The 253,339-nt window shown below is 37.6% G+C and overlaps 13 protein-coding genes, 1 long non-coding RNA gene, 1 other non-coding gene and 1 pseudogene across 18 annotated transcripts; 5 read left to right on the top strand and 11 right to left on the bottom strand.

The window, feature by feature from the left end:
* Positions 1-2,552: 2,552 nt before the first annotated feature.
* LOC135684502 (AMMECR1-like protein) lies at positions 2,553-18,930 on the top strand. The gene is made up of 5 exons (XM_065200084.2): positions 2,553-2,815; positions 5,846-5,956; positions 9,736-9,850; positions 11,371-11,461; positions 18,574-18,930. The coding sequence occupies exons 1-5, from the start codon at positions 2,553-2,555 to the stop codon at positions 18,762-18,764; spliced, it is 771 nt and encodes a 256-aa protein (XP_065056156.1). The 3' UTR covers positions 18,765-18,930.
* Positions 18,931-19,083: 153 nt separating this feature from the next.
* Positions 19,084-23,334, top strand: LOC135684680 (melanocortin receptor 3-like). Its single transcript, XM_089114928.1, has one exon. It carries the CDS (start codon positions 20,620-20,622, stop codon positions 21,529-21,531), a length of 912 nt encoding a protein of 303 aa, XP_088971054.1. The 5' UTR covers positions 19,084-20,619; the 3' UTR covers positions 21,532-23,334.
* Positions 23,335-24,867: 1,533 nt separating this feature from the next.
* LOC135684679 (melanocortin receptor 3-like) lies at positions 24,868-25,788 on the bottom strand. The gene has a single exon (XM_065200313.2). The coding sequence runs from the start codon at positions 25,786-25,788 to the stop codon at positions 24,868-24,870; it is 921 nt and encodes a 306-aa protein (XP_065056385.1).
* A 5,627-nt stretch (positions 25,789-31,415) lies between these two features.
* Positions 31,416-48,633, top strand: LOC135684481 (beta-secretase 1). The gene is made up of 9 exons (XM_065200062.2): positions 31,416-31,898; positions 32,617-32,705; positions 33,428-33,644; positions 34,593-34,724; positions 37,128-37,364; positions 39,752-39,901; positions 40,257-40,431; positions 41,849-41,899; positions 46,497-48,633. Exons 1-9 carry the CDS (start codon positions 31,683-31,685, stop codon positions 46,682-46,684), a joined length of 1,455 nt encoding a protein of 484 aa, XP_065056134.1. The 5' UTR covers positions 31,416-31,682; the 3' UTR covers positions 46,685-48,633.
* Positions 48,634-53,498: 4,865 nt separating this feature from the next.
* Positions 53,499-56,928, bottom strand: LOC135684491 (melanocortin receptor 5-like). Its single transcript, XM_065200074.2, has one exon. It carries the CDS (start codon positions 56,047-56,049, stop codon positions 55,063-55,065), a length of 987 nt encoding a protein of 328 aa, XP_065056146.2. The 5' UTR covers positions 56,050-56,928; the 3' UTR covers positions 53,499-55,062.
* A 359-nt stretch (positions 56,929-57,287) lies between these two features.
* Positions 57,288-61,178, top strand: LOC135681783 (uncharacterized). The gene has a single exon (XM_089115047.1). The coding sequence runs from the start codon at positions 57,288-57,290 to the stop codon at positions 61,176-61,178; it is 3,891 nt and encodes a 1,296-aa protein (XP_088971173.1).
* Positions 61,179-73,498: 12,320 nt separating this feature from the next.
* On the top strand, positions 73,499-102,265 carry LOC135684490 (uncharacterized). Its single transcript, XM_065200073.2, has 29 exons — positions 73,499-74,758; positions 81,971-82,077; positions 82,645-82,738; positions 83,175-83,281; positions 84,278-84,371; positions 85,042-85,145; positions 85,412-85,497; positions 85,932-86,014; positions 87,024-87,089; positions 87,245-87,359; positions 87,642-87,701; positions 88,205-88,345; positions 88,663-88,716; positions 89,100-89,361; positions 90,750-91,271; positions 92,552-92,639; positions 93,315-93,399; positions 94,193-94,267; positions 94,714-95,130; positions 95,496-95,658; positions 96,349-96,528; positions 96,868-96,920; positions 97,635-97,684; positions 98,027-98,099; positions 98,459-98,695; positions 99,069-99,743; positions 100,011-100,082; positions 100,567-100,609; positions 101,020-102,265. The coding sequence occupies exons 1-29, from the start codon at positions 73,875-73,877 to the stop codon at positions 101,427-101,429; spliced, it is 5,400 nt and encodes a 1,799-aa protein (XP_065056145.2). The 5' UTR covers positions 73,499-73,874; the 3' UTR covers positions 101,430-102,265.
* LOC135684493 (uncharacterized) lies at positions 74,418-79,129 on the bottom strand. The gene is made up of 2 exons (XR_010515879.2): positions 77,917-79,129; positions 74,418-77,541 (listed from the first exon to the last, which is right to left on the bottom strand). It is a non-coding gene; the product is annotated as an uncharacterized LOC135684493 (long non-coding RNA).
* A 3,635-nt stretch (positions 102,266-105,900) lies between the features above and the next one.
* LOC135684492 (TBC1 domain family member 23-like) lies at positions 105,901-112,810 on the bottom strand. Its single transcript, XM_089114941.1, has 9 exons — positions 112,621-112,810; positions 111,416-111,586; positions 110,907-110,949; positions 110,433-110,536; positions 109,509-109,553; positions 109,225-109,328; positions 108,199-108,278; positions 107,791-107,920; positions 105,901-107,484 (listed from the first exon to the last, which is right to left on the bottom strand). Exons 1-9 carry the CDS (start codon positions 112,654-112,656, stop codon positions 107,217-107,219), a joined length of 981 nt encoding a protein of 326 aa, XP_088971067.1. The 5' UTR covers positions 112,657-112,810; the 3' UTR covers positions 105,901-107,216.
* Positions 112,811-115,780: 2,970 nt separating this feature from the next.
* LOC148957711 (TBC1 domain family member 23-like) lies at positions 115,781-123,872 on the bottom strand. The gene is made up of 9 exons (XM_089114942.1): positions 121,678-123,872; positions 120,474-120,644; positions 119,965-120,007; positions 119,491-119,594; positions 118,568-118,612; positions 118,284-118,387; positions 117,258-117,337; positions 116,850-116,979; positions 115,781-116,543 (listed from the first exon to the last, which is right to left on the bottom strand). Exons 1-9 carry the CDS (start codon positions 121,711-121,713, stop codon positions 116,276-116,278), a joined length of 981 nt encoding a protein of 326 aa, XP_088971068.1. The 5' UTR covers positions 121,714-123,872; the 3' UTR covers positions 115,781-116,275.
* Positions 123,873-124,010: 138 nt separating this feature from the next.
* On the bottom strand, positions 124,011-165,317 carry LOC135684488 (TBC1 domain family member 23). The gene is made up of 18 exons (XM_089114940.1): positions 164,765-165,317; positions 164,545-164,653; positions 162,378-162,483; positions 161,391-161,595; positions 156,690-156,813; positions 153,285-153,409; positions 151,661-151,707; positions 150,573-150,676; positions 135,313-135,426; positions 134,377-134,472; positions 129,533-129,703; positions 129,024-129,066; positions 128,550-128,653; positions 127,630-127,674; positions 127,346-127,449; positions 126,320-126,399; positions 125,912-126,041; positions 124,011-125,605 (listed from the first exon to the last, which is right to left on the bottom strand). The coding sequence occupies exons 1-18, from the start codon at positions 164,818-164,820 to the stop codon at positions 125,338-125,340; spliced, it is 2,031 nt and encodes a 676-aa protein (XP_088971066.1). The 5' UTR covers positions 164,821-165,317; the 3' UTR covers positions 124,011-125,337.
* Trnal-caa (transfer RNA leucine (anticodon CAA)) lies at positions 132,051-132,159 on the bottom strand. Its single transcript has 2 exons — positions 132,122-132,159; positions 132,051-132,096 (listed from the first exon to the last, which is right to left on the bottom strand). It is a non-coding gene; the product is annotated as a tRNA-Leu (tRNA).
* LOC148957710 (zinc finger MYM-type protein 1-like) lies at positions 135,433-147,239 on the bottom strand (annotated as a pseudogene).
* Positions 165,318-175,189: 9,872 nt separating the features above from the next.
* On the bottom strand, positions 175,190-178,354 carry LOC135684489 (vang-like protein 2-B). Its single transcript, XM_065200071.2, has one exon. The coding sequence runs from the start codon at positions 178,054-178,056 to the stop codon at positions 176,629-176,631; it is 1,428 nt and encodes a 475-aa protein (XP_065056143.2). The 5' UTR covers positions 178,057-178,354; the 3' UTR covers positions 175,190-176,628.
* Positions 178,355-184,962: 6,608 nt separating this feature from the next.
* Positions 184,963-241,294, bottom strand: LOC135684486 (uncharacterized). 4 transcript variants are annotated; one of them, XM_065200067.2, is made up of 46 exons: positions 241,177-241,294; positions 240,126-240,203; positions 239,961-240,003; positions 239,070-239,194; positions 233,948-233,991; positions 233,494-233,575; positions 232,437-232,517; positions 231,116-231,180; positions 230,477-230,550; positions 229,816-229,898; positions 229,183-229,274; positions 228,682-228,744; positions 227,877-227,931; positions 227,421-227,559; positions 226,531-226,570; positions 224,694-224,820; positions 221,997-222,036; positions 221,367-221,379; positions 220,915-220,948; positions 219,900-219,956; positions 219,051-219,107; positions 218,290-218,376; positions 217,468-217,545; positions 216,778-216,887; positions 216,336-216,459; positions 215,347-215,458; positions 214,723-214,838; positions 213,967-214,068; positions 213,418-213,494; positions 212,685-212,829; positions 211,839-211,878; positions 211,333-211,391; positions 210,351-210,383; positions 209,241-209,326; positions 207,797-207,931; positions 206,431-207,397; positions 205,261-205,394; positions 204,356-204,424; positions 203,489-203,585; positions 201,534-201,640; positions 201,222-201,303; positions 194,469-194,606; positions 191,735-192,177; positions 190,184-190,313; positions 189,156-189,290; positions 184,963-185,134 (listed from the first exon to the last, which is right to left on the bottom strand). In XM_065200067.2, exons 2-46 carry the CDS (start codon positions 240,126-240,128, stop codon positions 185,045-185,047), a joined length of 5,013 nt encoding a protein of 1,670 aa, XP_065056139.2. In that variant the 5' UTR covers positions 240,129-240,203; positions 241,177-241,294; the 3' UTR covers positions 184,963-185,044. The 4 variants fall into 4 exon arrangements, with proteins under 4 accessions (XP_065056139.2, XP_065056141.2, XP_088971065.1 ...); XM_065200069.2 differs by having other exon boundaries at positions 233,494-233,572; XM_089114939.1 differs by having other exon boundaries at positions 239,070-239,188.
* A 4,346-nt stretch (positions 241,295-245,640) lies between these two features.
* On the bottom strand, positions 245,641-253,113 carry LOC135684584 (cilia- and flagella-associated protein 45). Its single transcript, XM_065200210.2, has 12 exons — positions 252,971-253,113; positions 252,577-252,678; positions 251,536-251,708; positions 251,145-251,211; positions 250,230-250,391; positions 249,500-249,850; positions 249,044-249,151; positions 248,533-248,616; positions 248,075-248,188; positions 247,460-247,539; positions 246,808-246,921; positions 245,641-246,223 (listed from the first exon to the last, which is right to left on the bottom strand). Exons 1-12 carry the CDS (start codon positions 253,079-253,081, stop codon positions 245,914-245,916), a joined length of 1,776 nt encoding a protein of 591 aa, XP_065056282.1. The 5' UTR covers positions 253,082-253,113; the 3' UTR covers positions 245,641-245,913.
* Between the last annotated feature and the right edge of the window lie 226 nt (positions 253,114-253,339).

The following is a 253,339-nucleotide window of genomic DNA, read 5'->3' as shown; positions in this document are numbered from 1 at the left end:
AGTACAAAGTAATTTGCCATTTTCTTTTAACAAAATGTAAACTGTTGGAATATAAATGTAAAACTTGTAAAAAAGAAAATTTTTCGAGCTGAAACTGTAAAAAGGTGATCAGTGGCGTAGCGTGACCTTTCTCGCTGGATGGTGTGAGAGAGATGCAAAACCATATTTTACCAACAGAAATTTATTTGTTACAGTTGGCATAAATTCTTTTGTTAAAAATGTAAATCTACCGACGAGTTCTCTGAAAATTAGGGGTGTGACACCACCACCATACCCCTCACTCCACCCCCCCCCCCCAAAGCCCCCCGCACGCTACGCCCCTGAAGGTGATGACATGTGCTTGGGAAGTCAGTATGGGTGAATCCCAAGAAGGAACTTATTGTGGAAACGAAACGGACAGAGTTCCATTAGAGCATGACTCTTAATCGTGGCTAAGGAGATTATAGTGTAGACAGGTTTGTGATAGTTTCTGTTGGTCATGTACTTTAAGAAGACCCTTGCAAGGCTGCGAAGTTGCAGAAGAAAGTTACAGATAATTTACAAATGAAAAAGGCCGTCAGAAAAGTTTACTTTATGCTTAATTTAAAATTTGTTTATTCAATAATTTTATAATTCTTATTGTTATTAGTCTTATCCAATATTTAAGATATGATCAAGTTTTATATTTGGTAAATGACACTGAGATCCGCAATTATGATGATGATACTACCACAGAATAGATTCTGTTAATAGATTCTGTTTGCATGTGGTTCTAATCTGATGTAAATAATATTCAATATAAACTAGAGGCAGATGCCAGTGGACTTTCCAATTGGTTTATTGAAAATCATACGACACTGTGACATTGTGTTTTAAGAAAATAAATCCCCTGACATTTCAGTAAAATATCAGCGCATTCTATGTAGAATAATAGAAAAGCTCCTTGGGTGATACTTGGTAAGAATAAAGACTTGAAAGAATAACGTTGAAAATATATGCAAAAGAACTGTCCAAAAAACTTTATGCACTTGCATGAGTCGCAAAATTCATGGACCAGGAAAAATAAAAGAAAGTTATATATTTTCTCAGTTTAACGATTGTCCTGTAATTTGGATGCTTCATGTCGTGAATGATGTGAATCTCAATTTCATGTCTGAAGTCTTTGTTGAGAAGAAATTCTCGTATAGACTGAGCAATTACGGCAACTTGTCAGTATTGATTTCACACACAAATGGGTATGGAATAGAAAAAATTAGGTACACTGGACAAAAGCTATGGCACTTGTTGCCACTTGATTTAAAAATGTACTCTATCTTGAATTCAAGTGCAGTCATTGCCAAAAGCACTTGGAACACAAAGCAATTTGCGTTGTGTTATTATAATTTACAATTCTTTTCCCGGATACTCCTATTTCCGCATCTCTTTCCCTCGAAACAATTTTGATAATTTAGAAAAAATATCATAAAAGAATCGCAAAATAAAGTGCTTCCTAAAATCCTAATCCGTTTCATAGTAAACCAACATTGTTTCGTGGGGGAGAGGGGGATGGTTGAATTAGACCTTGGAAACTGACGTCAGTGTTCCAAAACTTTTGGCAGGGATTGTGGAATATAATAAAGAAAGCGTCGATTTAGTAACTGCAACTGTAGATTGTGTAAGTGGTTCGAAATAGGGTTTTTATAGATAATCACTTACCCTAAAAGCTCTATTAAGTCCTCCCTCTCTATTAAGCCCCCCTCTATTAAGTCCCTCCTAATCAAGCCAAAACTTTAAATAAGCCCCCCTTTTTAGCCTTGGATGTCAAACATAGAAAACATGCACATTTAGTGGGTCTTATGACGGTTGTGATGATGATAAGATCGTGTGCATTAAATACGGCCTATGTAAAGACTAACTTGTGCGACTTAGTAGTCAGTTGAAATTTATTTTGAAGATGTCCAAGGGTTATCAATTAATCCTGGTGACGTTGATGAAGATGAGGACCTTATGATTTTGAGAACATTTGTATGACATTTTCATAACAAAAAATGACCAAGGGCATTTTTGAAACATTTTTTGCTTCAAATTTTTAATAAGCCCCCTATCTCTAATAAACCCCCATCTTTTTTAAGGCTTCCCTTCAGGATTGAAAAAAAAAACAAATAAGTACCCCTGGGGCTTAATTGAGCTTTTACGGTTGTGTGTAATTGTGTTGTAGTTGTGTTCAACTGCTGTGGAAAAATTGTTAATAGGAGTATTTTAGTAAATTTCAATGTTCGTTTTAGTTAATTGTTGGCGTTAACTAGCAAAAATTCTTCAAAGCAAAAAATTTGGCTGGGACAAACTTTCGTCTATATCAAAATTCACTTGGAGAAAATTTCATCAAAATATTTCTGCAAAAATTCTGTTGTGAACACTGATCAGTGGTTGTGAAAGGTCAGCGGGCTCGATGCAAATGCGCATGCGTTATTTACAGAAATTATTTCCAGTACAAGGGAGAGGTAATGGCAACTAAGTAGCGAGGAAAAGGCGGACGACGGAAGCCAGAATCTCCTTTTATTAAGGCCGTATATAAATTAGATAGGTAGTTAATTATGAACTGTATGAATTGTACTGAGAATATGGTGGCTAAACGAAAAGACAAACGGTGTACGAGCACTAGTTCTAGCGTGCTTCGACCTTTGAGGCCCCCTGCGAATCAAACATCTTGGCAGACACCATCCTCTGCGTGCCATGATGGAGAAACTAAAGGCCCTGTCATTGTGAAAGAAATGCCGTTCTTTTGTTTTGAAGTTCTCTTTAGCCATATATATCGTCTGGAACCACCAAGGGTGCCTAGTTTTACGAACGATCCATAGTAAGTATGTTTGTCAATATTCTTTCCAAGCTCCGCTCCGATACGCCAGAGTCTCTCTTCCAAGCGACATCTTTCTGCTCATTCTTATTTACGTTCTTAAGTCCTTTTTCATTTGCCTTTTTCGGCTTTATTGGAGCTGCTTAATTTGAACATTTTGCCTTCATTTTTGGAGGTAGTTTCTAGAGACAACCGAAGCTTCCTTCCTATTCTCTTACTATTTATATTTCGTCTTATTTAATGATGTATTTGCCGTTCTATTGTCAGTCAACAGAATCTGCTAATTTTTCCAGTTCTGTTTGGATATCCATTGAAAAACAAAACGAACTTAATTGTATGTTTCTTGTCAATTATCTTGTGTTGTGGTGAAAACCGCTCATTATTTAAATTATCACTCCTATAATATCCCTAAGCCAAACCACTCCCATGCTTTCTAGTTGTTCAAAAGCCATTATCCTGTATCTTTCTTACCTGGCTGAAATATTTTAGATCTGTCTTAGTTTTGAGACAGAAATTTTCGATTATTTGTGATGTATAGTGCCTGTTTGTTGTCAAAATTTGCATATGAAGCACATACTTTGAACAGGTTGGATTTTCCCTGTGAATAGAACAACAATGATTTAGGGGTTTCCTCTCAGCTGCTGCTTCATTGGTTGTGTCCATAATAATGGTTGCCCTGGTTTCATGGTGGTTGCATTGTTTTGAATCCCAATGCTGCTAATCTTCTATGTTTTTATTGACTCATGTAGTTTTTAGTTGCACATGTTTCTATTCATGAACAATTTTGCTTGCTCTGACAATGCCAGTAATTTTCATTGCATTTATTTTCTACAAGCTTTGAGAGGAATAGTGTTTTCTAAATTGAAGACATACTTTCAGTTGCAATTGTATGCATTATCTAGAGTTTAAATAATATAATTTGATTACCCCTATTTTATTTTTATAAGAACACGCTTTATAAAAACACAGAGGCTCAGTTATAATACAAACAACAAAAATATGCTCAAACACAAACATTTCATTCAAAGCAATAATTAACTACTACATTTATATTTAATACATAAACCAAAAATAACAGTTATCTTTTTACAAAAAAGGAAAACTACATACAGTAGGTAGTTCGGGGTTTAATATGTTTGTTGTCATGCATATGCCACATATGAAAGATTTGTTAACAAAATAGAAGAATGTCATGCAAAGCTGTTGCCAGGTGATCCTAGAAGCAATTTATATATTAAATTGTTTAAAAAAATGATTTTTGATTACAAAGAACATTAAGATCACCCAAGCCTCAAAATATCCAAAAAGTAAGAACATTTAGTCTAACCAAAACTACCTATTATGTAAGAGTGTACATTTATTTTTATTATCAAGTCATTTGTTAAATTTTTTTCAATGACAGAACTTCAATGACAGGGCCTTTAGTTTTCAGATTTAAAACTTTGAAAAAACAAACATACAATTATAATTTTTTTTGTCTGGCACTCTTCAGAGTAGAAACCATCAGAACATAGATTGAAAACTGATCTATGTTTTTTTCTCTGAAGAGTGTCAGAGGATAAGAATTTTAACTTGGTGGCACAGTGATTTAAATTTGATATCAAAGAGCATGTCCTGATGTTTTTGGCAATTCATAAGCTGGAGCTTCCCAGCTGAAACTTTTTGCAACTTTCTATGTAATAAAAGTTTTGTGGAAAATTTTCCACAATGAATGTGGCTAGACAACCTTGTCAATTGAAATGGATGCAATTTTTTGCTGGAAGGGCCTTTTGAAATGAATTACAGCAGCATTCTGGTTGGATGTTCTGCTTTTCTTTGTGGAGAAAATTTATAAAATAGAAATCATAGCAAGAAGATTTAGGATAATCTTCATAGGTCTCCCAACTCAAGATGCTTTGTGGTTTTTAGTATGTTTACATTAATGTAGACTCTGTGTGGTTTGTGGTATCCTGGCATACACACAAATGCAATTGGTTGATATGCTTAACATTTTCAATAACACTGTATTTGATTTTCAATTAGTTACTTCTTACTACTTATAATAATTTTTTGGTTTTATCTTTTTTCCATTTATGCACACCAAACTTTGTCTGTTTTAATAGAGAGATTTAGAATGGACATCATTCACCAGAAAATCGCTTGCCTGTGGCACTTCTTCTTCTTGTACTCAAATTGAGTCCTTTAAGAAAGCTCATTGATGATATTCAAAGGTGCAGATTTCAATGTACAATTATTGTTTGGTGGAAGGTACAAAAATAAAAATAAAAACTAGCTGTTACAAGCTTGTTTTGATATGGCTGCTTGCGTTATTTTAAACTGGCCAGCTTGGCAGTTTTTGCATTTTGAAAAATATAATTTTGTAACACAGATAGTATTTCACTATAAGAAAAATTGATGAAATGAGGCATAAAAATTATAGATTAATTGCCCTTTTGGGGCTTCACAGTGCATTTTGGCATGTCAAACGATAGAGCATTATTGTGCAAGAATAATTGTGTCAGTGGTTTGAATCATTAAATGTCTTGGAATTGGCAGGTAGATCTTGTCCTGTATACACTTTTCTGTCCAGTTCAATGGACATTTTGTAACCTTTCTATTCATCTTTATGCAAACCTTTCTTCTTGGTCCTTTGAAGAATCCGCTGATATGATCAAAACACATCTTGATTCTCTATTAACTGTGTGTGATTACATATTGCAATATTGCCAAGCTAGTGAAAGTCACAAATATTACTGCTTTGAAAAAGCAACAATTTCGGAAGATATATACTTGGGGTTTTTTGTCTGACACTCTTCAGATTATAAAATGTTTTATGCTCTGAAGAGTGTCAGACAAAAAACCCCAAGTATATATCTTCTAAAATGTTTGCCATTTTTAAATTCTGTACCACAAAAAGATTGTTTGCAAATATTACTGCAAGCTCCAAATGTTTTGACTAATGCCAGCAGGATATATATATAGTTTGTTATAATCTAGATAGCAGTGCTCCTACTTCCCCAAATAAAGCTATTTGATTTTTTCTTTTCCTTTCAGCCCCTTATTTGTAACATGGAAAATTGGAAGGGACAAGAAGCTCAGAGGATGCATAGGAACTTTTACAGCATTGAATCTACACCAGGGACTTAGAGAGTATACAATTTCTAGGTGAGCATAAATTCTGAGCTCATGTTTATAATAACTGCTTACAGAGAGACAAAAAGCATATAGATAGTCCAATGAAATAGGGATGTCGAAACACATTTTGTGATGAGGGGGCTGTAGACAAATTGGGAAACCTTGTAATCCTCACCCCATTATCTTTGATGCCACAACCTGAATATCATAGTTCAAAAAATTTAAATTTGTTTACTTGTACATTTGACTTAGCTATTTGTAATGGATGGAAAATAAATATGCAACAACAGCAAATTGGTCAAGAGTTTTCAAAATCACATCAAAAAGCAGATATTATGTTGTGCACAGAAGTTTTAAAGAAATGGCCTTATGTCAAAGAACAAACTTGTACTGAATTCATTTAAAAGATGGAGGAAAAAATTGAATATTTGGTATGAGAATTGAGAAAAGGATGACAAATGATCTGTGCAAGAAACAAGGATGCTTTTTCATGTTTGTTCTGTAAAAGGTCAATAAAGAAAGCTATTCAGGCAAAAATGCAATTTAAGGATCCATTTCGAAGATAAGGTTAATAAATCACATAAGAAATTGAAAAGTCTAAGGCAGAAAATACAAGGCTTCAAAATGCAACAGTAGCTAGACATTCAGAATTGGGTGGAATTCAACCAACTGTTGTATCCATGTTTGCAAAGGCAACAAAGGATGATACAGAAAGTTAATGAAAGTGATTTATGAAATGTTAATGCAACCAACAATGCCCTATAAAGATTTAATTGTTCTGATCAAATGTTCAGAGAAAAATAGTGCAAAAATTGATTGAAAAATAGGAGAATCAGTCATGAATTCATTTGCTACAATCATGGAGCATAGCTTCCAGGGAGAGGTTGAATACCAAATTACATGGCGACAAAGCTATAAGAGATGTAAGGATTTATTTTTTAAGATGCTGATTTCATATTTCAAAGAAATAAACTGTATTTCAACCTCCAAGTTTGTTTACTACAAAAGAAAGATAAATACAAGTCCGTGAGTTGAACATCTGATTGAGCTAGTATATATTTAAGAGGAAATACAATGGTGTTTTAACAGAAAGAAAGATTGACCTTCCCTATTAACAATTCATTGCCTAAACCAGTGAGAAGAATCAGCAGTGAAAGCAGCATTCATTATTAAGGAGTGTGAAAAAGTAGATAGATTCTGCACGTCAAACATCTATATTTTTAATAGACAATTGAATAGGAATTAGCCAAGAGCCTTCGTAAATTATTTTGCTAACCAATATGAAACTGTCAGTGTTGAGGTAAATCCATTTTCCAGGAAGATACACTGAACTTTGATAAGTTTGAGCTTGAGTTTGACAAGGCTGTCAGAGACTGGAAAGATTCATAAATTTTGTATTCAGCTACTATGAGAAAATGAACATGTGCGTGTCTGGAGACTTCTGGAAATCAATCAATGATTCACCATTGTGATGAATATCTAAACCTTTTTCAAGCATTAAGTCTCATCATTTTCAAGCAAGGATTATATTAGAAAGGTTTTAAAGAACATTCGGCATAATCATCAACGATATTCTCTCAAGCAAACAGTTGTCAAGGAAGCACCATACACTCACTGATAAAGTTGATGATTCCTTTTTCAATTTATTACTGCGGAATTGAGAGTGAAAATGATTCAGTCATATATTGAAAATCAGGAGGGAGAAAGAAAGTTGTGAAAGCAAAGAAACTTTTAGCAGTGTGAGCAGAATGAGCAAAAGTAAAGCACCAAAGAAGGTAGCAAAGAAAGTGATTCTGATTGTACCAGAGAAAAACACATCAATGATTAACTTAAGGCGAGGGCCAGGGCTGTCGCTAAGCACTTTCACTTGGGGGAGGGGTGCCAGTCATCAATTTGCTGACAAAATAGGGTGTGGTCTAAGATATATCATTTTCTGGGTGTGGCATTTTGACGCAATTGATTTTGTTTATCAAAGAGTATGTTCTCGTTAGTCAATCATCGCTTCGATTTTCGAATAACTGAGGGTACTTTTTTTGATTTTATCCTAGAAGTCAAGTTTTGAGCAATGAGATACCCTCATTAATTCAAATAGTTCAGCACGTTGATCTTAATGACTGGACCGCCGAGAGGCTTCGTAGGCCTTGCAGCAAAACGGAAAGACGAGGCCCCCTGCGAGTGGAGCGAGCAGAAATTCTTTACGACCTCGCCTTTTAGATTGTCTTAAAATGCATTTCAGAATATTTCTTGCAGTCCTCTCATGCAATCAATTTAAATATTTGCTTGTGAACAAGGAAACCCCATTCAAGAAAAAACACAGACGCTGGATATGACATGACATTGTTATTGCCACTTCAGGTTGCAATGTTTGCTCACGAATGGCAATATTCGCCGGCATATCACAGGATTTGCCGACGGTAGACCAGATTTGCCGACGGTAGACCAGATTTGCCGACGGTAGACCAGATTTGCCGACGGTAGACCAGATTTGCCGACGGTAGACCAGATTTGCCGACAATATTTTTTCCAGGGGGGTGTGACGCCCCCACGCCCCCCCTCCTGACGGCCCGGCGAGGGTATATACCCAAACGTACCCAAATCCGCTGAGTCAAGATTTTTGTGCCTATTAGTTGACCTGTAATTTGTCACGTGAACTCACCTCGTACTGATTTACGAAACGGCTTTTGTGAATAGCAAGATGTCAACAACGGATGTCGATATGACGTTAAATGCAGCGATCACGCTGAAACCAAATGACCCCCTAAAGAGAAGGCCTATTTACCATGACTCAAAGCCTTTAACTGTATAAACAGCGACTTGAGCCCCGTTGAAACGCTCTCAACATTGCACTAAACATCGATTAACATTTGTACGGTGATGTTTAGTCATTCGTAAGGTCAGGATCTTGGTCTTGCAACTTCCTTTGAATTGCTATCTCATCCGATTTGTTTCCACTGCCAACTGTTTCTAAGCGTTCGTCATGGTTTGCCATTACGATTTATAAAATTCAAGTTCTCTCAGCCTCTTGGTCGGATCTGAGTTCTTGACGCGTTGAAGACAATTTCTTTCTTTCGCGCGCAATATCCAAGTCTAGTGAGCTTGCGCCGACTGAACATTGTTGTTTGGAGTGTTAAAATGCTCTCGACATCTCCCAACAGCACCTTTGACAATAAAAATGTTGAGTCGACCCGCTGAACATTTTTGAATCTGTTCAAACTAAACTCAACATCGCTGAACACCGCTCAACACCACTCAACATCACTGAACAGGGTGTTAAAACTCTCAACATTTGCACCCTACAAATGTTGAGCGATGTTCAGTGAAATGTGAAAGCGTTTTAACGGGGCTTTACTGATCAAATTTATAACCTTAACGATCTCACGTTATTATCTTTGGTCTTAAAGGCATTGAGTCATGGTATATAGGCCTTCCCTATAGGGGGTAATTTGGTTTCGGCGTGATCGCTGCTGTTTCATGTGATATTGGCATCCGTTGTTGACAACTTGCTATTGATGGAAACTGTTTTGTTAATCAGTACGAGGTGAGTTCATGTGACCAGTTTAAGGTCAACCAATAGCATCGCAGTCATGGAAATCGTGACTCAGCGGATTTTGGCATTTTGGGTATACCCAATCCATTTTATCATGACTCAATGCCTTTAACATATTAAGTTGTTTGATAATATTTTGTCTGTTAATACTCGTTTTCATCGATTTATCATTTTCAATTGCGCATGCAATTTATCTTGCGTGCTTCATATTTTTGCAATCAGCAACTATTTAATATAGATTCAACTCTCTTCATTCCATTAGTGCTTTTAAAGATAGCCGGTTTAATGCAGTGACAGCAGACGAGATTCCGAAACTTCATTGCTCTGTTTCATTATTAACCAACTTTGAAGAAGCTAAGCATTGCCTAGACTGGGAGGTATGCAAATTATAAGTCACATCATTTCAGTAAAATTGTCACTCATAATTTTCATGTTCCATGCTGTTCTGCAGTACAAATACCGTATTCTCTCTTGTATCCCCGCTGCGCGTTTATTGATTAAATCACCTACCGTAATGCCTCAAACAAGCGCCCTCCTCGAACAAGCACCCCCCTCGAACAAGCGCCCCCCTCGAATAAGCGCCCCCTTCGAATAAGCGCCCATCATAGAGGTGAAATTATTGAATAAGCGCCCACCCCTCCAATAAGCGCCCATCCTTCAACCTTCAGAAACGGGCGCTTATTCGAATTTTCGAAAACAACATAATTGGAAGGCAATTCACCAAGAAAGATTGAATGACCAACACAGTTTGTTTTAGTTTTCATTCTCATTTTTTGCCTTTCCATCATAATAACATGCTTCAATTGAAAACACATTCATTTTTTTAGTCATTTCCAAATCTATTTTTTTTAACAAGCGCTCCCCCCTCGATTAAGCGCCTCCCTCGAACAAGCACCCACCCTGGAGCCTCAAAAAGTAAATAAGCGCCCGGGCGCTAATTCGAGGCATTACGGTAATTAAATTTGGGATTATTAGTAAGGCGGGATTAATTTTTCAACGCGCGTTTGGAAAGCAGGCTTACATTTTCAACATGTTCTCCTGTGTTTTGGCACGGAAACTTTGCATGTAAATTGCGAAGAACATTGACGGAAGTTGGTTAGAAAGTTGATGCTGATTAGCTGAAACATTATTCACTGTTAGTGTCATCAAATGAAAGCGACAAGACGCTACGATGAATGTTCCAGAATCATTCAAAAACTCCAAGAACATTTGCAATGCATTGGTTCTTTCTTTTATCAAGCCCGCATGCGGGACTATCGGAGAGGCGGGATTAATTTCTCAAAGTATACAAAAAGCAGGTTTATTAGAGAGGGTGGGAATCTAGAAGAGAATACGGTATATGGTGAAACAATATCTAAAATTTCTCAATTATCTACCTAATATTACCTGGTTATATAAGATACTTAGTTGAAGAATCTCATAAATCCAATAAGAATTTCATTCTAAATCGCAATATTTTAGCGCTGTTCATATACCGATAGGCTGCCGGTTTGAAAAATGAGAAGAACAAATAAAGGTCTAAAAACAATGTTTAAACTAACGTAAAGTTTTAACTAACGATACTGGACTGTCAAGAAAGATCACCCATTACACAAATAGAGACATAATGTTGACGGGATGTAGAACCTCTAATGAAGATTACTGCAGATTCTTAGTTGAAGGGTCTCATTGATCGTCTCAAGTACAGAAACGATAAGTTGCATTAAAAAACCATTCTTGTATAGGCAGGATTAATTCAATCCTGGCTTAGACACTTAAATCACAAAGCGACTGTAGTTAAAGCTAGATTTGTTTCTGAAGAGCCTTTCCCAAACAATTAGCTAAATTGTGAAACTTTATACTTTGCCTGTAAAAAAGATTACAGCAGTTTGAAGAAATAATTCTAATCTGAATTTAGATTGGTGTGAATGGTATCAGAATAGAGTTTTATAACGATAAAGGACACAGAAAGACTGCAACATATCTTCCAGAAGTTGCCAAAGAACAAGGTAAGAATTTTTTTTGTATTTATCAGACATTCTTGGGCAGGTCAGTCAAGTTCCATGCTGTGTATAAGGTTTTCTGCGTATAAATTGGTATGTTGTGACACTGGGAGTCAAGATAAGACTGATTACGGTATTTTGTGTTCTGTTAATTATACCACAAAGGATCCTTACTAAGAAATGGTTCCTTGTTAGACACTAAAGTATTAACGATTCTTCTAATGCCATTCGAAACTGGTTACTGCAGGCTCATACTGCATGCTACAGGTAATATGTATCTACCTGCTAAAAATTCAGCATCAAAAGCACTGATTAAACAATTCTAATTTCAAAATCTTCATTTTGTTTTCTTTATCAAGGTTATTGCTTTACTTCGAAAAAGCTGTTACCTGATGTAATCAAGGAAAGGCCATACTTTGAAATCAAGGAAGCTTGCGATATAACCAGAATTGCGTTTACTTCCAAACACAGTGGAATCCCAATATAACGAACCCCGGATTTAATGAAGTAAATGTCTAGTCCCTTGGATTCTGCCTAACAAACTCCTTAAAAATTCTCTCGGTATCAAGAACCCCGGATATAACGAATTCTCGATGTTACGAACCAAATTTTTGGTCCCTTTATCATAATTACCCTCGATATTACGAACTTTTCATAAATTTTTCATCTGTTTATTATACCTAATTATTTTCGGTGCTCATTTATCACTTTCTTTTTGGGGAAAACCTTATTGTCATCGACAAAACATGCTGATGGTAGAGCATGAGATGAAAGTTTGATCACGTCAAAAATTACTGCGAATAAGTACATTGACACCAACAAATACCTTCTTACATATGAGACATTGGCAATGAGCAGCGATAAAATTTTATTGGGAGATCCAGATAGAATTTGAAAAGAAATATACAAATAAGAATGTGAAGTAATCGAAGAATCATCCAGCTGCCAACTAGAAGTGAAGTGATACCAGCTTTGCCAATTTTTTGGTCCCAAATAATAAGAGGAAATAAGGATCTTCATTTTCGATGACTAACTATTAGAAATATTTGAATTCAGCTTGGAATGAAATGTACACAGAAGTTGGAGATAGCCTAAACAAGCCCATCAAAGGTACTTTTAGGCATGTACTGCGAAAAGACATGAACAACGTTTCTCCCGGTTTAACGAACTCCCGATATAACGAACTATTTTCTGGTTCCCTTCAGAGTTCGTTATATGGGATTCCACTGTATGTATATGAAAACCAAGATTAAAGGACCTCTCTAGCTATAACTTGCAATGTCTTTTCATTGATATCTTATAGCAATATAAATATGTTGTTTGTATAGAATTGAATAGAATTGCATAGAACGAAATGTTCCGTTCGGTGACATTGCTAGGTGAATTTTACGTGGCAGTTTATTTTGGATGGCCAGGTCTTTATTTGTTAAGCCAGAAATCCTTACATCAGCGAAGATACCAGTTGCAAATTGTAGTAGTTGCAGTTCTGTGTCGTTTGGATGTAAATATTAAAGACATTGAGTCATTATAAAAGGCGAGAGTATACCCAAACTTACCCAAATCCGCTGTGTCATGATTTTCGGGCCTCAATTTTATTGGTTGACCTGGCATTAGTCACATGAAACAAAACAGTTTCCATCAATAGCAAGATGTCAACAACGGAGGCCGGTATTACATGAAACTGCAGTGATCACGCTGGAACGAAATAACCCACTATAGCGGGTCGTTTACCATTCCAACACGGGATATGGCGAGGAAAACTGTTAAAGCAAAAATACTCGAGGGAGAATCAGCAGGGCCGTTACAGTGTACGGGTCACGGTACCACTCCAAATGATTAGATGTAACCAATAAGGTACAAGATAAACTAGAAGGTCAACAGAAACCTCCTTGCGTATGGAAAAGTAGAGCCAGAAAGGCGAAGTCTTTTGGTTTGAATGTGGCTTTCCCAGTTGCACACCATGACCACTTGAATCAAGAATTTTTCAACGAAGGTTACTTTGTGTTTTAATGTTTTTGGTCCCCAAACTGATGATATTTCATTTGAATGCGTTTTCACATTGCTCTTCTGCCTTGGAAGCACATTGCTCTTTAAATTTGTTGCAGTTCCCTCACAAGTTGCTGATCAAATTGTTAAACCATGATCAGCAGCAAAAGAAGACATTTTTGGATCGTGGAGGCTTGTGATTCAGCATCTAATTTATCTGTGAGAAAGTTACAGCTGGAAATTTAAATTTACTCCAGTTAACATGAAAACTAAAGCCTCAGTTGTAGGGTTTTCAGTGTTTTGCGGAACAGGTTTTCCATAGTCGACAAAACCACCATATTTTCCTTTCATCCAATCATAAATGATTTGCTTATTGACATTGCATCAGCCAGTAAAGCACTGTCGACCATGTATTGTTTTTCCTTACTCTGTTTTTCAAGATCTTCAAAAATCTCTAGCAAACATCCTGGTGCACAATTGACGAAAGAAAGTTGTATGCTTTGTAAAAACAACAATAAAGGTACCTTTTTAATTCTTTATCCAGCCTCTTCCAGTTGGCTTCCGTGCTTTTCTGTTGTCTTCATTCATAAATAGTTCTAGGCCAGTGCCTGAGAATTGATCTTTGAGAACTGGTCCCCTTATCTCGCTGCATGCACAAGGTCGTCTTGTTTTCATCCTTTTCTGTTCTGAAATTTCGAATTCTTCAGACGTGGAATAAGCGAATGTTAAGAAGGCTTCCATGAAGCTCTCCAGTTGTCTCCGTAAAAAATCTTTCTTCACCCCGTCTCGAAGGAGGTTGCAGCGCCTGTTCAGGGATCCCTTGCTTCCTAAGCTCAATTAATCATCTTTGATCGAAGTATGGAGAATCTCGGTATAACTACTTATGCTAAGGAACCTTATCTTTATACACTGCAGTCTATTATAACATTGAAGTTATTCTAGTTATTCTATACTCGTCAAGTTCCCCAGAAACTCTTTTATCGTGGCATTGCTCTCCAGTAAGTGTTGATGTTTTCTTTGTTCGTTTCTGTGACAAGCAAACAGCGATATCCAGCTCCATGTATTCGAGAGCTGTATTTACTTCAGCTCAGAATGCTTTTGTTGTCGTGATGATCTTTTTTATTTTGTTCACTCTTGCTATTTTGTTGATTTGAACTGCTACTGCCTCAACCACACCCCATGCTTGCCTTGCCAAGGACTTTCGTTGGCACGTACAGAGGAATTGGAGTTGTTATCTTGTAAATGCGCTGAGCAACAAATAAGGATTCTTTTGATTTTCAGTAAAAAAAGCAGATCCAAACTTTCGAACTGAAAATATTAAAAAAAAATTATCAAAATATACATACCCTGCTTTAAAAAACAAGGGGGATCTACATAGAAAATAGGTAATTTTGGCTCAGGCAAAGTGGGTCTCAGCCCGCTGGCTCTACGCCATTGATAATAACTTCGAAAACATCTAATTAAAATAAAGGTCAGTAGAAGCTCGACATCTAAATCCTGCTGGGATGGCTCTTGGACAGCCTTAAAACCGATCTATCAAACTATCTTACATAGCCAGAACCTAGAAGAAACAGTTTACATGTTCAAAGACTTCCAATTTTCCTTGCAACACTCCATAAAACTAGCCACTACATGGACATGTAGCAACAAGAACAAACCGATGAAAGAAGATAGGCCTAGAGTCAAATCCGTCTTCTGTGTCCGCCAACTTCTAGCCGCTTTGCTCATCGATTTAAACGTTACAAACGTCTAAAACCTTCCCTTTCTCCTGTTATCGATCCTTACAAGTTACAAACAACACATCATGCGGAGCACTTTGAGTTGCGCATCAATAACGCACAGTACCACTCTGAATAGATTTTGGCGTACGAACTATCTTGAAAAGAAGCGTGGTTTCAGCCTCTCATTGAATATAATTGTCAGACTTACCTTTGTGGTATTCATTTCGATCTTTTGCAACGTAACGGGATTTTTTTTTAAAGTTTTGGCACCGTGGTTGCTGTCTGTTATGACTAAATGGCCCTTTAAATTAAATGTTATCTTTGAGCTGGCAAAAAATTTTCCGGCGAACGAGAGCCGAATATTGTGTTATAGGAGTGTCAGCAAATCGTTTTTTTCTTTTTACGTTTCTTTCTCGGAGAGGAGAACTTTAAAGCTTTATAACTTAATGAAAAAATTAGAACTTTGGAAGATCTTTTAATTCAGTCAAACTGAATAAATATTTTTGGGTAAGACAAGGCCTTTAATGATAGCAACAAATAGCAAAAAATTTTCCTAATTGGAGAATCAATATTTTATGTGCGAAGAGTTTTTGTACGTAGGATGGAAGGAAGAACAGTCAATTATGAGTAGTTAAGTAAGCCCAACATCTGCTTATTCCTGTGCCAAAATTGCGGATTTTTCAATTGCAGGTCTCGTAATGTGCTCTTTCTGTTCGGAAATGCGCGTTACGACATTATGAAATTTGTCTTTTGATGTTAGAGTGGGCAGATCGCCTACGTCTTTTTGGCAAAACAACAAATGATTGACAGCCTTCGTATTAGCAAAATTTTTGTCATTCATTTACAGAAGAGTGACAAATTATGAAGAGTTAAGGCAATTTTTATAAAGATGTGTTATCTCGGTACGATAAACTATGTTAGTCTGTTCGTGATTGCCTTCAATACGATAGGGACTATATTCTTTGGTTTGAAGGGCATGTTTCCCAACGCCGAGAAAAGTTTCACCCTTCCTTTGGCCAATAAGCCAAAACTTTAGAAAGTGTTCCAAGGAGAGTTGCCACCTGAAGCGGTTTTTAACAACTATACTTACGGTCGAATTTTTACACATAGTCTTATTTTTATTTCGTTCAACTTTATTTTACTCTTATTATATCTTACTGTTATCATTCAAACTTAAAATCGTCATTATAAGCACGTCAATTTGGATACATGGCTCGATAGCTTGCTCAAAGTTCTTTCCATGTGTCCATCAGCCTAAAATTGTTTAATTCTCATTGCTGCTCTATAAAATATTGCGGTTGACCATTCATTGTTTTTTAGCCAAATTAACTTGGATATTGTATATTTAGTATAATTATGTTAACCGGTATATTGTAATTAATCAATTTTATGTTGAAAAAAATATTTTGAGTTGAGTTGTGTCGTAAACCAAGTGGTTACCCATAGTTTGAAACTTCGAAACTTTAGTTCGTTTTGTTTGAAAACAATTCCATTCAACTTACCACCTTACCCGACCATCTAACATGCTCCTTATGAGAACCGGACTTAAAAACTTTAGAAAACGGACGTATCTATGTTTTCAAGCGTTGGCCGAGGTTATAAATTTGATAACATTGGACACCGGTACTGGTAAGCCACTAGATTGATTAATGTTTAGTATTTAGTATTGAGATTTTGATTAGTATTTAGAAGACTTTCGGACATATTGAAGGAACCTTTAAATTGAGATTGGACAGCCTGGTTCTGGGTGGAGAGTTGTTGATGTGTTCATTCATTGAGCTTGATTATCATATAACTATTTGGTATTCTTGTTAAGATTCAAGGTCAAAAGAGTTCAGATTTACGTCAAAGTCCGTATAAACTGATGTCGATCGACCCTAATATTGCTTTGCTGTAGCCAGCGGTGTACAAGCATGACTCTTCAAGAGTGGAGATGGGGTCTGATGGAAGCAGAGGATGTCTGGCCGGGTGGCAAAGTGGCGATTGCCACCCGGGCCCTTTGCTTTAAAAAGAAAAATATGATAACCGGGCCTTTTTCATGAAAGAATTGAGAATATGAATGTTGATAACTTCTAATAAATGTTATTCTCTCTTTCACTTAAAATATCTACTTAAGTTCCGCAACAAATAGTAAAAGTCATTAAAATAAATACTGGTCATTAAAACATAACAAACTGGTAACAAAGATTAATAATAAATTTAGTGAAATTGTGGGTCACTGCAAAGCGCACATCGAGCCACCGAACATTACAATATCATAACAAAATGACATATCAGTACAATCGTGGCAGTTAAATCGCACATCAGTACGATACGCGGGCAGATTTTTTGGCTTCAGCTACCATCGTTGTGTTCGGAAATCACTCGATCACGATGTCTTCCAGTCTGTGGTAGGATACTGGAGGAGACACGCCCCCCCCCCCCTCAGTTCTCGGCGGGATCAATTTTGTATTTCGTCTAAATCCGATGAGAAAATGTTGAGGGAGGGGTAATATTTTGGCAAAGTACTTTTTGTGATGAAATCCTATGATTTTCAAACTGCCTTTACATGGCCAACAGTTAGTTATGGGCGTTCCCTTCAGGTATAACTGGCTTTCCTTGCTAGCAAAAGGGCGTAGTGGCTGGCGCCGACATTGGCTCGCGCCCGTGCTAAATAGCTAGTAGCCTGCGCGCAGTCTTTTGTTGCTGCTGTTGCTGTTGCTGAACGAGGAATGTTTATATTTCCCGATTGTCCAGCAAAAAGACTGCGCGCAGGCTAAAGAGCTAGCAGTGTGGACAAGACTAGACTAAAAGCATGGAAAAAATTCTATGTTTTCAAGGCACGAACCGCCAAATAGAATCTTGGTCGTGGTTTTCAAAATAAGTGTATGTAATCCAAATTTACAACTTCGACTTCTCCTTTTCTCATTTATTTATTTTGACTTTTCTCCTTTCTAAAAGAACCGTTTATAAGAACACGAGCCTCTGTTACTGTAAAATGCAATAATGTTAGACCCCCTTAAAAATTGGTTTCCAAACAGCGAGTTTTTTGCCATTCAGGGCTACTTTTTCGTTGAGTTTTCAAACTTGTTGGCAAGTAAAGGATGTTTAACTCACTTTCTTGGCAAATGAGGCTTGAACAACCCAACCCCCCTCCCCCAAGCAATGTTGGAACAATGTTGATGGATTAGAGAAATATCATACAATTAACGCAAAAGCAGAAACTTCCAAATCTTTTTCGCCCTTCTATGGTAAACCAACATTGATCTCTGGGGGAGAGGGGGACGGCTGAATTGGACCTTGAAAGCTGACATCAGTGTTCCAAGACTTTTAGCGGGCATTGTACTATGCCTTTATTCACAAGGCCATGTAAACAGAGCCTAAACACTTAGCGTTCGAGAAGAGTTCTGATCTCAATTATTTTCGTTGCAGGTTGGAGTAAAGTTGAGACAATTGACTCGTTGTTGAGAAAGGGTGGTTTTAAGGGACACATATCAAACGAAGTACGACATCGCATAAAGCTTACACGATATCGTAGCGAAAAGATCACCGTCTGTTACGATGAGTTTATCGCAGCTCGTAACCGCTGCCAAACACCCGGCTGTCGCAACACGATCACGTGATCTTTTTTTGGAGTAGGAGAGCTTTTCATATTACTTCATGAGGTGTTGAACTTACAAGCCGGCAGCTCAACCGGTTTTATATAACTCGTTGATATTTGTCGTATTTATCAAGGTTTTACATGTTGTTAATGAATAATTTCTACGCGAGAAAATCAGTCAGAAATTATTTTGTTTCATTCCTCTAAACATTCTCATGCAGTTTTATTTGGCCAAATGTAGCAGAGTTTATCCAAATATTGAATTTTGTCCCTTTCTTCAGTTGTCGGTATTTTTAGTAGCAGAGTGTTACCCTTTTGTGTCTGTTGTACGTGGTCTTGAGACATATTCTACTCCAACGGAAGGGGGTTTTACAAAGCTGGGGTTTTACAAAGCTGGGGTTTTGCATAACTGGGCTTTTGCATAGCTGGGGTTTTACATTGCTGGGGTTTTACAGAGCTGGGGTTTTACATAGCTGGGGTTTTGCATTGCTGGGGTTTTACATTGCTGGGGTTTTGCATTGCTGGGGTTTTACATAGCTGGGGTTTTGCATAGCTGGGCTTTTGCATAGCTGGGGTTTTGCATTCTGGGGTTTTACATAGCTGGGGTTTTGCATAGCTGGGGTTTTGCATAGCTGGGGTTTTACATTGCTGGGGTTTTGCATAGCTGGGGCTTTACATAGCTGGAGCTTTACAGAGCTGGGGTTTTACATAGCTGGGGTTTTGCATTGCTGGGGTTTTACATTGCTGGGGTTTTACATAGCTGGGGTTTTGCATTGCTGGGGTTTTACATTGCTGGGGTTTTACATAGCTGGGGTTTTGCATAGCTGGGGTTTTACATAGCTGGGGTTTGCATAGCTGGGGTTTTACATAGCTGGGGTTTTACATTGCTTTGGGTTTGAAGCTTGCAACAATGTACATATAGATGTATTGCGCAGATTTTTCTAGTATATTTCGACCATTCGCAGGTGTGTTTCTTTAAAAACCCTCTCATTTTGGCTGCAAATCTCTTGTTTGGCGTATGGCGCAAAATTTGAGCTCCCCGGATTCTAATAACGAGCCTTCCTTCTTTTTCTGCCATCCACGAAGTCCGCATATGAAGCTCAAGGCATATCACTAGGATGGTGTACTTGATGACGTCACTTAGATACACTTAATTGATGGCAATTCTCGTTAGATACACTTACCTTTCTTAATTTCAATTTAAATTGAATATTCCTTGTCCAAACGAGGCATTGTAAACACAATTCAAGTTCAGTTTATTACAGGCAAAGCTTTTAATTTGTGCCCAAAATTTTTTGGGTGTTTTCTTGGCCTTCCATCCTTTATCCAAAGAGGTATGTCAATCAGACAGAAATCTTCGCACGAAGCCTTTGGATATATCCTTTAGAGTTTTGTCCGCATGAGATTTGATATTGTCAGTTAAACCATGAATTTGGTTTAATATTCAATTATCGTTAAAAATTCTATCGTTATTTACCGGCTAACCTTTCACATTATTATAAACTGTAACTTTAACATCTTTCTTTGCTTACAATGAATTCACAAAGGAACTTTCCTTTGACACGCGTTTTGCCACGCAGGTTGTCCAGTCCCACTGATCCTTTACTCTGTTGAGCAGATGTTAGAATGCTTGGGTATAAAAGCCATAGTCAAGTGAAAATATCCCACAAATGAAGCAAACGTGTAACAGCAGATGTGTAACTGCAAATTTGGTTGGAATTAAAAACTCTTGTGTTCTTTAGAGCACTATCTGTCAGACTTTCTTGTTTAGACGGAAAACTATTACTAAGCATATTGTTGACCTGAAAATTTTAAGATCATAGTATCGAGTCAAACCGGTCAAGAAAGAATTAATAAAATCAGAACTATCGATAACCATGGAAAATAACACGACAGTAAACCAGTGCCATCCTGCAACGATGGGTCACTTCATGGTCGCATTGATGTTAATTGCAATGCCATTTCATATTCTGATTTCATATACGCTTGCAAAAGACAGCACACTGTTTCTGCCGCGGCACAGAATCCTGCTCTGCCTCTCCATTTCGCATGGATTTCAGCTAACGATACCATTTGTATCAACAGTTATCATGAAATCTGGAAGCTTACATGCCCAAGGAAGTCCCTGTCAAGTGATGCGGAGCATCGTTCAGTTTAGTGCAGGGGTGACCATTGTGGTCTCAAGTTTTACCTTGATTGCATTGTCAGTGGAACGCTATATTGCTTGCATTCACGGTGCTCGATTGCATCAGATTGTAACAAATCAAAGAGTTACTTCTTTATTGGTGGGTTTCTGGTTTCTTGGAGCTGTTAGTGGAGGATTGATCTTCATAGGTAAGCAGAAGACCGTGGTTGCATCCACAATCCTCAGCGACACACCCAGTATAAAAATTTTGATAGTCGTCATTACGTTCCCAACATGTCTGATCCTCGTGTTTGTTCAAACTCGCCTATTCATAGTAAGTCGAAGACAGATAACAAGGGTTATGCCTGGTATGGCTGGTAGGAGACATCCGGAACAAAACAACATGGGCAGGAGGCAGATTAAGGTTGCTGTAATCGCTGGCATAGTGATCATCTCATATGTGATATTGATAATCCCGAGCACATATCATGTAGCTCTGAATATAGTGTCCAATGGCCTGAAACCCATGCCGCTCAAATCGAATCTTGTTGCTTTGTGGGCAGTAAATGCCTTCGTCGACCCGTTTGTGTATGGCCTAGGGATGCTTGATGTTAGGAGAGCCATCATCAGGCAAATCAAAATGATTCGTTTGTGCACGCAGTAGCTATCAGTTATATGTCGCATTTAAGATTTACTTAATTTACTTACTCGAGAATGAAATACCAATGCAACATAAAGGGCATAAAGCTCCCTCAGAAAACTGCCATAGACATCAGAAAGGTCACTCATTAGGCTATGTTCCCACATCATCGAAAGCGAGGAACTCTCTCGTGAAATTAACTCTGATTAAATTTCATTTAATCATCATCTAATTGCAGGGAGAAAAACAAGAATAGTAAAGTTAAAAATGCTAATGACTAATGCCATATCTCAAAAAAGCATTTCATAATGTTAACTATCAAATTCTCTTCGAAGAGCTCAAGCTTTACAGGGCTCAACAAAGTCATAAAGTAGCTACTCAATGTCGCACAGACGAACTTATACTCGCTTTTGGTGTATAAAATCAACACAACAGGTCTTCGCATAACATGTGACTTTATTACGCTACTGAAACATTACTTAATTGATTTCTATAACATATTGCATGCATGAGATTAAGTACAATGTTACAATGATCAGATTCGATATAAATTGTTGTAAGAATTTGTAAGAAAATGGGTAGAATCGATGCTACGTCTTTGTAAAATCGAAGTATGATAATTGAATTAGCATATAATGAAAATATGTAACTATGAAGGATTCCAATTAGTCTCATTAGGTTTATTTTTAGTGTGTTGCCAATACTAGCAGAATAACCATGGATAAATAACAGAAAGAAGAGTTTATTGTGCATCGTTTTAGGGGCAAAGTGTTTGAGAAATGTTCTGGCCCTTTTGTAATTATTTCGTCTTTTTTATATTGTTCGGGGGATGACCACTGATCAGTGGATATGATACTTATGTTATGTTATGGTATATGATATGATACTGTTTGTATAGGGTCCGGGTTCGCCGTTCGTTTTGTTTAAGGTTGCTACCTAAGTGCAAGGCCGGTTCGGCTACTCGTCGAAGAATTAGTTTGTACATAGATTCTTTATGTTATGAATAATATATCCAAAACCATGTTTTCTCTTTTGGTTCACGCATCACAACAGAGATATTGAAGTTACATCTGCTCAGTTGATGTTCGGGCAAGACTTATGTAAGGCTACGCCCATGCCATGTATCACTTGGTCCTGTTTAAGCATACAAACAGAATGAAGCTGTAGGGAAAACATTTTTCTGAAGAAAATAAAATAAATAGAACAAGTAAGACTTTTTTCACTGTATCGACCTAATAGTCCTGGCATTCTTTTAATAGAGTTAAGTGAAAGTGATGACGTCACAAAAATCTGTTTCTAAGAATTTTCTAATTTTTCATGCGGGCAGGAATAGTATGGTAAAATACATGTAACTATGCAAAATCAGCTTATTCTGCTACATGTTTCTTGAGATTTGGTCAAAGGCAAAATTGAAGTTTGTTTAACCGATTACTGTTATTTTGGCAGGGTCGTAGGTAACAGAACCAGGGCCAAAATACTGTAGTATGCGATAGAGACCGCACATCTATTGCTAAATTACAACCAACGTGTCGGAACCACGTGTTTCATTAACCATACTGGAAACAGTGGTGGATACTTGGGGTGGCAAGGGGGGGGCGTACGCCCCCCCCCCCCAATACTTTAGAGGACAATGGATTCTTTCAAAATTCGATAGTTTCTTAATATTTTGCTTCGAACGTCAATTAACTTTCCCGCCTGTGAATATTTATTTCTAGAATCTGGTTGTATTTGTAAAAATAGCTGCCCACATCTACAAGAGGACCGGTTATCAGAACCAAATTATGTGAAAAAATTTTTACAGAACAATTACAGAACTTGAGAATGGCTTTAAAAAAAGCAAACATTTTACAACATATTGGCTAAAAGCTTTTTCTTCTGACACTCCTCAGAGCATAAAACGTCAGAATAAGGGTCCGAAAGAACACGATGAAAAATTTATTCCCAGTTGTGGATCGAAATAGGCCAATCAGAAAAACGCTAACACAAGACCGGTATAGAAAAAGCTTTTAGCCAGTATGTTGTAAATGTTTGCTTTTTTCAAAGCCATTTTCAAGAACCAAATTAAACTCAAATTGACTATAAATGTTGTTTATTCTCAAAACAGCTTCTTTTAACATTTTCAATGGTCCGACAAAGTAAACATGATTCGTAGTGCCAAAAAATATGGGAGAGTTTTTCATGGCATATTCCTCGATATGTTTATTGCAAAGCACTTCGCATTACATTCTCTAGCTTATATCTATTCCTACCTAAAACGACTTAGCGATGTATTTGAATCAACCATAGGTACAGCAACATAGTCCCTGGTGTTCCTCAACGTTCATTTTTCGGCAGAGTTCCTTTTAATTTATACACAATGACCTTAAGCTTGTTAAGCAAGCAGAAGTACACAGTAATGTAGACGAAAATACGCTAGTCTTTAGATTGACTTGAAAATAACGAATTGATACCAAGTCCAGAAAAGCAGATGCCTTGATAGTATAAAAGACCCATCCCACACTATTAGCTTCCCAGTCTGCAGGGGCATGACATCACGTAAATAAAAAATAGTGCCAGACTACTGAAAGTTAAACTTTACAACATATATTTGACCCCAAAATTTCTGCTTTACGTAAGAGAGTGGTTCAGAAGAAAGGAAAACACTTGTCAGAAGTTTGATATATTCAAATTTTAATCAATGACCGTTAATTGGCATTTCTCTCCAAGTAAATCAGCGCAAAGAGGTGAAAAGAAAAATACAGGAAAGAGCAATGAAAATTCTTGGAAAAAGATGACAAAATTTACCATGAAGATTTTCTTCGCAATACATTTAAGATTTACATTCATGTACTCGTCTACGATGTTTGCTGCATTGAAATTTACAATAAAAATTCCTTTTTACATACAGGATGTCTTTCACTTCAAATCAGATCCCAATCCAGATCTATTTTCGAGAAACCCACACGACCTAATTCACCATATACCTAATCAAGTAACATTTGGTACAAACAGTCTAAGATCTTTGAGCCCAAGAGGAGTCTTTACCAAACGATATTAAATGCTCTGATTCTGTGGACGAAGGCAAACGACTTACAGAGCAATGGCCTGGCTCTGACTGCAATGTAACCTGTGTAAAGATGAAATGCCTTGAAACATATGCTTCAAGCGAATTCAGCATCATCGAGCAGAAGGTCAGTTTTATATTCAGAAATCAGGCAAAAATGGGCAATTAAAATCAAGCAACCTCTTTTTGGCGAAACTTATTTTGGCCTCAACGGCTTTCTAAACCTAAACTTCTCATTTACAAGACTGATCATTAAATTTTTTGTGCTACCCTCTTTCTTGTAAATTAGATGTAGATTCGACTTTAGTAAAGATAGACTATGGGATTAAACAGCCAAAAAAATGAATTCTTTTAATTTGCCTGATGATCGCTGTCCTGACATCTTTCATTCCAAGACCATACACAAGTGGATCGATTATTGCGTTCAATGTCCATAAAATAGTAAGGTTCTTCTTGACTGGCGATGGTTTTAGGCCATTGGACACTATATTCACAGCTACATGACATGCGCTCGGGATTATCAATGTCACATATGAGATGATCACTATGCCAGCGATTACAGCAACCTTAATCTGCCTCCTGCCCATGTTGTTTTGTTCCGGATGTCTCCTACCAGCCATACCAGGCATAACCCTTGTTATCTGTCTTCGACTTACTATGAATAAGCGAGTTTGAACAAAAATGAGGATCAGACATGTTGGGAACGTAATGACGACTATCAAAATTTGGATATTCGGTGTGTCGCTGAGGATTGTTGATGCAACCACGGTCTTTTTCTTACCAATGAAAATCAATCCTCCACTAACAGCTCCGAGAAACCAGAAACCCACCAACAAAGAAGTAACTCTTTGATTTGTTACAATCTGATGCAATCGAGCACCGTGAATGCAAGCAATATAGCGTTCCATTGACAATGCAATCAAGGTAAAACTTGAGACCACAATGGTCACCCCTGTACTAAACTGAACGATGCTCCGCATCACTTGACAGGGAGTTCCTTGGGCATGTAAGCTTCCAGATTTCATGATAACTATTGATACAAATGGGACTGTTAGCTGAAATCCATGCGAAATGGAGAGGCAGAGCAGGATTCTGTGCCGCGGCAGAAACAGTGTGCTGTCTTTTGCAAACGTGTATGAAATCAAAATATGAAATGGCATTGCAATAAACATCAGTCCAATCACAACCTTTCCTGTTGATGCTGGATGGCATTGGGTAATGGTAGTGGTATTGTCCATTTTTTCGACAGCTGATTACGTCTTATGCGTCTAAAGCAATGGACAATCTTTGATTGTCATCATAGTATATTTAAGAAGCCTTGCTTGCTTTATAAATTTAAAAGAATCAGAAAGAAGCAGTGAAGATAAGCCTAGATACATTACTGTTTTACTTGAAAGTGTTGTAACAAACTTCTCTATATTTATTGAATTTGGATGAGTACTCTGATTGGTTGCAAGAAATTGCTATAACTTTTTTAATTCTTCAGTAATTGTGAAGAGAAATACGAACGATAAATGTAACGTTTATTAATGACGTTGCCCATAAATTTCGCAACTATTTAGTGGTGTTACAATATATTTACTTCAGTGTTGCAACACGACAATCTAGAGGAAACGTGGACAGTTTTTAAAGCTTGTTTGACGGCTAGACAGTTTGCTGGTTAATCGGTTGCATAATTTGAGAATGCAAGGGTTCAATTACAAAGGCTAATTCAGCACAACACCTCTTTAAAACTTTCGTAACAGAAAATCGACAGATAACGTTGCTTTAGACATCTGCCAATCAAAATTGGCCAATCAATAACTGGTATACAAATAGTACGCTAATAGGCCACTTTGTAATCTGTCGTTATCAAAATTGCTGCAACCGGACGACCCTCTGCTGCAACCTGCATGCAACCTGCATGTACATTGTGAAGAATTTAACTTTCAGAACGAGTCAGGTAGCCAGGACCAAAACTAGAGAAGACTCTGGAAAGTACTGCCCTTGGATTGACGAAGAACTTAAAAACTAATGATCTAGAGATGAGTGGAAGAAAGCAGCCAGTGGCATCGCCAGCTCGAAAAGACTGGGGTGGACAAAAACAAATTTTCTCGGCTATGCCCTTCACTCTCTTGGAAAATCATTTTTTAATATTTTTTATTCATTTTAAAATTTTCTAAAAATTTTTATCTTTTGGACAAGCAACTTTTTGAAGCGAAAATCGAAATTCGAAATCTATTTGATCAGCCCAACTCCCACTCCCCCCCCCCCCCTCCCGTAAAAAAAAGTTTTTTGAATGAATTTCGAGAAATCAGAAAATCGACAGCTGGGAAAACCACCCCAACCCCCCCCCCCCCGTGGCGACGCCACTGAAGGCAGCACTTTAAAGCGAAGTTAGAAATTTTAATGAATTCATATAAGCATATCTGCAATTAGGTAAACAACTTCGATGCCCAGTTAAAAAGAACTATTTTTCAAACGAAATTATTTTTCAAGGTAACAGTAACATGAAAGAATCTTGAGAGCCTTAGATCAGCTTTTAAATAAAAGATCGAAAAGTATGAGCATAGTATGTCTAAAGTAACAGGTCAAAAATAATTTTGGCAAAAAAGAAATTGCTGAAAGTATGAATCAATTTTCTGCTCAGTAGGTAAGGGCCTTGCAAGTGGAATTGATGATATTCCAAATCCCTTCTATCGAGGGGACAAAACTATTAACGTCCATAAAAAGAGGTTTAGGTTTTTCCCTATCCGGGAACAGGAGCTAAAAGATGCAGTTGGGAGACAAAAAATGTTTTTATAAAATACAAAAATACAAAATGTTTTTTTATGATAACATCTCAAGTTTCTTTTTAAAACTTGCATTGCGATATGTAGCAATGTCCCTTGTAGCGATATTCAACATTTGTTGGAAACAATCTTTTGGTGGTACAAAACTTGTGAATGGCTTTGAAAAAAGCAAACATTTAGTAAACTAAAGCTTTTCGTCTGACACTCTTCAGAGTTTAAAACGTCAGAACATAGATCGAAAACTCTACGCTAGGAAATACATATACTCAGTTGTGGATGGAAATAGGCCAATCAGAAAACACGAGCACATGACTGTATAGGTTGACCAATCAGTGCCGCTTGCCTATTGAGAATCTCAAACGGCAAGCGGCAAGCGGCACTGATTGGCTGCTGTTGCGCTGCATGGGGCTATTGTGGCATTACTGAAATCTCGAAACTTTAAAAACTTCAAAAACAGAGCTGCTAGGATCGTAACGAATAACAGTTTTTATGTCTCTAGCAAACCCCTCATTGAGAATCTAGGCTCGAAAACAGTCAATGACATGGTTAAACACAATAGCAGGACGATTGTTTATTAATCTTTAAACAATATTGCCCCGCAATATATGAGCGACATGTTCATAAGAAATTCTCAAAGTGCAGTTGGCAGCTACGTAATGCAGACACTGACTTGAAGGTTCCAAAGAAAAACACAAGCAATCGCAAGAAGTCATTTTCGTTAAGGGGTGCCAGACTTATCTAGATTCCGAAGCTAAGAAGGCAACATCTCTTAGAAGATTGAAAACTTTGCTCTAATTTTTGTTATTTTGCTTGTTTTGTTTTAATATCATACTTCAAGTTTTTAACTATTGTATATATATATGTTTTGTTTTAATATCATACTTCAAGTTTTTAACTATTGTATATATATATATATATATATATATATATCATAGATTGAAGAAATTAAAACTACATGGTTTATCTCACTCTTCAGGAGATGTAATGACACCAATGAGATGTAGAACATCTCCTGAAGAGTGAGTTACTCACGAAACAGGCTTGTAGAGATAAACCATGTAGTCTTATTTTCTTCAACTCTATGATATATCACGCTTTACGTGCTAACGTATTGACCACTGTGCTACGGAAGTATCAAGAGCAAATTTCTATATATGTATGTTATATTGTAAATTTGAAACATCAAGGGAAATAATATTTAAAATAATGTAAAAGAGTACCAAAAATTGCGAGGGTAGGGTTGGTTAGAAGGGGTTGTGTAGCGTATCTTGTCATGTTTAGATCTACTATAACTATTTACCATATTCTTTTTATGTTAGTTTTTTTAGTTTAGATGCATGGCCCCTTGTAAACCAGCATTGCTGAATGGGCTACCATGCTTAAATAATTGAAATAAAATGAAATGAAAATGAAACACTGGATGGGGAAAACAAAGGGAGTGGTTGGTATATCCTTTCATACTATCCAAGTGTATTCATCCATCAAAGTACAAAAAAGTATCTGAATCAAGCATTACAGTGTAAATTAAATTACGACAATTACCCGAGCTGCAATTTACTCCAGAATTCGAAGGAGCATGAAAAGTAAACATTTCTTTTGATTTTTTTGATTTCTGATTTTTCTGATTTTTCTTGGCGTGTTTTTATTGATTTCGTTCGCTTTTTAAATGACATTGAAATATTTGTCAGCGATTCATTCCTGTTGCTTTGCAATTCCCGCAGAAAGACCTTTCGTTGTCTGAATGTTCTCCTGCGGAATTGTTTGCACACAGCAAAAGCTGTACTTTTCGAGCAGCTGAAAATAGAGTTTAGCTGAAAATAGAGTCCGAACGTCTAATGCAGGGGCGAAACTTCACTATTTTCATTAGGGGGGGTATGAAGCTTAGTTGCCCGACGAAAGGGCGTGGCATGCTTGATGAAAGGGCGTGTCCTACATGAACTTCATTTTTAGAGCACATCGCCTCAAGGGCTGAAATCATCGAGAAGCTCGAGAGAGGGTCTTTAGACTCAGGCTGTTTGTTTTAAGTCAAAAAATATGCCTCTAGTTTTTCTGTTTTGGCTATAAACATTTGTTTCCGAAAAGCAAGCATTTGTAAGGCCTGTCTTTTCTATAAAAAAACTTTCTTCACTTTCTAAATCACCTAGCTATTAAGAGAGCAATTCAAAAAAGAGATTGAAGTAGGGTCTCAATTTTGTCAAAATGGAGCACCAAAACACAGCTTGGAAATTTCGGAATTTAGAAACAGCTACGCAGATTACAATGTTCCAACAAAAAGAGCTTCAGTTGCATTCTCTGAGTTTCATTTTCAATTTTCGGTTGCTCCGGAAGCAATTTCAATATTTTTAGACACCCAAGCACAAAGTACGTATATCTAAATTCACCATAACAAAATCCCTCAAGCAAAGAAAAGTTTTTTATTGGAGGTATTTTACAGGTATACCTATCATCAAAGCTCAATTTTCATGTTTTCGTAATCATGGACATTGTTCAGAAATAGAATAAACTCGAAAGATTTTTTGCAATTCATATCTTAACTACAATTTCTTGATAAATTTTATATTACTTCCCGCTTGAACTGATTAAAACTTTCTGTTACTTGTTATGGTTATTCAAATTTTTTTAGTTAAAAAACTTTGGCGTCTGTATGACCATTTTCTAGCGAAGGGTGCAATACTTTCGAACCGTAAGTGTAAAACCTTAAGAGAATTTTGGGGCATAACTCCTTATGGATGTATTGTTGTGAAGGAGCAGCACGCGGTTAATCCTTCACTCGTTCCTAGACCTCGAAGTTGCATTAGTCAGTTGTTCACGCCACGTTGTAATGAAAGGGTGTTCACGTTTGATCATGTTTATTGTAAATAGTTTTATTATGTTTCTGTTGATGTTATGAAATGTTTAAAAACCCAAATGATGTCCTGACCTAAATTTTTAAAACATGTTTGATTTCACGAATGAAAGTTTCATACATTTGGAAAAGAAAATATTGATTGATTTTCTCAACAACGTATTCCGAGATGGTATATCCTTCATTCTTTGATTCATGATGCTTCTAAAACTGTCAGTGTTCTATGGGCTCCGAGGCAGGATGGAACGTTGAGGGGGGGGGGGGGGGGGGCTTTTCAAGAGAAAATTTAGAAATCACAACAAAAGATTTTGAAAAAAGCTCACTTGTTTTGCAAAAAGTAGGGGGAGGGGTATACACAGTGTTTAATTTCCTTCTCGCATCAAACACACTTTACTTTCTGTCTATACTTTTGCTGTCGATCAATACTTCAGACTTCATCTCGAGGCGAAGATAAACATGTGCGCGTTGAGCTCCAGACGAAAGCGCTGATCAGTGGACGGACGAAAGACAGAAATGTATATATGATGCTGTTCCTTGCCTCGTTTCTGTTTTGTTTTCCCAACTGGGAGGAGATTGAAAAAAAGATGGGGGAAAAGACCATGAATTGAAAAACCAACCTAGGGCAAAAAGTAGCAATAAAAGTGCGACCTAAAGAAAATTTCCAGATTTGCCCGACAGATACACTAGCAGCCACAAATTTGCCCGACAAAATCTGCTTTTTTGAAGATTGGGGGGGTGCAGCACCCCCCATACCCCCCAGTAGTTTTGCCCCTGGTCTAATGTCGAAAAAATATATTTTTTGAATGTTTTACTTTTAATCATCCAGCCAATAAGAATATCAGGAGAAAATTTTAGATATAGAAAACCAGTTAAATATGTTCATAAATGGGTGAGATATGCAGGTGAATAACTGCTATTTTAACTTTGTTTGTAAAGTTATGAATAGAGACCAAATTAGAGTGATGACAGTGACGGGAAAGATGTCACCGTATGAAGAATGAACTCTATATCACGTGCGGCACTCACGTGGTTATTGGCGTGAAAATCGTCTTTTAATTTTTTATTCTGTTCTATTTAAGTTTGTTCTGTTCCGGCTTCAAATTTGTTGTAATCTTGTTTTGTTAGCAGTAGGTTGCAAATTACTTGTTAGGGAGTGTACATCCCGTCTTTATTTAGAGAGCTGTGGTTTCCATGGACGCCCTTCGGAAACTCAATACGAGACTTTTTATATAGCCTCTCGAAAACGAGGGCTGGAGTCCTCGAAAATCTCATGAATTTTTAATAAGCATCGTTGATCTTGCTGCCTTGCAAACATAACATGGGGAAGAAGTGCCGAATGCCGAAATTATAAGCAAGCGACCAGTTCACAGTGGAAATTTTTAACAATAATGTAAAGCGGCCATGGAAACCAATTGGTAACTGTCAAGGTCTTGTAGATTGTTTACCAAATGAATGGCTATGCAATCGACCGTTGCAAGGAAGAATTGCAGAAGTCCAACTAATAACTTGGACAGAAATGTTGTTGAAGCATCTAATCAGCTTCACCTTAGCGTCATTGCTCATTTATGATATCTGTATGACGAGAGCTGCAAAGGTAAAACGTTTTAGCTACCCATTGATGAGAACAAGACGAGGCTTAAGAGATATTAGAGGTGTTCCCACAGAGAACTTGAAGGGACGGCCAGGGCAAGGATATTATATTGCAGTTGAAGTTGGCTCCCCATCTCAAAGAGTAAGTTTGGTTTTATTATGTAGAATAACAAGGATAAAATTGACTCTTATTGCACTAGACCCTCCTTCAAATCTCCAGCTGTAGCAATGAAATCAACAATTTCATGTGTATTGGATTTCATTGCGCCTGGCCTAAAACAAAGTTTTTTGCAGCCTAACCCTATTTAGTTTGAATTTTTGAAAATTTTCTTAAACCAGGCTTCTAAAACAATGTTTTTCAGAAACCTTATCCTTGACAGATTCTAAGAAAGGTTGTGTATTCAATTATCTAAGTCTATTCTTTTCTAACAATTTGTAGAATTGTTTGTTTCAGCATTGCTGTGATTTAAAATTGTTACTTTTGTTGCACTACCTGCCTTCTGCCCATTACTTCTGTAAAAGGCTTTTTGTTGATAATAGATTATGCTTGTTTTGAGATATCTGTAAAAGCAATGTATTTGGTCAATATTCTGATACACCACCCTTATAGCATAGAAAGCAAAGACAAGACTGTTGTTTGTAATTTATCCCCAAATTTTAAACAATTGACAAATAAAACTTTGGCTTCCAGACAGGAAAAAAGGGAAATATGAAATGATTTAGGCATGTCCTAACAATCTTTTTTGTACATTATATTTTTCAATCTTGTTATATTTAGTTGTTTTTGCATTTGCAAATAATGAAAAATTGGTGAAATTATTTAGAGCTTCGGAATTTTTCTAAATTATTTTGTTTTTCAGATAAACGTGTTAGTTGACACAGGTAGTAGCAATTTTGCCATAGCTTCCAGCCCACATCCATATTTGCCGGTTTATTATCACCCTGAAAGGTAAGAAATGCTTTTAGGCTCTTGAGCAACAGGCATGCCTTACAGTATCTGTTATTTCACACAAGACAAAATGGGCTGTTTTTTGTATTTTCATGCATTGCGATACTAGGCCAATTTTGAAATATAGTTGCAAAGCATGCCTGCTGCACAAGAGCCCTTCAATAAGCAAATTGCAGATTCAAGTTTGATTTCTGTTTATTAATTTCATAATTGGCTGGAAGCTAAATTAAATTCTGTTTTAGTTTTAGTTTAAAAGATGTTAATGGGTTTTAGAAGTTCTTTTGCAAGTTTTACTGTTCATCACAGATACTGACTGATGATTATGATTACCCAATATTAGAATATGGATGCTGACTTTTCTCTGACCGACTTATTGAGGGAAATAGGGGGAGATGAAAACTAGCATACAGAGAAAGGAAGTTTCAAAGAACTGTTATGTCTTCATCAAAAAATGTCTTGAGCCTAAAAACTGATAATAATTTTGCTAATCCATTTGTAATTTGGCATTTGATCCATTTGCAATGTGTCTAATTGGCAAGTTGTTTCACTTCCCATACCCATATTTAGCTCTATATCATATCTCAACACTACTTCAGAAATATATCATATTTTATAATAAAATAAAATATAGCAAATATGAAGTAATATTTAGAGGCAAAAAATGTTAATGCATTGGGATTGCAGACAAACAATTGATCTACTAAAGTTAATTTTTATTGTAGGTCAGTGACTGCTGTTGATCTTCATCGACCTGTTGCAGTACCTTACACACAAGGAAATTGGGAAGGAGCTCTTCTCACAGATGTCATTCGCTTCATTGATGGACCAAATGCAACTGTCAGGGTCAATGTTGCAGCAATATTGAGTTCTGAGAATTTTTTTATAAATGGATCAAACTGGGAAGGCATTCTTGGTCTAGGATATGCACGACTAGCAAAGGTTTGTTTCCTAAGTTAGCTGTATACAGTTTATCTATAAGCTGAAGTGCGGTTTGCTAAATGATTAAGTGTGAAACTTATAATTGCAACTTAGAACTAACCTTTCCCCCAAACACTTAAGCATATAAACTGATAGGTGCGATTTGATTTTTTTACCCACAAATAGGAAACCAGTTCTGAAGTGTCCGAAAAGATGAACCCTATTCCAAAATTTGCAGCTTTTGCCAAAATACCCACTAGGGAAACTAATACAAAATGTAAGGAAGTCAGATTTAAAAATCCCATAACTGGGGTGAAAACAATAGCAGGTTATGAGGCCAAGCTAGCTTGTTTCAAGAAAAGTAAAATTTCTTTGAAAAGTTTGTAGTCTTTATTTGCAAGGCTGTTACGCCCCCATTCTGCATGATATTCATTTTTGAGATATTTGAGTGAATGTTGGAAAAAACAAGTGTTGGCATTTCAGGCTTTATTCACACAGTACTGTCTAAATGAAGCAAGTGATATTCAGGCAAAATATATATAAAGCACATCTATCTTTGGTGTTCCACTACACTCATGAGTTTTTGACATCCACTACATCCATCAGTTTTTGACACGAAAACAATTTTAAACAAAACTTTAAGATATATGTTCAGATTCGCTGTATCTGTGATTTATTCAGTATTTCTTTCATAAAGTTTATTTATGGTAGCACCTATATTAAGAAATTTTATTTGTTATTTTGATTCATATTTTCTACAAATATAAAACTATCCAGCTAGGTATACAGAAGTAGCTCTAGGTAAGATTAAGGGGACTGCCCCTTTTTGTGATAGTTTAGTTTTCAAGGCAAATTTGGGTAGTATTCATAATAGGAATACTATCTTTTCTTGAGTAAAAATCTACTGCAAAACGTTTTTGGCTTTTTTGACTTGTTTAGCTTGTTTATATAAATGTTATGATTTTATAGCCTGACACCAGTGTGGTTCCTGTTTTTGACCAATTTGTCATGGCTGGTGTGACTGAAGACAAATTCTCGATGCAACTATGCAGTAGCAGTGAGCTGGACCCATCTGCTGAACCAACCGTTGCTGGTACGATGGTATGTAAGTTCTTTTCATAGAGAGAGTTATTTGCGAGAACACAGTTGCTGTGGCCAGCAAGGCCAAGCATTTATGATAATAGTAGTATATAGGAAACAAAACAACACAATGAAAATAAAACATTGCTTGCCTTTCATTCCCATTATCATTGTCTTTTTTCTATTTAATTAATTTATCATTTTTTATTACCATTGTCACTATTATCATCATTATTTAATACTTTCAGAATTTTTTATTCTTACCACCACTACCAACCTTCAATACACTCTCATTTCACTACCACCACCCCCACTCTCGCACTCGCCACCCTTCCCTCTTTCACATTAATTACCTTTTTCCTCTCCGCTGCATTGCATTCACACCATTCAACATCAACCAATCTGACACCACCATCGCCTCTTTGAAATTTATAAATTTTTAGTTTGTTTACTTTTGTTCTGATGAAGTCCCGTATGCCAGAGCGAAATGCTAGTCATCACTGATTTGTGTGTTCGTTGTTGTTTATTCTCGTCGCATTGTGGTGTTCCTTGTATACTACTATTTTATCTATTTTTTGCCACAACATATCCTCCAGAGTCTGTCAAGCAGCCTGCTATCGTGGCCTTTCCATTATTTGCATATTTAAGATAAATGCCTTTTTGTTCTGCATTCTCTTTCAGTTTTGCAAGATAGTGATAAAGAATTGTTCATTGATTAATTCACCCTAATAAAATAAAAAGTACTTTGAAATTCCCACTTTTGACCTGGTTCTTTTCATTTGACCTGTAAATTCATTCTGTTATCCCAAAAAATTGTTATTTATTGGTGGTTCCAAGGCATTATTTAAATGCTGTTTTTGATTGTTTGTGTTTCAGGCTGAGCCTGTTTTTTTAAGACAGACTTTCTAGTTTATGCACCTGTTTTACTAGTTCTATGACCCAGACATATCAATCACATAAGAAAATAAAGACTTAATTAGAACAAAATAGATTTCTTTACTTTCTACTGTTCGAAAGGCAACTTATGATTGGAATAAGGGCCAATTCCAATAATTTTGATAGAAGCAATGAATCATTGTTGAAGATGTCTCCCATACATTGTTATTTCTTAATTGAAGTGGCATTGATGTCAGTTGTATTGAATGGCATTGATATCTGTTGCATACATAAAGTGAATGTCCATCCTATGTAAATTCAATAGCATTAACTCAATCTTTAATGAAACAATATTTCTTAACCAAAATAATTTCCTGTATGGTCTCAGCCGCACAAATCCCACTAAGCCAATTGAGAGAAAAAACTTATCCTTACAGTCAAAATTTTCAAAGGTCATTCAAAACGTAGCTTTAGGCAAAGTAAGAGATTTCATGGCTCTGTCCTTGAGCTCATTAAGAGCATGGAAAACCACAGGTTATTGGGAAATGAAAGAAATGGAAGGAAGAGAGGCCACATGTGACATAAATGGAGGACACTAGGGTGTGCTGCTTTTTAGCAGCCTAAGGTCTCCCACATTTGCCCTGTAGGTCATCAGTCAGTTATCAAATTTTCAATTCCTTGTTTTGTTGGGGTTTTTAGCCTTTATTCTCTTATTTTGGCTTTATCCCAAATGTGTTTGCTGTTTATGGTCTGCATTAGTCTTAGTATCTCTCAAAATCAGATATATTTGGGGTATTGTCTTTACAGACTTTGGATAATCATATTGTCTGTTTGGTTTCAATATGAATTGCGTCTCTGGGTATTTGAGTACTCCAGAGCTAGCCAGGTTGTTCTGTGGCAAAGTTTGTGTTGCCCAAGGCTGAACCTGGGAGGTCCCTGGAATTGGACGCATAAATGAAGTCAACCTTTTTAGCTGAGCGGGGGAAAGACGTTAATCAGCTGAGCAGGTACCTTGGAGAGATCCAATCTTTGCCAAAGCAATTGAAAAACTTCCCTAAATTTTGCACGAATCCCCTTTCCCTCAAAACAATGCTAAATATTCTTAGGCTAATGGTTTATAAAAACGCTTTTTGATATGCAAAGTTGTGCTGCAATCATATAAAGATAAAAAATTGCTTTTCAACGTTGTTAGGGGGAGGGGGTCAGTGGAGAGTATGCACTGTCAGGAGTTTGGTGGTCCGGAGAAAAGGCAAGAGCGCTGCGTTTTTTCAAGCGTTTGTAGTAAAGTCCTTTGGCTTTCAACTTTTGAAATTGAGTATTTTGATGTTCTCACTATTTTTGGTAAAGTTGCAGCTTGGTATTGAGTAGCACTAAGCGTTTGTTACGTCATCGTTGTTTCAAGGCTTGTCCTTTTTGTGTGCGTAGAATGAGTACACTGCTTGGTTAAATAGTAATGGACGAGGAATAGTTAGCGAAATATGATAGCAATCTTTCATTTATGCCCATGTCTTGCAATGCTCTTTATTTAAAGCATCTTTGCATCTTCAGGTGTTTGGAGATATTGACGAGGAGCTGTATAAAGGGGACCTTCTTTACACTCCAATTGTAAAAAAGTGGTACTATGAGGTGATCGTTACTGACATCGCTGTCAATGGAATTAGTTTAGGCTTCAACTGCAAGAAATACAACTACGACAAAACAATCGTGGACAGTGGGACTACCAACCTGCGTGTTTCAGAGGAAATTTTCGATAGCATTATAACCAACTTAAAAAAGTATGATAAGGTTGGTCTCCTTCTTCTCAATAATTCCTTATCGAAATCGTATTATTGTTTTTACTTTTATTTTGTCAGCATTGCAATATTAACGATGAATGCATCTGTGCAGAATGAAAACTGCTCCATGAAATTATCACGACGTGATAGGTTGAAAAAGAAAACAAAAAACTCAAATAAAAACCAAACACATTGTTGCGAAATGCGTGAGAATTCTGCTTAGGTGCACGTGAGTGTGACTAAAGACCGAAATGCGCGTGTCTCACGCAAAATTCGTGTGTCTCGCATAGAATACACGCGTCTCACGCAAAATGCTTGAGACTTGGAGGGTCTTGAAGTAAGCCAAGAAAAATGAGGAATTCAGGTATATTCTTTGGGTTTGTAGGTAAATTGTATATTATCTGCTGTTGTAGTTCATTTTATCCTTATTGTTATTCCAACTTTTGTTGGTATCCCTATAATTAGTTATGAATAATGTGGTGATATGGTTTCCAGCAACACGTGTTCTCTCTGCGCTAAAGCTCTATCAATTAAAGCCATACTCTCTGTTATCAAACAAGAAGAGGGAAGAATTGTAATGGCAGGGGGAGGGGGTGCTATATTACCTCTATGAATCAGTGAATATAAATAAGGTGGTATGGTGAAGAGCGAACGGTTGATTGCACAAACACTTTTAATTAGAGCTGCTGCAAGCAAGGGGGTGGGAAGTACTGAAATTGAACACGAATTTGTTTTATTCATTTATTGAAATAAAACCTTCCAGTGTTTTTAAATTTAACATAATTTTTTTTCCTTACCCTTCAAACACGGTCATTAAGTGGATTTACCCCTCTAATTACGCACTAGAGAGCATTTATTGTTTTTCTGTCGTGTTTAAATAAATTCAACCCACACTTGAACATGAAACCTATATATCATCATTCTAAGTGAATATGACACAGAATATCAAAGATAAGGACTGATTTGAATTTTGCAGTCTTCTTGCTTGCATAATGTAAATGTACATGGTCCTAATTTCTTATCCATTCAACATGGAACGTATTAGAAGATGGACCCCGTCTATTGACAGTCAAATTGTCTTCTTTTTTTCTCGAAAGAACTTCTAGTTGCCCCCATCCCCTCACTTAAGAAATGACACCTCACGGTCAGCGGCGGTCTGGTACGTAATTGCAGGGTGTCTCATACTGCACGGATGAAAGTGTGATCGAGCGACCACACACATTGAAGCAACAGCCGAAAGTATACTTTCGTTTGAAAACAAGTTGGCAGTTAATTCGTGTGCTGGTAGAATTTGTGATGAAGATTTTAGACACTTTGTACTTTGTGTGAATCAGTCCAACGTCCAAGCTGTGTCTTTTGTACTTCTAATTACTATATGCCGTGTTTATAACAATTTTTACCAGTCTTTTTTATTCATTTTTTAACCATTTGCAAGGTGTTGCGGAGTAGATAGATCGAAATACAGAAAAGTAAGCATTATGAATACCTAATTGACGGATATGATTAAGTGACAAAAAAAAGTTGTGGAGATGACTTAGGAGAATTTCGTGAAAAAAGATCTATAAGCTGAAAACACTTTTGTATTTCTGTATTGTGAGCGTGTATCTAAATAATAATGTAAGCATCAAAACTTTAAACGATGTGTTTTACAGAAGGCCTTTCACATAGTTATTTAAAAGATGCGCAAAATGCCGAGGGGCGACCAGTTCAGATACTCGTTCAGATGCTATATGCCAAAAGTATAGGGATAATTAGATGGATAATAAAGATGATAAGACGATTAGATGCAAGACAGGTGTAAGACAGGGATGTACGTTAGACCCACGATTGTTGAATCGTCTTACGAACGGGATTGAACTGTTTATTAAGTGGATAAAGGTGGCGTGCAGCTTCACGACTGTACTGATATGTCATTTTGTTATGATTCTGTAATGTTTGGTAACGTGATGTTCGACTAGCATTGACCCTCAAATTCACTTAGTTTATTACTAACATTTGTTATTATTTGAGTGATTTTTGGTATTTTTTTTAGAATTTTAGTAGATATTCAAGTAAAGAGAGAATAAAATTTATTAGAAGTTAGCAAGATTCATATTCTGAAACCTTTTGTGAAAAGGCCCCGTCATCTGTTTTTTCTTTTAACAGCAAATGTCCAAGTGGCGATCGCCACTTTGCCACCCTGGCCAGACCGCGCCCGCTCACGGTACCTAATGACGTGGTCTTACCTTTATTGTTTACGTCCATGCTCTCCTTATTTAGGCACTATTACCTTGTCCCTTATTCAAATGCATCAATAGTTGTAGAGATTTATGTAGAAATATGAAGCTTATCATCGTTTTTGTTCTCGAATGATGTTGGTTGATGTATTTTTCTGAAAGATAGCTCGTTCTGTTTCAGCTTGGCGTTCCTGACGAATTCTGGATAGGTCGCCAAATGATGTGTTGGAATTACGACAAAACACCCTGGGAGGAATTTCCAGACATGTCCATTTCATTGTTATCTGCAACTAGCTCGTCGAAAGAATTCACTTTAAAAATTCCTCCACAGGTATATCTTTGCTGCAACATTGCTTTTAAGCCAAAGCTTAAATTATTCAGTTAGGCTAAATATCATTGCTTCAGTTTGGTTGTTGAAACTCTTTTCTAATAAATTCTGTTGAAAATCTAAACATTCATTGTTAGAAATTGTTTTCATCCAATGTGTCTTTTTCGTAAGAGCGAAAATAAGGATTTTCTTATCATTAAAACCATCTTGTAAATCTATATTGACTTGTAACTATTTTTGTAAAAATCGATTTGCAAATCTATTTGTTGAAATTTTTACCAAAAAATCTTGTGGCTTTTATGTCAATTTTTTAGGACTCAAAAACCATGTTAATCATTCCGTTTTCCTTTTCAATTAGTTATATCTGAGAGAAACCATCGAAAGAGGACCATTACCTGGACAGCATTGTTATAAGTTTGCAATCACAAAAGCTGAGAAGGGTACAGTCATTGGCGCCGTCATAATGGAAGGGTTTTATGTTGTTTTCGATAGAGAAAATGTCCAAGTAGGCTTCGCTGCAACGACATGTGGAGGTTAGCTATTGACCCACAGCATATGAATTTCATACCGTAATGCCTCGAATAAGCGCCCGGGCGCTTATTTAATTTTTGAGGCTCCATGGTGGTCGCTTGTTCTAGGGGGCGCTTAATCGAGGGGGGCGCTCATTTAAAAAATAGATTTTGGTGCAAATTGTGTTGTTCATTAATCTTTTTTGTTGAATTGCTTTCCAATTATATTTTCGTTAAAAATTCGAATAAGCGCCCATTTCTGAAGGTTGAAGATGGGCGCTTATTCGAGGGGTGGGCGCTTATTCGAGGGGGAGCTTATTCAGTGACTTCACTCCTAGGGTGAGTGCTTATTCGAGAGGGTTCCTTTTTTGAGGGGGGGGGGGGGCGCTTATTCGAGGCATTACGGTACTGTGTTTGATTGTCAAGATCTCGTCTTCTACCCAGGAGCACATATCTTATGTATTAGGTTTTACCGAGAGCCATTTTACCATGGCTACTGCCGGAACATATGTCAATTTGAATCCTCTAAGCATTACACTGGCCTTCTGTAAATTTACTGAATGTAAGAACCTTTCCTTTTCTTTCTTTGCCTTTATAGTAAATGCAGCTTTATGGTTGTATTTAGCTACAGAACCCAACTCAACCGGGGTCGCTGTAACCGGGGAGAAGCAAATCAACTAGAGCCGCTGCTGGGTGTCATACAGCCTATGTTAGATGTAAGAGTTGGAGCGGTGTACAATACATAAAATTTCTGATATGGCATTCCCCGTTGGTGTAAACACTTCCTGCACACTTATGGGTTGCACAAAAAGAAAGGGGCATCATTTTATTCTGTCGGAAAATGCAAAGGGGCACTTTTTACCATAGTAAGGGCAACCAATTTGTTCATGGAAGAAAGTAAATGGACACCTGCACTGGTCGCCGGTGCCGACGCAACTAAGCATTCCTTCTGTCCTTTCGTTCATAATTTATTATAGTCCCTTGGAAACACTTTTCATTCATTCCTTTTCATCTGCAACCCTTCTGATATGAAACCCAGGTTCATTTAGAAGAATAGGCAAAACCCAATACAATCACGAACCTGTCGAAAAGAGCACAAAAAGCGGAATCATATCGTCCTCCTACTCAGTTCTGAAATCCTAAGAATCGTGACATTTTACCATTTTCAACAAAAAATATTCAAAGATATAGAGGGAAACTCTAAATTTCCTTAAAACTCCATCGTATTGAAGTTTTTGCATTTTAGAAAAGTGTCTAAAATTGTGGTATGAGTATCAGTTTTTTCTGGAATAACTGAGTTGTCCAAGAATCAAGGGAACAACAAGCCATTGTAATGATACTCATCAGACTGCCTATCAAAGTTTTTGTGCTATTTTGAAGATTCGTGCTACCAGCGGCTTATTTGAAAGCATAACTTAGTGCTTTTTGTTTATGTTTTCAGCGGAAGGACGTTTAAATCCAAGATCAGAGGTTTTAGGACCCTTCACGAGAGGTAAATGTATTTTTATTATAACTTTTTCACAATATGGTGCAAAGATGACTTACTGATTAAGCGATGCGGTATGCAGCATAAATTTAGTTATACGTTCCTTCTTAACAGTACAGTCCTGAAAATTCTGAAATTTAGTATGATGCATCCAGATGTTCATATATTTTTTACTAAATTCATCACATGGCCTCTTGCCTTTTCTCCTTCGCAATTATGTTGAGCTAAACTACACATTTCAGCCATGAAACACCTTCCATAAAACTGTACCCTTAGACCATATGAACGAAAAGAAAAACATCCTTAATACTGCCTATGCTGTTTAGTGTATAGAACAAGACGGTCCTAAGCTGCTACTCAGAGTTTCACACTAAGTGCGATCATCAGGCAGAACAGTTGTGTGAAACACGGAGTTGCAGCTTAGCACGGTCCTGTTATACACACCAAAAGCGTGTACAGATCTGTCTATACGGCATCGACCACTTTATAACAGACCGGTAATTTTCATTAATTACTGCCTATTTAAGAATGCTATAGAAAAGTATGTTCACACATGGTCTTGTCTTTTGCTACTTTTGTCTCTGTAACATTTGTAACCGTAGCTCAATTCAAACTTCTAGAACAGATTGTTCAGAGAAATCTCTTATATTGTGTGTTAAAATAGTAATAACAATGATAAAAGACTTATATATAGTAATAGGTAGAAGTTTATTTGATTATCATTATTATTAAGCACCAAGCTGCTGCTCCTTTTTAACTTAAAACCGTTGCCGGATCTTCCCCAAAACCATTGCCTTTTAATAAGAACTAGCTAAATCAAATTATTTCTACTGTCTGCAATTTAGAGGTCTAAAGGCATGTTTTGTAAAATATTCCACAATTGTCACACAAAAAAAGATCAGCGACATATTGTGATATTTTAAGTAAATGTTTAAGTACAATTGTGTTTGTCAATTTTTTCAACTCAAATAAAGTATATAGACAAATTGACTCAATTTGAAATTTTTTTTGAATAACTTCGCCTAAGTCGGCATAGATGGCCTATTTTGTGACACCGGTTTCAAATATTGTGCTGCCCTGTATATGCCTCGGTGTGGTTTTGAATTCACACTGTTACCGAGATCGCAACATGTAAAGCGGCACCAATTCGCGTCTACAATGATTCTACAGTATCAAAGCAAAGAGGGGTGTTTTGAGTTTCGATTGAAGATGCATGTCAAACAAAAGGCAAGTTAGAAAATTGCAAGGAGCCGCAGATTTACAACCAACTACGCTTGAATAAACGACTAATGTTTACGTTTCAACCATAACTTCTTTAGGCCTTCTTGTCTGAGACCGCTAGTTCGTAACGTTGTTTTTCGCTGCCACCTTGTTTGATTATCAGTGATGTTAGTGTTTCGCAGCGATTTTAGTGATGAAGTACTGTTGTTGATAGGAAAACCTCTAATTAAGCTTGTGTTCTGCACTGTTTGCTTACCGATCCATACGTTTCTGAACGCTTTGTTGCCTTTTGGTCAATGTATGATATTCCGTATTCTGCAATCTTTTTTAAAGGCTGGTTTCCACTTATTTCGCCCTGTTCGCGCGACTTTTGAGAATGCGAATCGACGAATCAGCTGAACTATTGGCAGCGAAAGAGGAAGTTAAACTTGCGCATGCTCGAATTTGCGTTCGCTCAGTCGCGCGAGCAGGCTTGTTAAAAAGTTCAATCGACTTTCTCTAGCTCGTGCTGTTATTCTCTTCCCTCCGGTTCTATACCCAACCAGAATTTATTGATTGGGTGGGACCTTTCATCAATTGGAGCGGAGGTACAGAGCAGCCCAGTAAATTAGCTAGTTCTAGAGGCGTAGTGAGACCCTCGTGAATTTTTATTCGTTAGTTAGGGCAACTCTCTAAAATTCATTTTTCTTATATTTGTGCAATAACCCGAGGCACATTAGGTCTACCAAGCCATTTATATTGATACCTGGTGATAAATACGCTTATTTGTTGTATGAGACGCGCTGATTGAAGGGGTAGAATGTCTTAGAAGAGGCATTTCTAACCTGACCTGCCATTAATTTCAGTTTTCGTTTCTATATACTAAGTGGCGAGTTTCTATCAGTGAATGATAAGGAAAGATTATTTTGAAATAACTTAAAATTATACGAGGAAAATAACGACTTTTCGAGCGTAGCCCGTTGTCAACGTGAAGGGCAGGGGAAAAGCAATAAGACCATAAGAGCATTACCACCAGGATCATACACTACCAATTGAAATTAATGACGAGGCAAAAGAAACACGAACAACAAGTCGTATGGAGTAAACCGATGCCGTAAGAACAGGTAATTAAAGAAACTCCATATCCTTTTGACGTTTGTTTCCATTTTATGGTCTGGTCAAAATCTGTACTAAATTTCGAAAAGCGAGTGATTAAATAGCAACCAGGCTGTGATTGCTGTCAACCCTGTTCAATGCCTTCTTTTTACCATGCAGACTATCGTTTCGTTCAAATAACTGCCTATCAGGAATTTCACTATTGCTTCTCAGATGGATAGAAAACTTCTGGTATTTGAAGGTTTTAGGCTCCCAAAGCACGAGTTACATGTGGCGCACAAGTGTCATATTGCTTCATTTATTTAGTCATTTCAAAACTAACGCGCGATCCGAAGAAAAACTTTCAAAGGCTGAGGAATGTAAAAATTTTCTTGCTGGAATTATCAGTGTAGAAAATATTATTTAGATAATAGGGTTGGTTTTCTGCAGATCTTCAAAAAAATTGTCGATATTCACAACATCAGCTTTGCAGCATCACCTGCAAATTACACATGGAATGCACGATGCAATGAAATACACATAGACATATCGCTTATATCCTTCTTTCTGTACCGGCGAGTTGACTTCAACTTCACGAAGCAAATCAACCAAAAGTAATTAACGCGTAGTCATAATTTAAAGCACAGTTCATGCTGTCAAATTCGACGTATTTGCAAAAATTTGGCAACAACACCAGCTGCCTTGCATGGCAAACTATTTGATCAATTTAATTGAAGAGCTGCGTTTTGTCATGCTATTTCTCCGTAAACCAATTATCAATATCTTTGTTCCAGAACTCCAGAACAGTTACAATCTTGCCTGCTAGAAAAATTGACTCACTTTATCATAAATAGCTCCAGATTATCTACATTCTCTGTTATTTTGCCTGAGAAAGAAATCAACCCACGTCGTCATAAATGTGCTTCAGTTCACTTACGTTCTCTATTGTTCTTTCTGCATGTAGAATTGTCTCATGTTGTAATGAACTTAGCCAAGATCACTGACATTCTCAGTTTCCTAACTAATTTTTAGTTTTGAATTTCCATATATGGTGTACACGGTCTCAAATTTCGACGTCCCATACATCTGTGCAATCTCAACCTGAGAAAATGTTCTGGAAAATTATTGACGAGGAATAATTCTGGAACATCGAGTCATCGTTAAAAAAATTTCATTATTTACGGCTTACATATACTCTATGCAAACATACTTGAAAACCCATTGCACCAACGCTAAATGATTTTTGCAAATCTATGTCTACAATAACGACTCCTACAGTCACATTTCAAAATTTTTGTTTGATTTGTTTTGACTTTCCCCTTTGTCCACCCATTTCTTCAGATATGTTTGAGTGTTTCCTTTTGCAATCTTAACGGGACCCCGTTCTTTGTATATAGCGATTCTCGTCTTCCAGCAGGTTCCCGTTTTATGTTCCTCGTATCCTGCGTGTTCCCGTTCTTCCTTGTCCAGTTTATAGCACTTAGATGTTTACAATCTTTCGCTAGATATACTTCAACTTAGTTTAAGGTCACTAAGGGAAGATATTATTTAGATACTCTTTATAGTTTTACGGTTTTCCGCATTTGCTGTACTGAGAACTGGACCATCAGCAAATTTGACGTTGGTGATCAGTTTTCTACCCTGGCAGTCTCTAGAGGTACGAAAAGAAAATATGTGTGTACTCCCACTTATGCCAAATTGCATTTATTTTAAGTTCACGTTAATTTGCCTTCAGTTATCATATCTCCGCTTATTTCACCACCCATTTATCAGTGCCATCTTTCGCTTGACGTTAAATATATTTAATAGTTTACTGTACCCACAAGGATGTAGACTCATAGTGAGTGGACCTAGATTCTGCTGTTTTATCCGTCAAAGTGCACGCTCGATTGTATCAAAGCGCAAACAAACACCAGATTGTATCAAGGCTCTTTACCTCAAAATAGTAAATAGAATTGGTGACATAACAGAGCCTTTCCTGACATCAACAGATACCTTCTTTTAGTTTTTCACTAACTTAAACTAGGTTATTCAGTTTTTTCAGAGTGGTAGTTTCCGCTACAGCTCGTGTTCTGATTCGTTGATTCGGTTTTGCTACAGTCGTGTGGACCAGAAACCGCCAGCCCTTATGGCTTTAGTGCTGACTGTTTTTCATCCACGGTTTTCCGTTTTCTTATTTGTTTCTGGTGGGCGTCTTATGACAAGTTGTATGTATTATTATATTATTCTCCATAGTTAACTATTTCGTACACTTCCTGTATTGCTAATCCAAAGTGCATTTGTGTGAACAGCGTTGTTTTTATCTTAGCCGATCCCGCTGATTGTGAGTACATTGAAACAGAACAGGCGGACAATGCTTTGCTCACTGTGGCATACGTCATGGCTGGTGTTTGTGGCCTGTGCTTGCTTCCGATTTTTATCATACTTGGCCAAGCAACTTGTCGCAGAAGAAACCAATCAAACAGCGATGCTACACCACTACGGAGAGACTTCTAGTTTGTTCAGTGTTTTGAAGCTGGCAGCGCCAAATAGTCGGTGACTGATATTTTTATTAGCTAAACTGAAGTCCCGCCAGAGAATATCATAATTATTTATTATCTATCCTGATACCCTTTAAGCTGAAATAGGACGTATAAAATCATAATAATAATGTTTCTATGTATATTTCTTCTAAAGATGTTGCCTAGAGTCTTCTGAACCTTTATGTGCAGTTGAAGATAAATTCTGAATTCTTAGGTAGATGACTTTATCTAGTCGCCTTAGAAATGCTCTCGGTACTTTCAGGTTTTACTTTCGGATACAAAATGCATTACATACCTCGATACCTGACAATAGTTTCATTTGATAACTTCGGGTTTCAGGGATGTGTGCTTGTCATGATTTTGAAAGGTCCTTGGTATTTTACACATTGAGCCGTGTAAGGGATGTGTGCCTAGAATGGCGCCTTTCTTTCCCTTGAATCGTGCGTTGTCCTTTAGACAATGAAAAAATAAAGTATGTTGAATTTTGCTGCATTCTATGGTTGTGACTCGCGTAATGTGCACTGTCAATGCTATCACATTTAATATACCTTTTTACGAAGCTGTTTATTATTTATTGACAGAATTTACCTGGAGTTGCCTATTTTTAGCCGATTTTGTATTACCTTTGACCGATTCCCACCACCTTTCACCGGTTTCTCCACTTTTGGCCGAACTCACCACCTTCGACCGATTAATACCACTTCTTGCCGATTCAAACCCATTTGACCGACTCCAACCCCCTTTGACCGATAAACACCACCTTTTTACCTCTTACCATCGCCTTTGACCGATGACCACCCACTTTGACTTCTTTGACCTTTTACCGCCGCCTTTGACCAATTACCACCACCTTTGATCTATTTCAACTTCCTTTGACCTTTTCCAACCGCCTTTGACCTATTCTTTTAAATTTTGCTCCCATTACTTTTCTCACGTTGGTCCTTGGTCGTGCCAACATTGGCCTCCGCCCCATTCATAGATACCAGTCTGGTCGAACAACGAAAAAATCTTTAGCTTATTCTTCCGTTGATAAAAGTGAAAATAAGTCGCTGAATACCAAAATACTAAAGTTTAGCTCCCAAATCAACATTTGTATTGCAAGGATGCAAGTATACACCCATGAATATTTTGTTATAATATTTATGATAATATTGGGTAGGAGCATCATATTGCACATGCTTAACTTATGGGATAAACATCAAATAAGAGTTAAAATTGCTGGTCATTTCGGTTGCTAGAATATTATTAATGATTTGAGTTCTTGTTTATCAGCATTAACAAAACCATAAAAAATTGAGTTTTTGTTTAGAATAGAAAATTTTGTATTTTTAATGTTGGACGATCTGTTTTTGTCTTATGTATTATTTTTCTTAAGTATTTGTGATGTTAATGTTGGATTTGAAGGGTCCTAGTAGTTGGTGGTTGTGGCAGACATGGAGAAAACCGCTCAGTGTAGGCCCGTGTGGAGGTTATTTAATCTTTTTGAAAGTAGTTTTGGGATATACATGTTATGCATTAGTTTAAACGTAATTTTATTGCCAATTTAATACACCATTCTATTAATGACGAGTAATAATTTGCCAACCATATAAGCCAATGGTGGAAATACGAGCATAATTTTTTCCTTAATGATAGAAGGTTAACATTTTAGGTACGAGTGCAACTCAGCTGGAAAAAATCAAAAAGTCACTTAGATGGCAAAATTTTGACAGGTTTTTGCGCTTTTCGGTATTTTTGATACAAAAGGCTGTTGTTAAAACACCCGTATAACCAAAATATCGACTGTATTATGGGTGTATGGGTATCTTTATCGACATATATCTTTATCAACATTAACTTCTTAGACTTGATTCAAAACATAGTATATATTTTTTGTGCAAATAATTTATGTATTCAGCTGTGATTTTCATTCAAAGCGTCCAATTGTTTTGTACTTTTGTTGTGAAAGTGTTTTTGTGAAGTCTACTTTCAGTCGCTTTGAAGCTGCTTGCTCAAGTCGACCATCTGCGATCGACAATCATTTTGAGCTTCGTCAAATGGATACGTTACTCGATAAAAATCTCATCCATGGAGCACCGTAAACACCTGCGAATTTCGCTGATGAAAAAACATTAATTGTTTTGCTACGATGCCACGTCGAATGTGCCATACATTTCACTGATTCAATGTACTGTAAAAGAACAAAGCAATAAGGACAAAAATGAGCCATATATTTACTGTTTTTCTCTTTGGGCAATATTGATGTTTTGAGAAAATTTGTATTAATTTTGGCGAGGGGTGCCGTCCTAAAAATTTAGAAAGGGGGCTGTGCTGTAGGCGAATTTCAAAGACCACACCCTTACCACACCCAATATACTTAAGACGCTCTGTTGGGTGTAGAAGACATTCAAACTATTCGATGACACAAAAAGACTATAAGAAATTGCTCATTGATGAGGAATTTATAGGGTTGCCAACACAGAACTCGCCCAACCAGATACGAACTCGCTTATTAAGGGGGGCTAAGCCTCCCCAAAAATCTTTCTGAATTTTAACAAGGGGGGCGAGCCCCCCTCTTCCCTCCACGGGAACAGTGCTTTCGGCATCAAAAAGTCTGCCACTACCTCTCACCAATATCAGCCAAACCTATAACGGCTTGATCTTCCAATCAGTTTTACAATCATTGTTATCATTCTTCCTAAGCGCAGCTTTGGTCTCCACTTTCAGCTTCCATCTTGCAAATTCCTACAGTGCCAAGTCACCTATCGACGGTCTCTGAAGCACTCGAAACATGATAAAATCAAACATCTTTGGCGAAACACTTGATATGGAAAGAATATCCAGCATGATCATTACATGAACAAGAAGGCAGTTTTGAAAGAAATTAGAAGCCAGCACGAAGACAAACTAAAAAAAACCAGCTCGCAAGCCAAGGAATTATAATTTCCTTTCTAATAAAGAATTCTCAATAAAGAATTTTTGCACTGAATTGTGTCCGAAAGGAAGTTTTTGCTAAATTTTATAGAAACTTGTTGGCAAATGCTTCGACGGTCTAAAATGAGCGGGAAAGCTGAGGGCTTGGCAAAGCGAATGGAGGATTGTTCTCCGCTGAGCATCTATGTCCACTGCCTTGGCCACTAGTTGAATCTTGCAGATAGAGAGTCAATGAGAAATGGACTTGGTTTTGTTCAAGGTCTCTACAATTTCATTGAGGCCAGCACCAAAAGACATGTAATTTCAAGAGAAAATACATTAACCGTCATATAGCTAATAGGAACAAAGCGCAACACACTGGGAAGGCCAGAGGCAGTGGACAGGACACTTACTTTCTTTGCAAAGATAAAGACCCCGTAACCAATCTAGAAAGCAAAGCTCTGTTCAATTGTTTCTACAATAAAATGGATAAAGTTTTGGAAGAAATCTATGTGCGATTTAATAATAGTGACTATCGCATTTTATGTGTTTTGGTGTAACGGAGGCATCTGGGGCCCTAAGCTACGAGACTTCTATTCACGGACATAAAGAAGATCACATTAAATGGTGTAGGGCATGCCAAACACAATATAAAAAGACAAAAATGAGAATTAATTTCTCGTTAGTTAGGGAGAACTGAGCTTTAGAGCTTCAGTTGAGGAACTTTCAAAGTTTTCAAAGGTTATTTGAACTTGAGCAAAGCTTTGAAGATATGGACGTAAAAGTACCTTGGGTCCCTTTTGGTCTGGGGCCCTTGGATGTTTTCAACCACTGTGTCACGACACACTAGCGTGCCTTGAGGTACTGCCTAGTGTGCCGTGAAAATTCTCTAATTTCACATGAGTGGTCTATAAAGTCGAAAACAAATTACAACTATCCGCAAATAATGTGCCGTGGATAGAAAAGATGTTGAAAAACGCTGAATCAAGGTGCCCTAAACTGTGTTACGCCACTGGCCCGTGATAAGGGAATGCAAGCGTGAATGCTAACCCTTCGACAGAAATCATCATTAAGGTTTGCTCCTTCTACAAAATGATTATGAGTTTCTGACCTCCTAAAAATGGTACACAAACTGTTCAATAATCACAAGAATAGGCAGGTAAGCAAAAAGTGTGTGAATTACTGAAAATGATGCAAATCATGTTCACAAAAAGATATCGATAAAATAATCGATATATTTGGCAGCTTTCGTGGAAGAAATTCGCTTTTTTGAAGAAAAATGTGTGAAGTTTTAAAAATGCTTATTAGTTAACATTATTTCAATTACGTTGCATTTTAATGATTTCTTGACTAATATTAGAAACTCACATGTGTTAAAGTACACTCCTTAAAATTTTGGGTGTTATTAGTATTCGGGCAAAAAAAATTCAGCCCCCCCCCTTCCTGAACTCACCCCGTACGCCTATGGGTCTAAGAACAGCTGAAGATGTGTCAAAATGACAATGATTCTGTTACGGTAATTGTGGAAAACTGTTACTTGCTTACTTGCATCCATCATAGTCTATTGACTATGCATCCATGTTTCTAATGCTACTGTTCAGGAAAGATAGCTCTTTTGATGAAAATTTAAATTTTTCTGACGAAAGTAGACGGCCCATAGAACAGAGCACAGGCACTTGCCTTAATGTCTTTTGCAAATTGTTCAGCAATTTATTACTGTTTTTCATTCATTCTAAGATATTTGCATCCATGTTGCTAATGCTACTGTTCAGGAAAGATAGCTCTTTTGATGAAAATTTAAATTCTTATGACGAAAGTGGACGACCCACAGAACAGAGCACATGCATTTGCCTTGATGCCTTTTGCAAGCTGTTCAACTTTCTTACTGTTTTTCATCCCAGGCTATTTGCATCCATCATAGTCTATTGATTATGCATCCATGTTGCTAATCTACTGTTCAGGAAAGATAGCTCTTTTGATGAAAATTTAAATTCTTATGACGAAAGTGGACGGCCCACAGAACAGAGCACATGCATTTGCCATAATGTCTTTCGCAAGCTGTTCAACTTTCTTACTGTTTTTCATCCCAGGCTATTTGCATCCATCATAGTCTATTGATTATGCATCCATGTTGCTAATCTACTGTTCAGGAAAGATAGCTCTTTTGATGAAAATTTAAATTCTTATGACGAAAGTGGACGGCCCACAGAACAGAGCACCTGCATTTGCCTTAATGTCTTTTGCAAGCTGTTCAACTTTCTTACTGTTTTTCATCCCAGGCTATTTGTATCCATGTTGCTAATGCTACTTATTCAGGAAATCTGACACTGTTGATGTAAAAATCAAAATTCTTATGGCGAAAGAGGATGGCCCACACAATAGAACACGTGCATTTTTCCTAATCTCTACTAAAAGGTGTTCGAAGACTTTTCGTTGTTTGTCATTCAAGAGGGCCGAGCTATGCCATCTGCATCCATGTTGCTTACTGTACAGGAATGATAGCTCTGTTGATGAATATTAAAAATTCTTTTGACGAATGTAGAAGATGGCCCACACACACAGAAAACGTGTGCCCTAATGCTTTATGCAAGGTGTTCAACAACTCTTCGTTGTTTTTTCATTTCAGGCTATTGTCACCCCTGAATCCACGATGTAGAAAACCTGTCGTATAAATCTACTACTTTGCTTATGCTGCTGTTCAGTAAAAATAACTCTGTTTTTAGTTGTATATGATAATTAACTTTTGCAACTTGGTTGTTTGAATAAAATGTGGTGTGACCCTGGTTGCGAGTTAAAGGACCTAAAGACAAAATCCCTAAGGAACATTACAATTTTGAATTTGCTATCACTGCAGACAATCAAGGAGCCCGGGTCCATGCGTGTTACGCACGTATCAAGGCTTTCGATTAAAAAAATTTGTTTCTGTTTTAAAAAAGCAACTTGATTTGATGATTTTGAAAAATACCCCGTATGGCATAGTTACCAAGTCTCCCGCACCCTGCTGGAGACTCCAGCATTTCAAGCTTGTCTCCAGTCGAGCTCTGCAACAGCAAAACCTAGAAAAATCTCCACCATTCTATGATTTTCAAACGTTCAAAATTTACTGTTACATTTTGGGTATTGTCAGTGATTTTTTTCATGCAACCAATAGAGTTGTCTTTCCTATGTTTAGATGTCTCGCGGGCTTGCGACCTGCAGTTCAAATCTCCCTTTGTCCCCTGCTGCTTTTCTGTGTCGTGTTGCAATGGAAATATTTTAAACTCCTCCATAGCTTCATAATGCTGCTGCGCAGCATTCAAATTTCCAGCTTTTTATTCGCCGAAACTTGGCAACTATGGTATGGAGTCGAAAAATGGTTCGAGAAAGCAAATGTTTGGGTTATCGGGGGTTTGAGCTATCGCGGATGTTTATGTATGAAAGTATTGCGCAAGGTTCAAGGAGAATGAAACATCAGTATTGCGGGATGGCAACATGAAAGTATTGCACAAGTTCAGAGCGTTGGAAGATCGAGCTTACATAACATAATTTTTCACTTTATCTTCAACAAAATTCATTTTCAACAGTTTCTCAAAACCTACCAATACACTCCTACAAGATGGAGAAATTATATTATAAATCAAATATTTTCAAAGAAGTTCTGATAAAGGAAATCGATTTTTTCACGCTTAAATTTGCTTTGTATTTTTATAAAGAGACAAGTTGGCGTGCCTACTCGAACCTTGGATAAAACATTTTTCCCACATAAACTCGCTTTTAAGGGCCTACGCCACCTGGGGAGCCGGGGTGGTCATGGCCCCCCACTTTCCTGAGAAGCAAGTAGTTTTAAAGCTGCAGTAAAAGGGGAAAGAAGCCTTGGCCTCCTACTTTTGAGAGCCTTGGCCCCCCCCCCCCACTTTCAAATTCGTGGCGTGGGCCCTGCTTTTTCCTCTTACCTGGAAACATGCTTACTTCGATCTCGGCAAACAGGGTGAGTTTATACACTATGAACACGAACAATCGTACCATTGATATGATAGGAACATCCGCGATGAAATTTCTCCAAATGGATCGGCCCTAAATGAAAGGGAAATGCTTTCCCGCAGCTTCAAACATGCCTCCAAAAGGCTGTAGCCCTTTTCATCGAAAATGAAAGGAAACAAATTGGAAATATTTTAATGCAGTATTTTGTATTGTGGTCCTATATCTAGCTGCGAGACACCTTTGTTGTCGAAATAATGAATTTTGATTGGTCGATAGGGTATTGAGGATTAAAACTTGAATTTGGAACTTAAGCTATTATTGCTGTTTTGAGAACTAGAGGGATTTTTAATGTGTGGCGTGTACCTAGTGTACCATCTTCTGGTTCAGAGATGTTTAGGTGGCAAGAGAATGCTAAATGAAACACACGTGTTCGTATCCAGTCATTTACATTCTATTCTGTGCATCTTGCAGCAATTTTTTCCCTCACCTTACAATTGACGTGTTATATACCGCAAAATTTCTACCAACCAGAGTACGGAATTATAGGATACAATATTTGCGTCAAGGCTTTATTGATGAACATTAAGATGCATACACGAATTAGCAAATGTTTCTAAAGCTGTTTATCTGGAACTATGAATACTTGAGTCAGTCCAGTATACGTTAACTACTTACAAAGTTCTCTATGAGTTAGTTAGAAGAAGAAAAATGACTTATTATCGCGTAAAGTTCAGACCTAATACAAACCGCTCACCACAACACCAGCTAGATACACTTAACAGAGAAAACGAAATTCCTAGCGAAGAAGCATTGAAATCTGAAGTTTAAAGGTTCACACAAAATTCTGTAAAACTATTATAAATATGGAACAAAGATAAATATGGGACACAATTAATTAATACAAACCAAATTTATAATAACATACTACTCAAAGGATCCTTGAAAAACTTAGTCAATTGTAAGGACCCTTGAAAGACTCAATAGAACAAGTAAAAAACCAATCGTCAATTGACAACAAAAGTAACTCCAAACTACAAACATATAATCTTTCCAAGAAGGAGTTTTGATGAGAGACCATACTGAAAAAGACCTGTGACACGTAAGCCGAATTTTGGCGTATTTCTTCGGCAATTTTCGCCGTAATTGCATTGGCATGACATCAAGTTTTTCAAGTGCTAGATTTTCAATTAAAAAAATGTCCCTGCTTGCGCATCGTTATAATTCCAGAGTTATCTAAAGCTTCGAATCCACTGCGTGTTTCAGTGCGTTTACGTTGAGCCCTGAGTGAACCTGATGCATGCATTCATCTTTCAGGATTTATCATTTGAACCTTTTTAAACTTTACCATTTTCAATTGAAAACCGTGAAAAATCACGCCGTTCTGGCCCGCTCTACACTGAAACGTTTCTGTATTGTTAGGCACCAAATGAAAACTTAACCCATCCCCTGGCAGTCAAAGATAAATTGCCATGTTTCCTCTCTACCAGCTCGCTCGCCATGCTACATAGGTTGGCTTTCTTCGTGAACCGATTGTGGGTTACCTATACTTACCGTTTCTGATAGTGGCTGAACCGAGTTCACCAAACGAATCTTTCTAAGCTGTCTGAGAAGCGCCTTCCTCATATCTTGCATCCCGATGCCATATATAAACGGGTCCAGAAGCGTGTTGGTCATCCACAGATTAACAGAAATCTTGTTGAGCACAGGATAGTTCTTCTCCTTTCTCATTAGGTCGACAATCACTAAGCAGGAAGCTGGTATGGAACAAATTGCGTACGACAACACCACCATACCAGCAACGACTGCCACCTTCATTTGCCTTTTTCGTGAAGCCCTATGATCTACTTGCACAAAAGCGCTTTCTGTTTGCTCCGAAGCCTTTATCTTTGCCCGACTCACCAGAAATAAACGTGCTTGGACAACTAGTAACAGCAAAGAAGTGGGAAGTGCCACTGCCGTGGCCAAAATTTTCAAGTTCGTAGCGTCACTGAGAACTGCTTTTTTTGAATCTGACGTTCCGCTAGTAACTGAAATGAAGATTCCACAAGAAATGCCGATGAACCAATTACCAGACAAAATGCCGATGACTCTTTGTTCTGTAAATATGGCGTGAAGACGAAGCCCGTGGATACATGCAACATAGCGCTCAACAGACAGCGCAATAAGGGTAAGGCTCGATACTACCATAGTTGTGGATCCGTTGAATTGAACAATTTTTCGCAGAACCATACATGTCCCACTGTTTGCTGTGAGGGCGAAAATGTTCATTATTGATGTGCAAATAGAAGTGACTGCAATCATTAACCCATGGGATATTGAAAGACAGAACAGGATTTTGTGTCTTGGCAAACAAAGCTGGGCATCCTTTGCTAGGGTGAATAATATCATTACGTGAAAAGGTATCGCAAGGAACACCAACACCAAGGCTAAATTGATTCCAGTTTGATTTTCCTTGCATGAGTATACCGTGATGTTGTTGACAGCCATGGTAAACACATATATGTTATAGCCAAATTGTACGTCTTCAGTGTGTCACACAAGCACCAGCCTGTTCTTGAATAACTATTCTCAATTAGGAAACTTCTCTTTTACCATATTCTCATTTTATTTAAATTTTTCATAAATAATTCATTAAGAAGCCAACTGCTTGTTGCTTTGTCAAGATGATACTTGCTTGTGTAGCTTTTTGGAGATAAGATTCACTGTTTTTCCACTGTATTCAACTGTCTGAATGAACTTCCAAGGACCGTGCACCAGTCTAAATGTGGAAGGGCTGAAAAGGGCGTGACCGACATTTCTTTGGCCACGCCCTCTAGAACGCCGGAAAACGCCCCTTTTAGAAAATACTGGCTTATTTCTACTGGGGTTTTATAAACAATCTGGTTCAGAGAAGATATAAATAGCTATGAAAATAGATAAAATTAGCTTGGTGGTAATAAAACATCAAGAAAAACACCTATAAAATGAACAAAAATAGTTCCCAGTCAAGAAAAACTGCTACTTCTTACGAGTATACTATTCAATGTTTAGTAGACCATAGTTAGAGTAAACTTTCAAGAGCGTTTTCTAACGTATTATTGCAAAAAAGTGGAGTGGCTATAGCCCCTGCTAGCCCAATGGCTGCGCCGTGCCTGACTTCTGTACGTCATCCAGGGCTTTTTGGCCTTATACCTGCCCTAGAGCCTAGGGGTTTAGGGGCGTTAAAAAAATAAGCAATTTTATTTTTTAAGAAAGCAATGAATAAAACATTGCAAACGTATGCCTAAAAAAGTACAACGTTTTAGACGATTGCAAGAAAATGTCCCGTTCAGATCGTCGAAACTCCCTGCAGAACAGGATGTGGTGGCATCATCAGCATATGTTGAATTTGTTTAGTTGGTCACCCTATGTACAAGCGCCTACGTAAGGGCCTTCTTATTTTTCTGTATAAGGTGTTATCTTTAAAGTTGTTAAAGAGAGTTGTCGCCTGAAATCATCGCGAACGAACGCATTATCACAACGAAACGCTGTATTTCATTTATTCATTCACAAATCATCACAGTCTAAAATGTAACTGTTTGTTTTATTATCATCGTCTTCTGGCAATCTTTTAGTCATTATAGCTGGACTTAATATTTACAATTGTCGTAAATGTTGGAAACTAAGGACGCAGGACCTTCCGTGTATCCTTACAAGGATGCTCAGCCAACTACCCAACATTTTGGTGCCGTGACCCGGGAGCTGTAATGTCTGAAAAAGAAACATTAAAGAAGAAAATTCAGGCACGAAACGGTCATCGCCTGGTTGTTCGCAAAAATGTCGCGAAGGCCCGAGAGCTGTTGCCTCCGCGCGGTCAAAATCTTCCACCGGAACAACAATCGAAACTCGAATCAATCAAAAACACACTGGAACGAAAACGATTGATTATCACGACACTAGATACAGAAATTGAGGATCTTTTGGAAGAAGTCGATATCGAGAAAGAAATAGTAGATCGTAGCGATTTGGAAGAAGAAACGGAAGACATAATATGTCAAATAGATCTAGTTAGCAGAAAGGACACGATCGCCCCGCAACATGAACTTAATCGCAGCTTCGAATCACAAGGTTTTGCCACAGCAGGAAAAGTGAAGCTACCAAAATTACCTTTAACGGTGTTTAATGGAGACCCGACAGAATGGCCATCATTTTGGGATAGTTTTTCCTCAACAATTGATGAATCTCAAGGCTTGGCTCCTATCGACAAATTCAAATACTTACAGAAATCGCTGCTTGGCGAAGCCGCTAAAACGATATCAGGTCTTCCACTCACAAGTGAAAATTATCAAATAGCTCTAGACTTATTGCGAAAACGATATGGAAATCGTCAAATAATTATTTCAAAACATATTGAAGCCTTAATGGATTTACAAAGGACTGAAAACGGAGCGGATTTAAAGAAATTGCGTCAAATGTACGACAAAGTTGAAAGCACTGTTCGCAGCTTAAATGGAATTGGTGTATCTGCAGAAAGCTACGGAACTATCTTGACGCCTATCATAATGTCAAAAATACCGGTAGAGTTAAGACTTCTTATCTCGAGGAAACTATCGGATGAATGGGATTTAGAAGGACTATTATTAGCGTTCGGTGAAGAAATTTCACTTCGAGAAAAGTGCGCTTATGCACCTATTGGTAGTGCTACCAATACAAAAACAGTTTTATCAAAACCATCCTTTCAGCAATCCACAGCAGCTACACTGCTAATCAACAACCAGAAACGAGAAAGGAGTGCAAACGATGGAATACCATCTTGTTTATTTTGCGGGCAGAAACATTTTTCTTCGAGCTGCACAACGGTTTCGAATCCTGACGCGCGGAAGCAGACATTACGCGAGAAACGGAGATGCTTTGTTTGTTTACGTGGTGGACATGTTAGCAGATTTTGCAGAAGCAATACTAGATGTTTCAAATGCCAAGGAAAGCACCATGTTGCAATTTGTGGCTCAAAAGCTGACAGTTCCACAAGTTTTGCAAAAGCAAGAGAAACAGCCTACAAGGAAACCGTCGCCGCGCCTCAGTCACCGCCCACACAACCATCGGTAAGTACTTTGCTAGCGTCTCGCAATAACACCACAAATACCGCTGTCTTATTACAAACTGCAAGAGCTAAAGTAAGAAGAGTAGACAGTAACACAGAAGAATGCGTTGTAAGACTTATTTTAGACTCTTGCTCCCAGAAATCGTATATTTCACGCAGGCTAAGGGATAAGTTACAGTTGCCCACCATAAGCACAGAAAAGGTAATCATTAAAGAATTCGGTAACGTTAGTGGGACATTAAAAACGTGTGATTCAATCCAAATTGCTATCGAAGGAGCAGATAACCTAACTGTGTTTATTAATGCTTTTGTGGTAGACAATATTTGTAGCCCGGTTGCTAATCAAGCCATAGACGTAGCCAAACTGAAATATCCCCACATAAAAGATTTGCCTTTAGCTGATAAAGGTAGCGGCATGGATGAATTTGAAGTTGACATATTGATTGGGGCGGACTACATTTGGCAGTTCATGTTAGATCACGTAGTACGGGGGGAGCATGGTTATGGCCCCGTAGCTACACTTACCAGATTCGGGTATGTACTTAACGGTCCCGTAGAAATACCGTCAACAAATGAACACTCATCGAACATTATCATTTCACATGTCCTTAAAACTGACAATATTGTCGTTGATAGCGATAAACATTTGATAAACGAACTTCACAAATTCTGGGATATCGAATCTATGGGTATCAAGTCTAATGAGCAAGAACTAACTTGTAGCGAAAATCCATTAGAGGGAAAAATTCATTTTAATCAAAAACTCGGAAAGTATGAGATTTCGCTCCCATTCAAGGAAGATCATCCTGTAATTGCAGACAATTATCAAGTAGCACGTAAACGTCTCGAAAGCCTGTTAAAACGCTTAAATTCAAAACCCGATGTTTTGCATCAATACAACGAAGTAATTTCTGAACAACTAAATTCCGGTGTTGTAGAAAAGGTAGAGGATACGGAGTTATGCTCGGCTCCTGTTGGATCTGTGTATTATAATCCTCACAGGGAAGTAGTTCGAGAAGAGCGGCAAACTACAAAACTTCGAGTCGTTTACGACGCAAGCTCTAAACAAAACGGCGAAGTAAGTTTAAACGATTGCTTAGAACCAGGCCCAAATCTGGTACCTCTCATTTTTGATGTACTTTTGAGACTCAGAGCTAAACGAATAGCGTTAATTGGTGACTTAGAAAAGGCATTTCTGAATATCATTATACAAGAAAACGACAGGAATTTTCTCCGATTCTTGTGGTACGATAACGTTTTTGAAAAAGATCCTGAGCTTGCAACATTGAGGTTTTCACGTTTAGTTTTTGGACTTACGAGTTCGCCGTATGTTCTTAATGCTACTGTACGTCACCACCTTGAAAACTATCGACAGTCAGATAACGAATTTGTGCAAACCGTCGAAAAATCTCTATATATCGACGATTTTGCGTTTTCATTAGATACTGAGGAGGAAAGTTTCGAACTTTATCGTAAACTCAAACTTTGTTTTGCTTCTGGAGGGTTTAATATGAGGAAATGGGCCTCTAACAGTGATTCGCTTATTGAACGCATTGAACTAGCTGGAAATATGCATAGTAAAACCGCAAATTCGAAGGAAAGTAATGTCATTTTCGACGATGATGAAACCTTCACAAAATCGATCTCTAATACAGTATGCAATGGTACCGAATCTAAAATCCTAGGAATGCCTTGGAACAGAAATAACGACAAATTTGTGTTTGACTTTTCGGAGTTTATCGAAGCCGCTAGCAGTACTGTTGAAGTAACCAAGCGCAATATTTTAAGAACTACCGCGCGGTTCTTTGATCCGCTCGGAGTACTTTCGCCGGTAATTCTTCCGCTTAAAATGATATTTCAGCAATTGTGCAAATTGAAAACAGCCTGGGATGAAAAACTCCCTGACGACATTTGCAATAATTGGCTCAAAATCGTAAACAACATTGCAAACACAACACTAATTGAATTTCCGCGAAGCCTAATGGGAGATATTATCAGTAATGACGCTATTTCGATTCAACTACACGGCTTTTCTGATGCAAGTCAATATGCATATGGGGCTTGTGTATACCTTCGCGTCGAATCATCATCTAAACTAGTAATAAGCCGATTAATTTGTGCAAAAACCAAAGTAGCACCTATGAAAGGTGAAACAATACCGCGACTTGAACTAATGGCCGCAGTAACACTTTCGCGTCTTATAAAGTCAGTCCACAATGCCTTGATTAGCACAATTAACTTAGAATCAATCTTTTGTTGGACAGATTCACAGGTTGTCCTTCACTGGGTTTTAGGTAACAAAGAACACAAACAAGTATTTGTAAGAAATCGAGTGCATGAAATTTGCGATTTAACCGAAAAGAAAAATTGGCGATATTGTCCAACGTCTAACAATCCAGCTGATATCGCTTCAAGAGGCATTGATTGTTCTAAAATGCAATCAAACGAGTTTTGGTGGAACGGGCCACAGTTTTTGGAAAACGACTCGGAATTTTGGCCTGTAAATGAAATCGCGCCCTCGCAGCAAATCGAAATTAATACAAACGTTGTCGCCTGAAATCATCGCGAACGAACGCATTATCACAACGAAACGCTGTATTTCATTTATTCATTCACAAATCATCACAGTCTAAAATGTAACTGTTTGTTTTATTATCATCGTCTTCTGGCAATCTTTTAGTCATTATAGCTGGACTTAATATTTACAATTGTCGTAAATGTTGGAAACTAAGGACGCAGGACCTTCCGTGTATCCTTACAAGGATGCTCAGCCAACTACCCAACAGCATACATGACTATCTCACAGATCTCTAGACAGAGTCGAAGTTTTTTTATATAAAGAATAAAATGAAAAGCCCAAGACAAAACCCCTGTGGAACACCATTTAACTTACATAACTGTTCCTAACTGTTCCGACATCAGACATGACGCAAACAAGGCATGCTAGATATCAAGAACTACAAATTTCTACATCTTTTTAAGCAAGATATCATGATCTCCAGTACCAGACAGTTTAGGTCGACAAATATCAATGCAGTGTATTTTCCACTATTCATATTTGTAAACCAATCATCAGTGCAGGTACCCTGGGTACCAGACTCACTATGTATGAAATCAAATTTTATTTCGCAGGACAGGCGATAAATAAAATGCAGGACAGGCGACTTTTAGCAACAGTGTAACACAGGCGTCTAAAAGCAAGTCGCTCAGAAAACAGTTGTTGCCTTTGTCTATGCCTGTGTTAAAGATAAATTTTTCAAACATTTTCCAAAGAACAGGGAGAACTGATATAGGCTGGGACGTTGGAGAGGGGGGGCGCAGGGGGTAAATCGCCTCTGTTGCCTTTTGATAGGAGGGGCAAGGGGAGGCCTAAGTGCCCTTTTCATAGAAGTGCCCTTTACATCGGCCGTTTGTAATTATCAAAAAGTTCATATGAAGATCTGATTGTACTGCCTTATTTATAATGACATTTCTCAGAACTTGTAAAGATCTTAAAATATCTTCGGGATGAAGGTGGAATGATCACAAGTGTTAGAACACAGGGTTCCCATTCATTGCAGGACATCACATGACAATTGCATCATTGCGCTGCAATTGCATCAGCTTCTGTAAATTGTATTATTCTTAGGGTATACAAGGAGTGGCTTTATACTTAGGTTCAGTCTTGCTGTAAGATTGACGAACTCCGTGTACCTTGTCGCTAGCTTGCAGAATTGTGTTTGCCGTTACATTGTCGCCGTTAGCCGTTTAAGATATTTTTAGTCGTTTGCCGTGAACTGATGAATTAGAAGAAGTGTATAGAGAATTGGATAACAGTTTTTGCCGTATTTATCGTGTACGTTTCTGCGAACGACCTACGAACTCACATTTGTAAAACCCCTTTTTTAAGTGGTTTTACACAAGTTTGAATACTTCTGAAATAGGGGCAACCCTTGCAATTTTCCAACCTTCTGGGTAACACCTGTAACAATTAATAGCGTAAAGATATCGTAATGTAAGGCAGCAATAATTTGAAAACCGATGTTAAAAAATGATTTGCTGTGCACTTCTCCCGACCAGGGTGCCAATGCACCGGGTATGAGAAGGAAAGAGAACCATCAATCACATAAAGAGCCATAAATCAAGTTTATTGATATTATAAACATTAACAGGCAACGCGGAGCGTTGAGAAAAGTGGGGAGTCTAAAAAAAGTAGGGGGGGGGGCTAAAACCGTATAAAAAGAGGCTTTTCTGGTAGTTTGATACTTGATATTTGGCATTTTTTGCAAAATGTGGGGGGAGCCCCCCTAGCCCCCCCCCCCTGCTCCGGGGTGCCTGATAAAGAACAGTGAAAAGAATCCTATGATGTAAGGAAACTATAACTCCTAAAAAGTCTATAATCAAGAATTTGAAGAAGCACACTATGCTTTATAGCAAGGGGAATAGAGGAACGGGAGGAGAGAACAGCGTGGAAAGAGCATTCCATACAGGCCCTACCAAAAGCAGTGGCGGAAACTATGGGGGCATGGGAGGGCTAAGGCAATCAGCAATCAGCGTTCTTGTCGGAAAATTTGAGCTTTCGTCGGAATAATGTCAAACTTCACATGCCGAAATCCCATCCAAGACAGACCTATTTTTAAGGTCAGTGATGACCAATTTGAGCGGTAAAAGCGCGGTTTTGTGAAGTGATAAACAGTAAAAGTGTGCAGTGTTAAAAACTGTAATTTTTAACCGTGTGTCACCGAACGCAACTACTCACGAGTCACCTTTTTATCTTTTGTATGGTCGAGAGCCGCGATTACCACTCGATACATCTTTATTGATACCTGCGTCAAATTTGTCGTCTTCCGTTGAAGAACTTCGTTCCCGTGTTGTAGAGAATCTTGAACATGCTCAGCGAATCATTAAGTCAAATACCCAGTTAGCGCAGCAACGTATGAAATTTCAATATGACAAAACCAGTCGTCCAGTCCGGTATGAAATTGGTTCCAAAGTCTGGGTATACACTCCCAAAGTTCGAAAAGGGTATTCGAAAAAGCTGACGCATAATTTTCATGGTCCATATCGCATCGTCGCAAAGCTGTCTCCAGTGCATTTTAAGCTTCGCCATCTCGATAATCGCCCAGTCTCGGTGCCTGTGCATGCAAATCGACTGAAACCGTATTATGATCCAGCTGACAGGCCTATTTGTCCGCCAGATGCCGATCCTGAACCGCCAGATCTCACTGACGCCGACCTTCCTTCCGAGAGTTTTGCGGACAAAAACCGTGAGCCGCAACCGGTTCGAGCGGACTCTATCACCGACGTGCCGATTACTCGCCCAGAGGATGTCCACACCCCTGATGAAATCATTGGTATTTAATATATTTTTTTTTTCGCTCAAGCCGGGAGGCTTGTCCTCGAGGAGGGGGAGTTATGTAAATAGACAGTTCATTTAAACAATCGCTTTTATGCTGTTGCTGTTGTTTTGTTCGATTATTGATTTTGCTGCATGTCACGTGATGGCTACATACCAGCATTGCATCAGACATCAGATCACACGTTGTACTTTGTGCCGGGTTCATGTACATTGCATCAGATATTTTTCTATCGCTTCCCTGATTGGCCAGGAACATTAAATACATTTCTGTTAACCATATTTAGTAAAGACATATTATTTTCCTAATTTTAACCTTTGCCCCTAGATATTCATATATATATCGTGTAGCGTAGTTTTTAGAGAGACTCGCCGAAAGCTGTAGATTAATAAAGTTGCTGTCGAAATCATTTGCTGTTCTAGACGAGACGTGTCTTCATTCGAGTTCTTCTGCTCAAGGTCGTAAGTTAATTCTTCTTATTATTTAGAACTCACGCGTTTATGTTAGATCAAAGTAGTGATTTAACATTTGGTGCCCCCGTGTGTCAGGAAGACGATTGAACGAGAAAACTTTTTGCATGCAATAACTTTTTCAAGATATCCTAGCACATTAGAAATTATTTTCAGCCGTTTAATGATCAGTTTTCACGTCTTATCGAAGATCAAAGCCGTTTTTCTTCAAGTAGAGAGAATTCCTTACAAAGAGTGAACTTTGTGTATTTGCCTTACAACGAGTAAATTCAGTTTATTATCCTTGCAAAGAGTGAACTTTGTTTATTTGCGTTGCATCGTTTTGTTTAAATAGAACGACTTTATCTGCAAGATCTCTTTTTGTGGAAATACAAGATTTTATTGGACGTTCAGTGTGTGCGTAATCGCTGCAATTTATTTTCTTTGACTGACTCAATTTTGCTGAATCGTATTTTAACGTAGTTAACTTTATTGGTAATCTTTTCGAAATGGCTGAGCAACTCCAGATAACAGTAGACAATTTACAAACGCAATTAAGTGCTGTCCAGGCTGCAATAGATGGTAACACAAATTCTAGTTTGTTTAAACAACCCCCGTTTAATGGCCTCCCAAACGAAGATGTAAACGAGTGGCTTGCAAAATTCGATAGACTTTCGAAATTTTACAGTTGGTCAAACGCAAAAAAACTCGGTGCACTTCCGTTAATGTTGGGTGGCCCTGCACTGGCCTGGTTTCAAACATTGACTAATGAAACTGCCAATGATTATCAAGCTTTGATCGAGGCCCTGAAAGACAGGTTTGGAGCCCAAAATTTGGACTTCATTTTAAGACAGGAACTTTATGCCCGTAAGCAAGGACCAAACGAGCCTTTAGCAGTCTACACGGAAGATATGAAAAGAAAGTGCCAACGTCTTTCTCTTTCGGACATGGAGATGATGAACTTATTTATCAATGGTCTAAAAAACGAAATTAAAAGTCATGTTATTTTGAACCAGCCTAAAACGTTCGCAGAAGCTGATAATTTAGCCAGGCTCCGATCAGCAGTTTCCTCCACTTCCGTACCTGAAAACCTTCTTCCGAGTTTAAGTAACACCCTGCAGGAGCAACGAATAAAAGAACTTGAAGGCCAAGTTAATTTGCTGATGACATATGCCTCTAAAAAACAGGAACAAAAACCAGTCCATGCTATCGACACTGCGTTTCCATCCAGTTTGCCTCTTCAAAATGGTCTTCATGGCTTTTCGAATGCCTTTAACAGCGTTCCTTACGGCCAAAACGAATTGCAAAACATGAATGTTGCTGCCCTCGATAATGAATGTTTCCAACAGCCAGTTCACAAAAATCCTCAAATTTCCAGGCATTCATTCCAAAACGGTGCAAGGGGTCGCAATCTTCGTACCACTGATGGTCAGCCCATATGCAATTCTTGTCAAAGAGTCGGGCATGTTTCTCGTTATTGCAATCTGAGGCAACAAAATCCTGCCCCTAGTCAAAACCAGCGTCAATTCAACTTTTGGCAGCGCCAATCTAATTTTGAAAACGATCGATTTGATCAATCTCGTTATCAGCAAACACGATATGGTTCGCCTCGTTTTCAGCAAAGTCAACAATCCTTTCAGCAAAATTTAAACGGGAACGGGTCTTCACGCTTGGGGAACTGAAGACCCAAACAGTTAAAAATGAACAACCTCCCCTAATGGACGATGAATTAGGTAAATGGGGACAGCAAAGAATGAGCAGCCAAAACTTTCTTTCTACTAAAACGGAACGGTGCAAGGAACCTGGTGTTTCAAAACCAACTCCAGAGCCGGAAAGTGACCATAAGAATTCAGTCGTCGTTGAGATCCCTTGTATGCAGTCAGCCATGTCAGCTCCTTTGTCTTCCCCTACTAACGTGCTAATATGGGGTACTGTTGCTAAGCAGCCTGTTAAAATTTTAGTAGACACGGGCGCAGCGGTCTCTGTAGTTAGTGAAAGCTTTTACGAAAGTGTTTTGCGCGCAAGTCACAGCCTGCTGCACAAAGGAACAATTGACAGTGTTAAAACTGCTAATGGACACGTAGTTTTTGTTCGTGGTTTCGTTTCTTTCCCTGTTTTTATTGGGAAAAAGGAGTATCAATGTGATGCATTTGTCGTTCCTGGTTTGTCTTATAATGTTGTGTTAGGACGAGATTTTCTTCATCAATTTGGCGCTGTTATTGACGTAAAAGGTTGTTTTGTTACATTTGAAGAAATTAACACTGTGTATTTTGCCGTTGGTGATGTTCCACCTTTTGTATCAGAGGTCAAGGTTTCTGAAACTCATGTTATTGATGCTCAGAGCGAGGTTATTATTCCAGTTTCTCTGGCGACATTTTCTTCTCAACCAGTAATTGGTCTTCTTGAAACTACGTCACAACTTTCAGACAGGTACCATCTGCTTGGTGCTTCATCTTTGTCACGTTCGTCAGAGGATGGCTTTGTCTCCTTTCGTCTTTTGAATCCATCCGACGAGCCAGTTTTGCTTCATAAGGGTACTGTGGTTGGCCAGTTTGAGGCAATGCACCCAGACGACGTTGTTGTATCACTTGAGTCAAAGCCTTTCATTGCACCTATCGATGCGATCAAATGCCAAGAAAAAAAAGATCTTTTGTCCTCTTTTGACTGTTTGCCAAGTCCAGCTTTGACTTTTTCAGAAAACACTCAGCTCAACGGTTTACTTGAAGCCTATGGAGAAATATTTGCATCATCCTCCCTTGATCTAGGCCACACTTCCATAATTCAGCATGAAATAGACACTGGTAATTCCAAGCCTATTAAGCAAGCACCATACAGGGTTTCACAAAACCAGCGAGACGAAATTGAAAGTCACATTTCTAAAATGCTGGAACAGAACATAATCAGTGTTTCTTCTAGCCCATGGAGTTCACCTGTAGTCTTGGTTAAGAAGAAGGATGGTACAACCCGTTTTTGTATAGACTACCGTAAACTGAATGCAGTAACACGTAAAGACAGCTTTCCTTTGCCCAGGATAGACGATGCCCTGGATTCTCTAGCTGGCTCTAATTATTTCACTACTCTAGACTTGCAATCTGGTTATCACCAGGTAGCCATGCACCCTTCATCTAAGGAGAAAACGGCGTTCATAAGTCATGCAGGACTTTATGAGTTTAACGTCATGAGTTTTGGATTAACAAATGCTCCTCCAAACTTTCAGCGTCTAATGTCAGGACTTCTTCATGGTTTCGAGTGGAAGATCTGTTTGATCTACATCGATGATATTATCGTTTTTTCAAAGACATTCGAGGAACATCTGTCTCGCCTCAGTCTTGTTTTTGATCGCCTTCGTGAAGCCAGTCTCAAACTGAAACCAACAAAATGCTTCTTTGCTAGAAGTTCAGTGAACTTTCTTGGATTTCTTGTATCTTCTTCTGGTGTTTCGCCTGATCCAGAGAAGCTTGAAAGTGTCCAGTCATTTCCCACGCCTACTTCTGTCAAAGATATCCGAAGTTTCTTAGGCCTTTGCAATTATTATCGTCGTTTTGTAGAGGGTTTTGCCAAGATAGCCTCGCCGTTGAATCATCTCACAAGAAAAAGCGTTGTTTTCGAATGGAACTCTGATTGTGAAGCTGCTTTTCAGATCCTAAAGTCTCGTCTATGCTCACCACCCATCTTGGCCTATCCAGATTTCAGCCAACCTTTCCATCTCTATACTGATGCGAGCCAGTCCGCTTTAGGGTACATCTTAGGACAGGTGGTTGACGGAAAAGAACATGTTATCGCTTATGGTGGTAGAGAGCTTAGCCTACAAGAAACCCGGTATAGCACAACAGAGAGGGAGGCTTTAGCTGTCATTGACGGAATTAAACGATACCAGCCGTACCTCTTTGGTCGTAAATTCTTTGTCCATACTGACCACGGTAGCTTGGTTAATGAAGGTTAAAGATCCAACCGGTCGTCTCGCTCGCTGGGCGTTGCAGCTTCAACAATATGACTTTGATATTCTTCATAGACCGGGCTCTTCAAATGGCAATGCTGATGCGCTCTCTCGTCGGCCATATACTTCATCACAAGTACCTGTATCTGAGTCAACATCTCCTTCAGTTGTTGTGATTGATAATGTCATTTCCTCAGTTCAACGTCTTCATACTTTGCAGAGACAGGATGCAGACTTGTCTGTAATTATTCAGTACCTGGAAGAATCTCAATTACCGTTGGATAATTCTAAAGCTCGGTCTCTTCTGTTATCTATCGATTCTTACTATTTGGATGAAAATGGTATACTTTCCCACCTTTGGTCTCCAGGAAAACGTCGAGTAACCTCAATTTGCTCTCAAGTCGTAATTCCAGCATCGCTACGCTATGATGTTCTTGTTTCATGTCACGACGACCCAACTGCCGGTCATTTTGGTGTATTAAAAACGTATGAGAAGATCAGAGCACGATATTACTGGCATGGCATGTTTGAGGACATTGAACATTGGTGCAACACCTGTGTAGATTGTGCTATGAAGAAAATGCCACGCAATAAGCACAAGGCGCCTTTACTTCCAATCCCAGTTGATGGTGCATTTGATCGGGTAGCCATGGATATTCTTGGTCCATTTCCAGTCACAAATTCTGGGAACAGATACATCATTGTGTTTTCGGATTACTATACACGTTGGCCTGAGGCCTTCGCTCTTCCATCCACCGAGGCAACACGAATTGCATGGTTACTAGTCAATGAAATATTAGCACGACATGGACCTCCACGTACGCTTTTATCAGATCGTGGCGCAAATTTTCTAGCAGCCGTCGTGAAGGAAGTAAGCAATCTCTTGAACACTAAGCGGTTGCATACAACATCTTACCACCCTCAAACTGATGGTCTCGTCGAGCGATTTAACGGCACCTTAGCTGAAAGTTTATCCATGTACGTAAGTACCAATCAAAAGGACTGGGACGAGCATTTGCCGCTGATTCTGTTCGCCTACCGTGTGTCACCGAACGCAACTACTCACGAGTCACCTTTTTATCTTTTGTATGGTCGAGAGCCGCGATTACCACTCGATACATCTTTATTGATACCTGCGTCAAATTTGTCGTCTTCCGTTGAAGAACTTCGTTCCCGTGTTGTAGAGAATCTTGAACATGCTCAGCGAATCATTAAGTCAAATACCCAGTTAGCGCAGCAACGTATGAAAATTCAATATGACAAAACCAGTCGTCCAGTCCGGTATGAAATTGGTTCCAAAGTCTGGGTATACACTCCCAAAGTTCGAAAAGGGTATTCGAAAAAGCTGACGCATAATTTTCATGGTCCATATCGCATCGTCGCAAAGCTGTCTCCAGTGCATTTTAAGCTTCGCCATCTCGATAATCGCCCAGTCTCGGTGCCTGTGCATGCAAATCGACTGAAACCGTATTATGATCCAGCTGACAGGCCTATTTGTCCGCCAGATGCCGATCCTGAACCGCCAGATCTCACTGACGCCGACCTTCCTTCCGAGAGTTTTGCGGACAAAAACCGTGAGCCGCAACCGGTTCGAGCGGACTCTATCACCGACGTGCCGATTACTCGCCCAGAGGATGTCCACACCCCTGATGAAATCATTGGTATTTAATATATTTTTTTTTTCGCTCAAGCCGGGAGGCTTGTCCTCGAGGAGGGGGAGTTATGTAAATAGACAGTTCATTTAAACAATCGCTTTTATGCTGTTGCTGTTGTTTTGTTCGATTATTGATTTTGCTGCATGTCACGTGATGGCTACATACCAGCATTGCATCAGACATCAGATCACACGTTGTACTTTGTGCCGGGTTCATGTACATTGCATCAGATATTTTTCTATCGCTTCCCTGATTGGCCAGGAACATTAAATACATTTCTGTTAACCATATTTAGTAAAGACATATTATTTTCCTAATTTTAACCTTTGCCCCTAGATATTCATATATATATCGTGTAGCGTAGTTTTTAGAGAGACTCGCCGAAAGCTGTAGATTAATAAAGTTGCTGTCGAAATCATTTGCTGTTCTAGACGAGACGTGTCTTCATTCGAGTTCTTCTGCTCAAGGTCGTAAGTTAATTCTTCTTATTATTTAGAACTCACGCGTTTATGTTAGATCAAAGTAGTGATTTAACACCGCGCCTGGCCTTTAGCACGAGAGAGTTTGAACGATCATCGATTTTTCTCGCTAGGTTTTCACCAACAACCGATAATATCTATTTGTAAATGGCAAAATTCTCTGTCTTTCTTCTAAAAATTTGCCAGTTTCCAAGAGATTGCCGAAAAAACTTCCATTTTCGAAGATTTAAGGTTAGGGTTGTCTGGAGGGCTGTCACACCCCCCACACGCTCCCCCGTAGCAACGGCCCTGCCTGAACCAGGCCAGAAAAGTGCCGGACCAGAAAAACATATTGATTTTCTTCAGGGGCCAGTTGGTTTTCAACTTTTACATACCTTGTGTAGGCTGCTGAAAATGAAACTCCGATCTCATTTTTACCAGGCTAAGTTAGTGATAAGATAGACAGGCCTTTTATTTTCACAAAGGTTTGTAACTTTATGTTTCTTGTACCAGGCTGAGTCAGAAGATCGTTTTATGCTATTTTTAGGCTAGAAAGTTAATCTTCGTTAGTTTCTTGTTGGGTCGATTTGAAGCGCCAGAAGTCAGGTCGAGGGACTGCACAGCGTTTTTTAAAGAAAGGCCAAAATCTTGTTTGTGGATGTATTTAGTCAAGGCCTGTCTATCTTGGCGGCAAGTCAATGGTTGGCGGCAAGAAAAATTTTAGGTTATATTAATCTAGGAATGGCCAGAAACAACACCTCAAAAAGATTTTAACGGGAGAAAATTCAGGGCAATATCCTTAAGGTTTTCATAACTAGGTTCTATAGTTTTATCTGTTGATATGAAATAGGAAACGCTATAAAACGATAAAATGATTAAATAAAGCATTTCCTATTTCGGTACTCCCTTTTGGACTAATAACTGTCCATGGAACGCATTTAAAATTTACTACAGAGAAAAAAATATCAGAGGGGACAAAAGAAAACCAAAAATAAATCGAATTCCAAATTTTTAAATATTGGCAAAAAATATTTTCGAGGTAACAAGCATTCGGCGGGCCGGATGAAATTTTGCTGCGGGCCGGGGTAGGTCAGCGGGCCGGAGTTTAAGAATAGCTGTTCTAGGGGATGTGATGCCGTGAATGATGTAGGGGGATGTCATGACGAGAGGAACAGCACCGGGGGGCCGGGCTGGCCATGGTCCCCCACTTTTTTGCGAAGCAAGTAGTTTTAAAGCTGCAGTAATAAGGGAAGGAAGTCTTGGCCCTCTACTTTTGCTAGCCTTGCCCTCCACTTTCAAATTTGTGGCGTGGGCCCTGGTGCCAACGACAGTTCTGTGACAAGACAGTGAATCGGAGGCGGACTGTGGAGTTGTAAATTTAAATATGGACGATCTGGGGACAAACAATTTAGAAATGCACCAGCTGCATGCATATGCCTGTGTGTTCAAAACCAAGTAGTGTCCTTGGTTACCTATCATTTTGGCATGACCAACGAGCAGTTTTCTTTTATCACCAAGGGCATATCAATGAGGAGCCCCACCCCTAAAAAATTATGAAAATCTTTTGTACCAGTCTAAAAATAGCACAAAGGTAAAGTTTTCATTTTGCATCCATATCCTATCGGCTATCTTGAAAACATGGATTGTTGGAATGTTGGAATGTTGGAATATTGGAATGTTGGAATATCGAACCGATGCTAACAGTTAAGTCTTCTTTATGCTAGAATTGTTTTTGAAGCAGGTAAGATCCAGGGGCGCCGGAAGTACGGGGGCAGCTGCCCTCCTGCCCTGACTATACGGGGGCAGCGGGGGCAGCACTGTGCCCTTGTGAAAATGGCACTGTGTTTATGCGAATGGAATAGTGAGATAAAATATTAGTGCGGTTAGGAACAAAATGAAAGCAATTAAAACATTGGGTGCCTTTGTGTGCAATAATGCAATTTCTTTCGACAACACCCTAAAATGTGGGAAATTACTGTAGAATGAGATGAGTGGCGTAACGGAGGCATCTCGGGTCTTAAGGGAAAACTGAGATGGGGCACCTTTTAATGGACTCTAGTAGAGCATGTCAATATCTAATGCAATAAGCAACACTAATCCAAGTTAACTAGTAGAAGCTTCAATTGAAGTAATCTAAAAGCTTTTAAAAATGAGGTGAACTTTAGCAAAGTCATCAGAATTTATAAGAAAGAAGTTGCCGCATTTTTCAGAAAAAGGTACCCCTAAAACATTGCACGTACTCCTACCTTCAAACATGTTAAGGTACCCCCCTCCCCTTCCCACCCAGCGAAAGCCTAAACAACAGAATGGGGAGTTTTAGACTGGCCTTTTAGATTAAACGTGTTATCGGTACCAATGTATTATGTTATATCATTTATTGTTATAATTCTAATATTAGTCATTGAAAACATGCCCTTTTTGAGTAGCTGCCCCCGTCGCCTCAAAATGCTTCCGGTGCCCCTGGTAAGATCCAGTCATTTTCAAGGTACCTGAAGGGTGTGCCACCATAGATGGTGCCACCAAAATCTGGTCAATATCTAACACCCCCTCTCAATCCTTGCCTTTAAAACCCGTCCCTGGAAATTTGTTAAGATAATTCTCCCACTTTTCATAACTCCGTCAGTGGTGGTAATACAAAACTAGGATTGTCTTGGGTATTTGAGAGAAATCGTTCGCAATTATGTAATCTAATGGTAGAATTTTGTTCATACCTGTAGTCTGCACATGATGTTACTGAAATCGATCACCGGTTTTGCACCGTTACCAAATTATTGGGGTTAGGTAGGTCTGGAGGGCTTTGAAAGATTATTAACGATTGGAAACATCGCGGTTTTTCAAATGCCTCTAGTTGTTAAGCACAGACCAAGTAGCAGATACAAATTTACTCAGTTATTCAAGTTTTTGAATAAAGCTTTCCCACCAGCATACTTAGCTAAGGCTATTTTTCAAACTTGTTTGTTGTGTCGTTATAAACATCTTGTTTCCCATGGTAGTGTAGCGACGGAGATTTGGAGCTGTGAAGGAGATGACCAGGTTGTCTGTCCAAGCGCATGCTCATGAAAATGGAATCGACCATCGTGTTATTCGTGAGGAAAATGGCAGAAGACTACTAGTACAACAAATCCTGTGTATTTTTGAGTGATTGTCTGCCACGAACCTGGAGAAAATTAACGAACGATACTTCAGTTTAAAAACCATACCCCTACAGGAACTGTAAGCAGCTCAAATGTCACCGAATTTTAGTTGATCGTTAAAATTGACTCCTATTATTGCGAGGTAGGCTCAAAATCAACCGGCCTTAATTCTTGGATTGGAAACAGTGGTTTGGAGTTGTTTCGCACATCCATTCGACGGCATACGTTCAAGGCAGCGAATTATTTAATGCAAAAGTACGGGAGGTTCAGTAAAGCACGATTTCATGAGAATCAAAATGAAAAAGGGAAGCTTAATTAATTCGACTTCATCGTCCGTCATTAGCTCATCCAAGGATGGTGGCAATACAAAATCGACGAAGTCCGGCCCAGATGGGCCTGAGTTTTTACCGCGAATGGTAAACGAGCCCGATGTGAGTCTTGATGAGATGCTCAGTCTTGCCTGTCGACAAGGTAAGCTTGATATTGTTAAGTTGCTGATCCAGAGCGGTGCTAAGATAAATCATAGAAATAAGTCTGGTAATACGCCTCTTCTAGAAGCTTGCAGTCAAGGCCATGTGCCCGTAGCCAGATTTTTGTTAGACAATGGAGCAGAAATTGATGCACCAACAGAGACAACATTAGACAGTCCACTGACATGGGCCTGCACACTTGGGAACACAGAGGTGGTTCATGAATTACTTAGGCACAAGGCTAGTGTGGAACATAGGACAAAGGATGGCTGCACTGCATTAATGTTTGCTTGCCTTGCTGGGCATGTTAAAGTTGCAGAGATGCTTCTTGACAGTGATGCAGTCATAAATGTAGAGTCAGACAGTAACAAAGACAGTCCATTAACATTTGCATGTTGGAAAGGACACAGTGAAGTGGTAGATCTCTTACTTAGCCGTGGTGCCAACATAGAACATCGAACCAAGGAAGGCTTTTCCCCACTCATGTTTGCTGCACTAGGTGGGCACACAGGTGTTGCAACAAAACTTTTAAAATGTAAGGCCCAAGTCAATGTCCCAAGTGGAAGCAATAATGATATTCCTCTAACAAGTGCCTGTTGGAAAGGTCACCACGATGTTGTTGAACTTCTGCTTGCACACAAATCAAACTTAGAGCACAGAACCAAAGATGGATGCACTCCACTCATGTTGGCTGCCAGGTAAATTGATAATTTTGAAATGAAAAGCTTATTCATAAATTCTGTTTCTTTGAATCAGTATAGATGAAGAATTAGCCCCTCACCCAACAGGAATTTAGTCGGGGTGCAAATTTAGTTGTATCACAAGGGCCTCATCTACAACCTGTTCCAACTTCCCCAACCCCTTCTGATTTTATTTCAAGTGCATCAAGTCAGCTACAATCAACATCCTATCCCACACTGGAAACTTTGTTTCTTGAATGAAAAAGTTCATTTTGAAAATGTGTGACTGTGCATCTGAAACCATGCACAATATATTGTGGGCAAGCAACAAAGTTTCAAGTCTAAGGCCTATCTTAATATAGTATAAAGGAATAACAACAACCTGTTGAGTCATCTTGGTACAGGAAAAGTGGAATAAACATTTTTGGTGCAGTTTATTTATTGGGTTTACATACTTTGTGACAGTTTGTGGCTTTAGCCCAGAGACCCTCCTTATTCTGTTCTTTCAGGCCCCTTTCAGTCAACACAAGTCTAAGGAATGGGTAGTTTCGCTAGCAAGCACACAAATTTTATTCTTGAAAAATTAGATATGAGAAACTTCTCCAATAATTTCAGCTTTGAATGGATTATCCTGAGTAGCTGAAAATTCAACTTAAGAAAAGTTAGCATAAGCATGATTATCATGAATCAGAAAATATCAGTGTTTGAGTTATAAAAACTTCAAAGATTACTGCAGGCAAATGAATTACAGACTTTATTTCTGAGATGTCCAGTTTGCAAATGAATCCAGTTTTGTTGCTGAGGTAGAGTACATTTGGTTTTCAATGGGTCTGCAATGTAGAAATTTTACTCCTTTTTTGTACTGATCATGTACTGAGCTTTGGTTGTCAAATCCAGTTGGTAATTCTTAGAGTAGATGGGCAGCAGCATAAATTTCTACATATACAGAAGTTGAAAAGAATAGGATCAAGGACTGATTCTTGTGGTCTTTCTTTTATACCCATATATTAAGTATATAAAATGAAGCATTTGCACGGAGGAACTTGCCAATTTCAGAGTTTTTGTAAATAAATTCAAATAGTGGAGGCATCAAAATTTAATCAAACAGGGCGCATAAAACAGGAAAGGACATAAAATATCATATTATTTTTTCTGCAAAATATTTGAACACATATTCTCATAGACAATTTAATTTCATCACACTCAACTCATACATAATTGATCAAAACTGATATGTACATTGCATGCCTAACATTATATCAAATGAAAATGAAGAAATTAGCACTTTGTTTAAAATTGTTGGACATATATGCTCCTAATCTTATAACCAGGTATTTGCTTGCTTCAGGGCTGTTCAGCAATAAATGATGAATAATTTGAGGTTGCATTTTGGGTTGTATTCAAATACTTGCCTGATTTAATGGCCACCATCCCATACTTTTGTCAGCTTTTGTACTTCAGTTTTGGTTGTATGAAGGGGCGAACTTTGCAGTCAAGTTGAAGTGAACCAAAAGTATGAAAATTATTCCCCCTCCAGTAGTGAGCATTCAATAGTTTTTGCATTATTGCATATCCCCTTAATTTTTAAAGCTATTAGCTTTATATCTATAGAAGCTAGATAGTACCTACATAGAATTAGTTTTCTCCTCTTGTCACCTCTTCATCAAAATCTTTTTGAAAAGCAGTCTCGATACAATAAAATCCATTTATTCAACTAACCTTGATGTAATATACCATGCTGGCAATGTAAAAACTTTTGTCTTTTAAATTTTTTTGTTTCTGCATATGTTTTGTTTCATTAATTGAATGTTTTATTTCTTTTAATAATATTTAATTCCTAAACTTTATTGCAGTCAGATATTGATAGAATGTCTGATCAGATAATGAAGTAAAAAGGTCTCATGAAACATGAAAAAATGTTCATAATATAATCCAAAGGATATCTAAAGAGATAAGAAAACCTTTAGAAAAGTCAAATCAGTTTGATTTTGTTTGAATATCTGGTGAGACAAAAATTTGCTGTCGGACAGTTAGGCATGATTGTCACAACCTGGTTGTGTGACTCATAGACAAAGATGAGTTCTTGTTAATAGAAAGAAAAGGTTTTCAGAATCACAATTTGTGCTTCAGTTATACAGGAAGAAAAAAATATGTCTCAAAGTTAATAAAAAGATTTGGGATGGGGATTTTTTAAAGAAGTGATTTTTTAAGTTTGGTCAACTAAGAAAAAATTTAGGGTGATTCTTTGCTCATAATGAAAAAATTGAGAATTTGAGGTGCTGCATTAGTTTGGGGTTTCTTGAAAAAAAATGTGTAAACCTCTTTTCATTTAGAATTGTTCTTTTCAACTTTTAATAAAAATTAATATTATACTTCAGGCCAAAGTAAGCTGTGGTTTGGTCGGAGGCCCAATCCGCATATTTGTAATTTCAATCCAATCCAAAATAACTTCAAATTCAATAAGATTTTAGAATCTGGCTGGAAACTGTATTGCCACCAAATTTTTATTTATAATTATATCCTTTCAATTCCTAATAAAAAGGTCTGAATGTTACAATACCTTTAAGGGTCTTGATTTTCAGTGCAGCATTTTTCCAACACTAGTGATCAGGATAAGTTTTTTTTCAAAGACAAAAGGAAATCGATACTCCTAACAACTTAAACCTAGAAATTGTTTTTTTTGTCTGCCAACTGTTTGACTTGTTTTTGCCAGACATAATCGAAAATGACTCACCAGTTTGTTTTGTTTTTACTCCTATATCTCTACTTTTTGCATGTGGTAATCTTTTCTCAAAGGTAGTCTAAAAAATTAAACAACATAATATAAAACTCCTTCAAACACCATCAAATATTTGTTGGGGTATGTTTAAAAACAAATTTTTGGTCATATAGAATGCTTACTTCATCATACAACCCTGATCAGTGAAAATGCTCAGGATTTTAGCTGCCTTTACATGTTTGAAAATTACAAAAATGTATAGTGTTACTATGCAGGCCAGCCTCTTCACATCTTTTCCAACAAAGATGACAGAATCTTCTGGATCAAACGTTTGGAATAACTGCACAATCATTTGCCTGTTGGCTATGAAAATTGTCCAAGATTTGGCATTTCAAGGACCAAAGAAGGCGAAGACAACATGCAGTGAAATGTGTCTCTATGAGAACAAGTTTTATACCTTGTCAAATTTAGTTGTTGAAATTCACTCAATAGGTTGTGGAAGATACGTGTCCTTTGTCCACACCTTGGCTACAGTTTTCTAGATCATCCTTTAATTCTCCCTAGAGTAACATCAGTGATATTGGCAGCTTAAAATGCTCTTGAAGGATACATAGCGTCCATGTGCTACGAAGGATTGATCTTTCGGCCGATTTACAGTGCTATGGCACGGAGCTTTTCTTAAATATCATCAGGCGTTTGAGCAATGTTGTTTGAGGACGCATGACAAAGTGTGATATTCCTAAAGCATCACCCAACATTTGTATTACAATGTTTGATCATGTTTGATAGAACTGTTTGTTTGTGCAGTCTGGCCTTAACGTAAAAAGCAAGTAAATATGGTGTCATATAGGAAGTAGATTAGTGATATTTAAGATGTCAGAGACCGAATATAAAGTTGAAACTAAACATATTGGTCAATTTTTTCAACCTCATTTTTGTGAACATGTGCTGCTATCAACATAACACCAAGTTATGAGACCTGCCAACTCAAGTTTTGTTGCTTATACTTTCGAAATAGAGTTGCTTCAGAATTTTTCATATGTTGCTACTCTGTATACTTTACGTGGAATGTCTATGAACTTTTCACATGGCTACCAAACAAGTCTGTGAACTTTTCTTGAACATCATTCGACCAGTTGATGTTGAAATCTATTCTTATAATCATATTTATAGAACTGCATGATTGATAATCTTATGTACTGTTTTATTGTAAACTACCTTTTTCGTGTACACATACACTAATTCTCTTCACTGGGGCAGATGGCGTTAGCTGGTAATTCTCTTTGATTCACTCAAATCCCACAATTTCTATTTGCATGTCATCAAACAACTTTCTGGAATCAGCTAATTAGATTAGCATTGCAAGGTTACCTTTGCACGAATCTGTTCAGAAGTGATGAGATACAGAAATGATTTGATTTCTCGGCTTCATTGGTCGGTATGGTTTGCTGTTGCAGAGGCACTACCCTGCCTTGCAGTGCCTTTTTTACAGTATGAACGAGGGGGGCAGTAGCCTCTTCATTTCGTTATGTAGACAATGGCTGTTGCCTGTTTTTTTATTGCATGTGTAAGACCAAACTGTTTCCTTCTCCTCCTCTTTCCCTCCTCCCCCTTTCCCTCCTCCCCTTTCCCTCCTCCCCCTTTCCCTCCTCCCCTTTCCCTCCTCCCCCTTTCCCTCCTCCCCCTTTCCCTCCTCCCCCTTTCCCTCCTCCCCCTTTCCCTCCTTCCCCTTTCCCTCCTCCCCTTTCTCTCCCCCCATTTCCCTCCTCCCCCTTTCCATCCTCCCCCTTCCCCTTCCCATTTGGAATATACTTGGATCCGAAAACGAGGATCTCAATAGCATAAGTATATATGGTATTAGCTTAGGCTGTTTATTGAGTTAATTGATTGAAACTGTCTCCCTAGTGTTAAATGCTGTCACTCAATCTTTGTTCATTATGCATTGGCATTATGCATCCACCAGGCTTAGCTGGCAGTTTCAAGAGCCTAAATTTAAGATTGATGCAGAGGATAGGGGGTATGACACTTGGATCTTCAGTTGGCCCACAAAATCCTCAATTTGGTCGGTAAAACCGCCCATCGTTAGGTGAAATAGCACCTAAATGTATCTTCATGTTTTTCTTCGATGGCAAAGTCAACTATTGATGACCCTCCAACCCTAGTCTAGAAGGTCTAGCTACGCCCCTGAGCATGGTGTTGGTTTTGGAGGATTTTCAAGCCAAAGATTGTCCAAAAATGTCCGAAAATGTCAATGCCAAAATTAATGTGGCTTAAGTATTTTCATATTATGTGGCTTGTTGACTAATATGTCGAGAAAGTTGGGGTTTTTCGAAAAATGCCTTGCTCTTTGCATTGAAATTTTCAATAAAATTTAAATCCTTGCGTTAATTCGTTCAAAGGAAAGAAATCCATAACTCCATCGGTATAATGAATATTTGTTGTTATTGCAAAACAAATTTGGTTTTTTACCGCTCCAGCTTTTCGAGGTGTAGATCGTACGACAATCGTTCAAAGTTGTATCCCGTTTACCCGTGTATGTTATTTATCACTAGCAATTGCTCCGAAGATAAAGTCGCATATTTCAATAATTCAAATAACATCGCTTCACTTTATTTGCGCCGTAAGGTCTAGGATCTGAGATTGGGAACGCGGGAAATTTGCAGGATAGTTTCGTCCCGCAGAACGTAATTGAATTTAGATGTCTACAATGGTTCAAAGACGCATCAGTAGCCTCCTATGATTAAGTTAAGTTAAGATTTGATTTATTGATTAAGTTAAGCGACTCTTCTCCTTATTACACTTGTTTTTTTTTTAAAAAGTTTTTACAGTACACAATTTGAAAATGGCTTTGGAAATAACAAACATAATAGACCTATTTATAATAAACCTACGCCTAGAAATTTTAATGTTTTTATTTTCAATTGCAATTTCATTGAAACATCAATCCCTACTACACACAAACAATTAACATTCAATAAACAATACAATTAAATAGATAACATACTAAACTTTGCAGCATCAAGTGCAAAACTAGAAGACCAAGCATTGTTGTAAATAATTTTGATTGATTAAGGGCACTCTCCTCCCGCCCTTCTAGCCCCCTTTCCATTTCTGCAACTCCCCTAAAGGCCTATTCGGGCTCTTATACTCTGTGGCTAGTTAAATTGCACGTTTTTTAATAAAATCTTGGATCAGCAATAAGTACTAAAAGTTTCTTAATTTGGCATCCAAATTTTGGCGTTTTGGTAGCGTAAAAGTTTCTTAGTTGGTTTCATATTTTCGGGTCCTAAAATTGCCTTATTGTTTTGCGGTTTATATTCTTATTGTTTTGGAAGAATATAAACGCAGATCGTCACGAAAAAACTTCAAAGTATGAAAACTTTTGGACCCTTTTTTAAAATGTAGTTTGAAAGTTTCTTAATTTATCTTGAGCCTAGTACTAAAGTTTCTTAAATTTTAGGCCATCCTAGCACTAGTTTTTTACAAACCATTTTCTTATGAATAAAAGACGTGTAACCACCCCATGTGCAACTCTACTCAAAAACTCTTCCTTGTTAGTAAAAGGAGGCCTACTTTGCTGAAGATTGAAGTGTGTTGTTTTCTTGTGGCGATTTTTTGCAGTTGAAGTCCTTGTTTGTATATTCGATTCCATATGCCTGACTTTGAGCGTTTGTAGATTTTCGCTTGCTGTGGGGGGAGGCTGTGTGGGGGCTGTGTTGTTGTTGTCAGGCAGTTTAACCATACATTGCCGAGAATATTTTAGCAGTTTGCTAAAGCTTGTACTGCAAAATGTTTTTGGTTTTGTTTTACTAAACTGATGCTGATTCAATGCTAAAAAAGATTCTTTTCCTCAGGCTGTTTGTTCTGCTTCGTTTTTGAGTGTCGTTTTTTGGTTTGAAGCAAGATAAAATTAGCAGCATCTGCGTACTGTTTTGGTACACTGAAGCCTGCACAATGTTTTTGGTGTGAAAGGATCTCGTTATGATCAGTGAATTTCGATTTTGTTTTTGCGCAACATCTTAAGCATTTTGTCAGGTGAAAAATTCGCCATTCTTTTGTTAAAATGCCGCTTACAATCTAACCTGCTTGAAATGTAAACCTAAAGGCAGCTTTCCGTACGAATCAGTCACCGCAGTTTTAACAAGTTGAATGCTTTGTGTGTTTGTGAAATATCTAGGTAATTTTTGCGCATTGTCGCAGTAGACTCGAAATTGTTTTTGCAAGCAAAATTTGCAATCGTTTTTGCGAAGAAAAGGGTAGCTGCTTTAGAAATTAAAACTTATCAGTAGAAAAGATTTTCGTCAGGAAATTTCTAGAAGGTTGTGGTACACAACTGACCCCAGCTTTCTTCGTGTCCCCTTGCACAGTAAGTCACATGGCCAGCCTGCATCAGCTCTTCATCACTGGGTAAACCCTGTTACCCACTAATGATTTAGTAACTTTATTTTCGTTACTTGTTTTCTCATTTTTTGTCATTGATTCTAAGCTATCTTTTCTTGTTGCCAATTTAGGGAAGGTCACTTGCAAGTTGCTCGTCTGCTACTTCAACATGGCGCACAAGTCAATGTCCCCTCAGGCAGCGAAAACAACATCCCCTTGACACTGGCATGCTGGAAGGGTATTACTTTATAAAATACTTTCTGTTACTCCTTAAGAGTTTTGGAAGACGAGATTACATTTTTTCATTGACTTTTAGTACTAAGTATTCAGATTGGTCACAGAACATCTTTCGCGTGTGTTAGTTGCTGCATTACTAAAGTCGCAGAAAAACCAATCAAAAACTTTGCAGGGCGGAAAAATCTTTTTTGGGAGGAGCTTCCTACCGATAAGTATCACTTACAAAAATTTCGATTCCAAAAACACTATCTTATGACTTGGAGTGAATGAAACTACCTTAAAAAATGACAGTTTTTAATGAGACCGTCTTTGTTGTCCACAATTTCGCCGGTTCTCTCCGCAATTGTGTTACACTCTTTGTATCAGTTGAACATCGTCGAATCTGTGGATCAAGCATATGTGAGCATTTTCCGGGCTATTGTTACACCTCTCAAAAGATATCGCCTGAATACAGAGTTTACAAATCAGCCAATCAAATGCGCCCTTTGCAGTAACTTTACTGTTCTTTTATTATGTGGTTTGCCTTCAAAATCTTTAATCGCAAATTTCCCTTAAATTTTTCCAAAAGGACACACAGCAGTCGTTGAGCTTCTTCTACAGCATGGCTCTGATATCGAACATCGTAACAAAGCAGGGTGTACCCCATTGATGCTTGCCTCAAGGTAAAATACTTATGAATGCTTTGAATCTGTAATTAAAAACGTCCTAGTACCAATTCATACTTCCTCATTCACAAAGCTGAGATACATTTCAAGAAATGGGCTGGGCATGCTCGACAACAATATCCAACTGCCAGAGTTCGCAACTAGGGAGTCTGTAGGTATTTTGTAATGATGTCTAGTGTCTAAAATTAGGCCTAGGCTCTCAAAATATTTTCTGCTGATTTTGTTGAGTTAAAGCTATTATTTGTAGACTGAAAAGTATTGCTAGCTAAAAACTTGAATGCTTTAATTATTTTTTAGGAATTAGGTATTTACTTATTTTTCACTTCAAAATATCCGTTGTTGCGGGCCGACCATACTTGAAATTTGAACAAAATTGTGTGGACCAGCTATATTTTTACACGAGTCTCAAATTGTAATTTTATTTTATTCTCAGAGAGGGTCATTACGATACTACAAAGATACTTCTTGAAAATAACTCACAAGTCAACGTTGCATCAGGTAGCAATGACGACACTCCTCTCACGTTGGCATGTTGGAAAGGTAGGCCTGTTTAATTTGTTAAAATTGTCTGTTATATCAACATCGAATACTTTGATTGACATTTATATCACGTGTTCTAGATCACAAATCGTTTAAACAGTCGTTCTGATTTTATCGGTGTTTTTCAAATTGTAACGTATCTAGGTAGAATATATAGGGAAAATTAAGAGAGAAAGGAAAAAGTACCAGATTTGCAGGCCATTTTAAACTAGTTTTTTATTTGGATAGTTTATTAAATATGTTACTTACCAATTTAGTTTAACATAAACATATCAGCAATGTTCATGCTAGAATGCTTTTTAAAATCTTTCGATTGGTTTTACCTGAAGAGGATTTTAGCCATTGTTATAAACTTTGTTTGCTCTTTACCTAGACAAATGGTCTCTCGAGAATACCATTTTGGTCTTAAAACGGGAGCACATAAAAAATTTTCATGCGCTGATTTGCTTGTTAGCTTTTGCTTCCAAGTACATCGCATGACGAAACAGCCACCTCCTTCCCCAATAACTCGAATAACCCTTAAAAAGTTACCATGAAGACTGCCAACATTTATGCCAACCTATCCAGCTGAAAGCAAAGTAGCTCGTAGGCAGTTTCTTTCTTGTTTCTTTTATGTAGTTTCCGTAATCAAAGCCTGTTTCCAAAATGTAACTGGGGGTATATAAGCATGTAAACCCTCCTGGTTGTCTCGCCTGGTATATATTTACCCTCCCTGGGTGTTTCACCTTGCCTCATTTTAAGAACAGACTTTGAGATAATTGTGAATGGCCACAGGCTTTTTATGAAGATTCATGACCTCTGTGGTATCGTTATAGTACTGTATTTGTAGTAATGTTCTGTAAGTTTCTATGAGCTTAATAAAAAAGTAGCTTAATTTCATTCTCAAACTCCGCAATGTTTACTGTCATCTATGTTTCTTGGCTTTCGCATATTTTGTGAAGAGTTGTGCTATAGTAAAATGCTCAGAGTAATATGTTAATAAGACTTTTTCTTCAGGCCACAGTATCGTGGTTGAGCTTCTGATCAAATATAAATCAAATGTGGATCATCAGACGAAAACAGGCTGTACGCCTCTCATGGAAGCAACTAGGTTAGAAAATACTTTCAGTTATGTTTTTATTACACAATGAATGTGTTATGGTCAAGTATACTGTCGGCCAGACCCACGGGTATTACGATACTGGCCAAAGGCTATGGGGGCATTTTTGAGGTGAGCTGGTCCGGTTTGGCGTCGTGACCTGCTTTGCTGGGATGGATTTTAGTCCTTGTTTATGTGTAGGGAGCTAGCCCAGTTTTGGTACACACAGTCATTCAGATTACCATAGTTTACAAGTAAAATCACCCCCACTAAACAAGAAAAGCCACTTGAGTGTGTTTTTAAGGGAAATTTCCGTCTCATGCAAGCAATATTCCAGGAAAAAATTTGGGAAAGTATGATAATTCCTTGCCACATACTAGCGAGATTTTTCATATGGATTCTCTCCTCCTTAAACGTTTGAACATATTAAAGAAACACAAATGTGTTTTTACTTTTTCAAAACCGCAAGATGCTGTCTTATTGACTGAAAATTATACGAAATTGGAAAAATGAAGTGATGATATGTGCCTGTGTTCACACCCCCTTTGTCATCCTTGATGAAAACTTTTCAACAATTTTGCCATATCTTCAATCATTTGAAACAAGATATTTAATTATTTTAGTTGACAATTGTGTAATATTATTTATCGCATCTCTCATAATTTTTCTCTCTTTGTCAAAGGGAAGGACATAAGAAGGATGCTGAAATACTTTTGAATCATGGCGCTGACGTCGAATTACCCGATAATTACGGACAAAGTCCACTCTTCATGGCTTGTTGGAAAGGTACGTCTAGCGATGAATTTTCAAAAGTGTTTTCAAACCCCTTATGTTTTATTACATCATTCGCGCCCCAACCCCCCCCCCCCCCCCCATTACACCGGCATTGAAAAGTGCATAGAAGTATTTGCGTCCACATTTTGATGGTTTCCCCTTCCGCGTTATTTGTGGCTACAAAAAAGGAACGGATACAAGTGTACTTCATAAAATGATAGTTTAAAAGTATAGAAGGAGTCTTCAATTGTTCCTGATAATCTATTTTACATATTTAGGTCATTATGCAGTAGCAGAACTGTTGCTGGAAAGAACAGCGAACCGAGATTGTCGCACGAAAACTGGAATAACGCCTCTATTTCAGGTAAAGCATTCTCTTCTTTGAAACTAGTTTATATTAATGGACGAGACTACAAGTGGATGGAGCTACAGAAATGCCCGAAGGTGGTGACGTTAAAACCGAGGCGGGCACCTGTAGGCCTTGGGGGTATTCCTGGCAAACTAAGGGGAAGTGAAAGCTTTGTTACATCGACAATCAAATCGTTTTCTTTTCTTTTCTTTTTTTACATAAGTTGCGCTGAGGGGCCACGTTATGGGACATTTCTGAGGGTATAATGGTCGATTTGTGCAGGTAAATTTGGGGGTCTTCAGTAATGGCTGACCTCTGAGAAATTCATTATCATCGTCTTTCTGTTTGGTTTTGATATCTGGTCCAACGATTTTTGTAGGCATTATAAGCCTAGAACTATACAAAGAAATAGAACTCTTATGTTATCAAAGATTTCTTTTTGATTTTAGGCATGTCGGGAAAATCACGTCTCAATCGTTAAACTTCTTTTAAACTACGGTGCAAGCGTTAATGCCACCTTTCCAAATAGCAGGTATATTTTCTTTATAAATATAGCTCAATTTTAGCATTTTTGTAGATTACCGCTGTTTCTCAAACTTATCATGGGCATTAGTGTACAATGCCTGCTAAAAGTACTTGGAACACCCACCAATTTACGCTGCATTTGATATCTTTCATTCCTTTCATGAAAACAATTTGCTACTTCCGCCCCCTTCCCCCTCAAACAATGTTGATGATTTAGAGAAATATCATAAAAGAAGCGCAAAAGAAAGTGCTTCCTAAAATCCTAATCCGTTTGATAGTAAACCAACATTGTTCCGTGGGGGAGAGGGGGATGATTGGTTTTGACCTTGGAAATTGATGTCAGTGTTCCAAGACTTTTGGCAGGCATTGTATGTTCAATAGGTGCTACCTAGCTACTTTTGCAAAAAGTGGCTTTTACTTGTGCAGAATAGCCAGGGAGAAGACACTTGGCAGAAATTTTTGATAGAAAGTTTCACCCCTACTGTTGTAAAAAAGTCCAAGTCACACTGAGAAAGAGACAAGCTCAATCTGTTAACATTCTCAGTATTTACAATACAGGTGCTTTATGTAATTCTCGTGAGAATGAGCCCGTAGCTGGCTGGGCTGGGCTGGGCTGGGCTGGGCTGGGCTGGGCTGGGCTGGGCTGGGCTGGGCTGGGCTGGGCTGGGCTGGGCTGGGCTGGGCTGGGCTGGGCTGGGCTGGGCTGGGCTGGGCTGGGCTGGGCTGGGCTGGGCTGGGCTGGGCTGGGCTGGGCTGGGCTGGGCTGGGCTGGGCTGGGCTGGGCTGGGCTGGGCTGGGCTGGGCTGGGCTGGGCTGGGCTGGGCTGGGCTGGGCTGGGCTGGGCTGGGCTGGGCTGGGCTGGGCTGGGCTGGGCTGGGCTGGGCTGGGCTGGGCTGGGCTGGGCTGGGCTGGGCTGGGCTGGGCTGGGCTGGGCTGGCGAAGACCTTTATGCCACTTAGTGACGTTATCGACTTTTTTAAAACGTCGAATTAAAGCTTGTCGTTCTTGATTTCCAGGGAGAATCCGTTGACACTTGCTGCAGAAAAGGGACATAAAGAGCTCGTGAACCTCTTGCTACTTAGGTACGTCTGAAGATATTTACCAAGATGCATGATTTAGGTAGTGAGTCCACATTCAAAAGACTTAAATTTATTTTTATCACAGGTATCTTATAATTGCGTGGATTTTTCACTTGCATTATTTTCACCTGCGTTAAAATTGGCATTATTTTTTGAAGGGGTTCAAATCATGACTGTCACACCAAAAAGGGTTGCTCTCCTCTATTTCTCGCTTGCAAAGAAGGTCACAAGGAAATTGCTGAAATGCTCTACTCTGCAGGAGCCGACATGGAGGTATGATATATTCGCTATTTCTGGCGTAGGTTTTTTGTGACGTAGTTGGGCTCGAATATGTCTCCACAAATTACCTATAAAAATTTAAAATCGACAAGACAAACTTTGGTGTATAAAAAGGTTTTGATTAAACTTTCTTTTTCGTAATTTGTTATAGTTATATATCAACTTGTGTTCTTTATAACAAATGAATAGCATCATAATACCCGTTCTATTTATTGTATCTTCATTGTGCTTATCTTGATCGCTGCCTCGCCTTCATAATGAGACTGTATTTTCTAGTCCACCGACTGCCGCGGAAATACACCAATAATGGCGGCCTTCAGATCTGGTCATGTTCACGTAAGCCTCTTGTTTTAAACATTTTAAGTCCATGAATTATTTAAAAGATCAACTTCTGTTTGAAAGATAGAATTTAAGGATAAGAAAATGAAAACAAAGAATCACATCAATTGCACCTTATTTTTAGGAAGGTTTTCAAAATTTCACTCATAAACTTGGAGAAGGTTGAACGCTATTCTTATCTTCAACATTCTTGTAAGATTCCCATGAAAAAGTCACTATTTTCATTTCGTATTACTTGTTTTTGTAAACAAACTCCCAATTTAAAAAATTGCTCCGACAATCAAATTTCCAACTAAGATAGAGAAAAAGTGAATGATGGCTTGGGGATTAGAAATTTCTCCATACTTATGTTCTAACAATGCTGTTGCAGCGTGGATATTGTGATATGTTAGGAAAAAGTTAAGCTTGAAAAACAATTCAAATTTTTAGGCAGTCTCTACAGGAATCGAGAAATTTAGTGTAGATTTATTTTCGAGGCTGATGGAGATCTTGAATTCTAGGTTGTCGAATGGCTAATAAAACACACTCACCACCTCCCATCTGATGAGATATGTCACAAAATTTTGATGTCCGTCGTGGATTGTAAAGATAAGGAAGTGTTGTTTCAAAAGAGGAGCAAATGTCTCGCGTTGATTCAGGAGGTAAAACTTTTCAGTTTATTCTTTATAAACTTCATTGAACGTCTAGCTATCATTTCAAAATTGTTGGCTTTATGTCTTATTGCTTAAAAGGCAAGATTGTCATAAAGGCCACTTATTACGTAAATAAAAATATTTACTTAAGAAGCTGCTGGTAATAGTTTTCTTCAAATTAGGCCAGAAGATTGATTCATGTAGAGTTCTTTACCTCTTTCCTGTTATCTTGAGTTAACTACCCCATCCATCGTAACTGGGTATTTTTGGAATAGGTCTTCTCGCATACGAGTCTATTTAAGCTCCTTAATGATTTTTATTTACAGGCCAAAAAGAGGAAGGAATTAGAAGCTTTAAAGAACGCCCAGAGTCTTGTGAAGGTTTGTTTTTGTGGCAGTTTTGGGTTTAATTACCGTATGCCTCAAAAATGCTTTTGAAAGGAGTATTACAGATAAGATTCTATATGAATTCTTCATTTAAAATTATTTTGTAAAAACTGAATTATAAAAATATATTTCATACCCAAAGGAATATATCGGATCTCAGGAGAGCAGAGTACATTGACCAAAAAGTTTTATCAATATCTTTGAAATCTGTGTTTTCATGTTTTTCAATAGTTCAATCCCCGTGGTAGACGTTAAAAAAAGTGTATTTGTCACAGGAGAAGCTAGGAAAATTACTTGCAGCCTTTGAGCATTTTAGTCAGGCTTCAGTAAGAATTTTTGCTGCAGTTATTAGTAAATTTGTGTTCTTATTTCTTAAGGAAATTGACGATGAGATAACTCGCGAAGAGAAGAAGAAGAAAAAGCAGGCGGAAAAACGTCGAGATAAGCGACGAAAGAAGAAGTCACTCCGAGAAATGGAATCAAACACCAGCACAGTGGCAAGTAGCGAGCCATTAGAAAATCGTGTCGGTGAAAACGGGTTGAACGATCAGGATGACGACGTCAATGGAAGTGAAATGAAGCTCGAAATGAACCATGGGGAGGATGTTATCGACGATTTGGATGACGAGGAAGTAAAAGGTCAGTTGATTTCCCCGAATTTTAAAAAAGTTCATGAGGAAATATTAACCAAGTGAGGCTGTGTGATGTCTAGACCAAGATCTTAAAAAAGCATTGCACTGAATTGTTTTTTTACCAGTATTCACTGTACTTGACCTTGCCGAACTGAATTTATTATTACATTCACTGAACCACTTCAGCTCTCTTAAGGAGGGGCTGTATATGACAGTCAACCTACCTCCAGTGATTGCGTGATTAAATGCTTCCATTGAATTTTGCCAAGCAGTTTCCCGGAGCGAAGCTATACTGGCTTTCCAAGAAATTTATTATTTAGTAGTATGTGAGTCCATTAAAGAACACCGCATAAAGGTGTGATTAAAATGGATTAGTTTGTATCTCGCGTCGCTATTATCCTTTATGTGTATTTTTCAATTTCAAAGAAGTCCAGTAATACATTCACACCCCATCCTCACATCTGTATGAATGATTTTGTTTCATTTTAACTGGGAACTGTGAACTCGATCGTTGAAATTTAAAGCTTAATCATCAATGTATAGGTCCCTTTATGACATAACTGAGTGTTTGATTCCTTCGCGTGTCAAATCACTTTAGTGGAATCTTCTCATAAATCCAGCTAAATCTATGCGCGAACCTGTATTCACGGACTCTGAGAAGTAAAGCCTGTCCTTAAGAAATATTTTATGCAGTTCAGCATTATAAACTATTCCGTTGTCACCTATTATTCCTTTGAATCATTAATTAAATCCAATTGTTGCCAATTTTATCCACAAATCGCCTAGTTTTGAATTTGGAGTATTTTTTACCCCAGTGTTTATCCAGAACTTTTGATGAAGTGCTACTGTTTATCTGTTGTTTTCACTTGTAACCAGTAAAACGGTGGAGGGACTGGAGGGTACAAAAACCGTGGGGGCTGGAGGAGTGTGTCTCAAATGGCTAGTAATATGGCAAGGAAAGCTTTTTTGGGTATTTCTTTTTCGTAAAACTAACCCGAATTAAAAGATTTCTTTTTTAAGTTAAGTTACGTTTCAGTTTCGACTAAATTCAGTTAGGTATTGTGAAATTCCCTGTAAAATTGGCTTTTCATGAAGAGAGGTTATTTGCAATTGCAAGCTTAGATATCTATGTATTTCTAGGGAAAAACTCTTTCATCTTTTTTTGATAGCTTCTAAGATATTTTTTCCTAGATTTCTGGCTGGAATTCTATTCGTATTGAGATAAGAAAATTTTGCTACAATTGAGTGATTGAAGGTTTGAGATTAAAAAAACGGTTTTCCTTTAGCGAAAAGATTTCCACAAACTAATCTGTGTATTTCTTGGGCTTGCTGACAATTAGAGCTGTATTTGTTAGGACATCACTTAATGTATTATCTTTTGGAAATATTTTTCAGCCGAGAAGCTCCAGCCATATGAGAACAGAGAAGAAACAGAACAAGATGATATTTTCATGGAAGCTGAAGATGAAACCGTTCTGAAATCTCGAGGCAAAACGACAGCTGGTAATACGACTGTTGGGAATAATAACCTAAATACCCAAAGCCGTGTTGCGAATTTGGAACTCAATAAAGGCAGCGTGAGCGGGGATAACGAGGTTTTCGAGGACAGTGATAGCCCACTTGTAAACGGAACAGTGACAAGCGAAAGCAGAAAGGAAAGGCGGCTCCGAGTCTCGTCATCTTTACCTGAAACGGACCTGAGAAATGAGGCAGTAGATGAGATGACTCACTCTCACGCGGTCGTCACCGTAAAACCGAGGCGCCGCTCTGCGTCTTCAGTCAGTGATGAAAATCAAGTTGGAGAGAAGTGGTCAAGGCCTAAAAACTCAGCATCAAACCAAGGGAGTGAGTCCTCAGCAAAGGGAATGTTGTTCTACGGCAAGCCATCAACACCTGTCCACTCAAATGGGCACTCAGGTGAGACAGTTTGCTTGCATTTACCTTCAGAAAATAATCTGTTAACAGGTGAATAAAAATATAAAATATTTGTAATTGTTCCATGTTTGTTGAACAATTACATAACATATTTGTAATTTGATTTATTCGTGTTTTTCTGTATTTTGTGGAAACTTTTGTGTTTACTTCTTCCAAATGACTTTGAATGCAATTATGTTGGGCCTCCTACCTCAAAGTTTTCACATCTTGTTGTATTGCTTTTTCTTTACTTTGGTTCTCTTCCCGCTATATTTCTCAATATGAAGGACAAAAGATGTAGCAAAAGGATGCTGTCCAAATTCTTGTTTTTCTTGTCACATCTTAATTCTATCGTTTACTTCTCTTGTATAGTAAATCTTTCGGATGTACACCTGTAAGACTTTCAGCACAATATTTGTTTAAGGTATTCCCAACATTAAAGAGGAGCGGGTCTTGACATAGGCAATATTTGCTTAATCTTCACTTTACAATAATAATAAGCATGCTACCAGGGCTAGGCTCAACAAGCATTTTTTGCAGTACGGGCTAAAGTTGCTGCTGTTGTTCTGAACCAACCTGATGTTTTATGGATTCTCGGGTAGATCAAGGCCATTTTATGTATAAAAATATGCTGCTATTATAGGCATCATGCTGTTTTTACATCAACAGTTGAATCAGCACTGCTTAAAATTTTGTAGGGTAGCTGTTGATAAATAGATTAACAAAGGCTGAATAGCTAGAATACAGAACAAGCGAAAGATGCTAAATAATAGACTAGCGTATCTTCGTCTTTTTTGTAAAATGGTAGCTTTGTTCTGCAGATGCCTTATTATGTCACATTCCTGAACACATTTCTGGCAGAAAATGCATGCATATAAGCTTAAGATATATTCTCAAAAAGCTTATTCATCTTCTTTCGCTGCGGCTTCGTACATATTGAGATTCTTTTATCAAAAAATATTCATTATTACAAAAAAGATTGCTGGTCTTTTCGTCATTTTATTGCAGACTTTTGTCAAGTGACTATTGAAAACATTTCAAAAAGCAAGAAGTCATGTCAACTGCATTGTGTCTTTCAACGTCAAAATTCATGTTACATCAATTATGTTGCTTTTTTGTTTACTTTATTTATATTAAAGCAGGTGACCTGTCTGAATAAAGTAATGAAATAAAGCAACGATTTCTTGAGCAGTTGTATTGAAAAAGAAAAATGGTCCTACCTCAGTGAGAGTTTCGTAGACAGAGAGTGGTAACATGTGCATGATACTGTCCTATTTTTGCAGTGCCCTCTAGCAGAAGCTCATCCAACACTGCAACAGGAAATTTAGAATTTTTTGAAACAGACTGGAAAGAAGTGCACAAGACCAGCAAGTATGTTACTTTAAAATATTGCCAAATAGAGTATTACCTCTTCAAGTAGAATTTGATGCTATTCCAATGACTTTTGAATTCAAATTAAACTCTAAGAAATATTAAATAATCACAAGGGTGAGGTAAGATGGACTTACATTTAAATTAAACCCACATGTAAATCATTTTAATTTGTATGGTCCCACAGACTGCTATTGGCAATTCGTTATTTTGAATTTCTTGTTTCAAGCAGAAAATCATAGCGAATAAATAAGTTCAATATATTCGTAGTATCGTCCAGTGAACAACCGTTTATAACAACACTAAACATCCAGTTTATTCGACATTGCAGTTCTCATTTTCTAAATTCTCTCCCCTTTCGAATATGCGTATTAATCTCTTTTTTCAAAATATGGTCTAATTATTTAAGCTGCCTTTTTTAACCCATGTCGAATACTGTCCTCAATGGATTTTTATACATTTTTAATAAGCTCGCAAATGCTATTTAGTGGTTTTTTCAATACCCATTTCTCAAACTATAACTAAATTTATTGTTATTTAATCTAAGAAACCCATTGAAGCTTTCAAAAAGTTTAAAATATTTTGTTACTGTTTGTTAACTGTATACCACCGTAGCCACCGTGCCTCGCCGTTTTATGCCCATTTTTGTATATGTTATGTTTCACCATTCTATAGAACGCTCATTATTCAAATGGTTGTACCAAACGCCTACTGTGGAAGAGTGATCGGAAAAGCAGGAAGCAAGATCAATTCAATAACGGTGTGTATCTGTGGCTGCTAAACTTGTTCTTTACAGCTATGCAACGAAGGCAACAGGATGTCTTAACAGTGTTGACGTCACAAAAGTCTATTTTCATTCTAATTTTTCAAGTTTGATCCCATAAACTGAAAGTGCATTATAAAATGCTTCTAAATTTGCAAAATCAGTTAAATGTATAACGAATTGGCTGAGATATGACCAGATGAGCACAAGCTCTGGCCCCATCAGACCTCTGTAATTTGGTCTCGATTCATAACTTGATAAACCAATCCAAAATAACAGTAATCTGTTAGCAATTCTTTCACTTGCATAAACTCACCCTGTTTGTTATATGCTTAAGTGAGCTATTTCATGGCGTTCGTTCAGATTATGTGTTGAAAAATTCTAAAAATTGATTTACTAGTGATGTCACAATTGAGAACACTTTTCAGAAGGCAGCATGCCAAAAATAATAATAAATGCGATACCTATGAATAATGCTGTTCGTATGCTTAAAATTCTCATTCAGATAAATAAAATTATCACTAATATTATATGACAATAGTTTTTACTTACATTTCGCTAATTATGAAGTTCCTTATTATCATTTATCATTTATATCCAATTTGCTATATTGCAATGTTTTTACAATATTTAAAATATGTTGCTTTAGCTCGAGTCACGAATTCAGTTTTTTCCTCATTTTTTTAGCTATTAATCTTAATGAAAGCAGTTTGTTTTTATTACCAGTTTTCAGCATTGCATTCAAGAAGAAAAGTATTTTCGAAAGTAAATCAAGTGTCCCTTTTTTTAGGATGATTCGGGTGCTCAAATAACAGTTAACAAGCCCGAACCTCAAGCTCCAAATGATAGACTTATAATTGTCAAGGTAAGAGATAATTGCGTCACTAGATTCATTTGGTGCCACATGATTGGTTGAGGAATGAATGATTAATTTGATCTAGTAAACATTGGTTGTATTGTCAGCCAGATAACGTGAAATTTACTTATTTAAGCGAATAGGCTTAGTGGCTTTGGAAGATGGGACTATCAGAGCAACCAAGGCTACCATTTTATTTCCGCAAACTTGTTGCCTCCATGTTCCGTTTGAAATCAATGCAATCCTCTCTCAACTGCAATGCATTAGAAACACCAGGCTTAGCAAAAACTTTGTTTGGAAGTGTTATTATTATTATTATTATTATTATTATTATTTTTATTATTATTATTATTATTATTATTATTATTATTATTATTATTATTATTATTATTATTATTATTATTACAGGTATCTAAACTTTGTTCTAATCTTTTATTGTTTTTCCTCCGTTTCAGGGATCTCCGCAGAGCGTAGAGCGGGCGCGTTTTCTTGTCACCGAGGCGCTTAACTCGCCAAGCATTTTTCAAAACCAAGGCAGGAACAGTATTACCCTCGGTGGATTCATTGATCAAAGGTCACTCTCCTCCGCGTCATCAACCACTCCACCGCTGCCCACCCAACAGCAGCATTCAGTGCCTATGGGTATGGAGTCTCCGAGGCAGTCACCAGTGGTAACAACGCCTAGCCCTCGAAGCATCTCCTCTGTATCTAATGCCATTATTTGTAGTAGTGGCAATAATGTCACAACGAATTCCTTTGCATCACTACCAAATCAGAGTCATTTCGCAACGAGCCGCGTCTCTTACAGCAAAGTAACAAGTGGTGCCTGGCAAATCTCGCCGACAAACAAAGGCTCAAATCCCTTGATACAGGTAATGCCATTTGTAATTTCAGTTAATGCCGATGTATAATTTGTAATCTTTAGAAAGTTTAAGAAAGGGCACTTATGCAACTTTTTATGTCGGTAACAAGAGTATCTCTTTTGGAATATCTCCTTGCTTTTGATCTACGAATAGTGTCTTTTGTTTATCTTGATTTTTCAGGACCATTTAGGCAACATTTACGAGTAATTTTTCAACAGCTGGGCCTAGGCGAGTTGAATTATCTTTATAGGCAGTGTGGATGTTGGTAAATCAATCAATGTAAAGGGAGAGCTCTCTGATAAGGTCGCAGTTTCTTGATTTTAATTTAATCACGCTGTAAGCAATTCTTGATAAACAATTAAAATAAATTGCAGCCTCAGAATCTCCCGACAAACACTATTGCAGTCTCCACCCAAAGTGTTAGTACGACAGTAGCCCGCCCTACACATGCTGTTGCTACGGAGTGTCCAGCTGACATTGCGGAGAATTGGGATTCATTACGTCACAGTGGCGACACATCATCAAAAGGTCGACCTGGTAAGTTGGTTGCATTTAAGCAGTTGAAAAGTAGCTATCAACGTGTACGAGCTGCACGAGGCCTGTACTTTAACACCATACCGCACAGAGTGTTTTGTATTATTTTCTTTTGCCATACACGAAATGGCGTACAGTGGAATCCTTCTATTACGAACTGCGCTTATTACAAACTCCTCGCTATCGCGAACTAAAAATCTGGTCCCATGGAATACTTCCTGTAAAACAAACCCACGGTGTAGCGAACTATTTACTTCTTTGTCCTTAAAGAATTCTTAATAGTGGAATTTTGCTGTATAACAATTCTCTTCACTTTCATGTGTGCCCTTTGGTGTCGCCGGGTCCTAAAACAATCGCCCCTTTATCTTTTCAGTTGGCCTGTCATGGTATTTTTATTTAACATGTAACTACAAATACGTTTTTTGCTATGTTGATTTTGATATTAGTAGACTCTTTCTAATCCTCGACAATTTTTCTCTGACAATTTCTTGAGACTCATCTTCAAGATAGAAATCAACGAGAGAGTAAATCGTTTTGTAGCTTTCCAGTTGTAGTTTTCAACTTTCCATGTATTAGTGCACATGTATTTTGGACCCTCTTGTGTTAGCTAATTTTATTTTGAATGTTTTTAACGGTTTGTCGATCGTCGCTTTGTGCACTTCTTAATGTGTTTATTTATGCTTGCCTTTCTAGTTAAAGAAGGTGCTATTAGCAAAGAGCAAAATTCAGAGCAATTTGCCTTCCCACCTGCCGGATTTTTAACATCAGATAAATTTGGCAGCACGAATGCTAATGAAAATACGAGTCCACGACAGCAAGTCGAAGAGGAAGCTGAGTTCTCCTATTTCAGCCCCTGGAATCCTACAAAGACAGGTCCGAATACCCTTAAATTCAAGATTATTTAGCTAATGTTATTTTATTGTGAAAAATCTCTAAGTTCAATAACGAAAAGAGATTGTAGAATATCATATGTAGGTGCTAGATCTTTGTAGAATATATTTTTTGAAAATTTGGAAATCTATTTGCGCTCTTTGAAAACAATCAATTTTTATTTGGTTGTTATCCTCTTTTATTTCACTCGAGAAATTCTAGTCAGTAGCCATCAACTCCAATGTTTGTCTTTAACTTTTTGTTTAACCATGCTACATATCGATTTTGATAAACGATACGTGCTTCCTTATCAATAAACGTTTTTGATTGCAACATTTGCAGACAGTGGATTGGCACGAACCATTCCCGAAACGAGTGGCAGCTTGGAAGGCGAGGTAGTGTCTTGTGCTTGCGTTTTTATTCTGTAGTTTCATATGGAAACCTGGCTACCTGTGTTGATATCATTCGATAGAATTTGTCTACATAAAATGATAGCTAGAAATAAAGAAAAACATGTCTGGACGCCGTTCTAATGGCCCAGCTAATTGTTCATCATGTTGTCGAGTCGTATGTCGTATCTTGAACACTGTATGGAGAACTTATGTCTGTTACATTAATCTCAATTTATATGAAAGGATGGTTGGTATGGGCATCTTATAAAGCTTACGGAAATGTTTATAAACTTTTAACATGATATGAATGAAAGGCTCCTTCACCTAAAGCTGCTCTGACTGGATCCTATGCGCCCATTTTTTCCATTTTTTTCCAAAAAAACTCTTCTCTTCCATTTTTTGGTTTATGTAGATAGGTATGCACGAAATTGCTTTTGTCTCGTATGCGAAAATATAACTTCGTTGATAGAACCAAGTAAATTTTGCTTGGAAAACTGTCAAATACCGTGAGTTCGAACATAAGTCACCGTGCAAGAACCTCATTCTGTTGAATCGTTTCTTTTATCAACTCTTACCTTTGGTGGCGGTGGGTTCTGCCTTTTTTATGCGTTGTTGTGATGTTCAATCTATCTAATGTGTTTTTATTAGTGCTGCAACTCTCATGTAATGCAGATGTTATGGTCAATATTTTTCATCCCTACAATCTTTATTTTTTAGGGCGCCTTGCAAAGCTTCAGTGCGCTCGTAAAGTCAAGCTTATTTTCAAGGTATCGTCAACGTTTTACGGGACTTGTTGCTCCTTCGGGAACTTGGGAAGGGTTTCATGGTTGTTTGTGAAGGCTGCAGAGTGTCATCAATTTGCATCTACCGGTTGTGTCACTTTGTATGAGATCCCATTTAATATTCTATATATGGAAATCATAGGGACTCATTTTCAAGCTTGAATGCTTGCATTCTTTTATGACAGAGGAAAAAGTGATCTAAAATACTTATTCTTCGCAAATACTTCCTTGATTTGACCTCTATGTCTACAATAAATGCTTCTTATGTTATTTGTGAAGAATTGGTTTTTCTTGTTCATGTTTTAAGCATATCCTGTCATTTTTCAGGGACATACCTCCGTTTCCATGGCAAAAGGCTGAGGTAATTAGACAAGACCGAAGTCGAAGTTGGGCGGGCAGGGTAAGAAGTTATTATGTGTTGTTGATAATCATTTTCTGGAACTGAGGCCTTGAAAAGGCTTTTGTCAACCTTGAATTCCTTAAGGTGTTAAAACACCTTATAAGGGTTGGTAACAGCAACCGGAAGCAACTGTTTTAAATCCTATTGAAAAATTTTCATGAAGTCAAATATCTCTTTAACCGAATTACCACTTTTACCATTCATGGTTTTTGTTGATAAAAATGTAACGTTTTGTCAAATCCCACCTCCTTAAGAACCTTATTTGTATTGAAATTTATGATTTTTATCAGCACAAGTTAAATATTACATTTAATGTTGTTTAAAACTGAGCATTTAATATTTTTGGTGTGCATTTGTAGCCAACGCAACTCACAACTGACTTGGCCTCTCTGAAAATAAATGAAAATGATGGCAGTCAGTCATTATTTGGCAATCGTTCGGTCTCAACTAACATGCTATCTGAGAGACATACGCCCGGATTCAAGTCGCCATGGGGAACGCAAATTGGCAGTGGTGCAGACACGGCGAATGGCGAAGAAGTCAATGATCCTGTCTTTATTGACAAGATGCCTTGGATTGGTGACGGGGGTGATCGGGTAAGATTCGTTGTATTTTTAAAAGCGTCGAGTAATTCACTGCAACTTTTGCATTTGGTCCCCACCTGAACAGATGCGTTCCTTTTGTAGCGCCTTTATTCTTTCACCAGCGGATCCGAACGAGTGCTGTCAACAGCTATAAGTCTTGATAGGCCTGTCGAGCCTTCTAAATTGGTAAATATATACAACTTCGTTCAGCCTATTGCACGTAAAGTGAGGTCTAGTATATGATCATACTTGAATAGAAACTTTGTAATCGAAGAAGTATTGTTATGCGGTTTCGAGCACAACTTTTGAAGGTATCCCTGACGAAATGTATTTTTTGTTTATAACAAAATATTAACCATTGGTCAAAATATATTTGATGTTTTAGGTGTCAGATTCACTGTTGATGAGCAACACAGATACCTGGGAACCATCCTCCAGTCCGACCAGCAGCTTGAGCAGCAGTCGACAAGAGCTGAACAACATCCTTGACAATGACAGTGGAGTTGGCGGTTCAAATCTCTGGTCCCAGACCCCTACGTCCGAAAAAGATTCGTCTTCTCAGCCAGCAAGGGAATCATCGTTTCTGGAAACGGCACTGGGTGCCACACCATGGCTTAATTCACGTGGCGCATACAGTGCTCCTTCATCGCCAGCGCTGCAACGCAGCAACGATAATCCTTTTCTCACCCCAAACAAACAGAATTTGAAGTCGCATCCCTCTATGGAGGAGCTTAACAGTCGTGTTTGGGGAAAAGAGTACATGGAACAGGCAGAAGAAAATCCATCTTGGGGTTCAAGCCGTTCATCTCCACCCACGCGTCAGGGTAGACGATTTAGCTCTGGTGCAGTGGTTGTCAGTAATGACAACACACAGGACAGTGGCATGTCATCACCGCATAACAGAAACAGTGAATCAAGCAGAACATCACGTGTTGAGAAGCCTAACGATTCGCCTTTGGTGGCGAGCAGTGTATGGAGGCAAGAAAGGTTCGAGAGCGTTGCATCAATGAATGATCTGCTGTCCTCCCTCGCGTTGGACAGATATAAAGATTTATTTCAGGTGATGATTGTCTTGTTAAGATTTTGTTCAAAAATGTTCTCACGACCTTGTTGTAAACATTTATCCAACTATGGAAATGAAAATAGTAATGTAACCTGCTTCTGACTTTCTAGTTTAAATGATTTCCTGATCGGGTTGGATACTGTCCTTGTGAAACAGACCATCCACTATATTCGGAATCTTACGGTATTTGCATATGTTACTTCTAAATATTATCTTTGTTCCCTTCACAATCACCATATCCTAATTACTGAAGTTATGTTGTAGGAAAATGGCATCGGAATTGAAAAATTGAGTAACATGTCAGAAATTGATTTGCAAGACCTGGGAATCGCAAAGGTAAGATCCATTTTGTTATTTTGAGTTAAACAAAAATTTGTTGGTTCACGAGTGCCTATGATATCCCTGCTTTGAAATATATCGCCTGTGTTGCTATTTTTCAAATTTTCCTAAATTTAAAGGACTTTTCTTGACTCTCTTTCATTATTACGATTTTGCTCCTAATGCCTTCCGTAATAATGAAAATCAAATATTTTTAGCTTTTTGTAAAGAAACGGTAACTGTTTGGGATGCTTTGAATAATGTTTGGTGATATATCCAAGCAGTTTTGGAAGGGATGTCAGTGACTAGCTGGCCATAAACCAAATGAGTGTTGTTTAGTAGGAAAAATATACAATCTTTATGGAAAGAATATTTTTGAATAATGAAAATATAGGAATAGGAATCGTCGTTAGTTATCCAAATTTTATACAGTTCCTTTTTGTCTATGTTAAAGCTGCGTGACGAATTTTTATAGTAATTTGATTGGAAATCTTTTTTACAGGGCCCAAGACTAAAGCTCTTGAGGGCAGTCTGTTTAATGACAGGTTTGCATAAAACTAAATTGTTCAAAATTTTTCATATTTTTGACACCATTGTTGACATTAGTGACATTGCTGGGGAGCTCTTTCTCTCTAGACGAATTTTAGTGAAAGTTTGAGTTCCATCACGGCCTTTAATCCCGTTGTATCAAGTTTATGAACGAAACTTCGTATTCGATGTTTCGTTGGGGCGAGGGTATGTTCTCAATCCTTTTTTAACACTGTTATGGATAATATTTTCTCAAATGTCTTCGGGTCTTAAAGGCTGTAAGAAGATGTAGCTCACATCTTGTTGAAGTCATCCAGCAATGTTGCCTCGTGGCTCGAATACCTTCTTTCCGTATGCTTTTAGCGCTTGACATGCTCTAAAAAATGCGAGAATTGCCATCTTTAATCCCTGCTTTTAATCCTTATAGAATCAAGGTCACGTGATGAGCCACACAAAATTGACAATACCGTCTCTTCCGTCATCCAACAACAGCAGCAACTGTACGAAAACATACCTCTTGAACAGTTAGTTGCTGGGCAGCAAACACAACAATATTCGAGCGGATTCACGCCGCAACAGGGCCCACATCACCTTCCACAGATGCAAATTCCATTTCCACCCGGTTACGAACATTTGCCGCACCACCGCTTTAACTTCGCACCGCAGCATATACGGCCGCCCCATTCGATGATTGACAATGCCTCGCAGAAACCATTTCAGACTACTGATTACATGAACCAGCTGCCCCACCATTCACAGATGGCTCCAGGGTCGCAGGCACCAGCGTTTCCAGTCGTGTATCAAGAGGGGCCTGCGTATTTCTTTTATCAACATTAGAAGCAATTTAGTGACTGTATTCATTCGACGGCGATGTGTTCTCATGCATATGCCACGTAGTTGTGTATTTTTGGTGTTGATGCGAAGGCGTGTAGCACGCTTTTGTCAATCATAGCTAAACCTTGTCTGATCTCATAAAACCGTGCGATTCGCCTTGGGCGCTGGCTGTTTTCCCTGTTGAAATTCGTATCTTGTATCCATCAACTGCTTCCTCCTATCTAACAAAGCTTTTTTCTCAATTTTCAACTTCTTAAAATCGTAAGTAAAAGTTTTCAGTAAAGGATTTTGTTAAAATTGTCAAAAAGGCAGGTGATGTCTCTAACAAGTTTAACTTCTCTCTCGTTACTTCTCATTCCAGTTTGAAATTATTCTCAAACTAAGGTTGAAAACTCATAGTCATATTTCTAGATACATAAGGTATTGTGGAAAGTAGCGCGCTTTTTTGTACCGCCAAGACTTTCCGGTTTATTCTGCTAAGCTGACCTGGACCATCTCTAAAGTTAGAGACCATCTCCCAACCGTTTTGATAAACCTACCAACCCAGAGCCCTATATATCTATCCTCAGTTAATAATATCAATACCTTATGAGATATCACTTTTGACCCTTGTGTTGTTATTTAAGTTTAAATTGAGATCTTCGCTATCAAGAACAAGTCACGGAATTGTAAGTATTCCTTCAGTTTGTTTGCTTTTAATAGTGCTTTTCTTAGTATAGATTGTGTTTATTAGTATTGATAGATGGCCTCCGGGCCACAACAACGTAGATGGCCCCCGGGCCACAACAACTGATAGTTCGCTCTGTGTAAGATCCGCCATTTTTCTCGCGTTAGCTCAATTGTTTGTCTCTTTCTGTTTTTCACTCGCTCAGAAAGCTCATCTTTGGATTTGGCACAGTAAAAGGCCAGTTTTGTGGATAAACCTCTATCATCCTGCAGGCATTCAAAAATTACTTGGATTGAAACTCTTGGAAGCAAAAGAGCTTTTGCAAATTTTTGATTCAAGTATTGGTTTGCAAAAGTTTCAAATGCTTCCTTAGAGACCAATCTATCTTCAAAGCCTGTAAAAAGAAAATTAAAACATCTGGTAAGGTAGGAGACGGGGAATCTAACTAACGGTGACAAGACAATCATTGTATACATTGTTGTTTTGATCTTATTTGAGATTTCATGTTCACATAATTGACGAGTCCAAGTTACACTCATTTTTTTAATAAGAAACAAAGGTCGATATTGAGTACTCCAGTTTCTTAATGTTCTCGAAATTTCAATACTCGTTACTTAAGGGTTTTTTAATCATGATATCATGAATGATGTTATGAAATGTTCATGACCTTTTCTATCACGTCAAAAGATTTGCTTCCGTTCTGACGCTGTATTTAGATGTGGGAAGTATACTTTTATCCCTTGTGTCTTAAGTTCTAGGCCAACAGGGCAATCATGTTCTTGGATTTTACAAAATTTCGTTGTTCTCAGGTTTATAACGATTCAATAGTTTCTTAATTTTTTTGCTTCGATTACTGAAATTTCTTAATTTATTTCTGACTGTCCAGTACTTGTTTCTTAAGGCCAGTTTCTTATAAAAAAAATTAGTGTATTCAATCTAATAGGGACATCCTTTAGTTTAAAAATCTCATTAGTGAAACATGTACAAACACGTTTATTCGGGTGCTTCGAACCAATGTCAGCGAATAAGTGGCAATTTGAGCCGAATAACGAACAGACAGACAGCAAATAAGGAAACAAACTGAAAGCAAAGGCCTATAATTCGAGAGGACAAATAGAGATTAGGCCTGTATTCGTTACCATAGGCTTTGCAACGTGGAAGTGTCAGACAAAAATTTTGTGAAACGAAGCATATATATTCGGAAAAGTTTTGCGAAGAAACGAAGCATATTGTTAAGAATTATGTAATGAAGTGGTCGGCTGACAGCGCATATATTCGGTAAATGAATGCTGACCGGAGCGGCAGTGTCCAAAAAGAGACGTTTAATACTGACATGATAAAATATTCCACAGTAGTCACTACCTTACTATTTATGTGTCAGAGCCTTGATTTCCATTGATTTCAATGTTTTCTGGTATGATAATTTCTGTCTCAAATGTAAGCCTGCAGGCTTGGAAAAACCGTACTTTTTCAACGAAAGTTGCCCTCTTGTAGACAATCAAAAACACTATTTAGCGTCAAAGACGAACCAGGAACAATCCTATGGCTTACCAGAGCCTCGATTTTCATTTATTTCAATAGTTTCTGGTATGATGATTTCTGGCTAAAATGATGATAATTTTTGATTATTTTTATTTAGCTCTAAGTAGTTGTTGCTTTGAACTGGTTCTGTTTAGTCGCCTATTTATTTTTTGATTTTGATTAAACGGACTAACATTGGACCAGATTTTTTGTTACCCGATACGTTTTTGAGGTATTAAACAGGAGCATGGCTAGAATCTTTCGAATATGAAAAACTGATATTTCTCGCGATGTTATTCCACGTGAAATTTTATGCTCTTTCAGAATCTGCTTGTCGCCACTTGATTCTATTTCGTCATCGTCCCAGCTCCCTACAGAGCTGCACGAGATAGTGTGCGCTAGCGCATGCGTAGTGGGCGTGAAAGGGTGTTGTGAAATGTAATCAAGATAGACGACAATGCTGAAATGTATCTTAATTGGGTATTTTAATTTCAACTATTTGTAACACAAAGGCTTGAAAGATTTTAAATTTACTTTTTGATTTAAGATTTTGAATCTATGACGGGATGCATGTGCATTTGATATGTTTGAGTGAGTGTGTTTACGATCTTTGCAACAGTTCTTATCTCTGACATGCTGATCAATAACATTGATAACAAAAAAGGCAATTCATATTTGATGGTGCTATTTATATAGAGACGTCCCTCTTTATCAGATGACCTCTAAAAGCCATTTCAGCTGTTTGTCAAATGATTCAACGTTTCTTATTTATCGGGTAATTCATCGCTTAAAAATTAAGAAACTATAGATCTCAAAAAGGAATTTCCGTCTGCTTCCTCGCAATTTAATTTCAACGTGGTTTATAAGAAATGGTTTTGTGCAAACGATTAAAGCAAAAAATCCAACCTATTTTGCTTAGCCATTAAGCCAGAAAAGTCTGGTTTAACCCTTACTTGTGAAAAGTAGCCTTGAATCTAGAAATATGATTCTGTTGAAATGTCTTTTACTTCCATGGCCTAACAAATTCTTATTAGATTTATATTCAGTGCTCATTCTATTCAAAGTACCAAAAGATTGTGTTAACATACAGTCACGTTGGCGAAAAATGGACAGTGTGTAGCATTTCATCATAAAACTATTTGGCGAAAAACCTCTTTTCATCAACAAATAGTTAAACAATTTAGCTTGAAGATAACAATATTTTTGCTTAACTTTTACCTGCGTAAGTCCTTACATTGCTTAAGTCAAATTTTAGGACGTTTAACTGCTAGCTACTTGCTTTCTAACCCCAAAATAAGGGCATACAATCGTCAAAAAGTCAGTCATTTTTTAGACATTCAACGTCATCCCTACAATAGACGTTGAATGCTTTCACCTCTTTGACTTGACCTCTAAGCTAAACCTCAAAGTATGTAAGACAATTTCGATTCCAACCGACGGCAGAGTGCCAGTAGGGGTAAACAGATTTTGGTGAGATAATCACTGCCACAAATGCAAGAGCTTGTTATTGTAACTTAATTAATACAATTAATTGCCAACGTTGATAATTTATAAACTACCTGGTTTGATTTATTTATCGATTTTTAACAAACCGGTCCTCAATTTTCTATTTTCTTCTCTAAAAGCCCATCTATAGTCAGTACGAAGCTGAGGGTATCCCCAATTGGTCTTTATAGGTTTTCCTCAAAAAGGGAAGATTTGGGACGATATTGGACGACGGGTTCTACTTTGTACTAATGGTTAAGAATGGGTGGCCTCAAATTTAACGAATCTTGAAGTGTACTACTTGATCAAAGTAGCTGTCCTCTTCAAACTCCGGCCAGAATGGAGCCTAGCCATTAATCGGCCCACGTGGTGTAGCATTTTTAAGCGAATACTAGATGCACTTTGGATCCGTTCAGTGCCAAGTAAATGCTAAAATATTCACTTCTTCACAGTCTGTCATTGTAGTTTCTTTTTAAAATGTTCATGTTGGCTTCATGAACATTTAAAAACCCTTGCCAATGTCCTATGAGCTGATAAATGTTTTTGCAGCACCCCCTCCCCTCCCCACTTGAATCTAAACGAGGGGCAATTCACTTTTGCAAACAGCGTACGAGATGTCAGGGATTTTCAGCTAAAACAATAAGATTCTCGCCAAAGGTGTACGATATTGCCTTGGGGGATTTACACCTAGCGTCTTAATGCCCCTAGTGTCTTCATGCCCCTAGTGTCTTCAATATGAAAAACAGAACAAGTAAAATATGAACGCACGAGGAAGCCCTCCTGACCGGACAAACACTAAACTCTATCTTAAATAAATTTATGTTGTACAAAATAGATACATTGGTACGAAAAACATCAAACCTTCAATATGTATACAATATGTGATTTTGCTCTTTATTTCGACCACTGCCAGTGTATAGGTTAGCTAAGCAAGAAATGCAATGATCAAGCCTCGTATCGCTCTTTGGTAAATCTAAAAAATTATTGACTTTGAACTGGCCTTTTTTAAAACTGCACTTTTAAGAAAAATTTACAATTGAACCGGATACCCAGATCAACTATTGTATATTTCCTATATAAGGCATTCCAACAACTCAAGGGAACATCAAGAGAACTCAAGCAGCACTTCTACAACTCCTGAATATAAATGACGAAGAACATGCTTTTGAGCGTAGGAGACGGGAAAATAAGGGTCTTTTTAATGTTTTTACCGCTAATAGATAAATCAATTCAGATTTATCTTTGAAATTTTAAGGACAAAATACAATTTGGATTCAAGATCGAAGAAATTAGCAGGTCCTTTTAGTTGACACCAATCGTTAGCGCAAGTAACTAAGCGCTAATTCTAGTCTTCTTTCAAAAACAAAAGGTGAAAAGGAGGCGTAATGGCTTATACTTTGTGCAGGTTACTTTACTGATACAAGATGTTTTCTTTAGTTTTTTAGACACAAAGCAGCTTCTCATAACTAATCACTTCTAAAGCTATTCGCGTTTCCACTATTGGCCTTTAATGTAAAGGCTTCAACCCTAAAGGTTTAGAACGAGCTACAATGAAAATTTGAAAACGCAAGGAAATTGCCCCTGTAAGTGGGCCGAGCGGGAAAACATCTTTTTAGGGACTTCAGAGAGTATATTGTTTGGGAAAGGGAAAATGGAAACACAGCCTGATAATGTACTGTACAACTTAAACCTCTTTCTGAGTCCTTGCATCCTACTTTGCCTACGATCACGCACGTCAAGATTGACACATTGAAATCCAGCAGACACCAACATTGATCCAAAGGGCGATAAATTACGGAAATAGGTTCTAATCTAAACCCACTGATCCCATGCCTAACGCCCTTCTGTTGCAACTGTCGTTTAGAGCTTGGATCGAATTTAGAGATTGAATCAAGCCAAAAATCGGGTTTAACTGCTTAGTACAGAATCAGGCTTAATATGCGAAGAAAAATACAGGGTCCGGAAAGGGGGTCAGTAGGCATGCCACAGAATTTTCAGAGGGCAAAGAAAGCGATTTACTTTCTTGTATTTGAGGCCCTCTCTTGGTTTGCTCTCAACACGCTTCAAGTGCTCGTGACATCGCCAAACCAAGGCGAATGTAACAACATTTGGAAAAACTAGTCACCGATAATCTTAACAATCCTTTCTTTGATTTTTTTAGTTGCGTTTTTTGCATCAGGAATTAAGAATCTCTGTGTGGCAGTAATCTGGTATGATTCTCCGTTACTAGTTCCATATTTGAATGTTATCAACTGTGGGTGTTTCCTCTTTGATGTGATTTTAACGATCGATGTCAGATGAGGGCGACTCAATATGTGTGCCCAACCAGGTCTGTCGATGATCTCGCGTAAAATGAACAAGTTGGTCAACGTAAGTAGGATGTAGCTGCAAAGGAAAGATGTGACAAAGCCATAAAAAGAACTGCATTCACATGGTTTCCTTTAATCACAGGCGTAAATACTAAAACTGCTCTCGAGATTATTCTTCTGCTTTTCAAAATGAAAGGAGCAAAACAAAGGCCTAACAACAGTTTACATCATCATATCAATCAAATCTTACTATGCTCTGATGAAGTGCATCAAGTGGATACAGAATGTGATTTCATATGACCATGGGTCACACTAAGTCCAGTGTATACAAGCTGAGCAGAAAATAATTCATTGTCATACGACAAGCCACAGAACAACTAACCTCGAGTACATGTGCCCAGATTCCGTGATTTCACTACATGGAAACGTGGCTACTACGTCATTTCTCTTCGTCCAAGTGGTAACATTAACAGCCTCTTTTCGACCTTCATCCTCGCTTGAGATCGGCTCATCTAGAAACAAGAAAATACTTGTTTAATTGACAACCTAATGTTGTTAACAAACTTGAAGGTCTTTGCAACCAGATTCTAATTCCAAATTACTACCCACTGATTGATAAGCACAGCTTCTCAGTGCCCTAAAAATTACCTTCAGAAGCAAGATAAAAACAAACACAAGTCAATACGGCTAAAACAAAGAAGGATTTGACTTGACTAGCCGACTACAAGCTAGCCTTGCCCAAGGTTGAGCCAGGCTACATTGATGTTGCTGGCATTGGTTGAGACATTACCTTCGTCATCTCCTATGCTGAATATGTCCAGATTCACGTTCCTATATCGCTTACCAGTCCGATCAGAAGCACTGACATGCCTAAAACAGTAAGGAATATTTTCAATATTGAATTCCTTACTCAAAAGGTCCAGTCAGTTAAAAGTAACATAGATCAACATCAAAGTAAGTCAAGTCAATTCAAGATCGAGCCATGTTAAGCTGGTAACTGCAAGAGATACCGAGTCAGCTTTTGTGCCCCCGTTCAAATCAAATTAGTTTGCATTTATTCAAGTAAACATTCAGTCCAATTTGAACTTATTACCTTTCCCTCGGTAAAAGCTTTGTAGAATAAAGTTGAAAAAATCAAACCAATGGAAACCAAGTCAAATTGATTCATGTCAACTTGAGTCAGATCAATTAAAGTCAAGTCAAGTCAAGTCGTGCTGAAATGAGTGGAGTCAAGCCAAGTAAAGCCCAGATAAGGGTTGTCGAATTTCATGTTCAGATTAGTCAGGTCGAGTCGAGTCAAATAGAATCAAACCAAGTCAAGTCAAGTAAGGTCAAATCAAGTCATGTACAGACAAGTCAAGTACAGAGTCGTGCTGGGTTAAGTCGAGTCAAGTCAATCATCTAAACCATTATCTTAGTATATCAAATGCATGAATTTCTCCCTAAATATCTAGTTCAAACAATTCTGGGTCCACACTGAAGGCAGCAACGGACAACAAAGATAGCTAACTTTCCATCATTTGACGAGATGGATATTTATTTACAATGTCTTTTTGATAAAAAGAATGTAGAATGGATATATACAAATGTTAGTAATAGAAAGATAACAAGAAATTAAAACAACAAGTGAAAAAGAATATTCCATTGCTCTCAAAACCTGTGGTGCTACTACGAGTTCAGCACATAAATGAAGGTGATGGCGTCAGTGGTGCATATAACATGTATAGTGTGAGTAGGTTACAATAGTCCCAAAAAAGCAAGGATACTTATTTATCATAAATTAATTCTATTGACGGTTGGCATTTTCAGCATTTACCTTTCTGGTGCTCTCGCCGATGATTCCATTAGTTTACCAAGCCTCTCCTTCATGTTCGCTCCCCTCGATTTCAGAGTTGTGGATAGCCTTTCAACTAGAGTGTTCTATAATGCAGAAGAGAATTGATGCTGATGATTTTAATGCAACAAAAAAATTTAAAAATTTAGTGCTCATCTCGAGCATAGTTTCGTAAAAAAGTATTCATGCCAAGGAAGCGGTACATCGTATTCCTTTAAAATTTTAAAAAACTTCTTATCAAATATGAAAGAGATGGAAAAACTTACTTTGGGAGAAGTTGGGCTGTGATCTCCTCTTGACAGCTCATGGCTCTAAAGAATAAAAAGCACTGGCATGCATACAATGATCACAAAGATCCCATTTACACTCGAGTAAAACAAGGAAGGAACTATCTGCTTACGTGCTTTGAGGGTAGGAAACATTTTCAACCTCGCATCGATATTGAGGAAAGAATGGAACCAAAATAAGACACCGAATAATAAGAACGGAACCCTCACACTACGCATGCGCAATGCCAAAAACAACAGTATTTTAAGTCGGACCAGAATACTTCCGTTCGCGACCGTTCACATTTGAGAAAACAAAGCACGATTTAAAAACGGAGCCAAACATTTTCGCTTTTTCAGCGAACCAAAGAAGAACGGAATCGTCCCCAACACCCCCCCCCCCCCCAAAAAGTGGAATCAAGATTTCAAGTGTAATCGCAAGGCCTATCGCCGATTTTTAGCCAGGGAACCGTTTTCTCGGTTATACATTTCGTAGCATTAAAGGGGTAATGACGTTAAAGGGAATAATGACAAAAACATATCATATATCTGCTTTAAAAAGGAACAAATGAGGATTGCTCATGCTCACAAATACTTAACTGTTAAATGGGCTTAACTGACTTCGCACACTAATACACGTTAATCCTTGAATAAGTTATGGCTAAGAATCTAGGTACGATGAAAACTTCATTTACAGACCAATACCGGATATAAGAGACATGGGAAAGTACGAGCACTTTAATTGGCAGAGCAATCTCTGTTTGGGCCGCAAATCCCCCTCTTAGGCATCACCCCCGCTTAGGCCCGGCCAAAAACCGCAACGTCCCATACTTTGGGCAACGTACAATACTTTGGGCCTTATTCTGTCTAATATTTCGAGGTGTCACTGTAACTCAAGGGCAAATTAATATCAAATCGAATTACCTCGTCTTCAGAACTGATCGCTTCAGGTGTACACACAATGCATCTTTGTAGATTGTGGTCAGCCAATCCGTTTGTGAGATCATCAATTAAAATATCATGGATTGCTAAAAAAGGCATAGAAAACCTCCACAAAACTTCAAGAAAACAACTGGTGAGGAGGTTACAACGTTATGGAAAAACAGACTATTATAAGGTTAACAGAAACAAAGTTAAGTACAAAAGTTAAGTACACAAAAGTTCTCTGATTGGACTTCTAACATAATAGATAGGGGAACCAAAAAAAATTCTTTTAGTTCCCCACTATCCAGGTTACAGCGTTTCGAATTACTAAGTTATAAATTGGAACCCGATTTTATCACAAAACATCACTGTTAATGCTCAAGAATGAAAGATTAGAAGAAATATAAGCGAAGATGGGAATGCGACATATTTCACTCCTTAGAACTGATAAAACCACTCTCTGTTAGGACATACCAGTATAGCCACCTCTGACAATTCCAACAAAGTGAGTGCCTCGCTAAGAAATAAAAAAAATTAAATTCAAATTATGCTGATGACAAAAACCTTGCTTTTTGAGCAAAAAGTTTCAATAAAGGACAAAAAAACCAACGACTCGCATTTTTGCAGCATGTGACTGCTTTGTGTCAGGAAAAGGTCAAGTTTGTAGGCAATTATGTCATTTGTTTGCATCGTTTAGAGAACCAGGACAATCTTTTTAGATCAATAGTTGTGAACCTTGCCTGTTATCCGTTATGATTGAGTGTTAAATTGACCATAGATGTAGATCTCTTTGCATTATAAAGCTGTCAGCAAAATAAAGATAAAAAATTAGCCCCAAACTGAATCTTCTTAGGATTATAACAATCCTCCAGCCAAGGTTAGCTAATGAACAGTCAAGTCTTCCACTCTGCCGGTCACTTTCTGATGACTTGGGATGCAAGGGCTACCCGATATGCGTGAGTCTGCATTACCCCTGTACTAACCTGAAGAAAATTGGCAATGACCATATTAACATATTGATCCTCAGCCTCTCTTCCAGATCCCATGAAACAGAGGTGTTCACCGCCGGCGACCGATTTGGCTTCCATCGCTTGCTGTTGTGACGAAAACAAAGCTTGAACCGCCGTCGAGAATTCATCCGGAGCTTGCAACATCTAAAAGAGAAAAAATGTTCCCCTGAAGCATATACACTAAAGCATCAGTAACCATAAGCATTGATCAACAAAATTACGTCAGTAAATGATATTGATTGGCCTGTTGGTGCGTTGTTTTTTTTTGACACTACGAGCCTCGGTGTTCTTATAAAGTTTGTTGTTTTAAAACAGAAAGTGCTGGCTTAGGAGACTACATTCTTACTTTTAAAAACCAGTAATTTAATGTTCCTAATTGCTGTACTTAATATTTCCAAAACTTTGAGGCTGGATTGTTGTTAATTTGTTCTTAAATTATTAGGGGGTGTAAGCAGCACAATCCCTAAATATTGTGCTCAAAAGGAGTGGTCGGGACAAAAATGAATGAGCCATCATTACTTTGGTGACAAGCTTCAAAATTCAACGACAAAACACATCTACAGGCGGCAGGATGGACGAATGAACATACTTTTCGTAGATTTTATAATCTACCATACGACGATTCGTTTAATTTTGGATCTGCTTTGCTTTCTACGCTGTAATACTTTCACATTATGTTAGAATTTTGTATAACTGTATTTACACATTAATCGATATATTAGGTTTTTTATCAGCTCTATCTACACGTTTACTGTTATGTTAGGTTATGTTAGATTGTCCTGTTTACACTATTACTGTTATCTTAAGATTTTCTATAGACGTAGTTACACATATACACATTTACAATTATATTTACACATTTCTATATATGTTAAGTATTTTCTAGCCCTGCTTACCCATGTTTAATGTTATGTTGGTCTTTAGTAGCCCTTTTCTCTTGTCTACTGTTATATTATGTTCAGCCGCTCGTTTAAACGTTAATCATTATGTAGGGCTTCTCCTGCTCAAATATGTTGAACGAGTCTCTGCTAGCAGAGATTTCTTTGGTAGTTGGCATCTTCCTTTGCCTCATTTCTCTATTATGCTATTATGTATCAATGACAGCTCTAAAACCTCGTGCAGCTCTGTAGGGAGCTGGGACGACGACGAAATAGAATTATAAAATAAAACGAACCTACCTGTAGGTAAAGTTTGATTGTAATTCTATGAGTCATCGGCCGTGACCGGAGGAGCTGTACGCCCTCCCGATTATATATGGTTTTTTCTCCCCTCCCAGCTCCTCCTATTTTTTCCTTTATATATCAGTGGTTTGTCACTGCTTCATTTCCTTAGCTCAAAAGGCTGGTTCGCATGCGCTAGCGCACACTATCTCGTACAGCTCCTCCCGAGGGGCAAATCACTCTAAGAAAATCTCGTAAAGAAATCCTTTTTTCAGGCAAAATCTCCTACGCTATTTGCAAGAGTGAATTGCCACTCGGCTCCTTCGGTTACGGCCGATGACTCTTGGTAGGTTCATTTAATTTTCCAATTATGTGGTGGGTGTAGAAAGGCGTGATCATGTGATGCCATCCATTTTTTTCGAAGGAAATATGTCTAAAATGTATTGCAAAAACCAGCCGAATTGCCCACTCTAACAATAATTTTGCGCTCTTACAGTAGTGGGCGTGAAAGGGTGTTGTGAAATTTAATCAAGATAGACGACAATGCTGAAATGTATCTTAATTGGGTATTTTAATTTCAACTATTTGTAACACAAAGGCTTGAAAGATTTTAAATTTACTTTTTGTTTTAAGATTTTGAATCTATGAAGGGATGCATGTGCATTTGATGTGTTTGAGTGTGTTTATGATCTTTGTCACATGTCACATGCTGATCAACTACATTGATAACAAAAAATGCATTGAATATTTGATGGTGCTATTCATTTCGTGACGTCCCTCTTTATCAGATGACCTCTAAAAGCCATTTCAGCTGTTTGTCAAATGATTCAACGTTTCTTATTTATCGGGTAATTCATGGCTTGAAAATTAAGAAACTAAAGATCTCAAAAAGGAATTTTCGTCTTGCTTCCTCGCAATTTAATTTCAACGTGGTTTATAAGAAATGGTTTAGTGCAAACGATTAAAGCAAAAAATCCAACCTATTTTGCTTAGCCATTAAGCCAGAAAAGTCTGGTTTAACCCTTACTTGTGAAAAGTAGCCTTGAATCTAGAAATATGATTCTGTTGAAATGTCTTTTACTTCCATGGCCTAACAAATTCTTATTAGATTTATATTCAGTGCTCATTCTATCCAAAGTACCAAATGATTGTGTTAACATACAGTCACGTTGGCGAAAAATGGACAGTGTGTAGCATTTTATCATAAAACTATTTGGCGAAAAACCTCTTTTCATCAACAAATAGTTAAACAATTTAGCTTGAAGATAACAATATTTTTGCTTAACTTATACCTGCGTAAGTCCTTACATTGCTTAAGTCAAATTTTAGGACGTTTAACTGCTAGCTACTTGCTTTCTAACCCCAAAATAAGGGTATACAATCGTCAAAAAGTCAGTCATTTTTTAGACATTCAACGTCATCCCTACAATAGACGTTGAATGCTTTCACCTCTTTGACTTGACCTCTAAGCTAAACTTCAAAGTATGTAAGACAATTTCGATTCCAACCGACGGCAGAGTGCCAGTAGGGGTAAACAGATTTTGGTGAGATAATCACTGCCACAAATGCAAGAGCTTGTTATTGTAACTTAATTAATACAATTAATTGCCAACGTTGATAATTTATAAACTACCTGGTTTGATTTATTTATCGATTTTTAACAAACCGGTCCTCAATTTTCTATTTTCTTCTCTAAAAGCCCATCTATAGTCAGTACGAAGCTGAGGGTATCCCCAATTGGTCTTTATAGGTTTTCCTCAAAAAGGGAAGATTTGGGACGATATTGGACGACGGGTTCTACTTTGTACTAATGGTTAAGAATGGGTGGCCTCAAATTTAACGAATCTTGAAGTGTACTACTTGATCAAAGTAGCTGTCCTCTTCAAACTCCGGCCAGAATGGAGCCTAGCCATTAATCGGCCCACGTGGTGTAGCATTTTTAAGCGAATACTAGATGCACTTTGGATCCGTTCAGTGCCAAGTAAATGCTAAAATATTCACTTCTTCACAGTCTGTCATTGTAGTTTCTTTTTAAAATGTTCATGTTGGCTTCATGAACATTTAAAAACCCTTGCCAATGTCCTATGAGCTGATAAATGTTTTTGCAGCACCCCCTCCCCCCCACTTGAATCTAACCGAGGGGCAATTCACTTTTGCAAACAGCGTACGAGATATCAGGGATTTTCAGCTAAAACAATAAGATTCTCGCCAAAGGTGTACGATATTGCCTTGGGGGATTTGCACTTAGCGTCTTAATGCCCCTAGTGTCTTCATGCCCCTAGTGTCTTCAATATGAAAAACAGAACAAGTAAAATATGAACGCACGAGGAAGCCCTCCTGACCGGACAAACACTAAACTCTATCTTAAATAAATTTATGTTGTACAAAATAGATACATTGGTACGAAAAACATCAAACCTTCAATATGTATAAAATATGTGATTTTGCTCTTTATTTCGACCACTGCCAGTGTATAGGTTAGTTAAGCAAGAAATGCAATGATCAAGCCTCGTATCGCTCTTTGGTAAATCTAAAAAATTATTGACTTTGAACTGGCCTTTCTTAAAACTGCACTTTTAAGAACAATTTACAATTGAACCGGATACCCAGATCAACTATTGTATATTTCCTATATAAGGTATTCCAACAACTCATGGGAACATCAAGAGAACTCAAGCAGCACTTCTACAACTCCTGAATATAAATGACGAAGAACATGCTTTTGAGCGTAGGAGACGGGAAAATAAGGGTCTTTTTAATGTTTTTACCGCTAATAGATAAATCAATTCAGATTTATCTTTGAATTTTAAGGACAAAATACAATTTGGATTCAAGATCGAAGAAATTAGCAGGTCCTTTTAGTTGACACCAATCGTTAGCGCAAGTAACTAAGCGCTAATTTTAGTCTTCTTTCAAAAACAAAAGATGAAAAGGAGGCATAATGGCTTATACTTTGTGCAGGTTACTTTACTGATACAAGATGTTTTCTTTAGTTTTTTAGACACAAAGCAGCTTCTCATAACTAATCACTTCTAAAGCTATTCGCGTTTCCACTATTGGCCTTTAATGTAAAGGCTTCAACCCTAAAGGTTTAGAACGAGCTACAATGAAAATTTGAAAACGAAAGGAAATTGCCCCTGTAAGTGGGCCGAGCGGGAAAACATCTTTTTAGGGACTTCAGATAGTATATTGTTTGGGAAAGGGAAAATGGAAACACAGCCTGATAATGTACTGTACAACTTAAACCTCTTTCTGAGTCCTTGCATCCTACTTTGCCTACGATCACGCACGTCAAGATTGACACATTGAAATCCAGCAGACACCAACATTGATCCAAAGGGCGATAAATAACGGAAATAGGTTCTAATCTAAACCCACTGATCCCATGCCTAACGCCCTTCTGTTGCAACTGTCGTTTAGAGCTTGGATCGAATTTAGAGATTGAATCAAGCCAATAATCGGGTTTAACTGCTTAGTACAGAATCAGGCTTAATATGCGAAGAAAAATACAGGGTCCGGAAAGGGGGTCAGTAGGCATGCCACAGAATTTTCAGAGGGCAAAGAAAGCGATTTACTTTCTTGTATTTGAGGCCCTCTCTTGGTTTGCTCTCAACACGCTTCAAGTGCTCGTGACATCGCCAAACCAAGGCGAATGTAACGACATTTGGAAAAACTAGTCACCGATAATCTTAACAATCCTTTCTTTGATTCTTTTAGTTGCGTTTTTTGCATCAGAAATTAAGAATCTCTGTGTGGCAGTAATCTGGTATGATTCTCCGTTACTAGTTCCATATTTGAATGTTATCAACTGTGGGTGTTTCCTCTTTGATGTGATTTTAACGATCGATGTCAGATGAGGGCGACTCAATATGTGTGCCCAACCAGGTCTGTCGATGATCTCGCGTAAAATGAACAAGTTGGTCAACGTAAGTAGGATGTAGCTGCAAAGGAAAGATGTGACAAAGCCATAAAAAGAACTGCATTCACATGGTTTCCTTTAATCACAGGCGTAAATACTAAAACTGCTCTCGAGATTATTCTTCTGCTTTTCAAAATGAAAGGAGCAAAACAAAGGCCTAACAACAGTTTACATAATCATATCAATCAAATCTTACTATGCTCTGATGAAGTGCATCAAGTGGATACAGAATGTGATTCCATATGACCATGGGTCACACTAAGTCCAGTGTATACAAGCTGAGCAGAAAATAATTCATTGTCATACGACAAGCCACAGAACAACTAACCTCGAGTACATGTGCCCAGATTCCGTGATTTCACTACATGGAAACGTGGCTACTACGTCATTTCTCTTCGTCCAAGTGGTAACATTAACAGCCTCTTTTCGACCTTCATCCTCGCTTGAGATCGGCTCATCTAGAAACAAGAAAATACTTGTTCAATTGACAACCTAATGTTGTTAACAAACTTGAAGGTCTTTGCAACCAGATTCTAATTCCAAATTACTACCCACTGATTGATAAGCACAGCTTCTCAGTGCCCTAAAAATTACCTTCAGAAGCAAGATAAAAACAAACACAAGTCAATACGGCTAAAACAAAGAAGGATTTGACTTGACTAGCCGACTACAAGCTAGCCTTGCCCAAGGTTGAGCCAGGCTACATTGATGTTGCTGGCATTGGTTGAGACATTACCTTCGTCATCTCCTATGCTGAATATGTCCAGATTCACGTTCCTATATCGCTTACCAGTCCGATCAGAAGCACTGACATGCCTAAAACAGTAAGGAATATTTTCAATATTGAATTCCTTACTCAAAAGGTCCAGTCAGTTAAAAATAACATAGATCAACATCAAAGTAAGTCAAGTCAATTCAAGATCGAGCCATGTTAAGCTGGTAACTGCAAGAGATACCGAGTCAGCTTTTGTGCCCCCGTTCAAATCAAATTAGTTTGCATTTATTTAAGTAAACATTCAGTCCAATTTGAACTTATTACCTTTCCCTCGGTAAAAGCTTTGTAGAATAAAGTTGAAAAAATCAAACCAATGGAAACCAAGTCAAATTGATTCATGTCAACTTGAGTCAGATCAATTAAAGTCAAGTCAAGTCAAGTCGTGCTGAAATGAGTGGAGTCAAGCCAAGTAAAGCCCAGATAAGGGTTGTCGAATTTCATGTTCAGATTAGTCAGGTCGAGTCGAGTCAAATAGAATCAAACCAAGTCAAGTCAAGTAAGGTCAAATCAAGTCATGTACAGACAAGTCAAGTACAGAGTCGTGCTGGGTTAAGTCGAGTCAAGTCAATCATCTAAACCATTATCTTAGTATATCAAATGCATGAATTTCTCCCTAAATATCTAGTTCAAACAATTCTGGGTCCACACTGAAGGCAGCAACGGACAACAAAGATAGCTAACTTTCCATCATTTGACGAGATGGATATTTATTTACAATGTCTTTTTGATAAAAAGAATGTAGAATGGATATATACAAATGTTAGTAATAGAAAGATAACAAGAAATTAAAACAACAAGTGAAAAAGAATATTCCATTGCTCTCAAAACCTGTGGTGCTACTACGAGTTCAGCACATAAATGAAGGTGATGGCGTCAGTGGTGCATATAACATGTATAGTGTGAGTAGGTTACAATAGTCCCAAAAAAGCAAGGATACTTATTTATCATAAATTAATTCTATTGACGGTTGGCATTTTCAGCATTTACCTTTCTGGTGCTCTCGCCGATGATTCCATTAGTTTACCAAGCCTCTCCTTCATGTTCGCTCCCCTCGATTTCAGAGTTGTGGATAGCCTTTCAACTAGAGTGTTCTATAATGCAGAAGAGAATTGATGCTGATGATTTTAATGCAACAAAAAAATTTAAAAATTTAGTGCTCATCTCGAGCATAGTTTCGTAAAAAAGTATTCATGCCAAGGAAGCGGTACATCGTATTCCTTTAAAATTTTAAAAAACTTCTTATCAAATATGAAAGAGATGGAAAAACTTACTTTGGGAGAAGTTGGGCTGTGATCTCCTCTTGACAGCTCATGGCTCTAAAGAATAAAAAGCACTGGCATGCATACAATGATCACAAAGATCCCATTTACACTCGAGTAAAACAAGGAAGGAACTATCTGCTTACGTTCTTTGAGGGTAGGAAACATTTTCAACCTCGCATCGATATTGAGGAAAGAATGGAACCAAAATAAGACACCGAATAATAAGAACGGAACCCTCACACTACGCATGCGCAATGCCAAAAACAACAGTATTTTAAGTCGGACCAGAATACTTCCGTTCGCGACCGTTCACATTTGAGAAAACAAAGCACGATTTAAAAACGGAGCCAAACATTTTCGCTTTTTCAGCGAACCAAAGAAGAACGGAATCGTCCCCAACACCCCCCCCCCCCCAAAAGCGGAATCAAAATTTCAAGTGTAATCGCAAGGCCTATCGCCGATTTTTAGCCAGGGAACCGTTTTCTCGGTTATACATTTCCTAGCATTAAAGGGGGTAATGACGTTAAAGGGAATAATGACAAAAACATATCATATATCTGCTTTAAAAAGGAACAAATGAGGATTGCTCATGCTCACAAATACTTAACTGTTAAATGGGCTTAACTGACTTCGCACACTAATACACGTAAATCCTTGAATAAGTTATGGCTAAGAATCTAGGTACGATGAAAACTTCATTTACAGACCAATACCGGATATAAGAGACATGGGAAAGTACGAGCACTTTAATTGGCAGAGCAATCTCTGTTTGGGCCGCAAATCCCCCTCTTAGGCATCACCCCCGCTTAGGCCCGGCCAAAAACCGCAACGTCCCATACTTTGGGTAACGTACAATACTTTGGGCCTTATTCTGTCTAATATTTCGAGGTGTCACTGTAACTCAAGGGCAAATTAATATCAAATCGAATTACCTCGTCTTCAGAACTGATCGCTTCAGGTGTACACACAATGCATCTTTGTAGATTGTGGTCAGCCAATCCGTTTGTGAGATCATCAATTAAAATATCATGGATTGCTAAAAAAGGCATAGAAAACCTCTACAAAACTTCAAGAAAACAACTGGTGAGGAGGTTACAACGTTATGGAAAAACAGACTATTATAAGGTTAACAGAAACAAAGTTAAGTACAAAAGTTAAGTACACAAAAGTTCTCTGATTGGACTTCTAACATAATAGATAGGGGAACCAAAAAAAATTCTTTTAGTTCCCCACTATCCAGGTTACAGCGTTTCGAATTACTAAGTTATAAATTGGAACCCGATTTTATCACAAAACATCACTGTTAATGCTCAAGAATGAAAGATTAGAAGAAATATAAGCGAAGATGGGAATGCGACATATTTCACTCCTTAGAACTGATAAAACCACTCTCTGTTAGGACATACCAGTATAGCCACCTCTGACAATTCCAACAAAGTGAGTGCCTCGCTAAGAAATAAAAAAAATTAAATTCAAATTATGCTGATGACAAAAACCTTGCTTTTTGAGCAAAAAGTTTCAATAAAGGACAAAAAAACCAACGACTCGCATTTTTGCAGCATGTGACTGCTTTGTGTCAGGAAAAGGTCAAGTTTGTAGGCAATTATGTCATTTGTTTGCATCGTTTAGAGAACCAGGACAATCTTTTTAGATCAATAGTTGTGAACCTTGCCTGTTATCCGTTATGATTGAGTGTTAAATTGACCATAGATGTAGATCTCTTTGCATTATAAAGCTGTCAGCAAAATAAAGATAAAAAATTAGCCCCAAACTGAATCTTCTTAGGATTATAACAATCCTCCAGCCAAGGTTAGCTAATGAACAGTCAAGTCTTCCACTCTGCCGGTCACTTTCTGATGACTTGGGATGCAAGGGCTACCCGATATGCGTGAGTCTGCATTACCCCTGTACTAACCTGAAGAAAATTGGCAATGACCATATTAACATATTGATCCTCAGCCTCTCTTCCAGATCCCATGAAACAGAGGTGTTCACCGCCGGCGACCGATTTGGCTTCCATCGCTTGCTGTTGTGACGAAAACAAAGCTTGAACCGCCGTCGAGAATTCATCCGGAGCTTGCAACATCTAAAAGAGAAAAATTGTTCCCCTGAAGCATATACACTAAAGCATCAGTAACCATAAGCATTGATCAACAAAATTACGTCAGTAAATGATATTGATTGGCCTGTTGGTGCGTCGTTTTTTTTTGACACTACGAGCCTCGGTGTTCTTATAAAGTTTGTTGTTTTAAAACAGAAAGTGCTGGCTTAGGAGACTACATTCTTACTTTTAAAAACCAGTAATTTAATGTTCCTAATTGCTGTACTTAATATTTCCAAAACTTTGAGGCTGGATTGTTGTTAATTTGTTCTTAAATTATTAGGGGGTGTAAGCAGCACAATCCCTAAATATTGTGCTCAAAAGGAGTGGTCGGGACAAAAATGAATGAGCCATCATTACTTTGGTGACAAGCTTCAAAATTCAACGACAAAACACATCTACAGGCGGCAGGATGGACGAATGAACATACTTTTCGTAGATTTTATAATCTACCATACGACGATTCGTTTAATTTTGGATCTGCTTTGCTTTCTACGCTGTAATACTTTCACATTATGTTAGAATTTTGTATAACTGTATTTACACATTAATCGATATATTAGGTTTTTTATCAGCTCTATCTACACGTTTACTGTTATGTTAGGTTATGTTAGATTGTCCTGTTTACACTATTACTGTTATCTTAAGATTTTCTAAGACGTAGTTACACATATACACATTTACAATTATATTTACACATTTCTATATATGTTAAGTATTTTCTAGCCCTGCTTACCCATGTTTAATGTTATGTTGGTCTTTAGTAGCCCTTTTCTCTTGTCTACTGTTATATTATGTTCAGCCGCTCGTTTAAACGTTAATCATTATGTAGGGCTTCTCCTGCTCAAATATGTTGAACGAGTCTCTGCTAGCAGAGATTTCTTTGGTAGTTGGCATCTTCCTTTGCCTCATTTCTCTATTATGCTATTATGTATCAATGACAGCTCTAAAACCTCGTGCAGCTCTGTAGGGAGCTGGGACGACGACGAAATAGAATTAGAAAATAAAACGAACCTACCTGTAGGTAAAGTTTGATTGTAATTCTATGAGTCATCGGCCGTGACCGGAGGAGCTGTACGCCCTCCCGATTATATATGGTTTTTTCTCCCCTCCCAGCTCCTCCTATTTTTTCCTTTATATATCAGTGGTTTGTCACTGCTTCATTTCCTTAGCTCAAAAGGCTGGTTCGCATGCGCTAGCGCACACTATCTCGTACAGCTCCTCCCGAGGGGCAAATCACTCTAAGAAAATCTCGTAAAGAAATCCTTTTTTCAGGCAAAATCTCCTACGCTATTTGCAAGAGTGAATTGCCACTCGGCTCCTTCGGTTACGGCCGATGACTCTTGGTAGGTTCATTTAATTTTCCAATTATGTGGTGGGTGTAGAAAGGCGTGATCATGTGATGCCATCCATTTTTTTCGAAGGAAATATGTCTAAAATGTATTGCAAAAACCAGCCGAATTGCCCACTCTAACAATAATTTTGCGCTCTTACAGTAGTGGGCGTGAAAGGGTGTTGTGAAATTTAATCAAGATACACGACAATGCTGAAATGTATCTTAATTGGGTATTTTGATTTCAACTATTTGTAACACAAAGGCTTGAAAGATTTTAAATTTACTTTTTGTTTTAAGATTTTGAATCTATGAAGGGATGCATGTGCATTTGATGTGTTTGAGTGTGTTTATGATCTTTGTCACATGTCACATGCTGATCACCTACATTGATAACAAAAAATGCATTGAATATTTGATGGTGCTAGTTATATAGAGACGTCCCTCTTTATCAGATGACCTCTAAAAGCCATTTCAGCTGTTTGTCAAATGATTCAACGTTTCTTATTTATCGGGTAATTCATCGCTTAAAAATTAAGAAACTATAGATCTCAAAAAGGAATTTCCGTCTGCTTCCTCGCAATTTAATTTCAACGTGGTTTATAAGAAATGGTTTTGTGCAAACGATTAAAGCAAAAAATCCAACCTATTTTGCTTAGCCATTAAGCCAGAAAAGTCTGGTTTAACCCTTACTTGTGAAAAGTAGCCTTGAATCTAGAAATATGATTCTGTTGAAATGTCTTTTACTTCCATGGCCTAACAAATTCTTATTAGATTTATATTCAGTGCTCATTCTATTCAAAGTACCAAAAGATTGTGTTAACATACAGTCACGTTGGCGAAAAATGGACAGTGTGTAGCATTTTATCATAAAACTATTTGGCGAAAAACCTCTTTTCATCAACAAATAGTTAAACAATTTAGCTTGAAGATAACAATATTTTTGCTTAACTTATACCTGCGTAAGTCCTTACATTGCTTAAGTCAAATTTTAGGACGTTTAACTGCTAGCTACTTGCTTTCTAACCCCAAAATAAGGGTATACAATCGTCAAAAAGTCAGTCATTTTTTAGACATTCAACGTCATCCCTACAATAGACGTTGAATGCTTTCACCTCTTTGACTTGACCTCTAAGCTAAACTTCAAAGTATGTAAGACAATTTCGATTCCAACCGACGGCAGAGTGCCAGTAGGGGTAAACAGATTTTGGTGAGATAATCACTGCCACAAATGTAAGAGCTTGTTATTGTAACTTAATTAATACAATTAATTGCCAACGTTGATAATTTATAAACTAACCGGTTTGATTTATTTATCGATTTTTAACAAACCGGTCCTCAATTTTCTATTTTCTTCTCTAAAAGCCCATCTATAGTCAGTACGAAGCTGAGGGTATCCCCAATTGGTCTTTATAGGTTTTCCTCAAAAAGGGAAGATTTGAGACGATATTGGACGACGGGTTCTACTTTGTACTAATGGTTAAGAATGGGTGGCCTCAAATTTAACGAATCTTGAAGTGTACTACTTGATCAAAGTAGCTGTCCTCTTCAAACTCCGGCCAGAATGGAGCCTAGCCATTAATCGGCCCACGTGGTGTAGCATTTTTAAGCGAATACTAGATGCACTTTGGATCCGTTCAGTGCCAAGTAAATGCTAAAATATTCACTTCTTCACAGTCTGTCATTGTAGTTTCTTTTTAAAATTTTCATGTTGGCTTCATGAACATTTAAAAACCCTTGCCAATGTCCTATGAGCTGATAAATGTTTTTGCAGCACCCCCTCCCCCCCCCCCCCACTTGAATCTAAACGAGGGGCAATTCACTTTTGCAAACAGCGTACGAGATGTCAGGGATTTTCAGCTAAAACAATAAGATTCTCGCCAAAGGTGTACGATATTGCCTTGGGGGATTTGCACCTAGTGTCTTCATACCCCTGGTGTCTTCATGCCCCTAGTGTCTTCAATATGAAAAACAGAACAAGTAAAATATGAACGCACGAGGAAGCCCTCCTGACCGGACAAACACTAAACTCTATCTTAAATAAATTTATGTTGTACAAAATAGATACATTGGTACGAAAAACATCAAACCTTCAATATGTATACAATATGTGATTTTGCTCTTTATTTCGACCACTGCCAGTGTATAGGTTAGCTAAGCAAGAAATGCAATGATCAAGCCTCGTATCGCTCTTTGGTAAATCTAAAAAATTATTGACTTTGAACTGGCCTTTTTTAAAACTGCACTTTTAAGAAAAATTTACAATTGAACCGGATACCCAGATCAACTATTGTATATTTCCTATATAAGGTATTCCAACAACTCAAGGGAACATCAAGAGAACTCAAGCAGCACTTCTACAACTCCTGAATATAAATGACGAAGAACATGCTTTTGAGCGTAGGAGACGGGAAAATAAGGGTCTTTTTAATGTTTTTACCGCTAATAGATAAATCAATTCAGATTTATCTTTGAATTTTAAGGACAAAATACAATTTGGATTCAAGATCGAAGAAATTAGCAGGTACTTTTAGTTGACACCAATAGTTAGCGCAAGAAACTAAGCGCAAATTCAAGTCTTCTTTCAAAAACAAAAGGTGAAAAGGAGGCGTAATGGCTTATACTTTGTGCAGGTTACTTTACTGATACAAGATGTTTTCTTTAGTTTTTTAGACACAAAGCAGCTTCTCATAACTAATCACTTCTAAAGCTATTCGCGTTTCCACTATTGGCCTTTAATGTAAAGGCTTCAACCCTAAAGGTTTAGAACGAGCTACAATGAAAATTTGAAAACGCAAGGAAATTGCCCCTGTAAGTGGGCCGAGCGGGAAAACATCTTTTTAGGGACTTCAGAGAGTATATTGTTTGGGAATGGGAAAATGGAAACACAGCCTGATAATGTACTGTACAACTTAAACCTCTTTCTGAGTCCTTGCATCCTACTTTGCCTACGATCACGCACGTCAAGATTGACACATTGAAATCCAGCAGACACCAACATTGATCCAAAGGGCGATAAATAACGGAAATAGGTTCTAATCTAAACCCACTGATCCCATGCCTAACGCCCTTCTGTTGCAACTGTCGTTTAGAGCTTGGATCGAATTTAGAGATTGAATCAAGCCAATAATCGGGTTTAACTGCTTAGTACAGAATCAGGCTTAATATGCGAAGAAAAATACAGGGTCCGGAAAGGGGGTCAGTAGGCATGCCACAGAATTTTCAGAGGGCAAAGAAAGCGATTTACTTTCTTGTATTTGAGGCCCTCTCTTGGTTTGCTCTCAACACGCTTCAAGTGCTCGTGACATCGCCAAACCAAGGCGAATGTAACGACATTTGGAAAAACTAGTCACCGATAATCTTAACAATCCTTTCTTTGATTTTTTTAGTTGCGTTTTTTGCATCAGGAATTAAGAATCTCTGTGTGGCAGTAATCTGGTATGATTCTCCGTTACTAGTTCCATATTTGAATGTTATCAACTGTGGGTGTTTCCTCTTTGATGTGATTTTAACGATCGATGTCAGATGAGGGCGACTCAATATGTGTGCCCAACCAGGTCTGTCGATGATCTCGCGTAAAATGAACAAGTTGGTCAACGTAAGTAGGATGTAGCTGCAAAGGAAAGATGTGACAAAGCCATAAAAAGAACTGCATTCACATGGTTTCCTTTAATCACAGGCGTAAATACTAAAACTGCTCTCGAGATTATTCTTCTGCTTTTCAAAATGAAAGGAGCAAAACAAAGGCCTAACAACAGTTTACATAATCATATCAATCAAATCTTACTATGCTCTGATGAAGTGCATCAAGTGGATACAGAATGTGATTCCATATGACCATGGGTCACACTAAGTCCAGTGTATACAAGCTGAGCAGAAAATAATTCATTGTCATACGACAAGCCACAGAACAACTAACCTCGAGTACATGTGCCCAGATTCCGTGATTTCACTACATGGAAACGTGGCTACTACGTCATTTCTCTTCGTCCAAGTGGTAACATTAACAGCCTCTTTTCGACCTTCATCCTCGCTTGAGATCGGCTCATCTAGAAACAAGAAAATACTTGTTCAATTGACAACCTAATGTTGTTAACAAACTTGAAGGTCTTTGCAACCAGATTCTAATTCCAAATTACTACCCACTGATTGATAAGCACAGCTTCTCAGTGCCCTAAAAATTACCTTCAGAAGCAAGATAAAAACAAACACAAGTCAATACGGCTAAAACAAAGAAGGATTTGACTTGACTAGCCGACTACAAGCTAGCCTTGCCCAAGGTTGAGCCAGGCTACATTGATGTTGCTGGCATTGGTTGAGACATTACCTTCGTCATCTCCTATGCTGAATATGTCCAGATTCACGTTCCTATATCGCTTACCAGTCCGATCAGAAGCACTGACATGCCTAAAACAGTAAGGAATATTTTCAATATTGAATTCCTTACTCAAAAGGTCCAGTCAGTTAAAAATAACATAGATCAACATCAAAGTAAGTCAAGTCAATTCAAGATCGAGCCATGTTAAGCTGGTAACTGCAAGAGATACCGAGTCAGCTTTTGTGCCCCCGTTCAAATCAAATTAGTTTGCATTTATTTAAGTAAACATTCAGTCCAATTTGAACTTATTACCTTTCCCTCGGTAAAAGCTTTGTAGAATAAAGTTGAAAAAATCAAACCAATGGAAACCAAGTCAAATTGATTCATGTCAACTTGAGTCAGATCAATTAAAGTCAAGTCAAGTCAAGTCGTGCTGAAATGAGTAGAGTCAAGCCAAGTAAAGCCCAGATAAGGGTTGTCGAATTTCATGTTCAGATTAGTCAGGTCGAGTCGAGTCAAATAGAATCAAACCAAGTCAAGTCAAGTAAGGTCAAATCAAGTCATGTACAGACAAGTCAAGTACAGAGTCGTGCTGGGTTAAGTCGAGTCAAGTCAATCATCTAAACCATTATCTTAGTATATCAAATGCATGAATTTCTCCCTAAATATCTAGTTCAAACAATTCTGGGTCCACACTGAAGGCAGCAACGGACAACAAAGATAGCTAACTTTCCATCATTTGACGAGATGGATATTTACTTACAATGTCTTTATGATAAAAAGAATGTAGAATGGATATATACAAATGTTAGTAATAGAAAGATAACAAGAAATTAAAACAACAAGTGAAAAAGAATATTCCATTGCTCTCAAAACCTGTGGTGCTACTACGAGTTCAGCACATAAATGAAGGTGATGGCGTCAGTGGTGCATATAACATGTATAGTGTGAGTAGGTTACAATAGTCCCAAAAAAGCAAGGATACTTATTTATCATAAATTAATTCTATTGACGGTTGGCATTTTCAGCATTTACCTTTCTGGTGCTCTCGCCGATGATTCCATTAGTTTACCAAGCCTCTCCTTCATGTTCGCTCCCCTCGATTTCAGAGTTGTGGATAGCCTTTCAACTAGAGTGTTCTATAATGCAGAAGAGAATTGATGCTGATGATTTTAATGCAACAAAAAAATTTAAAAATTTAGTGCTCATCTCGAGCATAGTTTCGTAAAAAAGTATTCATGCCAAGGAAGCGGTACATCGTATTCCTTTAAAATTTTAAAAAACTTCTTATCAAATATGAAAGAGATGGAAAAACTTACTTTGGGAGAAGTTGGGCTGTGATCTCCTCTTGACAGCTCATGGCTCTAAAGAATAAAAAGCACTGGCATGCATACAATGATCACAAAGATCCCATTTACACTCGAGTAAAACAAGGAGGGAACTATCTGCTTACGTTCTTTGAGGGTGGGAAACATTTTCAACCTCGCATCGATATTGAGGAAAGAATGGAACCAAAATAAGACACCGAATAAAAAGAACGGAACCCTCACACTACGCATGCGCAATGCCAAAAACAACAGTTTTTTAAGTCGGACCAGAATACTTCCGTTCGCGACCGTTCACATTTGAGAAAACAAAGCACGATTTAAAAACGGAGCCAAACATTTTCGCTTTTTCAGCGAACCAAAGAAGAACGGAATCGTCCCCAACACCCCCCCCCCCAAAAGCGGAATCAAAATTTCAAGTGTAATCGCAAGGCCTATCGCCGATTTTTAGCCAGGGAACCGTTTTCTCGGTTATACATTTCCTAGCATTAAAGGGGTAATGACGTTAAAGGGAATAATGACAAAAACATATCATATATCTGCTTTAAAAAGGAACAAATGAGGATTGCTCATGCTCACAAATACTTAACTGTTAAATGGGCTTAACTGACTTCGCACACTAATACACGTAAATCCTTGAATAAGTTATGGCTAAGAATCTAGGTACGATGAAAACTTCATTTACAGACCAATACCGGATATAAGAGACATGGGGAAGTACGAGCACTTTAATTGGCAGAGCAATCTCTGTTTGGGCCGCAAATCCCCCTCTTAGGCATCACCCCCGCTTAGGCCCGGCCAAAAACCGCAACGTCCCATACTTTGGGTAACGTACAATACTTTGGGCCTTATTCTGTCTAATATTTCGAGGTGTCACTGTAACTCAAGGGCAAATTAATATCAAATCGAATTACCTCGTCTTCAGAACTGATCGCTTCAGGTGTACACACAATGCATCTTTGTAGATTGTGGTCAGCCAATCCGTTTGTGAGATCATCAATTAAAATATCATGGATTGCTAAAAAAGGCATAGAAAACCTCTACAAAACTTCAAGAAAACAACTGGTGAGGAGGTTACAACGTTATGGAAAAACAGACTATTATAAGGTTAACAGAAACAAAGTTAAGTACAAAAGTTAAGTACACAAAAGTTCTCTGATTGGACTTCTAACATAATAGATAGGGGAACCAAAAAAAATTCTTTTAGTTCCCCACTATCCAGGTTACAGCGTTTCGAATTACTAAGTTATAAATTGGAACCCGATTTTATCACAAAACATCACTGTTAATGCTCAAGAATGAAAGATTAGAAGAAATATAAGCGAAGATGGGAATGCGACATATTTCACTCCTTAGAACTGATGAAACCACTCTCTGTTAGGACATACCAGTATAGCCACCTCTGACAATTCCAACAAAGTGAGTGCCTCGCTAAGAAATAAAAAAAATTAAATTCAAATTATGCTGATGACAAAAACCTTGCTTTTTGAGCAAAAAGTTTCAATAAAGGACAAAAAAACCAACGACTCGCATTTTTGCAGCATGTGACTGCTTTGTGTCAGGAAAAGGTCAAGTTTGTAGGCAATTATGTCATTTGTTTGCATCGTTTAGAGAACCAGGACAATCTTTTTAGATCAATAGTTGTGAACCTTGCCTGTTATCCGTTATGATTGAGTGTTAAATTGACCATAGATGTAGATCTCTTTGCATTATAAAGCTGTCAGCAAAATAAAGATAAAAAATTAGCCCCAAACTGAATCTTCTTAGGATTATAACAATCCTCCAGCCAAGGTTAGCTAATGAACAGTCAAGTCTTCCACTCTGCCGGTCACTTTCTGATGACTTGGGATGCAAGGGCTACCCGATATGCGTGAGTCTGCATTACCCCTGTACTAACCTGAAGAAAATTGGCAATGACCATATTAACATATTGATCCTCAGCCTCTCTTCCAGATCCCATGAAACAGAGGTGTTCACCGCCGGCGACCGATTTGGCTTCCATCGCTTGCTGTTGTGACGAAAACAAAGCTTGAACCGCCGTCGAGAATTCATCCGGAGCTTGCAACATCTAAAAGAGAAAAATTGTTCCCCTGAAGCATATACACTAAAGCATCAGTAACCATAAGCATTGATCAACAAAATTACGTCAGTAAATGATATTGATTGGCCTGTTGGTGCGTTGTTTTTTTGACACTACGAGCCTCGGTGTTCTTATAAAGTTTGTTGTTGTAAAACAGAAAGAGCTGGCTTAGGAGACTACATTCTTACTTTTAAAAACCAGTAATTTAATGTTCCTAATTGCTGTACTTAATATTTCCAAAACTTTGAGGCTGGATTGTTGTTAATTTGTTCTTAAATTATTAGGGGGTGTAAGCAGCACAATCCCTAAATATTGTGCTCAAAAGGAGTGGTCGGGACAAAAATGAATGAGCAATCATTACTTTGGTGACAAGCTTCAAAATTCACCGACAAAACACATCTACATGGCAGAAAAATAAGGGAGTTTTATAACTCTATCCAAAATTGGACCAAAATTTCGTCATAAAAATTTTCGGCGGATAAACTTCGTCGAGGAAAAATTCAGACAACTTTTCAGAATTTCATCGGGAGTGACTTCCGTCTCGGATTTTTACTACAGCAAAGATAGCAACATACTACCAATTCACTAAGATTATTAACTACACAGTTTGCCTAATATTCAATCCCACAGAAACCGACTCTATCCAGCTTTTTCATACAGAACAGCATTCCAGGAAAATGAAAAAGAACTGTTATAATTTCTCAGTGTATGTGAAGGCAAATCAAAAGAGATGCTTTTAGAACTAAAGAGTCTCCAATCTCCATCAATGTGTTATAAAAGTTTATAAATAGAGTATAATCAAAAGTTAAAGTATGAATATAAGAATCAGAAAGTGTTCTCCATTAGAGAAAAGTAGGCTAGAAATTTTGCTGCCTGTAGAGTTCAAAATTTGTGAGTCGAAAAGCTCAAAAACCTTAAAAAAATGAAAGAAATAGTACAGTTGAACTATAAAAAGACAGCTGTAGAATCTTTTGAAATCAGCGACAAAAGGCAGTTAGAGCTTTTTTATCGAATGATAGTGAAAATGAATGCAGTTTAAGAACCCACAATGATGATGATGATTAGGATACCGACGACGAGGATGATTATCAAACGACGTAAATGGAGATAATGACGCAATTTACATTGAATACATAACATAAATTAACTTTTTGACCTCATTTAACAGTTTTTTACTTGCTAAAGATCAAAATTATTGAAAGCAAAAAAATTTCGTCACGATCAAATTTCGTCTCATTTAAAATTTTGTCAAAGAAAATTTCGTCACAATATTTGTCCGAACTTTTGCCATAACGAAATTTTTGCGGTTAATGTACATCTTACACACTTTGTTACAAGAATATAGTCTGTAAGAATATTGAGGTTGAAAATCGCTTAAATTTAAGAACAATTTAAGGATAATGCCAGGCTGCAGGCTATCGCTTCAACTTGAATTTTTCTTCTAAGTTTCCAGTTTCCTCACAAAGCAAAGCAACTGTCACTTTCACGCTAAGTACATATTTTGAAAAACAATCATCTGCCCTGCGAGTTATCAACTCTTTAGTGTGACTCAGTGACTAAATTTTGTATTGAAATACCACATTTATTGTTCTGTTCTGTTATTTTTTAAGTTTATGATGAAGCAACACACCAAAAAAATTAGAATTTTTACTTTGATCTGAAGGCGAATTTGCACCTTGTGTGGGGAAAGAATAATTTAAGAATAATCTTAGGCTCAAAATCGAATTTTTTTAAGAATATTGAGGCTCGGCAAAAATTAGGTATTCTTATAAAAGAGTGTGTACTATATCATCTTAAAGGTATTAAAGATGATTAGGTATCAAAGGAAGTTGCATAATCTTAAAATTTTTATCCCTGAATAGACATCTAAAAAGTTTAATACATCTTTTGATGGGACTAACTTTTGAATAGGTCCCTCCGCCTGGTCTATAAGGATTGGATGCATGATCTTCAGTCAACTATCGGACATTTTCGTATAATTATAATTTAGTTTTTTATCTGAGAGACAAGGTTATTATAAGTTATTCATGGCTAAACATTGGTTAAAAATAAGTGTAAATTCTTTTATTGTTAAAATGTATCATTTATATTGTTTTGTTTACGATGTCTATATCAAATTGTCATTGATATATTAGGTACTTAGTTTTCTTACTAAATTTTTTCTTTAGATTTTCTTATCAAGTCATTTATAAGAGATAGCAATAACATCGATTTCAGATTGTTTTTTATTGATACAGTTTTATATTTTATATTAGAAATATGATTTAGCATAAGTGAAGTCATGGATTATAAGAGAAGTAAAACGAAAGTTGATGTGGAGGAAAAAGAAAAAGTGTGTCAGGTGTGGGATTCGAACCCACGCCCACAATCGTGGACCAGAATCCTCAAACTCTGAGGAAGATTTCTCTTGAGTCTGGCGCCTTAGACCGCTCGGCCAACCTGACATATTAACAAAGTGTGGTAACTTGGATACCATCTTTTGCTAAACATTGTTCCGCAACTTTTAAAACATATAGAACTCGAGGGAGAGGGGGAAAAATAAAGTTCTTCTTACTTTTAATTTATACTACAATGCAACAAAAAGTCGCAACTCTTGGCCATATCGAAGGTGATCAAAGGTAAGCTGAGTGAGGGAAAAATGGGGGTCCACACCCTTTGGAAAACCAGAAAACGCCCTTTTCAATGATATTTTTTGCTATTGGGGCTCTTGCATTCCCCCACCCCCACTACGCTTCTGGTACACAAGTACAGAGTTGACAAGAGATGACGTCACAAAAATCTATTGAGATGACTGCACTTTAGCGACCAACTTTTTGTTTCCTGGTCGAATCATAAATTTACTCATTTTACTCCATATCCAGTTATGAATGAATGTCTTCTTCTTCAATCTTCATTCTCACTGTTGCTCGCATCATCGTTGCTAGGTAGTAGCTATTCAATTCAACTTCCGGCCAGGAAACAAAAAAGTGGGTCGCAAAAAAGTGAAACAAAAAACTGCAGTCTAGCCAATCTATTTTAGAAATTTTTGAAATTTGTTACCATAACCTCGGCTTTAAGGCTGGTTTTCATATATCGTAATTCGTCGTCGATGATCCCCGATGCAGCTTCCCGATGGTCTATGACAGTCTGCGATGGTTTATGACATATGAAAACCGGGTCATCGGGAACCATCGGCGATCATCCCCGATCATCGCAAAAGTCAAAATAATTTGACTTTCCCGACGCTTCCCGACGAACAATGGATCAGGAATGTTCTGTCAAAAGTGAGTTCATTTGAACTGAAGGGAGGGTAACTGTTTCGCGGAAAAACTGGAATGCTTTCGAGAGTACAGGGATTATTAAGGGGGCTATAATTCCTAGTTTGATTCCCACGCCCACAGTTTGTGTTTCATCATTTTTTAAGGTGAATCATCGTGAATCTTCAGCTATGTCATGATGTACTGTAATATGAAATAATGATATTGTTGCTATAAGGTTAACGGTCATATTACAGTACTTCATCCCCATTACGTCTTCATTCCACCACCACCTGCCACCCTCTCTCATTCGCCACCCTTCCCTCATCTACCACTGCGCTGCATTCACACCATTTCACATCAGCCAATCCGACACCACCATCGCCTTTTTTGAATATGTAAAAAAATTTTGGCCCGTTAACTTTTGCTCTGATGAAGCCCCGTATGCCGGGGCGAAATATTAGCCTTTACTGATTTTCGTGTTTTTATTGTTGTTTACTCTCGGCGTATTGCGGTGTTTCATATTTGCTACATTTTTATCGACTTTTCGCCGCAAGAACTCCTTGGAGACCGTCGAGCAGCCTGCTACAGTGACCTTTTCTTCATTCACACATTTAAAGGTAATGTGTCCAGCTATAGCAAGCGACTCTGCAGGGGTTTTTAGAAATATGTGATTTTTATGTCATCGTCCCAGTCATAACGGTCGTTCTGTTTATTCATCCTGCTGCGAGGTCAGCTTTTCATGTGAGCAGTTTTGCATTGCAAGAACACTAACCAATCGCAAATTGTTATTTTGATGGGGGGCTTGACAAGTTGGATATACGCAGTCCTTTTATATGGAAACATTACATTTAAACATGACCATTGTTTTCATTTCAATAAGCTTCATGGCGGTATCACGAGGCAACAGGAATACATGACTACTAATCAATGACAGCAGGTCCATATCAGCTTCAGCTGACACGTAAATTTTAACCTGATTGCTCAAATAAATAATGAAATGACCGTTTGTGAAATAACATCTACGGACTTTAATGACATATTTCAGGTACAGAGAAAACCCGCGTTTAAGAACCTACTTTTTCAGAGTTTGGCAAAACAGGTTGTTGTATTATGGGTTCAAGATCTAGGGTGACTTTGAAAGTAATGAATTTCATATTAAGAACTAAATTAACAAAACATAACAAAAGCATGCCTAAAAAATAGTAAAACGTTTTAAAGGATTGCAAGAAAATGATAGCAAGAAATTTTTGAACTGTATTTTTTAGCTAATCTAAAGGGCGTGGTTGCAAAAATATTCTGCTAGCTTCGTTCGCAGGGGGCCTTGTCATTCTGTTATACTCCAGGACCTCTGAAAACTTTTCGGCGGCGCAGGCTATTTGCCCCAACATAAAATTAATTATCAAAAAAAATAAAAAGACATACCAGATTGGCATCCAAATGAAATGCAGTTGGCAAATGGCCGTTGTTGTACTGATCAGCCGGGCGACAGTCAACCAAAAAGTAATGAACGGCATCTTCCTGTAAAGAGGTTAAAGCGGAGTCTCAAAGATCTGAGGTACAAGTATATGGTAAAGAATCCGGCAACACGACGCTCGGGGATGGCTATCCGCGACCCCCAAACAAAGGAAATATCAGGAGATTAGCTGGGAGAGGCATTAGAAAACTAGAAGCACAAAGCCCCTTTGGAAGACGGATCCAGTTTTTTGTTAGAGCATGAAGGGTCTCTTATATCATTAAGTAGACTCTCACCCGGACTTAGCTGTCTTACTAACCATTTTAGGCTTAAAGTCAGATTGGTTAGCTTATGCATCAAAATACTTCTGATGCTACTACTGATCCCGAGAGGCAAATCACTTCCTGCAAATCCCGTACAACTTTGATGGAATTCCTATTGTTTTATTTGAAAATCCCTAGAAATCCTTTTGTTTTCGTAGAAATCTCGATCGCTAGTTGCATGATGGACTTGCTACAAGTCTCTCTCTATCCATTTAGTAATCTGAAAAATATAGAAAAGGAAAAAAAGAAAAAATGGAAGGGAAGGAGAGAGTTCTTCGTCGTTCGTTCCCTCCCATTTTTTCTTTTTTCACTTTCTTTAATGGAAAGAGAGAGACTTGTAGCAGGTCCGGTTGCATGAGTGAATTGCCCTTCGACTGTTCTACCCCGCTGGATACAGAGAAAACTGCCTGACGCAAGGGTAACTCTTACAGCATTTACCATATTCATGATACGTAAGAAAACTGCCAATTGAGCGCCAAGGACCCTGGTAAGGCATAGCGATGTAGAGAAAGACCTGATTATTTTTATCAGAATAGTTGTTGCATTTACTTGCCAAGTGGTAGTCAAAATTTGTGTACTCACATCTTGATTTTTGTAACTCTCCATAACTTCTGCTGCCGAAATTTGCAAGCAAAGTGAGCTGTATGAGGTTTCAGGGTTTGCAATCTTCGACCCAAAAAGGACAGGTTGAAAGTCCTATACAGAAAGCAGAATGTTGTAAACAATTAAATCTAATTCATTTACACGGTGTATTGAAATTCCATTGTAGTTCCCTATAACCAAGATGAAATATACAACAGCTAAAATAATATAAGATTTAATATAAGATAATATAATTTATTTTCTAAGTCTTATAGCCAAGATGAAAATTGCAAGCTTATAATTTCTCCAGCATCACAGAGGGGCAGTTCTTTTACGCTTGCCTGATGACCGTGCTATGCTAGTAATTTGTACGACAAAGAATTTTATTCTTGTAGTCCTAGGTGCTGGGCTAGATGAAGGAAACTAACCTCCTTCATAGCAACAAGGAATGGCTTTTCTTCGAGTTTGAATTTTACTGTATGGACAATATGGTCAACGTTACGAAATGACTTTGGCCAGGAAGGGCTTCATGTTCTTGCATACCTAATGTCCCACTAGATTTCTGGCGTTCTTCACCTTGTGAATTTATAAGAGAGCGCGTAGTACCGTATTAATTCGAATATAAGCCGCGGCCTGGCACACTTTGCTACGTCATACAAACAAGGGGGCATACAAACAAGGGGGCTTACAAACAAGGGGGCATACAAACAAAGGGGCTTACAAACAAGGGGAGCTTACAAACAAGGGGAACTTACGAACAAGGGCGGCTTACATTATTTCTTTGCAAAGAGTCAAACCATCATAACACCTTGACTAACACCTTGGCCTCAAAACTGGTCAAAAGTTAAGAACAAATTAAGAACAAGCTGAGGGTGAGCAACTGTAAAACGTAATTTTGAACAATGTTTTGTCTCAAAAACGATGAGTTTTCTGCCGTCTAGGGGTTCCTTTTTCGGTGCATTTTCAAACTTGTCGCCAAAAAGATGTCTTACTCACTTTGTTGAGAAACGAGGCCTGAACACCTCCCTAGAGCGGAAAAGCTAGCAATTGCCCTACTTACACCCTAATAATTTAAGAATAAATTAAGAACAATCCTTATAAAATCTTACAAAATAAGAGTGCAAGACGAAAAAAGATCAAAACGTGTCTTACGCCATTCTTTTGAAAATTTTCGAGAACTATGCTGCTGACTATGCTGCTGTGGGTTGAACTTTAAAATTTCTGATATTTAGGTAATTTTCAAACATGTAGCAGGTGTTGAGATTTAAGTACCCATTCATTTCTCATCAGTTTTGTAACAACATCGAGGGTCAAATTAAACCTTTGCTCCTTAGACAAGGCTCCAAACGATACTTAAATTGTAATAGTATTTTGCCTTCGGGAACCAAAAATATATTTAGCGATGTTTATAGGGAGGGTTCTGGTTAGGTGAGGGCAAAGGATTTTTACTTTTTGATACTCAATAAATTTCTCCATTCAAATGTATTTATCAGTACCTATAGTCCGTTAGTTCCTTCGTAGCTAAAAATCTGGTGCGAAGACAATGTATTTCACATTGAACCGTCAAATCGGTATACTGACCACTTCGTGTTCATAGTGTAGCAGCTTTGAACTTCTGTTGTAAGTTGCTCACCCGCCCCCAGGTGACATTTTCAATAATGGTCAAATTCGATGCTCTTTGGTCGTAAAAAGGGGGGTTGCCTAAGTCACTGGAAGGCTTTTTATAGATCGCAAATATGCTTATAAATGTAACATCTGCCGTTCAGAATTTAGCTTTTTTGAAATAGTTTTCTGAAACAGTTGGGTGCTGAGACGTAGCCTTCCAGAAACGATGATAAATTCTTCCAAGAGACGAAAGACTTTCTAGTTTGGATAAAGGTAAGTGTCTAATTCAACAAGTTACTGATTGAGTAGTTATCGAGAAGCTGGTTCAAGTAACTTTTGGACTCTGCCGCAGGAATATCGACATTTGAAGTCATTCTGTTGGAAATTAAACTTCATACAGTTCATGGGTTCTAAACTAGTAACTGGGTTAATTGATAATCCTTTAATATACAGGTCTTAAATAAAAATATGAAATGGCATAAAAACAAGAATATCAAAAAGAGCTAAATTACAACAATTCAGATTATCGTGTTTAGATTTCGTAGATTACACAATCCTTGAAAAATGTTTGTTCCCTCTACAGTAATTTTCATTTCTCCGTAGTTGGGTATCAAACTAGTTTCGCCATTCCAACAACTATTCAGTTTTGCAGTAATATTTCTGTTTCACAAACAACATGATTAACAACGATTCATATTGCACCCCGAAGTATGCCACTAATGTGCAATTTGTTTTCGTCGCTGCCATCCCATTTAATCTTCTGATAATGAAGATTCTCGTGAAGGACATCAGGCCTTCCTTGCCAAGACACAAGATTGTCTTCTGCCTCTCAATAGCAGATGGGCTGCACATCATTACTGGTATCGTAGCTCAGATAGCTTTAACAGCTACCCATTCACCGACGACCTCCATCACCTGCAACTTTATCAGGGGAAGCAACATGTTTTTTGGGACGTTATCAGTTTGCGTTTCGAGCTTTTCAATAATAGCATTATCAGTTGAGCGTTACATTGCTTGTGTGTATAGTTTTCGCTTAGAAGAATGGGTGACAAAACGAAAAACATATGCCGCTATAGCTGTTTTCTGGATAGTCGGAATATCAGGTGGGATATATTCTTCACATGCGCTGATTTTTGACAAATACCGTTCGATGGCCGGTAAAGCAGAATGTTTCAAAATAATAATTACCTTATGCATCTTTGGGACTTCAATAATCATATCTGCAGTTCAAATAAAATTGTTTACGATCAGCAAAATGCAGCTATCTAAGATAATTCCACCAAAGAGAGCAGCAAATGGTGAAAAAGCTGATTCAACGGATCTCAGGAAAAAGCAATTCAAAGTTGCTACCACTGCTGGTGCTGTTGCCGTAGCATACATAATGTGTATGCTTCCTTTAGGCATCACTACTTTGCTAGATAATATTGACGAAACCTTAATCAGTCCATCTGCAAGAAAATTTGCTTTGATTGCAGCTATGTCAAATGCATTGCTTGATCCAATAATATACGGACTTTGCATGAAGGACATGCGAAAAGCTTTAACTAAAAACATTGGAAATGCTGTAATGTTTTTCATATCAAAACTAACAGAGTAATTAACAATGCAACGGATCTCAGTGCCACTTTGGTTTCAGCAAAAAAACTTTCTGATAACATTTGGTGCAACAATTGTCCATATAGGACGGCCCATAAAAACTTGAGATTTAAAAACAATTTTATGTTTCAAAATCAATTAATTCCCTTACAATATTTCATCCTACGGTACAAATGAATGGCGCAGCTGACTGATCAAAACGAATCGCGGTAAGAATTCTGGCCGCACGATTTTGAAGCTTCGCAACGTGTCACTGATATCCGTGGCGTATCAAAGGGGAGAATATAGGGACCGGACAACCCACTTAAGAAAATGGTCCTCGGGAATTCCCCCAAAGTGCTATAAAATCAGTACCTTGGTGAGTTTTGCATTTTCTTTCCCCAGAAAACATTTAAGATGCATTACCTTAAAAAAACAAATGTGTTGGGAAAACTTAGTTCTAGATATCGTTGTTTGGTGTTATTAATGCTGGATAAAATACTGTATATCGCTTCGTGTTCGCTGGTTAATCTCGACACTACGCAGTTGTATATCAACATTTTGTGTGAGTTTGTATATAGACCTGGGTAATTTCACTTCGGTTTCACTGGTTTGTTGTCAATATCATTGTAATAATTTAAAATATAGTTTTAGGGGGTGGAGATGGTATTTACAGGTGAATAGTACACTGTTGATAGTAAACGTTGTGTTAGGTTTGACTGGGAATGACAGTATATGGAACCTACGAGTCCGCCTTTTTTGCGTCGTAAACTACACTCCCCGCCCAGTAATCAAACTGAAGCCAATGTAGCCACGTGGCCGGATCAAGTTGATAAAAACAAAAATAAAGGTTAATGGCTTGGCCGTAAGCTGTGTCAGATTTTTATTTGGTCTCGTTGCCCCCATTCTGGCACTACGCTTAATAAGCATTTTCCTGTGTGTTTTTTCGTGCTGATTATGAATCTTCTTGTTGTCAACTGTAAAAACCTGCAATTCTCTTGAAATTCAGCTTCAAACTTCACCATTCCCGCGATTTACGTGTTTAGGCTCTGCAATCTCCTGTCTTTCTTGTTGCAAGGTGTATAACATGGAATGCCGAAAGCTTAATTATTCTGGGGCCTATATCACAGTCCGGGTAATAGCTAAGTACCAATTGCTTTAAAATAAACATGGCGGTCGGCTAAACAAATTTCTCCTATAATGGATCGTTGTTTGATACATTCTTGACATCCCCCCTCCCCTCTTGCATAACATTGTCCAGAGATTTTCCTAAAATTGATGAAAAATTCACTGGGTAGGGACAGGTCATATTTTTCAAGATTTGTCTATGAAAATGCACCTGGCATAAAAAATAATTAAAATGAGACAGTAAAGGCCTAGTCTCCTGGGTCACGCCAATTGCCCTCCCACTCTGCTACAGCTGCCGCCACCACTGTTGTATTTTAACGCGTTTACAAAGCTTAAATAGCTGAAATGTTTTTCAAAAAATGTCATATGCGTTTCTGCATGGGCATGCGTTTCTGCATGGGCTGAGACACATATGCGTTTCAAATGTTAAAGTGTAATGGCGGACATGGAGGGCCTAGTTGTGAGGCACACAACGCGCACATCCAATATAAACAATACAAAACCAAATCAAAGTTCTAGAAATTAACAAAATATCAACTACTCAAATAAATAAACCTATTTATAAATTTATGATGCTTTTAGCTTTGAAAAATTATTTAAACTGATAGCTCTTTAAGCGTTCATCAGTTGAACCTGAATTTGCTTTTGGTAGAGGTCTACAAATCAATATCACATCTATGTATGTTCTAGCTTCATAAAGCTAGCTTTGGTGGAAAAAATTCCTTACAATCTAACGTCTCTTGATGAACTACAGTTGTCAACTTGCCTTGGAATCAATATCAAACGATCATTTTTGTAGGAAAAAGTACGAGAAACACTATGACCAGAGTTGAAAAACTCAGACTCCCTTTAGATATTCAAAATATATATTTATAAAAGCTCATAAATGCAAAGCTTGCAACAGTAGATAAAGATATTTTATTCAAATTTTGGTTTGTTTATTGTAACAAGTATTTCACTAATTTATGTTTTTAATAGTAAATTTTATATTTTTTCGTAAGTGATTGGTAAGCATTTTCAGCCTTATTCATTTGCGAACCTTAAAATATTACTGAAAATAGAGCTGTGGAGGATGTAAATCAACTACTACTGGTTTACTTTTTATCAAAATGGTAGGAATTCTATACCATCTGTGATTTATTCAAAAATTGCCCAGAATTCCTTTATCTGGCTCTTTAACCAAATAATAGTCATATACCAGGAACTAATTTTATATCGTTGGCTTTGAATTATGGGAATCCTTTTGGGGGAAGCTCTTTGTGTAAATCTGCATAATTTTATCCGTTTAACGCATGATATTATCACATATTCTTAGCTTTATGTTAGCTAGTTGCTGTTTTCTAACTTACAAGTCTAAATTTTTTATTAAGGTTTTGTGGCGATGGATCATTTCAGAAACCTTTATTAAAAGTTGTTAGGAAACGCACATCCGTTGAAACACATTTGTGTCCTGTCTAACGCATATGCGCTTCACGCCATTCACAGCTAGGCCCTGCATGTCCGCCATTACACTGTAACACTTGAAACGCATATGCGTCTCGGCCCATGCAGAAACGCATGCCCATGCAGAAACGCATAGTACACCGGCATGAAAATTCGGTGAAATTTGCTCGCCGTTACATGAAACCCGACATGAAACTGTCGAATTCTTTCGCATGATATTCATGTGACTTCGTGCTTCTCAAAAAAGAGCGGGAAAGTTTAAGAGTAAATTTTTAAAATGGCGGCAGAGGATCCAAGGAAACTTCTTTTGATCACAGTCCTCAATCTAGTTTTTACAACTGGTTGCATTGCGCTACAATGCCAAATGCTTCTAGCTATACAGGTATTCTTGCAACAGCAAGAAATTAAGGAAAAGTAAAGAGCTGCGGTTGAAGATAAAAATCGCGCCCTTTGCCGATACAGAGCCATGTGAAACAGATTTTTGAGGAAAAAAAGACGACAATGGAAAAATCCTGGTCGCACTAGTGCCTGGTGGTTTAATGTTTGGGATGGAATTTTAAGCGATGGAGAAAGGCATGTTAACTTTAGAATGTCAAGGGAATTTTTTTCAGACTTGTTGTCAGAAGTTAGGCCATACATTTCACCAAATCCAAATGCAGCATTTGTGCAACGGAGGCGATTTTATCACTGATTCCCCCCGATATGAAAAACTGATCTGTTTACACGACACTTTCGTGCCGGTGTCATATGCGTTTCGGTAACCTTTACCCTGGGTACCAGACTCACTATGTATAAAATAAAATAGAGAGTCTGGTCTAGTGCGCCCCATTCTCGTTCTGGTGTGCTGATATTAACCAATCAGGAGCGAGTGTACAGATTTCTGTACGTTCAAAGGTCACAGCGAAACAATAAACTTGGCTCTGGTATAAAACATTGAACAGAACAGAACATAAATAAATGCTAGCGACCGTAACGATTGAGTTTGAAGATGCTGTTAAAACTGTACTCAAAGAATATTTTCCGCATGTTGTGGAACTGAACACAGAACAGCATTGAAAGCCTTGTTTGTAGAGAGAAGAGACACCTTCGCCATATTGCCAACTGGCTTTGGAAAGTCTCTGATATTCCATGCTGTGCCTCTCGTTGCAAAGAAATTAGGCCTTGTAGTGAAATGCAGTAGATAAGAAACACCGCAAGGCGCCGAGAACAAACAACAACAAACACAGTAAATCAGTTATAGCTAATATTTCGCCCGGCATACGGGGCTTCGCTTGTCGTATTGCCCATATTTGCGGTGGTGACCTTCCAACGTGATGATTCTAACCACCACGGTGTCCGAGCGCGCTGCCTTCACAGTGAGGAAGTAGACGTTGAAAGTACACACAATTTATGAGGAAAATTACAAAAGACTTATTTTAAGTTGTATACGAAATTTGATAATGATTAACATTTAATAACTGCATTTTGCTAACTTTAATTTCATGCTTCGCACATGATTTTTGCTGCCAAATGGCGTTTTAAACCTGATTTGATTGTTATTTTGAGGCAGAAAAGTCTATTACCACTGTATTAAAAATGTCGACTTCAAAGAACTAAATAAAACACATTTGCTTTAAGATTTCCCAAAACTCCTCTGACTACTGAGTTTCTTTATTATTTATCTGACAGTCTTGTTTCACAGGCCTAGTCTGTTAAATAGACTTCAGTTCTTTCAAGTAAGTTCACCAGAACGAGAATGGGGCGCACTAGACCAGACTCTCTATTATTTTATATAGTGAGTCTGGTACCCAGGGTAGATAACCTTATGCATTTCGGTCCGGGTACTCAAACGCATGGCAATTTTGGTTATGCAAAATCGTACCCGAGCACTTAAACAATAGGGTACCAAAACAAATGGTGGAATTTAGCATGCGACCTGGTCTGGGAACACAAATGTTCTGATTCATAATGTTCAGAATGTAAAGAACAATCGAACTATTTCTAACAAGGGGGTACTAACAAGAAACGGTGCTGTGATTTCCCTTGTTAAGTTTATGCAAAAAAGTACAACATTAGTGGCGACTCCAAAGTTTTCTTGATTAAAAAGTATGAAATTTTAAACAAAAAAGTATTGTGTTCAATTTGTTAATTATAATGTGTCATAATATCGCACTACGGTGAAATCACTTGATTTGTAACACATTGCGTTTCACAATGTTACACTTTTGCATAGGGTACCAAAACGCATATGACTCATGCAGGTGTAATATGCGTTTTGGTACCCTATGCAAAAGTGTAACATTGTGAAACGCAATGTGTTACAAATCATGTTGATTTATCATGGTGTGATGTTAGGACACAATGTGCGTTACAAATGGAACACAGTGCTTCCCGAACAATGCGTTTCCTATATAAAGGAAATCAGAGCACCGCTTGTAGCTAGCACCGCCTTGTTAAAAATTAGTAAGATTGCTCCTTACATTCTGAACAATACGGACCAAACCGGAATGCAAAGAATATAAGAGCCAAAGCACAAGAACCGTATCCATAAACTCAGTTGCTTTTGTACCCTCTTTTCTTTTTTTACAAAAATTAAATAACTTGAGGTCAAGCTTTGTTTATACGTCAAACAGGCCAAACTTTCCTTGGTTGTATGTAGAACCATTTCGAAGAAATAATTTAGAACAAGCTGAGGCAGAATTACAGCCAAACTTTAAATTTGAACAAATTTACGAAACCCCCTTAAAAAGTGTAATTCGAAAATGGTTCGTTTTGGTTACCTCTTCTTTAAGTTCTTGGGTACGTTTTTGCATAACCAAAATTGCCATGCGTTTGTGTACCCGGACCGAAATGCATGCTAAATTCTACCATTCGTTTTGGTTACCTATTGTTTAAGTGCTTGGGTACCTTTTTGCATAACCAAAATTGCCATGCGTTTGTGTACCCGGACCGAAATGCATGCTAATTCTACCATTCGTTTTGGTTACCTATTGTTTAAGTGCTTGGGTACCTTTTTGCATAGCCAAAATTGCCATGCGTTTGTGTACCCGGACCGAAATGCATAAGGTTACCGAAAAGCATATGACACCGGCATGAAAACTCGTGCCGGCATGAGTTTCGTTTCGGGTCTCATGTAACGGGCCCCTAAGAAAGTGAAGTACAAAAATCATAAAGGGATGACGTCATCACAACATCATCATGTATTATGGTCAAAACCAAATGTTTTTGTAGTCAAAAAGGCCTCTCAGATTACGAATATAGAATATAACACCGCAGTTAACAGCATGAACGAGCTTACAGTTGGCGAATAAGAGTAAGCTTGTTCATACTGTACAGGTTATTCTCGTACAGTGCTGAGGAGAGGGGGGTCAGGGGGGTCACTGACCCGGGGGCCCTTTCCAGCCTCCCTATCAACATTAACATAACATAATTCTAGAGACAATAATGACAAAGGACCATGAAGTCGGTGCCTGCCTCAGTCTTAAATGTAGTTTTGTTAAGAATTTCTCATCTTTGTTGGCTTGGGCTAAAGCAGTGGCGTAACAGAGACACTCGGGGCCCTTAGGAATTTAGTAAGATGGGGCCCTCTTTTAGGGACTGCGAAGTGAAGTGAGCTCTACGGGGCAAGGGGGTTCGGGGTAATGGGAAAATGTTTAAAATCGTGCCCTTTAGAACCTCGAGAAATGCACGTGATGTGGTAAAGAAAATGTTTACATATGAAAAAACAAACAGTAAATTAGGTGTGTTCTTGCTCACAACCTGAGCTTTTCTACGTGCATTAACGTTGGCAAAATCCTTTATAAGCTTTATTTTGTCAATTTTCTTTGATTCCTTGTTCTCAATTGACAAAATTGCTAGGTAGTCCAGTCTCTCCTGTGACATCGTAGATCTTAGATATGTCTTTATCAGTTTCAATTTTGAAAATGATCTTTCTGCCAATGCAACAGTTACTGGCAAAGTGACGAAAAGTGTTAATAGCTTGTACATTTCTGGAAAGGATGAACTAATACGGCTCTGAAGCACAAGGTTATTAACTTCTAGAACAGTTTTCTTGACTGCAATCTCCTTTCTGAATTCGGTTGCAAATTATCTCATCTCAGAATCTAATTCATCTGTAAAGTCATTTGGATATTTCTCACGAATTACTCGTACTGCATTTTCAAGCATGTCAGGACTCAGTGTTGCCAGGTTGTTGGGGTAGAGACAGCTGAATAATGACGTCACCATTGCTTGTCCTTTGAACCTTTCTGTCAGTTGCATCAATGCTGTATCAACAGTCTTGTAGAAAACGTTTATCTTAAAACTTTGCTCAGGATCCATCAGTCTTCCATCTACAACAAGCTCATCTGATCCATATCTTGCCTTCCGACCCCTCTTTTGTTGAAACTCTAGCGATCCATCCCAAGATTGTGCAAGTGCTGTGGCAGTCAGCATTATAGACTGCCATGATTCTCGAAGATATTGGAGCTCCGAGAGTGCAATATTAAGGTGTCTAGAGGCAACTGACAAGTCAATCTTAGGGGACTGAAGCTCCTTCGATACTGCATTGACTGATCTTAGTATTCTCTCCCAGAATACAAGGAAAATAATAAATTCCAGTGTGTCAATTTTTTTCTTTAGACTCTTTGCGTTGTCAAGCTCATTCTTGTTGTTTGATGTTAAGATGAGTCGCGTCAGAAGCCTCATTATCTGGGAATACTTGTCACGCACAGCTCGCACCGCATCAATGCGAGAGCTCCAACCTGTCGTACATAACTTTTTTAGTGTCAGTGATACTTTCCCAGCTTCGATTCCAAGATCTCTCCATCTATTCAAGGAAGAGCCAAAAAAACTGAAGATATCTCGAAGGGTAGCAAAAAAGTTTTTCACTCATAACGTGTGATGTCGCCGCATCGTTTACTACCAGGTTTAGATTATGGCAACCATAATGCACAAAAGGAACGGGAGAATTAACCATATCTTTTATCAATTTTTGTACGCCACGATGAATTCCACTCATCACACTCGCACCATCATAGCCCTGACCTTTTATTTTCGAGAAATCTATGCCAAGATTTTCCAAAAATACTTTAGCTGTATTTGCTATTCCATCAGCATTGGCGTTATTTATTTTCACAAAACCCATAAAGCTTTCTACAATTGTGCATTCATCTTCTGTTATCTTTGCCCACCTAATAACCAGGCACGTAAATAATAGGGGGCGTGGGGGGCGTGGGGGTGTAACGCCCCCCCCCCCAAAGTTTGGAAAATCCAGTCACAGTTGGAAAACTTAACGGTTGACTTGGAATTTTTTTCTTAAGTTCAAACTTGTGAATTTTATATTTTAAGAAGTTTTTTTATTTCAAATGTAAAAATTCTAAACATCAAAATTCACAGGCTGAGGCTGACCCATCCACTAATCGTTTTCTATTGTGAATCCCGTCTTCACTGGATGCAAATTGCACAATTGCCCCGTTTGCTTTCTTTCTGAAGGGAGTTGAATCAAATTACGAACAGGCAAGGTGAGTTTCCGGATAAGAAACTTGAAACTTTACAGTTTGGAATAATAATACCCGCATTGATGAGAAAATATTAGAGTGGGAGTTTTTTAAGAAACTACGAGTAGTTAATTCAATAAAAGATTAAGAATCTTTCAGTACTAAAAATTCTCAACGCTTCTTATAAAAAACGAGTTTATGCTAAACTCCCCCTGTTATTTGTTAACGTCCTTGACTCCTTATCATAAATTCCTATGACAAAACTGCTGTGAAGCAAGAACACATTGCAAAACTGCAGTAGAAGCATTTGATCAAAGAAGAGTGTTTCATCGTTCGAATCAGGCATTTGCACAAGTTTGCTCTCAAATCATCATTTCAATTGTAAAGAAAGAAAAGGCTTTTGATCCTCTAAAAAGTGTTAGTAGTTTTCTTCGATCAAGAACAAAAGTAAAAGGCTCAAATTCTTGGTGCTTCTATATCGTGAAAAAAATGTTTTTTAAATAAAATTGATCAATTGATCTGAAAGAATACTACTAATCATTAAGTATATCTTATACTAGTTTTGCTTGAATGTTGCTTTACTTCTTACAGTAAGTTTAAATTTTTGTTTTATGGTAATCAAAATTTAGAGATTTAGGCTTTTATGCTTTAGGCTAATTGTTGAGTAAGGTTTTGGGAATTATAAAGAAAATAGAACTATGGTGTTCGGGCTATTTACAAATATCAATTCGGTGGGTACAGTAGATTTACTGGTCGCATGAAAAATTTCTCCCTTAAAGTTGGAATTTTCATCCTTCCACGCCCCTCCAAAATTAGCAACTTATTTTCGTCCCTGCTAATAACAACGGTCAATTGGTCGACTCTGGTAATATCACTGGTGGAATCCAATTTTATACTCCAGAATGGTGCGGAATTAATATTTTCTACCAAAGTCGAGGATACAGTATTTGCAAGCAAGTCAAACAGCTCATTTTGGATCTTAGCGCTAAGGTATTTTGTTGCTCTACCTGGAAGAGATATAACTTCTGCTAGAAATTCATCATATTCAGCCATAAGAGAGACCAATGCCAAGAAGTTCCCACCTTCACACACATTATCATGAACCTGCTCTCTATGCCCTGTGAATGCCAACGTCAAAGTTGCCATTGTCAGTATAATTGAAATAAGCCTTTGAAGAACCTTGGCCCAAAACGACACTTGTCTCCAAATCTCATTTTCATTCTCATCACTGAAATCTTTGCCAACTTTCCATCTCATGTAGGCAGCAGACGTGTGTAAGTGCATGTTTGACTTTTCATGCCTCTTTATTTTATCAAGCATATTATGTAACGATCCTTGAACTCCATTTATCCATCCCTTTTGCATATCATAAATTGGCGTTGAGCAATCAGCAAACAACCAGCAAACTTCACAGTACGGCATTCTTAGTACCATTGAAAAACATAGCCAATGCCTTGGCAAGGACATATTTTGATGCCTTTTATTGTAATAGCTTGCACTGAAGTTGGTTGTAGCACTTCCATTAATATCTACTGATTCAAAAGGACCACAAGGTCTATAGGGTCCATGTTGAATAACGTTCTTTTTCAACGCTGCGTTCTTTGTGTCTTCCTTGAAATGGCCCCGATCAGTTGGGTTTTCTCTAGACAAATCAAATACTTCAGGCTCTTGCTCATTAAGGCTACTCGTTTCTGTTTCTTAATCGTGATCTAAGTAAGTGATCGGTTCTTCTTTATCTTGGAAACAATCTTGCCTCTCATTACAACTGATCTCTTGCGTTTTCTCACTCTCGCTCGTTTTAGGTTCTAATGATGATTAAAGGACAGATGTCATTGTAGTGTCCACAGTATCATGGTCTAAATTGTTTTGAAAAAAAAAACCAATGGATTTGGTGTTTGCTATTGCAGTTTCTTCTTTTCGCCTTTTCTCGGCTCGTTTCTTTGCTCCGGACTCATATCGGTGCTTTCCATTTGCAGACATACTAACTAAATGACTTCTGTTCAAATTGAATCGAATTGTGTTATTATGAAATGATACCTTTTTGAGAATAAAGATTCAATATATCTACCGCAACGTTCACTTGGTGATCTAAATTCTAAACAGACATAAGGGCAGATACATTAATGTTTTAACAGGAGCCGTTAAGATGATGTCAAGTATTTCTTTTATGACTATGTTATTAGAAAGTTATTATACAGCTTCCGAAAATATGTCATTTCGGTGATTATGTTTCAGAAATAAAGTATCGAGACAACTTATAGCAAATAAACAAAAAAAACAGAATGAATGAATCCAGTGTTGCGTTAGCAACACTGTTTAGTAAGAACTTTTGGGGTGGGTTTAGAAAACCTTGTCAACATGGTCAAAAAGCACACAATACGAAAAATTTGATGGGGGCCCCTTTTTGGTCGGGGGCCCTTAGTTCTCGAACTAAGGTCGCCTAAACTGCGTTACGCCACTGTGTACGATGTTTGGAAATGCCAAATTTTTGAAGTGCCCAAAGTTCGGAAGTGTTCGCCGCTTGGAGTTGTCTGTTATGGGAACGGTCACTTTATGAGAACAAATGCTACGGCCTCGTTCTGACACCGTGAATCTTAACAATGATTGTGGTACGTTTTGGATTTAAATTGGACGTGGCAGATATGGACGCATTCGCAACGGTAATCCAAGCATTCCTAAGACTCCATAAAAATGTATGCGACCATGAGTCGATTTGGCCCTGACTGCGTAGACTTTGATGCGTAAGCATAAACAAACACAGTGGGCTACTATAGTGTTATGGTTTGGTAAGAGGCCCACGAGGGCGAAACCAAAAAACCAAAATTGAAGATATATTTGTTGACTCAAACATTCTCAAGAATTTGATAATTAAAAATATTTGGTTAAAGAAAGCGTTCGAGTTAATCTTCCGTGTGGTAATTCGATGAATCTGGCTTAACCTGTCAAATCGATCACTTTTCTTTTGAATCCGCCAAGGTCAACTTACAAAAAAATTAGAAAGCAAAACAAGAAACCAAATTCTATTGGCTGCCACTATGCATTAAATAGGCCCCCAAGAAAAACATTTGGTTTCGCAATGTAGATTGTTATCCAAATATTATCTCTCTTTCGTCCAGCGTTTCTTTCTGCGACATTTGGTTTGCAGCTCAGGCACACGTCAGTGTGGATAGTCCAGTGGGCCAGAGCCTGGGGCTATGCGCCGTTTAATCCACATCTCAATCTAATAAAACTTCTTGGAATTGTTAGGGAGACGAGTCTGGTAGGGCTATTATTCTAAGCACGAGCTTCAAATCTTTGATTGGTTAATACAGCAGACACACCCCCGAGTTCTGACCAACCAGATCAGATCAGATCAGAAACGAACAACTTCATTCGAAAGTCCCTATTTGTCGATTGATCAGCTTGTTTTTTTTTCAACTGGGCCAAATTTCTATCGAAAGAATTTATAGCTAACTCACCTAGATCAAAATATGCACCAAAACGTTTGATGATATACAGCTTGACGTTTCTGTTTCAATTCAAATCTGCCCATTATTAAATGACAAAGTAGGTTTGTAACATCGCATTTCTGCCGACTAGGATTGTGACGTGATTGCTAGCTGGCGCGAAAAATCTTGTCACGTGAGATGTTAAGTTCGTATAAAGGAGGGAATGAAAGAGGCTAAAGGCGGCTTTACTTGCTACCCGCTTGTTATGTTAGCTTGTTATATCTCTTACTTATGTTTATAATTATAACTGTTTTTAAATTGATATAATGCAAAATTTTAAAATCCAGCGGATCTTCAGACAAATGCTAGTTCGTCTTGGAAATGTATCAAGTTGTACAAGTTGTACTCCTTCGATCATTGCAAAAGCCGTACATCTAAAATAGACTAATAAATGATCAACGGCGGACATCAAGAGTGTCGAGAGTTTAGGGTTTCCGTTATATTTCTGCCACGTTACCGTCGTGCAAGTAGATGTTGCACATTCGATGCTACCTAAAACATCCGTAACCGTCAAGGCAGAGCCGTTATCAGATCGATGCTTTCATAATTGAACATAGTTACATACCTTTCTGAAAGACTGGGGCGTCCGAGTGGAATAGTACCTCGCAAGGATGCAAAAGTCTTCAATGTCATCGGCTCCGAGGTCTTGCGGGAACGCAGTAATCATATCTACAAAAAAATGCAAGAGCAACACACTAAGAGCCAAAAGCAGTATTTACCAAGAAATCGTCAAATACTCATGATTAACGTACAAAATATGACGACCTTAGTTTTTTTTCAAAATACATAATTTGTTCAAAAGGAACCCAGCTCAAGGCCTAATTCCCTAAGTTTCTTTTTTTAGATCTCTTTTGGTCAAACTGTAGTAGCTTTATGATTTCCGTAGAGAGAGCACAGTCACCTCCCCCCCCCCTCCCCCCGTGTAGAATACATTTTCCTCCGTTGAGCGCGATTCCGGCTTCAATTCACCTCTCTTCGCTACCTTCAAAACCGCCCTCAAAAGAAATGGCAGTACAATTTTGGATTTCAAAGAAATTCTAGATCCCTAAAAATCTATATAATCTTCTGCCAAAGTGCATATTATAATTGCTCAGGTGGGGCAAACCAGCGAAGAATTCAAGGCTAATAGAGGCTGCTCCTTCAACCTTTTGGTTGTGAAACTTTTTTAGAATAAAGAAAAATACTTTTAGAATGAAAATCTGGATTTCGTTGATTAACAATGGACCTTGTTTGAACTACAGAGGAATTAACAAATTTCGATGATATAAGCCGCCATTTTATTTCAAAAAGGTTTTTGCCCCAATTATGTCTTGGCGTCGCGAACTCCGAGACGGTCTATTAGGTACAAATCTAAAAGGTGCACCCTAACAATGAACCGGGCTAGTGGTATCCGGAAATAGTGGTATCTTGTTTCAAAAAAGGGTCAGGGGAAAATGACTTTGAAAATAAAAACCTTATCATTTGTCAGGGTGGAGCGTAACGCTGACGGTGCATAACCGTGAAACACAACCTATACATTCTTGATATTCTGTTTAACTGCATCCAAGAGAGCTGCTTCGGGGATTCACTGCATCCAAGAGGGCACTAAATTTGAAGCCAGGAAAATGCAAAATCCTTGCCTGTTTAAATCAACTAACGTAAAATATAACTCACCTATTATAGCTGATTTGTTTTTCTTGGACATTTCTAAAATTCGTTCCCTGAAGAAAAGTTTGAAAGAAGTTATGACATCATCGCAACTGGTACTTAATAAAAATCCAAGCTGCTTGAATGACAAATGTAAATAACATTGCTAGTACGCACCCCGCCCCCTTATTTAATATCCACTCCACAGCTCAAAAACATAAGTAATCGAGGCTCAAATCAACAGTCCCATTTCCCCTATTCTTCTCATTTTCTTTAATTGTACGATAACCACATTCCTCGCAGTTTTAGATGACCAGCATGTCAACTCATCTTCAAAATGAACACATCAATAAATTGGGTTTAATACAAAAAATTTGGGGTAATTATGTACCTACAGTTTAAAGATATTTTAAAAAAGAAATGAGGTAAAGCTATTGTATAAGAAGGGATCTCGCAAGTCTGCACTTAAAGCTATCGTTGGTGTAACTTTCTTTTAAAAACATAGAGGGATGACAAAAGTTACTAGATAGGCTCTCGCAATGTATCTTGGAGTATCTATCAACATTAATCACTAAAGATACCAAGATACGTTTAACTTTTGATCAGATGAGTTTAGAACGTGAGCAGGGAATCAGTAAATTTTGAACAAGCTTCGAGAGGTCATGTTCAGGGCTATTAGTAAAGCTTCATCAAGTGAGATGAGGAATCCAAACTGTGCTAAAGTAGCCAATTTATGTGCTTTAAAAAGTGCTGTTCAGTGAGTCTTGAATGAATTCTCGGGAGACTTGGCAAACTTTTTGATTGGTATTGAATTGCATCCTTATGTTCTTTCAGATCATATTTCTCCTTTGAATATTGTGACGTCACCATTTATTAATAAAAACTATCTTTTTGACATGTGTACCCATCAAATGTAATGCAAGGCCAAAAAAGCTGGCTGATAAGTATAAACAGGTACAGTAGACTGTGGTTACACTTAAACAAATGTTGCTTCAAAATTCATGACTGTAAACAAAGTGTGACTGTAAGCAGAGCTAAATTGAATGATTTTGCATATTTGGGTTTAAACTTTATTTGACTGTAACAGGTAGTGTGACTTCAAGCATAAGTGGAGTCGATTTTAACTAGATTCATCTTCCCTGAAGTTGGCATCTATTACCTTTCCAAACCACCGGACAATTGTCAATAAACATATTGCCATTTGGTTCACTAATCACTTTTGCTTTTTTCGCACTGTCAATCTTTGCCAAAGATAAAAAGATGCAATAATCAACCAAATTGTGATATTTTATGGGCAACTTTCTCTAGACCCAATAAATTAGAATACCGTGTGGGACATTTGTGCGTATTATTGGTAGAGCTATTGTACACAATACTTTCACCTCGCAGAAAATTTTTTTTTCCTGTTTCTCAAGTTCCCAGAAAAGAAAATGTTTTTTGCAGCTCTGTATGAAAGGTTGGCTAGAATTGACAACTGAAGTGCCTACACTCAGAAAGTTGACATCTGTCTAGAATGTTAAGCTCCAGATATCGAGTGGAAATTATAAGCATTTGAAGAACCTGGGATTTCCAAATATCTCAAGGGTCCGTCAACTTAAAATTTATGCTATTTTCTTGAGCGGCTATTACGAAAAATATATGGTTTACTTACTTGGCATTTAAGACCATAACGAGCATTAAGAAGAAAACAAAGAACGGGTCTCCATCTAGGAGATAGGCGTCCCACATTGCTTGAATGACATCAGAATCACAAACTGACGCAAACAGGCTTCGCAGCTGAAAAGAGAATAGTCATACACTTATTTAAAGAAAATATCATAGTTAAAAATAACTATAAATCATTTGGCTCATCGGTCCATCTGTTCTACTAACTATCTTGATTATTTGTTTTAAATTTTTAAGCTTCATTTTATCTTCTCCGCTACAATAAGAAACTTCAATATAAGATTGGATTAGGATTAGTTGAAGATTTCTTATTGCGCCTGCAAATAAAATTGGAGGCATCAATGATTATGACCGAGAGCTTGTGAAAGAAACCAGCGAAAGAAAAGTCTGTGACTGAAAAGAAGTGAAAATATTGAGTGCCAAAAGGAATCAATCCTGTAGCCTTTACTGTTTAATTCTTTTATTAGTGCTACTTTCTTGCTTCTTGATGATGCCATCTGAATCTTGATACTATTATAAGACATTTTGAAGGAGATTACACTGATAGCGAAAAGGTTTTCTGATGAAAATCAATTCAAACTAAATGGTGATAACTTAAACAAATTTGATAGAAAGTAAAGCTTAAACTTAAAGAAGAACAAAAAGCCAGCAGAAGGTTCGATGTACTTGCTCGCTTATGCAATTACGCTGAACTTATCAAAGATACCAATTTTTCATTAAACCTCAGTAAGATTATTGCCCTCTCGTTTGGATATTTCAGGCTGGGGTCTAAGCCCTGGTCAAACGATCTAACGTTTCACCCAACATTTCGTCCAAAATTTCTCATTTATGTTGGAATGTGATCCAACGTTGATTGTCAAACGATCAAACATTTCACCCAACATTTTCTCGCGCAGATTGAAAAAGGACTGGGTAGAGGGTCGCGCTAAAGACTGCAAGTTTCGCGATATTTTGATCCGAAAAAGAGGAAGGCAATCACCGCCTTCTCTTTTTATTTTCTCTTCAGATATTTTCACTGTCATCGCGGACTTTCAGGACGAGCGTCGCATCCCCTATCAAGGCCATGGCCTAAATTTACCCCCCCTGCGCTTTCTTGTAGCTCCTCTGTGCTACAGGCTCTTCATTGACGCTTCATGCCTTTTCTTGGGAACATAATTTCATTATAAAGTTTATAATTAAAGTGTGGTTGATTGTAAGCAAATGCGATTGTTGCAACGAACGAAACCAGCCCGAGAAAACAACACCGATGCGATGATTGAATTTGGCGCTCTTTAACCAACTGCGCGTGCGCAGAGCTAACAAAAACGTTGGCTGGATGGTCAAACGACCCAATATTTCGCCCAAAAATTCAAAACAATATAATTGTTGGATGACCGCAGCCAACATTTTTTAACTCAGTCAAATTTCATCCCACAACGAAAATGACGATGGTGGTCAAACAATCCAACATTTCGCCCAACGTGATGTTTCTTAAAACATGTCCAACAAGGACCAATACGACATATATGCAAAGAAAGTGGAACAGAAATGATAAAAAGAAAAATCATGACAATGTATCATTATATTCTGAAAGGCTAAAGATTGAAAAAGCAAAAGAATGTGAATCGTTAAAGTGTAGATCGTGGAGCGAAAATCATCAACAATTGCCAAAACCAGAGCCAAAAACATAGGGCATTGAAAGTATTAAAATCAGGTAGCTACTGGATTTATCAAGTCTAAATGCCAATGTTTGAATTTAAACGAAATATAAGCTTTGGAATTGTAACTCTTGCGTCTACAGATATAAAAAACTTTTAATCAAAGATAAAGCTAATTTGTGATTATTTAAAATGGTATTTGCCAATTTTTTGCCAACTATAAAGAAATTTTTAATAATTATATGATATATGAATAGCTAAGTTGTTGTGCGTTACTATGAAAGAGGGTCGTAAAAAAGATTAAGAAGCCTTGGGCAATAAATGAGAAAATTCCAAACTTTCTACAAACAAAGACAGTAACAGTGACAATATCCATAAAAATTTCAGTCGTGTTTGGCATTGAATACTTCGTGATCTCGATGGAACAACATCTTACCAAAATTATCGTTTGACAGCAGTAACTAGCTTCTCGATCTCCGCTAGCAGCAAAAGGCAGCAGAAAGGCTTTAATTAAGTTGATGGAGCTGTAATTGATCGATTTTATTGCTACGTGAGAACATAAATTTGATGTACTGCTCTCGCGGATATGGTTTGATAAACGTTCTGAAACACGTTTTAGAGAGAAGGGGCAGTTAGAGAGAGGCAGTTATCTTGAATATTATAATGACAGGCAGAGACAGCCGGTGTCTTGATACAATTTGAAGTCATGGACGTTTTTATGTATTTTATGGAACAAAATAGCTGATTAGTACCATGCTTTGAACAAACAGAAAACAAAATGGCGGCGTTTTGTTCGGGCCTAGTTGACAACTTGGTCCATCATTGTGGTGGTGTTCTCTAACATAAGATATTTTGGTATCTAAAACTTGCAAAGCTAATAGTTATATAAGCCTGAAAGGACCAGGCTCAAAGCAAGTTACAGAGATCTCGTGACAATGCAAGTCATGACTGGAATGCTCTCTAGCGATAGCAGAACGCGGACGATACTAATAACTAGAAATAGAAATTGTCTTTTGGTGACTTGCAAAAACTTCGCATTAAAATATACGAAGCTCTGCTTCCGAACAATTTGCAAAAAGTGATAAACATGCTTGAAAAGCATTAGGTCGAAATATTGTTACTTGCCTCCAAAATCACATAATGGCACCGTAACCGTTTTGGTAATTTTAAGAATATGAAGGTTAAAATACTTGAGGTGGATTCTCTTGGAAAATATTAAAACATCTACAAAAATAGGTTCATACGTATATAAAAAGGTTTTTTGAGTAGTTAAATTTGACAAGGCATGTTTCGCTGGAAAGTACAGTGGCTTCGTGTTTAAATGATGAGGTAATAATAATGAAAATGACCGGTCTATCATAACGTAATCGATGCCGTACAGGCAGTGCTGTACACGCCTTTGTATATAAAACTGGACGGTTAAAGCAAAATAGAGATGCATAAAACTTCAGTATAGAGCATATTTAGCAGATTTTCCTTCTAGGAACTTCTCATAGACTGAAAAGGCAACAACAATCCATTGGATGAAACCCTAGATGATTGATGAGTTCGTAAGTGGTTACTCAAAGATTTGCAAAAAACATCTACGAAATGACAAAACAGAAGAAACGTGAAGGAGATTGATCATTCAAATAAAATGAATCTCCATAATTTGCAAATTAAATCTTTCTACCCGATATTTATATCATATATTGTAATACGTCGGTTCTCACAACGAATGCCTCATTATTACGACGGAGCATAACACAACTTACCCATTTCTGTCCATACAAGTCAGGCGGGATCTTTCTCGAATCCAAAAAAGAGCAGAGCAAAGGATCATGATACTGGAGAATCTGCCTGAACAGGCTGAATGGCTTTCCATCTCGATAGCACTCCCTGGAATAAAAAATCATATTTATGAGGCGGCATTGACTTCTGTACACGCATCTCCCAGGGGCTTTCGGGAACAAGGGAACATGGCAACAAATGGTACAGGAACACCGGAACAAATTAAATCTTCCACTGGGAACATGGGAACGTTATTACTAGTGTTAGGGAACAAGTGAACGTTTTCTTTATTTTTCAAAGGGAATATAGAAACATTCGTTGTTTTTTTTCAAAGGGAACACGGGAACAAGTACCCCCTACCCCGAGAGACCCTCACGGATCAACCCGAAATTATCGATAGAATAGAATTTTTAGAGAATTTGGAGCAATAAATCTCTAATAGCTTCAAGTCAAATAAATACTATTTTTTCAAAGTTTGCTCGAAAATCGTTTTTGCAACCATTCCGTACCATAGCATGGGTCACAACAGAAAAGAAAATTAGAAATCAAAACTGCATTGCCCCTACGAAGATGGACGCTTGCTGCAGCTATCCTGAATATATTAGCTGACAGTGCAAAATCAAAAATACAAAATGGAGATATCATACACCTAAAATAATTGGGATATTTATAATAAAAATAATATACATAAACATATTGCTTGGCAAGAATAACAGGGAAAGAAGCCTAGATATATGGATATGTTGTTTAACGGAAGGAAGATTTACAGAGATTTAAATGACATTACAGTGACCTATAAAATTAATTTGGAATAGTGGCACGAATCAACTCTTTGAAATATTCTCATTTGTGTAATATATGGTTGGAAATTAAAACAGAAGTATCAAGAGGTTCCCGGGCTACTGTTTCTGTGTCACGAGTCATGGATGTACTCGAGCGAGCATAATGCGTCTGGATACGCATCCAGCAATGTTGCATAAGCCATCGTTCTCCATACAGTAACAAACGATGCATCAAGCATCCCATCGATATCAATACAAATTAAAGCACGCGTTTACAAAAGACGATAAAAGGAACCGTAATATACTGAAAGCATGCTAGGCGCCTTTTGGTGACAAGGATAAATCTAATATAAATGATCTCAAGACGATTTTGGTTAAGGGGGAATGTACTGCTTTTAATCGTGACATTAAACCATTAAACGCAGATTTTCTTCTGTAGTGAATAACTAAGACTCAAGTATAAATTCTTTCTGTTCACAGAATAAGACAAAGACCACATAACACGAAGCAAAAAAATTGGATACACTGGGATACTTTGTTTCAAAACAATTAAATACGGAATGTTTTGATATTCAAACTTTTTTCTCTATTAGTATTGAAGCAAGGCGAAGCATGAAAGTGCAGCTCGTGCTAGGATATAAACAGCAGTACCTTAATTAAGTAACCGATCCCCAAAATATTATCAGGAACGTTTGGCTCGAAAAAGATCGAGACGCTTTAAACTGGGGACAGGCCATAGTGAACGACAAGTCACCCTGTTAACACTAACGCGATTTCAAAAGCCTCAATTTTTTCGCTGCCAAAACCGATACAGCAATAAGTGGGTATGTAAATGACTCATCGCTGAAAACTGTTTTCAAACATTTTAATTTGGACTCATAGCAATAACTTATATCTGTGTCTCCATTTGAACGAAATCCCAGGGCCGAGAAAATTGTGAACCAGGCCTAAGAAAGATGATTTTGTGATGCTTTCTACTCGTTCACAAACATCTAGAAATCGATCCCATTGCCCCACAAGTTGGAGTCGTGTATATAAGATATCTGTCTAAGAACTGTTAAGCTAGAAGTATTGATTACACAAACAACAGAACTGCCTCAGTTCTCCATTGCCAAGAGCATGGAAGCCTGGTACATCGTAAGTACCACACTTGGAAAACATCGTGCTTGCAGCGGAACTAGCATTAATGAGAAAAAACACCGTTAATAGTGTGCTTAATTTTGGGAACAATACGCCATGCGTTTGCAACCGTAAGTGGAGCAAGCCTAAAAGCCACAAGCTAAGAATCAAACAACTCTCTATTAATGAATTCAAAAAAGGACGCTGGATTAATCAAAATTTTTGCAAGCGAAGATGGATTAACTCTTTGTAGCAAAAAAGGTTTTACAGAGTAATAAAAAGTTTAGTTCAGTTAAAAGCAGAGACTATGTATTTAAAGTTTTGAAGAAGCATTGGATGGCTTGCGGCAAAGAGGAATAATCCACTAAATAGCGGCCGTATCCCTGACTATACTTGCTCCCAACCGCCATGGAGCTGAGGATTAAATTGGCAAAAGAATGCTATTAGCAGACTTGCATGGATACCTTGACAAAGTAAACATGTAGGATACATGTGTAACAATACAAAGATAGGGGGAAATGAACATAACAAGTCCCCAACATGTTCGGCAAATACGACTCTAGGAAGCATTTTCAAGGGAGAGTGTACATGATTTGAAAATATTGTGGTGCAGGCATATTGGAGTGTAAAATAGGTAACTCCTCATAACTCTATTAGTCAATAAGCCCAAACCATGGACTTTCAATTACCATACGAAAGGAACCCAGGTCGATTAACTGAGTTTGGTCTCGTCTCCATTCAAGCCATGAGTGTTGGGGAACGGTTGCGAGTATAAGTGCAACCGTTATAACATTCCGTTGACTTGACAGACATATCTGCACCGACAAACCAAAGAAGATAAACTTAAGATAGAGATCAGTTCTGTTTCTTAAGTACTTTGATAGGCATAACAAACAACAGTTAGACCAATTATCTAATGCAAGACAGAGAAGGGCGAATAAAAGGAAATATACTTAATGACGAATGGCTTCAGAACCAGGGGCAAAGCCAAAAATTTTCTTTGGAGGGGTAAAGAAGTGATTTTTGCCGACAAAAAGGGCGTGTCTCACTCTTTAAGGGTGTTGCTGCTTTTATGCGTTCCTGTTTCAAAGTTCATACTTTGGTGCCATACTTTGAAATTTCAACTACTACAAAGATGTTAATACGTTACAATTATTGCAAAGAGGTAACAGGGTGAGCACAAAAATTGCTTCGTTTGCCCGTCAAAACCCCTTAATTTGTTGGGGGGAGAGGGGGTACCGCACCCTCCGTATCCCGTATATTATCATCAGGCTATCAAATTATCCTCCTGATTGACAGTTGAGAACATATTTTAAGCCCTATAATCTTATGGAACCCCTGAACTCGGGAAAATTATTTAATTTGATCCCAAGACCGTGTTTTGCAGAACAACGAAGCGATTGAATAACTGCCAAACGTTTGCTATTCTACATCACGAGCTCCTTAATATCTATGATCGAATCAGACCCAACGCTTGTTTTCATCCAAGACACCCTGTTTTTTTATGGGTATGCCTAATCTTTGGTCAACTCATCTGGCAAGGTTTTTTGCGATTGCACAAAAGGGTCTGTGCTTTAATGTATTGCAGTTCCTAATGATTCAAATTAGTAGCTTCAGCTGTAGCGATCGATGGCGACCATTTGAATGAAACCATTGCAATGCACTAGATCATAATGAAACCATTGCAATGCACTAGATCATAATGAAACCACAGCAATGCACCAGATGACAACAAACCACCTCACTGTCTGCGGAATCAATCACGCCCATTGGAATCAGACGGTATGGGTTTTGTAATGAGATTTCTTCATCGCAAGCAGGTGATTATGGGAGCTTGTGCCATAAACCGAAACTTTTTAAACATTCAAGAGGTGATAAGCCCTATGTTGAACCCAATATTGACCGCGAAACAAAAGCAGAAATCTAAAGAAGTCGCACGGTGATATATTCTAATACATTTCGCCTTGGTATAAAAGACGTATATACAGTGAGATTACACCGATGAACTGTCCACAAAATAAGATATGTCGTCCTATTTGTGTATCGGAATGGGCCTAAACAAATTATTGAAGATGACTGTTTTAATTGGATTCACATTGCCGCAGGTCACACACAATTCAATTGCAATATACAGAAATTAAACCGATGTATGGCTCCTAGCGTGATGGCAGTGCACAAACTAATTCTATTATGTTTGAAACTAGAAAGCTAAACCATCAATAGAGTCTGAGGTCAAAAAATTCCCTGGATTTTAAGTATTTCCTTGCTGTATATGGAGGTCAACTTAGCATCAAATCACTCGAAATTTCAACTAAAAAGAATCATCTTTAGAATCAGTTTATCGACTGCAAAATGACGAGGCTAAGTGGAAACTAATAAATCTACCCACAAAAATTCTCTAAAACGTTTTTTTTGTTTCATTAAACCTTTTATCATTGCAAACATAATCATCATTGCTGTTAAGAAGCAGAGTCGATGTAAGATTACACAGAATCCCTGCTGCCAGGATAACGGGTTGCAGACTGATGCAGGTTTATGCAATCTTTACTAAAAACACATCCGCCAAACAAAAGTTGATTCGAATCAAATAAAGAAAATTTTGTAATAATACCTCTTAAAACTGCTAACTTTTAAGGAATAAATTTGCTTAAAGCATTTGTAACAATTATTGTCGTAGGTCATTGACAACCAGTAAATCTGGCCACCTCCCTTCTTTTTTTATCTATAATTGCAATTTCAATGTAATCTAGCAACCACTATGTCTTATATAAACAACAGACGTACCTTGGGATGTATTTTGAATGCATGGCGTAGAAACAGTTATAAACATCGCTTAACGGTAGCTTCAGTGTAATAAATGGAGAAAGAAGTTCAATGAGTCCACTTGTTGTCCTGTACTTTTCGTTCCTTGATTTACAGTAAAACGTGATCAGACCTTCCATATCACGTGCAACTTCCTCTTCATCTTCTTCGGTGATACGGAGTTTAGCTGCAGAAAATAACATCAAACTTATTGTCAAAAAGTCATATTAGAGAAATGTATATTTGTGATAACTAACTGCTTTTTAAGAAATTTTTTCTATCAAAAAAACCAACATATTGTTTATTGGGGACATTGTTTTCAAAAAAATTGAATTGAAGATCATGAATATGATAACTCTTCATTATGACAAAAAAACATTGGTATCTGAACACAAAAAGTGGATGTAGAAGGAAATTCAGCAGCAGAATAATCATTAAAAACAAGTGCTTTGGCAAGTCCATGGAGATAACGACAGGAGTATCTGTGCTGTACAGGGCAATATGTGTGTGCCAGGGTACTCCGTGTTTGGAAGGGACCATTAAAAATACAGAGGACTGCATTCTAAGTAGAATGAAATTGAATTTTTGGTCCCAAGTTTAGAAGGGAGCAACAGGATTTTCACTGTATTCCCAGCTATTTCTTTTTTATTTTAGCTTTTGTTATAAATTTGCTTTTTGGAATGTTTAACAAGCAATTTATTTCATTTAGGGAGATCCTTTCCAAGTTAAAGCAACTTTTTTCGATTTATCTAAAATATTATTGTTCATGTGCGCTTGTTTGCAAAATGCACATAAAATTTTAATCATTCTGTTTGACACACACTTAAGCTTAGGAAAGTAATGAGTTTGTAACTGCATAACTTTGAAATGATGCATATTCAAGTTAATTACTTTCTTAAGCATGTAAACATTGACTTGTTGTTGTACTCAAAATATAGTTGTAACATAGTGCTAAGGGAGAAGGGTCACCTGCTTGAAATCTGCAGTCCTCTGACAAAACATCCTGCTCATTTAGATCAAGCACACCATCCCATGTACTGATTGCGTCTGGTTTGCCTGCGATATTCAGCAATGCCTAAGTGACAAAACACTTTACTATTTAATAACAATATTAAATAGAATCAAACTGTCAACATGTTTTTAATAAACATTTGGCACATGGTCAATCAGAAATTGGTGACCATGGAAGCTGTTTTCAGCAAAATGTTGTACTGCATACATACAAAAAAACAATATTTTTTTAAGTAATGACTGGATTTGCTAGCCTGATAATATATTTGCATGGTGGATACTTGAACTGGCTATTTACACAAGAAATTAAACTAAAACCAATTATCAGATTTATACAACAAATTCTCAGGCATACAGTGCTGTTCTAGCTTTCTGTTAGTCCAATGATTTAATCAAATTTATCAAAAGGAGCAGCAAAAAGATACTTTGAGCTTTTTTGAACAAGGCTGGCTTTTGAAGCAAATGCTAGGAAGAACACAGTGATTAATTTGGCTTACATTATTTGACAGACAATTTAAATTCTTACTACGTATCTATCAATGCATCCTTGTGCTATTTGTATCCTTAACAACATTAAAAACACAAATTAACCACCTGAGAAAACCAAGCAAGTTATCATTTTAAAAATAAGGAAATATGGCTATTGAGAAATTCATACCAACATAGCTGTTTTATAGATATCGAAGTCAACATTTTTGCTTAGATCCTTACTGTGAATCTGAAAAACTAAATAGTATCTATCTCCCCTAACTCAAAACACATAGCTGACTGGGTATCAACTATTTTTAAATACAATGACATTAAAAAATTATTTGGATACCTTCAAAGTTTTGAAGACTTTTCATACAATGAAGTTTGAAAGACATTTTTTTAAATATGAACAATACATTTCTGCAAAATTTTTACAAGATGTCTTTTATGTCTGTCAGGTAGGTATGCCAATAAATTTATGACAGTCAGGTATGCCAATAAATTTGAAAAAAACAAACTATTAAAAGTGTTTGGGACTTAAAATGCCAGCTTGGAGCTTTAAAAAATGAAGAACTAACTAACAAAAGTGTCAAGGGATTGCAACAATTGTTGCCAGCTTGCAAAGTATTTGTGTTTGTATTCAAAAAGTATTTGGACACCATCAAAATTTTGAAGAAATTTTATACTTAATTAAAGTCATAAAAAAGCAAGAATTGAAAAATTAGCAAAAGCACAGACTAGACAAACCATAGGAAATATAAATTTTCAAAGAGCCTAAAAAATGTCCATTGATAACAAATATTAATTACAGTGTTTAGTTCTCCTGGTGCTCTACTGTTAAAAAAACAGCTCATATAAAAGTCTTGATTCAATGACATTTCAATGTTCTTTGTTGTTTCAGCAAACTTCATTTACATCGCAATACTTTGTATAGTAACTTTGCATAGAAATTGCTTTGCTATGGAAATACCAAAGGAAATTTGAATTTTTGAGGCTATCCCTGAAAAAATTTTCGAAGTCATGTGACTTTTCCTTTACTAGACCAGTGCAGTGAATTCATGAATGTCCTATGTTTTATGGCTATATGTAAAAATGGTGAGTGTATTCCTAAATGGTAAGCAATTTCGAGGATACTTAGGCTGAGGTTACATGAAGAAAAGACTGCACCTAACTGAATAGAATGCCATAATTCTTATTTTCATGAGTCTATCATTTTTTTAACTTAAGTGTAACTGGTGTTTAAGTGCTAATTTTAGCTTCCATTGTAAATTATCTACAATTCACATTCTACGTGAATGTAAAGGATACAGCAACGCTTTGTTATCTTTACAAAATTCCAAGTGCTATTTTTACAGTTATAATAAAACAACAACAGAGGGCAGGTAATATGTATGCTACTTTATTTACAATACACACAGGTACACAAAAGTCTCTGCAAGATGTTTTGATTGTTGACATTGATAGCACTAAATCAAAGTCAGTTCAAATAGTCATTATGCATCTATTTTGCGTAACAACTCAGTAAGGGTGCCGCATTGTATTTTGCCCCCGCCCAGACATCTACCATAACAACACAACTAGAAAGTTTAAAGTAATGGCTGTTGGTGCTTTCAGCCATTGTGGAAAATTTGAAGTTACTCGGACTATTTCCTACCTTCCATAGCTCTGGCCTCATTCTTGACGGGATCTTTTTCCCTTTGCAAAGCTCTCTAAGTCGTTCAACATCTGGTTGTTTTGAAAGACACAGGAGAAGGTCAGTCCGCCTAGAACGGGAGAAACTTCGTCATAACTTCCATGAAATCATCAACTTTCAATAGCCTAGCAAAAAAAATCAAGTTAACTTGAATTTCATATAAAATTGCAACTATTCTTACCAAGCAATGTCTTCAATTTCATCTCCTCCTTTTTCCGAGTGTCCGTTCTCCGCCATTTTGCAGGCACGTCATCAAACAGTTGTTTCAGCCTCCCATGTAAACAAACCTTGCTGACGGATAAGAGGCCTGTGGCCAAAGGGCAGGGGCCCGGGACAGGCAGAATGGGCTTCTATGATGATTCACAGAAAATCTTATTGTAAACAAACATAGAAATATTCAGAGGCTGTAACCATGGTCTATTAAGAAAGTATAATAAACATCTCGCTGTGAGGTACGAAAAGAGTTAATTATGAGACATGTTTTTGAAGACCTAGTTTTTTCTTCATTCATTCAAAGCCAGAAAAATATGGTTCTCTATTTGATTCCATTTCCATGAGCTGGCATAGTGAACTTGACATTCCCTGAGTCAGTTTCTGCCTTAAAAAGGTGTGTCATCAGGTAGAAATTTTCGTATGTGGGTCCTGTTATCGTATCCCACATTAGTCATCCCATCCGCCAAAAAGTAATTTTCGAACAAAGACGGTGAATTATAAACAGGGCCGTAACCCCCACCCCCAACTTTCTGCAAAACAATAGAGCTTCTTTCAAAACCTTTTGTTATGGGTTTTAAAATTTTCCTTGCCCCCCCCCCTTCCTCCCACTTTCTAAACTGTGTCGGAGCCCATAATAAATGAGCAAATTAACAAATGGATTAGGTAGGCCCATGGACCTTAGTTTTCCCATGGGCTGCAGAAGATTTGAAAAGAAAGAAATTTTTTATAACAAGAGGGTCCTATCTGAGGCGGCGCCAGCACCCGAAAATGGGGAGGACTGGGGACCTAGAGGAACAAATGATAATATTTTTGCGACCACACCATATTTTAAAATAAAAAACACATTTCAACGTAAGGCAACTTAAGGGACTACAAGTCAACCCCGTTACAACAACGCTTTAACGCAATGAAATTTAATCGAGGAAAGTTTATAGAAAGATTATAGAAAACCTTTGAAAGAGGGGTAGAGGAAAGATTTCCTTATATGGGCCTTTTGGTCCAACTTTTGGTCCTTTCTTTTCGTTTAGATTCTTGAAATGAGAAAATGAAGTGCGCGTTGACTCCCTGACGGAAGTGCGTGACAAATGTCTATGTACTCATCTTAAAATTATGATAGTTTCCTAAAAACTCGAGACACTCTCATTTTAGCAAAAAATACAAGTGATTTCTACAGAGTTAGGCTACCTTAAATGTTAGAATAGTTAATGATGAATACTAAAATAAGAATCTTGTTTCAAGAATCTAATATTCTGAAGATCATGTCAATTGTCAAGTCTTTAAGAAATTAAAAAGGAGCTGGTAATAGAATGTCATTAGTATTGTGGTTATCACAAGTATTTCACTCCACTCAAAGGTATTTTGTAATCCTCTGCTAATCTTCTTTCTTTCTTTGTCAAACTTTAATAGCTATTTGAGATTTGTACCTACTCAAGATAAACCAAGAAATCTTCATCCTGGGTCTTAAACCATCGCCTTCGGATATTCTTTACGGTGAACAACGCCAAAAGACTTGAGATTTAGACCCCGGGTATAAATCATCGCCAGCGAGGAAATAGAAGATATGAACGGAGGAGCAACTCTCTCTAATGAGCGCCCTCTTTCCAATGAGCACCCTCTTTCCAATGAGCGCCTCTTTCCAATCTCTCTATTGCACCTCATCTTTTTAAGCAAAAATTCAATAACCACCCCCAAACATTATGAAAACAGATGGAGACCAGCAAAACCCCATTAGTCAGTCACCAGCTAAATATACTTAAGAAAACCTATGCTGTTGCGTTTGGGGAAGTTTTCATCAAATACTGACAGAACCAGATAAAAATCCATTCGACTGTGCATTGAAAATTTTGAGATTCAAGATGCTACACCAGTACTTATGCAAATCGACGAGGGTTCTGACTAGGAAAATTGACATGTTGTAACTGTTTTGCCTTTGACATGTGTGATGCGAGAGGAATATATATTTTTGTAAAAAAAGTGATCGTTTGAATTTCAAAGCTCAATTTTTATTGGTGGAGTTCTATCTATTTTCAATGAGCGCCTCACCTCAATGAGCGCCCATCTCTAATGGGTGCCCCCTCCCCCTTTTGGAGGCAAAAATATGAATGAGCTCCCCAAACACTCATTTGGGAGAATGCTGTACATTAACGCCATGCATTCAAAATATCTCCAAAGGTGCGCCTGCTATTCATACAAAACTTGGTGGTTGCTTGACTCTATGGTAGTTGCAATTATAGATAAAAAGAAGAGAAGGCCTAAAGTGTGAAAATGAATAAAAGAAAATGAGTAGTTCTAAAAAGCTATACACTGATACTGGCAAGACACCACAGCAAACGTCAACACGTTGCAAGTCAACGTTGGTATGTACTTTCAAAAACATTGTTTTGTGCAGTAGCAAAGTTTTCTTTCTTTGATAACAGTAAAATTCAGACAAAGTCTGTTAAAAAATTCTCAATTGGAGGTTATGAATAAAATCGTTTGGAATTCCACAGTTATGGCCTTAATCGTGTGCTGACTGAATTAATGTCCAACTTTCAAAAACAAAGTAACCAAATTCGTGAAGGTTAAATTATTCAAGGTGCTAACGGAAAGGTTAATGTCCATAATTTCCAACATTTGAAGCAAAGAATCGAACTTTTGAGATGATGATTTTGAGATACTGGGTTAGAGTGAAAGAAAAAGAGCAATGTAACATTCATTCATTCATAGAGTTTCAAATTTTTGTAATGGGTTTCAAATTTTCTCTTGCCCCTCCCCCCACCTTCTAGACTGTAGCCCTGAATGTGAGGGGAATAAAACACCACACCCCAGTGAACAGGCATAGGTCCTGTCCCTGCTGCTGTTATATAATGTCGCGACTTGTCTTCAATGCTGTTCGATGCATCCTTAGACCTTACCTAATGCTCTATGTAAGAGCTCTGCGTTAAGCGTTCATGTCTTTAGAATCTAATAATATAATGTCCCTATATAAATCATTTGTGTTTTTTCAATCAATTTTTCATAGAACAGGATTATCTTGTGGCACGCATATAGCCGCTTGGCCAACAGAAAGAAGGAGAACTGGCACTTCAATTTCATCATGTGGTATCCATGAGATGCATGTGCTCATACCTAAATCCCATCCATAATGCAACATTAGAATGCGTATTTGCTATGCCTTAGCAAGGAATTGACAATCGGTATGCTGTAATTGTTCGTCGAGAGGCAAAGCGCGTAAATTATACGGTACACAACATCAAATCCTTCACACAAAATACTAACTTTACCACTTTATCCCATGAATGAATGAAGCCTTAATTGAACCTAGTTACTGGGACCGCGCACCACTCTAAAAGTGGAGGGGCTGAAATGGGTGTGACCGAAAGAATTTGAGGCCGGAAAACGCCCCTTTCAGAAAATAATTGCTTATTTCTATTGAATTTTTATAAACAGTCTGGCTCAGAGAAATTATCAATAACTATAAAAATAGATAGAATTAGCTCGAGGGTAAAAAAAACCAAGCTAACGAAGTTAGAAAATCATCATATCATTAAACAAGATGAAACACCTAGAAAAAGAAAAAAAATGGTTTCCAGCCAAGAAGAACTGCTACTACATAGGAGTAAACTATCAAATGTTGCGTTAGAGTAAACCTTAAAAATAATTTTCTAGCATATTATTGCAAAAAAGTGGGTGGGCTATAGCCTCTGCTAGCCCAATGGCTGCGCGGTGCCTGCCTAGTTAGGGTGTCAGACTGTAAAATGAGTAACAACAAGTTCCGAGTATTTTCTGCAATTGTTAGTAACAGTCAGTCTTTAATATTGTCCACAACAGATTGCTCAAAGTGGAAATGCTGGAGAACAGTGGCGTAGAGAACATCTTTAAGTATCATATCTTGTTGAAAGAGATTGCCAATCTGATTCAGAACAACGAAAGAAGTCGTTATATCGCGCTTTAGTACTTTCCACACAAAATGTAGTACATAGGAATATTTACGGAAATATCAGAAGCTTTTTAGACAAAATAGCAGTTTAGCTTCGCAGGTGGGTTTCTCACCCCTTCTCAGTGTCCTAAAAACTACCTTCGGATGTTAGGTAGAAACAAATATAAATACAATAATACAAAAACAAAGAAAAAGTTCTTAACACGGCCTACCTGAATGTACTTTCTTGTTATCAGACCTCCCATCAAATCCTAAACGACAGTTATTTTCCCATTCCAAGTGAATATATTTGGTTACCTTTGATTTGCAATAAGATTTCTTTACTTTTTCATGACTGAAATGGAGGTTTTACAATTTTTTCTGAATAAAACTATGATAAAATTTATAAGAAGCTTGAATCGTCATTCGAAATTTGCCGCCATTATGATTTTCCCTCATGCACAAGGCAGTGTCACGGACTATAACGGATTTCCGATAAAACAGATTTGTTAAAGATTTAAGCAGGAATATGTAAGATTTGGATTAACAAAGAAAATATTGACAAAATTTCAGGAAGTTTATTCTGTCGGAAGCTGCTTGAGTACACAAGCCAATAGATTATTCCATACAAGATTTGCTCATGTTAGAATAACAAATTATTCAGATATTCATTATCCTTTTTAGAGGTTTAAAATTTTTCAATGTTTAGAGTAAATGCGTTGCTTAAACACTTAGGTTTGACACCAATCCAAAACTGCATTGAAATCCATTCTTGCTTAAATTTATGAACTCCGGTAAGGGACCATCGCACAACTTTAGAAACAATTTCGTTATATTCTAATATTATATCTAGTCAGTGTCGTTAAACATCAATAAAAAACCCCAAGGGAGATCATATCGCGTCTACCCCTGACAAAAAGGTTGGTTGCTTGCAACAGCCTCTGCGACGGAGAGTGAGATCAGATCGCGTCTATCCCTGACAAAAAGGTTGGTTGCTTGCAACAGCCTCTGCGACGGAGAGTGAGATCAGATCGCGTCTACCCCTGACAAGATGGTTGGTTGCTTGCAACAGCCTCTGCGACGGAGAGTGAGATCATATCGCGTCTACCCCTGACAAAAACGTTGGTTGCTTGCAACAGCCTCTGCGACGGAGAGTGAGATCAGATCGCGTCTACCCCTGACAAAAAGGTTGGTTGCTTGCAACAGCCTCTGCGACGGAGAGTGAGATCAGATCGCGTCTATCCCTGACAAAAAGGTTGGTTGCTTGCAACAGCCTCTGCGACGGAGAGTGAGATCAGATCGCGTCTATCCCTGACAAAAAGGTTGGTTGCTTGCAACAGCCTCTGCGACGGAGAGTGAGATCAGATCGCGTCCACCCCTGACAAGATGGTTGGTTGCTTGCAACAGCCTCTGCGACGGAGAGTGAGATCATATCGCGTCTACCCCTGACAAAAAGGTTGGTTGCTTGCAACAGCCTCTGCGACGGAGAGTGAGATCAGATCACGTCTACCCCTGACAAGATGGTTGGTTGCTTGCAACAGCCTCTGCGACGGAGAGTGAGATCAGATCGCGTCTACCCCTGACAAAAAGGTTGGTTGCTTGCAACAGCCTCTGCGACGGAGAGTGAGATCAGATCGCGTCTACCCCTGACAAAAAGGTTGGTTGCTTGCAACAGCCTCTGCGACGGAGAGTGAGATCAGATCGCGTCTACCCCTGACAAAAAGGTTGGTTGCTTGCAACAGCCTCTGCGACGGAGAGTGAGATCAGATCGCGTCTACCCCTGACAAAAAGGTTGGTTGCTTGCAACAGCCTCTGCGACGGAGAGTGAGATCATATCGCGTCTACCCCTCACAAAAAGGTTGGTTGCTTGCAACAGCCTCTGCGACGGAGAGTGAGATCATATCGCGTCTACCCCTGACAAAAACGTTGGTTGCTTGCAACAGCCTCTGCGACGGAGAGTATGGTCAGATCGCGTCTATCCCTTACAAAAAGGTTGGTTGCTTGCAACAGCCTCTGCGACGGAGAATGAGATCAGATCGCGTCTACCCCTGACAAAAAGGTTGGTTGCTTGCAACAGCCTCTGCGACGAAGAGTGAGATCATATCATCATTTGTTTAAACATGGTAGCCTATTCAGAAATGCTGGTTTACACGGAGGGAATCTGTCTAAATCTCCAAGAAAATATATAGTTACAGTAGGTCTCGACAAAAACGAAACAAAACATGCTATGATATTTGATATCCTATGAAGTACTTAACCTTCTATTTCAAATAATAAACCAGCTTCAATTTACAACATTTTTCTTTTTTGACAAGTATAGTTGCTTTATAGGAGCGCATTGCTTCATAGGTTCTACGTTTAATAGCCGATACGCACGCTTTAATCAATTGGTTTTATTAACCGCTGACTGAAACGTCTTCCGTGTAGAGTTTAAGAGGTGTATGTTTTGGCGAACTTAAAACTGATTTCGAAGCGCCTAATTATGCCATATTTCTCAAAACTTTAAAACTATTAAAGCTGTTTCATAAGGATAACTTTGAATATTTACCTAAAAACGGAAAACCATTGGAAGACATAGTGGTTAGCTGATCACAGACAACTGAGATTTTCTGTGGTGTCCCACAGGACTCATGTCTCAGTCCGCTGTTATTTCCCCCATGAACATCCTTTCGCAGTTGGATGTTATATTCATATCACTTCTTCACAGCTGTTCCACTTACCCGTAACGTAATTAAAATACTTAACTTCATAGTCGTAAAAAATATTGCAATTTTTATTTGCTTTCTTGCCTTTCTTACTTTTCAGCAATTAAAAGCGTCCTCAAAAATGTCGGGGTATGAACGGCATTGAGGTCAAGCTTTCTTGAATGAATCGGCCATACCTGCAGGCACCTGCAGTGGCATTGTGAATCAGAAAAGATTTTCGGGTTTTAGCAGCAGAGGAAAGGCTTACCTGGGCTGGTTTTGGTTGAGCTCTTCAAATCGGATTCTCAGCCAAGATTACGTATAAGCGGGGAGCTTTGGACTCTAGCGAATGGGTTAGCGAATTCTCTCCTACGCTCTAATGAAAATCTTCTCAGTGTGGTGTACCTGTGTTGACGCATTTTCAAAGTGTGGAGCAGCAGAAAAAGTTTATTTCATAGGTACTGGTTAATCTCCGTTTAAAAACTCCCTTTCTTTTAAAATGGCTTTATTTAGGATTTTGTAACCCTTTTCTATCAAAATTATATGTACCCGAGTCCAAAGCCACTTCTAATGGCCTAATCAGATTATTACCGCCCCCTTCTAGCAAATCCCAGCTATGATGCTACGGTTCTTATTGGACTTATACGATTAAAAACAGCAAGGGCCCAAAAACAACAAATGACATTGAGAAACTCTAGATTCTTGAGCTCCTTTGCAAGGGGCCCTGCTGTCCTTTATTGACCACCTATTATTTGGAAACAACGTCTACAAATGCAATTAATTCGCTCAAAAAGAATGAATAAGGGTCATTAACCCAGGGTTTAGACCAGTGATTCAGACGTGTTTTCACATCCTAAGTGTTTTCACAAAAACGGATTTTCAAATTGGCTTGTAAGATCTCAAACATCCTAACATATTAAACTCGTCGGAGCATAAAACATCAGAACTCGAAAACTCACATATGTATATATATATAATAATAGATGTATAGGCCGAAATGGCCCTTAATCTACTACAACAATACAAAACGTCGCAAACTTAAATGGTTATTCAAAATTGCTACATCTTAAATATTACTACAAGTAGCTACAAAAATTATAACATTTTAGATATACAACAGCAAAATGATAAGCAAAAGTTTTCAAAAGGTCACGCTTTTGGAATGCTCGCATTACTGTTTTCACAAGAATTCGAATCAAATCATTATCTTTTTGACTCATCATCCAAATAAACTTGTTTTCATGACTAAGATTTTTTATATAGGGATACCTCTCTTCAATTTTCACCAACAGTTTATTTCTTTCTTCAAAGTAAAGGGGGCAAGCCGTTACAAAATAGTTATGCTTAGTTTTGGATCAAAATAGGCCACTCAGAAACGCGAGTGCACGACTGTAAAGATTGTCAAGTCAGCATTCAATGGTGAAAACGAACCTCCCTCTGTTTACAAAAGCGGTTTTCACTTCTTTATTACATTTTAAGCATTTCATCAAAACTGAATATTAATGACTAAACATTTGGTCATTTTTTAGGATTGAGTGTTTCCCACGAAAACATTAAAATGTTGTACCCTTCTTTATTTGAAAAAAATGAAGGATGTGATAGGATAGGTTATAGCATGCTTCATACTAGAAATTCCTCTCCGATATTTTTCAATCTCGTGTGCACATTTTGAGATTTTTATTTTCACATTCAGATCTACTAGTATGTTCCTCTTGGTGTTTATGGATGAACTTTTTCCGTCTTCACACGGGCATGACTTGAACTCTTTATTATTTTCTCCACATTCAAATTTAAACTCGTCGCTCATCCAAGTACACACAAAGAAGAGTTCGGTGAAACAGTAGAAATCTTAGATATAATCTTGCGCATGCGCAGTAGGTTCTGCTGAACAAAGCACACACCAAGCAAGCTTTTATCCCTCGTAGACTTTGCGGTCGTTCGCAGAGATAAACAGAGAATTTCCATGAAAATCAATTTTACAAAGCTACGAGCTCAATTTTTACACGTTGCCCCCCCCCCCCCACCCTTCAACTTGCATGTATCTCCAAACAGCCAAAAGTGTCATCAAGCAGAGGCTTGGAGCATTTAACCCAAGCTACTAAAAATTGTCTGCTATTGAAGCTGTTGCAAGCTTTTCTGCAAAAGTAGCGATTTGCTGCCCCACAATAAAGCATATGTCAACCGGGAAAAATAAATATTCTGTATGAGTAGACTCTGGAAATGTGAGTGGTCCAAAAATTTTATCGAGCTACCCTTACGGTAAAAGTATCAACCTTTCATAGACAAAAACCTGTTGAAAGAAACACGCTTTGTGGACATCACAGGGCTGATGGAAATTGTTTAGATAGGGGCAAAACGAACAAAAATTCACTAATATAATGCACTGTTACTGTCGACTTGATAAAGGACAAACTCCGACATCAGAGAAATACTGGGGGCCTGCTTCTCTGAGCAAAGAAAACATTACAGTCGCTCGTATAAAGAATGTGAGGAACAATGTAGCAAAAGAAAGAAAAATGCTATACCCAAACATCGCCTTGTTACAGTGTGTTTCTGAGGAACGTTTCAGAGTTTTGCCCGGCGGGGGCATTTCTTTGGACTTTGCAGTATCTGTTGGCCATTCAAGTAAATCATCATGCACGACGGCACAAACATTCAATCGCTAATATGGAACGTTGTTTTTGGTTAAAACTACATGTCGCGTATCAATACTTGAGATTTGAAATGTGAACGTATATTGCTTCAGATAGGATCAATGCAAAATAGTCTAGAATCATTCAAATACAGGAGAACGTTTTTAAAGCCAACAACAGACGACTTTACGATAAACAGTACCAATTACCTTTGGTACCGTTGTACCCTTGTGCACCATGATAAAGTAAGCACGAAGAGCCGGAGAGCCATGTCGTTCTTCCCGTGGTGTTAAAGCAAGAAATACCTTTTTGATAAGCTTACGTATCTATCTAGATCAGCTATAACAGTGGAAGAACTTTGAAAGAAAAGAGATTATTGTCTCAGTACTCTACCACTATTATCGAAACGAATTTGCTAGTCACTTCATGTCAACATGATTTGCTTTATTTACATTTCAGTAAGTACCCAAACTAATTGCCAATTTCCTAGCGCAATCGAAGGCTTTGATATCGCGGTTTTGTTACCCTATGTGGTTGATAGTTGTGTTGGTGGCCGCATCAATTTTTAATCTTTTGAGGTTTTCGATCAAATTTTTATCACCTATTCTTTTTTGTTTTCGCAAATCGTGAACAGAAGATTCAAAATCCTAAGTAAATTGTAAATCATATCTTTTGGTATTTCATAAAATATAGAACACTTTACCAGGATTTCACTTCTCAGCTACTGACTACGGATAGGTTGCCGGAATCAACATTATGATGGGCTTCATCTCGGTTTGAAAGCTGCCTCCCTTCTCAAAACAATACGTTTTCTTCGTAACTGGGAACACATTCTAGAGACATCACCATTCCCCCAAAGGCTTACACCACCACAGGAGTCAAAATCCTAGCTTCAGAGTCTTTACCCATCCACAAAACCCTTTTAACCAGAAAACCCCACCTCTTGAATTTTTTAATAATCCTCTCTGGTTGATGACGTAAATTATATCATGCATCATAAAATATATAATATCAATTTGAATTTGGAACAAATGACCTTTTAGAGCGCAAAATTGCCTCCTGATAAAACTTTAGATAAGAGATATAAGCAATTAACTTTGTTCAATCAGGAATTTATAAAATTTACAAGAATTGCTTTGCTTTTTGGAAGGTTTGAAAAACCACTGAAACAATGAAAATGAACAAATTAGCTGACAGATTTTTTATCAACAGAGTTAAATCCACAACTTACATCAGAAAAAGACTATGAGAGTTCTGCTGTTTTCCAAGAATAAGTGGATTAAGAAAATTAAAATTAATTATTAACAATACAAAAAGGATGCTTGACATCACCAGGTTTTTCATTTTAATTTCCTTTCCTAGGGGAGGAATTTTCAAACAGGAAGGACCATATTGGGCAAGAATTTGAAACATAAGAACAAATACAACAGCATATTCAGATAAAATACTACTTATGTAAAATCCAGTTATCACCCAATTATAGAGCAACTGAGATTTCCTAAAAAAAACTTTTACCCTATCATCTCCCCTTCCTTAATAGCAGGGTGTATCTGGTTTTCCAAGTAATTCGGGGTTTAATAACAATGGGGGAGAAGACCACTAAAGCACAAAATTATGTGCAACCCTCTACATCAGAGTACTAAGAACTACTTTACACATTAAACACTTACAGTTATCCACATTATTCTGTATCATGCAAGGGAAGTGGGGGGTTTTTGTTGTTGAGAGTAAAAATCTCCTAATTGTAAAGTTTACATGTGAAATACTGAAATTTTAAGAATTAAACACAATACAAGCATATAGACATCAGGACCCCAAATGAATTGAGGTCATTGGCAAAGCTTCTTCACAACTTAGATTGGTTGACACTCAAAAAGATATGTCACCTTAACTTCGTCACCTTTATAAACAGAAGAAAAAGTCTATCTAATATTTATAAACATCTTAATCAGTTGCTACAGCATTGAAATGGGGTTGGGATAATAAATGTAGAATATTTTTGAAGATAGGAATAGTCATGTTCAGGGGTATTAAGGGAATATCTACACGATGTCAACTGGCTTCTGACAAAAAGTTCTAAGCAATTATTAACAAGAGCAAAACTATTCAAAGCACACAACCTAGGGTTTCTGAAAAGCCTCTAGAATTGACACATCATAAAAGATACTGATAGCATATCTGCAAAACTGAGTTTTGTCTTGCATTATATACTAACGTACAGAGCAGTTAAAACTAAATATTGTTGAGTTTGTGGCATTCATATTTATCCACAGTCATTGTCACATTGTTTCCATGTCCATGAATTACGAAAGGTTGGTTCATGTTATCAAAATTCCTTACATATTCAACTTGATTTTACACCTTTACATGCCTTGAAGTACTGTAACATTGCAAGTATACAGTAAGCCAAGATACCGCGGTACCATCGTACAAACATCGTTACGTCAATTCACTTGTATCCTTGGACTGTCAATTATCTCTAGACCTGGAATGTTTTTACCATATGACAGAGCCTTGGGTCAAACTGCACTGTCATCAGTAACAAAGTTGGTCAGAACTTGTCAAGTAGTTGACGACAGAGGCATCATTTCTGCCTGGCACATACAAAAGAATGATGTTAGACTGAGGTTTCCGAATTAAGACGTAAGACAAATCGATTGTTCTCAACATCAAACGGTTCTTCTTCGAGTTTAAAAAGAGGTATTTGTCTGACAGTCACTACCAAGGAGATATCATCTTTCTTCAACTGGAAAACTGTCCCTTCACGTAAAGATCTATGTGGGGACTCAACAGATACGAGATTCCATTCTTGCTTGCGGTCTGGTCCCATGAAAGCTATGCAAGGCTGGCTTGCTGTGTACCTTTCCAAAAATGACTTTGGCGACAAATCGCATCTTATACAATGAGCAAGGTGCTTTATAATCGATTCCATGGTAAATCGGGGTTGTTGACGAGTGGTTCTCAGGTACTTTTGCAACGGCCTTGCCAGCGACGGGAAAATTGCCTGGGCTGCATCATCCGGGTCCATGACATTCCCATCGTTGTATTTCTCCTGAGTTATTCTGGCAACATGCCCAAAAGCCTCTTCTGTAGCAACAATCAAGCGTGCTTTCCGTTTCCTCACTCTTCTTTCAAACTCAGCTTCTTCGTAAAACCTGTCGTTTCTCCCCTCACGACGCCTTGCACTAGCAGCAAGGACAGCCCTTGTTTGTGAAGCGATATTCGCCGAATCATTATTCCCCCGGCCATCTACATCGTAAAATTTGAGACCTTGAAATTGTTTTGCCTTTGAACGGGAAGGCTGCTTTTCGAGGTACGGGTTATACTCTGCAAAATCACGATAATACTTTTCCAAAACAAAGACAGCAGCTTTCTGTAGGCTGAGCTGCCCAATGTTGTAGTATTTGCTTGCCCCATCTGCGCTTCGTATAACTTTTATGGTAAAGGCCTTTTCTCTGTGCTTTATCCACAAAACAACAAGGGATAAATAATGGAGGAAAAGCATCGAATCTGTGTACGATAATGCATACTCGAGAATTGTTAACAAGGCCTTCTCTTTCCTTTCGATAATTCTAAACGCATAGAAAAGCCAGAAACAAATCATAACGGTAAAACACAATACCATTAAACTCATTTTGAAAATGTCAATTCTTGGCATCATCGCTTTTCTTGGCCGAAAGTACAATGCCCAAATCCCGGCCAACAATATAATTATCTTTACGCCCAGACTAATGAACTTTCCGTCACAAATACTTCCACAAGAAAGAGTGCCCCATGTCAAGATCGGGAGTAAAACAAAAGCAACAGGAGAGCAAACGGCAAGTAAGCCAAGTAAACACGAAATTATGATTGATATAACCTGCTTGAAATTCAAACCGATTGCAAATGGAGTCTTGGGCTTCTCGTCAAAAGTTTCGTAGTCACCATCAAAACTCGGGCAGTACGAAGTAGCCGTCTCAGTAATTGTTGTCGCAGTTTCTCCCCAATTATCATCTTGTGGGATAACTTGTACTTCAATAACACCATCATCTAAATCATCAGCCATTTTTGATCCGTTTGCCTTGTTCTTGAATTCCAGACAGTCCTGAAGCAGGGTAATTTGCGGGCGGCGAATCAATGAACAATCACGCTAATAAAATCATTCTTCTGGCCTCGAAAACCACTCTGATTTCTTCTTTGCCGATTTCGACAGTCCGGGTTGATATTTAGAATGTATTAACCAATCAATATGAGTCACAATTTTGTGACAAGGACAGTAAATATCGATTCCCACGAACAACAAATTTACTGCAAAGCAAAGGTTTCGCCTTGAAACAACCGTCGGCCAAAATCACACACAACGGATTAAGAATACTCGAATCTGATTGGTTAAAATTTCTATTCTTCAATTGCGACCGCAATGCATTCTGCCTTTCAATTTGCGGCTTTTGCCCAACGTTTGAAGCCGCAACCCTTAGCACGCCAGTAAACAAAATATTGAATTCTAAAGATACTTACGCCTACGATACGACGCAATTATCTCAGTTGACTTTCGAAGAAAAGTTTTTTTAAACTTGGGAAAAAATAAAACTAGGTAACGAGAAATGACAAAGACAATGTCGGGGAAACTTCTTTAGCATAGGCGTCGTTAAATTTATTTGCAAGTAAGAAGAATGTCAGAGCTTGTCATAGACCAGCATACAACGTGCAACCTCAAGAAAGCCTACAAAACACTGTTTTTTAAAAACCTGCCTGCAAGACAGTCACTTAAAAAAGAGGAATAATTAGAATATTTCGGCAGGAAAATTTCCGGAAGCCACTCCTGAACAAAATACATAATTATTTGGAATATCAATTTCCTAATAATTTGTAGCCGCACTGCAATTATCATGTACGTAGAGTTAGCAAAACGGAAAAGGTATGTAGACCTTCGATTCGATCCCTTCCAGAAGCAAAAACAACATATCAAGCTGTTTACTTGATATGCTAGGTCGAGGATGGTATCCAGTTGGCTTCCGGGTGCCATTATTTTGTGCAAGAAAAACTGCAGGCCATCAATCGGTGGCATCCCTAAACCCACATTCTATTTTAACCGCCGTGTAAACTTTTGAGGCTTTGTGAAAATTCTCGAAAATCCTGTATTTTATCAATGGTGAACATCTGCCGCAGCGCCTCAGAATTTTGGCGGTATTCTTGCGGAATTCCCAGCAAATTATCCTATTTGACTTCCCTTGGGCTTAATAAAAGCGACAAGCCATTTCTGTTGTTTTCTTCTTGTGACACACACAATAGACATGGCCTTTTTATTTTCTCAAAATACAAGATCAATCGCAATAATTGTTTTGTTACAAAGAATGTTTTGAAAAGCAATTTTCACGGCACTCTGAGACCCTTTGAAAGGCCGTCCCTGAACAATTATCAGGAAAATAGTCAATTTTCCTCTTAAATTGTATGAAAGAAATTCTGCTGAAAAGAAATAAGAAAATTGAAAGAGTTCAATTCGCAAGAAGAAAGACACGGGCATACGGGCATATGGTAATTTGTTTGGGAGGGGGGTTTGTATTCTTCATTTTACGTTGGTGATTTACGCGATTAACAATAGAAATATGAGATGACAATAGCTAAATGGCTAATTAAACACAAGTGGATGATATTGAATTGAAAAATGAACCAATACATTCAAAACCTGATTGATATGCAAATCGTCGAGGCTAAAAATCTAAGTCTAAATTCAATTTATATACAAAAGAGAATTGTCTATACGTAGCTTACGTGTTGAATGTAAGAGGTTGCGGAGGATTTTCAACCTTTGCTTGCACAGAACATATTCAATAGAATCAGAAACTGAATAAAATATTATTATCTTCCTTATTAATCTTCAATAACAGAAAGGGCTGTTCAATGATCAGTGGCTCCGTCTCGTTTTTTCACAAGACCCCCCTGCTTTACGTCACGCTTAGCCAGTGCTCCAGACCCCTACCTTTCAAGTTAGGGGTCTGGGACACAGGCTACGTCACGCTCAGCACAAATACAGCCGTTCTTGCCAATGAAATAAAACTTTAGGAAAATAAAAGGGGATAGGAGAAAAAATTAAGAAATCTCATCCTTTTTTATATCTTTTTAACTGCAGTAAGTACCAACAACAAAACAAATGCACCTCTATAAGAGAAACTTTTCTGGCCATTGGACGACCTTTAAATCGCTTATCTCAAATCGGTCCCCGTATTACGGAGGCTATATGATGGGAAAAAAATCAACAGCAGAAAACATTTTATTTTTGTCAGTCGCCTGTCCACATTGGTTCTATATTATACAGTACAACATTTCTCCTCAGCATCATAGTCGACATCATCGATAGCATTACATTTGAATCAAGTACAAACTAACCTCGCCCCCTTATTTATCGCCACGGAGAATAATAAAAAATTTGTTGAGCCACCCCCAAGGCGTAACGTAATTTTTTAAAAGCCCGTAATGTTAACAGTAACATAATAAAGACTCAGCTATATTCTGAAATAAGTGATCATTTTCTTGTCCCACACATTTTTGGGTATTACTTTGCAAATTTATTTTCCCAGGTTCATAAAGCACTTCAACCCTCCTCCTGACGAAATTTGCCCCATTTGCCTCCCTAAGAATTTTACTTTTATCTTTTCAATTATATTTTTTAAAAAATGAAATATTAGCAACATCATCTATGACTTGGTCTGTATGCTTTGTCAGGAAAGAAAGGAAAGGTCAAGCACTACAGCGTCTTGCCAAGTTTGAACGGTTAAGTTTTCTGTGCATATTTGCAGACTGGATTAAATTTGCAGAATTAAAAATTAGGACTGAATTGATATTGCACTTTCTACTATAACCTGGGCAGGTGTTTTGTATTTACAACAATTTTTATATTATACAACTCATATATCTTATCTTGCTCATATATAGTGTGTACTTTCAATATGGTTATTGTTTTGCATGACTTTTCATTTTTGTGTGAGCCAGTACTATTTCATGCCCACGCAATGATAATTGAAGAATTGTTTGGTGATGTAACACCACCATCATAGTACAAAAAACGATCTAAAAGCAGACAAAAGCAGCATAATTCGCAATAAGTGAAAAGCGAAGCTTGCAGAAAAAGAAATGTGGTAATTAGAAAGATGCACTTCTCGTCCACTCATTTTCAAATAGCCTCGGTTTCATATTGGATTTTTTTTAAGGAATCGTACAGTGATGAAGTTTCCTTAAAATAAAGATTGGCAAGGAGTAATTTGTTGGTAAGTAGCTACACAGACTAAAAAAAAGATTGATTGGAAACTGATTATTTCAGAATGATTCGAAATCTGGTTAAATGTCACGACGACCTTAAAAGAGACTAGTTGAAAATCCAGGCTATGACGTGAACAGTTCTGCGGATTAGTGACATCACGTCACATTGAAGATTTACCTTGGAAAGAAAACTAATGTAATCCGCCAAGAATTTTCTTGGGTGTATGTAAAACCCTGTTGAATGATGACACAAAGGGGATATTTTATTCATGTGAATCTTCTCAGTTTTGTAAAAATGGAACCACGGAGAAAGATGAAATCGTTGTGACGGTCTGACCTGGCAACAAAGTGTGGCGGGAAGTACTACTGACGAGAAAGGAATTGTCTGGGCATCGGAATCAAAACCAAGCAATCAGTATTTAAGCTTGTCTAATCCTTCACGTCATAAGCGAAATATCTGCCAAGTCATATGTTGACATCGAAAAACCACGTAAAGAAGACGAAAGTTGAGATATGCAAAAATCATTACAGCAGAAACGGTTTTAGAAAACAGATTTCTTGAATGTTGTTGGATTTCAAAGCTGTCCAACAGTAGGTGTCCTATGCCAATGCACACATTTTTAAAGAATACCTAATTTTTTGCTGAGCTTCAATATTCTCAATTTTTTTTATTTTGACCCTAAGATTGTTCTTAAATTATACTTCAGTGACACAAAATGTTATTGACTCTAAGGCCGGATACATCTATTTTAAGAGACAGTGTGAAACCCGAATGTTTTTAGCATTCAAAAAACTTAAAAAAAACAAAAACTTTTGTTCTTGATGAAGCTTGAGCCTCGGATTATTCTAAAAAATTATGCAGAAGTTTCAGCCTAGATATTCTTGTAGACTATATTCTTATAAAAAGCGTTTAACGGTCTAATAGTCCCTGTGCCAGATTCTTTTACTAGGTATCAATCCGTACCCGGTCGCCATCGTCCCTGATTACAGGGCCTCCGACGAAGGGGGCCGTGGGGCATGAACTAGGTTTGTCCTCAGCCTGATACAGCAGCTTGGCGGTCTACGGTAAAAAATCCGTGATGAGGGCCAATCAAGAAGATAAAGAGGGCCAATAAAAAGAAATTGAAAATACCACGCCTAAACCCCGCCCTGTTCACTTTGCTATTATGGTACCTGGCCACCTACAAAGGTTGGTGTTTTATGTATCATGACAAGTAATCATTCTATAATTTACAAAATAAAAAAATTTCTTGGAGAATGAGGGGACTGTTCGGAACAAAACTGTTTAAAGGTAGTTTGTCAAAACAAAACTTGTGTTAGAACGCCCACACGCGTGTTAGAACGTGGTCAGTCATTTATGGCAATTCCGAAATACGAAAAAGATTGGCCTTTTTAAGCATAACCAAATATCAAATGCCATCACAAATAAAAAAATTCACAACTAGGAAATACAGGGTGAAACTCTTCACAAGGCCTTAGATGAATAATTCTTCAGAGCCTTTTCCAACCTACAAACTATGGAGGCAATTTTCCCTGCAGCCCAACTGGCTTTCGCTATTGTCCTCCTCTTTATATCCTAAACAATAGGCTAATGTCCCCTTTTTATATAAACAAAGGTTTGCACCCGCAGCTAATTTTCCCTTGAGTAGGCTATCCTTTCCCTCCATTCTCAATGCTACTGGTATGAAAGGTTTTCACCATCTGGAAGGTTTTTATTTTCATGTGTTTTAATAAGACTACACCAAATTAAAACATGGAACATATGCAATGGTTTAGGAGCACATCTTTAACGGTATTTAGGTATCTGGTACACACTCTTAGAATGCATTTCTTGAATTATTCCTATACATTTAGTGTATTAAAGACAGCGAAATTGTGGCGTTTTTATCCATTTGTTTAACGAAAATGGTAGGATTTACCGAAATGGTTTGAAGTGATTGTTTTTAAATGCATACAAGAGTATTAGCAAAGTTAGAAAAAGCATACCACAAATACGCGGGTTGTCATAAAATGAAAAAAATCTAGAAAATTTACAATTAAATCAAGCAAATTTGTAACAGAGTTACCAACGAAAATTAAAAATGTGATATGGTAGATTGTATCTTCTTTCGCATGTCGACCTCAGTCTTAGGATAATGAAACGAAAACAAACAGTTGCCCGTTCACCTTTGGAAATCACTGCAAACCTATCTGTTCAAAAAACACAAGGGACTAAAAACATTATTCATCCCAGGACTGTCGTTATGTTTGAGGCTGAAGCTAACAGCAAAGTTAAAAGCAACTTTAAGTCTATAAGGTTCAGTACAAAACTGAAAGCTATAAATTTTCTTCAAATAAAATAAGATCGCCCTGCTACTCCTTCTTCAGGTTTTAGAAAGGATTAATTTATAATCACACATATACTCAGTAGCGGAGAGTAGACAGTGTGGTAAGAAGGGGGGCAAAGGAAAGTCGAGAAAGGGGAAAGTGGGGGGTCTACACCCTTTGGGAAAGCCAGAAAACGGCATTGTTAATGTTCAGTGTCACATGAAATGTGAAAAAGCAAGTAAGATTGCAGATTTTGTTTGCATGGGGGTCACATTGCATGACCTGATACACACCAACACTTCTGTAATCTGCAGACCCGTTTAAAAGAATCTACCATATTTCATAAAATGTACCAAATACAACACAATTAAGAGAATATCTAAAAGCATACACATTTTTTTACCTATAATACAATGCTATAAGAAGATATTTAACAAAACAAATCATTGCGTTAATGTTCATTTTTTATATGATGTAATTGAGTTTACAAATCTTTCCGACACAATTACAGCTTTCTTTAGTTTTCTAAATTTTAAAGGTGAAGATCTTCATATACGCATGGCTACAAGTAACAGCATTCTTCATATTAAAAATGATTTGTAAATAATTGTGGTTTTTGCAAGTTAATGTTGTCACAAAATGCTATCAAAATCTGGTAATTGAGAGGAGGGATGTCAATTCAGCAAAGTGATCTTAGACTACATTTGAAGTCCAGATTAGTTTTAAGTCCTATATATATATATATATATATATATACAATTAAGGATTGGGATATTGTGTGAGCTATGGTGATAAAAAGGGCCTAGTATTTCTCCATCATTTCAACAATCGACTACATTACAGGGAGAACGAATCAAAGCAGAATATGTTTTCATAAATAAGTGAAATATCTACGCTAAGGCTTCGGGGGCAGATGCACGCCAACAGCAATCAATAGTTCATAGTGAAAAACAGCAGAAAATAAACTATGGTACCAGACACTGGGCCACTGGAATGCCCTACTTATAGGACAGGTAGTTGGATCCTTCTTGTGAGAATCATCTGTAGTTAGTAAACTTTAATAGGGCATATGGTGCAAATTGATAACGATCGATTAATGAGACATACGAAAAAAACTTTTATGAACTGCTAAAGCTCATAAAAGCTTTAGCAGCTTTAGCATCAAAATATGAAGCTTTTATGAGCTTCATATTTTGATGCTTCAGCCAACCGAGGCTATTAGAATATACAAATTTCTACTTTGTCAACTTTGAAGATGGTAGAAAACCCACACTAGTGATTTAAGGATAAAAACATTTTATTCAACATACTAAATTTTTTTTGTTCCTGGGAAGAGCTAACACAATATCGGGCATTTGTTTTAGTGTTTTATGTACTCTGAAGCATCAAACAAAATAAGGACGAAATCTGAAAACTATTTATTCATAAGAATAAAAACAGCGAAGGTATTCACAATTACGTGTAAAATATAGCAGTCTATAGGAGTGTTTTTACCGAAGCGAAGGGTACTCCGAAGGAAGCAGGGCGTGGTCTCTACAAGTGGGGCACGTTCGCTGCTCTTTAAGCCATCGTTTGATGCACTGCAATGGAAAGAGCTAGATCAGGTCTTTGAAACTTGATATTTAAATAAAGATGTACGAAGCATACACATGGTGATGACGGGTCTTGGAAATCTGGGCATCAAAGGCAACTTGAAAGAACCTGGGAGGGGACTGGTGGACTTGAAAACACAAAGGTTTATTACTTAAATCCCTTGCAAACATAAGGGAAAAACAAGCACTTTCAGGTTACCTTTGTCTTTTATATTATATATTAGGATCAGTAATACCATTTCTTTTAAATACAAATCCTTCGGGAACCTCCTCATATCGCCTATTTACCGAGGCACCCCTTTAACCAGGACATAACCGAGATATTCAAGACATAACGTGTCTCTCTGTTTTTCAAAATTCTGTACATATGATAATTACTCCGACAAGTAGGCAATCCCCTTTTCACAATGTTAACTGTTCATTTCCCAGTTCTGTAGCATTTAAGCTCTACCCTAGGTGGGGAGAACAAAGATCATATCATAGCAGGGAGATCCACTTAATAATCTTTGGTTAAACCCTTAGAGAGGGAGTGCTTTATGCGGAAGGTCAAAAACTGAAAAAGTTCTAGAAATAAATGGCAGACTGTGAAAAAATAAAAATTTTGAACGCACGCGTTTGTACGATTCATTGGTATAGTATTTGGTTTTGAGTTCATTTTAAGCTTCCAAAGCTTTAGATTGAGTCCGATGACGATTCTGACGCCTACAAATCTACTGGCAAAACTGACGTAGTTGAGATCACACTTTTTGAATACCATGAACTACGTTTTGAACTCTAACTTCTTTTTATCTTAATATTTCGATAAAAATCATATTTCGATAACTTTCGTTGAGTTGGCTTTTCCTATGTATGAACAGTGCAAACAATAATTGTAATGAATTGTCTTCAGTCATACATATTCGCTTTTCGTCTGACATCTTCATGACCCTAAATTTTACTTCATATTTTTATTTTAGAAAAGAAGAAAAAAGAAGATGAATTGCTAAGGAATTTTGAGCACTCAAAGCATTAGCCGAAATTCCTTACATAAAACTTCGTGTAGACTAAACTGCTTTACACATTGGTGAAACTTTGCCATACTATGTCGGGGTCAGAGGCTTAAGTCTCGGGGTCATCTATTCGGGTAGGCACCGTCAATCTGGTTTCAAAAGCTTTACCTTGGGGTGGAGCTTCATCGCTTTCGGCTGAAATCAAATTCCTTATATGTTGTGTTCAGGAATTACAAATAATAACGAATACATAAAACAATAATATAAAGTAATAGATCTCGTGGGCTAGGCCGGGCTAGGTTACAAGAAAATCTTCTTTTATCTCGAGACCGCAATATTATATTGGATAACAGGCTCATTCTACAAATAAGCCACGCAAAAACATCGACACAAAACAAGCATAAATTATGCTAGTGTCAGTCTAGGAATCTGAAAATCCTAAGGAAAAACAATATTTTTTTAACAACAGTAATATACGGCTATAGCTAAGCACACGCACTTTTTATTCCTGACAATTACCAAAAGACTGACGAATTTGCCTGGCGTTGTACAATACATTTGCGATAGAGTCTCTATAAAAATTGCCGAAAATCGACAGATTTTATTAAACATCACAACCCGCATTATAGTTTTCTAGCATTTTATAGTTCTAAATTTATTAAATGGTGCCTGAATTTAATACGGAACACCAAACAAAATATTCGTCATACAGGGGCCGCTTCATCACTCTTAGACCATTTCTTTTATTCCCAAATACATCAGCTGAATCCAAGTCTTGGCAAAGATACCTCCCCTTTTATTATTCAACAAGTAATATTTCATAATTGCTTTTCTGTAATATCTATTATTTTTGCTTTAGCACTTTTAAGAAGGCTATTACCTTGGAGAAGATCCCTGTTAGGATATCAGAGTATTCTGGGGGAATTAAGAGAACTGGGGGATGCCGGAGCACAAATTGTCATTGGCATTGGTGAAGGTCTAAATAGAAGGGGATTTCAAGGATTTAGAATGACATGTTACGCATTTTAACAGGTTGGAGACTAGATGCGGATAACATAGAGTAAAAATGTTTGCAGCCGCTTTAATGATATAAATGTATCTTAAGTAGATAATTTATCTATTTGACTCCATAAAAATAAAGCAGAGGTAAGGTTAAAATTCCAAGTTTGTTTTCTCATATATTTTCATATCATTTGCATCCGGGACAGAACGACACAATTTTCGCGGGCAGGCAAATCACGTCAACATGCGCGCGTATAAAAAACATTTTTGCACTATGTTGATGCGGATAATAATGTTTGGAATAGGAACTGTCTAGGATTTTCTGCTGTTGCCTCCATTGCCTTTAATTTTACAGTGACGATATTCGGAAACCATTCAGCTACAAACAAGAAACTGCTGCAGCAAAACAGAAAACCTACGCCAGGTTGAAGTAATAATTTTTAAAGCTCCTTCCCTGCAAGATCAAATTTTGGTAGACAGTCCACAAACTCTACCTTAACATCTTAGCATATCTTTGAGAATCTGCTGGATTTATGATAACATCACCACCATGCTAAGACACAGAGCTCAAACTAAACTAAATTAGGCCTTATCCTTAAGATTAAATGATGAGATTTCTGTGGAAATTCAATAAAACCAGGAAATTGACAAGATCTACTTTAACGATTTCCAGCAACCATCAAATACATTACCTTTTACATTAATTAAAATCTTATCATTTACAGGTCTAAAGAAATCCACTCGTGGTCTGCTTAATTTTATACAAACCGGGAAATTACATCATGCAAAGCATTGATCTGGAGTGCTTTTACATGAATCTTACTCTGTTACAATTTATCTCTTGTTCTCTGCTCGTATAATCAAAACTTTAATGGGCGCTAATTGCGTAAGATTCAGGTAATCCAAGTATTCAGATTACATAGCTGTGAAGTTAGGATTATCGTTACTCAAAGTGATTACCAGGATTAGCAGGAAATATCCTGAAGCAAATGCAGCCAAGTTGCTGGCAACTACAATAGACGACTGGAGCCATTGTTACATTCGGCAATCTAGTCGAAAGATCGTTCTTGCTACAATCAGTAAGAAAATTCCTCTAATTTGAAGATATTAATGGAGCCTGCAAAAATCCGGACTGGAACCGTCTGCCAACTTTTAAAAAGGAGAAAAAAAGAGGCTCACTACGACGACATCTCAAAAAGACAGGGCCGTGCTTAAAACAAAAGTTACAAAAAGAGGCTTTTGGCAAAATATCAAATTATAGAGACAAAGCGTTATATCGCTATAGCTTTGCACTCTGGATTATATATACCAATGGTGAGTTGCGGCTCTTACATTAACTTCGAAAAATATGAAAATGGTTGGTCAAGTACTTTTGTTTTGGGATTACATCAAAGGCAAGAATTGATAAGAATTACAGTACACAAAGCCACCTTAGGGGCAGAGCTAACTGAATTTATTCAAGAGCCAAATCAAATAAAGAAAACTTCAGAATTGTCGATAGGAAAACCTGGACAGACGAAGAAGAGATTTTTTCACACCCAAAGGCATGAAACGTGATAAATCTAAGACCTGTCACGATCTTGGATTTCTTTAAACTCCTGGTTGACTCAATTACGATGAAATCAAATGTACAGGAAAACTCAATTAGGGCCTGCGGTCATCTCCAAACCAGGTTCCAAATTAGTGTGTCCCTCTGGGGAAAAAGTTCACAAACGATTTATATCACAGGCAAACGGCTTAACACTTTGCATAGTTTGTAGATCTGGCATTTTTTGTAGCAAAAAAAGGGTCGAGCAAGTTTCCCTGCTGGAGTTTGGTGGCGAGGGAGGAATAGGTATCCAAATATCAAATAAATCACAGTTTGCTTTGACCCATAATAAATTTGGCTTCGTGCATTCGATGGGGGTAGTTGCTCAATTTCGAAATGCTAACATCTTCCAATTCAGAAATTAAGAACCAGTCTCAACCCAGTTACGAATCGCCCGTACTATGTCTGGCAAAAACATAAAAACACAAACCTCGGTATGAAAGACATGTTTGCACTGCAGCCTCGTTGATTGGATCGAGAACATATCCTCGTGGCAAATTATGCACGGCTCCTCAAAACCAAAAGCCTTCGCTTTAATTTTTGCCTGTTTTTGCAACATTTTGTTCTAGAAAAAAAGACATCCTTGTGATATAAAAAGATTTGTAATCATAATGAAAAACCACTCTCTGTCAGCATTTTTGGCACGCAGCATTGAAATGTGCCGCCACTGCTTGGGAGTAAGTTTTTGTAAATGATCAAAGGTTAGATGTTTTTTGCCACAAGTGCTAATAGGGTTACATTTACAAGTCGTTCAATAGCACCAAATGTTCAGCTTAAATTGGAAAAAAGACAAGTTCACGAAGCAATAACAAACTAGACTTGCCTTCGAAAAATAGAGCTAACATGCTCAAGGGCGAGTGCAAAACCCCTAACTCTTACCCTAGCACCCTTTAGAGTACGAATCTCTGGCCATATCTTTTGGGCTGCTCAACCATGAAAAATGTATAGAGAGGTCTGTGAGCGAAGATATAATACAAACCGCGTGGGTTTAGCAGTATCAAAGTGAGGCTAGAATAGATTCCTATGAATATGTATATAGAGTCGAACCTCTAATAGCGACCACCTCTGATTAGCGGCCACCTCCCAATAGCGGGTATAGACCTTCAGTCCAAAACACTTGTGAATGTTTTTAGTAAACCTCCCATGAACGGCCACCTCCCATGAACGGCCGCTAGGCCTTGGATCTCAAAGTGGCCGCCATTAGAGGCTCGATTGTATATACAACTATGCATCAAATGCGAGGGCATATTCTGATCCTAAATGGGTTAATAAAAGGCCTGGGAACATCACATTACATGAACAGCCCCAAGTCCTGTGAGGGACATGAAATGTGACTATTCACTGCGTATCAATCTGTTGTAAAAATCAGGCAAGATTAAATCATAAACTGAAGCAGAGCACTGATTACAATAGAAATGATACGCAGATCCCAAAATTTAAAGAAAATTTTGCATTTACATTTTCATCTTCGAACCGACTCTCCTTGATCATTTTTGACACACCAGTGATAATTTCTTCGACTCGCAGCCCGGCAAGAGTGTTGTTGCGCTTCTCTCGAAATTGCTTGAGGCATGTAATGAGTTCGTCCCTAATAAAACACAAAAAAGTACATGAAAGCTCTGAATATCGCAAGGTTGTGATGAGTTTTAATTGTGGATGATGATTATTATCTTTATGACAGCTCTAGGGCGGGAAAAACATATTTGCAAGCATAAGCGCCGACCTCAGCTGAGGGCAAAGAACATACTCGGCAACATATGATTGGCGTTAGGCGATTAGGGGTTGATGATGGCGACGATTGATTGATTCGTTGTGTGATTGGGTGCGATTGATCGATTGATTGTTTATAATGATGTTGATCAGCTGCTGATTGATGCTGATGGTGCTGAAGATGTCAAGTGGTGACGTTGACAATTTTACGTGGACAATAGTGGTTGTAATGATGAGAAGTGACTTTTGCTGATAACTGATGGTGATAGCGGATGATTGAACAGAGATAGCAGAGTAAAGGCAAAGTTTCTGAACTAACCTATTCAGAACCAACTTGTCTAATAACAAGGTTGCATATTGAACAAATATTACATTACGGAGGAAACAAAACTGGTAACAGTATGTTCATGAGATTTCCGACCAGTCCGCAGACTAAACATTGGCCCACGAGCAATCTATATCATTCAATACGGATAAATTACGCACTAGACTGGATGTTTAAATCAGAGCCAGAGACATGAATCCTTCTAGTAGTAAACAATAAGGCAAAACGATGAAAAGATCGAGGAAACTAGGAAAACCAAAAGGAAGACGATGTCCGTGGGAAATGAGCTGTGGCAGTGACAAAAACAACGGCAACCTTTTCAAATCTCCACAGTTACTGCTACAGAAGCGACCCTAGAACCATTGCTGCCGTGGAGGGGGATAGGCTCCGGGAGCTCGGCCCTCCTTGTTAAAATTAAGAGAGATTTGGGGGCTCAGCCCCCTCTTTACAATTAAGTACATGTTTCATTGGGCAAATCCCTTCCTTGGCAATGTGAATTAACCGTGTGTAATGGTATTGATTTTCCATAAATGAGCAACTTCTATTAGCCTTTTAGAGTAGGTGGATAGTTTGAATGATTTCATATACACAACAGATAATCTTTAACACAAATACAAGGAGACAGGGTGTGGTCTTGGGTGTGGCCTTTTGATGTTCTCTACAGCACAGTTCTGTTGTCTAACTCCTCTATAGCTCCAAAAAGGGGGCAATTTCATTTGGCAAAGATGATTAGATTTCTATCTGTGTCTGTTTTTTCGAAGTCTCGTAAGAACACAAAAACCTATGTACCACCCCCCCCCCCCCAACAATAAGCAATGTGGTGGTTTAAGCCTCAATCTGTCAAAAAAGTGCCTTTTTTAAAGTTCTTACTGTCCTTACAAGGCTTGCAATTGTAGACGTTATCTCATTTGCCTTGCTAGTCCTAATTCTGTGCATTGAAAGACTTTGAAAATTGCCACACTTGATGTGCTCACCTTGGTATGCTAGGGTACTGAGAACAAAGCTTGACCATAATTTTCTCAAAACTCGTACTCTTCGAAGCACCTTTCTCGTTAGTTTTGCTCGAGGTCACCTTCTCTACTTTGGATTCTGCCGGTTTAGCTTCTGCTCCTTTCGTTTCCTTGGAGCGTGGAGAAGCCTTTGCTTTCGCGGCACTGGTATCTGCAGTTGAGATTGAGATCGCTGCTGAGTTAGCAAAGGAGGCCTGGGCAGCAGCAACAGCTTGTGCGGAGCCTGGGTCTGAATCCGAATCGGCTACATTCGCGAGCGACATGTGCTCGTTGACGTCAGTTGGACTTGCAGTACGTGGGCCATTAACCGAGTCCGTTGGCTGCTGATTCGCAGCATTTGATGGCACGATCATAGATGGAATGGGGGCATTCCCAAAGGCAAATCCCGGGATTGGTATCGGGTTGGCCTACAAATTGAGGAAATAACACTTATTTTTATTCATTAGATTTCGCATATAATTATCAGTGTTATGAACTGCTAAAGAAACCTGATGTGAAACCTAAATTTTAAAGTTAAAATTCAATGGGCATTTAACCAATCACAGGGGCAAATAAACAGTGACATGGGTGTCTACCCTTGAATTTTATTACAAAACACTCTAGAAACTAGGCGTAATTCCTGTTAAAAAGGACACAAATTCACGGTAATAACATAAAGGAGTAAAGCTGCCCCTAACTGGCCCCCTGTAAGGCCTGTAAGTTGCATATTCAAAAGTAGCATAGCACATAATTAGCCAATCCATAAGTAGCATATCACATAAAGTGCAATTCTAAAACGAACTGTTTCACGTCAAACTTTGTTGGGAAAAATAAAAGTTATGACACAGAAAACTGGCCTAGCCATTATTTAGTTAAATTGTTACAACCATTGACTTTGTTATAATAAAGATTTACGATAACATTAAACCCCATATCTTCTAATGAGATTCAAGTCTGTATTGTATCGGTCTAGTGGGAAAATGACCATGTTGAGATGAATGGAGGCAAAGTTGCCGAAATCTCAAAACATTACTCTGCTAATGCAGAAAAATATTTTGGTATTTTAAAGATAACACATCAAAACGAACAAATTTTCTGAAGGGAATCCACGTTAAAGAGTAAAGTTCTGCCTTTCCAAATTACTGAAACGTAGTCATGGTTACAGGGGCCGATCAAAAGCAAACTTGAAGGAGGGGCAGTTTGTAGTGGGGGCGCTGAAAATTTTTTAAAAATTGGTGACGAGAGAACGCTGTAAACAACAATTTCAGGTCCATTTTCGGAATAAACAACATAACTCTGAAGTAATCCTTGAAGCAAATTAACCTATTGGTCTCAGAAATTTTTCCACAGGAACGCCCTACTTGCTTCAGCTCGTCGAGGGAGGGGCAACTGCCCTTAGTTGCCCCCCTTAAATCCGCCACTGCATGGTTAAGATTGGAATGGATGAGTCATGATATTCTCGAGGAATTGATGGGACAAGAGCCCAGAAATGCATCAACACTAGATACTATTCCAATGAAACCATTGAAAGCAAATGTCGATCTGTTTAGTTTTTCCTTGCAGAATGTTTAAAGCAAAAAATCTGATGAACAAAACAGATGTATAGATTTCTATAGCGAATTGAAACCAGCAGAGTCCTACCCTTTTTTAAGTAGGCTTAGAATTAAATGTCAATAAATAATCAATGTCGGCTTTATCATCACTTAGTTTATCTTGATATTCTTCGCTTTGTTGTTTTCCAGTGAGGCTTATGATTGCCATCTGAGACGGAACGGGGTCAAGGGCGATTTCAAGACGTTGTTATTTGTTCTCTCGTGTCACTTCTTCCTAGGTTGGAAACTATGCAAACGGCACTCGACAAATACATTGAATTTAGCTCTATTTGTGGAATCTTATAGAAAACAACGTAGATCTTTAAATGAAAGTTGGAGTGGAATTTTGACCTCCAAATCCAAATTAAAACATGTAATGTCACTGAAACTACTCTCCAATTTCATTGCGACGGAATTTGAAACAAGATTCATTTGACGCAATATCAATAACATAATGTTGAACTTTGAGGTCTATAATTTCGGAAAAGAATGAAACATCTCGACTACCAAGGCATTTGAGACACCTCATATTAACAGCTGATTATGTATAGCTGACAATATTTTGGTGTCTTGATACATGGAGCATTCTGGTTCGGGTTGACCCAAGGTGGCCTAGCATTCACTAGGGGAGCCAATTTCCAAAAGACAACAGGCTGATTTGTCAAGCGGGGCTCAATCTGACCGGCTAAGCGGGTTTGCTACGCGATCTATGGTAGTCCAGGGCATCTTTCACCGTATGATTATTACTAAAGCTAGTTGTTGGGGGGAAATTCCGAATACTTTTGAGGCGAAACAAAGCTGAAATGATGGGTATCTAACATGATAGCCTGCGTGTAAGCCTCATCAGAATGAAGAGCAATCTGATTTTGATCTCTGTCTGCCTAAGGTGGCTGGCCATCTAAAAAGGCGCACAAACGGAATCGTTTATCAGATAAATCTAAGTTTGCATCAATACCCTTTGAAACTGTGTGAATGTGCAACCAAAACTTGGCCTAGACGAACTTTGCAAAAACAACCTGAAAGCTACAGCGGAAACTTGATCTCTTTTTGAAACATATAGCGTGTAATTGAGATTGTCATTTGAAACAACCAACCCCTCGTCATACAATCCAATCAGATGAATTTACCTGATTAGGTGGGTTCGCAGGGAATGGTATCATCTTTGGCTGCGGAGGACAAGAAGGTGACTGCGGTACTGGTAACGGGGGAATTTCATCCAACGGCGTTCCATCTTTTATCATCTGAATTCTTTCTTCCATTTCGGTCTATGGAGAGAAGGCAACCGGGCTTAAAAGACTGCAAAAAGCGTTTCTAATGAATGGTCAAAGTGTAATAACCTAGGCCGGTTTAGGATCATCCAAACCTAGACCCTAGCTAGTAATATTTTCTGAAGTGTGAGACTCTTGTGTGAAGTGTGAGCTGGCTGGCAACAATAAATTCGTATAATCATTTGAACAATACACAATATTTTCTTTGGTCTATATGCAATATTTAGTTATTTTCAAACATGCAAAATATAATCGAAAGGTGTAAAATCTGCAACAAAATATCTTTCAAAAAACTATCAACTCAACTAAGATCAACATTGCATTAAGTGTGAAACGCAAGAGTCAAAATCAAAAACGGTTTGGTTCCTCGGGTAGGTTCAGGTAACCATATTAAATCGACCAGGCTTGAGGCATGAGGTATGATGAACCTACCCCTTGAAAACGTTGCCAAGAAGATACCAATTAGAGGCACGTGTTTTGATTATAGCTAGTTTCGTTCTTAACTGGAACACAGCTGACGTGCCCTATATTTTGTCGGTCCTTAGGCCGTACCCGACCGGCATCCGCTTGGCCACTATTTCTTGAAAAGGGCCAGACGAACTTCTTTAAATCAATACACGCATTGCAAATGAAATTCTATGTTGATCCCTGGCCAACATGGTGGAATTTCAAGCAAAATGCTGTCACTGATAAATCTACAAAATGAGGATGAAGCACAGCGCCAACGGTATCAATGAGGCTTAGACGAAATTCGCTTCACTGTTCAATCGTATCTTCCGAAAAAACACATACTTAAAAGACAAGGCCAAACTATTCGACCTTAGAGATCAGTGCTAATCCAGAGACCAAACCCAGTTCTGATGAGGAGGTTCCGCTTAAGGAAAGACGGGCTTTTCTTGAAACGGTTGTTTCTTTAAGACTATTCCTAGAACTCCCGCTCAGATCCAGATGACAAAATTAGCGTCAAAACTAACAAGGCTAATTAAGGGTTTTGACGATAATGATTTTTCCTAATCATATTCTGACACAAAAAGATTTGTAGCATTTAGAGACAATGCATTTATCAAAGTCAAAAATTAACCGACAAAAAATCACAAGAGGCAGCATGCTTTTTCGCTAACAAAGTGATCGATTTTATTCCGGAAATCAGTAGAAGTTAAAAAGGGAGCAGAGAAATCGATCCACGCTTCCTGGGGGTCATTATCGGGGCTTTTCTTAAATAACCGTTTTAAATTTAGGAATTAGCAGATCTCTGCAACAGGCAGTGCAAGAAACGGTCATAGCTATACGTATCCAAATCATTTAAAAAGAACACAGGTCATGCAGAATAAATAATCGATTAGTTAAAGCGCTGACTATCAGATCAACTATTTTCACATTGCCCAACGCAACTGTTTTATATCCCCTTGACAATTTGGCAGAAAGAAACTTGCATTGAACCGCGATTGTGGTTCACCAAAACAGCAGAGACGTTTAATATTTGGACGAACAAGCAGTTTTTGGTTTGGGTTGGGTGATCTGATAATAAATCTTGCAACAGGATAAATTTATAACTTGACAATTTTCCTAAGTAGAAAGTCAAATATTTTTCTGCCAATAGCAAGGACTTGGTTTAAAATTGTATGGACTTAAGGTTCAAATTCAATGTAACCTGACAACAGCTACTTAGAAGTATAGGATTGCGCTAAGATATAAGAAAAATTTCCATAATTTCTTTAGTTTAATTATTAAATCCCAATCTTAATTAAAAATAAAAGTAGTGAAAATGATGCCTTGGATAGGATCAGAAAGTACCAAACCTATCCTTAGCAACATACATCTTTGAAACACTTTTGTGTATAGAACAGGACGGCTCTACAGGACGGCTCGGAAACAAGTTGGAAAGTGCGGGGAGGTGTTGGGAAAATTCAACACCCATGACAAAAGATTTTGCAAAAAGCTCTATTGTTTTGCAATAATGTGGCGGGGGAGGGCATGGCCGGTCCCCTTCGTCGCAGGCCCTGCTCTAAGTTGGTACTCCGAATAATACCGTTCTTCATCATTGAAAATATAGTAAGCAACGTGTGAATTAGTTTCGGAATGGGCAAATTTTCCAATAAAAACACTAGGACTTTGATAATTCAAGCCTTGTCTTATCCTGGATTTTAGCTTCAATGCACAACAAAACTTTGCGATTACATCTGTTATTGTTAGGATTTCCTTGGTGATCCAAAGATTCATTTTTTCTTGCGATCATATCGATTCACTATGATCAGGCCACTGCCAGCTTTATGCAAGGATTTTGTGGCATTAACAGAGAGAATAACAATTATTAATTGACTTGAAGTTTGGAGACTTAGAGTGTACACAACCAATATCGGCTTATTTTACGTTATGGGAAGCTAAACAGGAGCTGCTATACGTCCACAAAGGGTAGTTAAAGTTGCTTTGCGGAAAGATTAACAGATTCGTCTTTAGGTTCAAAATGAAGTGCGGGTCATGAAACAGTAAGCATTACGAATGCAACCCTGGGTACCAGAGCCACAAAGTTTAGAGAGTGGAAATAGAAAACCAAGCCGAGAAGCGGAGGAGCACGTCCGCTTCACTGCTCCTCTCTGTTTTCGCGCTCGATTTTAAGGCTCTGGTCCTCAAGGTAAACGATTGCAGATTATTGAAAATTTATCCCAGTTAGGTGCACCAGAAGCATCGAGGAAGGGTGAAAATCTAAAGATGTTTTCAAAGTAACTAACTTTATGGTCCAGCTCTAGATAACTCGCTTGCGCCACCAACAAACCTTACTCCCACCCAGGGCCGCCGAGAGGCGGCCTTGGCCCTGGGGCAAAGTCCCGGTTGGGGCCCTAGAGCCGGATACAAAAAAATTCCGGGACCACGCCCTTTATAAAATGGGAAACGCCCATTATTTTCAAACGTTTGCGCAAGGTTGCTTTTTCAGTTGCAAATTGATCAATGATATTGTCGTAATCAATTGGTATTGCTAGTTCGTGCTCGATCGAAAAAGTCACGAGGCTTGATAGTCTGTCTTGAGTCATTGTTCAACGTAAGCGGTTCTTTATTAATGCTAGTTTGCTGAAAGGGGCCCCAAAAATATAATATAGCTTTATGCAACGAGTCTAAATGCAAACATAACTCACTTGAACGGGCCATAGATTAAAACAGATTATATGGGTTACCTAATTTTTTATCAGGGCTCCCTTCCCCCAATAAGTACGATTTTGCGAAACTCAGGGAAACTCAGCTTAAAAGATGAATCCGTAAAATTTGTGATCCAAGGTTTATTCAGCTTTTCTCGGGGCCCCAGACTCAATAAATAAAGCTGATAGGCCTTAAATTCAAACAAGACTCAGTGTACGGACCCAGTGAAATTACTGCCATTTTACTGTCTCAAAAGAAAACATCTTAAAAAGATTTTCAGAATTATTTGGGGGCCCCTTTCAGGCCGAGGCCCTGGGGCAAATTGCCCCCGTGCCCCCCTCTCTGCGCCACTGCCCCACCCCCGTATTTTTACGCATTTTGTGGCTCATAAGGTTGTGATATCTTTTGCCTATCTTCCAGCAACTATAGTTTATGGATTTTAGTTATGATGCTTCTGAAAATGGAATATTCTAGGGGTAGATCCAATTATTGGGGATCCAACTGCAGCGAAATTGTACCAACGAAAAAACCAGCACAGGGCGATGTAAAACCCTAGGCCCAAATTCTCAGAGAGCAGAAAAGCGCTGCCATGCCCCCTCCAAATAAAATAACGACATTATTAAACACAGCTACAGTCCTTAGAATCCGCGAAGATCTTGCCACGCCGATTTAGCACCCCCCCCCCCCAATCTTGAGATGTCCCTCTGCCCTTTTTTTAAACATGAGGAGCTTTTGGTGGTACATTGGTTGTACACGTGTCATATGATGAGACTGTGATCGGGTAAAGTAAAGCTGGACAAGGAATTCAAACTTTCGCTTTGGTTTCCATCCCTCTCATTTTAACAGTCTGCGATGAATGCGTGGGAGAACTTGAAAACGCATTACTTGAATAAACATCGGAATAAACAGAACAGCTCTTAATCTTCTAGAATTCCACTTAATATGAAAGAGATCATTTGGTAATTACGGTCTTATCGCGTTGATCGGTTTTTGGAACTCTGTTTTGCTCTAAGTCTATCTTGAACGAAAATAGACATCGGGTCCAATCGACTGGATCCAATGTGTGGGAGGTAGACAGGGTAATAGGTAATTGAACGGGCCACGATGAATATGTTGCCATCAGTTTCAAGGGGGACTGAACAGAGGTTGTAAGTAATTCAGCTGGGGACAATAACCTTTGGTGGAGGAGATTGGGGGATTTTATTTAATTCTTTTTTGTTGTTGAAATATATAGAAATCAATCCATCTCGAGAACCCTGAACAGACTGCTTCAAATAAAATCTGCAAAATCGTTCCTTTTTGAGGCCTGCTATTGACGAAGTGAAAAACCAATTTGAGAGCTGGGATTTTGAGCGATCGTAAATAGTGTTTCTTGTTTCAGGACATCGCGTGCATTTGTAGTTGGACAATGCCAATAAAGAGTAAAACGACACACTGAAGTCATTGAGCACAATTTACAACCAGAAAACTCACTACCCCTTCCTTCTGCCAAAAATGGGTAAAGACAGGGAATATATGTTTTTAAAGAAAAAATTTCAAACCCTGGAATATCTAAGACTGGAATGCTAAATTCGAGAATATGGAGATAGACAGAAGTTCCTTTAAATAAAATCGGATACATTGCTCATGAAATTTTCCCAAAAACCTGGCTAGCTCTCACGGGTATGGTATTTTCTAAACTAAAGCGGAAAATTCCCACGTGATTAAGAGAGACCTTATCCATCGTGAAAACATTTTGAAACAGTGGCTTTGTCCGGTCCAGGGCGATAAATCAAATCACGTTTGCTGTAATTTAATCAGTCACTTAGGCTAAACATCAGTTTATATTCAAAGGATTACTTACAATAACAAATATTGAAATAAACAAGCCTGGAATCTCGATGCCATTATTCGTCATGAAAAGACCATTGATTCAGGCACTACAGCAGTGACCTGCTATAAACATTAGCCAGATAAAGACGAAACATTTTGGTTCAGCAAATGCGTCAGTAAGATTCTAAAACAGGAGCAGTAATCAGCAAAGGATTTCATTGGAGTGCTGTGTTAACTTTTTTGGTTATGCTTCCATTGTTCAGCATTGAAAGGAAATTTGGATAACTTGTTTGAGACCAGCGATGCTCTTAATGATCTATACAGTTCAAAACAGTATCTTCAACCAGTGGTGTAGAGGAAAAGGAGGGGTGCAACCCTTTGCAAAAACTACAAATCAATGTTTTAGGTAAAAAATACAACTAAGATGAGAATGAGGTCTTGATAAATAGCTCATTTCCGAACGAGAATGATAAATTTTGTATAATCTCGTGTTTTACTTGTGGATCAAATATTATTCCTTGGACAAAATTAACAATGCCGGCCTGAGTCCAAGTTGCACTAGGCCCCTACTCCTAACATCAATAAAACTTTACAACAGGGGATGGGGGCGGTTAAAGGGAAATGTCCGTTACCTAAAGGTTGAGTCAGCGGGGCTTTCTCCATTGCTGTCAAGAAATTCAGAAATTCAGAAACATAAGCATTTTTCTCGGTATGAAAGTGTCCGTTATAACAAGGTGTCCGGACATCGTACTAGAGGTCCTTGTTAGGATACCTTTATGTATTGAAGGCGATCTCTCGATTTGTCGGAAAGAATGAAGTCATCAAATGACTGTTATCCTTACTCCAAATAAAACTATAACGGGAATATAACTTTTGTAACAATTATAACAGGCACAGAGGATAATAGATGTTGAGTGACAGGGAAGAATTAAACGACGATCCACATGAGCATAGCGAAGGAATAAGACAAAGGCACCGTCAAGCCCTAAGAATAACATTTACATTTGGCGGGATTAAAAAAATACTTCCCATTTCACAACAACAAAAATTCATTACAACGTGAAAGATAGAGATATTTTTTCTAAATCCTTGTGAGTAATTAAATTCAATTTTGCCTTGTTCCACTGGCGTGCTTGCCGCATACAAATCAAGCAAGACCTTTGCTCATTCATTCTCATATGACGAAAACCCACGGTCACAGTCAGCCCAACACCTTGGTAAGCGACATGAATAAGAAATTTCCTTTCATATTCGATGTTGATTTGGAAACTCTTCCCGTCCGAAAATGCCTGCTAAGATTACCTGGAACATCCAACTGCTGCCGACTCTTATATTTTTCACATCACCCCATCCGCTCCTCTTACCCCCAGAAACTGTGTTGATAGTTTAGGTAAGTTCTCAGCAGGTTTTATAAAAGTCCAATGAAAAAAAACATATTTCCGATCTCCTATGTCATTTTTTGATAAACCAACACTGTTTGAAGAGGGGTATGGGGGGCCTAGCTGAATGCACCCCTGAAGATGGAAGTTGAGGTATAACAACTTCTGGCAGAGGCTGTAGCATAATTATTCGTGCAATATTGTCAAACACGTTTACGATCAGACCAGACTTTTGTTTAAAGATAATACAGAATAAAAAACAGCACTCTCTCAAGTGATGAAATCTTACCATCCACGTGCGCAAAATTTTGGATACCACATCTTGATGTATCTTCCAAATTTTCAACATCTCAGATCTGCTGACGGTTTGCCTAGTATAGAAATAATACCAATTTAGTTAAACAATAAAAACCAGTGACCTATCAAGCATCTTGATAATTTCTCGTTAGCCGCAGCGCATTACAGTCAATCATACAGCAACACAACAGAGAAATATGCAGGTTCAGAAATAGTGGCTGATTTATAGCTGATGATAAGAAAATGCCTTGGCCTAGTTTCTCGCGTAACAAAGTAAAACTTTCAAAATGAAACCATATCTCACTCCAAAAAAGGATTATTCTCGATCGTGTAAATGTTCCTTTGTACGTTCTCAAGGCTCCTCGTGAAATCGTTGCAAATTTCCGCCTTTTTAAGCTCCATAAACAGAACCTGTCGTAAACCAAAGAAGAAATATCAAACAAATGACAAACAGAAACGAAAAGCAATATATGAAGAAATTAGGATTAAAAACCAAAGATTAAGAGTAAGAGTAAGATAAAATTCCAAAGAGTAAGAGCATTTCTAAGCATTGTAATAGAACGCATGAATATCTAGTAAATGAAGACAGCGTAAGCTGTTGAATGCCTAATTTAAATTATATTGGGAAGCAATACGCAAATGACGTCATGATGAACGGAGAGGGGAAACAAGGTGAATTTAAGACGCGACAATAGAGAGAGAGGATGGCAATACTCTTATTTAGAAATGTTCGTTCAAATAGAAATGCCCTAATGTGTTGTATTTATTACTTCCATAACTGCTTTCATAAATTGACATCAGAAAGTATCGGAAACTGGAGGGGACGGCATTGACAGTGCCTTGAGGAGAATAAATTCAGGGAAAAAGGTTGAGTGCCTATCTTGAGTACATTGAAAAACCATCTATGTTATAATTTTCGAGGGAATACCTGAAATCAGAAATCAGAAAAAGGAGGGCTGTCCAGTTCCAGATAATATCGAGTAAGTGGGACAGGGGAAAAAAATTAATGGCGGGAGTGACCGGATTCTTGTCAGGGGAATCCTTAAATATTATTCATCTCATACACAATTAGCCACTCATTATTTCTAAAATCATTGTAAGAAGCACCTGTTGCAAGGGTTTCCGAGGCAAAACGCAATCGATTCACAGGGTACTGGGTTCGTCTCTGGAATATACAACAATTACCGGGTGCCCTGAGAAGGACATATTGTTGGTGGGCCAAAAGGTGATTACCCCGGGGGCTCTAACCACTGATTAGCGACTCTCGCACACGATAAACAGGGGGCAGGGGCAGTAACACCGAGCCCTAGAACAGTCAGTTAATGCTATGATTTCTTGTGGTTAACTAAGTTATACGTACTTCTGATAGACCGCGGACGATAGAATCGGATAATAAGCTGAATTTCACGTGTTTCAAAGAACCAACACGTGGGGAGAAACAACAGGTTTAGAAGCGAGTTGTGGCGTATTGATAACAGGCAACCAAGACAACACTTTTAGGGATTTTTAAAGATCTTATTAACGTCTTGTCTGATCTGCCTTTTAGTCTGCTTTCGAGATACACTTGAGCCAGAAACTAATGAGGTCACCAGTAATTTAAAAAGTTTCTACAACAAATGAAGACTTGCCTTTTGCCAATTACAGATCCAACGAAACCAAATTTGATTAATTTTTTGAAGACCTCGTACCCCGAGATAATTGTATTTGTGCTTCTTAGTTAATTTTTCCTCTGCGAAGTGCGCTTCAGACAAAACATGCAAATTTTCCAACTCAAAATTATTTGTTAAATACAAATTTAACAACATTTTCTTGTTTTCAGGCTTCTTTGAAAATAACGCCCTTACTTTTTCGATGGCCTCAAAATTTATAATCAACTCAATTTTATGCACATTTGCCTCAGTTACTCTTTCTCCTAGCCTTAATCGTGTTCTCAGCTTCATAATCGTGATCTGAAGTCCAGTTGGTGACATAACTTTGAGTATATCTTTTGCAATACAATCGATACCCTTATTTGGCCTAAAAGCATAATCAGTTGAGGCATTTTGAATTGCATTAATCTCACGTAAATTCCATTACATTTTAGAGTGTAGAGCCTTTATTAGGCGATTCTTTCTACGCTTTGTTTATTAAGACCACGCTCTTCAGAAAATAAGTTTTTAATTGACCTATTTTCATCCAAACGATCAGAAAACAATCTGTGGTAAGAATACTATGTCAAACTGAGACTGGGTTGGAAAAGAGGCATCTGTCAAAACGAACCTCAGCTTTCTGTGCCCTAACTGACTGCTCAGTGACACAGGTGCTCAACTTGTCAATAATATCTTGATTTTCTGAGACAATTTGCTCCTTCTGCAGTCTACAAAAAACCAAAATATGCCTTAAGAACTTGACAATTTAAAATCAATAAAATATATAAAACAATCATTTTAGACTCTTTTCAATCAACGAAGATAAAAGGTAGAAACCTCGAAATAAGTTTCATTGATTAGAAAAACCATTGGTTTTTTTACAGAAATTGTAGCCTTCTTTTTCGATATTATGTTTATCTTTGAAAAGCGCAGTAGCTAAATAAAATAGCAAGTTGTAGTTCCAATTCCATGCCGGGGCTTTCATGCAATGAAAACACAAAAATCAAAAGCACCATCCAAATCCAGCCATGTTTCGTTTGGATGTACGAAGAATGAGTACTTATATTTTCTGAGAAAGGTTTTCAGGAAATAAGGATATTATCTGGGGGGAGGATTAACACTTCCTGGGTCTGCAGCAGGGAGGCCACAAAAGGTAGCAACCAATCAATGAGGGCCCAAATGTTCCCTTGACAAAGTTTCTTCTAGATTTATCACCATCAAACTTTAAAAAGCAGCAAATGGTTTTATGATCATGATCGTTTTGGTACGAGATTAATTTTAGCTTTTCTCGTTTGGTGTTTTGCTTCTTTGTCAAAACCCATGGGAGGTCGAAGACGTCTGGTCTTTTTGATAGGTACTTTTATCTTGATGGTTTTAGATTAATTAGAAAATTCAAAGTGTTGCTTAGGGTAAAACAAAAGAAAATTAAGAAGATGTTGAATATTCCAATAATAAATGGCTACAAAAATGATTAAGACAAAAACACTCGATCAACAACCTTAATTCGCCTATTTTCATGGCCATTTTCTCCATCTCTCTGTCTTGGTCCTGTAGCTTGATTTTGTACCTGAATTGCAACGAAATGCAATGAGAGGTGCAGTGAGACTAATAATGGGCGTAATCCTTAGTTGATGAAAACAGACATGTTTAGCAAATCCAGCTATTCATACTTCGAATAAAACTCTAGCACAATCAAATGTTTCTTCAAAGCGTGTTGGTTTTTGTAAGCCAAGGGAGCAGGGATTAGATCAAAGATCCACCATTCTACACCACAGGATAATATTTATGGTGATGAGCAGAAAGCCTAGAGAAACTTCTTACTGAGCTACGCTTGCTATTCAATTACACATACTTATCAAAATACAGACAAAAACTTCATACTTTCAATTATAACAAAGGCAAGCGCCTTTTGACCCAAAACGCATAAACAATACTGGCTATTACAAATTAAAACTAATGCTGCTAAAGAGTGCAAGAAACAGACTCAAATCACTACAGTTACATCACAGCTAGTGACGTCACTCCAAATCCACTTGTCAGTGGAGTCTCTTACAGTTTTAAGGTGGAAATCGCCCATTGAAACACCTTCTTGAATACATGGAAAATTAAAATACATTTGAAATATATCAGGTGAAGTTTGCAAACCAACACAACTTCAATGCACGTGCGGTATAACAGCACAATTATTAAAAGGCTCGGCTTTTATAATATCTTTGGTTCGTATGTTACACGTGCATACCAATGGTGAAAGCTTCATAATGGGAGAGAATACATGCAGCTTGTGTACCTGCCTTTATGGTTATGGGCTGTCCTATAAAAAGTATATGGAAAAACCTCGTAAGGATATCAGGATAGTTGTGCAGATAATACCATCAATCCTGAAAAGGGATTGAAAAAACTTACCGATTCTCGTCAAAACTCGCGATTTTTTCATACAACGATTTGATTGTTCCGCTTAGTTTGTCTTTCTCTTGTTGCCACTTTTTTTGGGCACTCTCTCTTGACTGTTGCTCCTTCATCAACTTGCTTTTTAGACTCTGATGATGGACATTATATAATAAAAACAAATATTTGATGGGTGCAGAAAGGAAGAAACAAAGTTACGAAACAGAGTTAATTATGTATCAACGAAGAGCAAATGAAGTACTAACAATTTCAGAAAGGATGTCCAAGCGGGGCAACCCAAAGTAAGAAAAGAAAACTAAGCTATTAAAATTATAAAGCTTAAATCAATCAATATGAAACAAATGATTCAAAAGGATCAACGAGTCTCAGAAACGGAACTCATGGATGGATTTTGAAATAACTGCTAGAAAGCTAACAAGAAAGGAAAGGTGCATCAATATGAGCCCCTCCCCCCTCCCACTCTCCGAGCCCTTGCTCCTTGAGTTTACACATGCTCTTATCGTTCTAATGCTCATTTGAAATGCATCCGTTCATCTCTTTTTATTTCTTTTTATAATAACCCACTGTTACACCTTTCATTTAAAACTTATAAAACCTGTCACTATCTCCGACTCAATTGAAAGATCTGACTGTGTCGCTTATCCAACACTTGGCAACAATTTGATCCAGCGTTTCTGCGACTGACATAGTGGAATTTTAATGCATTTGCCAGAGCATCGTTTCTTGAGTTTTCTCGAGTCCATAAAGGGTTAACAGAATGGATAGAGAATCTTTACAGAAACCTATTACATTTTTTAGACAGTGTAGCATATTATGTGGGTGAATATCCCCTTGGGTTAAACTGGAAGAAATGTTTAAATAAAGCCCTCCATTGTTATCAATTTGCTTCTGTGCCCTACTTTAGCCTATTTTCCTTCCTCCTTTCCTTCCCTCATGTCCTTTCCCTTTCCTTCTCCTCTTTTCCCAACAATTCGTTTCCTGCTTGACAAGGGTTGTTATGGTGGGAATATTTCCTCTGCGATAATTCACTGCAAAAAGGCTTGGAAAAATGATCAATCACAATTGAATTGTGGCCTAGTAATTGGTTTGGGGCCAAATTTCAACAACGCATAACCTGGTAAATATCATTTAAACCAAATCCTAAACCAAGTGTATCAGCATACTGACCTCGAGTTCGCTTTTCAGTTCAGATTCCTTCACAGATGCAGCCTCCTTCGTGATTTTCAGTTTATTTTTCATCTGTTCGCAGCTGTCTAACGCCCTGACATACGCATCATGGATGTCCTCGTCTTCATCATCCTCTCTTGTCCAGCCATTCCCGTTGTTGTTATTGTTGAATCCACTTTCCGTCATCACAGCAACATCCTTTTTTTCCGCTGCTACTCGACTAACCTCGATTACTTTTTCTGCCTCGATTTGGTCCGATTTTCTTATCATTTCATTGCGTAACTGTTCTACGTAGTGGCCGCTGTTGTGGCCGGATATTTCGTCAGAGCTTTTCTTTCCTTTACCTTGCTTGGAAATTGTTTCTAATTTTTTGACTGATGGGTGGGAGTTGGACTTGAAAAGTACCTGATTACCGTTTATTTTGAAAGAGTCGTCAGTGTAAAATGGAGCATCATCGACAACGACGCCGCCGAAATTACTGATGCAATGAACAATGGTCGGTCCACCGCCATTTATATCTGACTTAGCATGGATAGAGGAATTTGAAATCTTTTTGCTATTTTTCGTTTTTGATTTCGGTGTGTTGTTTGATTCCGGCAGTATTGAAACGATTGCTGGGTCAGTTGCCATCACTGAAGTCTTTTTTGGAGACCTATTTTTGTCCTTACCGCTAAAAGCGTCATCGATGAAAAGTGCCTCGTTGTCTTTATAGAAACCTTTTCTTTTCTGCTTTGCAGCCTCTCTTTTAGAAAACAAGTATATTTCAGCCTCTTCGGCAAGATAAACAATGTTGGGATCATCGGGATCAAACGCAAACTTCGGCGAGGATGCAAGGAAGAGCCGCAAACCGCCATATGAGTTTATAACCCTATTTGAGTAGATATCAAGAATATCTAATAGGTCTTTGCCGTCACTGTCTGTTTCAACATTCATACGACCCTTACTAACAAGCAAATCTGCGAATATCCTGAAAAAAAGAAAAAAATATTTTGAATCTATTTGACGTTTATTTTGCAACGATTGCTCTGGCTGCCGTTTCACACTTTTCATGAATGGAGAAATGGTTGCCAATCATTTGCAAGCTACTTTTGATACCCGGGAATAAGAAATGAGACCAAAATAATACCTCAAATAAAACTAAGACCAAATTTTTCGAAACTGCAAAAAGGAAATTTATTAAGACAAACTGATGCAATCTTTCCTTGTCTTTTTTTTGTTTGCCTTATAGACTGTTATAAGAATCGCAATAGATTTAGGTCAGACCTCAACATCCTTATCGCTGTAAACAATGAAAAACCAAGGGCAAAATGTTCACGTCATAAGGCCTAAACTTTCCCGAAAGACTATATATTCTGTTGATACTTACGAGTGTAAATGTTCAACAACAGTGTCCCTTGAACATTCTGATGCAAAATCAAAACCTTGAATTTGGGACTGCTCAAAAACTGTAGAAGACAGATCAAAGTTACTAGACGCAGCCGAAGACGAGAGTGACGGAGATCTGAAAATAGATAATCAATTAGATTTTCTGACTTTCGACTATTTGACTCTTTCACAATCTCATATCTCAGATACAAATTCAATTTTAAACAACAGTTTAATACTCTGCAATTTTTGTGTTTTACTATTCGTATTACAATAAAATTACTATCCGTGAATCCTTGAATGAGCGTATATATATTTAATACATACTTCGAATCTACGTTTGGAAATAAATGCGCAGCTAGAATGCTGCATTTCTTTAAAATATTTGTGTAAGACTACAATGCAGTGATATTTCTCCTTAGGCCTCATCAAATCAATAAGCCCGTGGGCGATTACTGGAGGGATGGGGCGCTTAATCAAAGAAAAGAGGGTTATTCAAAGGACCTCGTGGAATGTTCTACGGTTAAAGGGGGCTCTCACTCGAGTATTTCCGGTATTGAAATTTGAAAGTCATTTTGCAACATGAATTACCACAAATGGGTTAAAAATTGCTTTAGAAAAACCGGGGGCTAATAGTAAGAGACAATTTCGGAGTTCACGACGCCATGATGAAATTTTACTGTCCAAAAGCTAGTTCAAAACGCTCAAGTGGCGGAAACACGCCAAAATTCTGGGTTGATAGAGGCAGCTTTACCGTTACTTTGGTCGTATAACTTTGTTATAATAGAGAGAATACTTTTAGAATGAAAATCTGAATTTTGTTGATAAACAATGGATCTTGCTTGAGTTACAGCGGAACATACAAAACTCGATGATATAAGGCATCCTTTCCACTAGCCTGGGTTAAAACATACCCGGGTTAAAAGTTATCCGTTTTTAAAGTGAGTCAATGGAAACGGCACTTTTCTTCGACCCGTTTTTAATCCGTTTTTGATCGTTCCCACTAAGCCAGGTTAAAATGTATCCAGGGTGAAAAGTTGTAAGAGAAATCAGTATTTGCTTCAATTTCTATCATTGTAGGCCAATGGAAGCAACATCGACATCCAGGATTTCGTTTTTTGATTTTTGGCGCCGTCTCAATTTTTAAACGTTACTGTTGTTGCAAGTGGATCAAAAGGTATCCGGGTTCGGCGTTTCCATTAACTCGCAGGTGAGTCAAAAGATACCCGGGTAAAAACTGACCCACTTTGAGACCCGTTTTCAAACTTATCCGTTTTTCAAGTGGGTTAGGGGGAACGCGACGCAGAAACGGATAACTTTTAACCCGGATATGTTTTAACCCAGGCTGGTAGAAAGGCTGCCTAAGATGTCGTTGTATTTATTGCGGCCTTTGACCCACTTGAGTAATGGCTCTGCGAATTCCGAGATGGTCTGTTAAGACATACCTTTCAATTTTTCTCACTTCCTGTAAAACCTGACGCAGTGAATTTGTTTCTTCTTCACCAATAAATGTTGTTAAATTTTGTGATCCCTAGAATTCAGGACAAATGAAGGCATTCAAATCAGCACGGAAAACTAAACAGATATAAGATAACTGGGAGATGACTGGGATTTGAAACGAAAACCTAAGAAATTTCAAGGATCCTGCAAATGCGTCCTGTCTCCATGTTGTCTATTTTTAAGTGCTGAGTACACTGAGAGAGACTGGTATGATAGCTAAAGTTTATTTGATTTTGGCTGATTACACAAATAGGATTAAAACGTGCAAAGAAATCATACAACATACGTAATTCATGCAAATGAACATAAACAAGGTGAGTTATTATATCAATATAATATTAAACATTAATAGTTATGAGAAGTGAGGCAAGATACAAAATAAGAATAGAAGAGTGACAACAATAGTAAAGAAAAACAGAGAATGGAATGATAATATGTAACAGTGAAACGATAAGTTCTACTTGAAAACTGATTGAAATGCTGATTGAAAACTGTGATTTTAAGTTCTACTACCAAACTACACAGAAGATCTTCAAATTATCAATTCTAAAAAAGATAAGAGCAATTATCCGCAAATGACATCAAGCTATCGAGCAATTTGACAGGCTGGAATCAAGTTCTGACATCAATGGAAAGCCTACACAAAGGGGGCAGGCAGCAGAGATAGCCGCGAAATTTGGCAATTTTCTTTACTTTGGTACAGTTTTGCATTTATTCTTGGCAATTCGCTACCATGCTTATCTTTATATATTCGCCCCTTGCCCACATAGGCGTCCTTACAAATAAATCTATAGTATCTAGTAAACTAAGTCACAGCAGAATACCAGAATAAGCAAAGCTTAGTGCACAGTGTATCATCTCAGCTTTGCTTGTAAAGGTAGACCTATGGTTGAAACTCAAGGTATAACAAAATACGAGTCTCTGGGCGAAAAAATTAAACTTCATCAAAAGCCTAACTATACAATTTCATCTAAATGACACAGCACAATCTGCAAACACTAACTATTTTGAAATAAGGACACCTTACACGATTTAAAACTTATTGATATATTTACCTTATTTTTCTTTTTCCTGCGTCCCTTGGTTCCCTGAATAAGGCACAGCCATGATTACGTTTTATATCTCATCAATAAATGATGTGTATAAGTAAGTAAAGAGTAAACAATCTTTTGGTGGTACAAAACTTGTAAATGGCTTTGAAAAAAGCAAACATTTAGTAAACTAACGCTTTTCGTCTGACACTCTTCGGAGTTTAAAACGTCAGAACATAGGTCGAAAACTCTACGCTAGGAAATATATATACCCAGTTGTGGATCGAAATAGGCCAATCAGAAAACACGAGCACATGACTGTATAGGTTGACCAATCAGTGCCGCTTGCCTATTGAGAATGTTACCAGTGGAGTCCTAAGGTGAAAACGAACTCCTTTTGTCTACACAGTAGCGGTTTTTTCGTGCTTATGTAGATAGATTCCAAAACTGCTAGGTGGAACGACGATCGGGCTTTACCAATAATCCGAAACATGTCGCCATTGTCGACGTTTTAAACTTTGAAGAGTGTCAGACGAAAGCTTTAGTTTACTAAATGTTTGCTTTTTTCAAAGCCATTTATAAGTAAAGAGTACACAAAAAAAGGTTATGTAAATGGGAAAACGTGTTTTAGGCAGTCTTACCCTAGAACCTTTTAAACTGGCTTCATACCGGTGAAAAATTGAAGCACTGAATCATTATTTTATTTTCCTATAACCACCAGTAGAAGTCTGTCTATTTTTTTTGTCAAAGGTGTATAACAAAAATAAACAAACTGTTTTTAAAGGTGCTGCGAGACGCTTCTACATACGCATACCTTTCAAACAACAACAACAGCAACAACAACAACAACAACAACATTAAAAAAGGAAGCACTTATTATGGTTTTGTGAATTTACTAATTCATATGCTAGTTACTTTTGAGCCATTTGATTGACAAAACCCCTTCAATTTCTTTCAAATATAATCTGATACCCGTAAAAGACGGTAGATGGGTTTGATAACATACCTGTTTGCTTGCATTACCAGCCGACACCTCTTCTTTTCTCAACGGAAATAAAGCCGCGTCTTTAAAGAAAAATATGCGACTTTAAACAAATTTCATCATTTCTACATAACCCTTGAAAGGCTGAGCCCTGTTTAAGGTGGTGTCCATGAAATCGGTAAGAAAACTGACCTTTCTTACCCACAGGTTTTCTGGTCTGCCTCAGCTGCTGCTCCAGCTACAATTTGTCCTTACAAAATACAGGAAACAAGAAAATTGTTTATGGAAGAAATAGTTGATCATCCCCAGTTGAGCAGCTGAATTGTTTATGACTGGCATATTTTCAATCAAAGTGCTTAGAAAAAAATATAGGAACTACAAAGCTGGGAGACTGACAGTGTCGCAAAAACCACAATCACACATTTTTCTTAAACGGGACTGTACCCACTTTGGTAACCACTACATCAAGATGCAAAACAGCCTTCCACGCCAAAAGGACTGAAATCTACTTCACAACAGTGGAAACGTACCTCTGTATGAAAAAGGTGTACGAGAGTTGAGCAATGGGATCTGCAAGGGGAATTTAAAACGTTGCAAAACAAAATTTATATACAGATTCCTGATTTTAAGAAAATAATAAACTGTTTAAATATGCCTTCGAAACAGCAAATTCGACATTTATAAAATTGCTTCATTTGACAGTCCTAAAATGCCCATAAAATATATATTACACATGTTTGTTTGGTTCTATAACATTCTCGTTCAAAATAAATTCTACGTAAGATTTTCAGATTAGAGCTTTGGTCATACGAGGTAAACCAGCCATATTTCTTTAGATCTTATGTAAGCAGATGAAAAAACATTTGTCATGTGCCCGAATAAAAACAACCTCGATAGAGGCAAGGAATAAATAAATAAAAAAACAGTTTTGTTCTTTGGATTGAAAGATTTTAATTTGAAAAAAAGGGTAATAAAACTCGAAAATTTTGTTGGATGAGGCCCTTAAGAGAGTTCATTTAGTTTGTTGCACAAAATTAAAGAAAATATTTAGATAACTTTGGTGCAAATCATTACAGTCCACATCTACACAATAAAGCTTAAGTACAACATGATATATATCATAAAACTTAACCATAGTCGGACACACACCCAATTTGGAAAGGCGAAAGGCTAAGTTCAAGGCCTTTTGGACAGAACAAAACAAAATATTCTTCTCAAAACTGAGCCATACAATTTGCTCCCTTTCAATGTCTTTTATGCGCAATTTTAAACAAAACAACTGGCTTGGGAGGCTTACAAATTGCAATTACAAGAAGCTAAAATTATAAACCCGATTATGTTATTCTAAAATTTATTCCAATCCTAGCTGCAATTACCTCTGTAATGTGTTTACGCATATTCTCTTCTTCGTCAAGCTCATTCAAAATGTTGGTAATGTCATCGTCTATTTCTCTGATTTTTTCCATCTTCTTCTTCTCTTTTTCTTCCTCTAAAGATGACTTCTTCATGAGCTTCTTGTGGCTACGAATAAAAAAATTTGAACACTGAGATAAAAATTGTTCTTTTCTGGGTTTCTATCGATAACAATGTCTTAGAACTTAAATCAGATTGAACTTCTCAATAAAACTGCAACATAAAAAAACATAAAATTCTTTCATGAATTACTACATTTGCATAATAATGGAAACAAGATGAGTTTAATAATAGAAGCTTCGGTTTCTAAAACTGCTTCAGTGGCGGACACCTGGGGGGCGAGGGGAGGGGGGGTGACCGCCCCTCCAATACTTTAGAGGACAATGGTCTTTTGTTCCAAAACAATGGGAAATGTGACGTCATCTTATTAAAACAATAGGCTTGCCCCTCCAATATTTGACCAAGTGTCCGCCCCTGAACTGCTTCATTTACCCATTAAAAGTCTTCTAACTGGCAATATATTTTAAACCAGAAGACATTAATTCTTTTCATGAAATGATACCAAGAAGATATCGCATTAAAATATCAGCAAATATTTATCTAATTAAAAATAATGTCACAGTTTCACTGCAGAAACCTCTTTCTGTACAAATTTGAAAACTTATGCAAGATGAAAAACTGGAGTGTGCTGTATACCTGCAGGGTTTCATTCGCTTCGATTTATCAATTTTCGAAACGCCGGTATTTTGTTTTCTAGGCAGCTCGATTTTGTGCTAAAAATAGATTACACAATAAGATAAAAGTGCTTGCAACACATTGCAGAAATATCAAGGCTTTTCTGGCCATTCTATGTTGCCCACCGGAGCTTCGAATACACAAGATTGTCTCAAACATGTTCGTTAAAGTTCACAAAAAAACATTGCTTCTATCATTATTATCATTTTGCCAGATGCTTTTTTGAGGAAAATAAACGTGCTATTGTTAATTGGCTGAGATTCTATCAATTACTTTCGAGTATCGATAAACAGCTGTTTGACACCGATGACCAATTTATTCATCTTTAAAACAAAGACAAAAATATAGCAACAGTTTATAATAAGGAAGAGTTTAAAAATGTTTGTTGGGTTTTGGAGTACTGCAAAGGAATTTGTTACGGCATGATGAATATGCCAGATGAATAGGTACTGATAAATTAAGTGATACATGCAAAACAATAAGAACTTTTGCAGCTTTATTAATGCTTACCTCTTTGTTTTTTATCTCTCCATCTCGATTTAAGAATGTATAATGCATAAAATATAATAGTCCGGAGCAATCGGGCGTCAGACATTTTCTATTAAGGAAATCCTGAAACAGAGAAAGTGTTATAACTAGAAGGCCGAATACCGTTAACGCGTCAAAATCAAATTTATGTATGAGAAATCTGCATGAGTATAGCAATTTACAGCATAACTTCGATGCATGTCTTGTTACGGAATAAGGATAACAGAAATGGCAATCTTGATGACTGAGTGCAGAACAGGGTTTGAGAAAATATAATGAAAGAAAATGTGAGGGAGCAACATGACCGGGCAGGACTCGAATCCGCTACCACCGCTACAGTATGTAGTTGCTCTACCAATGAGTTATCTTGTCGGGTTTTTCACTCCCAAACCAAAAGAAGTCTCTCATAGAAACACTTCCCCCTCCCTCTTAACCGAGAGATCTTGATAATATCCCATAATTCTGAAGATCTAACTTGCACTTAAGTAGCAGCTCTTATAATCCATGATGAGAAACTGACCGTGGAACTGGATTGGAAAAGTGCTAGATATCTAATCTCCATCTTACATCATGACGAAATAAAGCCACAATTCTAGGTATTTTTGCAGGCTACCTTGAAATATTCAGGGCTCTCCGTTTGGGGTTTACATACTAGGGTATGAACAAGTTGGACCAGGCTGTCAAAAGGAGAGGAGCTCTGATATGACCAAACATGGACAAATTTAACGTCAATCTTACCTTCAACGGGGACTGATCTTTGAAATTCAATTTTTTCTTTACTTTTTGCCAGCAAACTGAATGATACTCTATTTTACATGCTTCGCTGCATTTCATTTGTATATAACCCTTAAAATCTAGAAGGAAAATTATGCAGATAACAAATGTTGATTAAAGTCATAAAATTAAGAGGGTCTTGCAAAAGGTGTATAAACTAAGCTCTAGATCCACAAAACCATTTGCAAGATAATCTCGTTCCTATAAAATTTTTTTCTTGCTCTTAGAACACCATAAAATTATCAGAACATCTCGAGAAAAAATCAAGAAAAATTGGTTCTGCTGCCTTGAAGGGCGCTAAGTCATGCGAAGAAATCACTTAAATTCCACGACAGTAAATCTATAGACACTACACATATTTTGCCACGTGCGAATTAAAAAAAATCAGGAACTTCGAAGATTGGGAACACGGTTGTTAAAAACTTTTGTAGCCTGCGTACAGACTTGACAGAACTTTTAAAATTTTTGCCGCAGCGTTTTTTTTCTGTTATCATAGTTTCTATGCCCCTGATTTAACTTGACGTAATGAGAAAACATAAATGAATTTGCTCCTTTAAAAAAACATGCAACAGGTATTGAAAGACAAACCTAAATCGTCTTTGAAAATATTTCTACTCAGGTCACACAAGTCAAATCGACAAACGGCATCTGGTAGTCGTGCAGAGCCAACGGCTGAAGTCAGCAATTGCGAGATGTAATACTGGAAAAAAAATAATTATATTGGCGTTTAAAGGGTTTTGAAATGGATAACAGACCCGTTTATTTTGATGTCCTTTCTTAGAAAAGTGTAAATCGTTCTCGTTGTTAAGTGTGACGTAAAAAGCTTCAGGCATAGGGAAAGATTTTTTAGGAAAGGAAATCCTGAAATTTGATTGTATTGAGCTAAGAATTGAGAAAAAACCAAATACAAATTGTGCTGGCTTCGAAGATGAATGAAGCAATGAATGCTCCTGCTTTATTCGTGTAGCGTCCAAAGTCATATCCTTTACAATGTTTTGAGTTTTGTCTCCTTTAATCATTTATCCAGTAGAGAAACACCATGCATGCCATATAGGTTGCAAATTATTTCCTACTTTCTTTGGGTATATTGGGTATAATTTCAACAAACAAAAAATATACGGACCTTCAACCATAGCGAAGACCATCCAACAATAAACATTAAAACCAAACAAGACTAAACACAAATACAAAATCGCCAAATCAAGCAGTTTAGAATACGAGTTTCTGAGAGGGGGTTTTTGGTGCAAAGTCCAAACTTCCAATTACTTGTTCAAACTCCCAGTTTATATAGTAAATTTATATGAGAGGGCAGCTATCGCAACAGCAAAAAAAGTATGGGCAAATGCCTAGGGGGTTGGGCCTAGCTAGAAAAAGCCGTAATCATTTGTTTCCCTGCTGGCTTTTTAAGACGAAAATTCTGCTGGCATGAAAATCTAAAAAATTAAGGATCGTGGAAGTGGCTGAAAAAGAACGTCATCAAGACCAAATTTGGATCAAATTTTCCGCACCCTAGATAACAGTACTGGAATAATCTAATGATAATTATCATAAACACGTAATAATATTACTGGAAATACCTCAAGTTTTCCTGGTTTGGTCTCTTCGATCACAAAATCAGAGCCTGGCCATCTACGCAAGACAACGCCGAATCTCGCAATAATATCCAAAGCTTTGTGTAGTGATATTTGCATTTCTGAAAATCTGAAGCAAAGGAGAATGCAAAATGCTTTTCATACTATTCACATCAATTGTCAATGATAAATGTAACTCGTTTTATAGTGCTCACATCACTTATTTTCCAAAAACTTATCATATCATAGAATCTTTTTTACATCTTGCGGTGATTTCAATTCAAAACCGACTGAGAAAAAAAATTCCTCTAGTCTCGTTATCCAAATTTAAACTTCTGTTTAAAGCAAAACCCATTTAGCTTTTGCTCTTTCTTTGATTGAGTTCGGCTCTCCTGTTTTAAGGATTTGAAACAAACAAGTTAGACTTGCTAAGATGCGATTAGCTTACTTGGATTGTCTGTGATAGATTCGTCCACAACCATAGTGTGCAAGAGGAAAGTTAACATCTTTAAATTTTTCTATAATCAAATCAAACTGCTTTTTGGCTGCCCCCATATCCTAGACAAAAGAGGAACGTGATAACATCTTAATGACATGAACAAAGAAATAACACATATACATAAACTGACCACACACAGTTTAAACGTTTTAAATTCTTCATATGTGCACGCTAAAAAATGAAATATTCATGTAGAACGGACACTTTAGTCAACATTGCTTCAGTAATACAGTTAATGAATATGCATGAGGAGAGAAGTACAAACACGATAGAAGGTGGTGGGGGAGTTTTTCGGCTAACAAAGACAACAAGATATAGTCAATAGCTTCCCTAACACTCTTGATGGATGTTTAAAAAACTATCAGAGAAAACTGCAAACCTAATCACAACCATAACATGGTTTTCCAGGGGCTTGTCAACCTGAAATGAACGAAGGGAAAACGCTACCGTTCTCACTGGAGCCTCAGAGCGTACCCTGATTTCTCAAGACTCGTTCCTTTGCTTAGTACATATTAAATCAACTAGTTTCGCTCATTATACAAAGCTTTAACTTCTGAGGACACAAAACTGTATATCATAACGTGTTATGACTCCTTTATTTGAGCTGCTTGGTAAAAAAAATTGTTTATAGGACGGTACCTCGGTTGATCCACTTTCGAAAGAGCACATTCCATACGCATAAATGAGAATAACTTCATCTTCTCTTGAAAGTGAAAGCTATAGGTAAAAATATGGAATTGAGGAACAAATAAAAATAAAAAGAAGTGGGGCAACACTGTAAGAGAGACTATAGCCATTTACAGATGTCCAACAAGCTCTGTTACGCGTACAAGTACTTTGTGATGATAACAAGAGAGAAGGGAGAAAACACAAGAGAGAGCGAGACAGAGAGATGGTGGAAAACAAGAGAAAAAGAAAGGAGAAGTTTAAAAGAGAGAAGACATGTTCAGAAGAATGAATTCATTTATTGCCATTATCTACAAAGCACGTTAAAAAGGGTATATATCAAGATCAAGCAATGAATATGCAAGATGCTTCTCACTTAGATGCTGCTTTGAAGATTTGTGTATTTAGGGACATAGGCAGAATTTGCTAAAGAAACCGCTTTGGCAATTGCTAAGTAGCATTTTCTCTGCAAGGTCCTTAAATAGTTTAAGGGTTACAAAACCCCTTTCAAGGGGCATTAACCCATCTTTTGGGAACGTTGTGGCACAACGCAAATACTTCTATATGTCTTTATAGAACTTTCTATCTTTCATGAAATTTCAGTAATTATATAAAGCTGAGTTTGGGTACAAAGAGTTTAAACTACGATGCTTTAGAGAAAAGAACCAAATCAGAAATTGGAGAATTCCTTATTTTGGACAAACCCATAATTGCGGATTGATCAATAGTGGTTCACAATTTTAAAGTCGCTAGAAGCCATATCTGTAAACTTAAGATCCCATAATCCTTACTTACATTTTTCTTTGACTTTGAAAGATTCAAAACTAAATTGAAGTAGGTGCTAGCACAGTCGTAATTTTTGGCCATGAAAAACTTGGTGCCCTAAAATAAATGAGAAATTCATCAGGTCACCTCTGAAGAAACAATTAATGTGAATCAACAAGAAGGGCCAGCTTGGAACAATCAAATCTTTACTATATGGTACTTCGATTAGCTTCAGTTATGTGGCTCATCCGCAAAAAACTTTAAAACCCAAAATGTTTCCCCAAATCTTCGCAACCTTTCTTATTGACATACATAAGGAAAACAAGCTGCGACTAAAAATAGTGCTACTGTCGTTGCTGTTGGCAGCCATGGTAGAAACTTTATGCGAAAGCTTTGTATACCTTCAGAGGAATCTATAAACAACAAACAATGACGTCACAATAACTGAAAGATCATTCCTACAAATGCATGAAGCGGAGCTCAACTTGCTGACGATAACTAGCAATAAATTAGAAAGATGTAAGGAAACCTAAATTGGCGGAATCGGTGGAACATATTTGGGATTTAAGTTATCTTCAAGAAAGGGTATTGGAGGGCAGTTAAAACAATACGTTTAGAGAGTTCGAGTTGCCTCTAAATTAAGCTTTTTGACAAAACATTAAAAACTATTGACGAATAAGATGAATCTAGGGCAACAGCAAAAGCATAATATTTATACCCACTAACATACATATGAAACATTCGCATGGATAAATGTATGATGCAATGCATAAAGAAAATAGAAAAACAACCTTTTTCATTTCAATCTGTAGGTTAGGCATATTGTCTTCCTTTGCCGAATTTGAGACCTGTAAAAATAACAGCTGAAATTAAGAAGTGGCCTACAGGCAAACAGATAGGTATGTTCACGGCAGCATATTTGCTAATGTACTAGGAAATACAGTTTGATGCCCTGAAAAACACTTTTCAAGTCACTTCAAGGAAAGTACTTTCAAGTTAGGGGTCTGGAACACAGGCTAGTCAATTCAACCTCAGTGAACGAGTGCGAATAGACTGAAACAAGAAGTGGGAAGAATTTTCAAAAAGAAAAAGTTCTTTCAAATGAGGAGTTTGTAATTCAAATAGTGGTGATTAAATTTTCGAAACACAATGATCCGGGGAGGGGGGGAGGTAAATATAACGAGAGGGAGGAGGTAAGAGTTCTAAAACGATGACGAATTCATGAGATGATGCTTTTATAATTTAAGGAAAGGGGGCGATGCTATAGGTAGAATTGTAAGCAACAGAATTTAAAGCAAACGGGTAACAACAAAGCTTTAACTGATTGTTCGAAAACAAATAAATAATCGAATATCAGATGCATGAGTTGAGGTGTTTGCCATGGTAATTGGCTAAGGTATCATTGTGACGTAATATTTTGTCGAGCGCAGTGCGAAAGAAGAAAAACTGTCTCTCCTCCTTATAATGATAGAATCAACGCATGGCAAAAAATGAAACTTTTAAAAGCCACGCGTCTGGCAGTAGTTCTGCCTCCTCCTCCCCGCACTTGGATGCCCCCTCTTGGAGTGCCCTCCCCCCTTGAAGGGTCCTTATATGGAGGTTCAACTCTTGCCTGGTTGAATGAAGTTTGGCGTTCTTACCTTTCCTTTTATTTTCTTGACAGAACTAGCTGGCAAACGTTTTTTGGTCTTTAGCGTCTGTAAAGAGATTGATACAATAAGCTTGAGATGAAAAATAAATCATTATCACCGCGATTCCAAGGGTCATGGATGACAGAAACACCTGGATATGAGTAAAGAAAGAGTTTAATAAGGTAGTGCCCCCAGTTCAGCTTCAGCTTCAGACCTCGGGAAAGACTTGACTGATCTATTTTTTACGGCTTAAAAGGTTTTATATATTCAAACAAACAATTAATCAAATCAAACAAATTCAGATAGCGGAGACTTTGAATGGGGTTTGGTGGACATGCCCTTGGAAAAATCTAAAAGATCACACCCTTGAAACGCCTAAAACCATACTTTCATAAAGACAGAAGAGATAAGAGAGAAAGATAGAGTCACTTCTCAGCATGAATACGATTGCATTTCAAAAATTATGCAGACGATCTCGGCTGACCAGTTGGGGACCAGGAGGATAGCCGCTACAAACATCCTTTCGACGCCAAAAATTCGCTTGATGTTCGGTTTTCTGATGGATCCGATCTGGACCAGACCAGACCACCCGTTTGAACGGGAGCCGGTCCAGATCGGATCCATACGGGATCACCTCTGAATGCGGTCCTAAAAGTGTTCGGAAAGCGGATCCAAAAGTAAACGCAAGGCCAGTATATCTCAAAGAATGTTTTGTTTTTTGTCAAAACCGTAATTCTTCTTGGGGGACATGCAGTCACTGTCGTGTTTTTAATTCGAGAAAGCCAAATCGTCAATTATTGCCCTTTAAAGGTTACGAGTAAATGACTAGTAAACTGCTCCGGCTTGCCTTATGAGAAGCTGTGTCAACCCCCAGCACTCAACCCATAGCTTTGGTCGTGGTACTGTACTGGGCACCAATGATGTGATAAAATATATAAAAAAAATAGTTAATCCATTTCGATTCATTATAGCCCTGCTAAAATATGTTATTAACAAATACAGGTCTAGAAATCAAAATAATTACCTTTTTCACTTCTTTGACACTTTCTTCTATAGATCTAGAAATATAATAGAATAAATGAGAGTTTTCAAAACAAATAAAAGTGTTATACATACTTCCACTGGAGATAGAGTAAAGAAACAAAATATATTTGTTTTTAATTCTAAACTTTTTTTAAGCACAATTTTTCACAAATAACAAGATATTCTAAACATCTCCTCGTCAACGCAACCTATGGTGTTTTTAATCGAAAGCATTCAATAATAATTCATGAAAAATAAGACTCAATAGAAATCTCAGGAACTTTTCTTTTTAACATACATAAAGGAAAAAATAAGATCTAAAATAGATACGAATCAAATATACACTTTTTAACACCAAATAGTTTACCTGGATTAAACAGATTGCAAAATTTATCGAGAACTTTATGTTTTTCAAAACATTAAAGAAGAACTATTGTCATCAACATCACTTACTCATGGGAATCATCTGAAATGAAAAGAAGATAGCGATATCAGCTTGGGAATACATTGACAAAAACACAAATTTCGCGTTCTTTACCCAAAGGGACTGCGTTGTGATTCTTATTGATGATTAAACAAAAGGAATTAAGCAAATGCTAATTAGAGAAATTGAAGTTCTTCCGTTAATTATCAAAATTCAAAACAAACCATTAACGCCTAGACTCAAATAGCAGTTAAAAACAACAGGATTAACAGCAACACTTTGCTTGATGATTATTTTGTCCTGAAGGACCTCCGAGGACGAGGACCTCCCTTCTATTAACTATGGTCAAACGACCGGTTTTTTAGAGCAAAGTTTTCAGAACAGCCTTCCACTAGTGTCAACAATTCAAAGCAGAACAGATGAACACAAAACTGATAAAAATGGCCATTTTCTCGATTTATAAATGATTTTGAATTATAATTTGGTTTATGTTCTCGGGGCACTTTTGCACGTTTATCTTCAACATATATAGATACAAACACGCGCTTGCAAAATATGAAAGCTGGGGGGCAGGGAGCGTTTCGGGATGTGCCCCTAAAAACAAGCAATAATTTTCTCACATACAAGCAAACAAGCAATAAATTCTATAAAAATATTACCATCACACCATTCGTCAGAATCTGAGACCAATACAGGAACCTGTAGCAATAAAATGAACTCAAAATAAAGATGATAATAAAATCAGTGAACAAAGACAGTTGGATGATCAGAATGAAGGTATATTCTGAAAACACGGGAAAATCAAAGAAGTAGTTAGTACAATTCTCGTTTAAGGCAGGGCCTTGCATTTTGCGTACTTGAAAGGAAGAAGGATGGGATGTGAAAAATAAGTTTTCTTCTGGCTAGACCAGTTCTTGGAACAGTGGTTTGACCAGTTCTTGGAACGTGAGGCATATATGGCGCATAGTGATGGGAACAATCTTGAAACTTTGCAAAACATCTTCGCAAGAAAATTACACAGAAGATTTTGACTCGTAATAAATTAATGCCACATAAGAAATCTGAAACTATAACTTTAAAAACTGCTTTAATTACTGCATATTGTATTCAATTTAGGATGGTCTACTGCATTGAAAAATGTCTTCCAAGATATCGCAAACCTGGCTTCGATTTGACTCTATAGCACTTAGTTGATAATTTGCTACCAAACTACTTCGCCATTATGTTTGATACCAACAAAATAACTGCACCAAACCAAAGTAAGTATAAACTATGATACAAAACTAAATTTCTTTCGACTTGTGATCCTTCTTTGCCTTGTGTTTATACAAATTAAACTGACAAGCACATTGCTGATTCTAATGATCGATTCGATCAATCAAAAGAAGCCAGGACAGAAAACTTCGACACACGATCAAAATGATAATTGTATCATCAATGGCAGGATTGGGGATCGGTATGAGCCACCCTTCTAGCATGGCATTACCAGGCGGCATTCGCAAGACTATATACCATACCATTATGGTGTTACTCAAACAACAAAAATTAAAGCATATCGTCCATACTGGCACAGCGGAGGGTCAAAAAGGGGTGGGGCTAAAACCAAGAAAAGGCTCGTCATGTGGTCTATTTCTTGATTCTTTACTTTTTTAAAAAAAGTGATAGGGGCTTTTGCCCCCTTCTAGCCCCTGCTCCGCTGTTCTTGCCAATCCAAATGTTTTTCATTTCAATGACGGTTTTCAAACTCTTTAGCTTCTAGTCGGGCCTAAAGCTACCTTGTTTTTTTTCAATTGAATCCTCATCCGGGGATGCATTTCATATTCTTAAATCCTCTTGTAACAACTAAGAAAAAGCTTTTAAAAGGTCTTATTTCTTCAAACATAGAAGCTATATAGGTTTATGGGTACATTCTTTTTTTCATAATAACCAATCAATTTTTTGCCGTCGCTCGATGTTCTTACTTTCTGAATACTTTTTCAAATAATTTCAAAAAAAAAATTATTGCTCAATGTTACAATTAAATTGCACGAAAAAAGTATGGTTTGGTTTCCATGCAAGCATTACTTTTGCGTTCGTAAGAACTAAATGTCGATAAACCACTTTCGCAAAATTTTCCATTTTGATAAATATTAAAAGAATGATTTTGTAGTTTGAAGAAGATTTTATGAGTTTCCAGAGAATGTGAATAACTCTAAATTCAACTTCGTCTACAATCCAATACGGAGCACTGTCACAGTAACCTTCGCCTCTTTGAGTAGCCAACCACACGAGCCCCCCTATCCCATGACTGTAATTCTGCATTTTACGATAATTGCTGTGAAAGACATCATCAAACTTTGCTCATATCCAACCGATCTTGTCAAATTGCCAATCGTTAGCTTTATATAGAATTTGCTTGGCTCTGTAACATTGAGCAATAAACCCTTTTGTCATAAGTTCATTCATTGACTTAAAGCAGAAGACTCTAATTTGTTGGGAACTTTCAGAAAAGTTTCCAGCCGGGAAGCAAAATCTTGCTTTTAGCCCCCCATAAATACACTACCCAATGCCCCTCTGATTGGCATTCCGTTTAAGGACGCCTACTAACAGCAAGATTGTTTATTCAACAAGCAGCATACAGATAAAAACGTCTCCACATGACGGACCTCCTTGTGAAAACTCCACAATCTTTTTGGTATGGGAAACGCCCCCTTTCCATGTTTTTACTCATTATTTACCAACGACCTACTTACAACGTGCATTGTTTAGTTAAACACCTAGCGATAGAAATACACAACAAGAATGAGAAAAACACAGAAAAAATTATCATGTAACTTCCTCCAAAATCATTGGCTCCAGGCCAAAACATGTGCTGTTTGTTTACTTGAAAGGTTTGGAGACGCTTTGGTATTCAGCTAATTTCAAACTACTTATTCCTAAACGATATTATTGTCTATCCACCGTTTACGGACAAAAGAACAGGACAAAAAAACACTTTTTTAGGGAGGGGGGGGGGGTCTTTCAGAACTATTTGTCGCAAACTGGCCTGGCCTGCAGGTTGATGATGACCAAATAGAAAATAGAAAAACAAAATTCGTGCAACATGGGTAATGGCATAATATCACCCATGTGCATGTCTCTCTGTTTATATCTTTGTTTTCATTACGATTTATTGATCAATGTGGTTAATGCCGTCGTGACATGATGACCAACCTATTGCTGGCCTAGGCAACACGAGCGCACGTGTATCAATGCCTGCACGTGGTCCGATCATGAAACAACTTGCTGACATCCAGCGCACGTAGGTATGCTAGATTCATCACAATTTGAAAATCAATAAAAGGCAAAAGTAGGCTGTACAATAAACTTCTACTTACTTCAGAACTACAAGACTCTTCAAAATCCTCGTCTTCGGAATCGCTAAAATTAGGCCTAAAAGAATCCGAGCTTTCCGAGCTTTGGTCTCCACTGGAAGGGCTTACCAATTCCGGGGGTTCATCACTCCTGAAAAGAGTGTTCGTGTGATAAAAATTTCTCAATTCACAAAGTTGAAAAGGAAAACAACAATAAAGCTATCAAATCACGCTCGTTTACATGCCTATAATTTCGGAAGTCACCGGAAAAACGAACGGACAAAATGTCACCAATTAATAATTTCCATCCTTTTGAGTGACGGCTTTTGTTAAGGAAAAGATGAAAGAATAGCGTTGACAGACATTTCCGGAAAACAAAGGTATCAAAATTGGCACACACATGGGATCAAGACAACGAAATGCAACAAAACAAAATGAAAGAGAGATTAAGTAAAGGGGAAAAGAAGTTAAATTGAACTTATTGTAGTCAATGTCAGTAGAAATTTGTCAGAAATTGTTTGTGTCCCTGCTTTCTCAAATCTTGCATTTGGGCTTAGAGCCTGGGTGTGGAGTGCGATCAGCCCCTCCCTCCCAATATTTTTGTCCTTCGGTGAATATTGCTTTGAGTCGGTAAAAAGATTTATTTAGATTTACGCCAAAAATTTGCTTTTTTTATCTTATTATCTTCTTTTTCTTTGAGTTAACAATTAAATTGTAAAAAATGGGCGATTCTATTAATTTCTAGACAGCTGAAGAGTGTTACACCAAAACCCAATCATTGTCGAATAGCTCCCCCCCCCCTCTCCCCAATCTTTGGCTTCAAATCCTTCGCATAAACTGAGAAAATATACTGCTTTTATTTTTATTTTGACAGGACATTATGTTCTGCGTGAAAAAGCTGCCTGGATGGTCAAGCCAAATTCCGAAAGGGAGCTTCAGTCTCCACGAAGTCGTCACCTAAGGGACTGAATATAAAGCAACCTGTATGGCTTTGCCTCAAATGATATAAGTAATACTGCTGCGTTAAAAATCCTCGACGAAGTTTTGTCATGACGAAATAATAAAAAGTTGTCCGAAATTTTTTTTCGACGAAGTTTATCCGCCGAAAATTTATCTGACGAAAAAATGCAAAAAGAGCGTGGTCTCAAATTACCACGGAGGCAACGCTTATCTTTTCTACTCTAAACGCTTTTTCCTACTCGAAGGTAACGCTGGTTGTTAAAAATATGAGAACATTTAAGACGTCTGTAACCAAATATGCTTTCTAACAAGCTAATCACTTTGCTGAAAATTACAAAATTTTGGAGTTCTGCAAAATTGTGAAGTTTCGCAAGTTTTTCATTTTTTCTTAAAATCCATAGTATTTGTTACTTAAAAGAAGTTTCTATAAAAATAGACGGGCGTAGTTTAACACCAGACCAAGGGGCTTGCATTTTCCTGTTTCAAAAACAGCTAAACTGGGTACCAGAGCCTGAAGGAACTGGGGATACGGTATTTGTAGAGACCTCTGTGGCGATGCTCAAATAAAGATTCTGTGACTATATTCAAACTATATTTCTGAGATTAAATTACGGAGACTTTGGTATTAAGGGTAAAAGTGCCAGGTACCCTCGCCAAATCCAAGTTACTTAAGGATTTTTAACATTTTTTATCGGTTGAAAATGTGAATCAACCCTTAATAATTTCAAAACATTTTCTTTAATTTCAACGATGAATGGCATAATCAATAAGTAGCAACAATGTCCGTGCGGGTCTCTCAGACTCACCCCCCCCCCCCCCTAAACACCCCTACCACCTGCATCTGTGAGAGCAATTTAGTATCCAAGTCGATAGCCCTTTCTTGCCAATTAATTACACATACCTGAGAATTAAATCCATTCTTCTAGCAACTTGACTTGAATCTGTGAAAAAAATAAAAATTTAGTTTTAACTGGAATACTCTTTACAAGAATAGCTTCAAAAGCCGTGTATCTTCCAAAATCAAAACATGGCACCACAAGACCCCCTGGTTTCATTTTGCCTCGTTCACCAGCACATTGATAGTTTCTAAGTAGGTCTCACTGGGGGTTCCTTCTTTGCAGGCACCTACATCACCCCCCTGATGGGGGTATCTGGTAGGGATGTGGGGTGAAAGTTCCTATCCCAAATGATCAGTAAAATTTGTTGGCTGGTTAACGACATTGTTTGGTATGTAAAACAGAGTTACCACAAATCATTTTCATTATCAACATCCATAAACAGGGAAAAAACCTATCTAAACACGAAGATAGTATTATGGTAGAGCAAATGACATCAAAACCAAGTTACGCCACTGCAGAAATTGCCGGGCTTTTTAAGAAGACGGTAGATACGTTTGACATTTTGCCTCAGACCTCATTTTTGAAATCTATCAGCGTTTCACAGTCTCGAGCCAATCTGTCAATAAACTATTTTCTTCTCTAGATACTTGATGGAGCAGCATAGCAAGAGGGAAACCAAGGACGCCAGAGCAGGTGGCGAGCAGGGGGCGAGTAGGGGCAGCCACCCCTTGCCCTTGTGGAAATTAGCAATTTTCTTTATTTTACTACTGTTTCACCCTTCGGCGCTGATATTTGACATTGTAAGATATGCAGTGCCAGAAAGGACTAAGGCTTCTTTATTTTGTGCCAATACACGAGAAAAGATTGGTTAAATGCGTTTAAAATAAAGTTGGTTATGAAATTCAAAATAAAACAAGCCAAATCTAAGACAGAGGAATATATGATTGATTACCGAGTTTTTGCCTGATTCTTCTTTGCAGCTTTTCAAGATCGGCTGATTCAGGACAGGCCTGCAAGGCCCTGCGAACCGCCCGTGCAGCGTCATCTTGTTTCCCCAATAATTCGAGTGACCGGCAAAATCTGTATTGTCCCTGTCAGAATAAATACAGTCATAACATATAGATCATGTATAATCGGATGCAGTGCAACCCACCAAACCCCCTTCGACTTCAAATATGGAATGGGGCTCATGTCTATTGTCTAGAAGGACCTCAATAGGGTCCCAAAGTAAAGGAGACATTGTGGGAAAATGCTGTCTTGGAGGGTGTCTGTCATAGGCAAGTTTGCATTAACAGGAGCTTCACAATATTTCGATAATTTTAGAATAAGATTCAATTGGATAAACTAACCTCGGGATGTTAGATGTAGGGCCCTTTTAATATGAAAAGAGGGCAAATTTGGCACGTACCTTTTCTGACGAAGGGTTCAATGCTATTGCCCTTCTCGCATCAGCTAACGCTAACCTGTTAAGAAAGAAAGAGTGAATGCAATGGTCCATCGAAATTTACATTGACCCATCGACACAAGGGTTATCATCTTTATGTTTTAAAGTGGTAGTTTCTGCCCCATCGAAGAATCAAAAGATGTGACAATTTTCCTATATGCAAACAAAAATTTGCACTCTTCCTTATTTTAGATTCCAATAAATCTTCCAAAAGTACGACCATTGCGCCCGATTTCGTGGCACTACTTCCACATGATGGGCTGCCCAATATCAGCCAGTTTTTGAACATGAAATCGAATTGCACTCCGTTTTAAGTCGTTTTAGGAATACATATTTCTGTAATCGACAATTTATCAATACATCAAATCGACTTAAGGCCTCGTTTTGGAAAATACTCCGAACATCATGGTACGACTGTTTAGAAATCAGATTTGGTTTCATCACCATAATTTTAGGCTGGATACAATTTTTCATAATATTTGTGCTTGTATTTTGGATTTTACGGAGAAATGTACATATCATACACCTTACAAATACAAAAATTATTTTTTACGAGTCCACCAAATATAATTCAACAGGAGCTGAACAGCGAACGGAGCGGAATCTTTTTGTGTGTGCATACTAATTCAACATTGGACTTACCAAGCAATGGTCTACAAGGAGTAGGCTAACGGCAAACTCATAGACCGGCTAAATGTATTCCAGGACCGAATTGCGATTTATCCGGATTTATCATTAAGCATGATTTTGATATGGAACTCTGGCATACCTGTGTCTTCCTAAACTCAGGTAACACTGAGCGCGGTTAGAATATATGATATGACAATATGGCCTAAAAAAGAAAAAAATTCAAGTCGATCTCTCTAAAAGCAAATTTAAACAAGTTAACGACGGGGATATTTCTTTCTAAACAAGATTCTTATGCCAGGAGCAAAATATTAGTTCAATTATTCATATCGTAGACTGATATCCCAGGTCACAATATAATTTTTGATCTAACTTGATTGTTCTCTGTCGAATATCGCTGTTTCTACTCGCTGTTTTTATTCACATTATTCCATTTGACATTCTTACAGAATTCACATTTCCGAACAACGGCTTTGCAACGACGTTTCTTGCTAGCAAAAATACAGGTAAGAATTGAAAAAAGGTGGGAATCTTTTAAAAAAAGATTGATCCTTGTCCGTATTCCTCATAAGTAGACAGCAAACTACGGCAGGAAACTTATTTCTCACAGCCAACTACGGTTTCGAAGCCAAAAAGCACTCACTTGACATCAAGAATATTGGTGTACATGGTGATCGCTTTTTCGTACTTTTTCTCGGTGAAATGTCGATTTGCAGTTTCCTTGTCAATCAGAATCTGAAAAAATGGAAAATAGAACAAGGGTTTTTAGGGGAGTGGTTGTCATATATGTAAATATTTATACTAAAGGATATCGAGTTAAAGAACCATTAATTTTGTTATTCTATGAAAGGATTCGTGTTTCTTCTTCAAAATCACTAAATACGGAGGCGGTAAATATGAATTATAGAACAACGTAGCGTTTTACGTACTATTTATCTCTAGCCTTTTTCTACATGGCTTTTTTCAAACCTCCCCTTGAGGCCAAGTGTGAAGGGTAGAGCACTACGAGAAGGTAGGGTATCCAAGCTTCAAGTGGAACTATGCATATTTCATTTTTTGTGGCTCCGGCATATTGCCTCAGTAGAAGAGGGCGCCAGCCATCTTAGCTGCCGATGGGGAGAATCCTCCGACCCCCTGTTTAATTCACCCCTTCCCCCTATTAAAGATCTCCGAGTTAACAAGACTGTAACAGACAGCGAAAGCATCAGATCCCGATTTAAAAAATGCAGGACGAATTACGTTAATGAATGCCACGTGAAATCTAAAAGAATATTACCTTTCCATCTGAAATGGTGGCCTTTTCTCGATAGGTTTCCAGTGGAAATTCGCCTAGCTTTAGTGACTCGATATAGATAAAAACTGAAAAGCAATGATAACATTGTGAAAGTGCGAAATATTTTGAGAGCTTTAATTTTTAAAGACAAAAAGGAAAGCATTCACACAGACTTTAAATCAGATTGCCAAGCAAGTTTGTAAAAAAAATTTCTTACTTTTTCATGATTCAAATAAATCTAAACAATTCCTTGTTTTTTTCCGAGCATTCCCTAACATTTTCTCAAACGCGTTACACTCATTTCCAGTCTGAATAAAGAATACAAACACGATTGAAGTACATATTATTCCCAAAATAGGCAACTCTAATAAAAATGTCCCGAAGTATTTTTCCTTGGTGCTTACCTTAAATATTACCCACCCTCATTTTATCCGAAATGCTTCAAAAGAAATATTTTAATAATTTTTTTATTTAAGAGCCATAAAAAGGACTGTTCCACATCTTTTTCCATTTCTACCCAGTTTTTATACGACTGAGAAAAATACTCAAACATTACCCAAACTTTCAAACTTTCTCAAAAAGAAAATGATATTGTAAACTAAAATTCCCTTTCATATTGAATGATGAAGATCAGTCTTTCTATGCTTCATTGATATTAACGAACCTTTCATGGAAGAAATGAGTAAGGTAGTGTCTCTAAAATTCCTGTCTATAATTCTGGAATCAACCATATTTGATCTGTTGACAAAAATTCGATGAAATTTATGTCTTGATAAAATAAAGCGGCTTACAATAAATCTTGGAAAACATTGTAATGGTCTTATTTTTCAGAACATTGGCAGAGCCCAGTCGTTGTTCCATCTAGCAGTTCTAAAATCCGTCAAAATGAAAATGAAAAAAACCGCTATTGTGTAGATAGGAGGATCTCGTTTTTACCCTTGGACTCCATTGGTAATATTCTTAACAGGAAAGTAGCACTTATTGGGCAACCTTTTAAGTCATGTGCTCGTGCTTCTTATTGGCCTATTTCGATCCACAAACAGGCAAAAATGTTTCCTAGCTTAGGACTTTCAAAAATTATTCTTAGAGGCTTTTTAACGTGGAGAAAGTCAGACGAAAACTTTATGAAAAGTATGCTCCAAATGTTTTTCAATGGAATTTTTATGGAACATTCTCAATGCCTCTAGCTTTCGTCAAAAATTGATACAATCGGTGAAGTTTAACAATCATATGGGAACTTCTTTTTCATTCGAAGTGCCCAGTAGAAAATGAATAGCTTTAAATTATATTTAATTACTCTCACCTGAAATGCTTAAACCAGTCTTGTTGGCCGATTCCCTTTAGAGTCGTTGTTGCAGATGGCACAGCCTGGATAGAAAAATGTTTGTCTAAATACTTTTAACACACAAGCAGTTTAAGTCAATTTTAGATGCCACCCTTCCCTTCAAACAATGTTGGACATGCATCACTGCCATCCTAGCTTCTTAAATACATATTACGTTAGGACCTGTTTACATGAAGTGGGCTAGCCCACTTGAAAGGGCTAGTTTCCGCAGGTGAGATCGTATTCGTGAGTGTTTACATGAGGACGCGATTTATCCCACGTAGGTGGCTCTACGCAGGGGCATTTACTTTCAGTGAGCGGGCTTGCCTACCTGATTGCGCTTACATGGATAATTTGCATCCCACCTGACGCGGATCGATCTCACCAGAGCGGGCTGGCCCACTCTCCATGTAAACGCAAAAACAGAGAACAAAGGAATGGATCCCACTTGAGTTCACCAGCCCACTTCATGTAAACAGGATCTTAGAATGGTGCATTTTTTTATGGAGAATAGCCCAACATTGTTTGCAAGGGGAGATGAATACTGTTAATGTAAATGACAAAAATGCTGTTGGTGTTCCAAGAATTTTGGTAGGCATAACATTCTAAGCTAAAGCAAGGGGAGCGAGACAAAACCTCGCCATTTTGGAATGAAAATCTAAGTAAAGACATCCTCTGTGTTGGACCAGAAATGAACTGCGTTTTAAAAACTGTTCAGGGCAGATAAATAGACCTTCCCTAGAGCCTCTATGTTCGAAATTCTTTCTACGTCACTGCACTTGAATTCTATCTCTTAAAGATGACAGCCCCCGAGAAATTAGTGTCATAATATTTTCCTGCTTTGCTTTGATTTTTTTGCAAAATTTCATTTTGGCATCTCGTTTGACCATTTGTTGATCAGCAAATTGAAAACGTCATTCTTCAACAGCCTTGAAACTATTCGTGTATCGTAGAAATATGTTAATTGAGCCTTCGGGTATAAGCATTTTAAAAATCAGATCTAACGATTCAGGGCTTCAGCCCATTCCACTTTAACTTCACACCACCCCTATTCCTTGTAGACCTTTCACATGAGAAAAATTATCTAGACTGGCCGCTTCTTTAATTCAGAACAATATCATTAGTTGAAATCAAAACGCTATATATGGCAAGCTGAGTAGTTGCTTCCAAGGTAATCGGGCAAATAGTTGTCGCATATTTTCTTTCTGTCACTTACCATTTTTGTTATTTTTTTGCCAGGTATATCATTAAAGAGCCCCGATACAAAGGGTGCTAGTATGTCTCAATAGAAGCTTCATACCAGAGTTCCTTTGTATTCTTTTCTTATTCCTTCCATCGACTTTATCATACCGTCTAGATGTTTCTTCCCTTCAAACTTTGACTAGAAGAACGCATTTACATATGAGAAAAGTGAATATTGTGAAGAAATAATAACATACTGGGAAATTTGACACTAAAGTCTAGCTTTCATGACACAACTGCACTGCGAGACTTCCCTTTCTTTATGATTTGGTGTCTAGGTCTAATAACTGGCATTTCAGGGCCTGTGTCAAGGGAGGCCCTACATCTTTCTTGCTAAAGGAAATTAAGATTAGCCTAAACTTTCACATAAATTCCACAAGTAGAACAGTTTCAACGAAAATGTTACCATGACTGGGGTTACATGGGTATTTTCTTCACATTGCTAGGCTCCCCATTTCAAAATGGATGCGAAATGGGTGTAGACTTTTGTTGAGTAATCTAACGAATCTCGATTCAGGGTACAGTTCTCGAATCTCGAAGTTATTAGCGCTTTCGATGTAGCTAAACGTAACCCTGGTATACTGCTTTCGGACAGCCTAAAAGGATTTCTTCTATATTGTTTGAAAAATTTTGATTCACCAGGAAAGCAAATCTTTAGTACATCTTAGAAATGACTTGAGAGCAAAAATATGGCACAATATACTCGAGAACTTTCTGTCTGGCACTCCTCTAGCCTAGGTATAAAACATTTGGTATTGACCTGAATAGGTTAATGGAAATTTACATCCAGGTGTAAGTAAATTGAGATTAGAATAACACCTGATAATTGATTCTTTTTTTACCAATCACTGACCAGCAGTCACTCGCAATGTTGAAGGATCCAGGTGAGAAAAAGACCTGGTTCCGTCTACCTACACCTATCAGGACTTTTGTTTAGATACAAAAAAAACCTGAAATCTTTCTTGCCCAGAGATTTTGAAATTTTTAGTACACTCCATTTTCTTGAACAAACTACTTCCTCTAAAGTCTTAATTCTACAGGCACAGACAAGATTAAAGGCCTAAAAAATAAAATAACAAACAAATTATGCAAAAGAAGAATACAAAAAAACTCACTAGGCTTTCTTGCAGAACAGTAACTGCTTCTTCAAAAAGATCAATCCTTCGATAAATTTCATCACGAAGAACTTGGGTGCTGCTAAAATAAATATATATATAAAGAAAATGAAAACATTCAAAATTGACTGCATGAATTTTACAGTATTGTTTGCTTTACAAAAATGGAAAAAGGATCCATGAACAGGGGTGGTTGTAGAAGACGGAAAATTAGGCATTTTTAATGAACCAAGAGCCACCCTTACTTTCATCATGAAATGAGTGACAACAACGATAAAGTTCCTATCATAAACATGGATCATGGCCAAAGCAAGGAACCAATATTCATTCCAGGATTATTGTAGCCCACATTTTATTTTTTTTATTTTAAAACTATTACTTCTCATCTCATGCAGCTTTAGTTTGATGTGATCGAACAAACAGAGAAAATGGAGCTAGGATTTGTGCTGATTACCTGTCAGAATTAAGAATTGCAATATCTTTTGCCCAGCGTAGACACTAAAAATAAAACAATCATAATGACTTGATGGACATTGTTACCAAAGATGGATAAAACGGCCAAACATCAAATTCATGTGATTCAGTTAAATCCAACAAAGCCCTTAAGCAAAGGGAAAGTCCCTTTTCCTTCACATAATTTTCCTTCAATTAAGAATTGCAATATATTTTGCTCAGCGTAGACACTAAAAATAAAATAATCATAATGACTTGATGGACATTGTTACCAAAGATGGATAAAACGGCCAAACATCAAATTCATGTGATTCAGTTAAATCCAACAAAGCTCTTAAGCAAAGGGAAAGTCCCTTTTCCTTCACAGCTTTCAACAAAGGTGGATATTTGAAACTAACAACAAAGAGAGGGTAATGGTCCTGTGACACAAACAAGTAATATTTAACTTTAAGGAAAATAAAGAGCAATACAACAGGGTTACACAAACACCAGTTAAAAACACTGTGGAATGATGATGCATGGTGAAAGATGCATGGGGACTTTTTTGCTTGAATTCAGTGATGCTCAGAACACTGTCGAGACATTGAAAAGATCTCCAGCATTAGATTATAATAAATTCGTATTTGCCCTAGTGTCCGAGCTAAAAGCTCAGTTAACATAAAAGGTATGTCTACTAGGCTTGTGTTATCCACCACATACATAATCACTTCATATAAACTGTGAGACACAAGATTTAGAAGTCATTCAATGTGAAAATGTAATATAGAACTTATTGTATCTGATCATACGCAAGGGCCGAGAGAAAATAGACTCACATGAATAACTTCTTAACCCTGTGTCTCCATATATAGTTGGCCATTATCAAATTTGATACCGAGCACCACTGTAATGTGCTCTTTACAATCAACTTATCTACTGACAATGATCTCATAACAGTCCAAACATCCTTTTTGATGCAACCAAGTGAGCCAAAGCAAAGCACTTTCAAATCCACCTCCCAACCTAACGACTGCAGCAGACTGCACAGCGGCTGATACCGTTTCTCTTTGGTGTTCAGTGCTTGCTCAAAATACAGATCGTAGCAGACAGTCACCTCTAAGATAATGCATTTATGTGACTGATTGTCAATGATAATGATGTCAGGTTTACGATGCGTAATACGCTGTAATTCATCACTATATTCCGTTATTATTGATTCTGCAAGTTTGTTTGCATGAAACTGGAAACCACTTATACTTCCTGAGATCACCTCAAATATTTTGTCAGCAATTCGATTGTGACGTCGACTATAAAAGTTGTGAAACTCTCTACATCCATTCATCAGATGTGCGACACTTTCCGTGTGCTGATGGCAAAAGGGGCAAGAAGGGTCATTATCACGATTCCATACATGCTTTGTGAAGTTTGTTGGAAGTAGACTCAACCGTGCTTTTATTGCAAACTTCACCAGTAAATCACTTACTTTCCAGTTGTAAAAAATTGAATGGGAGGATTTCAACTGAACATCAGTCATGCAGAGAAAGGGGCCTTGAACTGACAATTGCTTTGCTTTTTGCAAATCTCGATTAACTGTCTGTTTGAATAGCAACTTCTGAAGTGGAGCACCTTCATCAAAAAATTCACCATTAATAATTACTCCAGCCTTTCCTTGCCTGAACTCAATGGAAACATCTAGCTTTCTAGCATATCTCAGAAGATCTGGCCAATCTGATTGACACCCAAATTTGGTACGACTATTCAGGTAGCCGTCTTCACTAATCTCAAACCCAAGGAAGTTCATATCATTATCTGTTGAAGCAACTTTCCGTTTTTCCATATCCAAATTAAGGGATTGACGTGCAATGTTCTTGAACTGTAATTGGGGATGATTCAACATCTTAATGAGAAATGCAACCCTTGTTGACCTATACACATCTGACACACGCTTAACTCCAATCCCTCCGTGCTCGCGTGGTAAGAAGATGATGAGCTGTGTTGTTGTTTCATACAAATCGTACATATTTCGAACTGCCTTCACCAAGGACTTTTCCATGAGTTCCAACTGCTCCTCTGTAAACCTTGTATTGTAAAAATGGTGGAGAATCTTCGCGAGAGCCAAGTTATTTAAAGCACTAGCCTTTATAGCAAGGGGCAATTTGCAGCTTGTTATTTTTTCCAATAAATCTTTATAACTTTCTATAACTTCATACACTTGCACAGCATCTTCGCCGGAAAGTGAGAGAGACTTTCCAAGATACTTATAGGACTTGTCACGGGGATAAACTTCGATGACATTTCCTTGAATTGACACAGTTGGCTTTTTATCTGCCTTGCCTTTGTACCAGTTATTCCCAGACCTCCTTGCATACATAACTGCACATTTACTGGGTTTCACTTCTAAACCTGCTATCTTCATGGCAACTTGTCCGATATCAAACATCTCATTTATAATCGTTACGTCATAACTGACAACAACAACATCATCCGCAAAAGCTTGCAATGGACATGGATTAATCCTTCTTTCATCTTCGATACCCTGCCTGATAACAGCCTCTCTTACCACAGGCTTGCATACTCTGTCAATCACCAATATGAATAAAAGTGCACTCAAAGGGTCACCTGTCTTTGTTCCTCTGATTATATTGAACTCTTTACTCAATTCAAACCCACAAATCACAGAAAACGAAGAGTAACGGTATAGATCTTCGACCAAGCAACAATAAATCAAAGGAATGTCAAATTCCCGGAGAGTTTCAAAAAGGAAACTATGCTCAATGCTCCCAAACGCATCCGCAAAATCCACAAAAACTGCACAAAACTTTGTACTTAAGTGTCTGAAATCATCCATTGCGGCTTTCAAACTAAAAATCAATTCCTGTCTGTCACGATCGGGCAGGAAGGCACGCTGCCAAAAAGCAATCTCATTGGATATGTGTGGGGTGATTCGTTTACAGATTGCTTTCGAAAACACCTTGTAACAAGTGGGTAAAAGAGATACATCCCTAAGCGTTGACAAATCATTGATACTAAAATTCTTCTTGGGGATTCGCTGAACAATTGACTTTTTCCATGATGTTGGTATTCGCAAATTTACAAGCACAACGTTCAAGATATTCACAAAAACATACCCATTTTCGCTAAACATTTCCTTCATGTCCTCGTAAGTAACCCCATCGGCACCACAACTCTTCCCACTGGGGCAGCCCTTCACAGTAGATTCAATCTCATCATAGCTGAAAAAATGACCATAATTCACAGATGCCAATGCCTCCTCACGATCAAAGAATTGAGGTACAACACCTTCAAAGCCATTAGAATCAGCACATTTGCTCGACTGAGCGTAATAATCCTCATTCCGTTGCACTGAAATTATAGCATTCTCGATGTTAGGCCAATAGCCGTTGTTCCTTATTACAGCTATCGCCTTCTTCCTTCGCTGTAACCACAAACAGGTCAGCTTTTCCTTTGATACTTCGTCGCTATTGTTATTCCCTCTTCTTTTTGACGAAAAGAATGGTATGATTGTATTGTTAATGTATTTCAATTGTTTACTTATGTACTCAATTCTATCCACAGCGTTATTTATGCAATAATTGTCATCCCTTGGGAACAGTCGCAAACCACGGCAAACAAATTTCAAAAAGTTCACGCTCCACTGCGACCCATTCACCCTCTTGGCCAAGAACTTGTTGTTTTGGTAAAATATCCCCGATAATATCTTTGCAACTTTAATCCAGTCACCAATAATTCCACGACAAATAAAGTCTCCGTGGTTCGTCCTTTTCGAAGCAAAAAGCGCTCTGAATTTTCGTTCCCTGTCCTGAAAAGCTCCCCACTCGTCTCCATTCAATAACCTGATATCATCATAGATTTCCTCGCAATCAAAATTTGAGTCGAACTTGGTTCCAACAAAAAATATCTTTCCTCCTCTTATGGCTGATTTAATTGCTCTTTTTAGCTTGACAATCATGAATATTAACTTGATGTAGTGAATAACAGCATTAACGACGGCAGTTACGACGGATTACGTGGAATTTTTAAACTTCAGACAGACGCACCATTAGGCCCGACTGCCCTCCATCGACACCACCACAATAATGATTATAATGATTATAATAATAACAATAATAATAATAATAATAATAATAATAAGACAAATATTTACAGAGGATGCCCTCAGTCACTCAAGGGTGCTTTTCATGAGGGTCCTCTATTTAACTAATTTTATCAATTTACTAAAAAATTACAAAATTAAAAAAGTTCATCATATTAAGAGTGGATTAAAATCAGTTCACATTGTCCAAAACCTTTATTTGAAAATATTAAAAGTTCCTGCCAACTTAATGTTTGATTATCATAACATTACCAACCAATAAAATTATCATAACATTCAAAAGGCTTGGACAATGTAACAGTGAAAGTATTATATTTCAATTGACTGACAGTCAATGCCATCTGCACCAATGTGCTTGGATTGTTTTCGTAATATCCAAGGTCATAAAATTTCACTCATAATCTAATCAGTTTGTGTAGATGTACAAAATTCTACTAGCTTGGTTAAAAATGGTTTCTTCACTGATTATTTCGTTAAACAATGTTTCCATGCTCAAACTAAAACATAATCTGGATATTACTTTGTACTTATGGCTGCTGTGTGCAAAAAAAATTTCTGAAATCAAAATGGAAGAAATTCTGCACCTAGTGCCCAAGAAGGTGCTAATTGCTTAAAGAAATTTCAACTCAATAAACTGATATAGACAAGTGAATTTAGTATGAAAACCTTTTTTGATCCAAACTAGAATAAAAGAAGTTTATTATTCAGCAGATTGTTGCTGAAGCCTATCTACAATGTCTGAGACTGGCATTCAACAGACATAAATCACTTCTTTCTACATGTATTGTCAACAACTGCCTTGTCATTCTTCTATTTTTGTTTTATGTGGATGCAAAATAAATGTTGACTATTCAAAGAAGGCTTTTAATTGGAATCTTCTGAGTTGCTGGTTTAATTCTAGATACCAAGGTAAAATTTCCAAGCCATATCACATTGGCAAGCAAGTGGCTTCTTTTATAAGTATGTTTAAAATTGATAACACATCATATGCATTGAGAAATATAATTAAGATGCTTTTGACAGAACTCACAAACTTATCTCTGTAGCTTCCACAAAACAAAAATGGTGACAAGAGATCTACTTTGATTGTCTCAAAATGTGACTTCCTCTCCCTCACGCTAAGCTTCCACCAGAAAGATATAAGACTTTCTGAAACTTAAAAAGGAAGACAAATCAGAGAGGAGGAAAAAAGGACTATATATAAATGAAACATACTACCAAATTATTACACTTTAGGCTAAAATACATACATATATTTAATTTAATTGCAAGTTTAGACCTTCTTATCTTGGATGATCAAAGATATGTTTGTTCACTTCCATTTCATTATTTCAATATTTAAAGGTAATGTGTCCAGCTAAAGCAAGCGACTCTGCGGGGGTTTTTAGAAACATGTGGTTTTTCATGTCATCGCCCCAGCCATTGCCGTTGTTTTGTTTATCGATACTGCTGCGAGGTTAGCTTTTCATGTGAGCAGTTTTGCATTGCATCGCAAGAATACTAACCAATCGCAAACTGTTATTTTGATGGGTGGCTTGACAAATTGGGTATATGCAGGCCTTTTATATGGACACATTACCTTTATGTACATGCCTGTTGATAATTGGCCATTCTTCAAATTATACACAAAATTTATATAAAAAGGCAACTGTGGTCTTCACTGCTTTGCACAAAATTTTATTGACAAAGGCACATTGGAGACCCATAGCTTCTAGCTTATAATAACATAATGATTCAAAAATGTAAAATTTTTATACAACAAATGCAGTTCTGGCTATATCGGACAATTTTGTTATGACAGCACATAAAACATGTATTAAGTTCATCAATGTAAAATACGCATTACATGATTACGTATCTTCATTGATCTATGCTCACTACACATGTAATGCAAAATAACTGTGAAATTTTGAAGACATACCCTCTTTAGAAGCATTTGCTTCCTTTTTATTTTTTGGCTTCATCTAGAAAATAAATTCTTTTATATAAACAAACATGAATAATACAATCTGTAATGTAATGTCCCTGGAAAAATCCGTAAATCTGGGTGCAATGAATGGCATGGAATTGAAAGAATTCAACTCACCATTTCCCCAAAATTGCTTTTCCTAATCCATCCAGGACAACTTTGTGCGCAATGTGTTCAACCCAATTATGCCAAAATCTATATCAGAGTAATATAAGAAAATATTGAAAATTTCAAAGGCATTTTCTCAATATTTTGAACACTTTAGCAGGGTGCATGCATTGTGATCAAAATAGGCCCTCAGGAAGTTGAAGTGTGGTTATTGCAAAATGAAAAGAGACAAATATGAGTTTCGGATTATCTTTTATAAAGATGAGTTTAAAGTGGAATTTATTTCCAAGGCTTTGTCGTTTATAAAAAAGCAAGGTTGGGGATGTTATCAGATAGCATTTTTCGGAGCCACGAAAACGCTTAATCTATAAGTATACCAAAAAAAGTTGAAAGTGGAAGTTAATTTTAAAGTTTCTATATTCAGCAAAACATGATATCAGGTCTTATAACCGTTCTGAATATACAGTCACCGCTCCACTATTGCGAGTAGTATATATTCAAAATACTTATAAAATACTTTCATTTTGCATATAAAAGAAACGCCTACAACATGCCACGTGCTAGGACGAACCTCAAGGTTCCAACACGACCCCCACGCACCGAAAGCCCCCCTTCAGTTAATATTCAGACATCAAAACTTTAATGCATAACAGTTTAAGTAAACAGCGTTTCACGCACACGGTAAGCAACGAAATTTTGAACCATGTTTTCAACAACACATCACTATTACGGACACGAAAACTTGTCTTGTGTAAAATAAAATTATGTTTACCACAACAAAGTATATGCATTATCGTAGTGACAGCTTTCTCTGATGTATTTTTCTGTATTAAAGCAACATCAAATCCTAGACATGATGGTAAATATTCCAGGTGACAGTACCCGCAGAGCGAGCCCAACTTGTCATGTAGCAAGACATGTGGAAGATAAACAGAGAACGAAAAGTAGGCCATCGCTAACTAAACCATGTTGTTTTTCGTGCGTTTTGAGGCTTATTGTAGTAGAACATTATCAGCCCTGAAGCAAATACAAAACTTGATAAACCTTAAAATATTCTTACTTCGTAATATATCCAATTATTTACGGTCCACCTTCAGCTGTCTCTCGTTCAAGATGGTTCACCGCGATAGAGCAGAGAGCAAGCGCACGCGTGCATGTAGCTGTTTTGGGTATTGTTTTCCTACCCCTGCGGTGGCTTCCCACTTCTGTTGGCAATGTCCGCCCTCCGAATACGCCCCCCCCCCCCATCCACTCCCCAAAATTTAAGGCTTTCAGAACCTTGATGCTACTTCATTCTTAGAAAATAAATATTTGCTCATTTTTCGGTGCGATTTTACTTTCAATCAATTAAAGTGCCACTGAATTGAAAAAAATGAAATTTTTTTTATTGTTGATTCTGGTAGACTAATCATCGCTGATTTCGAAAAAAAGTTTAGTTTTTTAATTTGGAGCCCACAAATAGGGGTTTCTGGGGTTCTTTTGCGAGTAGGTCGTGCGAAAAGAGGCTGGGGCGAGTGACGCATTCAGATTTATATAGTCATTTCAGCCATAGTGAGGGCTGTAAGAAGATAAAATGTTACAAATTGTGTAAAACATGATACAAGCATGAAACCTGATAGAGATAGGCAGTTTGATAGGCTGAAAAAGATGGGGTGTGAATAGACGCTGACAAATATTCCCTTGTGCTATTTATAGAGTGGGGTACTAGGTTCCAAACCTCTAAGCAGTAATTGACATAATTTAGCCATTAGATCGCAAAACTAGCATGGAACGTGGTAGTAATAGGCAGTTTGATACGCTGAAAAAGATAAAATATGAATTGACCCTGAAAAATCCCCCTTGTGCTATTTATAGAGTGGGGTACTAGGTTCCAAACCTCTAAGCAGTAATTGACATAATTTAGCCATTAGATCGCGATACCAGCATGGAACTTGGTAGTAAAAGGCAGTTTGATACGCCGAAAAAGATAGGATATGAATTGACCCTGAAAAATCCCCCTTGTGCTATTTATAGACTGGGGTACCAGGTCCTAGACCTCTAAGCAGTAATTGACATAATTTAGCCATTAGATCGCGATACCATTTTGGAACTTGGTAGTAAAAGGCAGATTGATACGCCAAAAAAGATAGGAAGCGAATAGACGCTGAAAAATACCACTTATGCTATTTATAGACTGGGGTACCAGGTCCAAGACCTCTAAGGAGTGATTGTCATAATTTAACTTTTAGATCGCGACATCAGCATGGAACTTTGTAGAGATGAGCAGTTTGATACGCTGAAAAGGATAGGATGCGAATAGACGCCGAAAAATTTCCCTTGTGCTATTTATAGACTGGGATACTAGATTCCAAACCTCTTAGCAGTAATTGTCACAATTTAACCATTAGATTGTGATACCAGCATGAAACTTGATAGAGATAGGCAGTTTGATACGCCAAAAAGATGGGGTATGAATAGAAGCTTAAAAATATCCCACCGTGCTACTTATGGACTTTTAATCAATTCCATTTAAAATGAACTTCTTTACTTTTTGAGGTCCCCTGACCACGAGGTTCTGGGGCAACTTATCCCATCTTGACGGCCCTGGCAATAACTGATGCTTTGACAGTGGCAACGCAAGTTGGAAAGTGGGAAAAGCGCCGAAAAATGTGCAATTTGTGTGGTTCTATAATAGATCAACTTTTTCCCTTGATCAGTTTGCTCACTTTTATTCATAATTTGTAAAGCTGTTCGTAAAAGCATTCTTATTTGACACGCTCAATAATTCACAAAGGGTAAATGATCGGCATGAAGTCTTGGTAAAAACTGCACGCAAAAAGTTTGCTTATTTCATATGGGTTCGAAATTTTCACAAGAAAATACCTTGCACATGTCTTGTAGTTAGATAGCTAGTGATATTTAGAGCACAAGTATCGCACTATTTCCATCCACTTCACGTTTTTTTGGTTTTTTATCGCACTCGAAATACAGTCTTCAGTACTGAAGCCCGCATCACTTCCGCGACTTATAAACGTTAATGCGTCACACATTCCTGAAATTCCTCACAGACCGCGCACAAATTTTCGCACAAAAAGTCTTGAAAATCGCAACTTTGAAGCGTTGTAGCTTCAAAACACTTCACAATTCCGAAAAGCGAACTTCAGAATCGGATTCAGGAGCACCGACTTGACTTAGAACATCAATAAAAAAAATTTTGATTTTTTCAGTTCAGTGGCACTTTAACTAAGACATTAATAAATCACTGACTGGATTTAATCTTCAAACTAAAACAATTACAATACACAGGTTTTAGAATTAAAAAGTGTTACACAATCTACTAATTTTACTGAATGAACATGATTTCGCTGCGAAAATCAAACAAATAACACAGTTACGATTTTTATGGTTTTCGCGTGTGATTATGACATCTACGATAAAGTTGAGTGAAATGTTAAGGGAAATGTTTAGTCGTTTTGCCAGGGCTTTAGAGAGTGTTAGGAGATATTATGCTAAGCTAAAATTATTAGATATGTATAGAGGGGAGAAGAAAGGCCCTAATCTAACTGTTTTGTGTACAACTTTAGATTCATTAGTTATCTCTTTGGAGTTTGGTTTTTGTGTTTAGAGCGTTATCAATATTCTTCACAAATATAAAGTTTCATTTCTTTGCATCTCGTAATGTTTTGGGTGTGTTACTTTTTCGAACCCGATTTGCTATGGGAGTTTATCTTTATGATTAGGTTAAGAGGGTGCTTGAGAAAGATTTTGTTGGCACGAAGTATAATCGGGATTAGAGAGAAATTGAGTTCAACGTAGGCTATATTACTGCATGTTTGGAAAGCCCTATTTACACCAGCTTCAGCCTGGCATTTCTTTTCCTTGCATAGTTTCCACCTCGCGTGTTTCTTATTCTTTTGCTTATTTTTGCAATCAAATTTCCTGTGCACGGTACTGTGCCGGACATAACATGTGCTTGAAAAAGTAACTAAAGCCCCTGCCCGGGATATTGCACTTGTACTTGTAGTTTTATTCTCAGCAGGGGAAATCGGGAAATGGATTTGATATGACAGTGCCAACTTCGGTAAGCTTGTTATTGTAACTGTTGTTTCCTTGCTATTTTGCTTATCGTTTTTTGTTGCTCCAGGCACCTCTGTTGCTCAAATAAAAATGCAATAAATTACCAATAAATCACCAGTCAAACCATTTTTTACTCGATTTTAGCCCCCCCCCCACTTTTTAGACCCCTCCCCCACTTTTCTCAACGCTCCGCGGTGCCTGTGCTCCGCTGCTACCACTTTTCTCAACGCTCCGCAGTGCCTGTACTCGGTTGCTATCCTTTTATTTTTCAATTCTTGTTGGCATTTTATTAATTGAGTGTTGTTGAATCTCAGTCTGCCTTTTTTCTTATTTCGTTCTTACTTTTTGGGCAAACCTCAGGCTGATGTTTCTTAAATGGGTTGTCCTCAGTTAAATGGATTGTCGCGAGGTTTTCAGCCCATTTTCTTTTAGAAATAGGCATCCAAATCAAATTGTATAATGTGCTAACAATGCTTTTCAAGCGACAACAATTCATTTCTGTTTGAGCTCCTCCGCAATCAAAAACGGCAATTTTCTATAAGACAGACACCTCGTTAAGACGGACAGATTTACAAAGTCCCGAAGGTGTCCGCTTTAGAGAGAGTTAACTGTAGCATGGAATCGAGGATGAATTTTTATGAAAGTAAAAATTCAAGAACAAGGAATAGAAGGTCACGAAACAATACAGTTCCACTCCAAACGCTTTGTTTCATCAGCCAACTGTTAATGTGACATTTGCCCTTTAAGATATGCCGTGAAACGTGGCTTTATAATCAATATTTATTCTTAATGTTTAAAAACATTTTATCAGGCTGTGCATGCAATCTTGAAAAATTGATTTATAGAAGAGGTATATTGTTAACACTATAATTTCTTAACAAAAAAATGGTCTAGGGCATACTTTGGACACAGATTATTTCAATGACATCTAGCCTCACAATAAATGGACAATGGGAATATCAACATATGTACTTAGCTTAATTGCTGCTTAGCTCATATTTTGATGATTGTAGAGAAAATCTTATAATCATTATGTTGCATCTTGAAATTTGTTTAGAGTTTAGAAATATGCTTTCTAAAACATTGTGAGCCTTTATATACTTCAGAAAACTCAGTTTTTTGAGTTTGAAGTAGACTGTACAAGGGGTAAAAAAGCTTGGTAATATTCTTCGGTAAGTTCCACATTTCATACACATTTATTGTTTCATTAATTCAATTTTTATAGATCAGAATAGTTTCAACAAAAATTAAAAATTGTACTTTTTCAACTAACTTTTCTATGATCCAAAAAACTTATTGTTTTAACTTGCATTGTTTAAATTTTGAGTTTTTTCATGCAAAATCCTGCGAATCATCAATCACATTGTTTTTCTTTCGAATTCATTAAAAAAGACCCTGATTAGAAAGTGATTCATACCAAGCCCTATTTTCGCAAAGGAGATGAAACAGGGTACAAAAAAACAAAGCATTTCAAACTTCATATTATACAGATTCTAAAGCTTATTTCGATGGAAGTAAAAATTTTATTGCATACGAAGTTCCCAACAAGTCCTTCAAATAAAGACGACTTGTTATTAACAAAATCCGATGTACTCTTTAAACAGCCTTATTAACTGCACCAGAAGACATATTACGAAATGCAACAATTCTTAATACTGAGAGTTGTATGACCAACATTAATGAATAATTTACAACATATTTGCTACAGCAGCTACTTACAAAGTTTGAGTCTTGGTCACATTCATAACATATTAGCTAAAGAAGGCGCCGGTGCCTCGATTCGCCTGGAAACCTCGTTTACATATTTATCGTGCACCCCTGCATCTTTCAGTTCTCGTAACTTTCGCTGCTTGATTGCGTCCAACTTTTGGCGGCGCTCTTTCGCCTCGATATCAAGTTTTACGCCTTCCTCGAAAAATGCATTGCGGTTCTGAATACGCTCCTTTTCTTTCTCGCGCATCTGCGTTCTAATGTCCTCAGCGTAATTCTTTCTTCTGTGTTGAAAGTGATTCTCAAGCTCCTCCTCTTTGGCTGCCTGACCCCTCTGCGCACTATAAAACACAATATATACCATAAGAATCTTGGAAGGCAACTAGGGTATGATATCTTATCGTATTCACTTGGATATGTATCATTTTAGCTAGATCTCAAAGTGGAGGAAGCCTTATTTCTGTCTATGAGCTGTTTGTTTATGCGATAGGACCATAAAACAGTATTGCAATAGTTTCCAAGAGCCTACTCTATGGACGTCTTTTTCCGGTTGGATTTCTCGCTTACATGAAATTCTAGCTGTTTGCTACAAGAAATTTCTTAAAAGACTAACTGGGAATTTGGCAAAGATAGATTATACCACCTCAACTGCAGGAGCAAAAATGTCTGCTTCTTGAAAAAAGGATAACTGTTTTACACCTTTGAAAGGTGGGATGTAAAAAACTAATCCAATATACTTACTTTTGACTGCTTAATAAAAAATGACTGCTTAATAAACTATTAACAATCTCGAACTATAAATAATCCCGAATGAAGCAGAATGTGTCTCTGTTTCTCAATTTCTGTGTCACTATCCAGAATGTGCTACTCTATGTTCAAACTTTATTATAGAAGAACAACTCGAGTCATTACTGTGACCACGTACCTTAAAACTCGTTCAAATTCAGCTCGGTCCCTGGCAGCTTGGACGGCTAAGAAATGCTCCTTATCATAAACTTGTTCTTGACGGGCCATTTTCAGCATTTCTTCAGTGCTTGCTCTAGAATAAACATCCATTGAAATATAATATCGCATATTATCTAAAGCATTACATAACAGAAATGACAAATGAACTGGCAGTGACTTTTACAAGATGTATTATCTGGGATAATATTAACCTACATTCACCATAGAAGTAGACGAGAAATGTTACTTTGATCAATTTTGTCTCAAAAACTTTGTTCTTTTATCTATAATAACAGACAGGGCTAAGATCGTAATTCAAATTATTGCTGCATTATTTTTTAAGGTCTGTACGTTAAAGCCCCTGAAGGGAATTCAAATTCATATTCAATCTTAAACACAATGCCATTTGAGTTCAACTCAGTGACAGTGCCAGGAGTGGAGGACGCTTATATTTTTTCCCAAATATGATGCACCTAACACCAGTTAGAAAATAAATGAGTCGGGATGGGTTACGTTCTTTTATATGGCTAAATTCTGGTATTTCTGTACTAAAAAGGCCTAATCTGAAAGGGTTTCTCGTGGACTGCTGACACCGCCATGGATTCTTTAACAAAACATGGAACAGGACTTACTTTTTTGCAGCTTCTTCGGCCTCTTTCTTTCTCCACTCTCTTTCTAATCGTTCTTGGTTTCTTTTCGCTCTAAGTGCATCCTTGAAAAAAGACAATTTAAAATGAAGAATGTGACCTCTCTGTCATGGTTGTTCAAATTAGCTCTAAAAGCATTAGAGAAAACACTTAAAATATAAAAACACATTGTAATATCAAACAAATATAAGAGAAACTAATAAAGTCAAAAAAAAAACATGGAAATCGGGGTTTAGTTTTATTCTGATAAGTAATGATAATTTTATTGAACATTTGTATCAGCCATTGATCGATATTGATTGCAGGTTTTCATTTACTGTATTCTTACAATATTGCCAATAACGAAATGACAGCTAATTTGATTAGTACCGGAGTGCAAAACTATTACACTTGGGGAGAAAACAGAGAAATCGGTACAACTGGATAATGACCTTTTTCGTCTAGAACTTTTTCGTATTTCAATAGTATTGGTGGCGTTTACAGCTGAATTTAAATACTTTAGGCAACCAAATCATTTATACAAAAGAAATGCAAGGAAGGAAATGGAGATCAACACTTGAGTTTTATTAAGGAAGGCAAGCAAAAGGTAAGGAAATCTACCTTCTCCGCTTGCTTGTCGATGGCTCGTTCTTGTTGAGCTCTTAGTCTTGCTATCTCCTTCTCTTTTTCAATTCTTTGACGTTCCTTCTCTTTTTCGTAAGCCTCTTCTCTTGCCTTAAAAAAGCAAATACAATTTGCATAAAAGATACATAGACTACAAAAAATATGTAAAGAATATATAGATATGACTGAAATCTATTGCATTGCTTACGCCAGTTGCTTACTGAAATCTAATGTCATGCTATATAAGTAAAAATGTTTCAACCTGTTTTTACGTTGCTATGGTCCCTATGTTAAACATATGTGACGGCGGGCAGGGTTTTACAGACGTCAGAAAAAACTATAGCAATTATTTCCTCTCCTCCCCTCATTTCCATTATCTAGGCAGCATCCCAAAACAAGCAAAAAAACTGCCGGAGACTAAAATTTCTTTATATCAAATCTTTGTGCATACTTACAGCCTTTTCCTTAAGATAATCCATTACTTTCACTTCCTCCATCATTTCCTGTGCTTTTCTCGTCTCTTTGATTGCCTTGATTTCCTAATAAAATCATTTATTGTTACGAAATGAAAAGTGAATTCGTTAAATAATATCCCCATCGTATAAGATCTTAAAAGTCATATAGTCTTGAAGATTTTGATCTTATAACAAATTTGACTCGTTGGCAGCTTTACCATGAATCGATAACGGCAAAAGCCTGGCCCTGAAACGGTCTCATTTAAAAAACCTATTACATGTGCATTTATACCACATTTTGGCAGCAGAATAGTCTTCTTTCACCTAGGTAATGGCAATAAAAATATGGGTGAATCAGGCCTCAAAGATTTTCAATAGCTCAAGAAAGCATACATATTGATACAAGCTATTCAAAAATGGTCAGACAAAAGAGAGAATAGCAATTATTTACAAGATAAAAAATAGTTGCAAGAAATACAAGCGATTATAAGTAGCAGTCAAATGTTCAAACCTTATTCGCTTTAGCAACATCCTTCATCACATTGTGTTGCATTTCCCTCTTTTTTATGAGATTTTCCATATCCTCTGTTTGCAGTTTGTCCAAGTACTCCAACATGGCCTGTGTTTAAAAAACAGTAAATGTTGGGAGATACTCTCTTTCTTGTCAATATCCTCAATTGAAAATCAGTATGCTCATTTTTAAAGTTTGCCATCATTCATATCAGTAAAATTAATAAGGTAGTAGTTTAACATAACAACCTGCATTTTTTAAGCTAGATAAACATGCATTAAATGTTACAATGCAGATGTGCCATAGAGGGGTGTTCAGTCCCACTTTAAAATTGGAAGAAATCCAAATAGGGATCACTCGCCCTTTAAAAGAGCATGTTAAGTTAGACAAATTCTGTGCCAACACCTTTGCTTCAATGCTTATATTTGAAAAAACTACATGAGACAACAAACTTACAGCAGTCTCAAGATCCTTCTTGTTTTGCTCAAGAAGCCTTGACATTTCGTTTTCTTCAATCTGTTTTTTCAAGACACCTGCTCCCCTTAAACGTTCTTCTTTCTTTTTATGTTCTCTCTCTTCATACTCTTTTAGTGCTTTCAATCTGTCATTCTCCATCATTTCATCAAGTCTCTTTTCTTCATCCAGGAGTTCTTTCTTAATATCAACTTTTTCTATCAATTGTGCATCTCTTATTGCATGACATTTTGCATTCAATATCAATTCATTCAGCTTTTTGATTTCATCTTCCTCTTCTTCCATTTGCTCTTGGGCTTTTTCAAGCAAATACTGACTCTGCTCTTTGGCTTCCTGGAAAAGCATAGAACAGTTCTAAAAAATGTTTATGAAGTTCTTGACATAAAGAAGCAAGTTTGAAATCAGGATCTGGGAAAAAGACTTTGAGATAGCTGAACAAATATTAAAAAATTTAGGGAGCCTAGAAGTGGAGGAGGAGGTCCAGCTTATCTTCTACCCATTAATGCAAAGAAAGTACTTATAACAGACTATTTAACTATTTTTGTTTTTCGCTTTTTGCTCATTGAAAACTTTTTAGCAGTCCTAGTCAATAAAATGTTTTAAATCAGTAAAAATTCAAAACCCAAAAATATCACAACCAAATTGACTCCAAGCAGCACTAGCTAAAAAAAGTAGAGCCATAAATCACATATATCATATAAAGAGGCTCAACCTGCTCAATCTCTGACAATTTCTCATTTTGTTTCCTTTGTCTTTCCATTTGTTGCATGAAATTTTTCCTTTCTTCACCTGCATCTAAGAGTCTCTGCTTCTGTTGATTATACATTCGAATCTGCTCTTCTCTTTCTGCAGCTGTCAGCACTTTTGAAGCATTCTAGAATTGAATAAACTTCTCTTACTGATTGCTGATTTAAAACGTGAAATTCGATTATTCCTGTGTGTCTTGTACAAATTTTGGCAATATAATCTTTGTTATGTGATTATATGATTTTGAAACTGTATTATTGATCAAAAGTTTGTCATGGGCATTTTTTTGGTAAATTAGAGTTCCCTGTTGGTAAAATGACATGACATGACATGACATGACATGAAATGACATGACATTGTCCTTATAGAGAAAGGGGCTTGCCCTACAGATTTTTATTTTGTCACATCCAATAGCCTAGTGGCTGGCTCTGCCACTGCACAAGGCAAATCAAAGCTGAAGTAAAAAGTCTTTACCAGCTGTACCCAAAGAAAAAATTATTTAATATCAAATAGACAAACAATCCTACTTAGTATTTTTAATTAAATATACTGTATATAGTTATGATAGGATGCAAGATGCACAAAATTTGCTTCAACCCTGCTGTTTGATTGAAGGACATTTCTCCATTATATTGCATAAAACAGATGATCACATCATCAGCAAACTTTGGTTTTGTTTTTTTCCAAACTATAACTATCCAAGGTGACAATTATTCAATATTACAAAATAAATCACAAAAGTAATAATTTATTTTGTAATTTCATGGTCAACCTTTATCAACCTTGAAGGTAATTTTAGCCATGATAACTTTAACATAGTTTTTATTGCATTATAACATTAAATCCTAATCTACTGATTTCATTTGAATGTAAAAAGTACCTTTATCCTGTTATATTCCATTGGGTTGAGAATTATTGATCTTCCAGAAGGATCTGAGTCTGGAACTCTAAGACATAAATTATACATCCATCAAGAATGAAATGATGCTACTCCCAAATGGCATGGCAATCATAAATACTTCATTACTTTTTAACTTTGTCACAATTTCACAGAAATGTTGCTAACAAGATGAAAATAATTTTTATACACTTAGAGAGTTTATTGTACTTATGACAATTGATGGGAAATCCTATTCCATATAGCACACAATAGCACCAAATATTTAAATACAATTTGAAAAAGCCTGTGTCTTTCATACTTAAAGGCAAATCAACAACAAAATTAAGCCGTCATATATCTTAAAAGTCAGAATTAAAAATTAAGCATTTACTTTAACTTCCTTATCATATCCTTTGTGATTACTTCAATAACTTCTCCCTTCTTTGCTCTTCTAGATGGCCGTCCAGTTGCGCTATTTGATCTGCCAGTCAAAAAATCAAGTTGTAGTCCTTTTTCCTCTGGGGCTGATCGTACTCTCCTTCCATTTCCAAAAAGAGCTTCATCCTTCATAAAACAAAACAAAGAAACCTTATGCAGCAACAGACACATTTAAGACAGGACTCTAAAATAAAATCAAAAGATGCCAACACATGTGCTAAAAAGGCTACCTGCTTTACTGATAAATATGCAAAATGAAAATGAAGTGAAAAATGAACAGGGTTGTAAATATTTAGCTTTGTGGGAAACATTTCAGACATTTCTAACATCATGTTTTACCCAAGCTATCTTTTTATTGACAAAAAACTCATGTTTTCAAAAACATGCTTAAGATAATGTAACAAACCGCATTTGCCAGCTATAAGGAGATCATAAACAGGAAAGTAGGTAATATTTTCAAAAGGGGAAGAGGGTAGCAAATAGTCAGCAATTGAATATTTAATATTCAAAAAATTGAATACTTAAAAATCAGACATCTCTTTGTTTAAAGAGCAATTAAACATCTTTCGATGATGTCAGTATGCGACAGATCCTACCCTTATTCTTGTAATCTTTCTCTCAATGTTACTGAGAGCCATATACACAATTCTCATTTTTACTAACTAGATATGCAAATACAAAACACTGTGATGCAACTTTAAAGAGCAAGTGTGGTTGAAGAGGGTAGCAAATGGTGTAATCATTGGAGCTTTAAGGCTTGCAAGAACTTTAGACCTGATTTTCTGGCTCATTTACTGTAAAATTATATCATTCTTGACAAAAACAATTTGTTCACTTATTTAAATCTCACAGTTGGCAACTGTGATAAAAAGGTATTTGTCACAGACTTGGGTAAGAAGTCGGATCCAGGGGGACGTTAAAAATAATAATCTGTTATATTGACCAAATAAACAGATTTTTGTATGATGTTATAAGAGCTAAATTGCAGTCTTACCACAGATGAGTTTCTGCTGACAACATTATATTTCGGGTTGTATCTGCGTCTAGATCCACTCGAGCTAGCAGTATCTCCAGATGCGACTGAACTTGCAGATGGCTGTATAACAAAACAAGTTTCATTAGAGTATGAATCACATTGAAAATAGAGCTATATTTTTAAAGCTTTCTCCAGAAAGATTACCGTTGAAGTACCTTAAAAAAAGCATGCTAGATTTGCGAAGTTTGGATGCAGGTAGGACAAAATTTAGGCCACTGACTGAGTACCCTTGTCAGCACCACGATTTACAAACCTATCTATCTTCCAAGACTAAATAAAAGGTTTATTTTGTTACCAATGGCTGAAAGTACAATTCAGAACACATTAAACTAAACTTATCAGAATACTATACCATATTTCTTGTCGTTGTGCGGGTCTTCACAAGAACTAAACAAAATGTTTTCCTCCGTTCAGCTTTGATTCCACTTTGAGGTTTTGCTGATATTTCTCTTGTAGTTGCCATGACACCACTTGGTGGTGTCCAGACCCCGGATGAGGGAGGGGAAGTAAGGAGATTGCTTTGGGCTGTAAACTGTGAACCTCAATAGGTTGTAATGTAAGTAAATTTGGATGACTCAGAATTAGAGAAAATGATCTTTTGGGGAAAAGTTGGAAGCGCATTTTCGCGGGAATTGAGTTTCTCTATGATTCAGAAAACAAATAGTCTTAGCAAGGAAGGGGCTCTGGTGGAAGTTGACATGTATTAGCTCTACTACTCCTT

The sequence above is a fragment of the Rhopilema esculentum genome, chromosome 21 (assembly GCF_057945365.1).
Source record: "Rhopilema esculentum isolate cy_ngs chromosome 21, ASM5794536v1, whole genome shotgun sequence".
In the NCBI taxonomy this organism is placed as follows: domain Eukaryota; kingdom Metazoa; phylum Cnidaria; class Scyphozoa; order Rhizostomeae; family Rhizostomatidae; genus Rhopilema; species Rhopilema esculentum.
This window is presented reverse-complemented; position numbering and strand designations above follow the sequence as displayed.

What these genes read in the sequence shown, in the direction of transcription:
- LOC135684502 (XM_065200084.2), top strand. Translation starts at nt 2,553, where the DNA reads ATGAACTGTATGAATTGTACTGAGAATATGGTGGCTAAACGAAAAGAC. An exon ending in AGAGAGTATACAATTTCTAG is followed by an intron (nt 5,957 to 9,735) that starts GTGAGCATAAAT and finishes TCATTCCATTAG; the next exon opens with TGCTTTTAAAGATAGCCGGT. An exon ending in AGCATTGCCTAGACTGGGAG is followed by an intron (nt 9,851 to 11,370) that starts GTATGCAAATTA and finishes ATCTGAATTTAG; the next exon opens with ATTGGTGTGAATGGTATCAG.
- LOC135684680 (XM_089114928.1), top strand. Translation starts at nt 20,620, where the DNA reads ATGGAAAATAACACGACAGTAAACCAGTGCCATCCTGCAACGATGGGT.
- LOC135684679 (XM_065200313.2), bottom strand. Translation starts at nt 25,788, where the DNA reads ATGGACAATACCACTACCATTACCCAATGCCATCCAGCATCAACAGGA.
- LOC135684481 (XM_065200062.2), top strand. Translation starts at nt 31,683, where the DNA reads ATGTTGTTGAAGCATCTAATCAGCTTCACCTTAGCGTCATTGCTCATT. An exon ending in TTGGCTCCCCATCTCAAAGA is followed by an intron (nt 31,899 to 32,616) that starts GTAAGTTTGGTT and finishes TTTGTTTTTCAG; the next exon opens with ATAAACGTGTTAGTTGACAC. An exon ending in CTTTAAAAATTCCTCCACAG is followed by an intron (nt 39,902 to 40,256) that starts GTATATCTTTGC and finishes CTTTTCAATTAG; the next exon opens with TTATATCTGAGAGAAACCAT.
- LOC135684491 (XM_065200074.2), bottom strand. Translation starts at nt 56,049, where the DNA reads ATGGCTGTCAACAACATCACGGTATACTCATGCAAGGAAAATCAAACT.
- LOC135681783 (XM_089115047.1), top strand. Translation starts at nt 57,288, where the DNA reads ATGTCTGAAAAAGAAACATTAAAGAAGAAAATTCAGGCACGAAACGGT.
- LOC135684490 (XM_065200073.2), top strand. Translation starts at nt 73,875, where the DNA reads ATGAGAATCAAAATGAAAAAGGGAAGCTTAATTAATTCGACTTCATCG. An exon ending in GTGAACCTCTTGCTACTTAG is followed by an intron (nt 87,090 to 87,244) that starts GTACGTCTGAAG and finishes TATTTTTTGAAG; the next exon opens with GGGTTCAAATCATGACTGTC. An exon ending in GGCAGTCTGTTTAATGACAG is followed by an intron (nt 100,610 to 101,019) that starts GTTTGCATAAAA and finishes TAATCCTTATAG; the next exon opens with AATCAAGGTCACGTGATGAG.
- LOC135684492 (XM_089114941.1), bottom strand. Translation starts at nt 112,656, where the DNA reads ATGACTCATAGAATTACAATCAAACTTTACCTACAG. An exon ending in TCGGCGAGAGCACCAGAAAG is followed by an intron (nt 108,279 to 109,224) that starts GTAAATGCTGAA and finishes TTACTGTTTTAG; the next exon opens with GCATGTCAGTGCTTCTGATC. An exon ending in CAGCATAGGAGATGACGAAG is followed by an intron (nt 107,921 to 108,198) that starts GTAATGTCTCAA and finishes TCTTGTTTCTAG; the next exon opens with ATGAGCCGATCTCAAGCGAG.
- LOC148957711 (XM_089114942.1), bottom strand. Translation starts at nt 121,713, where the DNA reads ATGACTCATAGAATTACAATCAAACTTTACCTACAG. An exon ending in ACAGCCCAACTTCTCCCAAA is followed by an intron (nt 118,388 to 118,567) that starts GTAAGTTTTTCC and finishes TCTGCATTATAG; the next exon opens with AACACTCTAGTTGAAAGGCT. An exon ending in TCTGGGCACATGTACTCGAG is followed by an intron (nt 116,544 to 116,849) that starts GTTAGTTGTTCT and finishes TTTCCTTTGCAG; the next exon opens with CTACATCCTACTTACGTTGA.
- LOC135684488 (XM_089114940.1), bottom strand. Translation starts at nt 164,820, where the DNA reads ATGGCGGAGAACGGACACTCGGAAAAAGGAGGAGATGAAATTGAAGAC. An exon ending in AGAGTTACAAAAATCAAGAT is followed by an intron (nt 134,473 to 135,312) that starts GTGAGTACACAA and finishes ACCTCTTTACAG; the next exon opens with GAAGATGCCGTTCATTACTT. An exon ending in TCTGGGCACATGTACTCGAG is followed by an intron (nt 125,606 to 125,911) that starts GTTAGTTGTTCT and finishes TTTCCTTTGCAG; the next exon opens with CTACATCCTACTTACGTTGA.
- LOC135684489 (XM_065200071.2), bottom strand. Translation starts at nt 178,056, where the DNA reads ATGGCTGATGATTTAGATGATGGTGTTATTGAAGTACAAGTTATCCCA.
- LOC135684486 (XM_065200067.2), bottom strand. An exon ending in CTGTTCTGCAAGAAAGCCTA is followed by an intron (nt 232,518 to 233,493) that starts GTGAGTTTTTTT and finishes GCGTTCTTCTAG; the next exon opens with TCAAAGTTTGAAGGGAAGAA. An exon ending in TTTCAAAGTCAAAGAAAAAT is followed by an intron (nt 217,546 to 218,289) that starts GTAAGTAAGGAT and finishes TTTTACCTATAG; the next exon opens with CTTTCACTTTCAAGAGAAGA.
- LOC135684584 (XM_065200210.2), bottom strand. Translation starts at nt 253,081, where the DNA reads ATGGCAACTACAAGAGAAATATCAGCAAAACCTCAAAGTGGAATCAAA. An exon ending in AGAAGGATCTTGAGACTGCT is followed by an intron (nt 249,152 to 249,499) that starts GTAAGTTTGTTG and finishes TTTTAAACACAG; the next exon opens with GCCATGTTGGAGTACTTGGA. An exon ending in GCCGAAGAAGCTGCAAAAAA is followed by an intron (nt 246,922 to 247,459) that starts GTAAGTCCTGTT and finishes TGTTTATTCTAG; the next exon opens with AGCAAGCACTGAAGAAATGC.